The sequence below is a fragment of the Lagopus muta genome, chromosome 4, assembly GCF_023343835.1.
Source record: "Lagopus muta isolate bLagMut1 chromosome 4, bLagMut1 primary, whole genome shotgun sequence".
In the NCBI taxonomy this organism is placed as follows: domain Eukaryota; kingdom Metazoa; phylum Chordata; class Aves; order Galliformes; family Phasianidae; genus Lagopus; species Lagopus muta.
This window is the reverse complement of record NC_064436.1, coordinates 5,071,444-5,359,801: the sequence shown is the minus strand read 5'-3', so window position 1 is coordinate 5,359,801 and position 288,358 is coordinate 5,071,444. Positions and strand designations below refer to the sequence as shown.

The following is a 288,358-nucleotide window of genomic DNA, read 5'->3' as shown; positions in this document are numbered from 1 at the left end:
AGCCCCAGTACCTACCTCTGGGGGACACCACTTGAAACGGGTCACCAGCTGGACTTCACTCCATTCACCACGACCCACTGAGCACGGCCTTGTGGCCAGTTCCTTACCCAAAGAACTGTTCGGTCCACGGGCAGCCGGTGTCCCCAGAAGAAGCCTGTGAGGGACCACGTCAAAAGTTTTGTTGAAGTCTAGTAATACTACATCAACAGCCCTTTCCTCATCTACCAGACTAGTCACCCACTCATAGAACGAGAAGAGGTTGGTCAAGCATGATCTGCCTTTCAGGAACCCGTGCTGGCTGGGCCTGGTCCCCTGGACACTGCGCACATGCTGCGCAATTTCATCCACCATTAGCTTTACCCACCGTTGTTTATACTTACAGCTTTCCTCAGTGGTGTCAACATCTGTTGTGTAGTTAACTGAATGGGCTGAGGCAGTCGAACAGGTCGGCAGGGGCCCCTCGGCCCCTGGGAAACCATGGCAACAAATGACCTGAAGATAAGGGAGAAGAACAAGATAGACCAAATAAGGAAGAAACAAGACATTCCACATGTCCATTGGTCAGGTAGTAGCCCTAAGGCATGGGGAAAAGTTTTAAAAAGGATGCGCTCCCTGCAATTAACGCCATTTTGCCGCTCACCATGTTGGTGTCATGAAAAGCGTGTGAAACTGGCCGGGGCTGTCGGAACACTTTCACAAGGAGACTTCAGTCAGGGTCACCGAAACAAAGGCGACACTGTTGCCTTACTGCAAAGTTTAAAAATGATTATACTGTTTTTACTTTATTTCTCACACAAAAAATATACATTGCCTTTTCTTAGCATCTTGTGATTTTTAACAATCCAACTCTGCTGTATTACAATGGATTCAGCAATTACACTTGTACTTTATTTACAGCACTTTTTTTAATGCAAACAACTTCCCAGTTCATGTAAACAGGTTTTAGAACACACCCTGCTAGGCTATCATTTGTGGTAGCTGAAAAATAATCTGTTATATTAGTTATCCCATCGTTTTCACTTCTTCGAACTGATATATCCACTCAGTAGTGGTATCCTTTTTATACTTTCATTTTGAGCATGGACTATCTTCTTTTCTTTACTACATTGTTTCTTGTAGATAGAATCAAGGGTGATTTCTTTTTTATTACATAAAAGAAAATGAAAAAAAAGACACAGAAGTGTTTCAACTCAGCCCATTCACCTCAGCCCAGCAGTCCAGGCTGTCTAAATCCCTCTGAAGGGCAGCCCTACCCTAAGGCAGATCACACCACCTTCCAGCTTCGTGTCATCTGCAAACTTGCTGAGGGTGCGCTCAATCCCCTCACTTAGGTCATCAGTGAAGATATTAAACAGCCCCAGTACCTACCCCTGGGGGACACCACTTGAAATGGGTCACCAGCTGGACTTCACTCCATTCACCACGACCCGCTGAGCACGGCCTTGTGTCCAGTTCCTTACCCAAAGAACTGTTTGGTCCACGGGCAGCCGGTGTCCCCAGAAGAAGCCTGTGAGGGACCACGTCAAAAGTTTTGTTGAAGTCTAGTAATACTACATCAACAGCCCTTTCCTCATCTACCAGACTAGTCACCCACTCATAGAACGAGAGGAGGTTGGTCAAGCATTACCTGCCTTTCACAAACCCATGCTGGCTGGGCCTGGTCCCCTGGACACTGCGCACGTGCTGCGCAATTTCATCCAAGATGATTTGCTCCATCATCTTTCCCGGTACTGAGGTCAGGCTGACAGGCCTATTGTCCCCCAGATCCTCCTTACGGCCCTTCTTGAAGATGGGAGCCACATCAGCAAGGGACCTCACCAGTTAACCAGGAGCGCTGATAGATGGCCAAGAGAGTCTCAACGATCACCCCCACCAGCTTCCTCAGCACCCGAGGGTGCAGCCCACCCAGTCCATGGACTTGCGGCAGTGCAGACGGAGGAGGAGCTCTCTGACTGTCTCCACCGGAATTGCTGGGGTCATTTTTTCTGTAGTGTCCCACACTTCCAGATCGGGGCATTAATAGCCAGATCAGTTAGCCTTTGGGCTTTTTAAGGCAGATGTATAGAAGGCATTGAGGACCTCAGCCTTCTCCTTGTCTTCGGTGACCACATTCCCTGCTGCATCAAGTAGAGGATGAGAATTATCTTTGCTTCTTTTCCCATTGATATATTTACAGAAGGATTTTTTTATTGTCTTATACTGCAGAGCCCAACCTGAGCTCAAGTTGGGCTTTCGCCTTCTTAACTTCCTCCTTGCATACCTTAGCTATTTCTTTGTAATCTCCCCAAGCAGCCTGTCCCTTCTTCCAGAGGTTGTAGACTCTCTTTATCTCCTTGAGTCTCAACAGTAATTCCTAGCTCATCCACACCGGTCGTCTTCCCCTGCGGCTCACCTTACGGCACTCATGAACTGCTTGTTCTTGTGCCTTTAAGATTTTGGTCTTGAGGAGCATCCAGGCTTCCTGTGCCCCTTTACCCTTGAGAAGCGACTCCCAAGGGACCCACGCTACAAGCTCTCTGACCAGGTCAAAGTCTGCCCTCTGGAAGTTCAGGAAGATAGTTTTGCTGGCCACTCTTGACATCCCCAAGAACGGAGAACTCCACAATTCTGTGGTCACTCTGCCCAATGCAGTCTCCAGCCTTCACTTCTCCCACCAGTACTTCTCTGTTAGTGAAGATCAGGTCCAGCGTGGCACCGCCCCTGGTAGGCTCTCCAACCAGTTGCCTAAGGAAGCAATCTTCCAAGCAGTCCAGAAACCTCCTGCACTGCTTCCTCTGTGCTGTATTATATTTCCAACATATACCAGGGAAGCAGAACATCAGAACAAGTGCTGGCGATCACACGACTTCCATGAGCTGCTTGTACAATGCCTCATCCAACTCTTTATCCTGATTAGGTTGTCTATAACAGACCCTCACCAAGATGCCTCCCCCCTAATCCTTACCCATAGACACTTCACTCTATCATTCCCAATCCCAAGCTCTTCTACATCAAAACAGTCTTTAATATAAAGGGCTGCACCACCACCCTTCTTTCCTCATCTATCCCTTTTGAAGGGCTTGTAGCCATCTATCTCAGCACTCCAGTCAAGGGAGTGATCCCACCGCATTTCGGAAACAGCAACTAGGTCATAATTGGCCCGACTCACAGTCATTTCCAACTCTTGCTGCTTGTTGCTCATGCTGCATGCATTGGTATAGACACATTTCAGATGAGTCATCTGCCTCATCCCCTGCTTGAGCATCTTTCCCCTAAGCTAATCTCTTGAGAGGCCTGTTTTGTCTCTCTTTTCCAACCTTCCTCATCAGTGAGGTCTGTCTGACTGCGACAGGATAGGGGGTCCACCAATTGCCTGGGTTTTTTTTTCCCCAGGGCCCTTCTCTCAGGTAAGCCAGTGAGTCACACTCCCTGATGGTCTTAAGTCTCTTCATCTCATCCTTGAGCTCCACCACCAGGCTGAGAAGCTCGTCCACCTGCTCGCACCTAGCATAGGTTAAGTCCCTGCCACTCTCCCCAGGCAGAAGTAGGCTCAGGCACTCCCTGCAGCCAGAGGCCTGAACAGCAACATTTCTTACCAGTGTTTCAGTCTGGGTTGCTACAGTCTTCTTGGAAGGAGCCCGCTGTCTACTGGAGACAGTGTTTCAGCCTGTGTTTTCAGAGACTGTTTCAAATACTTACAAGGAAATCCAGTCACCAGAGCAAGGACCGACTGACCCTTTCCAATGAACAGTAACAACAATTTCTCACCTGATGTAACTTGTGGGAAGAAGCAATCCTCCCCCCCTCTCAGAAGCTATTTAAGGCTTACTATCAGGTACCAAGGTGTGAAGACAAGGGTGGGTATTTAAGTTGTGCCGCCAATGTGCCAAAGCCTCCCCTAGTGACTCCGGAGCCCACCTACAAGCTGCCAGCTCCCAGCTCAAGCACAGTGCTCATGCTAGCCTCAAAAGAAGTCCTAAAAAAGCCTTTAAAAAGCCTTAGAAAGAGCTCTTTTCTTAGCCTTTTCTCACTCCAGATCCTTTGCCCGCACAGATTTACCTGCTCAGAAGCAGGACTCCGCAGCAAGTGACCGACAGCACTTCCATAGGGTGTTTAAACCGTGCCACCAGTGTGCCAGCTCCTGCCCTGGTGACTCAGGAGCTCGTCCGCAAGCTGGCAGCTCCCAGCTCAAGCACAGTGCTGATGCTTGCCTCAACCATATCCTAAAAAAGCCTTCAAAAGAGCTTTTTGGTTAGCTTTTTCTCACTCCAGATCCTTTGCCCACACAGACTTACCTGCTCAAAAGCAAGTCTCAACAGCAAATGACTAATAGCACTTCCATAGGATGTTTAAACCGTGCTGCCAATGTGCCAGCACCTCCCTGGTGACTCAGAAAGCCCGTCCGCAAGCTGGCAGCTCCCAGCTCAAGCACAGTGGTGATGCTTGCATTAAAACAGATCCTAAAAATGTCATAAAAAAGCCTTAAAAGCAGCTTTTTGGTCAGCTTTTTCTCACTCCGGGTCCTTTGCCCACACAGATTTACCTGCTCAGAAGCAGGACTCCGCAGCAAGTGACCGACAGCACTTCCATAGGGTGTTTAAACCGCGCCGCCAATGTGCCACCTCCTCCACTGGTGACTCTGGAGCCCATCTGCAAGCTGGCAGCTCCCAGCTCAAGCACAGTGCTGATGCTAGCCTCAAAAGAGGTCCTAAAAAAGCCTTAAAAAGAGCTCTTTTCTTAGCCTTTTTCTCACTCCAGATCCTTGAACCACACAGACTTACCTGCTCAGAAGCAAGTCTCTGCAGCAAATAACCGATAGCACACTCACAGGGTGTTTAAACCGTGCCACCAATGTACCAGATCCTCCCCTGGTGACGCCGGAGCTTGTCTGCAAGCTGCCAGCTAAAGCACTGCGCTGATCCTTGCCTCAACCATGTTCTAAAAAAGCCTTAAAAAGAGCATTTTGGTTAGCTTTTTCTCACTCCAGATCCTTTGCCCACACAGACTTACCCGCACAGAAGCAAGTCTCTGCAGCAAGTGACCGATAACACTTCCATAGGGTGTTTAAACCGCGCCCCCAATGTGCCAGCACCTCCCCTGGTGACTCTGGAGTCCATCCGCAAGCTGGCAGCTCCCAGCTCAAGCAAAGTGCTGACACTTGCCTCAAAAGAGGTCCTAAAAATGTCATAAAAAAAGCCTTAAAAAGAGCTTTTTGGTCAGCTTTTTCTCACTCCAGATCCTTTGCCCACACAGACTTACCTGCTCAACAGCAAATGTCTGCAGCAAATGACCGACAGCACATTTAAACAGAGTTTAAACCATGCCGCCAATGTGCCAGCTCCTCCCCTAGTGACTCCAGAGCCCGCCTACAAGCTGCCAGCTCCCAGCTCAAGCGCAGTGCTGATGCTAGCCTCAAAAGAGGTCCTAAAAAAGCCTTTCAAAACCTTAAAAAGAGCTCTTTCCATAGCCTTTTCTCACTCCAGATCCTTTACCCACACAGACTTACCTGCTCAGAAGCAGGACTCCGCAGCAAGTGACCGACAGCACTTCCATAGGGTGTTTATACCGCACCGCCAATGTGCCACCTCCTCCACTGGTGACTCTGGAGCCCATCTGCAAGCTGGCAGCTCCCAGCTCAAGCACAGTGCTGATGCTAGCCTCAAAAGAGGTCCTAAAAAAGCCTTAAAAAGAGCTCTTTTCTTAGCCTTTTTCTCACTCCAGATCCTTTTCCCGCACAGACTTACCTGCTCAGAAGCAAGTCTCTGCAGCAAATAACCGATAGCACACTCACAGGGTGTTTAAACCGTGCCACCAATGTACCAGATCCTCCCCTGGTGATGCCGGAGCTTGTCTGCAAGCTGCCAGCTAAAGCACTGCGCTGATCCTTGCCTCAACCATGTCCTAAAAAAGCCTTAAAAAGAGCTTTTTAGTTAGCCTTTTCTCACTCCAGATCCTTTGCCCTCACAGACTTACCTGCTTAAAAGCACATCTCAGCAGCAAATGACTAATAGCACTTCCATAGGGTGTTTAAACCGTGCCACCAATGTACCAGCTCCTCCCCTGGAGACTCAAGAGCCCGTCCGCAAGCTGGCATCATCCAGCTCAAGCACAGTGCTGATGCTAGCCTCAACCATGTCCTAAAAAAGCCTTAAAAAGAGCATTTTGGTTAGCTTTTTCTCACTCCAGATCCTTTGCCCACACAGACTTACCCGCTCATAAGCAAGACTCCACAGCCAATGACCAATAGCACATTTCAACAGGGTTTAAACCATGCCACCGATGTGCCAGCACCTCCCGTAGTGACTCCGGAGCCCACCCACAAGCTGCCAGCTCCCAGCTCAAGCACAGTGCTCATGCTAGCCACAAAAGAAGTCCTAAAAAAGCCTTTAAAATGCTTTTAAAAAAAACCTCTTTGCTTAGCCTTTTCCTCACTCCAGATCCTTTGCCCGCACAGACTTACCTGCTCTGATGTGAGTCTCCACAGCAAATCACCAATAGCACGTTTGTAGGATGTATAATCAAAGAATATTAGGATGCTATAATCACAAAACAAACAAGAGAGTCAAGCAAAGCAGACTACAATAACAAAAGAGAATAAACAGAAGGCTTACCCCTATCCTGGTGTCACTCACAAAACACCAGCAAAGCAGATCTCCTGAAGAGATCCTTCTCCACTGGTAGCCAGCTCTTAAATACGTCTAGGAGAGGTGGAGCCAGGCTCCACCTCTTCCTGCAACACAGGTGAGTTGCCTTCACCTGTGCTCCTCTGGCTGACTCATGGCTTGCCTCAGGTGATCCATCAGAGGTTGAGGACGTGACTCAGCAGTTCCAAAACTAACATAATCTAACATTTAGTAACATGACATAGCACACATTTACAACACAGACATATAACAATCAAAAACAAGTGACAATTGTCAGAATAATTTAAAGCCTATTTTTCATTGTCTTAAAGAAGTAGCAAACAGGTGATAGCACTTACCACTTTCCATTACTTACCAGCCTGTCTTGCAGCGTTGGTTACCTGTAGTGATTCCAGAAACATACCTGCTTTTTGTTTTGGTTCCCTGTGAAATTTTTTTTCATCCATCAAGAATTATTAAGAATCCATGCACCGTAATGTAGTTGTGTTTTTATTTTTATTATTGAGTGCCATCATCGTGACAAGAAGTGCTGAGTTTTTGTGTGAATTTCAGAATTTTATTTTTTATTTTTAAAAGCACTGTTTTCTCTAGTCTTGATGTTTTATGGAAATGCATTTATCACTCATACAAGCAAATTTTATTGAGGGTACAAGTAGTGCAATTGTTATACAATCAAATACAATAAAAAATAAAAAATAAAATAAAAATTAAAAATAAATAAACCAACAACAGCAGCTAAATGTTAATGAAAACATTCAGTTTGAGATATTAGAGTTTGGGTCTTCACGAGAACACATCCCCTGAACGCTGCTTTAAAGAACAACTCGCAATGAGATGCGGTGCTGGGGTTTCATCCTCTTGCTGTAACTATAAAGGGTGCATTAGTTCTGAATAGGGATGGGACATACAAAGCAAAAATAGCAAAGGCAAGACAAGTGTCCTTTTTTTTGGCATCTATTATATACAGGGTAGCAGAACAAGTAGGAATATATAATTGCAATTGCAAGCAGGAATATAAAAAGCTATGTTGTACCCCCAGAAGTTACTGTAATCCTGTATCAAATATACATAGGTTTGCCTTGCCGAGCAAAAAACGAAACACAATAAAAGTTACAGATGGGAGTCAACCCAGCCAGGGTAAAGCAAAGCCCTTTGAGGATACAATATCACAGGAAGATTTAAAAAAAAAAAAAAATCATACCTTTTCATATTTTGGATTATTAATTGCACAGAAATTCAAATACAAGACCCCAATTTTGCACATGAAAAAATGGATGCAAGAGCTGTAGTTAGGTACAAGGTTTGAGGGCAATTAATAGCAATGTTGAAGATATGCAGCCCACGGTGGTAAATCCATGCACTTTATTACACAAGTTAAGGAATAATTAAGTGGGGTTTGCCATCCTGGATTTGAAGTACATTTTCTTCTGCCTGGTTTCACCAAATAAAATCTGAAATTATTTGCCTTTGAATAAGAAAACACCAGTATGGGGAGAAGGAAAAAAATAATAAAATAAAATTCAGTTAACCTGGACAGTGTTACCCAGGGTTTTGAGAACAGCCCAATGATTTTTGGGAGCTGGTCAGCTTGTGAGCCTGAGATTTGGGTTCCTCTATCCCATGGTGGAACTTCACTGAAGGATGTGGATGCCACAGTAATAAAAGAAGACTATATAGAATTGACTGTGAATTTCCTCAATTTCTTGATTTAAATGGCTATCGAGTTTCTCAACATAAAGCACAACTGATCAAAGAGAAGGAAGCCATTTGCTGAACACCCACAACACCAACGCAGAGCTACCTCCAAGCCAGCAGTGTGCGACTGCGTGGAGACTGTCTGTGCCAGCTGGTCAGACCTACAGGAGGAACCGTTGGACGACGCTGAGCATTCCTGGATTCATTGACAGAAGCAGTTTTAGGTTTGTGAGACAAGGAAACAGTAAGGCAGGATATGCAGTAACAGCTACTGACAAGATAAATGACATAAAACCATTATCTGTGGTGACTTCCACTCAGAAGGCTGAAATAACTGCCTTGACAAGATCCTTAAATATAAGAACAGATGCTAAATATGCTTTTGGGGTGGTACCAACTCATGGTACCGTCTGGAAAGAGTGAGGGTTGCTTACACACAAAGAAAACAAATTCATCATGATGTAAATCTACTGAAGAGCAGCATGGCTGTTATACATTGTAAAGGACATCTGAAGAGCGACACTGTGACACAGTAAACTGGGAATATGATGGTGGATCAGGTGGGAAAACAGACAGCTGAAGGAAAAGACTTTGGTGAACCAGCTTCAATTCCAGACACTGAACTTAAAATATCTGAACCTTAGTCACAACCTTTAAGATAACCTAAAGAGGATAGGAATCTAATTAATGATTTAGAAGTGAAGAGAGCAAGATGACAGATGGGTGCATACCCAGATGGACACACTGTTGAGCCCTTAAGTATTTTACAGAATTTGGTTCTAAGGGAACATAATGAAACATAATCCTAGTACCGGGAACAGGGTACAAGTGGAAAAGGGATGACAGTACCGCTTTCTAGAAAAACTGAATTGAGATTAGGGAGTAAGACAAGAACAGGACAATTACTGTACGTACCTGATGCAGGGACTAATTTATTGGGCTGAGATCTTACGATGAAATTGGGAATATAAATAACCTGTCAGGAGGGAATTATGGTATCAATGAACGCCTTAACAGAGACAGATGAGAAAGATCCAGATCCTGGGGTCTGCGCAAAGGAAGGGAATTGGGAGTTGAAAATAACCTCTTTAAAAATAAAGCTGCAGGATAAATAAGAGACCATAAGACAAAAAAAAAAAATCCAATTCCTTTTGAGGGACCAACTGGGCTTAAGCCTGCGACACAAGGATTATCGAAAGATGGGTCAGCCTTCAATACTCCAGCTAAACAGGTCTGTACCTTGGACTAAATGTTTGCCTCTGGCACTTACCTGAATCCATACAGCACTGAAAAAGGCATGGCAGTTTCCACATATGAAATGTTATTTGGGTTACCACACCCAGGAAGGAAAAATGAGATACCGCAGTTTGAAACTGAAGATATGTTTCTTAAGAACTACAGACTCGGATTGTCTTCCTCACTATCGTCTCTCAGGATATTAGAAGAAAAGGAATATGAACAAAGAAGTTTTTAGAGTTGTACCTTAGAAAGGAATTGCAGAAACCAACATTGTTAAAGAAAAAAGGGGGGAATCTGTTGAAATTGGTAGTGTTGTTTCTGCATCCAGCACTGAAAAGGGCAATTGATACAAAGCTGTAACATATCCTTAGAAATAGCTAATGTGGAAAGTAAGAACACCATACACGTATTAGTAACATATTTTAGAAACATGGTTACCAATTTACCTAACAAATACTTTCTTACCAAGCTGCAATAGATTTTGAATGTTCCAAACAATACGGGTATAGTATTCTGAACTAGGAAAACATATTGTAAGGTTGTTCATTAGACCAGCAGAAGCAAAACACATTTAACAAACTTCCAAGGAGTCAGGGCCTTTACACAAAGCAGAACTGTCCCACTTTATGGTAATGTTCCAACGCCGTAGACAGGTTCCAAGATACTCCCCTCTATCCTCCTTCCAAGCCTATCTGCACAAAAGGACAGATGAACAACCAGAACAATGACCCAGCGTGAAGGGGCACCCATGTTAGGGGGGGTAATTAAGCAATTGAGGCTATGCCTATGTTTATGTTCTACAACTGGCAACAGCTATGACCAAATGTTAGTTATGAAAGCAATTGTTGGAAGTCAATTAACGAATTAAGACTATTGTGTTTGGGAGGCAAAGAGTTGTGTCTACTTGGTGTTTGTGCGATTAGTCAATCATCACCAAAGAGAGTGAAGCTGCAGTACTCAGCCAGTGAGGAACCAGGGGAGAAAGTAGGGGCAGGGCAGTAGGGGATAAAAGATGTAACACTGTCTTCTCAGGGCTCTCCTGCTGGCAGGAAGCCTGCCATTGCAATTGCGAATGTAATCTGCTTTATCAGGGAAACCGTCCTAGAAAATTATTCAGATAATTCCAACACCATGAATTAATCGGTGGAAACCAGATAGTTGCTGAAAAAGAAAAATTTACCATAGCCTTCTGAGCCAGAGAACTCACTAAAACTCAAACTGCCATTTAACTCTCAGCTCAGCTCATGTGTTTGCAGCCCTGGAGTGTAGAGCCTGTGGGAACAAAGAGGTGATTCCTTCCTCTGTCACCAAGTACAGAGGTTAGTGCCTCATCTTCATAGCTGACAAAACCTCTGGAGGTTTCCTGTCTTCTTAAAAATTTACCCCAGTTTTGCCTTTACCTCAGTTTTTTTTTTTTTTTAAAGAGCTCATGACATAGAATAAAAGTAATTTTTTTCTCCTCATCAAGTTCCTTATACTTTTCAGGAAATATGGTTCTTTCGCTACTGATGTGGGGATTTTTTTGATGAAAGAGGAGTTCTACTTCTATCTACCTCATGAATTATCAATGATCTGAAATGTAGATGCAGTAAGATGTGACTATAAAAATTCAGTTTACTCTTATGTAATGAGTGGGTCTCCAGTTACAAGATTAATACACAGAAATGGAAAGTTAGATTCCAGAGTTACACATGCAAGGTGGGTGATGTGACCGATATTTTGTTCGTAAGTTGATGTAGTGATGTAATTAAGATAATACTGCTTTATAAAACAACCATCTTACCATGTTATTTTTTTTTACTAGCTGAGTTGGCATCGTAACCTTATTCGGACAAGGACAATGGAGCACCATAAATCTTAACAGCTGTTCTGGACAAAGGATTAGCAAAAAGGAAGAAGTATTTCTTAATCTGCTTCAAAGCATGTATGTCTCTAAATTTTTACCACCTAGAAGACATAGACCTTGCCAGTTCTCCTTTCCCAAGATGACAACCTAAAAATGCCAGAGGTTACAGGACAAGATATTTGGCACTGTCAGTCTATTAACATTTGATTCAATCATATGAAAGACACATTCAACCTGATAATTCTTCAACTGCCTTGTACATTCCAGTGACAAAACATATTTTTTCTTCAATGGTAGATGATCTGATGCTATCTGCTCTGCTCTGGTAGAGCAAGAAATAATCAATTATACACTCGAAGGAAGCAGATTTGAAGGAGGATTACTTACTAGAGGAAAAAAAAACTTTTTACAATTTGAAAGGTAGAAAAATAGGTGTTTGAAATCCTCATAGTCTTTCTTCCTTTTATGTAGGTAATTTTTTATTACCTGAGGGCCCAGGAGATTTTATTTACTCCCATCTAGTTGTCAGTACCACAAAAACATTTTCTAATCGACATTGATTGCAGAAAAGAGACCTGTCTGCTTGATCATGAGGCATGGATCAGCTCAGTATCTGATGCACCATATAATGTGAATGGGAAGGCATTTATTTGACAGTTCTTTTTCCAAGGGTAAATTGCTGATAGCTATAGTGCTCTGTACAGGCATTAGGGAGTTTTAGAGTTTGGGGCTGTTTTACACACACACACACACACACACACACACACACACACACACTCATTTTCCTCTCTCTCCAGTGGTTTTGATCCATATTAGCAAAAGTGATACAGAAAAAAAGGGAAAATTTGACTATGACTTTTAACCCTCTGCAGTTCCGCCATGCCCTGATCGATACTGCTGGTGGTCTACATTTGCAGAATTTAAGGTTCGGTGTGATATTTATCTGTCAGCTGAGCTTCACTTCTCTTTCTTGTGAGCTGTGTGGTGGTGGTTTTCACAGCCTCTCAGAACTGAGGTACAGTACATGGGTATTACATATAGAATAGATGCATACCTTTTTTGAAGTTAGAAGTGAAGATGCAACGTTCCTCCTTAGTATCTTACCGCAAATTTTATCTGTATATAAAAAAAAAAGTAACGTAAGAGGCAGCATCAATCAGCAGATTGTGTAAGACAAAAGTGAGTGAGCTCTGCCTTGCCCATCCCTTGGGTCTACCCATGTTACTGAGCTTCCCAAGGACCTGATGATGTGAGATACCGTGACCAACCTCTTATTACCTACTACTGGGCTCAGTGCAGACTTCTCCTGCTGAGATCTCAAAAGCAAAGAGCCATACCAGCAGATGCTAACTAACTTCACCTTTCCCGACCATAACTCTCCTGTTGTGGTGAGGTAAAGATCTCTGCCTGATCCTTTGCTCAGTGTTCACTCACTCTCAGGCCGATTGTAGATACTGACCTTAATCTCCTCAAGCTTGTCTTTCCCCATAATAACAGTAATACCTTATTAGTACCTGAGAGATACTACCACACGTTTTATACAGTCCCAAACAGAATGAATAAACTTGAGTGGGATATAGCGAGTGCAGTCTACCACAGCTTAATGACTAGTGACACGCTACTCGCTGTTCACTAGGGATGTATTACATGAGCAAAAAATACTTAACTTAGCTAAGGTCCAAAACACCTAAGAGTATTTCCAAGCTCAGATATAGGAGTATATTCTCAGCTAAGGCTTTCTTCATCAATATAATTTACAAGAGGCATGTCACCTGTGAAAATTGCTGTATTAGTTTTGAAACACAAAGAGTTAAAGCTATACTGTAAACAGGGGGGTTCCAAACTGCACTAGTCAAACTTAACATAACACATTAAATACAGTCCTATTGACCAAGCATAGTTAAAAAAAAAAAAACTAACACCACAAGATTAAATTAATTCTTAATGTGATACTCTTAAAGAAATCAGGGAAAAATTGATGCTTATGAGCAGGATAAAACCATTTAAAGCATCTCAGCTTGACACAGAAGATGATACAAGCTAATGGATGATGTTTCCCAGCACTCCTTATAACATCTAGGAGAATAAAAGGTACAAGACAACTAATTTGTGTTTCCTTGCTAACAGCTCTTTGCATATTGATGTACAATAATTGCTAATCGTTGTAAACTAAATAGCAAAATGAAAAAAAGCAAAACAAAACTGTTTAGTCCTTTGTCTAGCTCCTTGCCTTGTACTTCACTGTGTGATAGGTGATGATTGTTGCTCATCAATTTCAGAGATACTTTCTATTCTTTGTTCGAAGGAGAAAGAACATCTGAGACCAGATTATTTTGCTCCAAATAAACCTCTTGAACTTAGATTTTTAAAAAAAAATTATATTTCATTTTCATGGTTTTGCAATTACAAGCTACCCTGCACTTCAATCTCTTCTTATGTTGTTGTCATTGCAGTAATGGAGTATAGCTTCACTTAAGAAATGTAGTTTCTTCTAGGGGTCACACTTGGTGTTCATTTCCCCTGGGTGCTTAGAAACTGATGAGGTACTGCTAATCATCGCAGCACCTGCACAGATACCCCTCATTCCCTATCTGAACTAGCCATCAGATGATATCCAAGTGCTCAGAAAAAGAAAATTCAACCAAAAAAATCTATACTTGTGCTTCAACAGAGGCAATAAATCCAATTCTTCCTACCTTGGAAAACTGTAATTAACTTCATATGGTGTGCACTCAGTGTTATGCACTTACGTCTTAGAACAATTACAAAGTGTATTTTATACTGGAAAGCCTTTTTTCCTCCCTCAAATTGTCCACAAAAAAAGAAATGCAGCGCACTGACTTAACAGAGCAGTGAGGTAACACTGATCAGTCCTGCTAGTTTAGTGGAGTAACACAGATACCAGATGTTTTGAAAATGGACATAGACATTTCATGCTAATGGGCCTCTAATTTTTTTTTTTTTGTACCATGAGGACATAATTTTGATTATGACACTAAGAAATAGAACACAATTTCTTCTTCAAAGAAGATGCCAATGACTGGATGAAAACACTCACCTGGGAGAAGTGTCTGCAGACCTTTTGTTTGACCATACGGCTTCATACCGGTAACAGGGGAAGGCCACTTCAAGGAGAACAGACCTCAAAACGTGGACAAGACCTAATGCGCTTTCCTGATTCACTCCAGTCTCAGAGATGCCAGCTGTGATGCCTTTTAAAGACAATATCAAATGAGGGGCCCAAAGGGAATACTGCTACTGACATTCAGAATATCTCAGGCAATTTTTTGGTTCAGTTTGAGTTGAGTACATTTCAGTGTGCACTTGTTACAACAAAGGTGAAAGGATTCATTATGAGTTCACCAACACATACTGATACCCTAGTCCTTATTTTTTCCATTAGCTGATGAGATTTAAGCAGTTAGACTTGACATTTTGTTGACATGTACAGACAGTGAACAGACTCAGAGCTACTACTCTTCATTAGCCAGTTAAAATTACTTGCTTACATCCCATTAACACATTTTCATATTTTTTTCCATAACTGTAACAATCACTAAGTAGTTTGCCTTCTTTCTACACAAAATGATTTCAAAGGTAGCAGATTAAAGCTTGCTACAATGAATTATGGATTTATATATGAGTTTCTGAACCTTCAGATATTTAAGCCTTTCAGAAAAAGAGTCATTGCATTCGACCCACATGAATTGAGGTGAGTACAAAAAACACTGGCTTTTTCTCTTTGAAACGGCGTAACTGGCAATAGACAGTATATCCTTTCTTTAAGAAAAAAAAAAAAAACAGATTTGTCAAAGAAATTACTTAAAATATGGTCTTCTACTTGTTCTTGTGTTGCCCTATCATTCTCTGCAAACCACAGACTTACTGAATGTACTAAGAACTAGCATCACTGGTGAAGCAATGAGATCTCTTCTATTAACATAAGCACTGTTCAGGTTAAATATTCTGCAGAGAGAACTGAAGTTTACAGTTAATCTTTCAAATGCCCACATCATATTTTGAACACTTTAACTACTACCTCTGCTGTAAATGTAAAGGGAACATTTGCAATACACGTCACCCATTACTGATTGCAAGCTCTATTTACTGTTTAACCAGCTAATATTTACATTAGTTACCTTGTTTCTGTCCTGCATTACTGCTGACACACTGCATAAATAAGTACAGAATTTAGGGAGATCACGTTATACTGTTCTAATCTGGGACATCTAGTTGGTGTTTTTCTTTTGTGACGCTATTTCATGGAAAAGTAAGTGAGCAGCATGATCTGTAAGCTGAGCACCATAAACAGCGTGAAGATTTAGAGTTGGAGATAACCTTGTTATCTTGTTCTGTCTTTCCATTCTCGTTTCTCATCTCATTAGAATGTGTCATGACTAGAGAAAAAAAAAAGCCCTATTTCTACCTGGTTGCTATTTTTTTATATATATAAATCTAGAGAGATTCATACGCTTAAAAATATTTTCAGCTTTTTGAATTCACTTTAATGGTTCTTCCTTCATTCCACTCTTCTTGATGTTCTTACACTTACAACAGTGCTGTGCCTTCATCACACTGTAAGTCTGATGAGAAGACTGATAAGTAAATTGCACTGTTACAGAACTATGACTTCCAGGCCACCCTGAAAGCACCCAGATCTTTAAGGAATCCCTTGCATGCAGTGCAGCGACACACATTATCTCCACATTCAACCTAAGTTCACCTTTCTGTTTGATTTACATACACATTGCTCTGTAAAATAAAAAAAAGTTGTCTGACCTATTCTTGATCCTGTTACATAGTGAGAATGCATAGATATCATAAGAAACAGTTTGAAACTAACTGAGGCAAAGCAAAGGTATTGTGACCCAGGCTGTTCCTGAATTATGCTTTTTGGAGTTGATACAGAAAATGGTTATCATGGATGAGATGTTAGAGTTGTGAATGCTGCTGCAAGAGGGACAGACTCATCTTCTTTTCAGTACTTTGAGACTCCTTCAATTAGTTTCTATATTAATGGGAAAGTGTTCTGTGTTTCCAGTCTCCTCCAGAACACTCAGTGGGAGTGATACAAGGGCTGCTCTGAAAGTAAAGCCTTCTATCTTATGATGATGGCTATGAAGTCGGTGATATAGGACTAAACAGGACTAGGGGAAATGGTTTTAAGTTGAAGGAGGGAAGATTTAGGTTAGATGTTAGGGGGAAGTTCTTTACTAGGAGAGTGGTTAGGCCCTGGAACGGGTTGCCCAGGGAGGTTGTGGATGCCCCGTCCTTGGACGTGTTTAAGGCCAGGTTGGACGGGGTCCTAGGCAACCTGATCTGAATATGTATGTTTGGTGGCCCTGCCAGGCAGGGGGGTTGGAACTACATGATCCCTGGGGTCCCTTCCAACCCGGGTGATTCTGTGTGATATGTAAACCTGTTAAGGTTGAACCTTCCTGCCAGTATTCTGAATGGCATTCGCCCTGGAAGCGTGTATGAAATGAGTGACTGAACTCCTGCAGGCAGAAAAAAAAATTGTGCCTATTGAATATATAGACCAAAAAGTGCCTGTGAGCACAGTGACATGATGAGCGGTGCAGGCCAGCAGTGATGACACTGACTATGGGTCACGTCCACTGGCCCAGGCTGTTACGAGCATGGTATGCAGGCTCTTGTTCATTGCTGATGAAAAAAGCATAACTAATGGTGGTGACTGCATTGAAAAATAATTCTAGCTGAGAATTTACTCTATCATATGGCATTCTTCTGCTCTTTTTACCTATAGTAGTTTCCATGGAAATAAAAAGGAGGCATTACTTTCCAAGCAACATACACATTATTGTTTTGCATTAGCTTATTTGGCTTTTCTACTCAAAATCTTATTAACAAGAGTCAAATGTTTTCCTTGTTTTATCCTTGCAGTACTGTGTTCATCAAAAAGTACATGAAGAATAGTTCAATTGATGTAGACATATACTGATCTTGAGTTCATAAAATCATCTGTGAACTGAGCTTGAAATTTTTTTTTTCCTCCAGTGGTGAACTCTATATATTTTGGTGATAAAAATAGCTGCCCTTTCCTTTCAGTAGCAGGACACTACAAATCAAACAGTGACGGTAATTTTTTTCTCTTGAGAATTTTCCTGAGGCTTATCGCAATGAGCCGTTTCATGCCCTTTGCCTTTGGTAGTAGGACACCGAAACCTGCAGGCTGCTTGCCTGACTGGTTAGATAATTCTGTTCTACTGCTGCCTTTGTCCTTATAAAACAGCACATTCTCCAACTGCTGATATCTATTCTATTCTTAGTATGTGAAGCCTGTGATAGATGGATGAGGCCATCTAATTCCACTATCTCTGGTTTGAAGACATTTTGTTCTGATCAGTAAAATCAGTTTAAAAAAAAAAAAAACACCATTCTCCTGCTGCTGCCTCCATGCACGCTATTGGGATCTGAAGTACAAAAGGTGAGAAGATGCACAAGTAAGGTGAGCCAACTGCTTCTAAGGCTTTCCTTCACAAAACATGGGGACAAACTCAGGCCAACAGCCCAGGAGAAAAAGAAAACTTGGTTGAAGAGAAAAAGAGGAAGGAAAAGAGCAGACAACCTCTAACCACCCAGTCTTCTCTGCTGTTTACAAGTCAAAGATCATCCCCAAAAGTGCCACTCAGGCACTCGTTTACTTCCCAGACTTCAACAACACCAGCCAAAGCAGCCCTTTGGCACTCTGTTAACTGCCAAATGTTCTTCTCCCTTATATTTTCAGCAGACTCTGGAAATGCTTGACGAGGCACTGCAAAACGATTTGTGAATAAACAAACAACTAACACTATCTACTATTAGACTTTGGTCTTCCATTGAATGAAACTATCTGCTCAGGAATATTTTCCAGTGTTGGGGGACAGATTTACAGCTGCAATATTTCTTGTTTGAGAGAGTTTCACAGCAGAAATGCCTATGTATCACAAATACAAGAGATTCTAGACAAGAAGGATACTGAGAAAACCCCTTTTTCCTGTTCTCCCATAACAAGAGTGACGACTTCTTTTCAGTAAAGATTCAAAATACTTAGAATTTTTTTTTTTTCCATTCTGGTCCAATAGCTATTCCCTATGTGCTCTGCAAATCTGTAATTGAGTGTTTCTCCTGAGTGATTACACTAACAGGGCATTAGATATGTACTTGTGACTGATGGCAAACTGCTCTGTAGCACAGATTTATGGGACTCCTACTAAGATACTGGTAGTAGACAGACGTTGCAGCAAGGTAAAATTCCCATTCACCTTTTCTACTGCAGTGAAAGAAGTAGGAGCTTTATAATGAGAAGAATAAATATCGACTTCTTCAGCTTTTAAACAGCTCATTTCTTTGAGGTGAAACAGGAAGTAGCTGCTGATAGAAAACAGCTTTTAGATTTTTTCTGAGTGTACTGTAGTTTTAGGGATGTACTTTAAGACAGCTAAAAAATGAATCTGTGTGGCCAGATGCTGTAAATTCCCAAAGTCTTCCTTGAACTGTACTTGCAGCCTGAACCTTCTTCATTATAGATTTCTAATTATTTCATTGACAATAGCTTGTATTCCCAAAAAGTAAGGAGGAAATTTGAGACAGAGAGCTGAAAGGTAATTAAGTTTGCCTCTTATTCTGTCTCCAGACAAGAGCTTCTGTGAGCAGCAGTCTGAAAATATAGCCTTGAAGGATTTATATAGATTTTTTTTTTTTCTAAACATGCTTGCTTTAAACTGAAGCAGCCTGCATGATGTGCAATGAGATGACATACTCTGGAAGATTGCTATGACTATTTTTCAGAAATACATATGTACTTGGTACAAAGACAGCTAGGTTTTGAGAAAGCTCATCTAAATCTTCTATCTACCACTCCAGCCACATACCAATCCTCCTCCCTGAATGCCTTAAACTGAGTTCTGCTTGCTCACAAGCAACTTAATAGATCAGTTAAAACAAACAAACACAACAGAAGAAACGATTCAGTGTGAATAAACTGCAATGCATCAATATTTAGCTGGTACATAATACATAGTTACATGCCTGCTACTGTACTTGCAAAGCTGACTAGATATAACAGGTTTGGAAAAACCAGTGAGGTGCGTTTGCCCTTGAAAATGATTTGTAGAATATCAGAGCAAATGTATAATGATCCTAGGCACTGCAATTACCACACCCTACTTGAGAAACCGTCAAACAGACAAGCGAGGACTAAGCAGAAAGAACTACCTGCTCATGTGCTTCCTCCCAAAGGCCCCTGTATTTGTCTAGCATAGATTAGGTTGCATTTAAATATCTTACATGCCAGATGACTTAGATCTGCAGTTATTATTTCCCACTAGTTTACTTTAATCACAGTGCTTCAGTGTGATTATAGAAACACAGGCTGAAGTCTGAATTGAACAAAACTGTTCTGATTTACATAAGAATAATTAAATATAAATGGGACCAGTGAGAGGCTGACTTGAACTTACTAATAAAGGAGAGCACTTGAGGGAGATAATGCATCATTTCACATCCTAAGTTAACATCATAAATGTACGTAAATTTTATATATTAAGTATTCCTAACTATTCTACAATTCTATGACTCCTTGAAGGAAGAATTTGAATCCAGGTTTTTCTTCTCAGGAACCTGAATTAGAGCTTTTTTTTCCCCTTTCTTTGTAGAATCATAGAACAGCCCAGGTTGAAAAGGACCACAGTGATCACCCAGTTCCAACCCCCTGCTATGTGCAGGGTCACCAACCAGCAGACCAGGTTGCCCAGAGCCACATCCAGCCTGGCCTTGAATGCCTCCAGAGATGGGGCATCCCCAGCCTCCTTGGGCAACCTGTCCCAGCGTGTCACCACATTATGAGTGAAAAACTTCCTCCTAATATCCAACCTAAACCTCCTGTGTCAGTTGAAAACCATTCCCTCTTGTCCTATCACTATCCACCCTCATAGACAGCTGCTCCCCCAGGCATTTTTCATGGTGGCTATTTACCTATTCCTTGATAAGTGCAACAGAATCACCACAAGAAAAGAAGAGAGGGTTTCTGAGTGTTCTTTAACCTAAGACTTGAGCTTTTCTGCAGGATGTGAGATTCATATGTATTTGTAATGTTTGAAAGACCTAGCCCATAACACAAAGTTGTTCTTACTCTAAACACACCAAATGAACTCTAACATAGATCTATATGAAATTTTAGCCTCACTGCAAAGTAATTTCTTCTCTTTCATGTTGCCTGATTATGATTTCCGAAAGAAAAATAAAAAGTGGTCTTTTGTTCAAGTTGTTTCTTCAGTGCTTTCAGTGCTTGGAAGATAACAGCTTAATTGAAAGAAGACAGGTAAAACAAAGGAAACAAATGTATTAATGAAAATTGATCTCCTCTAAGTAGCAGTAATGCTTTGCTACAGAAATACTTATTTTCAGTTCAGCAAACAACACACTGCATTTACGCCAAAGAAAACTCCTGACTATTCCTACCAGGTGCAGGGAGAGATGGGCTGTGGGAAGGCAGAATGATATGACTCCTATTAAAAAGATTTCTTATCTCACACTGAATTGTCAACTGACCTACATGGTGAAAGACTTGAAACCATGCTGTGCTGTAGAAATGCCCAACACCACAAAAACTGGAGTTGCAGGCAAGCCCTTTTGCTGAATACACAGAAAGAGGAACTAACATTTCAGTAGCTGTGTCATGGGTGGATGCAGCTACATAATTTGGAAAGCTCTGCTCTGTCTTCCCCCCTCCCCCCCCCCCACAAGAGCAGCTGTTTCTTAATACTGTGTTAACCTCTTAGACTGAGCTTTGCCACAGCAGCATCTAAAGCCTTGTGATGTGAGCATAGAGGAGTCTCATGACAAAAAACATAGAAGTTCCTATACGATGTGTAAAAATATATCTTCCTCAACTTTAATACAGCCAAGTCTCAAATTTTTCTACCAAGTTACTCTTCAGAGAGTGATTTTCATTTTAACTATCGTTTATTTTTTAATCACATATTAGTTTTTCCCATGCTTTTGCTGCTTAAAAATGACTTTGATCAGAAAAATGATATGAAGATTAGAGAATGAGTTCACAAATAAAAGAAAAGCATCCCACTGCATTATAACTGTTAAGTGAATAATATCTCTCTCACCTATGCTGCCATTAAAATGGCATAGTGCTTCACATTGCCAGCTAATGCCAATTGTTATCAGCACCCCAGCTACTTCTTTCAAGTCAATTTAGATGTGGTTACGTGGTGCTGGGTGTTAAATACAGGCTCACCATGCACTATCACTAACAGCCTCCATCTGAATGTAGAAGAAACTGGAGTGTTTGGCTTCTTTAACCAATGCACAAGACTCCTGTTTCCACAATAGCTTTTGGAAACTATGAAAAAAATATCTTTGTGGATAGCAATAGAAGGAATATAGTAGAGGAATGATGTGGCCATACTGTAGTAAGAAGTAATGAGGGAACATTAAGATGATTAATGAATTGGAACATCCAGGGGGACCAAGAGCCTGAAGATGAACTTCTCCTTTCAAGATATTTGAACCCTGACTGGACACTGTCCTTGGCATGCTGATCTATGTGACCCTGCTTAAGCAAGGAGAATGGACTAACCCATCTCAGAGGCCTCTTCCAGCCTCACTGATTCTATGAAAGAATCTCTTCATTCCTGAGATACAAACACATTCTACTGAAAAGCAGTTCTGTTCCTCTTTTCATTATATGTAGACAAAAAAAATAAATAAATAAAAAAAAACCACAGTCTATCTAAAACAGACTGTGCCAGCTGAGAAGAAAGCATTCAGATGATCTGGAGAATACCTACACTTTTCCCATTTCACCAGCACATTGTGAAATTGGTGTCTGATTGTTACTGATGGCACTCATAAATTGCTGCAGTATTTGCACATAGAAGAAACTGGATCCCTTCTGCTAAGCACATGCATCCCTATGTAGAGACATTTTTTTGGCTCTTTTCACCCTTTTTACTCCTCTTGAAATTTAAGCTCATACATAGTCATTAGAGGTGGAGCAAAGAGAATAAATAAAGACATCCACAGAATTTCATCAGGAAGACAGTCAAGAAGAATCAAGCAAATACAAGAGTATAATCAAAGAATATTAGGATGTTATAATCACAAAATAAACAAGAGTTAGGCAAAGCAGACTACGATAACAAAAGAAAATAAATGGAAGGCTTACCCCTATCCTGGGCTCACTCTCAAAACAACAGCAGAGCAAATATCCACAAGAGATCCTTCCCCACTGGTAGCCAGCTCTTAAATAGGTCCAGGAGAGGGGCAGCCAGGCTCCACCCCTTCCAGCAGGGCAGGTGAATTGCCTTCACCTGTGCTTCCCTGGCTGACTCATGGCTTGCCTCAGGTGATCTATCAGAGGTTCAGGCTGTGACTCAGCAGTTCCCATACAACAAGCCAGTCTTGTCATCTTACTAAAGAATTTTAAAAACTTGAACAAATCTAATCACTGCCATAAAGGTAAACAGGTCTGCCTGAATCATGCTTTGAGGAAGTCTACACTTGAATTCTCCTTACTTTCTATAGGAATCTCAAGGAAACTTTCTGCCTTTGCTTTAAAAAAATGAAGAAAGAAAGCTTTCTGCCTTTGCTTTAAAAAAAAATGAAGAAAGAAAGTGGTTGACCTTACTCTTCTCTAGTAACTTAGATTCTTTTAAGAAATGCTGAGATTAAGAAATTCAGGGAGTAGCACGGAATGTTGTACAATCAATGAATATACAATCAGTACACATACAGAGCTTATGCTAAGTAGGATTCCCACATTAGAAAGACAACAAATAAAAAAATACTCACCGATGTTGAAGGCTCACAATAAACTCCACCAAGAGCAATCTCCAGAAGGATGGCCTTCCTCAGTGGCAGTCAGCGCTTAAATGGGATCTGGGAGAGGTGAAGCCAGGCTCCACCCTTTCTGGTTGTCCATGTGAATTGCCTTCAGCTGTGCTCCCACAGCTGACTCATTGCCCACCTCAGGTGGTCGATCAGAGGTTCAGATGTGATCAACAGTTCCTATACAAATGTATACAGGGAAAGTTCTTTTAAGCCATAAATCACATCCCATTGATAGAAGCTGAAACATGTTAAGGTGACCACAGCACCACACAACCCTAGAAGCATACACATGGCTTGAAAAATTGAAAAGAAATCTGTATGCATCCAGGACTGACCAGATGTACTCAGCTTCATGCTGACTTTCTGACTAAAGCTGACAAGGATCTAGGAATCATATTCTCTAGTTGGGCGTAATCCTTTGATATTGTGAGATCACAGCCATTTAGTGTGGTTGTGATGACTCTAATTTCTGGGCTTGTGCTGAAGAAAACAAATGTAGACCAACCCTCTTTTTGCATACTAGCTAGAGTAATGTCTTCATAGGCAAAAATACAGGCTCAATTATTTACTTGGTCTGATGAAAGGGTTTGGTTGGTTTGACTGTGAAGCTCTTAGTAAAGTTTTCAGACTATGAGATGTGTCTAAAGCTAGTGCAATTTTGGCAGAGTGCAAAATTTTGAAGGCAGCATTTTATTCTTTCTACTCTCTCTGTCTCCTTTTTCCCACTCTGCAGTGCTACAGAAATTGATCTCCAAGGTTCTCCAGTTGCACTTATTAAACCTCATCATTAAAAACCAAAAAAATCCTCAGGTGTTCCTTACATTAAATATTCACAGTGCAACTTGTAGACAAGATAAAGAAATAAAAGCTTGATACATCTGCCACTGATTTGGACTGAAATGGGAAGTTTTAAATGCTCAGTTATATTCTAAAAGGCATCAAGATATGATGCAAAAGATGAATCCAGTATTGTGACTGGGATGTGTAACTGAAGGCGCTGCCATCTAAGAAATTTCTGTACTTTGATAAAGTTACATGCAATTCTGCTAAATCGTCTATGCTATTCTGAATAACAGAAATACAAGGAAAAATGTTAACAGCCCTTCCTATCAGTCGCATGTGGAGTTCGCAAACATTAGAAGTGCATGCTGGTACTGAAGAGTGACTCAGAAATCTTATGAAAGATCTCCTGTGCTCAGAAGATTCATAAAGCAGGTAGACTGCAGGGCACTAACGTCATCAGTTAAAAAGAATGAAATTGCTGAACCATCCATTACTGCCTTTTGTGCTTTCAGTCTTAAATACATACACGGACAAACCAAGTTTGTATATTCTAGTTTGTTTCAGAATAAAAAGGAACAAGCATTTAAAATAAGAACATTTCATCCCATCAGTAGATTTTATTTATACGGATTATTTATATAGAATAGTTATGGCGACATCCATTACATTTTATTTTATTATTTTGTTATAACAATAATCAATCAAAGTGAATGTACTGCAGGAAAATCTCCCTGAGTGACTGGCTTCCTACCAGAGTTACCAGTCACGACAGAAAATGTAATTATTGGGTCCATGGCAAATGCTTGCTTTTTCTAGATATTAAGTTTTATCAGTGCTAATCCTTAGAGGCAATAATTCCTGAAAAAAATAACCTGTCCAAATATGAAACTGAGCTTAAATTTATTTTGCACCTATCAGGTGCACAAAGAGCACACGCAAGGAAGGGGTATTTTTGAGGTTAGAGGGTATGAAGCAAAAAAATGTCTCTAAATGGGTCCTTTGCTTAGGACCCTCCACATCCTTCACACTCTGCAAGAAGCATTAGATAGAAGTTATAGACAGTCTGGTGATCATGGCATTATTCATCAACCCCCATTACACTGCTCATGCACATCTTAATTGCTTGGGCTGTATAGAAGAAATAATTAAAAGAAGAAAACATGAAAAGAGCATTTCAACTGGAAAATACATTAATAACTACTTCTAGACTTCTGCTCTACTATTTTGCATAGAACTACCATAACATATAGATATTATTTTTCACATTTTTTGCATCAGTGGCATAGCGCTGTGTGTAAATATTGATTTTTTATTTGAAAAAAGATGTAAAGATGTTAATCAAGCTGATTGAAAATGGTGAATTATTGATGTGTTTCAGCACTGTTTCCCTTAGCAGGTTACTCACAGCTTACCAGGGAATAATATCAAATCAGTCAAAGAACTCAGCAATTTACTAAGAAAAAAACTCTTCAAGCATTAAGTATGCATGTTGAGGGCAAGTCAGTCCAATTTTGCATGACAAATACATGCAAATATACCCAAATACTGACAACATCCAGATTAAATATATATGTTTTAATTACATAAGCTTAATTGTATGATTAGGTTCTGTAAAGATGAAGTTTTTCAAGCATGTGTTGTTGGACCAATGTGAAAACAGCATTTTAAAAAAAGATTGTTCAGTATGATAGGGGATAATATGAATAATGTTTAACACAATTCTGAATTAAAAACATGTTTGTGTGCCAACATCCAATAATTACATCAAATAATGACAGGCTGTTCCTTTGAGAAGACTAATTGGAGACAGAAAAAAAATGAATTTTTGGAGTACATCATATTTTTCTTAATAATTTGTCCTAATATAAAGATCAATTTTATAAATCTGATTGAAAACGTGAATATTAATTACATTATCATGCATAAAGTAAAAGGAATCTCTTAAAATGTATTCTATCTGGTTCTAACATAAAAATCTGCATTTCAGCACTGACTTTGCTCTATTGTGGATTACTTTGCTTGGGTCAATTAGTTCAAAGCTTTGACACACAGGTGTTTGGGGTACTTGAGAATCATCTGCTTGTGTTCAGTGTTGGGTGGTATTTAAATATCCTCTCTTGAGTACCAGCTGCTGCATCTTCCAGTGAGTGCAAAAAAAAAAAAAGCATTTTAATCTTCAGCAAGGAAGACAGCTTAGAAACTTCCTGCTCTATTCTGCTTTTCCCCATCATTGCTCCTGTAAGTACTATTGTTCATTTGTCTCGTTGTGTGCGTTGTACGAACACAGTTATTTAGGGAACCGTCCTAAGAAATGTCCTTCAAATGATCCTTGTTTAAAAAAACAGAATTAATCTAAATGAATTAATTTAGATCAGCTCATTGGTCTGGTTCACAGTGCCCCAAAATAATTTTTCTTAATTTTTTATTTTTTTTTCTGAATAACATGGAGAGGAGTATGAAAGGCTGAGTATACTGAAGGAAGGGAATGAAGGGAGGAGAGGGCAACCTTTCTTGGGGCATTTCTTTCCTAGATGGCATGCATCCTACAATTATACACTCAATTTTCTCTGTGAAGATAGTGGCAAGTAAATTTACATTGATTAAATTCTGTTTCTCTCTCTCTTTGGGACTACTGCATAGCTTATGAATGTATTTTTCCCCTCATGCATTGACAAACCTTTATCTTTTAAGAAAGTAACAAAACAAATGACTTCGTTCACCTGAAAAAATGCAATGTGGAGGAAATGCATTACCAGTAATATGTTCATGTACGATGTTCTTTGAGAAATTACTGCTGGTAGTCATAAATCAAAGTCAGTTCACAAATATGTAGATAACAGTAAGGTAAATGGCTCTTAGATCTATCCTCTCGAAGCAGATCTCCTTGCTGAAGTCATGACTGGCGTTCAAAAATGAGCACTGGGTTTTCTTACAGACAGTAAATACTAAAATGTTGTATTATTAAGGAGATTATGTGTCTGTTGCAAGCCATCATTCATAAAGCAATGTCTTTTTAAAAACTGCTGCACATAGATAATTAAAAAGAATCCCAGAAAAAGTCTTTTTTTCCCTGCAAATGTGAAGCAGCTGATCAATTCATATTTTTGCCATAAATAAGATTTTTATATAAATTTATTTTCTTTTTAAAGTACTGATTAATTATTTGAACCAGTACAAAATCTGTTTCGCTTACCTGCAAACTACAAATCTTGTCTGAAATTTAAAGGAAGAAAAAGTACTAAAGCAGCTTTTCAACACACACATTAGGTTCCTACCTAAAACATACTCCTAATTCTCAAAAATGTAGCAACTGGTTTATCATCTTATTCTTTACCTCAATTTTTTTATTTATTATTATTTTTATTTTTAAGGAATATCATGTGTTTAACATGGGACATTTGCTGACAAAGGTCTAAGGGAACATCAGCATTAGTTCTGAATTTCTTCTTGACATCTAAAATAAACCATGCAGACATTATTAAAAATCTCCTGACGTAGTTACAGCAGATTAAAAATCTCTTGACGGTGGTTCCATCCACTGGGATGAGAAATGAAAATTCAGTGAAGGAGAAGAAAGGATCTAAAAAGTTTGATTACAGTGATCTGCACCTGCTTCAGTCATTACAATGCCACCACAAGGTTATATTTCCATTTTTAGCAGTTGTAATGGGTTAGGGGCCTGATGTCCTTACTAAATTACAGACCAATTGATTTTTCAGTCATAGATCTAGCCTGTACTTCTTAGACAGAAACGCATGGTAATGCTATCTTGGGATTTAAACTGGATACAGCTGTAATTTCAGTACTAACAATGTGAAATAGTTCAACACTGAAGCATGGCTCTCATGTGGAGTTTTTGAATGTAACGCTGTCCCTGGCGGAAAGTTCCTGAGGCAGAGAAAAGGCTTAGCTGCCTTTTCCCTTAGATTTCAACCACGAATAACTACCCATTTAAAACATACCTACAAAAATTAAAAAAAAAAAAAAAAAAAAAAAGAGTAAAGATTCATTTTAGTTTAAGGACAATTTGCGAATAATTAATTTCAGTTTTCCAAGTCATACAAACTCTATAGTTATAAGAATTCATGAGATATTATCGTCTTGATTTTACTAATTTAATCCATAACTGAAAGACAGTTAGCCAACTTGTATGTAATTTATATAGTAACTTCTACTGTGAGTCTATAGTTTTATAAATTTCATGAATAGAAAGTGGCAAACTTACAATGTGTAATGGTTTGCATAGAAAAAAATAACACGCTGCAATGGGGAATTTAGAAAAAAATAACTTACGAGGAGAGTGAGTTATTCAATTTTTTGCATCATTCACTTCACATTTCATATTACAATTGTGTAATTGTGTATTTAATTGTTAAAGAAAAAACAGATCTTACTCTGAAACTATGCCATAGAAAAACTATTTTCAAATGCACAGGCTTCGTTGAGTATTTTTACAGAGCTGTGAATATCTTTTTTTATTATTTATATTCTTTCCTCTTCTTTATGGAGACTAGCAGAGCTGACCTCTAGTGTGCCTTAAAAATAAATTAACTAAGATGATAATAGGAAAAGCAGTTTCATATTACAGCCACTCTTTTAATGTCTAGTTAAAGTACTATTAGTGAATCAGACTATTAGTGAAGCTAGAGTGCATCTTCAGCACCCCATAAAAGCAAATCTCTTTACCTCAGAACTCCACTTAGTAAGGTACATTTCAGAAAAAAAAAAATCCTTACTCTCATCTAGCAAAAGATTGTCATCTTAAGAGTACAGAATTGAACGATAAATTACGATGGTTTTTAGGCTTCTTTATTCCTCCCTTGAAATCTACCTACATACCTAGAGAATTATTTTTCAGATAGAAAATATAGCTAAGATAATTGTATAGGCAGTTATTTTAAGATTATTGAAGACCGAATTACTGCCCGTATCTTTTCATAAGGATTTTCATGGAGTTGTGAATAAATGAGTAAGCCAGCAAAAGTGAGAGGCAATGTCAGAGTCACTAGCAGAACGTAGTTATGGCTGTGTCACATTTCCAAAATGCCCACAGTAATTCACAAACATGATTTTAAAAAAAAAAAAAAAAAAAAAAAGAGAGAGAGAGAGCAGTTTTTACTTAATTAATTAATTAAAGACTAAAAGATTTGAAGTTTCCTGACAGTTTGGCAATTACTCACTCATCTCACTGGTATCTGACTGTCAGCATAACTTACACTGCCAGCGTAAAATTGGCTGAAGTAGGATGTAACTAACAGTTGGTAATGTGAGAACCAGAAGCTTCCTATGCTACGTCCTATATTTGAGGAGATAGTTATCCTCAAATATTTTTACTATGCTAAGGACACTATCCTTAGCATAGTAAAAACTTCAGAACTCAAGCTTACAAACATTTCCATCGTATTCCCTCATGCCTCAGAAAACTGTTCCTTTCAAAATAAAGATATTTATAGTGATCTATAACACTGGTGTTTTGTTTGCTATTATAGACTTGTATGAGAGGTTTTCAAGCTTTTTAATTTAATGATAATAAAGCAAAGTGAGACCCATCCCATTTTCATGCACTGATTCAGCTAGCATTGATGGTGAAAAGCAAGTTGCACAGTGTTCTGCAAGTATGACTATTTTTGTTTCAAAATGCAGGTAAATGTGACCTTGTACAATGATATGTTTTACTCGTTGGTGTAGCCTCACCTGAGTGACAGATATCTCTTGCAGTAACACTGAGACACCAGCAGAAATTGGATCTTAGAAATCTGAGATGTACAGCATTTTCTTTTAGAATCATAGAGTCACAGAGTGGGTTGGATTGGATGGGTCTCAAAGATTCTTTAGTTCCAACCCCTGTCAGTGGCTGGGTTTCCAACTGCTAGATCAGACACAAGAACAAGTTCCCCAGAGCCCCATCCAACCTGACCTTGAACACTTGCTGGGAATTCCTGGGTATTCCTGAGCATAGGAGACAAGAATTGCGCCTATTTCCAGGAGATGTGCATTTATTTAATGCCTAAAGCACATTTAAACCTATTCTTTAACATTTCCATATGCATTCAATTCAATTAGATAATTTGTCTCCTGATGACCTTCCTGCTAAAGACAGTTTTCAATTCAGCAGCTTTTGTAATTCCCATGCTTTCTTTTTGCTATGATCTTTGGCACGGCTCACATCCCAAGACATTACAAATGACCAGAAGCATGTAGATAGCAGGGGCTAAAAGTCAAATAGAATTATCATACCGAGGCCTTCATTTATCTCCTTAACCTTAAAAAGAAAAAAGAATTAAATCTTGAGGAAAAAAATTGAAGTTGAAAAATTATACCCCCATTCTTTCAGACGTGTAATTTTTCTGAGTAACAGCACCTCTACTGCAGTTGTGGTTTCAAGCTTTTAACCATTCGAAATTATGGGAATATCTTTATTTCAAGTAAAATAAAATAAACCAGTAGCATGAAATAAAATCAATGGGTTTATAAAAAGAACATTTCAAATGGCTTCTGCAAGGAGGGCTAAGCATTTATTTTCATTTACAAGTAGCTAGCACTTTGGGTTCTAATTATTCACAATTATTATAAAGGCTTTCTAAAATAAGACATAATAGTTTAGACTAGCAGTTTAAAGACCTGCTTGATACGTCGAAATGAAAAGTAAGAGTATGAAAAATACATTTCATTACTTCCTGCTGCCTCACTATCTTGGGGCACTGTGTTTCCAGGGAGAAATACTGCAAATGAAGTAACCCACAGAGCAATTTTATGGTGGACGTTTTCCCTTGGTGAATATAGCATTTTGACAACGATTTCCACATGTATGCATGCTGTATATTTGAATGTCACTTAGGGAGGGAAATGAAGAATTGCAAGAAAGGGTTGAGTCTCAGCGGATGTTAGAGAATCAGAGTGCAGAAGAGGAAGCAATTATTTACTTGAAATACGAGGAGAGTGCAATCTGCAATAGATAGATTGTACGCCTGTGCTCACGGGCGACCAAGAAGGAATTTCTGATATGACAGTGCCACAATTACAGCTCTGTCTCATTTGAAACATAATAAAGTAGGGGCCTGATGGACATAACATGTATAAAAAACCTTCTGGTTTGCAAGTCTCCAGCTCACTCCTGAAATTCATGAGGAATAGGTGAAAATAAAAATTGATGTTTCTGCGTTGTTTGGGGACTGCAGTTGTTTCCTCAGTTGTATAGAGCTATTTCTTTGGTGTAGGACTTAATTTTCACACCAAGTGGCTGTTTTGTGTTTTGCTTTTTGTTGTTGTTGTTTTTCCCCTAAGAATCAGCATTTACCTACCCTGGGTGTAATACGAAATGTTAAAGAATTTATGAGTCAGAAAATCAAAATCGAAATCTGGGTGTAATCATAGCACCTCTGGTGAGATATTATCTTTCCTTGCCATACTGTCTTGAATTACAGCGACATCAATGAATTAAAATCTATTCCCCCCTGTGGTGATACCAGCAATTAGCAAGCTGCCCACTTAGGACAAAACTCAACAGTGATATTTTTCAGTGCTGCCCCTTATCATAGTAATGTTGTTTCCCCTCAACCTTCACTGCTCTAGCTTCTAATCCAGCTCCTGGAGATTCTGGCTTTTTGTGAGATGTGGAAAGCAACCACAAGGAAATCAGATCAGCTTACTGTTGAACCTCATAAATTCAATGAGGAGTTATTTTTGTACACTATATCTAACCTATAACCTGGCAACTTGAGACTATAGCTTGTTCTCTAGGTATACTTGGTACTTCTGTTGTTTGAAGACATAAAACAAATACTGTTGCATTAAGCATCTGTATACATTGCTGCTGTTACCTTCAGCTAGTTGAAAGTTGTCAGTCTGCTGAATAAAAGGCGTGCTTACATATAAGACCCACTTCTGAGATCTCTTAATTCTGTCTCTCAGATGTACTGTTACATCAATGACCAAAACTAATGAAAGCGTTGAAAAGAGTTCACGAAAAATATGTTTCTGGCATTTGGGTGAATGCAAAATGAAAAATGATTTATTCTATTTGAAAAGATAACTTCAGGTTCATAGCTGGTGAAAGAAAACTTGGGACAGATCCTGGGAGTAAGGCCAAGGTGATAGATACACTGAAATCATGCAAAACAAAAACATTAAGCAGAACAGAATTAAGAACAACACTCCTAATTTGAAAAGCAACTTTTGGAACCCAAATGCATGGCAGTGGGAGCAATATGAACAATACTAAGCCCAGTTGATTTTTAAAAGCTAAATTTGGCCCTGTATTTTAAGCACAGGAGGCAGAAAGCAATAATTCCAAGAGCATTTTACTGTTTGATTTTCTGACTCATAAAGTCTTTGAAACCTTGTATCTGAACAATGGAAATGAGCAGAAGGTGGCTAACTTGGTGGCATTTTAGCATATCTGTAATCAGAGCTTCACAATGTAGTGAAGTTCTCCATCCAGAAAAAACACGGTATCAAGCAGCCAGAAGGTGCTGGAGAGGCTGGGACCCACAGGACATCTAACCAAGAATCACAAAATATAGCCACTCTCCCCAGCTAGCATGGATGCAGGCCAGCTGGCTCAAGGGCTGTTGTTCTCCTCAAACACATCATGGATAATCGCAGCGTATTGCAGTTCTCAATGAAAATAAGTTAGAGCAGCCCAAAGTAGTGTTTCGCAGCTTGGGACCACTTCACTAATCGTGGATCACAGACATCTTGTTGCTTAAAGCATATTACTAGTCTTCTATGCTTACAGATAATAAATCAGATTTCGATTTGGAAGGAAATATGTCAATTGTTTTGCTGAAGTTATCTGATGAGGCAAATATTTTGCATGTACCTAACTGAAATTCAAATGCAATTCTTCTGCAGTTTGGCGTTTAATTGGGTAATGAAGCATCTCATGTGTTATTTTTTTTTTTTCTTTTTATATAGCTGATGTTTAAATGATGACTCCCCTTTCAACTACCAACACAGTCAAGTTCAAGGCTGCTAAATACCAAGCTGAATGTGCCCAGCTAACATGTTTGTTCATTGTGGAAGGATGCAACACATCTTGGTGTATCTCTTAATAGAAATACCCTTAGACTGTTCCCAGGAGACAGATGCACATTCAAAGACTGTCAACCCTCTACCTTCACTGCCCAAAAACTGGGAAATCAGAATAGGATGCTCTTTTTTTTTTTTAAATAGAAAATACATTGATGATGACTGGCAACAGCTTAAAGAAGTGCAATGGAGTGAAGCACTGACAGAGCTGTTTGGTTTTGAGATGAAAAGATATAGTACCAAAATGAACATGCAATTCTCAGTCAGTACCAAACAGAGAGACTTCAGGTGCAGGGAAATGTTTCTGCAGGAAATGCCTCCTATTTTATTATCTTGGCCTATGATGTCAGAGGCAAATGTTGGTGGTATGGCAGTAGAGAATGAACCTCCCCACCAACATTCTGCAACACATGGCTGCTCTGAGACAGATGGCAGCAGAGGGGCAGGCTCACAGAATGACAACTGACGTGGAAATACGTATGAAGCAATGGTGTGTCACTGAATTCCTCCACTCAAGAAAAAATGACACCCACTGATATTCATCAGCACTTGCTGAATGCTGATGGAGACCAAACAGCGGATGTGAGCACAGCAAGGTGGTGGGTGGCGACAGCAACAGCAGGCCATCTCTGCTGGTGTAGATATTTACAAGCACTGCATGCAAACTTTTGTCCCTTACTGGTGAAAATGCACAGCTAATGGTGGTGAGTATGCTGAAAAATTCTGTTTTCTAGCCGAGAAGTTACTTTATCAAAAATAGTGTTATTATGCTCACTGTATCTGTTGCAGTTTCCACAGAAATAAGCAGGCACCCATACTTTCAGAGCAACCCATGTATATTATTTCTCTATACATTCTGCAGAAGAGTTTAATAACTAGAACATTTTCTGAACACAGATGTCATTGATGTGTTTTCATATTGAGGTATAAACAGTATTTAGATCCATAACTTTAGATAACTGAATGCCAAACAGTGCTGTGAAAAGGAGTTTGTGTAAATAATGATGTAATAATTTTACCCATTAAAACTTTTTAAATCTCTTTTCATATGTGCATTCCTCACTAGAGTTATAAAGGATACAAGAAACAGTAACACTACTTTTTTTTTTTTCTAAAGAAGGAAACAGTTTCCATAAAACACTTTTCTAATGCTTTGCGCAGAGCATTTCTCACAGCTGCAGATGTGAATGTGTGTTGTGCAATTTAACATGTGAATAAGTATTTTTTGTATTGGGCAACATGAGTGTTTGTCCTTGCAGTTGCAGGAACTTGGACAGGCTCTTTAGCAGAGTTATTCTACTTAAAAGCAGAGCAAATTAGGAAAATGCAAATAATTTCTAAAAAGTCTAGGGAAACGTTTGTTAAACAGAGAAACAACCTACCAGTCCTCCAGCTATTACACTGTTGCAGCTCTTTCAACAAATCCATGGAGATCTACCAGTTTAATAGAGGCAAAAATGCCATTCATTATAAACAAATGCTGCTTAGATCTTAGCAGGTTTAAAAGGAGAAAATTCCATGAGGATTTGTATTATTCTCAGTAATGAGTCGTCAGATACTACCCAGTGTTGTTCATAAAGAATAAACGTAACTAACAATAATTTTTTGAAGACTCTTATGGATGCTGGCAGAATGAATGATCTCACAGAAAATCAGAAGTAAAATAGTATTGCAGCTGCTGCCTGTATAAGGCTCTCTATAGGACAGTTTGTGCAATAAGCCTGCAATAAATAATTAAAAACTCATTTAGCAAATTATGAAATTAGGCCTTTATTTATTTATTTGTATTAAAATACAAATTAAGAAAAAATAAGGTTATTCCAAACCCAAGAAAACTACATCCAAAACATATATTTACATGCATAGATAGATTGACATCTGTTACATATTTATTTTAATTTTGAGGTGTACAAGAGGAAAACACACAGTCTATTGACTGAACAACATTAAAAACAGTGGTTCAATAATTCCTGGTTCTGGAATGAAGAAAGAATGGGATGCAAAAACATTTTTGCCCTACCTTTCTAGGGACTGAACTAAGTGAAAACCTATACCGTTTTGAGAACTAAGTGTGCTTACTTGTTCTTAGCAGGATGCCAACAACTGTCACAGAAGAGAAAGTTGATGCAATTGAAGAATCAGGTAACAGGTGGCAAGGAACAACTTCAGGCAGAAAAATATCCAGGAAATATCCAGCAAACAGGCTAACAAAGAAGAAAAAAAAAAGGCAACTTCAGAGTTCCACATGATTCTCAAGGACGCCCATCTTCTCAGAGACAAAATGGATGGACCAGTCATGAAAACTACTGCAGTATGAACTGACCTTGGTCCAACTAAAAGAACTGTTTTCCTGATTAAGAAAATGAAATCATTTCGAAAATGGTGTGGCAGGTAAAGCATAGCATTTATTATGCAATACTGTAATATTTTGCAGAATTATCAGTCCACAGCGTAACAAAAATGCACGTACAAGCTCAAGAACTGGATGTATAGGGTTTTTACAAGACAGGGGAGTATTCTGACTGTTTTGATTTCATTTAATGTGATTGATTATTTTAATCAGAAAAAGGAAATCAAAATCCTGAAATGTAATCTTGAAAGTGTTCACCTGAGGCTTTTTTCTCCTTTTAAGTGAAACATATATAGTCTGAAATGTGCAGCGTAGATTTTCTTTTTTTCTTTCCCAAGGAAAGATTAATACACTGCAGAGGACCAGAATAAACTCTTAATTTCATTTAAACAGTAGAGAGACCTTTGGCTGACTCTGCTTAGAGGTAAGTTTCATCTTGGGTGCAGACACCAGTTACTTCATCAAATAGGGTACTGGCCATTCTCAGAAGCCCCAGAGGCATGTTCAAACACAAGTGAAATCAGACAAGAACCCTTAGTATGAAAATAATAATGCTGCATTGTTCCTTTCAGGCAAAAAGGCAAGCTGAATTATTTCATTAAAACTACTACAGATTTTTCCTGGGAAATCTGTACAGTAAGAACAACACAGTTTTTGTAGTTGTTTCACGCTTGCTGTTTTTAGTGTTTCATTTTCAGACTTCAAGGCCGTGGAGTTCTTTCTAAAAAAAAAAAAAGAGAGAGAGAAATTATTTCATTTCCCATGATTATTATAATTAGTAAGGTTTCCATTATATGGTTGTGAGACGCTGAGATGTTAACGTACATTTAAAACAAGACAAATCGGAATTCTCTAAGAGAGAAGTTGTAAGCTGCTCCAAATGATACAAGCAAGCCAAAAGATGTGGAGAGGTAGGGCTTTTTTGGTTTGCAAAGTACAGGTTTGCTGAAGGAATTGTTGTCGTGGGGTTTCTATTACCTTTGTTGACTTAATGTGGGTCTATGGGCTCTTTTAATTTCAGTGAAATGAGTCTGAATTCTGCAATTTGAAGTATCCATAGAACATTCAGCTAAGCAAATTTAACCTTTCTACAATAAGAGGGTAGAAACGTGTCTAATACCAACTGACATAAACGTAACTGAGACATAGAATTGACCTGACTGCACATTGCATCTTTTGGAGGAGAAAAAACAATTTGGATATAATAGAATATAATTAAATTCCTTTATATTATTATGATCAACTTGCAGCCACACTAATAGCATGCAGAAATTTTGTTAATAAATTGAAAGTCACTTTATTAAAATTTAATGTATTATATTTTTATTATCAGGCAAAAATTAAACCATAAAACATGGAATTATTTTAAGTAGAGGAAAATTTCATATTCAACCCAACTTCAAAATAATAAATTTTCTTTTTTATTTTGTTTTATTTTACATGCTGTTAAAATATAAAACAAGTATGTACTAATTTAATTAAGCTTTCATGGAAGAAAATGAGAAGTGGCATATAAAGTTACTTGAATTATTTGTTGCTCTTATATTGCTCTTTCTTATATTACACTTTTATAACATCTCGACATAATTTTGAAAACTTAAACTTCACTTTTTATGTAGAAACAGAGGCATTCCAGAAAGAGTTGAAGGAGACGGGAAAGGGGAAAGAGTCTCCTATGTATCTCTTATCCTCAAACCTAAACCAATAATTTTCCAAGTGTTTTTTTAATGTTTGGACCTGATGGATTATTTAACTAATTAACACGATTTACAACAACTCTGAAGGTAACTTTATCTTGAAATTATATGCTTGCATGGGCTATCTATATTCCCTTAACTTTGTGCTGTCATTTCTCTCAAGTCTATTTTTAATACATAACATGCACTGAGGTTCATAAAAATATCAGACTCTTCAGAGTGCTTTTATGTGACATATTCGCAGTTATTTTTAACTGCTTTCAACACTGTTTTGGGAACTGCAGACTCCACTCTTCCCAAATGTTCCCAATGCCAATAGACGATGCACTGAAACTGCACGCGAGCTGCAGGTAGAAAAGTGTGCCTAAATACAACCCCCATACAGCACGTCAAGAGGTGGTGACAGCTAGCATTATGTGCACAGCAGCTTCATAATGTTTACCATGACACGCTGCTCGTGCAGCCCACAGGTTGTGTGATGAGCTTTTCAAGCTTTGTTAGGAGGAGCGTGCATACTGAAAATCTACTTCCTTTGGAGATACGGTTGGATCAGACTGATCCCTGGTTATGCCTTCAGTTGGTTCCCCCCCCCCCCTGAGTAACAGGCATGAAATTCAACAAACCTCTGGGTCTACCAACTGTATTTCATTCTAGTAATCAGCTAGCAAAGTCGGTCAGCAAAAACACAAAACTGAAGTCTGATTTATTTGGCCAAAGCATATTTAGTTCTCTGATAAATTGACTTAAAGGAACAGATATGGATATGCATACATTCTTACCTGTGCTTGGTTTCTTACACTTCACTCAGTTCTCACCCGATTCATTTTTTTTTCCCCATCAGTGGCCAGCCCTGACATCCTAGGCAGTTTTTTCCTTGATTATCCCCTGGTTGCCTTTTGTACTGCAGAACTGCAAGCACAGTCACGCTTCCATGTGCAAACTCTCTTGAAACAATCAGGAAAAAAAAAACAAATAAACCCATCATTAAAAACATGGCCTCTGCATAATCAACAAGTATACAGATAAGTTAGGGTGGTCTGTAGAGAACGTATGGCTGAAAAGATTATCGCATTGGAAAGGGATAATTGGAAATGAATGGAAAAGCTTACCCGTGTCCTGGGCTTGCAAGAAAAACTCCAAGAGGAGGGATCTCCAGAGAGAGACCCTTCCCCTGTGGCAGTCAGTCCTTAAATGGGGGGTCTAAGAGAGGTGCAGCCAGGCTCCATCCTTTCTGGTCACACAGCTGGATCGCCTTCACCTGTGCTCCCAGGGCTGTCTCAGTGCTTGCTTCAGGTGATCGTGACTCCGTAGTTCTATACAGCCTCTACGTTTGGCTACTAGTTGAAATTATCTTTATTCAGCGATGAGAATATTACTGAAGGACATTTAAAGTGGACACATTAATTCTAGTTTTCATTTGAACCAAAGTGAGGGCTCTTCCACCTTTATTTTTTATTTCTGTTATCCTCCTCAGACGCTGCATAGCCTGCATAATCTGCATTACAAGTAGCTAGTTGTCAATTGTGAACAACCTAAGATAAAATAGTGAGAGAGCTGAATGAGGTGAGGGCCAATAGGTCTGTCCTTTTTTGAGAAAGAAGCTACTATTACAGTACCACATGGTGAGCGCGATGAGAAGATTTGTTTATTTATTTCCAGATTGTGAGGCATTACCTAGAGAAATTGGAAAGCAAAGATGATACAGCAACAGTGGATAAACAGTAGTCCTTCAGCTCTACGCCATTTCTAAAAATCACTAGTGCTTGATCTCCTTTCTAAAAACATAAGAAAATAAACAGTTGTGACTCTACTTGGTCAGCTGGCAGGCTACAGACAGTGGCACAGGAGAAATCTTTCCAACAAGGATCTTACCTATATACTTTGCATTTTAAAGAAAATTGACTCCCTTACCGAGTGTTTTTCATCTTGACTATGCCATACACAATAAAAGGGAAGAAAATCTGAAATGATCAACAAATATTTGCCAAGGATTAAGCACAGAGTTTGAAGATCTTCCTGTATAAATTTTTTTTTATCATTTAATTGCCAAGAGTTTATGCAATCAAATGAGGATTGTTTCACATCTAAGAGTTAACACCCTAATATTTCATGATGACAGCTCAATTTTGACTCATTCCAATTGGTATGAGCAAAAAGGAAAGTGTATGAAATACTCTACTGTTCACTAATAACATAACTAAATCCATTTGAGAGTTTACTTTCAAAAAAACAAAAAAACAAAAAAACACACCTTTTGGTCTCAATATACAGCATTTATCAGTATCCAAATCCTCTTTTGAGATGCTAGCTGCTTTCAACCTTCTTAATTTCAAAAGGATGGGGAAAGTGGATTTTATTTCAAGTACCATATAAATTAAGTATATTTGAACTACATAATTATTTCATATTCTAAGAATAACTTTTAATTAATTAAATGTCAGTATAATTTGAAGTAATTTCATTTGAAGTATGTGGCATTAATACCATTTTCTGAATTTCCATTTTCAAAGGCATAACATCAGACTCACTGGAATAGGCTCCCCAGGGTGGCGGTTGAGTCACCATCCCTGGATGTATTTAAGAACCGTTTGGATGTGGTGCTCAGGGACATGATTTAGCAGAGGGCTGTTAGAGGTAGGGTAGGATGGTTAGGTTATGGTTAGACTTGATGATCTTTAAGGTCTGTTCCAACCTGAGTGATTCTATGACCGTATGATTCTATGATTAAAGCATACTTAGCAATATTATGAACTTGTAGTCACCAAGATTGACCATTTGCTAAAAAGGAGAATAGAATTCCAACTTCTTTGTAGAAATATGGAAAGGAGAGAGAAAGATTATAAAACTGTGGAGACTTACTCTCAGTGTTAACTTGCACTCCTTTTTTAATTTTTTTTTTAATACTGTGTATTTATTACAATTAAACTATTAGTAGAATTTACATATTTACCTTTCTCAAAACAAAATATTTTAATTTCATTTTGTATCAGAACTGAATGCAGTGTATTACACATGAAAAATACTCCCCACAGATAACTAGTCTTAATGGCTGTCACTGCACTCATGATTTGGTTTTGAAATCTAAATATCTATTTCTTCTAATGACATCTTCTATTGTGCAGCTTTTACTTTTTTTGTTTCTAGCTGCTCTTAAATTTCCCATTTGGATACACCCAGCAAATTGGTATATTGCAAGGGGACACTAAAATAAGGAATGTAATGGAGACAAGCTGAAAGGGCTCAACTTAAATAGAAAATAAGAGGAAAAATTCTTTAGTTTGTAGTACTACAAGTTATTGCTACGAATTCCTGGGACGTTCCTTTATTGTAATCACAAAAGGCATATAGTGATTAAATTATTATTATATTAATCTCAGTGACTAATGTTGTTAAAACCTGCATGAAAAAATCAGCTCTTTCTAGAGAGCTCCTTTGTGGTTGATATGAGATTTTTTAAAGCTACTGTTAGTTTTCAAGGCCACTTTCATCTCATTTTAAGATATAAGTAAAAAAATACTGCAATACTTCATCTGATTGGCCTTGAATTACAGATCCACAGTGATTAGAGACACTGTATTACTGCGCAGGCTGTGCATAAAGACCAGGTGATGGGAATGTCATTTCTAGCACTTGATGCAGCTCTCTCAGTGTAAAATACGAAGGAAAGCAAGATTGCAAGTGCCAAATGCAAGCTATCCAGCTCCAATAGAATAAGCCATGAAAATGCAGTTCCAGGGTTTCAGATGTAAATAAATAAATAAGGTTGAGTCGAAGCAATTCTTCTTACAGTTGCATTCAAGTATCCAGCACAGACTAAGACCAGATTGGGTGCCCCTACTTGAACTGTGTGCATATCTTCACAATAAAGTATAGATGATTATCTAAACCAACGTGACAGACTATAATTTAGGATACTATGTGCCATAAGGTTACAAGAGATAAGACACTACACTTTTGAGAAGTTTTAGGAGGTGTTGGTGAAATTGGTGTGCTCAGTTCTGAGGATTCTCATTTCAAAAAGAATTTGGTAAATTTAAAACATATTCACAAGAGTAAACTGATAAATGCCCAGTACAATGTCTGATAGATGCTAATCAAGCTTCATTTATTTTGTTTACAAGAAGACAACTAGGTGACAACTTGGTCATAGGGAACCAGTGCAAACGGGAAGACAGCTGGTGAAAGTTCAGTGCACTCAAAAACATTATAGAAATAAAGGTATGAAGTGATCGAATAGAAGGAAGCTGAAACTGGCAAATAGAGGCTAGAAATAGAGCATAAGTAGTTGGGCAGCAACAAAGGCAAATGATCAATGGAACAACACACACAGTAGAGTATATATCACAGATGTTAAAGCACCACCACTTCTCACTCTGGAAGACATACTTACTTACATCCTTCATGCTGATGCCATGGGCTTGATGCACATTCCTTTGAGCAATGCAGAACAGTGCTTAGTATGACCTGGGAAAAAGATGCACAGGAATCTGACAAGAATGTCCACTATTACAGGCACAGCTGATGGCAAGACCCCAGTCTCCCTTTTCCCTGTGTCACATTACTCACGATTGCATCAGTGAAGATCCACAAGACACAAGGAAGTTCCCCACCCCCCCCACCCCCCTTTTTTTTTTGATCAGCACATACATACGGTATTTTTTAGTACTTTCAAATTGTAAATTTAAAAATTATCTATTTGTTAATATAATTGTGTGAGGAAAACACGAAATGTAATGTATTAGATAGGACAGATGAACCGGTAGTACAAAGGTACGTTTTTGACAAGTTATCACATTTAGTACTGTGTCCTTCTCTAGCTTCCTTGAAATATTCAGTGTATTGTAAACAGAGTAAGTTCTATATTGCTGTACTCCTGTGCTGACCTGACCTTTCAATTAATCTCCTTTTGGTAACCAAGTATTCACTGTCATCACATCACATTTAATCCTGGTATAGAGGGAAGCAGTACAAAAAAGAGAGGGAGGGAAAGCGAAGGAGGAAAGGAGGAAGCAGATGGAGAGAGAGTTTTTCTCCTTTCCTCTTTCAATCTCCATTTCATGTACGTGGGCAAGCAGCTAAACATGATTTATTAAAGCACATGGTCTCTTTTAAAAGGCATCAGAATAACGCTGGAAAACTTACTCCTACCAACAACTGTTTTTAAATAGTCTTAATTTTCTCTTTGAGGTACAAATGAATGAACAAGCATTTTACACTTACTCCAAACTAGATTTACTTTTGATTCTTTCATTCCATCAAACTTACAGACATCTATTGGGAATGAGAAATATGTGCAAATGGGTGGACTTGGTTTTAGAGATGGTGGATGTTTCATTCAAAGTTACACAGTACACATCCAACAAGATTTGTTTAAATTGAATAATAAATACACTGCATTGTGTTTTTGTATTCTATCTTCTAGTTCTTGCCGTTCCTGAATGGAATGTTATATGTAGTCTTTACAACTGTGAAGGCATCAGTTTTATTTCTGCAAGATCGTTAATCACCTGATGATGTGAAGCTTTGAAAAGAATATCCAGTGCCATGACTGCTTTGACAGAACACTGGAAAGGAACTGCACAACAGTTTGATACCTGAATGACGGGCTACTGCTGTGGAAATATCTTCAGCTGCACAGTCTGTTATATATACATGACTTGTGGATCTGTTTGGCATTAGCATGGGCAATGTTGTGAAAAATGAGCTGTGGGAATGTAGTTCATAATCCTTAGAGAAATTACATCCTATGACAGCCAAGGTACTTAAATATTAGTAAAAAATAAAATTTCTGTCCTGGACTCAGCGTACTTAAGATTCCTATGTACTGATGGGCACCTGTAATCAGGAAATGTGTTTTCAATTAGGTGCTTAGCTTCAATTAAGTTTGTAGCTCCCTCCAAAGAAATTGTGGCATCAAGAGTAAAAAGAACCCAGGCACAGTCTCTGTAGAAATCATGATGGTAACACTTCTAAGGTGCTAATCACTCTTAAAGTTAATTTCAAATGAATCGAAATAGCCACACCAGAAGAAAAGCAGAATTGTTTCTGTATGTAGGAAGTCGCATAGATTCTAAAATGGTAATGGTCATTTTGTGGACACAGCTATAAGGTTATCAGGCTGGAATCCTTACCTGTTTTTTTGACACATACCTGAAGAAAGACAAGCATTCCTGACCCTTTTCTCCAGTTACCGTTTACTACAAGCGCACACAAAATGGAGGAGGTCTGTTGGTATCCTGGGACTCCTAATAATTCACCTAGAAAAACACACAGCATTTCAGAACCTTGGTCTCCATCTAACCTCTTGCTGAGGATGTCACCTTCTTTCCAACAGAACACAAAATGATCAAATTAATGAGACCTTTGTCTAGTATTCCTGATGAAGATCTAGAGAATATATATATTTTATTTCACTGCTTGCTGTTCAGCTGGTGATGGTAGCCAGTTTCAGGCTCAGTCTCCCCCTGCCATTTATTTAAGCAGTATTTTCATTCTTCCAGCACAGTACTCAGACACATTTGTTTATATGGTAGCATGTAATCTGTGCCATGAACACCGGACTGTCTACTGACAAGACAACTGTCCTGATGCAAAAAGTAGTTTTAAAAATATTGCATCGTTGTTACTTGTGAGAGGAAAGCTTTAAGACTGCGTTCTGACCAGCAAGTAAGATTTCTCTCTAGGTCTGAGAAACAATTCTCATCCAGGTGCTCAGCTTCACTTGGAAATCCTGGTAGGTGGTATACTATCACAATTCTCTGGACAGTTTGTTGAAGCATGCATGACAATTTCAGTGTCAGTGGCTAAAAGGAGAGAAATGATTCCCTAAAGGCCCTTTTTACTGATTATCAAGAATCCCCAGAGAGATTTGCTAAAAGCTGGGTCAGTTCTCCAGAGGGGGTCATTCCACTGTGCTCTCTAATGTTTTTCTTTCTATTATGCTGAAAGAGCCCTGTTCATTATGCAAAACACTCATTCAATTAACATTCTGTGTCATCAAAAAGTATTTAAAGCTAACTTTAGGCTTTATGTGCTGTGGCCTATTTTTCACACTGCACAGAAAGTACAACCTTTTTGTTTTACTCTAATTAGGTTGTTTCCTGCTTGAAATGAAATATGTATTAACTACTACGTTTGAGTTTTAAATTCCATTTTTAAGGCAACTTGAGATGAAATTCATGGATAACGAGAAAAATAAGTGTCAAAGACTCAAATTCTTCTTCTTGATATTAATTTTTTCTGTGACTTCTGACTCATTAGCAGTCAGCTTCCAGCTGTCCCATTTATAAACAATCTCTCTATTGACAATACAGTCTGTCACTAGCTATTTAATGCATTATGATGATGATCTATATGGTATTAAGAACACCACTGCTGTGCATCCCTCTGGGAAAGCGACTGTTGTGAATTACACTAGAGTCCTTGTTCCACAGAGCAGTTTCTCTCGTGAAAATAACGCTGTTGCTTGAATAACAAATATCATCCAGCTCTTCCAAATATGATGAATCTTCTGTGAATGCATCCTACTGAATAAGGTACTTACCCCTTAGGAAAACTTCAGATGATTTAGAACATACATCTTCCCATAAGCTTTCAGTAGTATTGTGTTGTCCTTTCAAAACAGGAAAAACACTGGTTTGGCAGAAGTCTCCCTTCTCTGAGGGCAAAAAAAGCCAGAATGGTTAGAAACAGGTGAAAATTTCCTTACTTCGACAATCAGAGATGTCCTCCATATGTTAGCTCAAATACTGCATCTTAGAATGAAAGATGCTTTCTGTGCAATAGCATTATATAATTCACTCTGAAAATAATACCTCCTATTTATTTCCTTGGAAATTACAACAGATATAATGAGCACAACAATTCCAATTCATAAAGCAAATTCTCAGCTACAAAACACTGTTTTTCAGGGTAGTCACCATTATTAGCTATGCATTTTCCCCAGTGTTGAACAAGAGCCTGCATGCTGTGCTAGTGAAAAAACTGTATGGCCACCTGAAACATGGCTTTTCTTTCAAGTTGCTGTTGCCACTGCTGAAACACACCACCCACTGCCTTACTGAGCTCACATCCACTGTTTGGTTTCCATAAATGTTCGGCAAGCATTGATGAACATCAATGGGAGCCATTTTTTTCTGCACAGAGGAATTAATTTTCACAAGTTTGCTTCATATGCTCTTCTATGTCAGATGTCATTTTATCAGACTGCCCCTCTGCTGCCATCCGCTGCACAGCAACTACACATGATGGAATATTGGCAGGAAGGTTCAACTTCAACTGCCTTACCACCAACATTCACCTCGAACATTGTGAGTCAGCACAATAAAATGGGAGACACTGCTTTCAGAGTAGCATATATCATACATTGCTGGAGGATACCGTTTTACCTACACATATCATGATAGTTTGGTCTTGTGGTATTACTGCCTCACTAGACTGTCTCTAAAAATACTGAGTTTGAGTTATCTAAGCATTTCATTTAACAAGTCTTCATTAATTCTATCTTGTTCTACTGCTCAGGATTTTCATATCAATTTTCCTATTTGCTTAAATTAGCATATCCTCTAAGTAGAGTTGTTTGTTGTTATTCTGAGTACACATGGGGGACCTCCTTGAGATATTCTTCTGCTTGGTTGGGGTAGTACTGATATCTCAACTCTCAGTTTTGTTCATGAGTCTAATGATTTTGTGCACATGGTTTTCTACTGTCGTGGCAGAAATTATTACAACCCTGGGGGAAATCAGGGTAATCCACACTGTTCTGCCTCTGTATTCTAATCCCTTCACTCTGCACTGATTATTCTGTCAATGGAAAAAATAGTTTTTTCAGTTTCTTGGTATGGTCAAATTACTAATCTTTGTTATTCTTTCTCTACTCTGAGCTGTTTTGGTAAGAATTATTTCCAACAACATCTCTCTTTAAAAATAGTCCAAAATAAAATCAGTGCCAATCTCAGAAAGCCCTTTATGCGGTGCTTGTATTTTCCTTTTGACATACCAGAGGTGTACCCTTACCTACTGAAATTTGCTGTTTTATTGGAAGGAGTCAGTATGCACAGAGCTGATGAACCTTGTCCAAGGCCATGCAACTTACACAACTCTAACTAATCCTCCTATTATAGGAGGAGTGCTGTGAAGTTCCTCCTATAATACTGGTGATATTTTATTTCCATTCTGGGAATTCTGAGTATAAATTAGAGTATCCTGACACACTTATGAGTCTATGCTTATGCATCATTTTTTTAATATCTCAGATTGAACACTGACACAAGTCTTTATCCTCTGCCAGAGAAAAGATAAATTAGGCTTGTGCAACTACAAATATATTCGTTATTCCAGTGTTACACAATGATCAGAGGTTAATTAATCTGTTTTTCTCTGCTAAATTGCTTTTCTAGAACATGTCCTTTGATATCAAATAGTCTGGTAATGAAGAAAAATTGTAAGACTGTAAGCTGAGATCTTAAAACAGAACTTGATGAAAAGGGAAGTAGGTAGTAACTTACCTTAACACTCCTCTTTTTTCTGAAACCCGAAATCCAGTAAACATGGTAGCGCACTTATGAGCAAGGAAAAAAAAAATTTAAACCTTAGAAAAAAGATACTACTTCCTCTAAAAATTCAGTTCTTCAACGGTAGTGACACCAGATGGTGTATGGGAAGAAAAAAAGAAAAAAAAAGAAAAATTTAAAGTTACTTGGTTAAAAAGCTGTAAAACTAGACTCTAAAATGCATCTAACTGGCTTCTGCTTCTTGCTTTTTATTACTCTGTCAAAAGACCTTTAGGAGAAATTTTGCAGTACTTTTAATGCATATTTTAATATACAGTTTCTTTTATCAGTGTAAATCCCTTGCTTATTGCTGCCAGTATAAATAAAGTGTGCCTCTTATGCAGCACTACTTAAGCAAATACAGAATTTTAGTATTCATTCGTTTCTGTACCATACCTTTGTTTTACTGACAGAATAGGATCACTTTTTTTCCCAGTTCCATTGGTTGTACTCACTGTCTTTCATTGCTTACTCTATAATCAAGGCATTTATACCAGACTGTTCAATTGCTAGCAAGATTTCTACCTGTAGAACTAGGGTCAATTGTGAACCTCCTGATCACACGGGTTGACACAAACCTGACTAAGAAAACTTGAGTTCAGCATTCAGAATTACAGCACATACAGAACAAAATGCTATTTTAAATCAACATCTAGCTCACACTCATATATGCTGTACAATTTAGGATATGAAAGGTGTTGCTGTGAGCCCTCTAAGAATTACACATTTTGAAGCTTCAGCATCCCCGTTCTCCCACACTTGAAATGGGCTGATGGAAAACACAATGGGAAACTCTCTCATTTTTGAATTTAATCAGACCCTGGGAGACCTGAAAGCACATTTCTGTTCCTACGATACATGCTTTTTAGCAAATGCTTGGAGTGAGCTCAGCGGGGTGCGTGCCTTGCTGTATTGTGCTGTATTCACTCTGGTAAGTCTCAGCAACACTCCGTGTTCCCCAGAGAATTGAATGAGCAACTTCAGTCCTGGAATAATAATCCTCTCTGGTAGGTTGCAAAACCCATTCCAACCAACTGAAATAGAAATGCACATATGCACACACTCCACTCACGCACTCCAAGGAGAGGCTTAGCAGCCTGTTTGGTGTTCAGAGTCTCAAGTATTCTTCCCCATTTGCTCATACTTTCCTTCAAAGCGATCTGGCATCTTCAAGGATAGAACCAGGAACAAGAAATTTTACACGTGTGATCAGGAGGAAAAGCTTGTGTCAGGGAAGCAGTCCCAGCCTCTGAAATAACACCAAATGTCATGAAGTGAGCTTTTGTGGAAAACTAACCACAGCTTGCAGGTAAAGTAGATGTTTTCGTTCAGCAGCGAGAGTACACGAAGATTCTGTCCTATCATACACAAGTAAACACAATCAGTGCATGCATAGAAGTCAGCTGAACTGAGACCTCACGTGTATTATAAAACTTTTAAGTTTTTGACTCAGCTTTTAGAGCAGCTGGGGGAATGAGCAGTACTCGCCTCTATTCAGCAAGGCTTCAGCGGTTCAGCTGGCCTAGTTACATTGTCTTCAGGGGAATTTGACTTACAGTGCTGCTTTTGTCCGCGCTGTTCGTTAAAACAACACATAAAAAAAATCTCAGGGCAAAACAGGCTGTGATGTAAATACTAAACATCAGCTCTGTGTGGCCCAAATGCTCCAGGGAGGTCTCTGAGACTCTTTCTGAAACTCCCATTTTAGAAGCTAAAATTCTGAACAGATGCCCTTCTTGCACATTTGCTTAAGCTTCCTCCTCATAGTGACACTGTATTCAATAGCAACAAAGGGAACATATGACATTTTCCAAAGAGCTGCAGATGTACAATAAATCTGGCATTACTGTCTGATTTTCAATATATCACACCCTTTTATCACTCTTCGTTTTTGGCCTGTGTCCATCTCAACTCCTTACTTTCTCCCTAAATCGATCAGCTGCTCCTTTCTTTTGCTCTTCCACTGAATCATCACACCACTTTGTGAGGCAACTTTGTTTAAACACTGTTTTTCCCAGCTACAAAACCATCAACAACTTCAGAGACCATTTTACATACTGTTTCCTATTTGATATTTCTAACCACAGTAAATATTTTCTCCAGGACTATGATTTCAGCTATTTTTATACAAGGTCCACTTAGCACAGTTAGTTGTTATCACACATTAACATGGTACTGTTAAGATTTGCCTAAACTGGGCCAGATACGTGAGAGAATATCCCAGGTTCTTAGTTCCCAGACTTGGGGCTGGAGGGTAAACTGTCCCGGTTATCTCCATTTACAGGACTAGATGCTTTTTGAGCTGGTGTGTCTTCAATATTCAGATGCAATTTCTGTCATAAATTTCGTATTTAGATTAGCACATAGTAAATTTTGACCTCTAATTGTGAATACCAGTTTGATTCTTTTTTTTGCGAGGGGGGTTGGGGCATACAATTGAAATTGTTTTCACCTACCATTTTTATACTCTAGTTCTAATGAAGCAAAGAAAACTAATTTTTAGTATCAAGTAGATAAAGGATTGTGAAGGGTGAGTATTAGACCATCTTTATTACATTTGCGCAGTAATTCACTTTCATTTTCCTAATAAAACTTTCCTGAATTGACTGTTACAGCCTTATCTGCCAAGCCAGACTGCTCGCTCTTTTTGTACTAGGTTCCTGCATGAATTCCAGTTTCCTTCCACAATTGCAACATAATGTGTTGAAATGCACTGTGTCTTTAAATTGGAAACTGGAACTGCAGATTTCTGACCATGGCTCTGTCATCCCTCTTCCCTTTTTTTAGAGCTGCAGTGTCTAAACTGGCAATGGAGAGCTATTGAGTGATCCTCTCTGCTGTCTTTTCCACCAGACTGCTGAGTGTTTGCTCATTGTCATCCATAAAAGGTCAGGAGGTCCAAACGTGTCAAAATTGCTTTTTCTTACTTGACAAATTCAAAGTTGAAACTTTTTGCTGAAGGCTTCAGTTTTGTCATGTACATTGAAAGCCTTCAGTTCTAATTTGAAGTCAGTAAATCATGAGAAAATATCAGAGACATAAATGACTAGCAAGGTCATGACTCATTTTTAATGTGAAGCAAACTACTGGCCAACGAAGAAAGCAAACAGCCTGTATGAAGACAAACTTGATTGCTTGTTGAATATACACATAGAATTCAGTGTCTTCACAGCTGAATTATTTCTAGAGACACCTACTGTGCTCTTTATGCTGAAAGATGCTTTCTTATCAAGTAGTACTTTCTGCTGGAGACTGAAATGCTACTCGTGGATTTTCCTAAATGTGAAGCATCAGCAAGGTTTTCTATCCCTGAACACGAAAAATCCAGACAACTCCAGATCCCTGGAGACAGTGGCAGCTGGGAATTTTTCAACAAGATCAAGGTTTACAAAGAAAATGCTCCTATTTTAGAGATTTTAGAAATTCTCTGTAGGAGGATAAAAGAAAAGACCAATAAAACCCCTGCACAACAGATTTTGATATTACAAGGTTGAATATGCTTTTCTTTAATACTATTTCTTTACTTAGAAAAACACTCTTTTAGTCCATATCGGAAACATTTTCTGTGAAAATTCATTTCCTCTCTCACAAGATGTTAATTTATGAGTTAAGAATAAAATTTGCACCAGTGTCAAGGTAAATGACTATACAAAAAAAAAAAAAAAACCCTCAGTGAAGGACCCTCATTCAGTGGAAAGCTGTGTAAGACCAACAGTAACACAAGACTATTAATAATGATGTTATGTGATTCTTGTATCAATTCCAGGAAAAACAAACAAACAAACAAACACAACACACAGAGAAAGAGATTTTCAAGTGGGCAGAGTGACTGCATCTAATTAACATTTCTTATGGATCTCTGCTGTTTTAACAAGTTATTTTGAGGAGACAGTGCTATGTTCCACATAAGAAAGAAGCTTGCTATGTGTTAAGAACCTGTATAGTAAAGAACTAGTTTGCTGCAGATAAACATTTTCTTTTTTTTTAAGTCTCAATTTACAGCATGGTATATTCTGGATTCATCGTTAAGCATCATGATCTATAGTTATGCTTTAATAACTGCTCTGAGTTCAGAAAAAGTAGGTAGTAAGGAGGCATATAAACTTTATAATTGGCAAAATATTGCTAATTCAATACCTTGGAAAGTTAAATAAATAAATCTGTGACTCTCTCCAAAGGGAAAATGCTAAGTGGATAAGAACTTAGGGGGGGATGTGAGGTAAGGAAGAGGAACGAAAAGCAAACTAACAATCAAACCAATTAAAAAACCTCAACCACTTGGAAACGCTTTGGGAACTACTTCTCTTGGAACTGAAACTAGAGAATAGCAAAGAGTAATTCAGAGCTAATGCTTTCCTAGTTTAAAAGTCAATGGGGTAGAGGGGACACATTAAAAAAATCAGTATCCATTTCAACCACAAATCTGAAGGAATTTTTCTTCAAGAACACCTGCAAAGACATCTGATACCATGGAAATAAGAGTTTGAAGTAAGTACGTGTTCAAAGAGTAGGAAAAAATGTGTTCATGTGTCAGTCATCTGGGATCCACAATTGGGACGTAACTTCAAAACTTACTGCAGCAGTAATACCACACAGTTAATGAAAAAAATACATTTCAACTCATTTCCTAATGGGAAACTGTTTGCATATCATGCTATCCAAAGCCAAACCGCTTAAGGCAAGTCAGTATTTCAAACTAGATTCACTACTTGACATTTTTGTATTTGAGCTGTTTAGTACTTGGAACAGATTATAGAATATAGAGATAAAAAGCTTAGCATTTGTTGTCAAAATTAATTGCTTCTCTGTATCTGCTTCTGCTTGACTAATGAGTGGACTAAAAAGGCTTTGAGTATCCTGCCTACTTAATTGAAAATATGTAAAATCATCTGTCTAGTAACTTGTGGATTCTGAAAATGGTCTGAAACCCAAGTGATCCTACTCTTTTAAATGGCAAGAGAAATGTTTCATATATGTAGCTAAGTGGAAATTCCACATATCAGTTTCAAAACAGTGCTACTAATTTACCTGACATTTTTTGAAAAGGATACATTTGACACTTTGAGTCCCTTGGCAATAGTGCTACAGGAATTTTTAGTTAATCAAGAAAGGGAATTCTATAATACTATAATATTACTCAAAAGGTTTATGGTATTTAATACATTTAAATACAGGCAAACAACACTTGATTATAGAATACATTCTCTTCTTCTCAATACGTTATTCTGAAAATTTCTAAAGTAGTTTTATGTTCAAAACAAAATTCTTTCAGGACTTTCATTGTGCAAAAAGTCATTCAACATGGAGTTATTTTCATAGAGAGTCTGGGGTTGGAAGAGATGTTACAGCCCAGTCCAGTTCCAAACCCCTGTAATGGGTAGAGTTGCCACCCACCAGCTCAGGCTGCCCAGGGCCTCATCCAACCTGACCTTAAGCCCCCCAGGGATGGAGTACACACAGCTTTCCTGGGAAACCTGCTCCAGTGTCTCACCACCCTCCAAGTGAAGAATTTCTTTCTGACATCTCATCTAAATCTCCTTTCTTTTAGTTAAAAATGATTTTCCCCTTCTCCTAGCACTATCTGCTCATGTAAATAGTCAGCCCTCTTCCTTCCATAAGCTCCCTTTGAGTGCTGGATGGCCATTAGGAGACCTCCCTGGAACTGTCTCTTCTCTGGGTTAAGTAAGCCCAGTTCTCTCAACCTGTCTTCATAGAAGAGGTGCTCCAGCCCTTTGATCATCCTCATGGTCTCCTCTGTACCCGATGATGCAGGTAGATCTTCACCTTGTAATGGGGGCCCCAGGCCTAAGTACAGTACTGCAGACTCACAAGGGCAGAATAGAGGAAGAAAATCACCTCCCTCGCCCTCCTAGCCAACTCTTGATGCAGCCCAGGACACTGTTGGTCTTTGGCATGTAAGTGCATAGTGTCTGCTCAAGAAAATCTCTTCATTTACCAGAACCTACAAGAGCCAAGAACCCTGCAGCTGTTTTGAGGAGGCAATGCACAGACAGTAGTGTCAAACGATATTAAGTTCCTACTTATGAACTTGATGAAATATTCACATGCATGAGGTTAACGTGCATAAAACATTCAAAGGATTCAAGTGTAGAATTTATAAGTTGTTACTTCCAGCTTACTGTGCAGACTTTTTGAAATAGAAGAGCAACATTATACCTCACAACATATTTTTTCTTGGTTTTGTGTCAAAACATTAACGATTTGTTTTCAAGTACAAAGTTTCAAGAAATATCTTTTTATATTTTTTCTTGAAATACTTGCTTCAGACATTTCTGAAATAAACATAAGAAGATTATAGCAGTTTACAGCTGTCTGAACTTATGCTGTCTAGACAGCAAGCTGAAATTCAAAGACAGAAATGGGAAATAATCAAACTCTAACTCTGTAAAATTTTTTGCACCTGATTATTACTACAATAGACCAGTCCAATTGGCTTTACTGGACTATTTATGTACAGAGAGTTAAATATTTCAAAGAGTTGTCCATAGGTTTTCAATATTAGATAAATATTTAGTTTCATAGCTTGCAGTTTTTCTTCCTTTGTTTCTTTGTCCACAGCTGCTGTGATGAGGCTTGTTCTCATTTTCTACCTCCTAGGATTGTGCCACCTGTTACTGTCACTGTACTTTCCATCACATGATAGTCATACAGACAGGCGCATGGAGATTTTAATATGTACTTTTGGGAAGGGAATTGAAAAGTATTGAACATCCTGAAAGGTATGATTTCTTCCTGTGATCTCATGAGTACATGTTCCAGTTGAACTTTAATACTAATTTCTAAAACACTAACCTTGTCAAGATGCCCATCACGGATGTGGAGATGCTCCCAGTCTCACTACTGTGTGCAGCAATATAATTAATTCAACCTGAAAAAATTCATATGGCTGTCATATGAAATGACAAACACCAGTAAATGCTCTTCCAACTGTATTCATTTAGATAGCTCGATCGACAACAAGTCACTTAAACCATTAATTCAAAAACTGTTACCGTGTGAAATAGAAATATAGCCCATTCATGTCTTTGATTTTCACTTTATCACTTTATATCTTTGTGTATTTACATCTTCTCTGACAGTTTCTATCTCCTTATCTTCCATTCTGCTCTATCATCCATTATCTTTATCTGCTCCTTTTCTAGTGTTCCTTTTTCTTACGTTCTTTACAACTTATATTACTGTTACGGCTACTTTTATAAACTAGAATCATAGAATAGTGTGTGTTGGAAGGGTTGTTAAAAATCATCTAGTTCCAGTCTCCCCGGCATGGGCAGGGACAACAGCCGTGAGACTAATTGCTAAAAACTCCATCCAGCCTGACCCTGAGCACTTAGAGGAATGGGGCATTCAGAGCTTCTCTTGTCAATCTCTTTCAGTACCTCACCATCATCAGAGTGAAGAATTTCTTCCTAATGTCTAATTTTAATTGACCCCCTGTTAGTTTAAAGTTCTTACTCCTTGTCCTATCTTAGTAGCAAAGACTGTGCCTATTACTTACTGCTGAAAAGCCCTCTTCCTTTCTCTAAAGCCAAGAAAATACCAGCTCTGTCTCACTATAACAAAATCAGCATAGAAAAATATGTAGTCTTTTCCAACTGCTCTAACTTCCACAGCTAACCTATCACCATCCTCCTTGGGAACAATTTGTTTACATCTGCCTTTTTGATTTAACTGTAAGACAATAAAGCCCTGAGGCATGTCTGTACTTACACCAATTTTGTGTCACTTCATCCCCGCAGAAAACTCCAAAGTTAAAAATCTGAAGATTTTCCCTAAAGGGCTTCTCATTCATCCTCGAAGATACATGTCATCATGCTCTTTGTTTCTGGATGAGGGGCAAGTGATACACATTCGTTTGGATGCTTAGTTCAGTCAGATCAACTCTACATCAAGTCAAGATACCGCATAAACTACCCGCTGATAGAGAATCAGGAGCTATTTCTGCTTCTTCCTGTAGCTGTACCTCAGTGTGGACTTGAAGCCCAAGTTGTTACTACACGTGCTTGTGATATAATTGGAAAAGACTCACAGCTTCAAGAATTTGCTTGTTGCATCCTTATGCATTCATGAACAGAAGGGTATTTTTTCCCTGATTATTGCAGTCTCAGTACAGCTCATGTAGGCCCTGTTAACTTGTGTATAATCTACTGTTCCTTCCTGATGTACTATGCCCCTGTGACTTAGTTTGTACAGTTCATTTAAAGATCTACACTGCAGCCCTTCAAGGACCACTTAGACACTGCTGACAGATGCACTGCTTCTTGAGTCAGAAAACGTCTTCATCTCAGAGAAAAGTGAACCCCCTTTAACCATCTACAATCAAGAAGCAAGGAGTCAAACAAAGTTACAGTTCCCTTAAACAGCATTGTCTATTCTGCTCACTGAGAAACACATAACATTCCAGTAACCCCACACCGTCAGAGGGGAATCCAAAACCATCAGTGCCTTAAATATAACAGGACATAATTACCCGAACCAGCCAATAGCCTCCTCCTTCTGTAATCCTCCTCTTCAATCTTTTCCTCTGTTTCCAGTGGAAGATGCCCCTGCTCATGGTCTTCTTTGATATGGTACAGCTGTGTAAGCTTAGATCTGAGTGCCATGAAATTAGTAAACCTGTAGAGAACAACTGTGGAAATCTCTTCTGGGTCCTCCACCCATGCATGCTCTAGCTTGAGAGCTGCAATTACTCTGAGGCATGTACCCTTGGTCCTTGCCTGACCTATATACAGGTGTGCTGTGCTTGTCATATTTCCTTGCCTTTTTTAATTGCTGTCTTGGCCTTGGACCTGCCTCATCACTGTCAACCAGTGATCACTAGGCTGTTAACTAAACCTGGCTGCTCCATCCTTCTTATGCTCTATTTTTTGGGGGGGGATGCTGTGCGATTACGCTCTGAGGGTTAAGGAACTGCTCTACCAGCTCAGTTGTCACCCTTGGCTTCCGACTTGCAGTCTCTTGCAAGCAGCCCACTCTGTCTCCTAACAAAATCCCTTGGGGTATTAGACCCATCTGTGATGCCAGGCAATATTTTGTCCGTATGTGCATCCTGTATCCTTCTCTCTATTCTTGTGCCCACACAAGTGCCATTTCTTCACTCTTAAAAGCTTGAGCACTGCAGCATGAGGTAGATGTACAAAGCCATCTGTCATCCTGTGTGCTGCAACTGGAAGAACTAAAGGTGGTATTCCAGATCCCAAAACTATTCAGATGTCAGATTTTCATAGCTGCCCAGCATATGGCCTCCTGGTTGTTGGTTGTTTTTTGTTTTTTTTTCCTTCAGATTGCAGTCTCAGACCACAGGCTCATGGTCCTGTTTCAAATTCTTTTTGATGTTACTGCACATCTTGGTCCCCTCAGTCAGACTATGCACTCATTTTATGTACTTACTGCTGTACGTGGCTGGAGGATGGCATTTTGTGTTGACAGATCAACAATCCCAGTGCTATCAGCTTTGTGACCAACTGAACTCACCAAAAACAGGGCCTTCTGAGTTTCCCCGAGGTCAGCAGGAACACTTCCATCAGGACTAGATGTTGTAGAAACCATTACATGCAGCAACTGTTTTCGCTCTGACCGGTACTACTAAGGGAAATATTAGAGGCTAACGTTCCAAACTGCTCAGAAAGAAGAACAAAATGGAGTTATCTGCAATATAATGCACACATTACAGTTAGAAAAAAAAGAATAGACATCCAGTGACAGGAAAGCCTCCTCACAGTATTTTCAATAACACGTTAGTGGGTATATAAATAGATACGTACATTTCATAATTGCCTTCATATATTCGTATACGAAAAGCAAGAACTGCTGCTGGAAATAACGAGCTCTTAAGAAAAATACTTTCACACTGAGTGGTTTTACCATAACCATTCATTTTAAATGAATAAATTGGAAGCAATCTGTATTAACTTGGTGTTCTATTTATTTATTTATTTATTTGTCGTCAGCTTTAGATTTTGGTATCGTGAACTGAATGAAGAAATAAGCTCCATTTTAATCTAGACACTACGAAACCTCTGCCACATTCACACTTGCACAGTGAAAGTACAGATATTGCATGCATTCTGACCATCTGGATCCTAGGGCTGTGTTTACATACCTATCGATGTGGGACAGCAGTCCTAAAAATGGGCTAACAGGAAAGCAGGGTTTTGTGCTTACAAACTCAAACTGAGAGACACCCACAAGGAGCAATATCCAAGAGACTGCTAAATGATGGGTTTATGCCTGAAAAATCTGACACTGAAATATAACAGCTGTGTGTAAGATATAGGAACACGTCATTCAGCATTAATCCCCCATTGCAAAGCACATCTCAGTGTGTCAGGCATGGGCTTACGGAGCTTGCCTGAATAGAGACATATTTAATTACTTTCTGAAAAGATACCAAAGAGAATGATAGAATTGCAGAGAAACCTCGAAGACCTGAAGAACTTCAGAAACTAATTCTTTCATGAAGTCAACAGTTTATTCATACATTTGCCATTTGTAACATGTTTTAAAGCGGACTTTCCTTTGAAGTGATAGCCTTATTTTTATTTTTTCTTTCTGAGGCAATCTGTGCACAAGTATAAAAAACTTCTAACTCAAAGCGTCAAACATAAACAAATTACCTTTATTTTGTTTTGTTATTGATTAAAAATATGGAACATATTAAATTGAGGCAATACTGGCTTCTGCAAAAAAGAGAGAATATTTCCTGGGGGATTAGTAGTTTACATGTAACCGTAGGCTTACTTTGAGTGATATACCTACTGTGAAGGATGAGATGAATGCTAAAATATCTCCATTTACATATTCACTCTGTGAACAAAGTGACTTTAGCCTCGCTGCAGAACACCCAAATGCAATTTTCTGTTTGATTTAAAGAGAAATTCCTGTATTTGAGGAAAACTTGAGGGGAGAAAGACTAGCTTCTCTCTAAAACCTAAGGCAGTAAAGCCAAATATCTGCAGGCCGTATCAGTGGAGTTCAATATTTGATCAGGTGATTAATACCAGAAAAAGCCACTGTGTTATAGAAAGGAAAAAAAATCTGCTGATAATCTTCCTAAACAACAGAACAAGTGGCTTGCCAAGAGCAAAGAAGTCTGGGGCACAAGCAAAATAACATTCAAGATTTCATACCTGGATTCTAGGTCCTAACAGCAGATGGTCTTCCGTGACGTTCTTACTTAATGTGACCAAAATATTAAGAGCTTTCAAAGTGTTCTGTTTGGAAACATTAAAAATATTAACAATTTATTTGCATTTCATAGTGAATTTTTTCAAACATCATTAAGAAATTGATTAAAATGCAGCTTAATTTGGCTGTGAGTCAGATTATATGGAGAGAAATGATATTTCACTCTTCTTTCTCTTCCAACTGTGGAAAGAGCAGTACAGTGAGATAAGTGAAGTGACAGGAACAGGCTCTTGGCTCTAGTCCATATGTATGCGGTGAAAACAGCCTGAGCTATTGGCCTGGTAATGATTTAGAGTAGGGTGCAGCAAGGAGGCAGATTGTAGATTTTTAATCTTTCATATTACAGTCTGGGGCAGCAGTGTAACAGTTCTGTGCTTGGGGCAAAGCTACAGTTGAATAAAAAGCCAACAAAGTCCAACTGTCCTGTGTATAACAGATTGGCCAAGCTCTTAGTGCAGATTTACACCATGGGCTATTACAGTGAACTGTAATGCTATTCGTTAGTTTAAAATCACAACTTTCTTAAGTTCTTAAGCCTGCTAAAATATACATTTTCAATGTGGAAAACAAATGCAGGTTTAATCAAGGACAATTAGATGAGCTGTAAAATTGTAATAGGCTAAAATGTGGTTTTCATCTTTAGACACCTGGCTACAGAATCAGTCTTATTCTATTTCTGCTTTTGAGAATGTTGCCATTTGTCTTTTTGCAATAACCCAATTTCAAAAGGGAAGTAGAGCCAACTTCCCTTTCAGAACCATCTTATGATTAGCCAGTAGAAAAATGGCTATTTTTCCATGGCAAAAAGAAAAAGAGAGAGAGTTAAAATTTGTGTGTTATTATTTGGCAAACAAAACAGGGAAGCTCACGGCAAGAGCCATGAGGAGATTGCCTAGATCTCTTCCATCTCAGTTTCTAGACTAAAGGTCACTGCTGCTCTTGGAGTCTCCTTGAACTAGTGGAGTTTTAGGAAAACCTCACTGGAAACTTGGAAGTCTAGAATATTTCCAGTCCCTGTAAAGCAGGTACTTGCAGTCAGGTTCTTGTCATTAGCAATTCCTATGGGAAAACCAAAATGCTCAAAACAAAACAAAAACTCCAAAAAAAACAAAAACAACAACAAAAAAAAAACAATCCCAAGAAACCCTAGAGGCTGAACTTCCTCACTCATTAAGTGGTATCTACAATTTGGTTTTGTTACCACCGTCTGAGCATGGCTATTTGAGTCAGTGTAATTTTATGTCACCGCATTTTTATCTTTTCATTATTTTTTTGTAAGTGGGGGAAGGGATAGCTATTTTATATTGTGATCAGTTATATCCTTTCTGGATATAATGATATATCCTTTCTGGATATACTGACTTTTTTTTTAAAGACATTATTCCTCATTTCTTAAACTTTTTCATGTCATTTATGCTTACATTGACTTAGAACAAGTATTTCCATGCTTCAACACACCGTCCAGATAAAGTCCAAATCTCTCATTCCACATATGCATCCCAGCAGTCAAATATTCTACAAAACACTACTGTTACCACAAGATACCTTGAGTGAGCTTATATACTTCAGTTTTTCTTTCTCTTTTCTTTTTTCCACTCTCTGCAGTGACTTCCACTGAAAGCTTCTGAGAGCGTTTTCTTTAACATGATGTTGCTGTCTCTTCCTGCAGCATCTGAAATATCAAACAAATATGTTACATTTCATATTTTAGCAATATTACTTTCATTACCCAAACACCACAGTTTCCACCTGTTCCTGACAATTTATTTCCTGCATTTACTTTATTGACAATCCTGTCATTTCTTTTCTTAACTCACTTCTTGCACAGACCCAAATCCAGATGGCAATCCTGTGCATTTCTAGCATTCTCTTTTGTCATCTTTGTCATGATTTCTAAAGAAGGCCAAACTTCTATAAGAAATGAGAAAATGGGACAAATTATATCTAAGCCCTGTTAGCAGCTGCTACTATTCAAGAAGACAGCTGTAAAAGGAGCAGAATCAACTAGAAGTAGATGGAGACTGTGGACTGAAGGAGCAACCGATTTATTTCTCAATATTTACCTCTGAAGATTTTTGTCTTTTTCCCTTTTTCTCCTTCCCATGGAAACTTCTGCCCTTCTCTGCAAACTTGCAAGCCTACATTCTATTTCTGTTCTTACCCTCCACTTCTTTCATACAGTAAGTTAATTTCTCTACTGTATTTATTACCATCAGGTTTTATGCCTTGTCTCTGGGTACACAGATTTATTTCTGCCATGATAAAAACTGCCCCACTTGTTCTAAGATTATCTGTCAGTCCTGAATTGTTAGAGCAATATTTCTGCTCTCATATTTTATCACGTTCCCACACGAATTATCTGTAGTCTTCAGAACCAACCACCTATGAGATCTATCTTGTGACACCCAACATTAAATGTTACCAAAGAATAGCACACCTTTGGCATGTACTATGTGCGGGAATCTGCTGTCTTCTCCCTCTATTTCTGGAGTTGTTTCCTTACTAGCTGATATTGTTTCTTATTTTATGTAACCTGAAAGAAAAAAAAAAAAAAGAAAATCATGGAAATTTTTGTTATTAAAGCACTCCTTCACATGGCTGTAAAAATTCCTGCTTAGATCAGGGTTTTTTTACTGCTTGAGCAATAGGGACAATTAGCTAAGATCAGAGATTTCTCTCAGCAACTACTCTACTGTCTTATCACAAAGATCTGGCATTCTGTCCTACAGATAGTGAATGTCCTTAGCTCCTGGAAAAGTGACACTCCATTCTCATCCTGGCTAAGATATACAAATGCTTTTTTTTTTTTCAGTCCCCCACTCCCCCCAGCCCCCTCCTACTGACCCTTGACAGTCTTTCCCTTTATTTAGGCTGTTGACTGTTAGATCCTGTCAGTCTTTAATCATAGACAGGATTTCTATTTACTGTCTTATGAACTACAACTAAACTTGACAAAGATTTTTGTCAGAATCTGACAGGCTCTGCAACGAAAAATACTGCAAACTGCAACCAGAATAAACATCCAAGTCCTTACCTGAAGGATATAAACCAGCCCACCCACTCCTACTGTTCGACAGTTTCATCTTTGATTTCAGCATGTATGATGTCTGCCAGTAGTACTTGGGATGTCATCTTGGGTGACTTTCATTTGTAAGCTGATGATTCACTCTTTGCAGGATGATCCGTTCCCCAGCAGGTTAGCTGGCCACCTGAGATGTCCACTGACAGAGTACTCCAACACTTCCCTGGGAAAAGTCCAATAAATTCTTCTTGTGCTAGACCTTAACCAATCATCCCATATTACATTCCAGCACATTAAAACCATGAACTGCTATTAAATGAAGCTATAAATTAGAAATAATTTATCGTTTTCTGGTCAGACATATAAGATACAAAAGGGAGAAAATAACAGCAAGGCCCACGTGAAAAGGAATCCAAGTGTGATATATTTACCAGCCGAAAGAGGGCCTTGATATTGTGTACTTGCAGAATTTCATTCAAAACTGATCCTTGAAGAGATGCCTCAAAGAAGCCTGCAATAAAAATGAAAATCCTTATTTTTCTATATGGTAAAAGATCTGGAATAATTTATTTCAGAAGACCGGGACAGCTGGATGATTCTGGCACCTTCTTAAACACATAAAGATTCTGGAACTTTATTAGTATCCCTTTTTCTGTTACAGTGGTTATTTCTGTAAGTTAATTAATGAATAAATAGAAATTCCTCTTTTTGCTAGTGCTATGATTTCTGTACTGTGTATATTCCCAACCACCTTTAATGAATATACTTGGCTGTTGGCAGCTCTACGTATACACTGTTGAGCTGGATGTGTGGTTTATCATTCTTTTTTCCTGGTTATAATTTGAATGCCCATGAGTACGTGTTGAGTTCTCTCACATGCGCACGTTTTCACTCTTAGAGTCCAGGGAGAAACTGCTCTGTGACTGCAATTCATTTGCATGTGTTTTAAAATAACAGAAATAAAGTAAAATCACAGAAACTCTACGTTTCAAGTTATGATGGGATCAGAGCTTGGATTCTCAGCTGGCTGATTTAAACAAGCTCAGCAGTAAGAGGCTACTTATTCTTACTTGTATATTTACTTATTCAATAAGACTGAAAGGGCTTTTTTTGCAGATTTGAGGAGGAGCAGAAGGTCTCACTACTCTGTTCTTCAGTTACACTGAATAAGAGACCATGCCAGTGTGCCACTGCTAGCCCTACCTGGCAGAAGGCACCATCAAAGTGTGACACGAACATAGAGACAGAATACAGCTGTACAAACGTGTGCCAAAGTTTTCTTTGACACTCAGTTGCCTGTCTTTAAAAATTTGGCATCATAAATATTAATGAAGCACCTGCTTTCTGATGTAGAAAACCTATCTTGTAACTGAAACCGCATAGACAACAGCACGATTTTGCTGCAGTTGCAGCAGTTTAACTAGAAATAATATTAGCTTTCCATTCTGTAATCTTCTAGTCAAACATAATTTTGTTAATGTTGAGGTTCAAATGGCAATATCTCTCCTGGATACATGAAGATTTCCTCACCTTCATAACCTCTTGTTCTTTGCCTGCTCTGGCACAACTCTGGTGGTGCAGTTGTCCAGCGTCAGAAAAGTCTGCAGTGTTGTCCCTTTCACTGCCTCTCCTGTAAAAACAGGGAAATAAATTCATGATATTTTGGTTAATATAAGGACTGCAATTATTTGATTAAAATTACAATTATTTTGTGAGCACAGCAATGAAAATGGAATTAGCATAATGAAAAGTAGCATAGCAGATTAAAATAACAACAAAAATAAAAACTGTACATGTAAAGAGACAGAGAGTAAAAATGGTTTATAATGGAAGTCAAATAAAACGTAATTGGGTTTCAGGAAGTCTGAATGCGATAAGAAGGATTTTTGCATTGAAACATGTGTTTCCATTTAGCAGTCAGCATCCATAATTGCAAATGGCCATTTAAGTTCATATGAGCTTAGGAAAAGATTCACATTCCTAATTTAAAATTAGCTAAAATATGCTGAGAGCTTTCAGATTGCAATTTGGTCCTCAGAATTGGCTGAAAAAAATTATTTGGCAAGGGTTTCTTGATTTTTCAGAGATGTGTTTAACTACAGGAGATGCCTTTGTAAGATGTCAGCCACTGGCAAATGATGTGATAAACTCCAGAAAAGGACCTATGTTAACTAAAGAACTTTTAGAGAACTGATGAAAGTGCTAACAGTGAATGTAAACAAGTTATGTATATCTTTGCTAAAGGCTCTTTTCATTTCTGATTACTTTCTCCATTTTGTTCTTGACAGAAAAAAAACCTCCGTATTTGATATGAAGCATAATTGGTTTATAGTACAAGGCTATAAAATCCGTATATATATATATATGTAAAAGGAATTGAAAAGTTACATTTTTGCTGTCTAAAAGAAACACTGCATTCACACTTATCTGTAAAACATGCCAACAACAGCAAGGCACAGTAAGATTTCATATATGCCCTCCTGCCCTGCAGAAGATTTGTCAGGAAGAACATTGATGTCCTTCTTCCTCATGTATAAAATCACTGTAATTTTTATAATTGACTGATGTAATAACTGATGAAACAGATAAAATTGACTTCCCACAGAACACTGGATGAGAAAGAAGAATTACCACGACAGTGGAAAAAAAACATACATAGGAAAATTTTCTTGTTGGAAAAGATGAAGAATCTCGACTTCTGCTATGTATGCCAATGTGTGTGCACCACTTAGAGAACACACTTCTGGATGTCATCAGATACATGACGTGAATTTTATTTTTTCAATTTAAAAATGTACAGAATTGTTGTTGCATTAAGCAAATGCATTAATCAAGATGAAAGTTACTGCTTAAAACCTGGGATATGCTTACAGAGATGCCTAATCTGACAAACAAATTTGTGAAAACATAAAGAGTAAAGATTTTTTTCCAGATTTTATTAAAATATGAACACTGGTAAAATAGGAATTAAAAACCAAATTCACCAGAAAGATTGCAATTTGTGAAGTTCATCAACTACAATAACCAGTCAGCAGTGGAGTAGATGGATATCCCTGTCTACATAAAAAAATAATGAGGTATTGGTCTCCCTACTGCAAAAGCTTATCGTTGTTATCATAGCTACCATAGTATTATAACACTGTTACAGTGATAGAAATATCACCACAGTGTAGAGAATTCCTAAACCCAGAGCTCTTAGAAATTTGATTTTTATGGCACTTGGCAGAATAAAAGAGAAAGTATTACATAACAGATGCCAATCCTTTTCAATGTGTGCTAAAATGTGCTAATGACATAACCGAGCAAAGGAAGAAGGATGGTATTTTAGGCTTGAAACTAATTGGAAAAGAAAAATTAAAGGAAAAAAAAAAAAAAGACAGCATTGTAACGAAAGTAACTGTGATGTGTGGAACATCTGGAGTGTAGTATCTGATCAAATGCAGAATTCCAGAGATATAAATGTGTTAGCTCTGTAGTGAAAATGTGCATTACTTCTAATTTTTGTTTTTAATTTTTTTTTAAGCCCTTCTTTCATCTAAAGACAAATCAACGTTGCAAGTATGTAATCTTTAATGAGAATCACAGAATCACAGAGTGGCCCAGGTTGGAAGGGACCTCGAGGATCATGAAGCTCCAACCCCCTGCCACAGGCAGGGCCACCAACCTCCACATTTAATACTAGACTGGAGTGAGTAAAGAAAACCAGTTATTCTTAGCAGTCTGTAGGGCTGTATTGATTGGTTTGTAATGCCACAACCGCACCTAAAGTAAAATTGGTCTTATTAAAACTTGTAGGGCTCATTAGCATACAGTAATCTAGTTACCTAATACCCTGAAAGCCACTTAAACCACTCCAAAAGTTAGTTTTTAAGTTGTTAAAGTGGTTGTTTTATAATTGCCCATTGTATGGGTGTTTTTATATTTAGAATGCTTCTTTTATAGATGTTTATAATAGCACGAATACCTTTCTGCCAACAGCTACCAAGATTATAGACCACCAGAGCTGATGGCAAGGTAGATCCCTGAAAGCTTAAAAAACAAGCAAACAAACAGAACACAGTGTGAAGAAATATACAGAAAAAACAAGTCAAATAGCACTGAAGGCTTTGTTTTCAGGTTGGCTGTTTTTTTTTAAGCCTCTGGAAAAGAAACACTACTACTACAAATTTTTATAAATTCCATTCCAATGAACACAAAATGGGAGGGTTAAGCAGGAAATTGCCTGTATGTCTTCACACCAAATATAACCTCAGCACATAAAAATTGAACAACACAAATCACACTGAAGACAACCTGATGTTAGGGTATGATTCAGTATAGATAGCTAAATATAATGCACTCCTGAATTAACACATCTGTGTTTTCTCAGTTAAGATCTTTCCTTTTTTTTTTTTAGTAAAGTTGTTCTGAATAAAATATAAATTCCATAGCATATAGTTTATGCTAGAACTTCATTTTAAGTCAAAATTACTATCAGTTATTCTACTTAAGAAGAAAGTTATTATTTAAGTTCTTTCTGTATAATTATTTATTTATATGTACACATACTCAAAAGTATCATTCCAGCCCTTCAAACAAATGAAAAAGTAGTTTTTCATGACTAAGTCAACCCGTTAATTTGTTCTCAGCATTCAGCCATACAGTTCCATTCCTCCCTTGTTTCTTATGTTTTCATAACACGATTCTCAGCTTTCAGTCAGATCCCATATTTATTCATTGAGTTTTGTGGTATTTGATATGTCAGTTATTTTTTTCTCACAACAAAATGAAGAAAAAAAAAGCAATTCTTACCTTATTTCATCTTATCCCTCTTGGCAGAATTATACGCCGCATAGTTCGAAGTCTTTAAAATAATTATCATTCACATAAATTTATCATTTAACTTCTAGATACTTGAGAAGTAAACTCTTCATACCTTCATTTTGTCAGCTTCCATACCTTGACTCTTTCAGACTGCTTCAGGAAACATCACATTTAGAATGGTGAATCTGGGGATATTTTCTTCTTCTTCCCTAAGGTTCCCGGAGTCTTCAGTGAAGATTCAACCCTAATAAAAATAATTCCAGAGCTATTTACCAGTGCTTTTTGGGTGTGAGTATGGGAAAGACATGTGTTGCTCCCTGCCCCAACAAGGTTAGGTGATATTTCTGCTCAAAAAAAAAGCCTTGTAAGAACTCAATTGTAAAGCAAATCATATTGCCTTACATATCCTCCACAGGGATGGCAATTATTCTCAAATTGGATCTCTGTCTGTATTTTAAACTCCTTCAGTTTTGTTGTATAACTTCTTAAATATATCCTTGGAGATAGGGAGTGTGTTTTACACAAAAGTCATATTGTCTTCAGCTCCTGCTCAAAAACTAACTTTTCATGTGATGCTTCTCTTGCACGCTCCCAAATACTGATTTTTTTTTTATAACGCTTTCTTTTTTCCACTTCCTCAGCTGACCTCTGTATGTAGAACTGCTGTGAAAACCATCTCTCTTCGCAGCAGTCATTGCTCAGGGGAGAAACATTTGTTTTACAACCATTTTCCTAGCAAAACCAGAGAGTTTATTTCTGTAGCTGAGAATTTGCACTAGCATCTAGGCTTCATCACAGATGATTCCACATTTAACTACAAACATACACTAATCCCAGATACTTTGGTCAATTAGGTGAGAGTTCTAGAGCATTGGCTTCTAAATCCGTCACCCAGCCACAATGAATGTCTATTTGAAGCTGGCAGGATTGCCACCTTCAGCTATCAGTTCAGCTGTTCCATTCAATCTTGCCCATTTCCATGAAGGGCCTTAAAGTATCATACAAACCCATGATCCACACCAGTCTTAATTCAGCCTAAGTGCAAGCAGGTTTCTCCTATAGAGCCCTAGTGCATAGAAACGTAGTCTTTAAATCTTTTAGATTTTAGAAAAGTCATATTCTAATTTGCTCACAATATTCTAAAATCACTTATTACTAGCTCACTTAATTTTGATTAAGTCTTGAATGTAAAAATAAGTTTGCTTTCTGTTGTTTTAGTTTGACTCCAGAGCAGCAAATGCAAAAATATACAGCCTTAATATATAGCTCTTTTTACCTGGGCAGTTAAACAAAATTTGTAAAGCACATATCAGTGTAAATCTGACCAGTGTAAATATCTGACTAGACACTTTACAGGAGTAAAGCCTGCACTCATTTAGAAAATTCATTGTTAAAGCAGATCCATGTAATGAAACAACTCGTGCTGCTGTTCATCTCCTGCTACTGACACAGCGGTGAATGGTAAAATAATCTCAGTTAAACACAGGGAGAGAATACAATATTGATGTTCATCCTGAAATCAATGGAAATCTTGTCAGAAATGAAATTATTAACAACAGCAATGTGAGACTGGAAGTAATGGAAATGTGCCTTTATCTGTTCCATGTAGCGTCCTGTTCAATAATCAGTATTGTGTCCTATTCTTGTTTTAAAGTTGCTGTGGTTGGCTTATCATCTGAGCATCTTTAGATGGCAGTATAGCTATTTTCTTACCAGCCTATTGTTCAAGTTATTTAACTGAGGACTGCCTATAGGGCAGGTCATTATCATATGAACACCTTCAAAGAGAGTTTCGATCATTCTCCAGCCCATTTGAATTATATAGTGTATTTAAATCAACAGAAAGGCTGAGGAGACTTTCATTTAGACTAACCCTTGAGACAAATTTATATACTACATCCAGGCCTAGGTCACCAACACAGGAAGGATGTGGAGCTGTTCAAACAGATCCAGAGGAGGACCACAAAGATGGTCAGAGAGCTTTTCTTCTATGAGGAAAGTTTAAGGGAGTTGGGCTTGTTCAGTCTGGAGAAAAAAAGACTCCAAGGGGAACACAATTGCACACTTCCAGTATTCGAAAGGAGCTTTTAGGCAGGAGTAGGATGAAATTTTTGCATGATCTAATAGTGATAGGACAAGGGGCTTTAAACTAAAAGAAGGGAAATTTAAGCTAGATGTTGGGAAAAAATTTTTTACTCAGAGGGTGATGAAGCACTGGAACAGGTTGCCCAGAGATATCATGAAGTTCAAGGTCAGGTTGGATGGGGCACTGGGAAGAACCTGAGTTAGTGGTTGGCAACTAACCAACCAACCAGTGGGATTGGAATTCAATGATCTTTAAGGTTTCTTCTGACATAAGCTATTCTACGATCCTATGATTCCGGACACAGAACAAATTAAGATTAGAAGTATATAGCGTTAATTTAAACTACTGAAACTCTTCCCCTTATCACCAAAAGAAAATTTTGTCCTTTAATTTTAAGACATGGGAATGGTTTTTATCCAAGCCAGCATTGCATGTACATATAGCTATGTCTGCAATGAAAAGTGCACCTTCCCCTGGGCACAGACTCTGGTCTTATATTCATGAAGTGCAGACTGGCTTCAGTCTGTTTTCTGAAATCTTTAAAGAACACAATCCCAGCCTTGTCTAGACTTCTAGGTGCCTGTGGTCCCAAGAGACTGTAATTACTTCTCTTTCTTTGCATTTTCTTTGCCTCTATAGCCTCCTGAAGGGAGAAGGTGCAGAGGTGCTGGTCTTTTTTCCCTGGTCACCCAGAATTTTCCCTGGTCAATGACAGAATGTACAAGAAAAGCACAAAAATGCACCAGAAAGACTGCGGAGTCTCCTTCTCTGGGGTTATTCAAGATCCATCTGAATGCCTACCTGTGAGACCTGCTTTTGGGAAATGCTTCAGCAGGGGGTTGGTTTTGATGATCTTAAAAGGTCTTTTTCAATTGCTACAATTCTGTGATTCTGTGATGCACATCGCAGCTACATATAGCATAAAATTCAGGGTTTACTTCATTTCACATCATGGAGTGTGACACAAGTTCCTTCGATAAACACATATATGAGCCAAAAGCCTGTTGAATCCATGAAGGTCAGACGGAAAGAGAACCTGCCACAGGCTGGTCATCATCATTCTCACACAGTGGAAAAGATACCTGAATTGAACTGTCACCAGACCAACACCTGGACCTTGCCCTGGGGGAAAAAACCATTTTCTTCACTCAAAAGGGAGGCAAGGGACAAAACAGCATTTGTTAAACTACCAGAGAACTGGAATACATCTGTGAACCAAGTTTTCAGATGGTGCAGACCTTTAGGTTAACATTTCTTTCTCTATTTGACAGAGTCGGATGGTAGTTTTGAAAATGAGAAGTGACAGATGGTAATGCAATTCTTTAAAAATAAAGAGTGGTTGTCTTCAAATTGCTTTTCTAAAATCCTAAACACCTCCAGCTGGTGATCTAAATATAACCATTACAATAAAAACTATAAACAAACATAAATTAAAAGAACACCAATCCCCAGCAAAAGTTTCAAGTCTTGTTAAAAATTATTTCATACTGCTTCTATTGACATCCAGCTCTTATACTTCATTCTGCATTTATGGATATTTTATGTTCCTGATCAGTTTTAATTCAAATCCTATTACAAATATAAACATATATATATATTGAACTAATAGTATCATATCACTGAAACAATAGCAAAATAGTGTTCAGCAATTTAGGCTATTAGTTCCCTAAAAATGAATAAGTAGAGTCCAAATAATATGTTCTTAAAATAAGCAATTCTTTTCTTTTTATTTACTTGACTTTTTCCTCAATTCTGTACAAAGAAAAATCTACTGAAATATGATATAAGAGTGACAACCATGATATTCTCTCTGGACTCTGAAAACCTCAAGTGACATACCTAGTTATGGATTCATCTTTAACATAATATAAAGAAGTAAATAAGGAAAATATTCTTGGTGAGCATGCATATCTCTCTAAATTTTTACTTGTCAACTAAGTACCTATTAAATTATTCAGTTACAAGACTTACAAAAACTCTAAGGATCCAAATTGAGTTATAATACAAAAGTTGTGAGTAAAAAGTGAGCTATAAGTCAAAATGTAAATCTTATCCAGATAAACAAGCACATCTACAAGATAAAACTACAACAAACTCACTTTTTTTTTTCCACAGAAATCTGTTAATTAGCATGATTGAAATAATGTAGAAACAGCTTTTTTTGTGTGCACAACAAAACTCTTCTACTGTAGTTGTAACTCCAGCTGTAAAACACTGAGTTCTAAAAATGAAAATATTTATAAATATTTATTCCAGCCAGAAAGAGAAATGTGAAACGAAGAATAAATTCATCTCCTACCTTTTATGTAGCACACAGATGTAAAATTACATTTCCTGACTCTTTGTGGTGTTATTGACTCCTTTACTGAGTAGATGAACAATCACAGAATGTCAGGGATTGGAAGGGACCTCGAAAGATCATCCCCTACTACAGAAACATCCCTTCTATTTAAGTGAAGCATGATATCAAGTAGTGGACACACTTCACAGAATTAAAAAAGAACTTTTACAAATGATTGGTCAAAAAATACTTTAAGCACCCAATGCACCAAATACAGTTAGCTTTGCTTTACTTACTTCAATTGAATCATATAATGAAAAGTACTCTTGCACTCCTTCATACTCCATATTAATCTTTTAAGTGGACTTCACTGAAATTTCAGCTCATCTACATTCTTAAGATCATCTGAATGGATGGATACAATTAGAGTTCTGTTTTGTTTCTTTTGTAATAGATAGAGCTCTGGAAAATTTTATGAGTTTTTATAGAAGTGTCATTTAGAATAGGTAGACCACTGCATTTCTTCATACTGAACAACTGCTCACTTAGAAAGAACAGAAGGAATATCTGAAACTCTCACAATGTCTAAGATCAATGTGTGGAGTAGATACTTGGGGTGGGGGTGAGATGGAGAGCTTTGAAGAAAGGGAGATGTGCGGGCAGCCCATCTCAGATCATCTCGGAGGAGGAAAGGGAGCATAACTGTTCTGCAGGCTAGAGGTAGGTGTTGAAATTTGGAGAAAAGCTCAGATTTGATGCATTCCCCAGTCTTCACTGTTTTGCTTTATCAAGCTTACCCACCTGACTGTTCAGATGTTTCCAGCACTGTTTTGATGGTTTGGGGCAATGCTGCACAGTTAGCAAGTTAACTAACTTAGATGTACTGAAATCTGAGACTTGATATTCTAAATACCTTGTCATGGGCTCAATGACAGGTAATTCACTTGTACAGATTAGTCTGAAAACCAATGCAGTTTTGAAACATTCTGCTCAATTTTGAGTGCAAAGAATGTGGCCATTCAGGGCTTCCTTTTTATCAAGGGGAGGGGAGAGGAGAGGAGAGGAGAGGAGAGGAGAGGAGAGGAGAGGAGAGGAGAGGAGAGGAGAGGAGAGGAGAGGAGAGGAGAGGAGAGGAGAGGAGAGGAGAGGAGAGGAGAGGAGAGGAGAGGAGAGGAGAGGAGAGGAGAGGAAAGGAGAGGAAAGGAGAGGAAAGGAGAGGAAAGGAGAGGAAAGGAGAGGAAAGGAGAGGAAAGGAGGAGGAGAATAAACGGTATATATATATTTAAGGAATAAATCCTTAAGACTTCCTCTGAGTCAGAATAGAATAACAGAGGAACTGGAAAAAGTCTATTTATGCTGTAAGATGAGACAATAATTTATGAAAAATGTGGGTCTTTGTGAAACAGAATTTGCAGATTATTGGAGACAAATGCTTACTAAAATTTAACAGTCACACTTCCTTTCTTTATGTTTGTTTGTATCTTAGTACAGTTGCAATGAATTACATTTTGTTTTCTTCCCTCTTAATAGCTAGGAATATGATTATCCCCCAGAGAAAATCTTTCAAACAAACTGCATAAAAACACTTCTTCTGAGGCAATGGTGTCTTTGAACTATTGTGTAAGCATGTTAATGTGCTTCTGTATCAACAGATAAAGATAGAAGTGTGTAGTCAGAGAGGCCAGAGTTGTTTACAAAGACATTCTGGGGACTAACAAACAACCTATTCACTAATATAAATCAAGAACTGGTAAACTAAAAAATAAAATCCCCTTCACAGACATCAGAGGAATTACATTTGGTGCATTTGTGTATTATTCAATAGAATATAGGAAATGTAGTAATCAGTTTTGAAGAGAATGAGGTTTGTCCAGATGAATCTTTTAAAGATACACTTTTCCACCCCATTAGTATCTCCAGCTGCAGAGCTGTGATCATAGGATATCAGAAAAAAGAATCAAATACACCTTATAATTCCAGAAACACTTCGGAAAATAAAGCCAGTTAAATAATGTAGAAATATAGTAATCGAACACGTAAATAGATTTCAAAATAATTCCACTTCTGAACCTACTTCTTTACACAGTCAGTGAGTTTGTCCACTCAAATGTAATAATTCTAGCTTACTTATTATTAAAGTAAGTAGCGTTGTCTGCTGAACAGCAAGAATGATAAAAAAAGATTTAACCTCAGGCTGGTACTGCACCATCAACATAGCTTTAACTAACGGTATGCGCATTCATATAGTCATGCTAAATACACCTACCTAGAGAAGGTGATGGATAGCGCAAGTGAGATAGGATTCCCTGAGGTCTCTATGATCTCAAACAAGCATCCTTTCTTCATTTGTCCCCTGTTTGGATCCTCTCTGGCCTTTATCTTCCAGTTCCCTGTCCAGGCATAATTCTGGAACCTGACCTTGCTCTTGCCAAAGTATGCTTATCTGAACTTCCACCCAGCTCCAGGCTCCAGGACGGTGATGGAGATCCAGTGCTGAGTCCTTGTTTCCATAAGCCATACCTTCAGGAGTAGAGACAGACCTCTTGCCAGTGAGCATACGACTCCCCTCTTAAGCAAGATGCTCCTATTTTGTTGTACCCTTCTGTTCGACTCCCAGCAGATATTCTACCAGTCAGACTATCTCTGCCTTCCTCAATTTGCTGAGCAGGACTCTGCAGCATGTTGGCCAGGGTGCTTATTCACCGAGCTTAGAAGTTTCCTAACTGCTCAGGTTTCACGTATTTTCTCATTAACACTGGACCTATGAGAAGTAAAGGCTTTCTGCAGTCATCCTCTCTCTTGGCTTTTAAGAGTGACCCTTGCAAACTGTTAGAGGAGCTAAGAGACTCTGAGTGTATAAATATTTATGCTGTAGTCTGACAAATACTAAAAATAACTTGAACCTAAAGATTCTCCAGTCTTATCTGATTTATAGAATTAAAACCATCCCTTACCCTTGGCTAATAAAAATCTCCAGCAATTGTATCTTTATTCTGACAGTGAGCCACTGTAAACTTTATAATTTAACCATTTGAGGGAGAAAAGGAGCATTAGTAGCACCAGGTAAGATTATTTTATGTGCTCAAAAACATTTAATTAATCTGCACAGCAGCAACCACGTAGTCTTTTTCAGGAAATACAACTTCAGCTTAACTAGAGGTTAATTCAACGTAGGGATTTATAATCCGAGATACCCATCTTGCATTCTTTGCTTACATAATTGGGCATCTTGTCTTAGTGGCATTTACAGGAGCAGCATGACAGTGTCAAACTCAAAGCCATTGGCTCCTTGGGTGATGTCCGATAAAGCTCAAAACATGTCTACTACATCAGCTTGCAGATGTTGAAGATCTGATCTACAAAGGGCAACAGAAGGCTATTCAGGACTACTTTGGCAGTGGTGAGTCAATGAGGAGCACAAGTCTTTAAATATGTTAAATTCTAACAGCAACTTTTTCTGAGCAGGAAAATTGACTTAGTAGTTTAGGCGTAGCAAAGAAAGTCATTTTTACGGGTTATTTAAATGAGTATGGCCTTCTGAGGGATTTGATGGGGAGAAAAATATCCCCACATCATCGACTATTTGCACTTATTTAACTCTGTGCAAAGCTCCTTTAGATCAGTTGATGGTTGAGAAAGCTGCAGGTACTGCTTCAGTACAAGTAGATGCATATGTTAGTTTTCTTTATGCAGGGTAGATGACAACTGTGGAAGATATGAATTTTTTATCTTTTTTTTTTTTTTCTGGAACCTACTTTTACTTCTCTACTGTAAACAAGCTGCAAAGAATCTCTGATAAATGCTTATCTTTCTTCATTACAAACACTGATTCACCTTTCTGTAGATGTCAGATGACAATAACAAGGCTTTTACAATAAGCCTGTGAGAAAGAAAACAATTTAAACACACCCTTGTCAAGGCTAAGATAAGCTTTTAAGGAAAGAAAAAAAGAAAAAGGGTTGAATTTCAGCATGTATACCTGTAACATCAAAGTCATTCCTGACCTTTCTGACAATAGAAAATCAGAATGGTACTGCAATTTTCAGTCTGAAAACAGCCTCTACAAATGAACTCCAATTCATTTTACTGATACCAGTCCCAAGCCATGTAGTCTGAATTCTAATGCAGCTCAGGCACAGGAAACAGGGTCTGTAACAATGATGTCATTTTATTGTCAGGCTATGCTTGTTTTGATAAACCTAAGTTTATAATTTGTCTGTAATCTGACTGAGCTCAATACAGGATCATTCTATTTTTCAGCTGTGACCTTGGGTCCTCCAGGTCTCTCCGTGACCCACTGCTGTTTTTCAGGATGAAGTTCTGTTGAAAAATGAAAGCCATCCCAAAAAACATTTCCTTTTCTAACTTCATTCTTCTGGCCTGAGCTCCAGACGATTTCATTTTGTCACATCCACTCAAGATCTTTATTTTGCCCTGAGTTTGATCTCCATACTGATCAGCTTTTCGCATAAATGGAAGACAGTGCTTAAGATTTTACGCTTTAAAAAGTATAGAGGTGCTAGACTGGCATCTAGATAAAGTTACAAACCTGAAGGAAACTTTCAAGCTGCATGAGCTGAATGAAGACTCAGTAGAAGGAGGTACTAGAATAACCATATAAGGATGTTCCCTTTGCTTGCTGTTGTGTTGCTTTTTTTTCCCCTTAACTTCAAGCTTTTCCTTACCCTTGTTTTCTTTTCCCTACACAGAAATAAAAAGCCTGTTTTAAGTTGTGATAGCAATTGGGAACTACTTCTATATTGTGTCTTGTTAGTAGAATGAAAAACACAAAAATGATTGCATTTTCAAATGGCCATACACAAACTTCAAAACATTCATAATTACCTCTTACAAAACACTTCAGAAGCATAGAACAAAGTAAAATAACTCGTGTATCTGAGTGGGACAGTCAGAAAATGACTTACCTAAAACACATTTTTCTCTGCCAGAGGAAAAAAACGTTGCAAAATACAACAAACAGAAAAGCCAACTAGTGAAATAGGACAAAAGCAAAACACATAACTCCAGAAAATGTTTTCTCGGTGAGACTGAACTGAAGCATATTAACCTACAGGCTACTTTTCTGAGAAGCTCCTTATGTCTTCCCATTTGGCAGAAAATCAATTACTTTCCCAGGGTGTGCTGCAGTCCCACTGATTTCCTACCTGTTTTCCCGGCCTGCTAACACAAAGTGTGGTTCACTGGCTTGGCACACATTGCTCTATTTCAAAAACTTCAGGAAACCAGCACCTGCGTTGTTCTTCGCTCCACTGCTTCACTTAATTTTCTTCACATTTAAATCTAAGAGAGAAGAAGTAGAAAAGCCATTGAAACATTATTCTTACAGTAGGACACTGCAGATGTCTTTCCATTTAAAATCAATAATAAAACCTACATTGGTATTTGTGCAAAGTAAATGACATCTTTAACTCCTATCCTGAGATCATAGACAACAAAATCGAAGTAAGAGACACTATGACAGTCTTCCTCTTTAAGCCAATTAATATCCACCTCTATTTTTCCTTTGTAATTATATGTCTTTCCTTCCTTCTTTACTACTTAATCTTCAGAAGAAAATAAATGTTACATTTTTTAGATGAAAACATTAAAATTTTACAAGGGAAAAAAGTTTTCAGCAGTAACTTCAAAAATATTTCTTGTTCTCTATATTTATCATTAGCAGAAATGTTATCATGTTTGAATAAATCTCTTTGTATTTATTTATTTATTTTTAATAACACTTCTTAACACCAACATATACATCATTCATCTGTTCTTTGTAAGGACAGTATTACCAGGTATTCCTTTTCTGGTAGAAGATCAAACATAATACACGAGGGCTTAGAGATATTAAAGTTTAGAAATTATAGACTTGATATACACCTTTGCCTGAAGTGTTTATAGTACTTCAGTATATAGCTATAATTTTTGAAAAGAAGCCATAATAACCTTCTGGAGCTCACACAGGACTCACCACTGTCAATCAAGCATAGCCTTGTGTTACCACACATAAAAATAAAAGAACTGATGTATTTCCAGTGATATTCACATTGAATATTTTTTTCTGTATCCTCAGTGGTGTGGTTTTTTTGCTTTTTTTTTTTTTTTTTTTTTCTAGATGTGAAGTGGAAAGCTAATAGTCTATCTGTGCTGGAAAGAAAGAGGAAATGGCAAATTTGGCAAAGAAAGATGAACTAGTTTCCTTCTGCAGTCAGAAAGCAACCTGTTTTGTATTGCAAACAGTCAAGAGGCATTATTAGCAAAGCCGTGACCAAACAGTGATTCCTAGCAGCCTCTCCACGGTCTGCTTCGTGCCAAGACAAGCATCATCTAATGTGGTCAGCAGGGTCTCTTGGACTGAGATTTCTGCAAGGCACATAAAGGAATGATGCTTCCTGCCAAATATTCATGACAATGTGAGCATTTCAACTTAAGAATATAGCTGCTGGTTTATTTCTCCTTGAAGAAACCAATTAACAAAGTAGAAGCTACACTGACTACAAAAAAGTATAGGTGCCTTCTGAAAGCACGGAGGAAATAGAGAATAATGATAGATTTTCACCTGGCATTGTATGAAACTTTTCAAGTGCTTCTCTTATATCTTGGATACGTTTACTGCTTGGTTTACTAAGTACATGAAAGTAAATGCTTTTGATCGTTACCATTCTACTCAGTTGTTTATTGGACATATTATCATTCAAAGAAACTTTGCAATAGTTCTACAGAAGAGAAGTAAGTGGTCTTATGTTTTATTATTGGGATTGCTTCTCAGCATACAAGAGACAGCATGGAAGATGGAATAGAAGCATGTAGTGGACAAGTAAAATCAAAATGATATTCTTCAGCTAATAACTTAATGAATATTAGGAAGTCTGAGACTGAAAACCAAGGAAAAAAAAAAACAGCATTTGGAGTAGTGAATGTAATCCAAAGGAAAGGAATGACAAGATGACAAGAAGGAGCAATAAATTATTTTGACAACTTCAAAGCCAGCAGGGCTAGGGAAAGGATATATATGTGGGAGTTTTCATTTTTCTGCACTATATTAATTTCACAGTCTTTTTCTGTTAGGCCCTTCTTAATTTCTATCTGTAAATACATTACCAGCATGGAGATCCCAATTACCATGGGAAATGTAGCAGGATCTGGGGCTGAAAATAATGCAGATCACAGCATTTGCAGAATTCAGATCTTTTACATTCACTTTAACACACTTGGGAAAGAAAATATAAGCATGCATTCTTCTAAGATGCAGTGGTCTCTCAGTAGAAGAGATGATAGGTGTGGAACTGACCAAGCTGACGTGGACTGGACTGACCATGCTTTCTTTCACTGTTTTCCATAAAATTTGAAGAAAACCCATAAAAAGACGTTCATACAGTATCCTGGTTTATGGGCAGATCATTTTGAACAAGAGATATGAAATGGAGGCTTTCCTGGCAAGTAAAAGAAGAGAAAAGTATTCTGCATTATTTAAATACCGCTCTATAAAGAATGCATCATTTATGCTGGAACAGATAAAATGATACAGGTCAGACTCCCTTGGGTGGCTCTCCATGACTGCAAAAGAACTCTTTCTTCCCTACTTGATGCCTCAGATGTAGCTGTGCTTCTGTCCAATTGTCTGGTGGAAAGAGCCCAGGGGACAGAACTAAGGGAAGAGATCCGTAACTCATTCTTTGCATATCAAATGGCTGTAGATCAGACTCTAAGAGCAGTAATGAAACAGAGCAGCTAGCTGGCTGACTGGCAAAACAGAAAAGAGATTATAATGAAGGTGGAAAACCAGAAATGAGTCACCTTTTTTTAGTGAGTTACATATGTATTATGTATATACATATATACATACAATATGTATGAACATAATTTATATGCAATTAGCTGGGCTTAGAATAAGATACAGTGAATGATAAGATTTTAGGGGAGAATTCCACTGTTAAATAAATGGAATAAATAAATTCATATAACAGAAATATCTAAGGGAGTACATCACATTCTTATTACATTTTCATTTTTGTACAAGAAAACAAACAAGCAAAACAAAACAAAACAAAAAGCCCTGAGCATTCAGTATACCAGGAATTCATGCAGTGAGTACAGAGCAAGAGCTTTACTGTAGTGTTTACAATTTTGTTTGCCCATAGATTATGTTGAATTTAACTCGTGTCAAGTGTCATTGGATAAGCAGGAGAATCATCCTAAAAACCTCAGCCTGACTCCTGGGGACTATGAAAGCATGGACATCCTTGGGTGAGCACTCTCCATCTTTGTTTCCTTTCTATGATAATAGAAATTTACACATTGGCAATTAGGCTTGAGCATTAGGCCTGAACTAGTGCCCTAAAGTTGACAAAAGTAATAGGATTTTTGGCAATGGTTTTGGATAAGACTAAAATGGCTTCCATCTATTTCTCAGTGTGAAGAAAGCAAAACAAAACAAAACAAAACAACCAGGAATGATTTCAATTCTGTTGCTGTTTTTCAATACTGAATCAATTAGGCTGTTCTGCCTAGCTGTTTTTTCAAGAGGAAAAGTCAAAGAAAGTGGTAGAGTTATGGTGTATCTATCTCTTTTCTTGTAGACAACAGCATTTATATGAATCAGTCCATACTGGGGAGGAATGGAAAATATAAGTAATTGCTTTGTAAGACCTGGTTCTATCTTCATAGCTGTGCAGTCCTTGGTGGTTTTCTAAGAATAATATGAAAATCTTAGAGCAAATTAATGACAAAACTAAAACCTCTTAAGAGTGTGAGTCAATTCTCAGGGATCTCATCAGCAGCATGATGTGAATATGAAGAACAGAAACTTTACTACTATTCTTGATATTGTAAATTGGTGATAGGTATCATGTGGTCTTTGTTTAATCCTTTAAAGGTATATGATAGTATATTATCCCTCAGAACATATATATATGTCTATCTATATGCACACATGTTATTTTAATTTTTTTATTATTTAAAACTGTTGGTACTGCATACCATATAGATGAACATTTAAAAAGCACAGTATGAACTTAACCTAGGAACACCAACGAGATATATTACGAATCTCTTGGGTCCTCATATGTCCTTGGAAAGCACACATTTCTTATATATTTCACCTGGCCAGTGCTCTTTACAAGTGATAACTTCAGTAAAGTGAGCTGGATCTCAGCTGTGATTTTTGTCATCACAGAGCAATTGCCTCCACAGCCAGTAGCTACATGTTTAGCAATCTCACTTTAAAAGCCTATGGCTCAATCAATATTGGAGCTAACTATGCAGTGTGATGAAGAAATAAAAAGTACTGCATTGCCTGTCTGTACTTCTTTGTAAATGAAGAAATTTGGTTGTCAATGCTAATTATAATGATGCAATCTACTATTACAGCATATATCTTAACTTCAAAAAATGAAAGTATAAGAAATTGCACTAAGTAAATAATAAGGCTAGAGACTACATTAGAAAATCAGCCCAACATTATGAGCTCAAAAGTAGAAGCTTTAAAAACAACAACAACAAGAAAAACAATAATGAATATCAAAATTATTGATTTTTAAAAATAAAACTATTTTTAAATTATTTTCTATTCTTCTATTTTTCTAATTTCTATTAATCCGGAGTCCAATCTGAAAAAGGAATTACTATCCTGAATTACTGCTGTAATTCCAATGAACTGAGAAAAACAAATAGAAAGCACTGAGGAAACTGTGTTGAAACAGAAATATGCTATTGCTTAGAGGCACTCATCTCTGTAGCTACCTGTTTTAAGTCAGTGTGTAACATCCATCTTGTCAAGCCTCTCTGTTCTGTGATACAAACTCGACATCCATAGCTACCTATAAATCAGACAGTTCCTCCAATCCTGTACATAAAATAATATGTAATAATTCATTCTCAAACTGCTGGGAAAATCTGGGACATCAATGAAAAAAAAAAAAAACTTTAAAATAGCAACGCAATCAAAATTTGCCAGTAATGTTTTACAGGCTATTGAAGGAATCCTTGGCCACCCCCTGCAAAGTTTAAGTTTTGATTTGTCTTCAAAATGCCAGAACTTTTCTGATATTTCTGTTACTTTTATTGGGGTTTCTAGGATACCCCAGGTACTTCAGGTACTTCAGACTGCGGTCTGAAAAACACTTTATGAATGAAAGGTGTTACTTTTGAACAGAAGAGAATGCTACAGAGCTAAGTGAGAACCTGCAACAGAAGCAGAGAAACAAGCTATGCTAATAACAGTATAAAGAAATGTATACATCGTATCTTCTTCACCTGTTTTCAACAGCAATGCCAGTGTGCCTTTTCCAGGTACAATAAATAGATGTATTTATCTCTCCCAGATGCTTAAGAGACCATAAACATGTTTTCCTATATGCTTAGAAAGAAAGATACAATGAAACCTGTTTGAACATTAAACTAGCTGCTCTACTAATCCTCCAGGCTCTTCACAGCCAGAGTAGGATGTCTGCGACTTGTCAGCCATCACTACTTGTAATTTACTGCATATGGAATAGTTTAAGGATCCATATTCAGACATTACCCACTTCCCTCTAGCCTCAAAACTTCGCCAGACAGGTGAGCTGGGCCATTCAGAAGGACTTAGGAGGATAACAAACACTCTTCAAGGATTTCCTCCCTATTCCCCCAGCTTGGCATTGCACAAGCCACATGAAATCATAGTGCAAAAAGAGGAAAAATTACATAAACATTTCACTGTTATGAGTTAATGGTGCCAGTAAGTTAGGCCAGATAACTATCCCTTTCCAGAAACCTACCAGATCGTTTCCCACTATCCATTCTCTGTTGTTTTCATTTCTTTTCTCTATGTTGAAGTGTAAGGCTGTTCACCTGCTGCTACCAAACAGTATTGCTGGGCACCTAAGAGGTGGTCTGACTTCTGGCTTAGGCTTGTAAATCTGTAAATGATTTCCAAGTAAACTTTTATACAAAATCAAGAATGCTGTTCAACCATACAAGCATTTTTAAGATTAGCTTTCCCTCTTTGTGACAAAACAGACTTGTGTTAAACCTCTAAAATGTAAAAAGGAAGCAACAGTGGACTACACCACTCTGTTTAAGACCAAGGGGTGTCTATATATACACCATAATGGCAAGAGGTTAGCAGGCCACATGACAACTATATTTTCAAGAGACCATTTTCAATGCTTGACCATCAACTTTCCTACCAGTCACAGGATATCTTTAGGGTAAACATATACCAAAACTTACTGTAAAATACTACTTTGTCTGGCATGGCTCTGTTATAACCATTTCTTTTCTAGAGGGAGAACAGCATATCTGAATGCTTTTTATAGCATTTAAATGGATGATAGTTACTTCCTGCACAATTTCTTTCTAAAACTCTGGCTACAGGGTATTAAAAAGCTTTGCATAAATTTCCATCTAAGGGAAAGATCATGTGCCAATACTGAGACTGTTACTAGAGAATGGGAAAAAAACTAAATAGTTATTCCTAACAGGAAACAAAGCACCCAAGAAAGCAGAGAGACTTGCTAAATAGAATCCAATACCAGATTCTTTGCTGATGTAAGTTACAAATATAATGTGCAGCAACAAAAACAAAAATAAAAGGATAGGAGAAAGAAGAGGGCTGAAGCACCTCTCCTATGAAAACAGACCAGTTTGTTCAGTCAGGAAAAGCAAGGGCTGCAAGGAGACCTCATTACATCCTTCCAATATTAAAGGGGAAATTATAAACCTGAGGGAAATCAACTTTTTGCACAGGCTGATAGTGATAGGACAAGGGAGAATGGCTTTAAACAAAAGGAGGAAAGATTTAGGTTAGATGTCAGAGATAACTTTTTCACAGGAAGGGTGTTGAGGTGCTGGAACAGCTGCCCAGAGAGGCTGTGGATGCCCCATCTCTGGTGGTGTTCAAGGCCAGGCTGGATTATTGGGCCCTGGGCAATTTGATCAGTTGATTTAGTGGTTAGTAGTACTGTGTGTAGCACAGTGGTTGGAATTTGATCCTTAAGGTCTCTTCCAACCCAAGCCATTCTATAATTCAATATTTCAATGAAAGAGAACTCGGAAACCTTATTCCACATTATTCCCATAGTAATTCCAAATCTTCTAACTTCAATATGTTTATTGATTTCTCAGTAATAATATTTAACATGACATCCTAAAAATAAAAGAGCTATGCAACTCTTTTCTTTAGACATGTTAAGAACGCCATAATTTGTATCTGCTGTATTTCTTAAATGTGTCAGCTCAGCAATTTTGTGGTCTCAGCAGAAGCATTATTTTAATTATTCTGCTAGTTGTATGAAAGCAGGAGAATGCTAAACAATTGGAGTGACTTTCAGAATAGATCTTACTTCAGAAGTTAAAAGGGCAGCTGACATTCATTAAGCACTTTATCCTTCAGAAGGTCTGAAAGGTGGGCATACTGTCAGTAAGATTTTTACAGAGTGTATAGCATAAAAGACATAGCAAGATTTTTAGCAAACATAGAAGCTGCTTTACTTTCTTACTACTACTGAAGTTTGAAATATTCATGGGTGAAATTTGTTCCTCTTGAATTCAGTAAAAACCAGTTTACCAAAAATTATCCGTGTCTGCTGCTCCACTGAAAGGCTCAAATATCTAACTATAGTGAAAGCAAGCAAGGTGATCATTTAACTTCAAGGACCTGAAGGATCATGAAAACCCATTATTAGGAAATTATTAGGAAAGGAAGCATGAAAGTGTAATTCCCAGGAGATACGTGCTGATTAATGACAAATTCTCTCTATTCTGTGTGTTTTGTGACTGTTTATACTGTATATTATTTCATTTTCTCTTTAATGACACATTCATAATCATCCTTACTGTTAGAAAGTTCTTTTATCAGTGAACAAATTATTCTCTGAAATCGTGTCTATTTATATTAAAACTGATTGGAGAATATGTTAAATATACAGATAGTAAAATGATGTGCATCATGTTATACATGTGTGATTAAACAGACAGATAAAGAGAAAACATTTTCCAAGAGGAAAACCATTGGTTTTAGCACATTGAAAACTCTTAGATTGATTCTCATTTCAAAAATGCCACATTAAAATAAGCATTTACATATTCTCTAATTAGTTTATACCCTGTGTTACATAGCAGCAAGGAATATCATACTCCTTAACCAAACTGTACTTTATGGAATGATTGCTTTGTTTTCTCTCCCCCACATAGGAACCCCACAGAGGCTCACATCTTAAGATGAGGAGCTTGTGTGAATATTCTTCGCCCTGCTTCCTCTTGTTAGATTTCTCAGTGTCCTGTGAAGGATCCAGAATGCTTATTTATCCTAAAACTACCTTCCAATCTCTACACAAACACAGGTTTTCTATAAATGTCACGTAATGTGCAATACTTCTCACCTTTTCATACTTCTCCCTGGTAATTACATCTGACAAAAAGATGAGAGGTGTTGGGCATTACAGGAAATTTATCACAAGTGTCCCTTTCAACCAAGCACAAGGCATCACTACACTGCACTGCCAGTCACTCAGCACTTTGAATCACAACAGTAACATCTACTGCTCTTATGCTGTCCTCAACCCATCCATAATTTATCAGCGTGAGACCTTCAAGCCACGCATGCTCCTCACGGAGTCTTCAGCAATTGGAGAATCTGCATTGTAGACATGGTTCTCATATGATATGCTGCTATGTATTTTTTATTTAATAAATAGAGTGTCAAAACTATTCCATACTTGAGTCTAAAGACACTCAGGCTTATAAAACAAAATGTATAAACAAGCTCCAGAAAGTTACAGAACCATAGAACGGTTTGGTTAGGAAGGGCCCTTTAAGATCACCTAGTTCCAACTCCCCTGCTATAGGCAGGGACACCTTCCTCTAAACCTGGTTGCTCACAGCCCCATCCAGCCTGGCCTTGAATGCTTCCAGGGAGGGGGGCACTCACACATTTTCATCTTAATGTTAACCAGAGTTACAGAAGCTCATAATCCTGAAAATAAGACCATTTCTTTTGGTACCTAAAACAGATATGAGAACTGTGGCCTTATTGTCATATAATGAGTTACCGTTAGGAATGAAAACAAGCAACAAACATATCAACCCCCAAACACCCCAGGTCCGTATTTCATTTCGCTTTTCCTCATACCTCATCTTTGCACTGTGTGACTGTTTCAATATATTTGCTGAAAATATATTACGCAATGTGTAAATAAATACGACCCATTTCAAGAGCTCTGGGAAGCATGTTAGGAACTGAATTGTCCTAGCACATCTGAATGGTTTTAGAGAACAGCTCTGTATTTTCCTGTCCCTGTTGCAAACTGACAGACTCTGCTCCTGGGAGGAAGGTGGAAGGCAGAGCAATGTCTGCCAGCTAGTTCACAAACATGCTGCTCTGTCAGCACATTAGGGAGCCAAATGGCCAGATGGTGAGAAAGACCAGACCTTTGAGTAGATTCCCATTCTCAGAGCTGCAATCACCTATGGTTGTAGTTGGGCCAAGCCAGCTCATTTCTGTCCATTTTTCTGAATGCAATTGGTCTGCCTCTAACTACCACTTGGAAGTAAAAACGAATGACAAACTACTTAAATTTACAAAGTGAAATCTCAGTGTTTCTCCCTAACAGTGCTAGATGCAGCAGCCTCATCTACTGATCCCACTCAAGCAATATTTCAGCTTGTTGTTTATAACTCTGTTCTGTTTTCTCCATTTCCTTTCCAGTGCAGCTGTATGTAAAGTTACTTCTAATGAGCCTAGTACCCACCTGCTTCACATTGTTGTTGACAATAAAACCTTGCTCCAGATGAGAGAGTATGTAAAGATGTAATTAGAGTTTTTCCTACAAATTTTGAAACTCGATTCCCGTCCCACCCCCATAATAGTCTCCATACTCACCATAATAGCAGATATGAATCACATCATCAGCCAGCACCACTAAGAGCAGAACTCCTAAAAGCAGAACTATTTCCTATTATAACAGGAAAAATGGGAGGCATTAAATAATTTAAGTTACAGCCTGTACACACAGAAAAGCTTAATCCACAGTAATGTATATTCCATCTGTCGAGAACAAGCCTCAAAAAATATTTTCACTTTAAAACGTCTTGTATCTGTTCTCCTCCCACTGTTAAGCCTCTATAAAAGCAGTATCTCTTGCATTAGTATTATAGTAATGCCTTTTTTAAAATAAATAAATAATAAATAAATAAAAATGCCTGTTTTGAGAAGTGCACAGAAGCCTGATCCTATTGCCACAGGACCAGTTAGCAACTCCTGTGAGCTGCACCCAAACAACTTCTCTCATAGGAAACCTCGTCACATTTTGCATTTTTTGGCCTCTCTGATAGTCAGAAAACTTCTGTAATTTTATCTTATGTTTGTTCAAATGTATGTTATTGTTTCCTCTGATGCAGTCTTTGTACCTTACCTTATATAATGCTTTTCCATCCATTTCCACATTGCTCATCACTTGCAGTAGCTACAGGAAGCAACGATTCCTTCCTTTAGACTTAACTCTTGTATCTCTATAGCTTTGTATTTAATCTACAATCCAGGTCTGATTTTTTTTTTCTTTCTTATTAAAATATGAGCCGTACAGGGAAATTATTAATGCCATATTTAATAGAAGTGGTAGTCTCAAAATTTCAATGTAGATACTTCACATGATGAATCTTCAGGGCTTTTTTGGGTTGAGTTTTCTTTTCTTTTCTTTTTTTTTTTTTCAAGCTAACTCAAATTGTGACCCAGTTACATGAGGAAAATCAGGCTTGCTCTTATTATCATACTTTATATTACATTTAAGCTGCAAAATCTTATCCCATCAACATTCATTTTCACATATTGCTCTTACATTATATTCTGTAAATAATAGAATAATATTTCATACATTGTACAGCTCAAAAAAAAAAAAAAAAGGTTTAAAATAGACATAGAAAGAAGTTAAAAGTAGGACAGGCTGTGCTGTCTCTCCTGTAGCCTATAGTCGGTTCCATTCAGCCATTGTTCTTACAGTCATCCCCGCCTCATCCAGCCAAACCAAGAGTATTCCTGGTAGAGGTATATCAAATATTTTACCCATTAGAAAGCTTCATATTGTTCTCTTGGTTAAAAAATGAGGAAGATAACAGATTTTTACTGTATAATCTTTCTTCGTACATGGGCTATGCTACTGCTCCCAGCATTTCCAATTTCTTTCATATCACATTGGCAAAGTAATCAGAAACCAACTCCTTTAATTCTTAGACTTTTGGCCTATCCCCTAAGTCAAGTTGCACAGATTAGGCTTCAGTATCTGGTTATGCTTTGGTAAGAGAGAGTATTCTCTCCTCGTGCTTCTGTTTCTTGGTGGTTATTACCATCTAAAGCTGTCGTATAGATTTTTGTTTTCAGATATTTCTCAATTCCAAGCTGACAACAAAGAGGTTAAAAGAAATTCCAGAGCTCTGATGCTTGTTTTCTGTACTTAAGATGTGACATTTCTCCATCTAATGTTATGTACTCTAGCTTTAATCCAGTGTGCACAGATGTTCTGTCACGTTTAGCATAAATTAAATCAGGTTTACTCAAGAGAAATGCAGAAGTGCTAACACTGGAGCACTGTTTTATATTCAGAGCAGAGTGAAATCGGTTAAAAAATAAACATTTCTTACAACTACATTCTAAACACTTACATTCACCTCTTTCTTAAAGAAGGCCAGTGAAATACAGTTTCCAATGCCTGTTAAACACAGCCATCAGTTTCAAAAGGCAGAATAACGAGCCTCCTGAGTTGCAGAAATGTGAAGAACTTAAGAGGAGTTTTACAAGCTGATGCAGGAGTTCTGGGGGGAGCATAAGGGCTAAACAAACGTTAGGAAGATGTTACTAGAAAAAAGTAGCAGGGGACTTTTTGCAGACACTGCAATAGCAAGACTATCCTGGGCTAACCAACAGTCTTTTGCCTAATTTAGATGTAATACTTGCATTTAAATATTAACTGTAACAACACGTGTAACTATTTACCGAGCTTTTAGTGTTAAAGGTGTAGCTTTAGTTTACAAATTCACTGAATTAAACCAGTACCACTTCTGCAACGCTGCATTGCAAAGAATTCCATTTCACCATGTAGCAGAATACATACAACAACGGAAAAGCCTAGAATATTTAGGTGCCAGTCTTTCCTGTCAGGCCAGAATAATGTAGAAAAATAAGAACACTAAATATAACCAACATCCAAAGCAGTATCATTCAAAATAAAACTCTGATTTTTCATATGTTATTTCCAAAGGAGAAAGGTCTTTGTATACCTAAAGACTAAGATTATCCACATTTTAAGTTAAAGACAACAGTGGTGATTGAAATGGTGAATACTTACAGAAGAATTTCTCCTTTCTTAAATCAACTTATGTGAAAAGAAACCCAATGTTATCCACAAAACTGGAATAGAGTTGTAAAATACAAGTTCCTTTAAATATATTCTTTCTAAAGACAATCTGAAAAATCCACAGAAAAGAAGTGTTTGACCGTATGTTAGAGAAGTAAGATATCATTTCAGGAAACCTGGAATCCCTGACAATGCATGAGATTTATTTTATTCTGAGAATATTCCTGTGAAGAATTCATAAAGAAGGCTATCCAATCTAAAATCTGCTAGGTGACTAGGTTTTGAATTAGGCATTGAATACATACAAGCTTGTAATCCAAAACTAGTTGGGTTTTATTGTTTGTTTGGTTTTCTGTTTGTTTGTTTTGTTTTGTTTTTTACTCCTCGAATGTGTGAGGATATGAGTTTCTACTGCTATGAGAACAGTTTCTTGCTAATGCTCAAACACAAAGCTACCCCCAGGCTATCCAGTTCACCTTCACTAGGTAAAATATCAAGTATTTCAGCACTGGGGTTTGATGTCATGTACGTAATAATGCTGTCAGAATTCAAGCTCTCCCCCCAGATTTAAACAGCTATTATGAAGTTAAATGTTCTATTACTAGATACGTTGCCATGGGTTAATTTAAAAAAAAAAAAAAAAAAAAAAGTGAAGTAAAATAAATCAAATATTTCACCTTAGATGAAAGAATCAAAAGGACTTATGCGATTTTTTAAGAGGGTGTATTTTGATTGAAAAGTTAAGCCAAAAATCAAGGAGCTGAATCTTTCTCACACTGCCAGAGGGAGATTTGGAAAAGGCTTTATCGTACTCTAAAAATTAAACTTCCATAGAAAATGAATGATAGAATTTGCAAGGTGGTGTGACAGGCCAGTTGGACACTGGCAGGGCAGCTCGTTTGATATGTTGACAAACATCTGAATAGCCTGGTTTTGTACAAGAAAACAAACCTGAGCACAAAGACTTTAGACACTAAACAAAATTATTGAGACACTAGACAAAATTATTGACAACCTTCCAGGTGGCATGAGCCTGTAAGCCTGCACTGAAGCTGATCCAGTGGAAACCAGAGCTGCCTCAGCAAAGATAGGAATGATTCACAGATGTCTGCTTCTCAGGCAGTCATCGTATTGTTCTTCCATAGCCAAATCTACCCTGCACAAAGTTTTGCACAGCCACTAATAATTCTTCAGCTCTGCTATTAGCTACGGATTCTTATGCAGTGCTCAGTTTCTACTTGGACAGGTCTCTGGGTACATGGTGGCAGGACAACTTGCCTTGCTGGATCCTTTAACCTTGGTGTCAGCAACATTCTTTCCCTCCAAAATTCCAAGTCTCTAAGAGATAGAAGGGGGATATGTATTATAAATATTCTCTTATTCTTTATTACTTCTCTACTCCCATCTCCCCAGTAATGTTTGGAACTGATACAAGTGCATTTGAGTACTTAGAATCCAAAAAATACATATCCGATATATCCATCTATTGATTCAATTCTCTTCAATCATTTTTTTTCTCACTGGGAAAGGGAATTGGCACTGCATATCAGTGGCACTCAGGATATCGGTGCAAGTGTCCTCAGAAACCCTCTCCTTGTCTTCTATTCAATGTAGAACAAAGTTTTCCTGGTCACGGGAAGATCACCACAGTGACATTTATATATCAAGCATCACTGATAATAATTCCTGGGAGAGAAAAATCATGCTATCCACAACTTCATATTCAAAACCATCTTAATTAAAAATTCTATTTGAAAAGTAACATTAGTTAAGAAAAAATAGGCTAGACAGAGAGTTCATCTATAGTGACTTAATGAAAGAGGAGAAAAAAGTCTACAAAAGAAAGGAAATGAAATTTGTCCATTTTTACCAGATAGTCAAAATAATCTATCAATCAACTTACGACCTGGTTACAAATTTATAGTGCACTGGAATTAGAGCACCTTAGAAATGAAAACCATATATCCAACAGTAAAATCTGATTCAAGTCAAGATTTGTGTTAAACCATATCCTCGTAGAACTACACAAAATCAAAATGATTATTTCCGTACCTGTCTTTTGCTCATCAGTATTTTCATCAGTATTATCAGTGTTATGTTATTCTCCTAGGAATCCAGACCCAGGACTTTGCAAAGATTTAGAGCTGCCACTTTTTTTTTCCCTTCAACATCTCCAGCAGAAGTGTTTCGATTCACCCAGAAAAAGCAGAATCTGTTTTGCACGGAGATGTAAGCATGTTTTAAAAATAGATGTACCTATGGAGAATAAAAATATTAAGCTCCTCATAATTCAAAGGTAGAAGGACCACATAAAGTTTCAGAGATACAGAACAGGGAAAAAAAAAAATCATATCAAACCACAAAATTTGTCCCTTCTGAACTGAGAAGGAAGAGCCACTCATCAAAGAATAAGGCTTGGGTCAACGGGCTACAGACTTTATACAAAAGTGATGATTCTTTCAAGGAGGAAGAAACTTAAAGGTCTTATCTCACATTGATTTTGCTTTATTCCATATAATAAATTTTCTTAAAAATTAAACTGGGCTGTATTTAGTAGTTTTCAGGAGGCTTGATAATTTCTTTTAGAAAATTTGCTATCAAGTAGAATGAAGTGGAGGGGAAGGATAGGCTGGGAGTGCAGCTAAACTTTTCACAGAATCACAGAATCACCCGGGTTGGAAGGGACCCCAAGGATCATGTAGTTCCAACCCCCCTGCCTGGCAGGGCCACCAAACATACACATTCAGATCAGGTTGCCCAGGACCCCATCCAACCTGGCCTTAAACACATCCAAGGACGGGGCATCCACAACCTCCCTGGGCAGCCCGTTCCAGGGCCTAACTGCTCTCCTTGTAAAGAAATTACTTTTCCAAGTAATTAGTTATGCATCAGATAAATTGTTTGCTAAGCTGCGCAACTGAACTTCTGTTTTGATTTGAGATTGAAATTAACTCGTAAATATTGAAATTGCAAGCTTAAGGAAATGGTATTATTTGATGCATGGCCTATTTCTAGGAATTAGTCTAATGGATAAATCATGGCTAAAGCGTTACCAGCAGTACTGCTATTCTGCTGACACCTCAGTGAACCTCTTAATAAAAGGCCCATATAGTGATTACAGTACCTTCAACCTTCTGCTCTATTGTTCCTAGCAGTGCTTTAGTTTGGCTTTTCATTCTGTTTTCCTCACTGTCAAGTATCAGACTATTTGATGAAACATTCATAGAGAATCTATACTACATCTACAGTACTGTTTTCTAGTATTTTAGGGTTTTTACCACCCAGGGTATGAAACTAGCTATTACTAGCTACTAGTAATTCAATCTTCCTTCTGCAGCCCACATTGCAGCAGCTTGAACACCTCCTTTCCATCCATTGTAATCAGTACTTTTCTTTCTGAGAGCAGACTATTCCCAAAGTACAGTGGTTATATCTTTATAAGGAACCCAGTCTCTTTCAGCAGTCACAGGCTGAATCCACGATGCTGTAAAGACAAGTGAGATGTACTGAGGCTGACAACAACTGATTCCCACCCCAGACTAGAAGTTACAGTACTTTTACTCCTCAATTGTGTGACTGCAGTAAGAAAAAATAATCAAAAAATGATGATCCTATTTCCTGATAAATTGTGAAATTCTGAAATTTGGTTTAATTTCACTTGGAATAAATCTCATATGTTAAGGTTAGTAAAATCAAAACCAAAATTTACTTTGCAAGCTGGAATGCAGGATTGAGTAGGACACTGAAATCTAAAGAGGAATTTTCTTTTCTATCCCATTTCTGATATTGCTTTCCATAATAGATTTAATTAAAGAAAAGCCAGTTCCCATGTTGTCAAACCTGTGCACATCATTTATGCCTTCCTATCAAAAGAACCATTAACAAGTAGTATCACTTTGAAATGCTCAGTGAAAGTTCAGATATAAACCTACTAAACTGGTTTGTTTTGTTTTGTTGTTCCTAATACATAAATATTCCTTTTACTTCTTCTGGACACCCTTGCTGTCCAGATTAACATTTTGTCTCATTCACAAAAGCACAGAGACTTTCAGTGCATTTATAATTCTGTGCATTCTGTGCAGATATTCTTATTTGATGTGAATTATCTGCATGATTTAAACTATTAAGTTATCTCATAGACTGTGTTCATATCAACATGACGCTTCTAAAGACCTTCATGAACATTTAACTGAACTTCTAGCATTCTACAGTCATGGTCTAGCACACGTGCTAGGTTGGCATGGAAGCCATACTACAAAATGAAGGCATTTCTGCTATTCAAGGACCTGCTTTTAACAGTCCATGATTTCTCACTTTTCTTGACCCTGAGAATGAAAGACTCGCATTGTTTTTCTTCATATTTTTCTAGCACTTCTGTGCTGTGTTCATATCTGGTTGCTTACCTTGAGCTACTAAGTCTGTAGCCCACAACATGCAAGTCACTGTCACAGCCTACAGCTTCCTCTTGGTGACCCTTGGCTCCTCACAATGGGAGCAGAGGGGCAGAGCTGATCTCTGCACTCAGGTGATAGCGAGGGAATGATATGGAGCTGCATCAGGAGAGGGTCAGGTTGGGCATCAGGAAAAGGTTCTGCACCAGGTTGCGGTCAGGCACTGGATCAGGCTCCCCCAGGACAGTGCCATGAGCTTGCTGGAGATCAAGAAGCATCTGGACAATGCTTTCAGCCATATAATTTGATTTTTGAGTGGTCCTGCGTGGAGCCAGAATTTGGACTCAATGACCCTTGTGGGTACCTTCCAACTCAGGATATTTTATGATATTGTGATGCTATGATTCTAATTGCCAATGTTGCTTCCTAACAGACAAAGTTTTGATCTATCAAGGTATTAAAACTCTTGTCTTTTTGAACATCTAACTCTCAGGCACGTTCATTCATGTCAGGGATCTACTCATATTCTTTGCTCCATACTGTCACCCTGGTTCACTGAGGCCAGTTTATAGAGACATGTCACAAATTACAACACTGTTGAGAGTAGAATCTGATTAAAGAATAACAACGTTTCCCCATTTGATAGCTTTGTTAGGAGCTGATGAATTTGTCACCCTGTGTTAAAAGCTCGAATGTTTCTTTCACTCCCACTTTGGAGCATATCAGCACTTCAGCAAGTGCTTTTTCACTCTGTTGCTGATGAACAGAATTAACACTGCAGTGCAGCAAATGTGGGGGCTCTTTAATATATACATTTTATAATGGACCTGAAAAACATAACCTTCAGTATATTATAGCCTGTAGTAAATACAGCTGCCACAAGAACTGCAGGTCACATAAACTTAATTCAGTGCATTCTTTCCTACCCTGAGAATATTAAACACCAACATCCTGTTAATCAACTGTTCACAAAATTATTTTAATGAGTTCTAAAACAGCCTCTGTGCTGAGAATAGTATCTCAGCTGTCATAAGAGATTATAAAACTCAGTTGTATTTAGGCAGGTCATCAAAAGTTGGATTATTCCCTGCAGTATTTTGTTGAGATTTTGTTGGAAATCTAATAATTACCAGGAAACTTTGGACTATCAACAGTTTGATTATAACCCTGAAGCATGGATAACCAGCCAAACACTCTAGATTTTCTCCTTGTGTTGAAATTACTTCCTCCAGCAATACTCCTTGGTGATATTTTGTCTGAGTCTCAATAAGGCTTACACAGAGAATACTAAGGTTCAGCCCTGCTAGTATTAGGAAGTCGTGTCATATCACAATACAGTGAAGAATATTTATGTTTACACTGGTATAACCAGTATTAAAAGCATTGTAGTCTTCAGCAATTAATTGCAGTTTTAAGTGCATTGCCTTCTTTCCTCTAACAAATTGTGATATATTTCTAAAAAAAAAAGCACGTTAGATAGACATAAGGAGGGAATTTGCCAAGACGAGTAAGAAAAAAGGACATATCTATTAACTACCTTCACACTGAAGGATGATGTATTTAGACTTAATAAAATTCTGAAAGTCTGAAGATTTCAGAAATCAATGCATACTCAGTCAGGCAATTTACAAATGAAATGAACCTGCTGGGTATAAGAGCCAGACCCAGGGATGCAAACAATTGAATGAAGACACAACTCTACAGTCAAGCTACAGTCTTCTTGCCTAATTCCTCAGTTGAGATCCAAGACTTACTTACTGCCTACAGTAAATGCATTCCTGCTGCTAAAAGATTTCCTAGAAATCTAAGGTACAAGATGATACTTTAATCCAAAACTCATACTTTGCATGAATTAAATACAGCGCAGAATTCTAAAGCAAGCTGGGTTCAAAATGACCTAGGAGGACCACCTGAAACGATCTCGAAATAAGATATGGATGCACACTGAGAAAAAACATCTACACAGGCATAGTTTATATGTATACATACTAAATAAAAGATTGTGTTACAAAAAAGGAAGTAAGAAAGAAGTACCAAGTATTAAAAAAAGGTTGCATTTCAAAGAAACAAGAATTAATACTTTTAACAAAGAGGTTTTTTAACAGACAGCAGCTGAGAGATTGAACTTCATACCAGTTCAAATCAGTCTTACCACTTCTAAAAAAAATGTTACGTGTTTTCAACAAAATCTTTACATTTTGTTTTACTTGGAGACTCACAGTGGTAAAACCAGCACCTCGGAAAACAGAAGACTGTAGAGCTGGAATTGTACAAGTTACCTTTTTACAAGTGGACTATGTGAAATACTTCAGGGAAATAAGAGAGTGGATATGCAGTTCCCATAAACATGAGGAAATTCTAAACAGAAGATTTCTCCCTAGAAAGCATTTAGAGTATATATAAGCCTAAATGAATCTATACAAGTTACTACATTCAGAGTTTAAAGTCCAAATACACTAGATAGATTTTTTTCTTTTGTTGCAATAGCCTTTCTTTCTATATTCATAAAGATCTTTGACACATCTGAATTTAATTCAGCTTCTGTAAATTTAAACAATTCTTGGACAATTTTGTGCAAATTTCAGAGAAAGAAGAAAGTATTACCTCGCAGAAAAAATATATGCACTACTTAACATGTACTCATCATCTTTGAGCAGAAGGGTAAAGAAATAAAATGGCTTCTACTACAGCCTTTTGCCTGCCTGAAAAAGGCCTACTACACTCAAGGAAGAGCAGCAGTTTCCCAAAATAGGCCTCCCAAGCCCAGGTGTGAAATATATTCTGCATGGACAACGAGTCAAAAATCCAGATAGTGCAAGCCTTATTTAGACTGTAAACAGTGGTGAGAGCATATGTTTTAGCATTTTCTTTATGCCCAGATTTCCTGAGGCTAACCTACTTAGTACACCCTAGAAGACACATGAGCATGAATTCAGCATGGATGATCAGCGACCATTGCATCCACCGAGAGACACAGCAATTTTAACTCATCAGTAGTGAGATTTTTGCTTGGCATCAATCTCCTAAAAAATGGCAAGGGTTTCCAAGGCAAGACAGACATTAGGGAAATCCATGAGAGAGCTTCTGTTTAGTTACTATGATGCCCTCATTTTCTTGTAACAGTTGAAAAGAGAACAGGTTTACTGAATATTCTCCATCTCAGTTTAGAAAGAATATAAAACAGTTCAGCAATTGTTTTGAAATGCGGGCTGAAAAGAATCAGGGGCTTAAAAAGGCTAATAATTCTCAAATATTCAAATACTTTAATGTGAATCTGAGTGCTTTCAAGCCTGCGTGTCTGCATCATAAACTTTTGAAAATGGTTCCTAACTACAATAATCCAAGAGAGATTTACTGTTACTGCAGTCCCTTCCTACTTTAGAAGAATGTTCTCTACTTTCAGACTTGCCTCAGGCCGTTAAATAATAAACCAATAATTACCAGAAAATTCCTCAGTAACTGTTGCTTCATTATTAAAGCAGGATATGGTTAAAAATATATTTTAAATTGTTATTCTCAGAAATGACTTCACATAAAACAAAATAAAGGCTGATTTCTTTCCAGTGTCAATTTTGTGCTTGCAATTCAACTCGTGAGCAGTGAAGGCAAAATAACCTAAAACATAATGGGTGATATTAAACTAAGGTTTGGAGCTTGAGGAAAATCCATCTGTGGAAAGAAAATGTGAGCTTTGGAACCAGTTTTCTAAATAAATTGTGGATTACAGTCTGAATGAACTACCCAGTATACAGACTGCCAATGGAGGCCTAGATTGCTAGGTTTTAGTTAAGTACAATCTTACGGAGTCTTTTTCCCATTTGTACCTTCAGCAGCTCTGTTATTTGCTTTGGCAGAAATTCTCTTACTGTTTTACAAAGACACAACAGGCAGAATTCAGTTACCCACAGATGAATAACTGGAGTCATTATAAGATGCTGTGGTGTGCTCTATTAGGTACCTGGAAAGGTGCAGAAGTCCACTGCAGCTGGGTCTATCCTCCTGTGCAGATTTCTTTGCTGTCTGAAACATTCATGGCACTTCAATGTCCCTGTTCAGGCCACAGAACCTAGCCGAGGGTTTCTGATCTTTAGTTCCTCAGCTTTTGTTGACACAAATAAGACAGTGAGTGAAAAACAGAAGCCAACAACAGCTAAAAAAATTGAGCCAGCCATAAGTCAGAAAGGAATCTTTCATTGTAAAGACTGGAAATACATAAAAAGAAAGATGAAAGATAGGGTTTTCAAGTATCACGTAATACCTCAGCTCTTCAATCTCTTAAGTTTTGTAAGAGTCTTGCTGCTTACTTTGCGCTCAGTGATGTTAAATCCTTGAGGATAATAAATGCAATATGAATCAAAATAATAATAATAATATCTGTGTTATTGTTTTAGGGCTGTTCAGTAACAGATAAAATGTTTCTTGACTTCCTTCTCCTTAAGTCTGTTGCATAAAACACATGCAACTACATGGTACAAGTGAAATAATTGGTAAAATAGTTTGGACACCACTGAGAATAACTACATTAAGTGGTCCACAGCAGAATTAGAAAGTCCTATTATATTCTACTACATGGTCTGCATGTCATGTATACATATAAAACTATGATAAAGAATAAAAAAAATTAAGGCATTTTCAGTATACATTTTGAGTATGGATACAAAAACATCTGTGGTCTCTTTCTCATAAGTAGGCTTCTGAAAACATCATACCTGGGAAATGCCATGGCTGTGTAAAAATGCCCAGAAATAGCTTATTAGACAAATTGCTTTATACATCTGAGTTGTTTGCCTGAGAATACTCACCCATGTAAAAAATTGCTCTAGCGTTTCCAATAGTTTACGAATGAAATTTCTATATAGCATTGCATTATACAGTTAAAGCTATTACTGTAAAATGCAGGAAATTGCATTCATGGTTAATTGCATAATTCATGAAGTCAGGCAAAGTGTGAGCTTGGTAAATATGTAAAACTTTTCAATCAACTCAAGTAGAATGAAAGAGGAAAAACACATTATTGTTGGATCTTTATATAGAAAATAAATGCTGAGTGAAGAAATGCATTTTGTTTTATGTTCTCATTTAATATTACAGAGGAAAAAGTGATGAGCACTGTAAAAATAAACTAGAGTTACCTTGATATTTTACTTTTCCTGTTGTGGTGGAAGATTCAAAGATTTCAAGTGCTTATTCAATCTAGTGTTAATTAGCTTGACTTACAAAGCTCCTAACTTTGATAGCACTGTACACTTATTTAAATTTTTATTACTTTTGATAGGAACAGCAAGAGATAAAATAGGAAGAAATATCTTTTAGGTCGATATATCTTTAAAAGTTTAGAATTTAGTACAAGTCTGAGTCTTTAAACTGTTTTTGTAGCAATCTCTGTCACATTCAGATTTAAAGCCAGCCAACAGAAAAACAACAACAACAACAACAACAACAAAGTCTTCATTCAAAAGATCATTAGTATATTGCCAAAATAAATCTTTACTTTTTAAATGAGCATTTATTTTAGCAATCTATTAGTTATCTTTCCAATCTTGGTCATCACAGCAATATGGTGTATGTTTATGGTTTATTACTAGGAGGCTTAACTGCAACTTTTTACCATCTTCAAAATTTTATATATAAGATAATATTATATAAATATGTAAGATTATTATATATCTTTTTTTAATTTCTGAAAGGGGAGTATCTAACACTACCATTCTTTGGAGGAAAGTTTTCAGTCCAAGGAGAAGAAAGACTTTCAAACTAAGCAAACGTTCTGCCTTTATTCACACCTTTTTTTTTTTTTTTTTTTTTTTTTTTTTACATCTGGATTTACCTGCTAACCAGCCAGAATAATGCACAACCACGAATATTGCAAGGGACTGACCTTGTGTTTGGGCTCAGCCAACAGAATGTGGATATGAATGCCTGGAAATCAATGCAGGACAACTGTGGGAAAACTTAGAAGTGAAAGGTAGTGCTCATCCAGGCTTCTATAAGCACATCCAGTTCCTGTTCTGGTCTTGGCTATTTAGAAATGCTTTGATCTAGTCATATAAGATATGAATACATCTCAACTGTTTATTCTAAGAGTAGTGTGCTAAACACATTGAAGCAGAAAGATTTGTGTTCATATAAAGCAAACTACTGTTGCTGTTGCCACTGCAGAAATACACACCCAACATCAATCTCACATATGCTCACACCCAATGTTTGATCGCCATAAGAATTCAGCAAGCATCAGTGAATGTCAGTGGGTGCAATTTGTTCCACGTAGAGGAATTTAATTCCACACCTTTGTTTCATACACACTTCCATGCCAGATGCCATTTTGCCCCTCTGCTGCAATTTGTGGCATGGCAACAACATGTAATGGAACATGGGTGGGAAGTTTACCCTTCACTGCCATACCACCAACCTCTGCCATCGTGGGCCAACATCATAAAACAGAAGGCATGAGGTATTACCTATGGAGCAGCCCTCAGACATCAACATTTTATTTCTGCAAAAGCTTTTGATGTCTTGATTGCTTGGATATATCAGAATAAAGAACTTACCATAAAACTGATTCCTTAATCTCTGCAGAAAAGAGAGATTAGGAAAGAAAGGACATGAAAGCTAAATTCTGTGAAGGTGCAAGTAGACCCCATATTTCTCTTAGATGCATTGAGTATTGTTTGGAACATTGTTTTATAAACATTGGACTAATAAGCATTTACATATAAAAGCATCCTACACAGAGTCACTGGTACAGTACAATTCTTACAGCTAGGAATAATTTGCCCTCTCTAATAACCAACTCATTACTAAGTTCTCTGTAGTGCTGTAGCAAGACTAAAAAATTTACACAGAAAAACTTTGAAAACTATGGATTCATATGCCAAAGTTAACAGACCTTCACAATGCTTGCATGGAGAATCTGAAATATTTACAAAGCAGGAATCAAGAGTCAAAGACATGGGTTTTTCAGACCCATGCATTTATTTACTGAGTGCTTAAACTTCAAAATGCAATCCAAACTTTAAAGAACATAACAACACTGTAGTAATCCACTGCTGAGACACGCAGCAGATGTGAATTGCAAGCCACGTTATCTGGGACGTGAGAAAAACATTGACATTACTCTTCTTGCACTCCATAAAACACCTAGATTCTGTGCTTGGCAAACACAAAGAATCATAAAATAATTACTTCTGGCCTTATAATTAGGAATCCTGATTACTTAAGGGAAATTTTTAGAACACTTTTTCTCCATTTTTTTTTTCTCTACTTAAGAATTTAAAGCATCCCAAAAACTTCCAAAAAGCCTAACATTTCCACTTGTAGATTTTATCCATCTGCAAGTAGAATTTCCTAGTTTGCTACCATTTTGTTTTGTTGGTGGTGGTTTTGAAGTGGACATAAAATAAAATGAAATAACATTAAAAACCCCCAAAATCTCCAATAAAATGCAACAAGATTTTAATACCTGCTACAGATGGGCAGGATTTTCTGATGCTAACATTTCATAAACATAAATTTGCAACAATAAAACTACTAACTGTGAACAAAGAGATGAGCTGTTTTCAATAGCATTAGAGCATCCATTAATAAAAGGCTCAGAACGTATTGGGAAAACTGGGTAGAAAAGAAATAAATGTGAATATTCCAAATAACTATTTGTATAAAATGAATAGTCTCAAGAGGTTACTGGTTCAATATGATACAGAAACTGAGTTTTTCCTTCCTTCTTCTCAGTCTGAACCTAACAGTCTGTCAGACAATGTCCTTGTTTGGATTAGAATGGAAAAAAAACGTTTTATCCTTCTTGAAAAAAATTTCTCATAAGAGAAGCTATGAAAGTCAATTTTCTGATTCTTCAGATTTGCCTACCTGAACATCCTGTTGTAAGGTTTCAAGTGATTTCTCTGGTTGATCTTGACAGCTGAAGGGCTTCTCATGACCTTTCCTTAGTTGTTGCAGCAGCTGCTCCTCGTATGAAGCTGTACTGAGCTTGGTACACAGCAAACGTTTGCTATTTTCTTATGCATGCTTACTGTCTATTGAACTGATAACCTATTCAGTGCCACTGAAGATATAACAAGAAAATAGCCTTGATGTAAAGATTTTCCAATCTAAACATGCTAATGCAATCCCAATAAAGAATTATGCTGTAAATAACAGAATACCCCACCAGGGACCAGAAACCGTTCAATAAGCCTTAGGTTTTCTACAGAAAATGTAATTAATTATAAGCAACCTAATCAGAAGTTGTGAATTGACTCTGGCTTTTCTGTACAAATCTACTCTTCCAGAGAAAGGTTTAACAAAGCCCTGGGCTCCACTCATTTGTAACAATACAGGGTAGAATAACGTAAGATGGAAACATGGTATTGGAAATTTAAGGCAAATGGAAGAGATGGTTGATAGGTGAAGAAGCAAATGGTAGGAGGTAAGATGAAGGTGATAAAATCTGACAGAGTTTTAGCCATTGAAGAGGAAAACAGCTTTTAAATAGTTGTGTGTACAGAGAAAGAACTTACAGTACTCTAAACAAAGAGATAAATTAGATCACTAGATACACGGTATAAAATGCAGCCTATGATTTTTATAGTGCTTTTAATGTTCCATTGTGCTTCCAGGCTTAATAACTCTTTCTAAGCAATTTTACCTGTAGCATTCTGTATTATTCATATATTGTGTTATAAAAGCATAACTAAAACTGAAATGGAAAGCATTAGGGATTTTCATTGCACATATCCATACCCCTCTCACATAAAAATGTAAATGTAAATACTTTGAAGACAATTTAGGACAGATGATCATCTGAAGCTAATGTTCCTGAAAGAGATCAATAGTTTGGAAAACAGAACATTTTTTCACTTATCAGGACATCAAAAAAGAACCTTTCAAATGAAATGCAAATAAATTGTTATTTCAAATGCACTTACATAAATGAAGCAAAGACACAAAGTTCACAGTGTTATTTTTTAGTAGTGTTTCTATGTGGTTATCAGTAGACATAATTCTATCATCTATGAAAGGAAGGAAAATTTGCTATCTCATTACAAATTACCCATTAAAGATAGTTGGCAAAATCCCTCTACTAGTCATCTGGGAAAGCACTTTTTTTCCTCAATTGTCTTTCCACGCAATGTTAAGAATAGACCTCCTCCAACTCAAAGCAATAAATAAATTTTAAAAATAATAAAAAATTGCTATAGATGTGGCTGTTGAAGTATTCTTGAAACTCTGAAGCAAGCTCTTGGGTAAAACATGCAAGTGAGGCACTGCCAGGGGCAGAGCATCATGATGTGGGATTGTGAATATAAAATGCTCTCTTTCCAGGGCAAAACTCCATTCTGGAAGTTGTTGTTTCAAGTTAAAATTATGAAAAATATGAAATTCATAACTCAGGCTAAATCAGTATTGCAACTATTTCTGCAGTAACTGGAAACTATACCAGTGTTCATTTCTAATTGATGTTCAATTTCAGGTGCAACTTCATCATTATGAAACCAACACAACCTTTTTCTCTTAAAAATACAAATTATTATCCTTACAACCTTTACGTTGTATTGTACCACCCGAAATTTTTTTTCTAAGACCATATTTATATATATATCATCTATAAAAATATATTTATAAAAATATATTTATATAAATATATATAAGTTTACATACATATATATATTTATATATATTTATATATTTATGTATTTATATATATATATATATCATAAACATATCCATGTTTGTAAGACCATAATTCTAAAACATTAAAGAAATTGTCTTAATAATCTAGTAGTGGGCATCCCTATGTATAGACCCATGTAAAAAACATCATTGTTTCCATAGTAACTAATGCACTTCAGATGGGAAACAACAAATGAAAACTGGAAAAGAGGAAGCCAGAAAATAGCTAGATTAAATCAACTTTCTGCTGTTACAGTGTATTTCTCCAAAATGCTCATTACACTCTTGGTTCCAGATAATGAAGCATCCCTCATCTGTTCCACTGCCTTTGGAATAAACTTACTCTAGAGTGAAGAGATGCCAAAAATAGTTTCTGAACCAACATAGAATTGTGTAGAAGGAGGCCAATCTTCAATAACTTTGACATTTCACCCAGAGATTTTAGGAGTTCATGATAAGGGTAAGATAATTGAAAGTAATAACGAAACTGTAGTGAAAAATGAAAAAAAAAAAAAAAATTAAAAAACCACAGACAAAGATAATGAGTTGGGAAAAGGAAAAAAGAAATTGGCTTAATTCAGTTTAGTAAAGACTTACAGAATCTTATATTTGGAACAGATTTGTCCATGCCTACTTTGATTAACATTCATAAATGTTAAATGAGGGTTAGAAGGGGAGTTGACAAATGCAGATGTTAAAGAGGAGCTGTACAGAACACATTCCCTCTAAAATATTTCTTGTACACCATCTTCCCTTAGCTGAAGTAAACTGAATTGCCAATACAATAATTGCAGTAATAGCAATTGTTTTTTTTTTTCCCTACACTCAAGATCAGACAGTGGAACGCAACAGATTTAAATGTTACCTACTGCTCCTTAAAGCTGCCCATTCAAAAGGAAAAGGAAGCCAGTGTTGACTGAGTTGAAAGTGAATGTAAACTGCAGAGCAAAAGGAAAGTTAAGAAATATTTACCACTGATGAACAATGTCATTTACTCTCCTGAACATTTCTGCTAGGCTTCAACAAAGATGTGCCTTTGACTCAAATAATGCTACCACAGTTGCATTCCTTTTACCTTCAAAGTATGGTTTCTCTTACCTACAAGATGAAGTTTACTGGAAACAGTATTTCTGTAAATTACATCAAAAGCATGATACATGCACACAAATAATAAATACAATAAGTATACTTGGTGATATCTATTCTTATTCTGATTGTCACGTGTGGTGAACACACTCTTGTGCTTAAGCTGCTTAGGCAGTATTTTGCAGAGATCATGGTCTGGCTATTTGTCCTTCTCTACTAGGGCATTTTTGTTGAAAACATTAGCAAGAAATTAGTTCAAAAGGATGACTAATTTTAGAAGTATCTGCTTTCATGTATGTAATGAAATGCACACACGTGGATAACCATTTGGTTTCATTTTTTACTGTCAAACAAAGTATATACAATGACAGAGACCTCATCACATACATTCCCTTTTATGGCTGCTCTTTCAAGACTGATCAGAAATAGCTTAACAAATAACCTCTCTGCAGTTTTTACAGCACATTAACCACATTTTGAGGTAGTTACCTAAGTCCAGAAAGATGCACTTTAAAAGCCTGTCTTGCCTGATGACTGGTACGGGGCTTCACTGAAATGAAGTAATATTAAATGGTAAGCATCAGAGCTTGTCAAAAACGAGCAAAAAATGAGCACTGGTGCTCATTAAATGTCAGTCTGAGATCAAGTGATAATGGGCACAGATCTACCAAGTTATTTTTATTTTAGCTATCCAAAGCCAGATGAGGTAATCAAACAGCGTGCACTGAAGACAATCACCTAATGCAGAAGAAAAAATATTTTGGGAAGTGGGTATCAACTGAAATATGACAGCCAGCAAATACAGTTCATTTCCACGTTTGGTCTCTTTTACAAGAACCTTCTGAAGAATGGTGGTGCACTTATTTCTCTGGCCATGAGAATATCGTGTCAATGTGTCCACGTCCCTAAAATCAGGATTTGGCCTCCATCACACGTACTTTTTGAATCTTCAGCACTGTTACACTTAGTGTCAGTGTCACAGCACCAAAGTTAAGCAGCACAGTACTGAGCCTTACTTAGACTTACTTTCAAAGTCCAATGGTTTCATCGGTTACTTTTCTCTGTTTAGACAACTATCTCTCAAAATAAATTGATTGTCTGAAAAACACATAAGTATAGAAATTGATTTGCCATATATAGAAAAAGAACATCCTAACTATAGTTTCCAAAGTACTGAATGCATAATTAAATTTGGTTTTATTATGATGATTTAATACATTTAATGTGAATAATGGAAACCATCATAGAGTAAAACTGGAAATGGCCACAATTAAAAATCTAGAGATTGATATATTTTGTCAACCTGTGCTCTAAAGGATTTTCAAGGCTCAAAGAAAACACTTCAGATGCTTTCAAATGCTTCACGTAAAAACATTTTGCTGAACAAACATCAAATGTAAGAATTTAATTCAGAAAGTCTCTTTTCCATTAGGTACATAACTTGCACAATTTGATACGTAAACATTTGCTTTGGTTTACTGTTTTGTGCTCCCCAGTATAAAACTCTTCTAAAATATGAAGTACACGATCACGGAAAAATCACATTCAGAATATAGACAGCAGGCTGGTTCTAGCAACTGAAGGTTGATGCAAATATTGCTGTTATTTTCCATGGGCTACGTGACTACAAAGTGGTCGCTAGAAGCAGGTTTCTTATACCTCAGCAAATCTGCCAGCTTTTCTGATGTTTCTTTTGGAACTGATTTCTCAATGAGCAAGTAATGTGTATTACTCACCATGCCTAGAAACTTAAACTTCCTTATCTTAAATGATTAATTTGGTTCTTCTCCGTAAATGCACTATTCTCCATTTACTTACTTTTCCCTGCAACATCATGAACACGCAATTAGCAAATTGTTTTTTTTTTTTTGTTTCTTCCCCTGACTTTCTGGATAATGGACAGTATAAAACAATAAATCTGGTATGTTACTAAATTGTACCTCCTGCTCCTAAGAGGATTAATTTTAAAGACTGGCGTCAAGATGACAACATGATCCAGCTTGCACTGAATCAGTAGGAGACTTTTAACTCAAATTTGTCATCCATAGTAGAAGCAGAAGAAAGAAGTCACTTGGTTATTAAGGATTTATTAGGCTACTGTCAATTCTGGCTTCATTATTGTTTGCTTTATGGTAAGTTACAACAGCCTTGCACAAATGCTGATAATATAAATACAGGTTCACTACTATTGCTATACTTTCCATCTTGTTATAACATTTCAGGGAAAGAGAGGAGGGGAAGAAATAACAGAGAACCTTTTTCATTTGCAGATGTGGAATGAGAAAATTTCTAATCAAGTTTTCCCAGAAAGCAACTTCTAGAATGAGTGGGGAAGTTGCAAATTGCAGATATGCTAACCAGAAGGTGAGGACACTGGTACATACCTCATTCCGCTTATTCGAGGATGACAGATTTTCTTTTGGAAACATTATCTGTTATCTTATCTTCAGAGCAAATGTAAAGTTTGAATACGTTCTCCCTTGACAGCTGTGCTACTGAGTACTGGAAAAAAAAAAATCAAAAGATTAGTGTAGAATACACCCATGTAGCATCCTAGTCACTTTTGATCACTATCCAGAGGCAACTGGTAATAAACAAAACTGTCACTGCTACTGGTTCATCTTCACATACCCTAAGGACTGTCCTTTCTACAAGACATGTGGACAGTACACTCTCCCACGTGAAAACATTGAAATTAGTTCATTCAATACACTGTTTGTTTCGAGTGAATTACAGCTGTGTAGTTAAGTAGGTAGGAGAGAGTGAGCCCTAACTTCTCTGCATATTGATGGTAGCCAGGAAAAATATTACAATGTTTTATTAGCTACTCATCCTTGGAGTAACTAAAGCCACAAAGACTTTGTGCTGTACAATTTTCCTTGTTCCACCCACTATATTCAATTGACCTTTAAAGCCTCCACTTGAGTTTGTATAGACATTATGTGCTAGTAATGGTTTTTGCCTTGAAATCAAAATATAAAATCTCCAAGGAAGAGAATGTTCATATTTAATTTGATGATATTTATGGAATCTGGTTGCTGCTGAAAAAGAAACAATAAGCAGTATCTGTCAGCATCAAGAAACAAGGAGGTGGTTCTAGGTTTGGACAGATGAAATAACAAGTGACTAAATAATAAATTAATATAAGACTGCTCTTATGTATATACAAAAGTATCTGCAGGTGTTTCCTCAGAAGGATGCTTTTTCTCACATCTGTGTTCTTTTCTCTGTGGCAATCTAGTACTGATCCACCCATGGCATTCACCCCAGAGAGCTGTCCTTTTAACCATCTAGTAATAACCAGACGTCCTTCTCCTAATTTTTAGGGAAAGTCTTTCAGAGCAGTGAACACCCTCAAGTGCACTTCGTGTGTTCGCCTCCCCTTCTCACAAGCCTACAGCAATGGATAACCTCATTCCCAATATAACCATTGCCTGAGGACTTGCAGGTCTGATCTAGCTTGCAAACTACGTGGATGGCAGAAATGAGTGTTGAGCACAACAGGGAATACATTTCATTGCTTGGCCAAAAGCCCAGCAATTATCTATGCTGTGCTACTAAACACAATCATGAACACACTCCTAATTGCAACAAACAGCTATTAACCACACACATTTTCCTCTTACACAACTATAAAATCAGATTTTTGTTCCAAAAACTCAGGATCAAATCAGAGAGAAGAACAAGCTACTCCCCATTCCCTAGTTGGTTTAGATAATTGTCTTAAAACAACATTACATTTCAATTAAATTTAATCTTCTAGCTAGCAAATAAATATTATCATTATATATACTTTTTTTATATATACTTTTAAAAACTCCTTTCAAACAGTTGTTTTCTAAATGGAGTACAAGGTGGAGGGATGACAGAAGAAAATGTGAAATACACCCAGAGAACTTTCCAGTTTGAAATATCATGTTTCAAAATAATCATCTAGGTAAACTGTGCTCTGTACACTCTTCACAAGTGTTAACAAAGAATGGGAGATTAGCTTGGGACCTAAATCTCCATAGTACCCAACAGATATCTGATACACTAAAGAACTGATGATTGAGAAACTGGGATTAGTTCACTGAGAAATAACACAACATTGGTCTCAGAAAAGACTTTCAAGAGACATACAAAAAGTATGGCATACTTTGTGTAATTCTCATGTTTATCATATGGGAGTGTATCAAAATACTGTGCAAAACCATTAATGAGATTAACATTAAGTCAGTGATAGATGTAGGAAAAGGCAACAATTCATAGTTAATATCAGACAGCACAAGACATTATGATCAGTTTCACAAGACAGCGTGTACTGACAATAATTCAGAGATTGTCTCCTGGTATAGTAAGGTATCCCTGGACAATAATCAGAAATTGAAAGAACTGGAGTTTAAGATTATGACCAGAGATCAATGTTCCTAAGAGTACAGAGCATTTTGCACCAGATTTTGCTGAAATATATGTAATTTCTGAATAGACAGAAGGTGAGTTTCTAAACGAGTTGCTAGAGCAAATGCAAAATGAACTCTGTGAAAGGTATGTAACTTACACTGCTCAGTGGATGACAGTAGTAAGCACAACTAGCTAATATGTTTGTGTATCACTTTCCTTTGCTACACAAGATGTCAGATGTTTTCACACGTTATTTGTCATAGAATCACAGAATGGCCTCTCTATATAAATACTTTTGAGCTTAAATAATTAATTACAACTTATTTTAAAATGAGATAACGTGGGACATTATTATTTGTAGCTTGAAGAACAGTCAAAAGCTTAATGTTCTTTAATATAGGAACATCTTATCTGCATTATAATTTCATGTACCTTGAAAGTATGCCAGTGCTTCTGAATAATTCTAGGTCAGGATAGGTTCTTGGAGTTTTGTACAAAAGTATGTTTTCTCTTGACAGAACTGCGCAAATAAGTAATTACATAATTACATACATAAAGGATTTCCTTCAGTTTCATGCTGTATGTTTTCTTATCTTATGCTAAGGATGAATAATTTCAAGCACAGATGAATAACTCACTGAATTTCAGAGTGAAAATCCAAGCAGTGGCAGAATCTCAACTGAGACACTTTTGCTTCTAGCACTTATTTGACCTCATTGTTCCTCTCCAGTGCATTTACCTGTAAAAAAGTCATCTGAGGAAGAGTGTAGAAGCAGACTACAATAAATTTCCAAGAGTTCTAAAAGATGTATACAGAAAAATATTTTTGACTCATTAATGCACAACTCTATTCAATAAGCACTTTTTTCTATGTATTCCATGAGCAAAAGTGGTACCTAAACCAAAAAATCCCTCCACATACATGTACATGGAGAATTTTGCATAAACATAAGATCGCTGAAGAGTGGCAACAACACAGAGATTATTAGGACTTTTCTTAACCTGACAGGCAGCTGAACACCACACAGTTGTGCACTCTCCCCTTGCCCTCCCAATGGGACAGGAGAGAGAATCAAAAATAAACTTAAGTAGAACCTACAGGTTGAGATAAAAACTATTTACTAAAACAGAAAAGGAAGAGAAAAACAAGAATAGTAATACAGTAATTATAATAGTAATTATAATAATTTTTATATATTTAATGTCTATATATTTATATGTATGTATATATGCATACACAAAACATGTGATGCACACACTATTGCTTACTATCCATCAATCAATGCCCAGCCAGACACGAAGCAGCAGCCACCTGCCCACTTGACTCACCACCATTCTAATGTCACATGGTATGACACGTGGTGTGGTCAGTTGAGGTCAGCTGTCCTAGTTCGGACCCCTCCCAACTCCTTGTAAAACCCTATTACCCTATTACTGGAAGGACAGTACTAGAATCTGGAAAACTGAAAAGTCCCTTGCTCTGTGTATCATTACTCAGAAACACCTGAAACATCAGAGTTATCATAGAACCATAAGTTTGGAAACGACCTGTAAGGTCATCTACTCCAACCATCCTCCCATCACCACTGCTACCACAGCTACCAGATCTCGCAGCTCCACATCCAGACACCTCTTCAACACTGCCTGGGACGGCGACTCCACCACCTCCCTGGGCAGCCATTCCAGTGCCTGACCACCCTCTGAGATGAAAAGTTCTTCCTTATGTCTAACCTAAACCTCCTCTGATACAATTTCCTCAGGTTCTGTTTGTTGGCTGGGAGAAGAGGCCAAACCCCTCCTCATCACAACCTCCCTGCAGGAAGTCGTAGAGTGCAATGAGGTCTCCTCTGAGCCTCCTCTAGACTGAACAATCCCAGCTCTCTCATAAGCCTTGTGCTCCAAACCCCTCACCAGTTTCGTTGTCCTTCTCTGGACACACTCCAGGACCTCAGTGTCTTTTTTGTAGTGAGGGGCCCAAAACTGAACACAGTACTCGAGGTGCACCCTCACCATTGCTAAGTACAGAGGGATGATTACCTCCCTGCTCTTGCTGGACACAATATTTCTAATGCAGGCTAGAATGTCATCAACACTGTTTTTCTACCGAAGCCAAAATGTAGCATCAATCAGGCACTACGAAAAAAAAAAGTCAACTCCATCTCGGCAGAAACCTAGCAAGTCTTTTTTCTTGGAAGAGTAGGAACTCATGTAAGAATAGTTGACACTGCCAGGAGCTCATCCAGGAAGTGCAGCAGTGTAGCTCCCCAGCACTGTGTTCTGGCACTAAACAGAATACTGATAAAATCAGGACAAGCAGGCAAATCCCAAGCTAGATATTTATTTCTAAGATCGAATTTTTTATTTTTTATAGGAAAACGAAGCGTCATGTATTAACTGTTGTTGCTTCTCTGAAGTCTACCAACATTTTGCTGAAGTTCGCATTCCTGTACTTGAGTACTTTTGGATTTCCTCAACCAAAATCAGCCAATTAGGTCTTTATGATTTGAATACATAGATATTTCATGTTAACACAGACTCCTTTCCATAAAGTTGTTAAGATAACGTTCATAAAGACTCCTCTACCAATCAACCTATGAAGACAATCAATTTGGCAAGTGGGAAGAAATAAGCATGATCCTATCCACCACCTACAATACATATATTTGTCATAGCAAATATTGTTGTCATATACCTCTACTATAATGAGAGTGCCCTCTCTTTGTGAGAATAGTTGTTGTTTCATACCTATTTATTGGGTTTATAAATCTTTTGTACGAACATTTAAAAACTTGAAACCAGTGCTAAAAAAATGGAATCGTGGAATTCAAAGGAATGGCAAAACCAGTGATAACACACACCTTGCATTACCTTGGCTATTTCTTAGCTGCAGTAGATCTTTAAATATGACAAAATCTAGGTATCTTGGAAAAAAACTAACACAAATCAGAATGCAGTTTTCCTCAAAGCCTCAACAACACTGTTAAGCAAATTACTAAAACAACATATCTGATGGTAGAGTACCATTAAATGCTTCAGTATTCATTGATTACATTAACTTAATTAAACAGAAGTATCATTATTTGTCAACATGCCAGCATTACAGAAGAAAAAAGAAGGAGACAGCAAGATCCTGTTCACAAGGCAACATTTAAGAAATACTACTCTCTTGGAACTGTAGAAACTTTATCAGTGGGCCTTAGAGAAAAGCTTTCTTGTCTATAAATTGATATATTCTTCTCCTAAAGCTACTAGGACAGAAATATTTGCTTGCAAAGCTAACTTTTGTAGGGAACTTGCAGCGCTTACCAGCCGTGAATGACAAAATTTACTCACATGCTAGATAAGTTGTACAGTCAGCCATACAGTTACATGTACTCTGAATCTGTACTACAACAGCAAGTTCATTTTCTCAGTTACGAGAGCCTATTAAAAATGTTGTGATCTCTTCTGGTGTGGGATTTTTTGCAGCTGTATTTTGTTTTTTTTTTTGTTTTTTGTTTTTTGTTTTTTTTGGGTTTTTTTTTTGCTGTGTTCCTACTTCACTGAAATGTACTCTAGGTAGACCTTCAGGCAGTTAATCCTCATTCAGAGCCTGTTCCCATCCAGATGCAGTCTCATTCTCCCAGTAAATCAGCCAATGTCATCTTTAATAATCATCACAGTGATTTTGCAGTCAAGTTAAGCAGGCAAAGATGAGACACTTGTCCAGAAGTGCTTTCAAAGACATTATTTCTAAGCTTTTTTTAGTCCAAAACAGACCTGACTGGCTCAGAAATCACTAGCAAACCCTGCCATTAATGCAAAACCAGACCATTGTCATAATGATTTCCAATATTTTAACCCAATGTTGTTTAGGTTAAATTTTAAACAATAGTTTGTTGCTTTTACTTTTTTTCTGCTGTGGGAACAGAAGTATACACCACGGTCCACCTTGTAATGTCAGATGTCTAGAGCATCTTTCATTCTCTTCTACATCGTAACACTATCTAGACTACATGTGCTGCTGACATGCCAGTGATAATCATGTCACATCAATAGGAGCTGTAGCTCACCTAGATTAGATCAGGAAAGCAAGATAAATTGCTAATGATCTCTTAAGCTATGCACATGTAAGATCTGGCTGATGTCATGGATTGAATTCTCATTAGTTTTCATAGTGTGCTGGGTTTGCCCTTCAAGAGCTTCTGGCATATTTTCCTCTGAAAGGCATCTAATTTGTGCAGGCCAGCATCTCTTCCAGCTGTAACAGCAAAGTATGGGTAGTGGGGCAGATAAGCAAACCAGGTTTAAAACTATAACTCTCATGTAAACGCAACTGGTAGGGTAGAAACCAGAAATTAAGTGTTTCTTCACTATCACTAGGCCTAAAATCAAGTCAGAGAAATCTACATCAAACCTAAAAGTGCTGTATCCAGTTCTGTCATATCAAATGACTAATATAGGAAAAATGGAAAAGCCGTAAACAGTGTGAACTAAAAGAACAATATGAATAAATCTAAGCAAAATCTTCCACAGGAAATACCTTTTTGTTGTTGTTGTTGCAGCTCTTACCAGACTACACTTCTTTTCAATGAAAAATTAAGCTGTTATGCAGACAGCAACAATTTCAACAGGAAAAAAAAAGCCTATATTTCAGCTGGAAGAATTGCTGAAAAATATTTTTACTAGATATGGTAAACGATTAAAAGAAAGAAAAGGAACAGCTTTCTAGATGTCAAAAAGAGGACCTGTGAATCCGTATATCTTAATCCTATTCCTGGATTTTCTAGGACACAGCTGTGTAAGCTTATATAGCCTCCTTTTGCATTACAATCAACACATTACTAAAATATCAACTATTCTATTCATTTATTGCTTAATATTCCAGGCTAATTGAAGAGCTCCTGTATTCTTCAAACAAAATTCTGTGAACCAAATCTTAAACTCCGTTTTGCACGCAGACAGACTTGTAAGAGTTTAGCTGTAGTTAAATAAAACTGAACAAGTTGGTATTGTTATCTTAGCCAGCAAGTGTGACTGGCTTTATCTGCAGGCAGCTCTCAGAATGTCTTTGTGAAAGAAAAAGAAATAGTTAAGGGTGATTAGGCAGCGATCAAATAGGAGTAGCAGACAAGGTAATGTTCCAGGAAGCCTGGAAATAAGTGAAATGGAATTAGTATTTCCTCTCCTGTTGCTGTAGTAATAAGAAGCCTCTATGGTGTTCACTTATGTGTTTCCTATTTTACTTCTTTTAGGGAGGGATAAATGAAATATAACAGTGTCCCAATAAAGGCAATATAATGTAACTGCAATATCGCATAAAGATTGTAAATCAATATGCTTGATCAAACAGTATTAAATAAAAGCATTTTTAAAAGTATACTTCTAAAGTATCAAAAAGTATAAGTAAACCATAGAAATTCATTCTTCCATTTAAACATTGGTTACTTTCCCTTCATAAAGTCTATTCTTTCCTTTTGGAAGAGTCCCTTTGACTTTTTTGGCATCACTGATAGTGGTTTATATAAAGGAAAAAAAAATCCTTCTCAAAATACTGTGTAGAACTATATATGATCACAATATTTTTCTAACTAGAAATCCATTTCATTATACAATAAGGCAGTGATACAAGGCAAAAACCTTGAGGAAGAAGCTCACTCAAATCCATACTTCAGTAAGCATCAATATTAAATAGGGCTTAATGTGCAGCTGTTTCTTTCAGTTTTAATTTAATTTTATTTTGGTTAGAAAGGACACTTCGTGGTTGTAACCCCAAAATGCCATCTTTAATTATTCTCTGTTCATCTTTTTTCCATTGTGGATGTCCAATTTCAGCTCAGCACCTTTGCATTTTTGGAGCAGCCGTGGCATTCCCCAAACCCCCCTCCTTTTTCTCTCTGTTTTCTCTGGTCCCAGAATTCAGGGCAGCTTTGGAATGAGCTGACATGTGAAAAGAGTAATTATCTTTCAGACACAGTCTGCATGAGGAATTAAGACATCAGTTGTGGACTGGAAATCCTGCACTAGCCTAACCATCAATTTGTGCCCAAGCACTTGACCCAGCTGTAGTGCATGAAGATTAGACATGATATTCATTAGCGTGTTACTTGTGCTGATTGACAGCCAGATCTTTTGTGCATGAATCGGTGTTTGAGTACTCACAGATAAAGAACAATTATTCTGACATCCTTATTAATTGATTGAACGTTAGTTAAAATGTTAGTTTGAAAAATAAATAAATGAAAGAAAGGAATAAAAAAGGAAGAAGCAGGGAAGTCTCCTGTGCGCTGTCATTTCTTTTGTGTGTCATTCAAAGTGACAAATACAAGGTGTTGTGGGCTTTTTTATAAATACTTTTTCTAATTATTCTATTCTTCCTTGAATGTCTGTATGTTTAAACTTCCCTTAAATAATTAAACCCGTTATTTTACCACTCCTGTCTTTTTGGTTGCTGACATTTACCTGAGACATTTAGCCAGAAGACATGTTATAACAAGATATTAGATGGCACCACAGATAATAGGAGGAGCACTTACTGCTCTGAAAACAAGTTGATTAACAACTGATGGGAACCACACTTAACTATTCTAACAGAAGGAAGGTGCAAATAGCTCAGCTAAGAATGTGTGCTTCGTTTCAATAGCCTTCAACCCTACACAAAAACACAGTGTTGTGCATAATCATTACATTGTCTGAGCTGTTATTAGGATGGTTCATTCAGACTACTTGCAATTAACCCCAGTGAAAAATTATAATCAGAAATACAAATCAAATCAGCCTATTCAGGAGTTTTTTCTCTTCAACGAAAGAAACTGCAAGAGCCTTTCGTCTTAAGTGTAGACTAATGTAAAGATTCCTAAGTACTGAACATCATAAAATGAAGGAAATTGACAGATGAAAAGAGAAGTATATTTAGTCAATATCAATGGGCTGAGGATTTTCCCCTAGATATCTTACCAACAAGCAAGAGGAAAAAAGACACAGCCTGACAGCAGGGACCATAACCATAATAATAAGCCTTAACTAAAAGTGATACCAACTGAAACGCATAAAGTGTTCAGTCAATATATAACTGAATTATATCCTTTAGCAGCCTGTCAAATTTGGTTCATATCCAGTAATATAAGTAGGATTTCTGTGTGGAAAAAGTAACTAAGGAGAAATTCAAGTAGCATACACCTTTCAGTCTGACAACAGTGGAACATAATTGACTTTTCATTGTGTATAAGCCCACATATCATTATGAGATATTGCTGTAATGAAGTCTTCATGCATCTTCCTGCTGTCCAGACTTCACTACATGTGGTAATGCTCTCTCTTACCCTGGTTTTCTTTTTTTGTTTTTCTTTTCTTTCTGATAATTCTGTAGGTTTGGCTTGTTACACTATTGCTGACTTCCTAATGCATAAACTTGCAGATTTTGCAGTTTGCTCAGTCTTCCTCTTCTTTTAGCATAGTCTAAAACTAATTGGGCATTAGAAGTGCTTTGTTTGAGACTGTTTTCTCTGATTTAACTACTGAAATAAGACTTACTGAGGCAATACTATGCAGGGTTTTGCCTTTTAGTTATTATTTTCTGATTTCCAAAGATAAAGACTGAGTAGTATCTATCCAGCTGCTAACACGTATATGGGAAAACATGAACATATGGCTACAGTACTCTACATACAATTGAACCACAGAATACAACAATTATAAAATACTTGCAACCGTGTTATCTTCAAGAATAAAGAAAGAGGACATAATAATGAAAATGAAAGTGCTTACCCTGCAGCAGAGGTAGAAATAAGCAACGTCCTGCAGATGCCTGATGTATTTTCAGGTATTTTCCTTAACAATAATAAGTAGAGAAAACACAGTTATTTAAAAGATTCAACACATATTTGTCCGAAAATCAGCATTCTAAGCAAACACTGTATCTACAGGTATAGTGAAAGATAGTAGTGACCAAAGAAATTCTTAATCACGTATATCTCATATCATAAATACAATAACACTTCAGGACAGTTTCCAGAGACAGCTGACACAGAACAAGCATTAATAAATGTATGACTTTGGTACTGTAACATAATCAAGTATGACTGTTCAGCGTAGACCAGGACCTCTGACAAGTGCACGGTGTGACATTAGGCAGCACAGGCTGTCTTCTGTTGGTCAGGGAGCTGAAGAGCAGGTGAGGCACAGCTCTCATCCTGCACACAGACAGCTTCTCTTCCTGTTAATTATGACCTGTACAAGCAGTGCTTGATTCCTTATTTCTCAGCAACTCCTCCGTCCAAATCCTTAATATGGGGCAAATTAATACCTGAGAATGCAGTGGATTTTATGCATTTATAAAAAATGCAGAACAAGAGAGTGATGAAGAGCACAGAAATGACTGTTGCATACATTTACTTCTTTTGCCTCATGTCCTAATCGTAAGCAATCCTCAGAACTGTTCAAGAAGCAGCAAGCTATATTTATGTTCATTGTGTGGCTAATGAACACGATACAGATAGATTTTTATCAAATTTGACTTAACTAATGAAACCCAAACAGCTTCAGCCTAAGCTAACCTGAAGATTTGTAATTAAATACACTACCAAAGTAGATTGATATCACCTGGCAATCAGTTAAAACCTGCAGGCTTGGAAAAGGTGGTGAAAAGAAAAAAGCCTTAATCTAGCTTCTAGTTCATGGTCTGGCTGGGACTTAGGGAGAACTTCTCTTAGAAGAGACTCTTTACTATTTCTATGCCTTCTCTTTTCACAGAATGTCTTGTTTTCCCTTGTCACCCCAAGGTTAAAATTTAAGTGTGATAAACAGCATGTAGAGCAAGAGCTAAAAACAACTGCAGAACAGAAATGTCAAGGTAGTTGTTTCTTCTGACTGAGAGCATTAAAGCTTCCTGCTTGCAGGGAAAGGCCTTATTTCAGCAGGAGGGTCATCACTTGCCATCATACCAGACGGTACAGTGATGGCATACGGAGCATTTTAGTTCTGGGTCGTTGGGTTCAAACCTGACCTAGCTCTCAGTATCCAGTAGTAATTACCATCTGTTAACGATTAGTGGCTATTTGAATTGGTCCTCTATTTAAATCTTACTAAAACGATTCCCTTTTACAGATAAAGATGGTATCTCAGATTCTGTTAGGTGTCCCTCTATCTTTTCATCTTCCTGCAGAATGGTCACTACATAAGAAATCACCCTCTTCTCAACAAAGCTGGGCCCTAAATGAAGGATTAGGGTTTATCAGAAAGGATGTTTGCACTGGTGCTTATCACGTAGTACCTACTGTGCAGATAAAGGAAAAGTTTCATGCTCCAGGGCTGGCAATCTGGCCATCTTTCACAGAATCAAAAATTTTAACACCAGGGAGCAACATGAAAATCATCTCATCAAAGCTCCTGCATTTTATGCACTGTACAAAACAGCCTTATAAGCTCCTCATTCTTCAGTATCGTTTCAAGCTATAGCAATCCTATGTTGTGTCACTCTACTCTTAGTGATCCAGGAGTAACTAAGTAAATAAATAAACTTGTTAGTATCACCATTAATGACTGGTATGTTATTTTGAGCTTTAATTTCTCTATCCTCAGCTTTCAACTAGGCCATTTTCTATTAACAGAAATTCTCCACGGTATTTTTAGCTTCTAAAGGCAAGCATCTTGCAAATTTCAAAGTATCCAGGGTTCCTTTGAAAAGTACTTTATTGAAATAAAAAAAATTTTCAAGTTGCATTCTGAATACAAGTGGGATTTATAGTGCTATAATCAGAGAAAATGTTATCTTCTTACATTATGTCTTCAGGCTTTCTTTTTGGGTCTATTATGTAGGTATTTTAGTAACATTATTGCACTAGAAATTCATTTCACGTAACCTTTAAAAGCAGAAGATTCTCTAATTCATGCTTGATTCATGAAGAGCACTTTACAGTGGTTCAATCTTCATTCACAAATGTTGATCTGCAATCGTTCATCAAATGTGGTCCCTTATTAAGGAAACTAAATGTATAGACTATCCAGCAGCTTTTGCCATTGCTGTGTCACCTGAAATCTTATTGAGACTATGTTTTTTCAAGACATTCTTCCATTCCAATGGGAATTTCTGTATTCAAAACAGAATACTTCGGGACACAAAATATAATAATCTTATGTTTCTTACTCTTTACATTTTACTCTGAGCATTTCAATACCTTATACCACAATTATTTTTTGAGATACACTTTTTAATCCTATTTTCATTCATATCTTGTGAGCTCCTTTCTCTACTGTTCTATCAGAGCAGCTGTTGATCTGACAAATGAAATTATTAGGAAGTATGATTCTGCTAAATATGGACATTTGCAATACAAGATGAACAGAGCCTGATTTTTTTTCTTTTCTCAAGGAGAAATCAGTGGTTAATAGAGCAACAATTGACATGTAACACTTGATATAAGGAATCATAACAATTCTTGCTTTTACCCATTTTAGAAGAATCATATTGCAAGTGAATACTTCAAGGAGGAGAAAAGCTCTCCTTGTTTCAGCAGGTTTGATTCAGGTTGAGCAGAGAGTATGGCCTGCTCTTCAGTTTTCACGTATAGAAGCCAGGAAGGGACAGAATACATATAGTGGATACTGTTTCTGAGGACAGTGAACTGGTGTTTGCACGCTTGTTGTATTAGCTAGAAGAGGAAGAGTCTAAGAAAACAAACGCCGGCCCACAGAAACAAAGACTGGTGGGCAAGCATGATCCTCTCTTGTTCTGTCTTACCAGTTAGAGGGAAATCAAGTGGTAAAAGGCAGTTAGACGCAGTTAGATGATCAGTGCTAGTTTCTTTGCTTGCTCATTGTTTTCCGCCCTGCAGGAAAAAGAAAAAAAAAGTTATTTGTTATTAACAGTTATTATTAATTATATATTACAAACAGTTATTTTGAAATACTCAGCATTGGAATTATCCTACACGCAAAAACAAAAACAAAGTAAAAAAAAAAAAATAGTTCCTCAATTGTACTTTCAGAAAGAAGTGTTTCTTATTCCTTTTGTTTCTCCATCTCTACAAGCGCGAAATTAAAAGCAGCAGACGTTCTTACCATCTCCCATAGGGTTTTAACTAGTGTAATTCAAGCTAATGATGAAACTACAGGATATCTCACAGAAACTCTTTTAATACTCTAATTACTCACACTCCAGGAACATCTGGTGACAGCTCGAAACCTTTCTGTGCAGCCCCAAACCAGGCTTTTTAACTGTGGTATCTCTCAGCAGAGTCTACAGCTTGTGGAAGCCTGTGTTAGTGAAAGGTCTTCCTCCAACACCAGGGAGTGGAAACACTAGGAACTGAGGTGAAAAGAGCAGTCAGCTAGCAGGAGCAGAGAGCACAGGGAGATAAGTAATCTGTAATCTAGAGTCCTGCCAGCTCCTCTGGACCTTCCTACAGACTCACATAGAAATAAACCTGTACTGCTTCAAGACTATGACATCATTAAAGGCACAGCAGCTTGCGCTGGCCCATCCTTTTCTTCCAAGCATTTCATACCTTATGGACCCTTCACTGAGCAAGTCCTTGGAATCTCTCATGTGATGCTTCACCCAGAAGAGTTCATCCAACACATGGTTTTCTTCCCATCATTGAAGAGTACCACCATCACGTGACGTTTTTCATTCCTCTTTCCTAGATTAAGGCACGTTATTTCCAGTTTTCTGGTACCTATCTAATTTTTGTGAGATACATAACATTCTAAGGTACCACAGGCTTTTTCCTCTTCATTTTCTCCTTTGGTGATCTGAGTCAAGGTAATTGACGCCAAGGCTTGCGGTCATCAATAGAACTTTATCACATGATTCTGATTCCTATCATACCTTCCCATGAGATATGTTTTATTGCATCAGGAAAACACTATGCAGACTTCCTGACCCACTGCTTAATGGTCAATGCCATCTGTTGTTCTTAATGGCAAGAACGTTGAATTCATAAAAGAAAAACATAAAAGTTCACATCCCACGAATGCAGTTCCCCCAAAACCTTGATGTGATATCTTCACTACTGAATATCTTCACGTTAGCTTACCCATGTGCTTTCTGTCATGTTAGTTTGGAGATAACGCTGCGTTTCAAAGTATGTGTGATTTTGTTTGTCCCAGTGGTAAAAACAAACAAACAAGAAAAAACCACCGCCAGAACTTTACATTTAAAAGGATAGGGGAAGTTTTCAGAAATGTGTCCGGGCACTCCAGGTTTATTTGTGTTTGTTGCTATATTTCCTGTCAATACATAATGACAGCTAAGTATTTTCTGCAGTGAATTTCACAATCAGAATCAGGTAGCACCACAAATACACAGCAGTACTTACTCTGCTATAAATTGATTTACAGGGTCATTAGTCTTTTCTCAGTAAATTTAAGAAGCGGCTCCTGTTAGTGACATCAGGAGATGTTTGACATTCAGATGCTCATAATAAGACATAGAAACAAGACTGAATCTTTCAAGCCAATCCTAGTGCTTGGGAGGAAACTCCATTTAAATGTAAGATATCATAACAATCCAAAATTCCAGACTGACCTCGATAAAATAATAGCTCAAATAATTTAGCTGTCTGGAGCATATATTGCAGAATTAAACATTCTGGAATTACCAGGGAATGTTTTCACATTTATACATATCTGCAAAAAATCATCAGAAATAGAAAATGAAATTCGTATGGCAACATTTCTCACTACATAGAGCTAATAAGAAAAAGAACATTGCAAATTCCCAAGCAGTTTTATAATAATGATACATTTTGTAATTCCTGCTTTTGTTGTTGTTAATTTTCATGACAGACTTCTTTCTGGTAAATATGAGCTGTCACTGCTGTATCAGCTCCGTGTTCTAAGATTTTGAAGTCAAAGAGTTTAACTGATCTTTCAGTGTTCAGCAAGATTCATGCAGTTTAATATGTCACCACCACCCTCAGATTGCTACTTTTCCATGTTTTACCACCAAGTCAATGTTCTGTACTTCAACTTGAAAGTTGAGTTGTCTCCTGAACTTCAAAGACTGACACTTCAGAGCTTTCATGTTACCACATGTGCTCCTCTTGACACAACTGAATAATGATGTTGCTCTCAGAGCTCACCTCAAACAGTTCTAACACTGAAAGCCTGCAATAATTTTTCTCTTGCTAGCCCAACTCCAGGATCTCTTCTCCCATTTTACAACTGCTTTTAGTTGTTCTAAAATTCTGGACTGGTCTCTGCTGTCAGAACAATGCAGGGGAAATTGTACGCCCATACCAGTGCCATACATCCTTTCTGGTTTTACTCTTTGCTCAGTAGCAGCTCAGAGCATCACGAAACCTGAATATTCAAGGGAAATTCCTCGAAATGCAAATCTATTTCTGAAAAATAACTGAGTTGATTCAGAACACGAGAGGGTTTTACAAAAAGGTTTTAACTTATGGCGTGAACTTCTCTAGTTTTCTGGACAAGTCCAAGCACTCAGAACCCTCATGGGGTTTCCCATGAAAAGAGTTACAGAAGATTTTGCAACAGACTTTTTTTCTGTTTAAATTTTTCTCTAAAACTTCAAGTTTACAATAAGATGTGTCAGACTCTATATTCTGCTCACACTCATCTCAAAAGAATGGATTATTTAATCAATAAATGTGAATGTGAAGTCTTCACACGCTTACAGGCTTCCTCCACCTGCTACATTTGTGACACGACCTTTTTGTTTGCTGTTCTCCAGCTCCAGCTCTCTGTGTTCAACCTCTTTGTTCTGTGTTTAGATAAAAGCTTAATAGCCAATGTATTCTTTTCAAGAGCAGGCACTTTTTTTTTTTTTTTTACCCCAGTAACATTCACTGAAGGATTTTGTATAATTCTATAGACGTTAACATCACTATGATTTAGCTACGTGAACAGTGAGCCTGTGAGAGCTTGCACTGTGTAGTAGCACTATGGTAGAAAGGTTAAAGCAAAGAGCTAGACAAACAGTTTAAGCCCTACACTGGTTATTATTTTTACTGAATGTACAAATTATTTTTTCTCCCTTTGCATCAGGTTCTTTAATAGTAACAGAGGGGCAAAATATATTCCAGGGTTATTAAGCCTTTGGGGATTTGATGAAAGGCGCTATAGAAAGTGCTTTAGGACTATGTAGGTGTCTCAGGGTTAATAAAGAGAAAACAAGAACTGCCAGAATAAAGGAACATTATTTTCTCATTTACCATTTCTTTGCCTATATGAATAGAATCCTTTGTCAAGAACCAACTCACTGAAGTGTTAGATGCTGTACAAACACAGCTTCTGGCACAAAGTCTCTACAACCTAAACATAAGATATGAGACAATAGGTGGGTGCTGACAGTGAAAAAAGAATGGAAATTTCAAAATAAATAAATAAAATAAAAAAATTGAACTCTATGTAAGTGATTCCTGGATAAAATAGAAATGGAATTCTACAGATCAGGATTAACAAACATGGTCTAGCATCTTTTTTCAAGGTTTTCTGTGAGTAACATAGTGGAGAGAAATTTTAAGGGAGATAACAAAGCTGCTTTGTGGCTATGTTTATGACAATTCTTCAGTGTTGAAGGGGCATCATGGGTCAAGGCATAAGGAAACTCGTCAACTTAAGAAGCGGGCAGTCAAGGCTGTTGCCACAATATGGTTAACGCTTTTGAAAGAGAAGCCTCTTATTTGCACAGAATGCTTCAGCTACAAGGAAAGTATGATTTTCTTTGGGACTATTTTCTGCCACAAAAAAGAAAGTTTCCGCTTGAGAAAAATCTATCTCCCTGCTGTGTGTCATTCCCTATTTCCACAAATAAACAAGAACATTTCTTAACCCAGTTAAATGTTCCTGCTACAAAATTACGTGTTTGCAACAGCACGTACTGTACGTTAACAATCATCAAAAAATATGTCAATCATCTATGCGAGCCATTTATAGCTTTACTATTTTCAGTTTTTGTTCCTCATTTCTGCCACTTATTATGGGAAATGTTCTCTACTCTAAGGGACTCCTTGTTCCTCTACCCTCTGCACAAGCACAAAACCAGTATAATTCTTTTGCTATTGCAAGGGCAAAATGTACGCAGTGCTGTTTTTGAGCCTCCCACGCCACAAATATATGGAAGGATTTTACTTTGACAATATTGCTGTTACCAGCTAGCGCTTTGACAACCAGCCAAATGTAGAACCTGGGCCTCTTGCAGCAGGTGGTACGGAACTTTCACTTATATCTTTCTATTTCCCACAACTCCAGCACTAATAATGCATTTAAGGAATTCCAGAGGGAGGCTGACAGAAATGCAGATATAGTTTAGCTGTAGAAACATCGTGGTTTTATGATTTTTGTTATAGGTATTCCACATCGTAACATCATCAAGTGCACTAGGAGTTAAAGAGTTAATGCTGCAGTTCCATGGATTGTCAATAGTTCTGGATACCAATACCTGCTCTCAGAAGAGAAGAATGAACTACAGCTCTCAGAAGACTTCATTATTCCATTTCTGTTTTTCTTTCAGAGGCAAAGATAAAAGTGCCTGGGAGTCATGAGACTGGCTCTCTTTCTGCTTGTCTCTGCTGTGTTGCTCACTGGCCATCTCACATACAGCATTAAAGCAAGGCCCTCAGTTTTCAATTAGCTTCAATTCTGATTACATAGTATTATATTCTGTTATCATGAATTCCGCTATCAAATGTAGTAAATCAGTTTTCTCCCATATCTCATTGCTGCTCTTTGTTTGTTTTCCCCCATATAGGCCCATCTCCCTACATTTTCCCCTTTTTCTGAGGTGTGGTACCATGGGTCCCCCGTCCACCCCATAAGTCATGGAACTAGGCCAAACTGGGCTGAACCATGGCAAGTAACAAGAACAGAAGGAAGAATTTCAGGTGAAAAGCAACTTGGCCTTATTTATATAAGCCACATATACCCTGTGAGACAACACAAAGATACAGTTAACCATCATCAAACTAGAGGGCATTGAAGCATATCACAGAATCAGAAGAGGTTGGAAGGGACCTCTGAAGATGATCTAGTTCAACCTCTATTTATATATCTGCCTCACAAAGTCTCATAGCTACATTTCCATTGAATCATAGGGTGGCTTGGGTTGGAATGGACCTCAAAGATCATCAAGCTCCAACCCCCCTACCTTTACCAACCTTTTAGAGGAACCATGTGGAACACAAATTCCCGTGTTGGCAGGTACATGGTGTATGCACCCATTCTGCTAATCTAGAACATAATTAGCATGTGACTTCACTCCTTTAATTTCAGTTTATCTTCTGCTACTGCTGGCAGCCATCTCACAGCATCTGCACCTATAAGAGGAAAAACTGCTGAATGGAGAAGAATTAACCTAGGCAAATATTCCTCAGAACTGGTGAGAAATGTCAGTAAGTGCCCATTAACGTTCACTGTAATGGTAGCTTGTGAAGGCAAGAGGGGTATTCGGGAAGGGACTGCTGTATGTTACAAAAGGTGCTCTTTCCTAAAGGTACTTGAGGAAAATAACACATCAAGGAGAAGTAGAAGAAAATAAAAGGAAATCACTTAGTGTTCTGGAGGAAAAAAAAGAACAATTATTACTATTTTTACTTTCCCACCTTTCCCATAACTCAAAATGTCTAGATTTGCTGGGATTTTACAACTTTGACAAATGTATTTCTTAATATCTGCAAGCTTGTAATCAGTCACTGACACCATCAGTGTGAAATGGGTCTGAATTTTCAGCTACGAGAACCTACTAAGATATTTGTTTCTTTACCACAACTGCTGTTGAGCATCTGGGGAAAGGAAGAGCAGACCAGAGGCAGTGACACAGCATTTTTGTGTGTGGCAGTCATTTTTGTTTCCAAAAGAGCTACTATTAGGTTTAGAATATACTCCCAATTAAGACTAAAGCAATACAGTCTGGAGTTGGTCACCCTTATTTGCACCTGTTTTGAAGCATGGATGTTTCTTCCATGCCTCACTTGGTTGTCCTTATCTAATCTGTACAAAACTGAGAGAAACTGAGACAGCCTTCAGTTATTCTTCCGTGCTGCATTGTCCCTCTAATTGCCATGTATCTTGACATCACTGTAATACAGGTAATAAATAGTGAATTCACACCTCTCATCTTACATGGTCTCACCTCTTTCAGAAATTACAACTTTATTTCAGATAACCACTACTGGTTATATGAAGAAATCTCACATCTTTTTCTTGTAATGTGAAACCTGAGGCAGCACACAGAGTATGCAAAACAAAAACAAGATGTTATTCAATTTAGAAGAAAGATGGATGGAAAGATGGACAGAAAGAAAGAACTAATTCCCTATTTACTCTGCTCTCTCTGCTATCTCCACGGCTACAAGATAGAAAAGTGCTACGAGTGAACTTATCACTTCAATTTTTTGTACCCCGTGCATGTGCTCTGTAATTCAACACTGATTCCTTCCCCTCAGACTTCTACCATGGGCATCACCAAAAAAGAGAAAGCTGTGTCCCATTTGTCTTTTTTCTTCTTATGGAAAGTATTGGATCACAAAGAAAATCTTACTAAAAGCTGTAGATTTTCCTGCCATTTATTGTTATTGTATCTTTATGCAGATATTTACTGCCTCTAGCAGGATCCATCTGTTACACAGCTAACAAAGAGCTAGCCAACAAAAGATATATCATTAAGCGCCAAGGAAACCACTCGAACAATAAACACCATCAATGCCTGTTGCTATGCTTCTTTCATTTCCAAACTCTTTCATGTTGGCTGATAGCTCAGGCAAAAAGTTCTTTCCTTCAAGAATAGATCAGAATTGTCCAGGCAAAAATCAGCCATGCTCAGAAATGGCAAAGTCTCATAAAGCGACCCAAACCACTACGCATTCAGGAAGAGATCTGTTTTTCAAGACACATCCCTATAATCCTCAACAAGATGACAGACAGAAGATTACTCTCTCCTGTCTTTTGTAGATATTGCTGGTAAGGATATATTTAACGTGGCACTGAAGTTAGAGCTAAAGAGTGGCAGAATTAAGTGCATTTCAGGACATGAAGTGTCTTCTCAGCCCACAGCTGAACTCTGTGCTCTCCCAGACTCTGGAGGTTTCTTTCAAATCAGCCCAGTGGGTGCAGCTGCTGACATACCCATCTGCAGGTCTGGCCAACAGCAAGACACCAACACATACACACAGACAATATCAGACTATATTAACATTGCCTCTCACAAACTAACACAAAGCCTTTTCCAGCATCAGCATAAACAGCAGTTGCTCTCCCATAAACAAGTACAGATAGTCAAGGCTTATTCCCCCTCCCCACCTGAATAGGATCAGAGCTCATGAGTGAAAAACAGCTACAGTCATCCTCACTCTCTAGACTCACAAGCATGTCACTTTTCTTTGGACTGCAAAGGCTTTAAATCATCCTCAGATGTGTGCCCGGACCCTGATATGCTTATCTTATCACCAGCTCAGACCTCAGGAATTTCTAGTTGCATACTGTACACTCCAGAATGTCCTCCATGCTCCCTTGAAATCACGTGGAGTGGTGCCGTGGTTTTATGATTTTTGGTTATCAGAATTCCTCATCATAACGTCACGTAGTGCACTGAGAGTTAAAGAGTCAATGCTCCAGTTCTGGGTACCTGTCCCAGAAGAGAAAAAGGACTACATACTCCAGAGGGCTTTGAGTTCAGAGCGGAGATGAAGCCCCTGGCAAGGCCACCAGACCAGGCTCTCCTCCTTACTGCTCAACCCAATTGCACGTCTTGCCTCAGCATTAGAATAGAGCCTTCAGTTTTCAGATGCTCTCTTTCATTCGCTCCAATTCTAATTATATTGTATTATATTATATTATTGTGTGCTATCCTGCATTCTGATATCTTATTTAGTAAATTAGTTTGTTTCTCCTCAAATCGATAAGCAGTTTGAGGCTTACCCAACTTACCCAACTGTGAAACTCTGCCCTCCCTCCTGGTGCAGTAAAAGCTTTTGTGAGCCTCTTGCTTTGTTATGCATATCTGAAATTTCTCAAGATCTGCTCATGTGGATAAGCCCTGTGCCATGGCCTGTGCCCTTTAACAGTGACCATCTGGGGAGCTACTTACCTGCATGTAAAAGTTTAACTAAGCCTGAGTTTAACTGAATCCCTCAGTTGTCGCTTTCTATTCAAGAAATAAATAGAAATAAACAGAAAGAAATAGAAATAAAAACGGTATTTTGAGCAATAACCTTTAGAGCAACATCACAATGACTGTAATACATCATGGTTCCACAAAACCCCCATGTTTCTATTTTCTGTCCCTATGTGGAGGGACACATAATACGAATATTATGAATTAATAACATGTTTTCTATAATATTTAAGAACATCTGACACAATGTAGTCTCTAACAGATCTTAGTGACAGCTATAGTCTCACACCTAGAAACATCTAAACTAAGATTCCACTAAGATGGCATCCAAATCAAGAGCCAAGAAATCCTCATACTTCTCATGGAAGTTCTAATCTACATGAAGGTAAATGCATACACAGTCATGCACACTTATATACCTATGCTTGTATGCATTTATTGAAGCTGGGGGCATCTGTTCATAGCTGACATGACATTTCCTAACATTTTCCCAAGATTTACTTTAAGCATGTAAAAGTAATGCTGTACCACTTCAAAAGCATGCTGTACATGGACAGGAACAAAGTGCTACCTCTTTCTGTGGAGGAATGTATTCAGTCTTTTTAGTAACTGAATGTTTTACGCTTTGTATTTCATGAGGCAGACAGCTTTGTACCATGAATCTGAAAATAATTTTACTACAACTTGCATACAAGAACAATTCTCTTCATCAGTGATATTTAACAGCATATTCTGCTTGCTTTCCTAGTCATTTTTGATCTGTTTTAAATATGACCAAGATTATTGAACTCCACCTGGTATCTGGGCATAAGGAAAGAATGCACCATGCTCAGCTTCTAGTGGCAGCCAACTTCATTCCCTCAATGGAGCTGGGACAAGGCAGGACTTGGTTAAGAAGAGCACCGAGTTAGAATGAACTCTTGGGGTAAAAAAAACACACTTCTAAATCTGTGCAACTTCACACCAGTCACAAGTTGAGTTTAGCATCTACAGAAACAAAAATCAATGAGAAAATGAAATGTTTGAATAGAAAATAAAGCCAACAATTAGAAAGGTTACTTCTCTCCCAGAAGAGTGTTGGACTTACGGAATTCCTCAGTTCATGATGGATTTAAATAGTGTTAGACTAGCTGGGATCAAAATGTCATGCACACTAACTGAGCTGGGAAACTTGCTAGTCAGTTTTAAAATCCTCCTTCTGTAAACACTGCATATGGGGAAGAAGAGATAAGTGACCTAGTCAAGTGAAAGTTTGCCCTCTGGCTTTGGCCTGTTCACTCAGCTGGCAGAGCCAGAGACCTGCTGCAGGGAACGATTAGCCTTTTTCCAAAAAGTTCATACATGCAGCTTAGGATCTATAGAAGAAGGGAGCTGCATTTCATTCTCTGCAAATCATTAATGTTCAGGATAATTATATGACGGAATAATACCTGTGGGAGAAGCATCTGTTTCTCTCTAGTTACTCTGCTGTACATTGCAGAAAAAGATGAGAAATGCTTTTAAAAATTGTATTGTTAAACCTTAACTCTAAAAGTACTTCCAATTTGAATAAAGTCTAGCATAATTAAGATTAATTTATTCTATAATTTTGATTGGCACACCTTTTCATAAAAATAAATGCTTATTTTTAACTGAAAAAGACCCCATTTCATCTGGTGACAACGTACAAAGTTAGTACAAATTTGATCATCCAATATGCAAAACACTGCCTTCATATTTTCCCAAGTTTCTTCAGCCACAACAAAAACAAAGCAAGCTGTTTAGCAAAGCAGGTATCTCAGGCCATTTAGACAAACAGTAGAGATTTATTACATTATGAATTTTGTCTGTGTGCAGACTGCTTCCTTTTCTTCCAAAGGCAGCAACTAAGTGATCATGATTTAGTGGAATTACATCCTCCTTTGATGTGTTAAGTGTGGCATCTACTTAATGTTGATACTGAAGATCAGAATTTGGGATCTACTGAATTGTGAAGGAAAAAGGAATTTCAAAGAAAAAAAAAACTAGTCATGGTTAATAACACACTACACAAATGAATGCTAATGAGGCAGCAGATACAAAAGCTTCAGGTAAATTTGAAGGCAGGCAGAAGAGATGATAAGAAAACCTTGCGTAAGGCATATACACAAAAGACAATGACAATATTTGTATCTGGGAGCTCAAGCATATCAGAAATCTAAAAAGTCATTTGGAGCTAACTTTGCTCCGAGTGGAATATGAACTACTTTTTCTCCCTGATTCTCTGTCAGTGCAGAGTATAAACAGACGAGGCAGGATGACCACCTATTTAAGACCTCTGAAAGGTCTTTGACATCTTAATTTCATTAAATCCTTTCTCTTGCTCTCTCATACACTTATATAACACACACAAAGACACAAGGCTCTCCCTAGGTATCAGCAGGGTATGCTGGTTTCTGTAAGTATATCTGGAGAGGTGGCAGAGCAGCTAAAGCTTTGCTACGTATGCTGCTTGCACCAGAAACTTTGAGATAGCAAATTATGTCTGTTATAGCTCCTCTTATAGCTCCAAAACACAGCCTGCAACTCCTCTTCATGGCAGGATCTGGCTAGTTCTAGCTTACGTCTCTTGGCATCGTGAAATTCATTGAGGAGTTGAGAGATGTAGAGGAGTACAGAGATGGTTCAGCACACACACCACAGAACTGACGCATCACGTGAATGACTTACTCAACAAGCTGGAAGAAAAACAAGACAGGAGACTCTTTGTACTGGTTTTAAATACTCACAGGTGGTAGATGATGGAGACCACATGAGAAGATAAATAGATGGTATTAAATGTGGAGGTTGGTGGCCCTGCACGTGGCAGGGTGGTTGGAGCTTCATGATCCTTGGGGTCCCTTCCAACCCTGGCCATTCTGTGATTCTGTGATCAAGAAAATGCCTGGAAAGAACAAGAGGTAAAAATCAAAGACATATACTACTGACCGGAGGAGAAACCAACTAAATAAATAAATTGATCAAAATAGATGCAAATAATTTGGGTGGAACTTCAGAGAGATTAACAGCTTCTGACAGTGTCAGATGTGGGTGGAAAGCTTGACTGGAGAAATAGGTGAATGCTTGACAGTTGTAACTCTGGTATACATCTCTAGTTGAGAAGAAGCCAGAGGGTATGCTCATCACAGATCACAAAGGCAAGATTTCCTCACAACAAATCTTCAATTTGCTGCATGTCGTACAAACGTAATGTTATCTCTCATATAATGGAAGCAGCGTTCATCTAGGATTGGCATCTATCAATTTTTTGCACCTTCACTTAAGAAGTTTAACAGAAGAGGAAGCCAGGCATGAGTGTTCATCTGCTTGTGTATTAGTTTGCATCAACATTAGGTTTTGAATTTCATTTGGCTTACCTCCATCCTTCTAAAAAGCAGAGCTTCTACTTTTCATTAGCCAGTTTGGATTGCTGTACAGTTTCTCAGTATCCTTCACTGCTGTATATCATTGAAAGTGTTTGAAGAATGTTCACACCCACAGTATTTAGGCTGTCACTGATTGTCAAGAAAGGACATATCTTCCAAGCTCTGTACAGGTGCCGTGGCTTAGGCACAAACCAATCAAAAGGAATACTTTCCAGCTGCAAACTACTCTCCTCGCCTGCACCACCAGCACAACAGACTTTTATAAGAAGAGCCTGAGGATGCTTAGCAGTAAAATATGGCCTCTACGTTTCAAGAAGTGTAACAGTGACATCTAGTGCAAGAAAACGGCATGGCGGGGCTCAGAAATACCTTCCCTATTTTCTTCTCTCCAAAACTGACGCAAAAGTCATTGCCCGTCAATTTTCTGTAAACTGAGATTACAGAATTATCTTACAGGTTATATTTTATCAGGCACTCGCATCTCTTATTAAACCTGTGCAAGAGCCTAGAAAATATAATGGCTTGTTGCTGAATTCTTCGGTTTCACATGGTATGATTTCACAGACAAGCTGCTAATTTCTCCTATGCTGCAAGATTCTCCTATGGAAAATGTAACTTTCTGATCAAAATTCTAAGCCTAAAAGATTTTTCAGAGTACCAAGACATTACTATGAGTGGAACAAAGGCAAAAGCAGATTTCACATACTCTAGTACGAATGTCAGCAGGAAAAATAGTGACAATCTACAGCAGTAGGATAAAGAAAAAAAAAAAAAAGCCAACAAAAAAACTGCATGCTGATATACATGCCCTGTATAGTCTAAAACAAAAACCCAGACCACAGCTGTGGATCACCGTCTGCCTATGCTGAAGGATCATAGAAGAAAACGTGATGCATCTGTGCCACGTGTGGGCAGATAGGCAGCATACCTGCCCCACAGACTGTATTTTGATCAAGTATTTAATCTGGTTTGCGGGGAAGGGTGGGAGTTCATAAGCTTGAAAATAAAAGGAAGATGGTATACTATAGCTTACATGATAAAATGACTGTATTGTGTAACACCTGGCAAGGAAGACTATTCTATGCAAAGAGTGAGTGTGTGTGAAGTCAGGCTGATGTCAGCTCCTTATAATTGCATAGAAAGAGAAAAATGGGAGTCTTACTAAACAGGAGAAGGGAAGGAAGGCTAGGCTGAGGGTAACTGTCATTATAACTGAAATGCTGAAGAAACTTGTTCAGTCTTATGATAGCATTAAGCTGCTTCAATGATTCTTGGGCTCATCATGTTTGTGGTTAAGAAGAAATTTTACAAGTTAGCATTTCATCCAAAAACAGGATTCAAAAGAAAAATCTCCTAGTATTTCAAACACAGAACTTCTTGTAGAGTTTAAAAACTGGACGTGGTAAAGGAAAAAAAAAAGAAATATGACATCAGATGCTTTGGAGATTTGAAAACAAGCTTGGTTCTGAACTACTCTTAAAGAAACAGAGTACAATCATGCTATCCCAGCAGGCATTTTCATATTACCAGCTGGGTGGCTGATTTCAGTACCTCTTAGACTTCTTATGCAAAGGAAATGGAAAAATTTAAATGGAAATCTAAGTAGGTGGAGGAGGGAAACAAAATACTATGCTTTGAATTTAAAAAGAAAAACTTTTACCCGGAGATGTCTCTGCAAATAGAAGGAGAAAATAGGAAACCCGCAAATCAGGAGGAGGAAAAAAGTGCAGGCCAACTATGATCTCAGGAAGGTAAAAAAAAAAAAAACAAGAAAGGATACTGTGACCTGACAGTGAAAAAAAATGCGACAAACTAAATGGCAAACACACTAACACTGAAAAAATAAATGGGAAACAAAAATCAGTAACTAAGTTTTGCTAAATCCAACTATTTTGTAACAAAAACATAACTTTAAAGTGTTACAAATTTGTACCCCTTATTTTTCACAATCATTTTATTTTTTCCTTCACCTTTGTACTGGATGTCTTAGGTCAACTGATTAGCTAATGTATTGCCTTAAATTTTCTGTGATCTTTGTCACACTTCTCACATCTATCTTGGGGCCACCATCCTCCAGATCTGGTTCTACATCAGGCTGCCCGGGGCCCCATCCAACCTGGCCTTGAACAATTCCAGGGACAGGGCATCCACAGCCTCTCTGGGCAGCCTGTACCAACACCTCACCACGCTCTCTATGAAGAAATTGGTTAACTGAAAACATGACTTGATGACTGAGTTTGTTTCAAAGTGGTGTGGGCAAAAGTGAACCTTACAGCTAGAGGAGTTGCAGCAAAGCGTCTGACACCATAAATAGTATTGCTGTTAAAAATGTTTCATTTATTTCCCAGCTTCCAGTCCTGGTACTGGTTATTTATCAAAGCTTATGTTAAAAATTATTTTGTAGTAACAGAGGTAGCTGTTTTGTTACTGACAAAATGACCGATAGGCCTTCATTAACTTTTTTTCTTGTAACTTGCTTGTCTAGAAGCAAGGACTCAAGCAGAATAACGGAACTTCTTGCTGTACCAGTGCTTCTCACTTCCAGAATAATCTGCCTGGGATTACAGAAGTATGGCTACAGGTCTCTGGTTTGCCCTGGGAGCCCATTTGTCACGGACCTGAGCAACCCCAAGGAGGGTGTGTGTACGGTGTGCATACATGTGGGTAGAGTAGGGGGTGAGTATGCCTTGGTCTGTATGCAGGCTGTAGCTGGATCCTGTGCTGATCATGTAACAGCAGAGTGCTGGGAAAAGCTTTAGTTGGAGAGACTCTAAATTACAGGGCTGACACATGGAAACTCCATAGGGAGGAGACAAAGATTTATTTCACTGTACTAATGTTCTTCAGGCCTACAGTGAGGAATACAGCTAATACCACACAGTGCTTTACTTCTGCCTGCCTGGATGCTTCCCTGTTCAACCTACTGTAGGGAGCCCAGTTCAGCAGGGAATTGGACTGGATGATCTCCAGGGGTCTTTTCCAACCTCAAAGATTTCATGATTCTGAAAAACAGCGCTTTTAAAACTGCGACATGCTCCAGTGGCCATCTTTCTTTGTTCACAAGTAAGACCGAGAAGTTGACTCTTTTTGGTTACATCTGGGAGCTTCATGCTTATTTTTTCAGTTACTTAAGCCTAGCAGACAGGGCAGTTGTGTTGGAGTTGTATCTGGATGCTCTAATGGAAACTTGCTTTCTTATTTATCTTATGCAGAATATAAAGATAAAATTAAGAACTGAACACGCATAGGATGGCTTACCTATAAGCCATAACCCAGTAACAATTGCACTGAAGTCCTATGACACAGGAATGCTAATGCAAGTTAGTGCTCCCTTCTTTAATGATCCTCCAGCACTAGTTGTAACATTCCTTCAGGAAACTGAGGGACTACAAATCTAAGTGTAACTGTTCTGCTGCAAGTATCTGATCTGTGCAGTCACTGATCACAGAATCACCAAGGTTGGAAAAGACTTACAAGATCATCCAGTCCAAACATCCACCTATCACCAATATTCTCACTGAGCCATGTTTCTCAACACAACATCTAAACGTTCATCTGATGGTCATCTGTAATTAATATACCTGGTTTCTAAGTTTCTCTGATTATTTTCTAAAACCCATCTAATTTGACTGCTTCATCCTGTGTACTCTGGAAAAGAATCCTGGCAAAGAACTTGGCTGTAATCACTACCACAGTTAAAAAAGATCATTGAGTAACCACGAACATCACGCTGCATTCAACTATGAAGTTGAACCAAGAGACACCCCCTTTCCCTGTGTGGTGAACTGGTTTCATTGCACAATTGAGGGCAAGGGGAATGATCAATAAATGGGACTGTGCTATCATCTTCATGTTGACAGCATTTAAAAAAGCTCTTGAAGTTAGGATTACAGCAGAGCTTTTAAACGAGAAAGCATTGGTAGCATGTACACAGTCAAAATCTGGAACGGTCAAAAATCATTATATGAAAACACTTGTTTGTGGAAGTCTTGGAACACAACAAAATAGGTAACTAGAACAAGATATTGATAGCTTGTCTCTGTTTTTAGGTTGTACAAGTTGTTTTGAGTGACAAGACTGAACAGCATCTTGAAGTTGAACTTTTTAAGTACAGCTTGCTTAAAAAGGGGTGAATGCTAATTTGCATTTCTTGTTCTAATGTTTGTAAAATGTATGCATGAGGCAGGGGTGCAGGTACAGAAATGGCTTCAGTATGGAGAATAAATACACTAATAACTTGGCATCATGTTATGAAAACGGCAGCTCTGATTTTTGACTGTCATGCACAACAATTACTGTTGCTCTTTCCTGGCAAACAAAAACTATCTCGTAAGAACACTTATCAGCTTTACAATCCTGTTCTGTCTTCTTGTTTTCGCTGTAAGGAGAGGATATCACAGGGATATGACTTTTCAACAGGTCAAAAGTAGTAAACAATATTTGGCTGGAGCGTAGATACGTTATAAAGCAGAGTATCCTTCTGTTCTCAGTCCGACTGCATCTTCAGTCAGCATAAATTGAGAGAGTTCAGAGGTTATCTCTTTAACTTCACTTCAAACTGTGTTACTTGTTAGTAGCTCAGGATTCTGCCCTCTTTCCCATACAAGATTTTCAGAAACACCATTTATATTCCCAGAAAACAGGGGGAAAAAATTCAGTTGAACCTACTGAGAACGTTGTAAGACAGTACTAAGGAACTTACATTTTTTTTCTCCCGTACCCATAGTCATCACCTTGAACACTACAATCAAAAAGGTCAGCACAATAGAAAGGCAATATAGGAGTGGAACAGCAAAGAGACTAGCATGGATGGAATTGCATTACAAAGGGAAAAGAAAGGTACGAAAGGTACTCACCCACCTCTTAAGATCTAGGCTCACAGAAAAGACTCCACAGAGAAGGAATCTCCAGAAAGAGACCCTTCTCCAGGCAGGGGGAGTCAGCTCTTAAATGGGGTGCAGCCAGGCTCCATCTCTTCCAATCACACAGCTGAATTGCCTTCTCCTGTGCTCTCAGGGCTGACTCAGTGCTTGCCTCAGGTGATCAATCAGAGGTTCAGGCTGTGGTTAACAGTTACCATACAGAAAAGCTTTAATTGAAACCAAAAGCATTGATCAATCAACAGTAAAGTTTCTGGGCCAGTAACTTCTAAATATACGAAGTACGTAAGTGCTGACGGATGTGTCACTTCATCTGGGTCTGGAGCTTTTAATCTGTGCAGCACAGATGAATTGATGCCTTCAAAGAAGGGAAGATTGTGCTTAAATTACAGTTGTGTTTCCATGAGAGCTCTAAGACTACTAAGTGTCTGGCTTGGAATCTGTTTCTTGCAGTTACTGCATTTCTGCTGTATTTTAACCATGTTTTGTTTCTCTTTTTTACTGAATGTGAACCTTGTGTGCCTAAATCTTTTGCTGCAACCAGGAATGAGAATACCTCCTTCAGGAACATAACTGTCATAGCTTTTTGTAATCCGGTACTCACACTGCCAGACTTTGCAGAGGTACAACACTAGCTAGCCCCATTCCTGTATTTGGAGTTTTCACTTACAAGTTGCTGAAGGGGAAATTCTGTTACTTTATTAGCAGAAGTCCCTGATTCAAATTCAGTGTGGAATTTCTAGCAATAATTATGTGCAGAGGGTAGACTTAATACAGGTTTTATGCACTCCAGGCAAAGCTTCTGGGGACAATCGTGTTTAGTAAGACCTGGATGCAGTTGTATGTCTACAAAAGCTTGGCCTTTTCATGTCACCCTAAGGGTTCAGTTCAGACATATATAGGAAAATTCAGACCAACAAATATTGTTTGCTTGCCATTTAACCCCAAAAGTATGCAAATGGGCTGTGGGTATCTACTTTCCTCCTTTATAGCAAGAGTATTTTAACACCACTGAGTACTGCCAGACTGCAAGATCTAATCTGTGAACTTCCATAGAATTTAGTTGTTCCTTTCTTGTCCTTTGCAAGGTGTTGCTTAGAAAACAGGAAGCTTTCCCACTGACCTGATCCTATGTCTGAATAGTGGATGACTTCAAAATCAAAATTCTCTGTTTTAGTTCAGAATGAGAAGTATTTGAATCAAGACATGGTTCTCAATCTGTTACTGCTAAGAGGGTTCCCTGAATCCTGTTGAAGTGTAATCACCACAGAGTGGAAGTTGGTCATTTAGAGGCAAAAAGGTTTGTTTTGAGAGTCTGAGAGCACATGGTTGAGTCAAGTGAAAGATTACATTTCAGAAGTTACCCCCTAAGATGTAGTGTTGTCTCAGCCATTGGTGGGGCTTTTTCTTCTGAACCGTTTACAGTCCTGCAGTTTCCTGGAAGAAACTAGTGGTCTTGTAATCTAACATCTTGCCCAAAGCAAGGCTGTCACTGAAGCTAGACCAGTTTGTACAGGGGCCAAGTTCTGATTAACTCCACGGGTAAAGATTCTGCAAACAGGATGTGGATAGCTTTTTCAATACTCAAATAGTTATATAATGACAACTTCTACATGTTTTCCATTTTGCAGTTTGTCCTCATTCCCACCACATGGAAGGGTACTTGATTACCAGTATTTTGGGGGCATATGTTGAAATGAGAAGAACAGAGCTCTTCTATACAGTTTTGCTTCAGCAAGAACATAAAGAAAGTGAAAGATTCCTCCCTTAGAAGAGAGACCTAATTTTTTTTAACTATTTGAATTTAGAAATTTTTAAGTCCTTAAGTTATCTGCACACTGATTCAACTCAGGGCATTTCACAAGAGGTATCATCTTGAACACTGTGAGTAAAACATTATTCACACAAAAAGATAGTTTTCTACATTTCTCTATCTAAAAATAGAAAAGAGATGATTTGGCCTCATTATAGACCTCTCATGAGAAGAGGTTTCTTAAGTGTTTCCATTTCTCATTTGCCCATTAGACTGACTTTTTTCCAAGAGTAGTTGGCAAAAAAAAAAGTTGCAGGGAGCAGCAGAGCAGTAACTTTACTCCTTGCTAACCATTTCAGTCTATTTAGGTTACTGATATTGTGAAATACCCATAGCATAAGCAGGATGTATACTCAGACACACACCATGGGAGTGTTTCACCTCCAGCTACTTACCCAAATCCTTTTAAGAGGGAAAAACCCTCCATGCCCCCTGGGGCACAGTAAGTTACTACACAGAGAAACTTCTTAAGTCACTGACGAGTTCTTTCAAAAAGTTTTACCTCAGGCTGGATATAAACTGAGCTTTCTCCTTCCACAGAACCCAGTTCCTTCCCCACCTCAGCTCTTCCCTTCCAGCCCAGGACCATCCCCACATCCACACTCATCCCCACAAGCAAAAAAAAACCATAAAAAAACCAGCCCCACTCCTAAAAAAAAAAATCTCTTTGAGATAGTGCACACAACAGAAAACAGCCCCACAAAAATGGGGAGAAAAAAAAGCAGTCCACGTGCTCTGGGGACTGTCACCTTGTCACCCACCTCAAACACAAGTCAACCAAACTGACACACAACAAATGCCCATCTCTACATCCACAGAACCCCACATCCACAGGTACTATCACCAAGGTTGGAAAACACCTCCAAGATCATTCACCTATCACCAATACTTCTCACTAAACCATGTCCCTCAACACAACATCTCAACATTCCTTGAACACTTTGAAGGCAAACAAACCAGCCTGCCACACCACGACCATCCATCACAGCCCATCTCTACAGCCAATGAAGCCACCAAATCAACCAAGCTGACACAAAATGAGGGTTCACCTCAAGCAGAAAAAAACATCCATAACGAGTGGGGGTCTGCTACAGCCAAAGGACCACCTACAGGGTACACCACAACATTCAAGACCTACCTTTTGGGTCAGCTCTGCTGCTTCTGCCTCTTACACAGAGGGCACGCTCTACAGCCTTCAGCACAGCCCAGCTCCAGCACTGCAGCTGCTAACCAAGGATGTTGACCTTCCTCTTGGGACACCAGCTGCTCCAAGACCTGACAGAAGGGAGGAACTCTGGAGGGCTGGAGCCCTGGTCCACACCAAGGGAGACAATGAACAGCACCAGCAACAGCACCAGACCCCGAATTCCTGCAGACAAGGACTGCCTGAGCCCCTCCAAGGGCAACAGTTCTCATCTCTCCCTCCATCAATTCCATTCCTCCAGGACAGCACCTGCCACATGCTGAAAGTAAGCCTCACCTCCAGGGAGGACCTAGGCCTGCCACACACCATCACCTCCAAACACAAGGGGCTTCTGTCCCCTGACACCCACTCCCAGCCATAAATTCCATCCCAGGAGTAGCGCACACAGATCAGGGACCAAAGGATACCCACCTCACTCTGCAGAGGCACCAGAGTTCCACAGGAAGCACTCCAGGAACAAATTCCAAGGGCCTGCCAGGGTGGGCAGCTCTCGAGTTAGAAGATGCTCACCCCTGGGCCACCATCATCCCACTGAAGATGAAATCACTCATATATTTAGGCTGATCCTCGTTGCAGCCTTCATGCTGCAATAAGACAAAAATTGCAGAGCTGTAGAGATTGGAAAGGCCTCTCTAGGCACCATCCCTTCTCACTCTCTTGCTGAAGCAGCTTGTTTTAGAATTTTATGTCTCATTTAAAGCTGTCAATGCTGCAAGAGTTCTACCCCTTTCTAAAATAATTCTTTAATCCTGAGAAATGCTAGGCAGATAGCAAGAAAAGTTAATGCCTTCTCTGCATAAGTAGCTGTCTGACATATAAATAGGTTTATCTCTCCCATCATACCTATATATGACACTGGCTATCAATTATAATGCATAGAAACAAATAGATTTAGTCCCCTTATTTGGGCTGTACTGGAATGTATGTTCTACTGTTTGTTATATCAGAGCAGGCTTCACTTGCTTCTCTGCTTCCAGGCTTTCCTAGTGTCTCTTGTTTAGCTGTACTGACAGTTCAGCCTTTCGGAACACGGAATGCTTTGGTTTAGGATTTGAATTCAAAGAAAAGCCTTTACACTCAGGCTTGAAATAAGTAACAATCATCACCGGATGAAAAGAGGTGATTTGTTAAAATCTCTCTGCACATTTTAGAATCTGTGTAGGAAAAAGAGAGTAGGTGCTGGTTAACACTAAGAAAAGAGTAGATGGCGGCCACGTTTGTTTCTTATCTCAGGGGCGGTGGGGCTAGCCCCCCACACCTCACAAACACACATGGAATCTTCAGAGTTAGTACTTTCCTAGTTTAATGATGGCCACCTAACAGCCACCTACCATCATCAGATCATGCTGCACTTCAGCAATGGTGAATCTTTGTGGAGGAGCATTGGTACCCACTAAAAAGCATAACAGTCTCCTCTCTATCCAGCATTAGCTTCTCGCAGTCACAAAGGAGAAAACAAAATATAGAAGATAGAATAATGCATTTTTAAAGTTGAGTTGAGTTTGATATCAAAGTCTATCTTGAATGATATAAAGGGTTCTTGATCACATCCCAACAGCTTATATTATTAAAAAGCAAAACCATTTAAGTAGAAAATGTTTTCTGAATGCCATCTTTAGCAAAGGTGACTGAAAAAATCAGGCTTTTTAGTCACCTGCAAATAACAGATGATGTATATTTTGTCTCCTAAAATAATAACATCTTAATAACGTATTGGTAACAGAAAAAAAATTGGTGCATTGATCATGGAGTTCTCAGAACATCTAAGTGATCTGGGACCTCTGCTGTCCTGCTGCCAGCTGCTGTTCTTGTTCCCTTCAATTGTATGTGTTTATGATTAAAATAATAATAATAATAACAAAAGAACACCCAACCAAAACCAAGACATGAGGGTTTGCTATATAAATAATGAAAGATATAACAACTCTGTTTTTTTTTTCAACAGCTACTAATTTAAAATAACTTACTGTATTTTTATCCATCAGATGATCTTTTTACCATGAAGTATATGACAGGCACTGTCAGAAATTCATTGAAGTTCAGAGAATTCAGAAGTAATGACTGATATTCAAACACTGCATAGTTATTGTAGAAGGGCTGTATTACTCTGGAGCTCCCCAGACATTTAATTTTCTTCTTAAGCATTAATGATCCATTGAGATAACTTGTGATTATGCCTCCCTTACGTTAAATGCTTGTTCTCGTGTGAATATATTTGTTTAGCTGATTGATTCATTGATTCCACGATGACTTTTTTTTTTACATGATCAAATGTATAAGAAAATTATTGCCAGAGTGTATGCATGCAAATGTACCAAAGCTGTGTGATCTTCATTCTAGCATTAAATGTTGTGAAGCTTTCAGTGTTGACACATTGTACATATGATTCCATCCAAATTATATACCCGCTAGGAATACTTATCAGCAAAGGTAAAGGAAAGAAGAGTTGTTTTCCTGAGTGATCTATAAAGGCAGGAAAGTTGTTTTTAATAGAGCATTAGCTTTCCTATGCTCTCAAATAACGTTGAAAGTATATCTAACGTTGTCAATAGGTGGCAGCATCGCTCTTCGGAAGAGTACAGTAAGGTGCTTAACGATTAATGTTGATGTAAATTACTTCAGCAGAAAGTTATTGTCTCAATAAATGTTGTTCTGCTGCATTTTTTTTTCCCAAGTTCATTATCTATTTTTGCTCTAAAATAGCAGGAAGAGTCTTGGAATGGAACAGAAGTTAAGGCTATATTTTATGGCTTAATACATACAACAACAGGAAAAGGTTTGAAAGAAAAATGTGTTTAGGACATACATGGATGTATTTTTCCACCACAGTACATTAAGTTGAGCTAAAAATCTTAATTATGTTTATTCTGTAAAACCTTAAGATTGCTCTGTGAATAGAACTATATTTTAAAAGACAGATTTTTATAGAGCCTACTTTAAGCAACTCATTCTCTTACTTGGTTGTTAGCCTCTTGAGTTCAGTCCCAGAAGTCAGGATCTGGTAGTATAGGATCCTATTTGGACTTGAAGAACAGATTAGTTTGAAATTATAGTATTCAGCCGTTCACAAATAAACTATTATATGTATACCTGCTCAACACTGATCAACTTTGGCAAGGAGTGTGAAGATGCGGGGAGGAGCAGGGCAGTGGAGCACAGGAACAGAAGCACAAAGCTTTTTATAGCACCATTTCCGAGCTTAAGCTTTTCAGTCAACTTTCTCCGTGAGAAGGCACAAGTAAGAGAGTTCTTGGAGGGAAAGAGAAGACATTCCTGAAGGGCATTTGAGGTTGGCAGCAGCTGGAAGCTCTCCGCTGAAATGCAGATGGTGTTAGACAAGAAGAGAATCAGATCAGGGAAGCAAAGCTCGTAGCATACAAGTTCTTCCATTCTCAATTTTCAATGCTTTAGGGTAAAGAGTAGCACACCTTTGCTTGCAAAAGACCTGCATCCCAAAAAAAAGTGTTCTACCTTCTGGCATGGTTCACTATGCACGAGATTCTATTGTATATATAATCCTTGTTTTCTGTCTGAGTCTGGATTTGGCTTTACTAGAATTTTCATGTTCAGAAGGGCCATGCTCCCCATCTACTATCTAAATTATCTTAATAGGCAGAATAGAGCCTAGTAGATTACCAGTCCCGATCTCACCAGTCCTAGGCTCTCCTTTTTTCACTGTCATACTAATTATTTATTTGCAATACCTATGTTGCTGGTTGGCTTTGTTTTTGTTTTTTATATTTGTTTCAATGGCCATTAATTGAGATATTTGAGTACTGTTGTATGACTGGCTATTATAGGTGAAAACACATTGCCTGCTTGTAAGCTTATTGCAAAGGCTGATACATAGAGTGGAAAATGCGATAGATAATCTTCTTTGTCAGCCTTAGAGCATCTGCATTTGTCAGCCTTTCCATTCAGGAAGGAGAGGCCTACATACTCTGTCACCTTCCTGTTGCCTTTGATCAGAAATGTATCTTGACTCCTGACAGCAAGGAAATTTTTCTTGTTTCAAGTTTTGTTGAAATCACTGCATCTCAGAATGGTCTACTTGATTGACTTCTTGAGGTTCAGCAGATCACACGTTTTATTCCTTTATTACAATTATTTATTAAAATATTAAATTTTCGTATTAAAGTATTCATATGTGCTCTCATGATTGCATGATTGTTTCAGTTTCATAAGTATGTGCTGAAGACAACATCAACAAGATGTGTCTTGCATTTGGAGCAGAGACTGATGACATTTCTGATCACATCCACTTAGTGATTGTTTGAGGATGTTAAAAACTACTGGAAGATAATGTTCCTTGTAGTTTCTCAGAAATGAGCTACTGGTGAAAATGCAGTGTGCTCTACGCAAAATTGCTAAAATCTGTACTAAATATTTTTGAAAAATGAACTGATGATCCCCCTTTTTAATCCTGTCATATATTATTTGTCATGGCAATACCCACGGAAAACACAGTTGCTTCTTTTACATCAAATAAAGAACCATGAAGAAGTCAGAATTGTTACTTTAAAAAAAAAAAAGGAATAAATTATTTTATGGATTCTGTTACTTTTGGAGTACTAAGAATCCAGTTTAATTTTTTTTTTTTTTTTTTTTTTCCATCCTTAGCTACTACAACATTCATGTTAAAGTACACTTCTGTATCATTGGTTCAAGTTTCACTGGTGCATATCTCAGACCATACACTGCCCACCCAAATAAATGTTGTCGTCCAAAAGAGACTTTGTAGAGCTGTGACCAACAGAAAAATGGTTTACATGGGATTCAAGTGCCAACAAGCTTAGGAGAGCGTTACAAGATACACAATCCTGTCAAAAGTATGTAATGTGGATAAATTTGTGGAGCACAAAATGGCCCACAGTAAGGGATGAGAGTAGAATGTGAACATGCAGATCAGGGTACAGATCACACATGAAACCTAGGGAGGGCTGTGGTGCAACTGAAGTCTCCTGCATAAGTTTACTTCAGCTTACATCCTCCTGATGACCAAACTAAAAAAATCATGCAACTCTGTACTGACTAAGGAATCTTTGCTTTGTGCCAGACATATAGATGCTAACAGCTTGGAGTGGCAATCACACAAAAAAATTTGACTTGTCTCAGACAAACTCATGATGATTCCTTGTAACAGAAGAGTTGCTGGCACTGAGGTCCTGTCAGAATGACAAAAAGTATTGCCAAAAATGGACGTACAACACCTACAAGTAAACAAGCTATGATACAAGAGAAACCAAAGATAGACTTTTTTGTGTTATTTTCTGTATTTCTATAAAAGAGAACAGTAAAACTGGAAGATAGTGCAGATTCGTAAAATTCCAAGTTTGCATTCATGTATATTAATAACATCTGTGCATGACAGCACATTATTACTGCTTTGAGGGAAACAGCCACTCAGCTGAAGAAAGTCACTGACTAATAACCATAAAGCAGAATCCACTGAAGTGGTAAAATGGGGTTTGTCCCCAATAATTTCTTCTGCTTTCTGGTTATTTCAGTTCAGTAATTTATTCACTCAGAGTTGAAAGCCAGCTGGGAAATGAAAAAAAGATTAAACCTAGTTTTCTTCATAGAATCTGTAGAATAAAACAACATGATTGCTGATGAGCTTTCCTATTTCTACTTTGTCAGATACGAGCTAATCAGAAACAACCACCCCAACTCATTAACTGTAGATAGCACTGTACTAACTTCTTCCTTTTATACTCTTTTTTTTCATCTTAAATATGAGGTATGTTAAACATAGATGTCATAGAATCACATAGAAGAGATCTCTGGAGATCATTTAGTCCAATTCCCTGCTAAAGGTTCTGTACAGCAGATTGAGTAGGAAAGAGTCTTTAATATCTCCTGAGAAGGAGATTCCACCATTCTCTATGTGCAGCCAGTTCCAATGCTGTGCACCTAACTTGTGAGTACTTTCAACTCAGTTTTATGCTCTTTCCATAAGTGATTACAAGCAATACACCAAAAATAAACTTCAAAAAACACCATCCTTTACTTTCTAATAACAGAGGTACAAAGGTAAAGCAAGATTGAAGTCATGACTGAAAGGGATGATGCATGTCAACTCATTTCAGTAGAGCTGCTCACTGCTTTATTTCAAATTCATCCATGTCAGATTATAAAACTTAAGAAAACAAAACCAAATTGAAAACAAAACTCATCACCACCAAGTAAAAGCTATGGTAAACTTCATTATTTTAAACATCAGATATTTTATCTTTTCCTCAGTGTCTCTCCTAAGCCTCCCATGTCTGCAGCAGCTGATCACAGTATTTAGTCATCTTTAATCCTGTCAAAACTGTCAGCTCATCGACACTCTCTCTAGTGTAAAACTCACTGAACCACTGGCATAGCTACTGTTTCCCCTTCCCAAAATGCCCTCAGTAAGCTGTTTTCCCTACAGAAAACACTTGTATGTGAACAGCAAGGTATTAGGGTCATGTGGAACTTTCCCAATACAGCCTCACACGTAGAAGTGGGAAGTAACTACATTCATTCAAATACCAGCTACTTTAGAGATGACAACCAGAGATTATCTCAAAGCTGTCAGCGTACAAAATGAAGAGACATAGGAAGCTGCAAGTCTGCACGTCTCTTGTAAGCCATTGCCTCTGCTGGGGAAGAAATACATTCATTAGTTATTTCAGCAGCTCACGAAGCTTAAGCCTGAAGCAATTCTTTAGGTATTTTTAATAGCATTACACACAGGATTATGAGTTAAGTGGCTGACTAATTGAGGGACAGCAATTTCCACGTCCTTCTGCTAACGCACAACACCTTGGTCTGAGGAGACTAATGACTTATCTTGGGCAAATACTGCATTTCCTCAACCAATTAAAAAGATCAAAATTTATAAAGTTGACCTTCAACCTACAACTCTGTTTACGTGGTACATGAGATAAATATTAGGAGACTGCAGTCATGTGAGGACTGCCTGCAAATGTGTTCTCAATGATGTTTATTCAGCACCTTGAGTTAAATCTCATTCACTAATTCAACGGCAAAGTACACATTGCTTCCACTGAGAACAAGAGAGGATCAGTATTACTATAAGGGAAAGGTTTAAATCCCACCTAAGATGTCCATATTAACAGAATACATTGATTTGTATTCTAGAATGAATCATTCACAGAAGGGTTTTCCTCTAGCTGGTCTGTGAGAGCAACCCGCAGTACTAATTTGTGTCTAAAGAACTAGCTGTAAATCTGCTTCATTCTCTAGTTAACTACAAAACTACAAAAACACAAACTAAAATTAAAACTAAAAAAAAAAACACCTCAAACTGATTTATGCAAGACTGTTACCTTCCCTAATCAACACCGTTAGCAGAAGAATGACTGAAAGCAAGCATTCAGAAAATGCATTTCTTGATTTTTCTTTGAAAAAGCACTTCTTGGAATCTAACTGCAAGTCAGTGGTAGGTTTTTATAGGCTTACAAAGCCTTTTCTATCAATATGCTGGTGTATAACCTGCTAATTATTAATCCCTTGTTGAATTCCACCTAAGTTTTGTACCTTAGTACAACTTTTCTGCAAACAAAGAACAATCATGATTTTTTTTTTCCAAATTAAACCCCAGCATAAACAGATATGTTGAGCCCATAGTGCTTTAAAAAAATGGTGCAGTGCCTCTGTAGAGATTCTGCAGTGAACTGGGGCAGTACTTCACCATACTGGTTCCAAGAGTCTGCAAGCAATGAACTCAGTTCAGTACTCAGTCACCTTGAAAGTTTCTGAGCAGCAGGTGGAGCAGACTGACACCCTGCACTTCAGTTCTTCAGCTCTTTCAGAGAAAGGAGCAGTCCTGAACAACTCAAGTGCTGTTTTATACTAAATTTATTTTTTATTTTATTTCATTTTTGTTACCCTTCTCTCCCAGCCTCCAAACAGGACATCTAGCAAGAGTATTGTATTATTTTTGCTCCTCTCATGCTCAGAGAGAAAATCATCAGCTGTCTTTCCTAATGAACGTGAGCCAGTGTTGCTGTTTTTTTTTTTTTTTTTTAATATATACATATATATATATGTCTAAACAGCTGCTTGAGTCTTGTAATTGATTTACCTCTTCCTGTGGAAATTTGATTTGTGATAGCCTGTACCAAAGACTTCAGAGCAGGAACAGCCCCACAGGCCAGTAGAGTTGAGGATTTCTGCCCTGCAGAGCTCAAAGAAGATGGAGATGATATCAGAAGGAAGGTTGAAGAATTTGCATCCTCACTTATTTCCTTATCAGAGGAAAAAATTCCCTACAATGGGAAAAAGGGGACAAAAATTCCTCTTCAGTACTGGGCATGAGCCCCGAAGTGTAAACCTAGGGGGCAAAGTATATATTTTCAGACTAGACTGACAGTATCTAGAAAACAGCAAAAAATTTACTATTCCTATTGCTTCACATGATAATGACTCTGAATTAATTACTGCCAATTAATTATTACAGCATCTTAAAGCAAATACGGATATGATACAGAAATACAGCAATTAAAATTCCTCACTTTGGAGCATATTGCTCTGGTCAGTGGCCTGGACCATGAAAACAGTGTTGGCTTCTACTTTCTTTTGCTAAATCCCCACAGGAATTAAGCTACTCAACTTCTAAACCCAGACAGACAACGGATACAATCTCTCTCAGTTTTAATTCATGAGAAACAACCTTATGAGTCCTTACCACACACCCACTTCACTGGGCTATGATTTTCAGTTCCTTACCTCAAAATACATCAGTAGGTGCTGATACAGAGGGAGTGTAGGGTTTTGTATCCTTTGCTCCCTTTCCCTGACACACTGCTGAGTCTCAACCTCGTCTACTGCATAGGAGCGGATGATTTCACATGCTAGAACCAGAGAGGCAGAAAGAAAGGGAGAGACGATGCCCAGCAGCCAAACCATATGAAGTGCCTCTTTATTTTCAGCTCTGTATGGCTCCATGCCTGTGACACAGCAAGAGGAGAGCACATGGCTCCACCAACTCCATTCTCTTCTTACATCCAGTGTAACACTGTCACCACTCCACCTATCTTCAAAGAAATAAGCCAGTAAGCTAAGGACGTCTGAACAAGAAGTCCATTGTAACTGTGCAGTAATAACCTCAGTCTTACTGTTCCGTGATCCTGTTGCACCAACATCACTTCAGCACACTGCTAACATTTAAGCCCTCATTTAATGAATTATAGGAGAATGGATTGGTAAAGAATGTACTTCTAGTCTACTCGTGTATTTTCGATTGGTCCCTGCAAATGACTTGCCATGTTTTGTTTTGTTTTCTTTTAGCACTTAAAGGTTAGACCAAATTTCAGATATATTTGCTCTGATCTGGATGTCAAAAATAAAGCTGAAGTCTTTTAATTGTGGAAGGATATTAGGTGATAAACAGCAAAGGTCACATTATGACCTGCACAACTGCAGCAGAGAAGTTCATTACCTCAGCTGTACAGAGAACTCAAAGAACCAATTTCCTAGTGGTCCCAAGAGACACGATGATTGACAGGAAGATAAATAGGGAACTACAATTTTAAGAAATATGGACCACCTTTGAATTTAGAGGAAATATGAAAAACAGAAGGGCCTTTTACAGAGCGAAATGCAAGCTTAAGAATAAAAGGAATAATAGCAATAAATATTCAAATTAAACAAGTATTTAAGCCTAGAGAAAAGTAAATTACTAAATCATAATGTTCTCTAAATCTGGATTAGTAGAGACTGCTGCTCTTCATATGAGATTATATATCATCCTTGAAAAGAGTGTTTAAGTAAAACTGGAGAAATGGGATTGGCTCCCAGTAAGAGGAATATTTCATTTTTGATTCTGATAATATTAACTGAAACCTACGTTTTAAGGAGGAATAGAAAAAAAAGAACTGATATGTTTATAAAACATAAACATAGAAAATCAAAGGAAATATTGCCAAATTTTGCCTGCTAGAAAATAAAAACAAAAAAGAAAACTGACTATTTATTCATTTAGATTTCCCTGAATGCTTCTTTTTCCCTCTGATAGCAGCGTTAAAGACAACATGGAGTGGTAAGAAAGCGCACAAAGCAGTTTCTTTTAGATATTTCCCAACGTAAATTCCAAACAAAAAAATCCTACTGTTCATTCCTTTCTGATAGATATGACAATTATGGAAAACCAATGGAAGATATTGTTCCATTTCTTACAATTTCGTGTGTCCCAATGCTTGCATTGTCCCATCTATGTGTGTCCATTTTTAGATGAGATTTGTCTTCAGAAGGAGTGGAGAAAAATATTCACAAGATTTGTGGGTTGATTCCATCATGGAGGAATGAAAAAAGCTTAATGGTATCTTAGAGCAAAATATGATATCTTTGTTATTTAAGATATCTGTTATTTGTTGGTTTGTGGTGTATTTTTGTTATTTAGATATTCACATCACAGGATATAAAATTATTTAAAGTAACAGTGATTATACATGAGGAAATATTTTCTCATATTGAGTTGCTTACTTTCATTTCTTTTTTAAGATTTGTGTGTGTGTGTGTCTTTTTAAGTTTGTTGTTGTTTTTTTGTGGGAGGGTGGGGTTTGTCACATTGTCTGTATTTTGGATGGGGTTGCAGGATAAAAAACAAAGCCTGGAAAAATCTACATTGACTGAATATAGCCCAACTACAGTATATAGCAGTGAAGTTACTGTAGAAATCCCATGCTCATTAATGGCAATCATCATCTCTATAAATCAGGCTAAACCTTACCCACGTCAACCACGTGCTCCTAAATAAATGACACATGGTCCTGGCAAAGACTATGAGAAAAGTGCAGTATTCCTTTGGTTTCACAAAATAAGGTAGAAAGAACTAAGTCTACTCTGTACAGAACAATAGCAAACTTAAGTACATGATGACAAAATTTGTTTTAAATCTGGCAGGCTGTGTCATTCATCCACCCCTCTAAGCCAAAAGCTGTTAGAGAAAGATGTGACCACCTCATCAGAAAAATAAGGAAAAGCACTCCTGCCATAGACAAAGTAATAAAGCATTATGCTTTTTTCAGCCTCAACCATTCCACCACTCACATGTTCCTTAGCACAGCTGAATCACAGCTGAAGAAAGGGTGGGTTCTTTATCTTCTGTTTCCTTCTAGAACTACTAGATTTCTCACATTTCCATAATCAATATGGTTACTGTTCCATATATGCTCATTCTCTATTGCTAGTCCGTAGGCATAGACTCCTCCTGTCCAAAATGCATGAAAGCAGAATTCATCAGAGACAGCAAACAAACTCCATGATCAAAACACAGTCTGCACTTTGGCAAAAACACGAAAGAGTTCTCAGAATTAAACCATTGTAAACAACGTCTTGAGCTAGGCACAAGTGGACATTGCAAGTGTGCAACTAATTATATTAACATCACTTATCCAGCTTAATTTACAGACAGGGATGTTTTCAACATATTATACTTGTTGAATGAGTCTAAAATATGCACAAATATATTTTGTACATCCATTATCTATGAAGTAAAGTAGCAGTTGGTAACACATAATTCATTTTAGAATTTGAAATAAAATATTTTTCCCTCAAAGAAAATTTCTGCTCTGCTTCAATAGCAACTATTAGGAAAAAAATGAGTAGACAGATTTTGTGCTGTGATCCAAAGATAGGCAAATCTGAATTATTGAACAGAAAGGTCAAATAAAAATTGTCTCCTCCCTCCCCTCCCCTCCCCTCCCCTCCCTTCCCCTCCCCTCCCCTCCCCTCCCCTCCCCTCCCCCCTTCTCACTCTCCCACCCCCCACCTTTAAGAATAAAGCAATAATCTCAAGTTAGTTTCAACCCTCCATGCAGGGCACGATGAAAATGAGCAAGAAAGCACTTAAACGTCGAAGCAGACCATACAGTAGCAGCATAGCATATTCAAATTATAAACTTTTACTGTACAGTCCAGCTAAGAGGCTGGCTCATTTGCAACATGTACTGCTGAATTTGCATGCCTGTAATGAAATGCTAGTAGGTGAGGTACCTTTGTGCCGAAACATGTTAGAGATTTGTAGGGATAGAATGGAAATTTCTACAAGTAAGTGAAATAAGTGAAGTCAGCTAACCAACATAATAACCCACTCCTTAGTGTTTCTGTTTCAAAATAGCCTCTTCAAAGGACTCGCAATTTATTTCAGAGTCCATAAGGGAATAATCAAAAGAAACAATGCCAAAAGCCATGCAATGTTTCTCACTGAAACTGAGCACAAAACAGCATAAACAAAGTCTCTCCACATGTCTGATTAAGAGCACTTAATTGCAATGGTCTAGAAGAGTTCATTTCACCCAAAACAAATTTCCAGTGGGAAAGATGAAACCAATTTTTTTTTTTACATTGTTGTCTGGGTGGGGATTTAATTCACTGAAGAAACATGACAAAATACAAAGCAAGCAAGATGGAAAGGCAGACTGGGGCAACAGTAGACCTCTTCCAGAATTCAACTATTCAAGCCAAGAATCTGTTTCCTTATGAAATCCCCACCTAATTTTACAATAAATTTTGCTGCAAACTCATGTCTGCTTTTTACTGCATTAGAATAAATGAAGTAGGAAGACAGAGAACAAATTCAGAAGTTTTCCTCAGATGACATGATATCAGAAAAAAAATATTTCATGAAGTGCCCTAACAGGCAAATATAGCTCTCTTTTTTGGAGAGACATCAAGCACTAAAGGTGTTTTGGAATTATTGTAAATCTTCCATTCAAACAGTATTTGCAGGGATCAATTTGAAATGGTCCGTTCCACTTAGGATGCAACAGCTTCACCCAAAAGAAGGGATTTTAAAGGACATATTTGAGATATTTTTTGCAGCCCTATAACCATGAACATCATAATCAACAGTAAACCTAAAAAAGAAAGTATTCTTGTCATCTTGCAGAAGTAATAATAGTCCTGAAGTCCAGAAGTAATAATAGTCCTGACAATAGCAGGACTAGGGGAAATGGATCCAAGTTGAAGGAGGGAAGATTTAGGTTGGATGTTAGGGGGAAGTTCTTTACAAGGAGAGTGGTTAGGCCCTGGAATGGGCTGCCCAGGGAGGTTGTGGATGCCCCGTCCTTGGACATGTTTAAGGCCAGGTTGGACGGGGTCCTGGGCAACCTGATCTGAATGTGTATGTTTGGTGGCCCTGCCAGGCAGGGGGGTTGGAACTACATGATCCTTGGGGTCCCTTCCAACCCGGGTGATTCTGTGATTCTGTAATAACACCACCATATTTAATTACAACCCTTTCATATGGCTTTTCTTCCTCAGCAGTACATAGCTGATGAAAATACAATGCGTCAAGAAAAGGAAGAAAGGCAATTTAACATTTATAATACTTCTGACTAACCTCTTTGTTACCAAGTAGATGCATGATGTTCATCCAAGACTCTCACTTCATGGTAGTCTCACCACAGGATCTTCAGATTCGCAGAGGCCGTTGCAGGCGCCTGCCATAAAATCATAGAATGGTTTGGGTTGGAAGGTTCCCCAAGGATCATCAAGTTCCAACCCCCTGCCACATGCAGGGCCATCAACCTCCACATTTAATACCAGCCCAGGCTGCCCAGGGCCCCATCCAACCCGGCCTTGAACACCTCCAGGGATGGACGGGGCATCCAAAGCCTCTCTGGGCAGCTGTTCCAGCACCTCATCACTCTCTCTGTAAAGAACTTTCCCATCATCTAATCTAAACCTGCGCTCCTCGAGCTTGAAATCGTTCCCCACATACATTGTGTCCATTTTCTCCCTTTTCCTCCATTCCTACGTCCTGTAGTCACCATAGACACATGATACAGACCACAGGATCCACCAGGCAGAACACACAACTGTGTGTTATTTGAGGTACTTCTCAGCTGGCAGAGCAATGAAAGGCTGTTGAATTTGCCTTTCCAAAGCCATTTAAAACAGTGAGCATAAATAAAGCATCTTAAATAAATAGACAGAAATCAAAGTCAGGCTCTTGGGTTGTTTTTGCTATTTTTGTTCTTGTCGTTTGAACTAATGATCTCTTCATTAGAGTCAATATATTTATTTGGTTTCCTGAAACTTTTCTCTAGGCGTTAATTCATACAAAATAATAATAATAATAATAATAAAAAATCTATCTTACCTAAAAAACAGTGACCTGAAATCTAACACAAATTCTCGCTTTATATAATCTAGCATTCTTTCAGTTCTTCTGCAATCCTTGTATACATTCTTCATTTTAATCAAAGGTAATACTAACAATAAACAACAGAAAAGTTTCCTTCACTTCCCAACAGCATTAATTCTCAGTGAAGACTTGCAGCTTGAAACCAATTTGTCTAGTGGATGATAGCATGCATACCTTCAAGCCTTCCCCACCTGTCTTGTGAAATTAAAGTTAGCAAATTCTTCAAATGTGAAACATTGGTGGTTTCAAAAACTATGCAGTAAGTGCAAGATTCTAGAGGCAGCAAAATTAGCAAAATGCAATGGCATGGTAAAAACAAAAATAAAATTTCTATTAGACAGATGTATCAACTATTTTCAAGGATCTTTTATGATGAAACAACTGTGGAAAAAATTGTTAAAATGGACAACAGTGTATTAATAACGGACATCATGAGGTAAAAGCATTTACTTACATCATTTAATCTGTACCATTCAAATCAAAGGATTCATTGCCTTTACCTACATTTTTCACAGGAGGATAAACGTATACTGAAGCATTCTCCGCAAAATACTCCTTGTGCCTATACATAATACGAACATGTCCTTTGTGATACAAAGATTTAAGAGCCAGATTTTCAGTACTGTAAGTTAACTCCTCCTTTTTCCTTTCAACCTTCACCATAAATAGGGACTACAGTAACTAACCACATTCTTAAGCTCCTTTAGTAGTCAGGAAATTTCTCTAATGTGAAGATTCTCCTTTATCACACAAAAAAGTTTCAGCAATGCAGTTGAACAGCTTTATTATTTTAAAAACTTGTAAACTCAGATCAACACTAAAATATTTTCATAATAAGTCAAACTGGCCAAGAAACTCCAGAATATATTAATCTTCGTCTAAAACGCATATTTTTCTTAATATTGTGCACATGGTGCAGCACTTCAAAGGAAGATTCACAGAGAAATATTAGTAATTGGCATATGACTTATGATTATCTAGAAATATCCCCAGAATAGTTGCCTTTGAAGACATCACAACAATGACAATTTTTAAGTAACTAATTACTTCAATAAGTAATTTTCTCCCTTCTCCTCTCCTTACATAGAGATGAAGTTATGGATTTCACCAACAGAAATAGTTTGCATCATGATAATTTGAAAAGATAGCAGCATTAAAAAAGGCAAGTATATTAATATTGCTAAGTATTTCAGATAAATTTTTCACCCTGTAATCAGCTCTTCAACTTAATAAAGGCCATTCAGCAACTTTTGTCACCAGCTATGCTTTAGAACTCTGGTTTTGAGTTGGTTGAGAAGTATTCAGATTGTAGATGTAAACAATTACTGTTTTCTGTCTACTGTCATAGTGCTTATATCTTCACCAGTTTCAGTTATTTCAAGTCCAAGAAGTATATCATTATTACTACCAAATTCACTGACCAAACAGCAAATGCTTTGCACAGATTTTATTGTGGACTTTCATGATTGAAATACCCCTTTGGGTGCTACTCTTGCTCCATTGGTCAATACCCAGTACAAAATAGATCTTAATATTTGAGATGGGGTATCAATTCCAGGGAATTATTTCATCTCTAACATCCGAGAGTCTCTAGTGGCTTTTGTTTTGTTATTCAAATCTGTCCCTTTACTCCCGCATATATTCCCATAATATATCCTAAACTATCTTACTCTCCTCCGTGAGAAACACACGCAAGAGACAAAATGTCCTTTTTCCTTCTTTCTTGAGCACTGTAACTCCATTTAATTTCACCATGCGGCCACTCACCTGAAACATGATGAGAAAAAATAAATTCTATCACTATTCTGCTGGAAATGCCAGGGCACAAGCTCTACGAGAAAATCATACATTCACAATGATCACTAGTATTGTATTTCAGAAGTTGCCATCACGTGGCAAATACCTTCCAATATAGATGCACAGAAGCAATAATCCTTCCTGAGAGTTCCAGCATTACAAGAAGAATGATTATTATCCAAGGGTCACTGAAGAGAAAAAAGAAGCTTATCTACTTAATATCGTAGATTAGGACAGGACTTGGTAAGTTACAAAACCAAAGTTACAGGTTACAAAATCTACAAGACAAGTAGAAAACATAACAAAAAGCAGTTGTAGAGGTGGGATTAAGAGAGAGAGACCTAAACCTATCCAGTATTTCCCTTTTCACTGTCCACCCAACACTACTGTATATTTTTGCATCTGCTTAGCTTGCTTCATTTGTGAGCTCAATCAAGGAACCAGGAGCAATCAGACAATCTTGCAAAATACATTTTCCTTTGTTCTTTTTGCTTTAATCAGACTTCATTCAGCCTGTTATTCCATGTAATAACTAAACCCTTGCCTGTGTTTTTCATTACATGAACTAAATCACAATAAAATACGTGCTGTCCCAAATATTCAACTCAGAACAGCAAAGCCTGAAAGTGATGGGGCAGGGTTGGGGAGTGGAACAAAACTGGGGGAACTACTGCACACTCTTAATCCCCCTCACCACTCGTGCATTTACTCACCATTAAGATTTAAAAGTCGTACCTTAGGTTATCTTCAATTCCCTGGTAAAAAAAAATAAAAATAAAAACGCATTGTCCAATTTAATTAATCATCTAATTCTTCCTTCAGGCGAGTGAAAAAATACAGCATAAAGCATTTTTAATGTGTACAAAGGATGCATTGAAATGTATGTATATATAAAAGAAACTGTTGATTCCGCTGATAACTGCATCACTCCCTTCACCTAATGCAGTGAAATTACAGAAATTAGGCAGATAAAGCTTCCATCCAATTAATCTATTTTAAAATGAACTGTGCTTGAAGCAATGCTGCTTCGTGGAGTAGCCAACAGGTAAGACCTTTAAATACTGTGTTATGAAAAAAAATTCTCAAAAAGATTTTTTGGGGAGCACACATTGTTTTTCACAATTTCTCCAGTATAAATGATTTTTTTATTATTATAATCTCATTGTTAGGGTAACTATAAAGCATGCTCCATTAAACAAGGAGTTCACAAAATACTTGATTTTCATTACCTCAGGAAAAACCTCCTTACCCAGAAGTAACTCCTTTTTATGGCATCACGAGATATCTACTAAAATCACGTTCAATGAAAAGATGTAACTGAGATTGAATTTTAATCATCAGAATAATCACTAAGAACACCTTCTTCGTTTTCACCACTGTTAAGCACATGGAATCTACAAAGCAAGCAATTAGAGAAGTAAAATTTAACTTTATATTCAAAGTTATGGGAACCTTCTCATGACTTCTATGTCATAGTGCAAAATAACCCTAAACATACTGTGCTCAAAACTTAGACTTTGATGTGTCCCCAGATAACCAGTTTCCACAGGGTCTTGGAAATCTGGTGTTCTTGCCCTCAGCTTGTGAGTCTCCAACTATTCCAGTGACACTATTATACGTAGTACACACTTACAGGGGCCTGGGTGAATCACCAACAAAAAAATCCACTCCAGAAAATAATAATCTTGGTTACAAGATCTTTAACAACCTGTGATTGTTAAAGTAACCCTGAGGGTGGAAAAAATCCCAAATTTAAATATCAGGAAAATTAAAAAAAAAAAAGTTCAGCAAATGGTACAGAAATTATGTATCAACATTAAGAATATATATTTATTGTTACATGTAGTCTATATGTATAAAAAGCGTTTCCTATATATATGCACAGTAAGTTTCCTAACTGGATTTTGTAGTAAAAGACCTTGAAAAAAATGTACTTCATGTGCAAATACCTGTAATGTGAGCCAAACAAAAGGCCAGCGGATCAGCGTTATAAAAACACAGAAATCATTCAGTTTTAAGTTTCATAAACATAAGCTGTCTGGAAAAGAAAATGGTAAGATGTAAACAGAATACAGGTGTTAAAGCAGTCAAAGACAACTATACAGACGTTTGGTTTTTATTTTTATAAAAAAAGATCAGATTTATTAGTGCCAATGTATGTTCATAATAAGGTAACAGAAACTAAGCTAATCTGAGTAGCAACTTACAAGAAAGGATATCAAAATAGTATTTCTTGTAGAGTGAAACATAATACTTTTAACTTGGTTCTTGCCAGCTAGAAGTCCCATTATCTGTCTATGAAGCCTTTAAAGAAAAGTTGCTACAGTCAAATGGGGTCCTGATAGAACTTGGCACATAAAGAAACAATTCAGTGTTCATCCATACAATACCTCTCACTCCCCTGAAGCAGTCATACATACAATACTTACATAAAGCATATACATTATGACTAAAGCCATGTACGGCCTAAAGCACATAGAATACCTCAGTTCTAAACGTAACATATCTCTACATCAAAAGCAAGTCACTGTGTATTTACAGGCAGATGATCTCATTCTGCAGATGGGGATTTTGCTTGAAGATCCTTCTATTAGCATATGCTAAAATGTCCGAGTCATTGACTTATTTATCAAATTAGAGGTGTATCCACAGGAAGATCTGTCTGATAGTGTGCGAGGATTCTAAGGCAATAGTAGGAGTTGTTCCACAGGACTAGTGCTGCCATTGCAACCTGCCCTCCCTCGGAGCAGCAAAGCCTTCCTTCTCTGGATTCAGCCAGGCATAGCGAGACATTCATGATCTTGCAAGCTGTTGGCTCAAAAGTCTAAAACTTCTCGTTGGTTGCTTTTGTTGTTGCTGCTTTTAGTGTTCACGGAATAGCACCATAGGAATTCACGCTTGATAAGAAACAAATCCAGGGTCCACTGTTTTGTTTTGCTTTTTTTGTCATCACAGATACTCTTCCTTTCAGAAAAAAAATATATATCTTAAGGAAACCTCCCACTTGGATGCTACTATAGCTTCATTTCTGATTAGCTAAACAAGACAATTAGCTCATTAACAAAGAGGTCCAACGAAATAAAGCTTTGCAGTGGCTCCAAGTGTACTGTTAAAAACAAATTCAGTAGGAGTTTCAGACAAAACTATATCTCATGGATACAGATTTGATTGATGACAGATTTTCATCTCAGTCTATATTCTACGTTCAGTGCAAAATAAGAGCACATCATCAGACATAGCTTACTTAATCAGCAAACCTAACATTTTCAGATGCTTACATTGTTCAACTTCAGTTAACTAGTGATCGGTCAAGCTAATGATGACCAATGTAACAGTTCAGACTTCTCAGTTGTAAGTAAAACAAAATACTCTTTACGTTTCAGAAGTAAGATTTTCCAGTTTCAAAATGCTGATAACCTGATATGACAGACGAGCAGGTAGAAACTACAGAGCAATGTGGGAAACCTTCCAATTTCATATCTTCTTTCAAGTCTTTATACACACTGTCTGCAGGATATGAAGTTAAAGCAAATAGATATAAGGACAGTATTTTGAGTGCATGACCTGAAACAGCTTTTTTTTTTTTTTTTTTTTCCTTTTCTCCTGGACACCATACAGCTGTCAGAAGGAAGAATGTTTTGGAGAGTCACCTCACTTGAACATAGTTGAATGTTCACTTATCTATGACAAATGTCAAACCACAAGCAAAAGCTTTCATATTCTCCTGGAAGTGCGCAAAGTCCTTTCACCTCCTTTGCAGAGACAGTCAAGTATGGAGCCTGCACATCACCGTCTCCTGTATTCCACGGGGATAGGTATTTATTTTTTTGTCTCTGGTCTTTTAAGTCATCAATTTCAATTGGACTCATAGAAAAACATCTGTGCTACTAACTTCAGTTAAATAAAAAAGACATCACTTCCTTTCCACTGTGCATTCTTTTTTGTCTTGCTCTCCTTCTCTTGAATAGAGGTTCTTGTGCTATTTTTTGGTGTGCACACTATCTGGATATTTTATACTTCTGTATCGTATATGGAATCCTTTCTTGTTGATTGTATCATCAGTGTGAAAGTGAAGTAAAAGAGTTTCCCCTGCCGAATAGATTTCTTCTGGTGGCTAAAATAAATTAAAACAAACAAACAAACAAACAAACAGTAAGTAAATCATCTGTTGACCTAAATTCCTAAAAGCTGGACACCAGTTTAAATCAAGATATTTGAATTTTTGTCTGCCGGTGGAAGTTCCGTCCATTACAATTTTGGGGGGTCCAACCTTCCACAATCTTGAGCTCTGGGCCTGAACAGTATCTATCTAAATGCTGTAAACAACTTTTTGAAGCAACAGATGAGTACATTATAAATGCTTTCTGGGTACCTCTTCCCCATAATGTGACTTCACTCAAATATATGGAATTTGAATGTGTTAATTTTCAATACCAATGCATTTCTCTGTAAGGGAAAATGCTTCCAACTTTTCTAAAGGAACTGACATATGTTACACGGTCAGCGACTTAAAACTTAATGTACTATAACAATACTTTGTTTAATAAATAGACAAGAATATTTACTGTGGAAAACATTTCAGTGAAATGCTTTCAAATGCCATATCTGTAAATTCCTTTTTTTTTTAAAAAAAAAAAAAGGATTAGATAACTTGTTATTTCATTCTAACATCTAGTAACTTAACCTAATCTCTCCTTATCCTTTTCCTTCCTATGCCACTTCCTTCTTTCTATTACTTTCTGTGGAAATAAAAAGAAAAGCTTTAGTACTTGATTACTTACCCCAGAACCACAAAATCGACCAAGTCTCATAGCTGTCTTATCGTGACCATCAAAGAGCTCCACGTAATCATAACCACAGTCGGCCTCTTCTTCAACCTCAAAAGTCTGGAACATTAATTCAACTCGATAGCCACGCTCCGCCACCAGGAGCCAGTCACAGTCTGCCTGAACCGGATAGTTGTTATCACCAAACTGAGCATGCGAGTACAGATCTTTGGGCTTGGTTTCAGCTTTCAACCGACCACCACACTCTGAAAATTAAGGGGGAAGAAGTAGACCAAGCTTATTCAGTGAAAATTATTATTATTTTTTTTTCCATAATCAGAGGATGCATAGAGTAGAGTACCATCCAGAATGAAGACAGACTCACTATTCCAATTTTTTCCTATCACATCGTTTTCTCTTTTCTTTTAAATATCTACAGAGACTTGTGTATATTTCATAATTTTCAAGTAAACTACTAAAAGACAGGGAAAACAAAAATTATAAGGAAAGTGGTACAAAAGGATGAACATTCTTCAGGTAGACACTTGAGAACAAGCCAAAAGCTCTAAGTGGGGTGTCCACCATTCAGTGGCATCAGCCCTTCTGCATGGATTAAAGACAGAAGTGGCAGGGACACGACAGCTTTAGCAGATGCAGCTGGTGATCAGCATGAGCTCACGCATTTGCCCTGTCTTACATAAGAGTGTCAGATTTAATCTTCACGCTGTACTTGGAGAACCAGCTCTTTACTAAACAGCACAACTAACCTTGCTAGCTTGTTTGCTATGTAGTACACGGACAAGTCTTTGCAAAAAGATCCTGGCTTGGAAAAAAACTGCTACAACCAGCAAAAGTCTTGCAGTTGTGAAAGTCTTTCAAGCAACTCCTACGCTGAAGATCCCTGCCCTATGCCAAATCCAAATTTTCATTATAAAACTTGGTTTTATACACAAGCATAAAACATATCTTGCTTTTGAGACTGTTTATAACTACTTAATGGGTTTGTAATTTAAATAAGACTTTGTGGTGTAGTCCAGAAGACTGTTTTTTAGCCAGCTTAAACAAGGAGAACAGACACTGTTGGAAATGCATGGAATAACAGCAAATAAATACAGGTGCTATTTCTCTATCCATTCTTTATTTCATTGGCTATAATTAAAATTTTTTTCATTATTGCACATACCGAATGAATTTTTAAGTTAATTTAAACAAAGGTACTATCCATTTCCCAATTAAAGTGTCACTACAAGGTAATTTAAAAGAAAAAAACCTCACTTTTAAAGTTTACAAGAAATGGGTGGAGGCTATTATTTGTAGCTACGAAAATTTCAACACAGCAACATTTAGCTTATGCCTTGGCTTCTTACCAAGAACAGTCCACCCCTTACAATGCCCACAAAACCACCAAGTGCAAGAAAGAAAGCCTGAGATTCACAAGTTAACATTTCTTTATAGGTTACTGATCAGACAAGTCTAACTAAATTTTGACTGAATGCAGATAATAGAAACTGGTTATTTTATTGTAATCCAAAACAAGCTGAAAGATTCAAGCATTTCTATGATTTGAAGAGAAAATTTGACTTCAATGGCACTGACTTCATCCACACCAAAAATGACCAATTGCAATGCTGTACTGAAAGGAATCACACTTAAGCTGGGAAACAATCGTAAAATCATAGAATCACCACGGTTGGAAAAGACCTCTAAGATCATTCAGTCCAATCTGTCACCAATATTTCCCCCCTAAATCACATCCCTCAGTACAACACCTAAAAGTTTCCTGAACATCTCCAGGGATGATGACTCCATCCCCTTCCTGGGCACTCCATTCCAGCACCTGAACACTCTTGGAGAAGTACTTCCTAACGTACAACTTGAATGTCCCCTGGCACAACTTGAGACCATTCCCTCTAGTCCTATTGCTAGCTACATGGAAGAAGAGGCTGCCTCTCACGTCACCACAACCTCCCTTTGGATAGCTGTATAAGGTAATAAGGTCTCCCCTGAGCCTCCTCTTCTCCAGACTGAACAATCCCAGCTCCCTCAGCCACTCTTCAGAAGTCTTGAGTTCCAGACCTCTCACCAGCTTTGCTGCCCTTTTCTGAACACACTCCAGGGTCTCAATGCCTTTCACGTAGTGAGGGGCCCAAAACTGAATGCAGTACTTGAGGTGCAGCCTTAGAAAGACTTCCCTGCTCCTGCTGACAACACTATTTCTGATACAAGCCAATATGCCGTTGGCCTTCTTGGCCACCTGGGCACACCACTGGCTCGTGTTCAGACGAGTGTCAATCAATACCCCTGAGTCCATTTCCTCTACACAGTCTTCTAGCCACTCTGCCCCAAGCCTTTAACGTTGCCTGGGGTTGCTGAGGCAGCTTCTCCAGGAGAACACTGTGGGAGGCAGTGTAGATGGCTTTGCTAAAGTCCAGGTAGACTATGTCAACAGCCTTTCCCTCATCCACCAGACAGGTCACCCAATCACAGAAGGAGACCAAGTTGGTCAAGCAAGGACCAGCTCTCATGAACCCATGCTGGCCAGGCCAGATCCCCCAGGTGTCCTTCAAGTGCCGTGCGACCTCCCTCAAGATGATCTGCTCCATAACCTTCCCTCGCACCAACGCCATGGTGAAAGGCCTGTAGTTTTCTCAATACTCTTTACAATCATTCTTGCAAATGGAAGTCACGCTGGCAAGTCTCCAACCCTCCAGTTGACCAGGACCACTGATAGATGATGGAAAGCAGCTTGGTTATCACCTCCACCAGCTCCCTCAGCACCCTCAGGTGGATCCCAGCCAGCCCCCATGGACTTGTGGCACTCCAGGAGGAGCAGTAGGTCTCTGACAGTTTCCACCTGAATCATGGGGAGTTTATTCTTCTCCCCATCTAACACGTCCAGGTCAGGGGGAGAGTACTCCCAGCATATATCAGGGAACTTGAAGTGCCCCCATGAGAACAAAGGCTGACAACAGTGCAACTTCTGCCAGCTGCTTACAGAATGCATCATCTGCCTCTTCATTCTGGTTAGGCATTTTAATTGGGAAATGCATAGCACCTTTGTTTAAAACAGGTTGTAAGACCTTATACAGGTCTTATAACAGACCCCCACACCAGGATGTTTGCCTTGTCGCCCTGCCCCTGATCCCTACTCCTAGAGACTCAACCTTATCATTCCTGACCCAAGCTCAACATCAAATCACTCTCTAACATAGAGAGCCGCACCACCACCCGTTCTGAAGAGCTTGTAGCCATCCATTGCAGCACTCCAGTCAGGGGAGCAATCCCACCATGTTGCTGTAATGGCAACTAACTCACTGTTTGCCTGCCACACAACAGCATCCATCTCCTCCGGTCTGTAGTCCATGTTGTGTGCATTGGTTTAGATGCACTTCTGCTGAGCCCCGTGCCTCACCCCCAGTCCTGTCACTGTTCCCTTAGGCTCATCTCTAGTAGGCCTGGTTTTATTCCCTTCCACCTTCATACCTACTTTAAAGCCCTCTCAATGAGCCCTGCCAGCTGCTGGGCTAGGATCTGTTTTCCCTTTAGAGACTTGCAAGACCCATCTGCAGCCATCAGGCCAGGTGCCAGGTAATAATGACAATAATGAGCAAATCATTATTTTTTTTTTTAAATGTGTTTTTTCTTAGCAAGCGAATGAAATCGAGTCCAAACAGGAAATATGAATAATGTAAGTAATCTAATCTGTTTATGCATGATCTATTATTGAATCTCATTTTTTAAAGTCCTACTTTAAAAGACATAAAATAAAAGGCACATGTTAAAGAAAATATGCAAAATGAGATAGTTCAACCATTTATTTCTTGTTGTTACTCTCACTAACTGATTATTCTTTCCTTTTTTCAGTATTTGATTTCATTTACGTTTTTATGACTTCGTTTTCTCGACTGGAGTGTTGCCAACGCTAAGAACATCTCCCTGCTTCAGACACAGAACAGCTGCTATAGAAGAAAATGTTTAATGAACTGTCTGCATTGTTTCCTTCTTTTTTGCTACAGTGGACATGACTTTAAAGGAAAGCTGTTGCCATACCAGCAACCACAAAAAATGGCTATTCCCTTTCATAGAATGGTTTGGGTTGGCACAGACCTTAATGATCTTCTAGTTCCAATCACGTGCCGCAGGCAGATGTGCTTCTCACTAGACCAGGTTGCCCAAAGAAATCCTTATCCAACCAGGGAGCGAGCATCCATTGCTTGTCTGGGCAGCCTGTGCCAGTGACTCATCAAGTTCTGAGTAAAAAAACTTCTGAATATCTAAAAGCCATCACCCCTTTTTCTATCACTGCATTCCCTGACAAAAAGTCCCCCTCTAGCTTTTCCTGCAGGTCCCTTTAAGGTACTGAAAGGCCTACAGATCTCCCCAGTGCCTTCTCCAGTCTGAACAACACCGAATCTCAAATTCTCTCTTCATGGGAGAGGTTCTTCAGCCCTCTGATCATTCCTGTTGCTTTCTCTGGACTCTCTCTACCATGTCCTTCATATTTCAGGGGCCCCCACAGCAGAACACGTTTCCTCTGCCCTTCTCCCATGGACTACAGCCTTTTACTGTTTTAGAATAAAATATCCTGAGAGTCCCATTTTAGAAATTCGAAGTTTTTTTTTTTTCTTTCCTTAAGGACTAAGTTGTACTTTCAAAAGACTACTTTTGCAGTGCTGATTTAGCCTGTATGACACAGACTATGATGGGGTTACATCAGAGGGCAATGCTAGACAGCTGGGTTTAGTCTAGGTACCATTACCTGTACTGGTTATCAAAGAGTTTTGCAGGTGTGTCTGTTGTGCTGTAAAGGCAATGTACATATCTGATTGTACACAAATATGTCTGACCTGTAAGGTATTATTTTTATAATAGCTTTACATGGGAGATTTTTTCTAGATCAGTTAAGAAGCAAGAAGATTTTAGGTATTTCTTGAGGTCTTTTAGGTTCTCTCAGACTTCTTACAATGATAACAGAAAATGGAGCAGTTGTCTCTTGACTGACAAGCTGGATAGATGGGAAAAGGTTTAAGCTTAAAACCCACTACCTCCCACTCCACCTGAACAAGTGAAACAAGAATATAAGTTAGATACAGCATTGCCATACTGAATTCTCAAAGCCATTCTAGTAGCGAATTAAAAGCTCAAACTCAGAGGTATCTGAGATATCTGGATTTGTTCCAGGGTTGGCACATAAGAATAGGACCTTCAACAGATCTGGAACCTCCTGCAACAGCAGCTTGTGACCAGGTAACATAAGCAAGGCTGTCTAGAAGGGATATCCAGGTGTTTAAGCAACCAAATCACTCCTTAATCAATGATCTTTAATTTTCTGTTGGGAGGAATTTTCTGAATTCCTTCTTAATGAATTTCCCTTCTATGTTACATTTCAAAAACAGTACTTAGTAAGTTTTGCTCTACCTGAGGAAAGTCTTTTTACTCAATCTGTTTTTTGATTCTTTATTGCTGCTATATAGTTCTATCCAGAAAAGCATAAGAAAATAAAATCCATAGTTTAAACACTTGTTAGATTCATTAATGAATGTGTCCAAAGCATGCAGGTAATATTCCTATGGAACAACTGTTTTGGCCTCAAAGCTGCAAGATCTAAGCTGTCTCTCATTCAGGCGGTTCACCAAAGCTTGTACTAATGACATGCTGTTCAACCTAATGAGCATTTTGTACAACAGCAGACCAGAGAAACAAATGTCCTGGTTCTGCTTTACAAGGCCAACTGCATAATTTTTACAGCACTCTTAAAAACTGGACAGATTTCATTCTCCAGACTTTCTCAGAAGAGCACCATTATGCTTGCTCAGACAGTTTTTACAGTTAAGGCATTAAATAGTCAGCACTTTTATTTGGTAGTTTCACACCAGCTGTTCCTAACAAGACTTCTGACCTCTAATTACTTACCTCATGGTAATTTAACAAATGAGTAATTGTTACCATTTCTTTCTAGTTTTCTGCTGAAGGGTTACTCAGGTAGGGAATGCTAACAAAGATGTTTGTAAAAAGGCTTTTCAACAAGAAAAACATAAATTAAATGACAGGCAGTTAAGCTTTTCCCTTTTCAGGCCCAGATCATGAAAAGTAAAAACAGTGCATACGCTGTCTCCTACTGCTTTTGTCTGAAAATTTAATTAATACAGGTTTAGAATTATTCTTAATGAAGGAAAAAAAAAAGAGAGAGAAAATGTTAATGCTGCTACACGAGGAATTTTCAGTCAAGCACTGCACGTCGAGAAAAAAAGTAAAAGGAAAGGGAAGGAATATACTGAGGTAAGGAAAGCGAAAATACAAAGAAACAAATAAAACAAAAAAATCCACCCTGTTTTACAGCAGGCAGTGGAAGTTCAGAGATTCAGCACTAGGGGCCACTGTAAGACAAACAACGCCAGCAAAATCACTCGCTCACATTGAAAATGCCCTTATCTATTAATGCAATTGCGTTTTCAATTTCAGTGATTTCTGACCGACAACAAAATTAAATGGTAAATGGGAAGGAAATGACTCTCCCAAACTCTCTAGGCAATTTTTGGTATTGTTTTTCCTACTCTTCTTTTGCTTGTCTTTCCCTTTATAGCTCTGCAGGAAAGTAATAGCTGTTTATACAAAGCCCAGGCTCTTGTTTAAGTTAGAACAAAAAGTAATAGAGGTGCATCACATGCCTCAGTGAAGTACTGCCATTTAAAATACAATGAAAAGCTATTGAAACTTTAATAAACTAATGAATCCTGTGAAATATCTCTTAGACAAACTTATTTATATCAGATCGTGTTTAAAAATCTTTTAATTATTTCCTTAGAAAACTGAAAGAGAAAGCAAGAAGGAGAAAAAGAAAAAATGGGAGACAAAAAGAGAGAAAGAAACTTCTGAAATACTAGAGAATGTTTTCTGCAATCTCCAATTTTTCCTACTGTTTCGTTAGGTTTTTTGTAACACTGTGTTATCTTTGAAATCATCCTGTTCCTATAAAAAGAAATGCTTGAATATCTTCCACTAAAGAATGAAAGGGAAGTTATTAGTAAGCCACATCCTGATATTCTGACCTGTAGAGTGTGTTGCTTGGAAGCCTTTCCTTTGAACTGATGCATCAGAAATAAAGCGGAGAAACATTTTGTTTCCAGTAGCAATGAGAGGCTCTGGTATCTTACTGCCACACAAACGTCCCAGAATTGGCGACTTTTCACTTTCACCATCAAACACTTCCAAGTGGTCATAGGCACATTCTTGATGTTGTTCTATCTCAAATTCATTGAAAGTCTGGGGAAAAAGAAGCAAAATGAGTCAATGCAGTACTGTATTTACAAGGTACATATGTAGTGCTGGCATACTGTTTCAGAACACAAAGTAGAAACAACAGATTATAGCAATACTGCTCCTACAACTCCATAGGTCAGAATCACATCTTTCCAGCCAATGAATATCTGTTTTAAATCTAGACAACTGTGGCCTTTCTCTAGAGTAACTACTCTTTATAGGATTATTCCAAATTTCACAGAACATTTGAAACAGAGCAAAAAGCAGGAAGTCTTCTGGTGCCTCAGATAACTGAGGCCTTGGAGCATCTGTGAACCATAATACTTTTCTTTTTTTTCTTAACCTTGCTTCACAACTGAAGTCTTTGAGAATGACCTTTCCACATGCCTGCTTATATGTGATAATTTTAATTCATCATCTATTATTAATGATGGAATTTCTATTATTACTACACTAACAATACTTCAAGCTGCATCCTTCGTGCTAACATCACATTTTTGCTAGTGCAACTACGAAAAATGGGAAAATTATTTTGATTAAATTTATTATATATAAAGAATTAAACATTTCAGCAGACTACTTTACTTTCTTCAGCTCCCCCATGATTCAGATTACTGCAACAGTCTGAACACAATGATAACAAACTACTTCATTTCAAATCTATGATGTCTCTTCTACACTTCAAAACATTTGTTTTAATTTCTGAGTTCCTAGGGATTCTCACAGTCTCTATGAATGCTCGAGGAAGCTCATCAGGAGAAATTCAGTTCTATTAAAAAATGCAAATTGTGGGCCATTTGAAATAGAGCCTGAGCAACAATCTCATAAAAATTTCTGCAATTTAGACTTCTTCAAGCATCTAAACAAAGGCATTTCCCAAATGTGTATGTTGCACCCTACAGAAACTGTTAAAGCACAGAAAAGTAACAGTTGCTTTTCAAACAAGGAAGAGTGTCTTCCAAGACTGAACAAGTGGCAATAAATTTATGTTAAGAGAACATCTAAAAGACTTCAGATATGGCTTTTTGACCAGGGCCAAGTATGAACCTGATTAAAATGCTGGTACTTTCACCTCTCTTACTGAGAATGTAATACACATACACAGCTTTGTGAATTGTTTTTTTTACAAATAAACTACTGTTCAAGGCAGAATTGAAAATATGAAAACACAAAGTAAAAGTGCTCTTGCGAGTACTCACACAGCTGAGTAATCACATAGCTACAAAACAAACAGACAAAAAATACCAAACAATGAAGAAGTTACAAATAAAAATACAAAACAAAACAAAAAATCTCCTGCCAGTTACTGAACAAATATCATAATTAAGCATTGTACTTGGCACACCAAAGGAAATCCAACCTACAGAGTTCCTTGTGGAATCCAGCCAATACAAAATGTGATAATTTATATTCAACAGCTGATATAAAAGAAATATCAACTGATAACATATGAAGCCCTTTGCCCAAAGAGCCAGAATAATAAAATAGTACATAAGTTGCTTTGAAAGCATTGCCTCCTATTTATTTCCATAGAAACTGCAAGAGATACAAAGAACACAATAGCACCATTTGATAGATCAAGTTCTCAGCTACAAAACAGGATTTTTCAACATAGCTGCCACCATTAGCTGTGGATCTTCCCCAGAGATGAACAAGATCCTGCATGCCACTCTTGTAAAAACCCGCATGGCCATCCACAACATGGCTTGTGTTCACATCGCTGTCACCACTGCAGAAACACAGCACTCACTGCCTCACTGTGCTCTCTCATCCACTGTTTGGTCTCCACAAACATTCAGTAAGAGCAGATGAATGTCAATAGATGCCATTTTTTCCTCGTGGAAAATTCAGTTCCTTTGCTTCACACACCCTCCCACGTCAGACATCATTTGTCAGACTGCTCTTCTGCTGCCTCTGTCACACAGTAACATGTAATGGAATATTGGCAGGAAAGTTCAACCTCTACTGCCGTAACACTGACATCTGCCTCTGATGTCGTGAGCCACCATTTTAAAACAGGAGGCATTAGTTTTGGAGCAGCCTTCATATTTTCAGTTTGTGAAAAGTGGAAAGTTGAACAAAACAGTAGACATTGGTTCACAGCACAGGAAACTCAGTGTTTTCTATTAAGGGAACAAAAGTGTAGAAGCAGTGAAAACAGCTGTACAGCAGTTCCTCCTGCTGCTCCTACTTCTATGATGCCAAGTATGTACAATCGTTTATACCCAATAAAATTAAAAAAAACAGCAAAACAAAACAAGTGAGACTAACTGTAAAGGAGTTATTTAAATACAGAATTGAGAGAAGCCAATTTTCAGTCAGTGAAAGCAACAGTGGGAGCAACAGACGTGATCCAGTTTCCTATTTTTTTTTAGTTTATCTACTTCTGATCAGCACAAATGTATCACTCGCTAGAAAAAAACTTCTCACCATGAACTTTAAGAAATGTCTATTATTTTCCATTTTTTTTTTCTTTCCAATTAACACTGCAATTCCTAAACCACCAGGAAGACAATATATCTTATGCTGAATCCCGCAAGGGAAAACAGAAAACATTTGTACATCTGTGCAGTCTAGTTCTTAAATCTAGAAATTATAAGTGGAATCAAAGAAAATGTATTTAAAAGGAAACACAAGTCGAATATTTCTAAGCATTCTGAGAGAATCTGCTTCTTTTTTCAGAGGTTAGTTCCTAGCTATGGACTATGAAGAGGCTTGTAAGAGAAGAACACGAACTTCTTCTCTACTATTTAGTGTCAGCAGTGTTCACAAATAACTTAATAAATTTGGAAATATAATTAAATCACACCTGGCCTTTCCTGGGACAAATACTTTTGAATATCTATTCCTCCAGCACTACAGTCCCCACTTTGGTTGTCTTATTAGTGGGAACGGTACTCAGAAGTGTTACGTACAGTTTCCGAACAGCCAGCCTTTCTATCTATATGTAGCACTTACTGGGTTGATATGTTGGTGGCACTTACAGACAGCTGCCTGAATGGGACACTTCAGTCTGTCTCTTATAAACATCCGGCTGATTAACCTAAGAAAATTTCTCTCTGATACAGCTATTTTCAAAGCCATCTTTATCTGCACGTTTCATTTAAAAATTCAGAAGTGCATTTCTTTTTTTTTTTTTGTCTTCTTAATTACACCAAATGCTTAACTCTACCCTTCTCAGGAAGAGACTTCAGTGATTATCAGAGTGAGAACAATCAGAAGTGATTAGTTTCTGCACAGACAGACCCCTCAGAAAATGAAACAGCCTCACAATTCACATGGTTTGTCAGCATAATGAAATCAATTCTCTCCTTGTTTAATTTGTTTAAGTAAACCGTGAGGAATAAACTTGAATACAGTATGGAAGCCCAAGAATTTTTTTTTTATCTATAGTGGAATTATTGCTTTAATATTATTAATATGACGTTTTGCTGCACTAGACAGATTTTAAAGATCATACACATGCAGAATTCAGTAGGCTGACACTACTGGCCATAGAAAAGTGGATTTCAGGTTCTAAATCATGGGGCTATTTTTTAAAATTTTATTTCACAAAATTTAGTAAAAAAATCAGTAAAATTCTGTTGTTTTCTTTTTTTTTTCTTTTTTTCTTTTTTTTTTTTTTCAAAATTCATTGGCAAAAGATAATTTTAAATACCTTTCTTTTAGAAAAGTATGGAAAAAAGATTTTTACAGCAACATGCCCCTGCAAACGTCTGACTGGCTTCTGCTTATGCAGACGGGATGAAGTGCTGTTCAGAGTTGGCAGTAAGGAAGGACATCTGAAACAAAAACCTGTTTTTCACCCTTAGGACGAACAGATCATGCACTGCTTGTTCCACACCTCCTACTCTGCAGGAACCTACTAAAATTTTTAATTCTGGAGATCTGGAATCAACAAATGACCACACATCAGCACCAGTAACAAGGGGTTATGGCTGTGGTTAAGGTCAGGAGTTATGAGGTGGCAATATCCCATTCAGCACCGTAACAATTTAGGCTACTGCTTCTACTTTCTTACAGCAGAGATACATCTCTTCTTTGGTTTCCTCGCTCCAAAATTTCTGATACATCAATTTCTCTCTCCTTCCATCTAACATATTCACATTGCTAAGACCTTCAGGACAAAGCCTGTGCATGTCAGCACTGCCCAGGGAGGTGCTGGAGTCACTGACTATGGAGGTGTTTGAGGAACATTTGGATGTTGTGTTGAGGATGTTTGGACGTTGTGTGGTTTAGTGAGAACAATTGGTGATGGGTGGATGGTTCGATTGGGTGATCTTGTGGGTCTTTTCCAACCTTGGTGATTCTATGAGTCTCCTGAGTATTACTGTAGCACATCTGTTTACTGCTTTAATACCTGTGAGGAGGACTCTGCATACTCATGCTAATATCATTTCTTTAGAACTAAAAAGCCCTATTTTGGATGAATGGAAGATGTGGAACAATGGGATGAATTCCTTCACTGCTGAACCAAGGAATCATTTGCTACAAGTACTGTAGAAAGCTACAGGGCTCACCCCTAAGTACCCTGGGCTGAAAAAGCCCTGGGGCTGAGCTCATAGCAGATAAGCCCTATGGGCAGATCCATGGCACTGGCTTTGTGCAGATGCTACTCACCAATTTGACTCTCTGCCCAGGGGTGGCACTGATTTCCCAGGTGCACTCCTTTCTGCTGGGATACTTGTCGGGCCAGTTAGGACTTGTAATGATGCCATTGGGACTGTGGATCTTCTGTTCACACTCAGCTGTGCCAATATAAGAGCATCAATTAGTCTGGGAGTTCTTTATTCAGAGGTAGCCAGAAAAGTACACTGTTTGTCAGGTGACCCACTGAACTGAAAGATCATTAGGAACACAGCTAAACACCCTCCCAAGTGTGAAGGATCACATTCCTCCTATTTGAGGAACACTTTATGGCAATTAACCTAGCATGCTTTGATTTGTGAAACATACATTATTGTTTACAATGGATTACTTGTTTAATGTAAATATATAAATACATACAAACTATGCATTAAAATACAGTTAAATATTCTAATCTTTCCCCCATTCCGCTTGCAAATAAGTATGAAAATCCACATAGGATATCTTGCCAATACAACATGAAATGATATTTCTTGAACAACGTAGTTTTCTTCTCACAAATTTTCATACTGCAAGCACAGAGGAATCAGCTAAACAACCTAAAATGTAGTTTCTGGGGAAAAGTATATAACTGCTAAGTCTGAATTCTTACTATGTACCAAGAACAGTTGTGTCATTACTATCAAAAATGAATTCAGAAGTGCCTCTCTCAATAAATAAAATACCTACCACATGAAGAAGGCAAGCAAAAAACACCTGCTTGGTTTTTTGTTCTGTTTTCTTAAACAACCTCAGGTTTCTTTATAAATTATTTAACAAGAATCTTTTAGAAGAGGCTAGCATAATTCCAAAATCAGGGGTAAGACAAGTGATTCACAAAGGAGCTAGAAAACAATCTTGAAAAATTACAGAGGCTCGTAGGATATTACGCACTTAGGATCATTTGCAGATCATCTAAATGTACTTAAGTCACCAAGCCTACTGTTTGCTCGGAGGTAGTCACAACTTTAGACAGAAAATAGGAAGAAAGAGGTGTAGAGACTTGACTGGAGTTTAGATTGTCTGAATATGTCTCCCCAGAATAAAACCTGAACAGTGTCTCACAAAATCAGATACAATGCCAGTCTAAACGTGAGGAGGCTCACAGCCAGTGATGGAAGCAAATGACAACTTCACCAGGCTCCTCTTCAAAAACTCCGTCTGTTTTGTACTGCTTTAGATTAATATCCTGTCGCAGCTCTAAATGCTCTACACTTCACGGTACTACTACAAGTAGCATTTCCTGCTGAAGTTGAGTGGTCAATAATTCCTAATTTTCTAAACCTATGGAACCTCAAACTGAAACACACACAAGTGCTAGGGATGGAGGAAGTGCGGCAACAGGGGAAAGGGACTGTTTCACCCAAATATCTAAGACTGCAAGACACCATCTATTTTTTTTTCCCCTGGAAGGATTGCTGCAAAGATCTTGCTGAAAGAACTGTATAATCTACTGTCCAAATACCATAGAACTTACCCTCCTTGCAGTCATGCTTGTTTTCATGTAGCACAAATCCATTCCGGCACTGGCAAACGTAGCTTCCTACCGTGTTGATGCACTCATGCTGGCAACCACCATTGTCCTTTGAACACTCATCCTTGTCTAAGAAATACACAAGAATGGGTGAGCAGACAGAAAAAGAGCTTCTCCTCAAAAACAAAAGGGTTTAGCATAGACTTTGAGATCACAAGAGGATAAACTAAGGCACAGTCATTCTTCTCAGTTTTGTGCTAACTTACTTCTACCTGCTTATTGCTCAGCCTACACCATGGCTCAGATATTCTGCCTCATCTTTCTTAGAAGTGAGGGCCAGATCACTGGAAAGGGGAACACTAATAATCAAACAAGCTGCATCACAGGAGACAGTTACCAGCATTTACTCCTTCAACTGGTCTAGCTGGCAAAGATTTCATAAATATTTAATCCAGAGCTTTATTTTGATAAACAACAGGAGTGCAATTTATGACCAACACAAAATATTCCAGCTCTATGCAAATTCCACAATTTAACAGTGGCGTGTTGAAAGGCAGACAGAGGCCAAAGAAGGCTTCCAGCTCTGCACATTTAAGATGTAAGAAAAGAATGACTTAACATAAACTTTCTGAATAAGTTGCTTTTTCTTTCCAGCAGAGTGGCAGTGTGCTTTACTTTAAATGAACCTGGGCATTACAGAATATCTTGAAAAGGAAAACATTTCATTGAAAAGCATACAAAAGAAACTGGCATTAATTATTTCAAGGAGGTCTACAATATAGCATGCAGTTCTGTTTATTAACATATAATCCCTAAAAAGAGCTTTTAGTGTGTTAGAAGTAAAGCAGAGAGTAGGGGAGGAAATATGACCTGCATTAAACAGCTAAAAATTCATGGAAAAAAGCCAAACTAGATTAACAGGCTGTCATTCTGGCAAGAGGCCTCAGCTGCCACCCTTCTATGTCATTCAGCTGTTGTCATTTCAGTTGAGGCCAGTCCATTTGAGACAGGGAGACTGCTCTGGACGTGTTCATACATACATATGTATATATATATACACACTCACACACGCATGTATATAGACATGGTTATATACATTTATATACATATGTATACACACTAGTATAAAACCTGACCAATAAAAATATAAACAATATTATTATGTGAGTGTGTGTATATACACGAATGTTTACATACAGCTGCATCTTACAGACTCTGCCATTTCAACATACAAAATAGAAGAGGCAAATGTGCAAAGGAATAATGGTCATTTCAGATGTCCATTTATTGCAAGGCTGGAATGCATAGTATGTGTTCCCTTCAGCCTCATGTGCCTTGGAAAGCAACAGTGTTATCTCTGAACAAGTTAACATGTGATGCTTCAGACTTCATTAGGCACAGTAAGAATTTCTACAGATTACAAACATTATAGATAATTTAAGTCTCTTCTGTCATCTTATGCATTTTCCTCAGTTTTACTGTTGCTTGTATTCAGTAAGACAACAAAGTAAATCTGCATTATAATTACACAGACATCAAAATATATGCAACACTTGACTAATCAACTTGAAAGCATTTCAGTAAAAAATCAATTTCTACTTCTAATACAGAATGATGATGCAGAGAAATCCTTTCAGTCTAACCTAAGCATCTACTGCATTTTTTTGCCCTGTAAATCTCAAATCTGTTTACACTGAAAGATTCTGAAAGCTTTCTGTAGATGTGAAACAGCAAAAAAAGTATGTTGGTTCCAGAGTCACACATCCAAAGCCTGGTATCGGTGGTCATGTTGATGATGACAGAAGCATAAAAGCCTTTACAATATACTGCTTATGCACCTTGCAATTCAAGTCTCAAATGGAGACAATAAATGTACTTCATTTCAAACAAAAGTTTTTATCTTTCATCCTTGCAAAAGCAAGCGCTATTGTAAATTAATTCCATGTTGTGAGTGAAGAATAGTAACAAGCAAATGAGAAATAAAATGTGTTACGAAGAAAACTCTTCAATATTTCCCCACCTAAGTATTAGTTTGCAGTTTTCTACCAAAATAACACAATAAATGGAAGGCAAGCTCAAAATGCATTCAACTTTGATTTTCCAGTACATAGTAAGCATGGAAATTCTCAGTGAAAGCCCTCTCCATTTTCACCTTCCATCAAACTGTGAAAATAGAGAAAAGTATTTTAACATTAAAGAGTCTCTGTACTTTGTAAAACAATCTATTAGAGACAAGTGCATAAGAAAACAGTCCCAAATTGGACTTCTTCCGAGATGAAACTGATGTAAAACCGTGGACAGAAGGTAGAAAAGAGAAGCTTTCGTACATATCTGAACTACAATAATTATTTGTAGACGGTTAATCAAGGATGCAACTGTTGAACAAGCTTTCCTCACGCTTCATAATTCGGAACAGATTTTCTGTCAGATTGATTGCCCAGTTTTAAAAATTCATGAGAAAAAAAAAAAAACAAAAAAAAAACAATTAGTCTGTATTAGTTATAGGAACAAATGTTTTGCCATGTAAAAACAAAGCCATTTGTTATGCTGACAGATGGAAATGAGTTTCCCCGGTTCTGAATGGATACTTTCTTTCTTCTCTCATTTCAGTACTCAGAATAGGGAAAGATCCATTCCCAACAAAACGTTAGGCTGAAATCATTCAGAGGACAAATGGTCGTACCTCTGAGACCATCAGAGGCCACCAGTCTGTGAATAATACGTACTCGGCCTGAAGGGACCTGTACCAAGTCCTTGCAAGATTCGAAAACAAAAATTTTCTCTTTGCAGGTAGTTTTCTTGTCTGTGGAAAAAAAGGTACCAGGATGGCACCAGAGATGAGTTTGTGCTCCAGAACAAAGCTACTCAAGGCTAGAAAACATCCTAGCTTTCTCTTTTTAACTGATCAGTGAATCATCAACCAAGAAAAAATGTCCCAAAAATCATTTCAGTATTACATCAATTACCACAACTTGAATGGTCATGTGAAAAATTATGTGCATTTAAAACTCTAAAATTAGTGATAAATGGAAGCAGTTTAATGACATTATGACAAGGTATTAAACGTACCACTAAATAAAGACTGATTTAAAGAAATTATCAGGATAGATCATAAGAAAAAACACAGAAAAGAAGATATTTTTTAGCATTGTATTATATATTTCCTCTCACTCCTCTATTAGAGGAGAATAGCTTACTGTCCTCCACCAAGAGCAGAAGAGGAGAGAGAGCAAAAGAAAGGACAGAAGAGAGGAAGGTGGAAGCGAAACAAACACACACACACTCACACACCCCAAAAAACCATCCCAAAATAGTGCACACACCTTGTTTCTGGAAGCTTTTAGTTTAGAAGCCAATTCCAAAACATTTTTGCAAAAGTATTGAAAAATGAATGTCACAACTCCCTAGTTTCTCCTCCACACCCAGGAAACTGGATTATAATCACAGAACATTCTCTCTGTTGGTTAGGTGGATGCTGCAATGGCTACCAACTAAGCTTTTTTTCAGATCTGTCTGACCAAATGGGAATTCTACAGAATGTTTTAAAAAAAAAAAAATAAATAAAATTCTCACTTTCCCATAGCACCTGGCTGGCTGTTAACACCATTTTGCAGCCAAATAAGCAATTATATGTCTTCTTATATCAACAAAAATAGCTTCCTAGTGCAGGTCATTTTTGTGCCCTGTGTCACTGTTTGCTTTCACAGTTTATCGCATTGGTTTTCAATCACCCAAAAACTGCTTTCTGTCATCTGAGCTGGAGCTCAGCCATATTTCCTCAACTATAGCTGTGGTTGCAGAATTCATCACTGAAAGAGTTGCAAAAAACTTCCTTGGTTGTGCTTGAGGAACACATCACTGTTCTAAATCTTCATTGTTTGATTTACCTACCTCCCTTTTGCTGAGCATTCTGGAGTGAACAGACTGCAAGACGCAGTGTTTTACTCATTACTGATTTTTTTTCATGAGGTATGGTTTTACAACTAAATGTTTACAAATACTTATTGTCTTCTAGTAAGCATCCTGAACACTAATAGCTAACATTAAGTATTTATCTGTAGATTACATTCTAAATGTACTTCTTTCTGACGACAAGCTTAAAAAGAGGCAGAAAAGAACCACAAGGTCAGTTGAACAGTGATGAGCTATTAACTCCCAAAAGTCTGAATACACAAGATGAAGTCTCAAGTCCATGCTTAATTAATGGATGATTAGCATATTATATTTATATTAAGGAATTCAGTGGTAAAAAAACGATATCATTTTCTGACAGCTGGAAGAATTGTGTCCAGTGAATTACTGCGAGATTAAAGCCTTTTGTTTGAGCTTTAAGTTCAAAATTTGACTTGTCTTAAGTATTACAAAGTTTCTGTTTTGATCAAGAAATCAAAGGTAACATGTAAGAATAAAAGAAGTGATAAACAGAAAAGCTGAGGAAGAATAAAAAGAAAATACAGAGCTGTTGAACTTGTGAAACGAAAGCAGAGATTGCAGCAGAAATGCACTGTGAAGCATTCAGCACATTTGTATATTTACAACTCAAAGACTATTTACATGAGACTACATTTCTTTGAAGAGGATTAGATATACTCTATACTCAGCTATTTCTATTCATTAAAAAAAAACAAAAACAAACACATTAGTTTAGACTTAGCCCTGGCTAATGGATTTATTCTGCTGATCAGTGGAAACATTTAAAACTTATCATTTTTAGTTAAGTAAGAAAAATCCGTATTCAACCAGGGACAAAAAGACAGTATTTCATTCAAAACTGAAACAGATCTGAAGGATTACAGCATGATGCTTTGAACTGCATGAACTACAGCCCAATCATTCCCAAACATACAGCAGTTACCTGAGTTCTTTCTACAACACATTCATAACGTTAATTATATAAACAATAAAAAAAAGCTTAAAAAGCAACAAAAAGTAAAAAACATCAAAAAACAGTGAAGACAGAAATTTAAGTGAATTTGCATGTGTCATGTTCATGAATTTGCATGTGTCGTGTTCAGCACAGCCACAAACCATAATTCCTGAACTACAATGCTTAAAATTTCAGAGCTGTAATTGCCAAGCTTATCTGCCATAGCTTTATAGATTCTGAACTATGTAATAAAAGCCATTTTTAGAACTGGAACACCAATATTTAACTGCAAGAATATTTATTGCAAAAAGTCATACTAAGTCACAATGCTTGCTGGCACTCCTAGGTCTCCATGAATTGAATAGTTGTATAAAATCTTCTATGAGGAAGCTCTGCTGTGTGCATGTACATATGAACTACAAGTACTGAGCAAACCCTGATAGTCTCTTATAAATGCAAAGTACCATTTTAAAGCTACATAAAAGGTAATACTACATGCAAAGACAGATCTGAATGAATGTGACGACAGAAATGCGAGGACTAGGAGAAAATGACATTCTCATTTCTTCATGAGAGAAATCCCATTTTTTCATCGTGCATTATTGCTTTTCAAATAAATAAATAAATAATCTAAGTCATAAGGGGAAAACACTGGAAGTTTTGTTGTCTTTTGAGACATTTACTTTCCCTACTTTCCACTTCTTGTACTTCCCTATGCCTCAGATGGCATGCTGATTCACATTACCTTACTTTGTCATAGTCCTTATTAGAGCTAACCACTGCAATACCACTTACATGACAGCTTTGCTAAAGCATTTTAGTGAACAAACCCTAATAATGGTGACTGGTAACACATTTTGTTACATGCTGAAAATAATCAGAATTTTTCAGATTCAAATTTTCAACAGCTACAAGAAAAAAAAAGAAAAAAAGGTGGCAAAATGCAAATCCCAGATGCTTCTGGATTGCTTCCAGAGTTTTCAGAGAGGGAACTGTTTTGTTATTTTGTTTTACATGACATAACATACGCATGCATACGTGTGAATATGAAAAGCACGATGCAAAATGACACTAACACAAATTGTTTTTCTGCCACAGCCAGATTATCATAATCTAGTCTCAGCAGGCAATTGCAAAGACCTCTGCTGTGCAAATCTGTCCACAGATCTCAAGCTTCACTTATATCTAAATAACTTCATGCAACAGTATGTGTCCTTCTACAATATAAACTGACAGCTCTGATCTGCTGCAGAGAAATTACAGCCCAATAAAGACAAATTTTTTGGAAAATATTAAGATCTGTTTTTCTGCAGTATATTAAGAAGTGCAAAGTTTGGCAAGAAAGAACCCATAATGCTAAGCAAATGTTCTATCACGAAGTAGTAATTTTATAACTAATGTAATATATTAAGAGATATGAGTGGAAAAAAAGGCAAGAGTACACAGCATGTAATTCATATCATGTCCGGAGTGGGATTTGGAAAAAACTTAGCAACAGAACTTGGGAGAAAAGAAACCCAACAGAAATTTAGGAACACTCATTAGATTGCCTTCTTATCATACAAAGCTTTTTTTAGACTCCTTTGTAATGTAAATGTGTGAATGTGCATCCTACATATTTTCTACCATATGCAGACGTTAGAATTCAGAACCGTATTTTAAGAAAGAAAAGCAGATTATACTTCTGCAAATAAAACAGAATTAAAACTGCAGTAAAAAATTGTGAGGGAAGGACAGCCCACTTTCACACCAGAACGCAATACTCGTTCCACCCAGGCAGTGTGTGCTCAAAGGCTCTCACAGGTACACAAGAGTGATTTTCTGTACCTGAAAAGAAGTGTGCCTTGAAGCCTTTTTTTGACACTGTATTGTCAGACCTGAACTCGATTCGCATGTTGTTGTACTGTGAGGTGATAACTTCAGGCACTTCCGTACCGCAGAATTTACCGTGTAGTTTAGAATCAGAAGAAAGGCCACTGCGGATCTCCACGTAATCGTATTTGCACACCTGGGACAAGAGAGATCTTTATTTTTTTTTAGCTAACCAAAGGAAAAGCATGAAATCGGTTACAAATGCAAGGACTTCATATACTATGTGCCACTCAGTAATGTATTAAAATATTGTTCCACATTTTCCTGAACCTGAAAACATTTGCAAATGCTTACAGTTGTTCACTTTACACGAGCATATTTAAAGTCAGTAAGACTAAGGTCTTATACTCAAAACTCCATTATTTTTCACAATCTCTGTTAGATATTTCAATTTTAAAATGCTTAAAATATCAATTATATCTAAAAAGTAAAAATATCGGACTTTGACTAAGATCTAGAAATGTTCACCCTATACATTTACAACTGTCTTCATGCGATAAGCCAGATGCCCAAAATCTACAAACATTCAACAGTTTACTCCTCAGAAATTAAAAAAAAACTTGTTTAGAATCATCCAAGAGAGGTTTTTATTACACAATTTTGCCATAAGCAGACTGATTTAGCTGTAGGTGTTCTTGTTTGTTGCAGAGGAGTTGGACTATATGGCCCTTAATGGTCTCCTCCAACTCAACCGATTCTATGAATCCGTGATACTCATTTACTCATGAATATATAAATCTGCACTATTAATTCTACAAATCTTTCTTTGAGTGTAGCATAGCTACAATTCAGAGGGCTAATGCATGCGGCTTTCCCTGAACGGTTAAAAATAAGATACAATAATGTAATAAAAAGCCTTATGCAAGGGCTAACTACTCATGATAATGCAGTCAATGCATAATTCCTCGGTCAACATAATGCCTTCCACCCAAAAACTTCTAAGCTTCTTAGGCTCAACAATCAATCGTTTCATCGAAAATGCCCCAGCTGCCTGCAATTAATAGCTTAAGAGAAAACAGTGGCCAGGAGGATTCATAACAAGCTGTCCGTTAAATATGGGTTGTATTTGATAAATCACAATTTATAGTCATAAAAGAAATGTTGAAATCATATTCATACAATGCAAAGAACAAAGGTATAAAACTTGAGTTACTATTATATATTGATTTATATTAATTGTAGGATAAATAATAATGCCTACCACTTTCAGATATAATTAACAACAACTATAATTTCTACAGTATACCAGTGATGAACTCTGATGCTCTTATAGGTTTAGATTAAAAATGCAATGTAATTTGAGATTGTTTTTTTGGGCCTTTTTACAGCCCTATATAAAATATAAATAGAATTAAAAGATAATCGCAAAATTAAAAGTGAAAAATATAAGTGCGAAAGATTAGAATTTTAATACTGGTGCTTCATGGAGCTCCTAAAAAAACAACAAAATTAAAGCATTTGCTAAATGTATACAGGCAGACATTAAGTCTACACTCTGAAAATGTCTGAATGTCCCATTTATTATGCATGTTTCTTCTGATTTTCACAGATGAACGTACTGCTAGTTAACAATATAAAGCTGAAGTCGATTAAGTACCACTGGAGAGGATCAAAACAAAGCTATAAACATTGAAAAAACATCTATTTATGTATTTTTCATATCTGCAGAGTTTGCACGCCCTGTGTAACCTTAGAAAGCAGATAAAACCTCTTGTACCTTGCTTGCAAATGTGGCTAAAGTATCAAGAAATTGCAGAAGAAAATGTACAAGCATAGCAAGGGAATTTGATGGTGTAACAGAGCCAAACCTAGGAAGCAGAATCTAAACATTGATGCGAAACCCATACTTCTAGATACCCAATACATCCTGCAACATGCTCACTGTTTTGCCTGAAGCTAGAAGGAGCAGCATTTCCCACACAGTGATCTCTGCTCTGTCCCTCTCCCCTGGGATGAGAAAGGATTTAGGGACTCCCTGGGCTTCGCTGCTTGATGGGTGCCACCTCCAGCAAGCGCTGCATGCTGCTGTCTGCACTGACAAGATGCTTGGAAAGATTCCAGCCCAGTGGTGGAAGCTGGCATGTGACTTGCTCCTAACTCTCTGCTCCTTGGGCCGAAGCACTGCAGTTGTGCTGTTATTTTTTTCCAAGTACATCTACTAAGTAGACCTGATCCAGATTCACTTGGAGAAAAATGGCATTCTTCAAACAGCCTTGTTACTCCATTGTGCCTTATTTTGAGTACTGTTCCTTGTAAAACATTCACCCTTGAGAGGCTTATAAGTGATTTAAATGTTCCCTGGCTCTGTCACTAACCAAACCTTATGTGTAATCTTTGTAGTCATAATCTTTAAAGATGATTTGGTTTCTCCAGATTTTCTTGTCTTGAATTCTTTCCAATAAGTCTCAGACATTTGTTCTGTTTTACTTTGTTGATAAAAAAAAAAAAAAAAAGTCAGCTGAGACTCAGCAGAGAACATTTCTTCTAAATTTCTTATAATACTTATACATTCAGTTGATACGTAAAAGAAAGATATTCTCTCCGTGTTTGTTTTGAAAGAGCCCAGAAACAGTCCCAGAATAAAACCAAGAATATCTATGGTTATTGTCAGTGCATGAACAGTTAAGTGAGGGTTTTATAAGGCAATACCTATTTCTGAAAGCTCATTAAACTGTTTAGCGTGTAAGAGATTGTGCAGCTTTTTGTTCACAGTTACTCACTTCATTGCCTTCTAACTCAAAAAACTCAAACTTCATTGAAATTCGGTACTGCGTTGGGGCAACCACCTGCCACACACAGTTTTTGTTTGGAGGATATTCTTTGGGCCACCCTGGTGTGGTTATAGTCCCATTTAGCTTTGTCAGAAGTCCTCCACAAGCAGCTGTAAAATGAAAAGGGAGAGCATCATTTCTGGAATGAAACTGCGTTTTACTGTAAACAGAAGCACACTGAGCAGATTCAAGTCCTCTCATAACTTACACTGCTGTAATGCCCAGACAGACTAATCAGAATCTTGTTTTATCATGCTTGGTGCAAACAAAGAGAAAGAGACAGCCCCTATCTTGAACAGCTTGCAGGTTTGTGGACAGAGATAAGTTTCAAGACTACACATGGCTTTATCGTATTCATTCTTTTCCCTTCCCTCCAGAGACTCTGGTTATTCTCTCACAGCCTTTCCCATGCAAGTCCTCTGACCTCACTTCTCTCCTCAGGACCTTGATCACCCTTTTCTTACAGACAAACTACTCAAGATGCAGTTCACATTGCCCTGGCTTCTTCTATTGATTATTGATCCAGAATTTGCCCAACCTCTTTCAGTTGATATATGTGCCTCCTGATAACCTACAAGGTATGGTCAGTTCTTTAGGACAGCAATCATGTACTGTTTAGATATAATTACATTTGCTGAGGTACAGATGTTGAAATAACACAGAAAATATCCATTTGGAATGTAATTATAAACTAGGCATCCCTATACAACAGAACAATGCTGTAGAGCACGTGTGAATGCAGTTCAGAAGGCAAAAGACAGGAATATTAATCTTTTCCATTTGAGCAAAAAATGTTGAAAAAAATGTAATGGCATTCACAGGAGTTCTCAACAATATTCTGTTCCATTCATGCTATCATGGCACCATGACAGCATTGAAAAACATCCACAAAAATTTCTGAGGAGCTGCTGGGTGGAAGTTCGTTCTTCTTTCAACTGATGCATGCTGATGCTCAGCACTTTTTGAACATACTGAAAACCAACACCTGTCATCTAGCTGATGACACACACACTCCACCGACACTAATGTGCCTGGGAGAACTCTTCAGTTTCTGTGTTAGAACACACATGGGCAACCCAGGCTTCCTGCTGGAGTCTTGTTTCCCATGCAGAAGACTTATCATTATACCTTTAAACGTAATCTAACCAAGGTTGGGGGAGCTGGGACGATAGGTCACGACTCAAAACAGACCTGGTACAGGTTTCAAAATTGCAGTTAGATAACATATCTGCTCCCCAAATCATCTAGTCTACGCAAAGAGTACCTCAGACTACTGGCTTTCAGTTTCTGTTTTTCAGTATCTCTATATTGTTCCTTGAGGCAGTGGAGGGAAATAGGAAAGTACTGAAAAACTCTTAAAGCTCTCCAATATGCTGCCAGCAGGGGAGATTTGGATTAAACAGCATGAAGCAATTTTCTGGGCATGTCAACACTGCAGTGAAGCACTGGGCAGAGTTTGAATTGGAGGCTTCCACTCTGGCATCATATGTCAATTAAAACAGCTGAGGCACCCCACAAATTGCTAAACCGTACTCTAGGATGTAATGCTGACTGTGACAACAGTGACTTCAATTCAGTAGTCCCAGTGAGCATCTACAGATGGTAAGGAATAAATCATGTGGAACAAATGCATTTACACTTCTAGGGATAGCTTGGGGGTTTTGCTCCATGCTACACTGCACTATTTAGCATGATTCCTCCTTTTTCCTGAGCTGTTTTCCTGTTTGTGTGCTGAGGAATTACTGCTTCTCCTCTTCATAGGAGGAAGAAGAAAGAGTTTTCTGAAGGATGGGTAATCTTCCCTAATGTTTGGACTCAGATCATTAGACAGACTAAGCCAAATTCCTTCCATAAATTTGGACTGATGATCAAAGGGCCCACCTCTGTCTTCATGCCTCTGCTAGATTAACCTTATTTTCTGCACGCTGACTAATATGCAGCCATTTCAGTACACCAGACCTGAAATAACTTATTTTTCCCATATGCTCACTATTAAATTTAAGGAGGGGAAAAAAAAAAACAACAAACCATCAGCTTAATAACACCTTCAGACCAATATGGCTATAGTCAAGTTCTATCTCTGCTTCACACACAAAAAACAATCAACACCCACAGAATCAAAAGCAGAATAATAAATGCAAAGAATCCATGCAAAACTACCCCAAATTGTGACAAATCATGAGTGAAAGCCAGGGAATTGGTAAATAAATAGAGAGCAGTGAATCATATCTGAAGGAAACCATAACACAGAGCACTTCAATTTTCAAAATCTATTCACCCCTGAAACACAAATAGATGAACTCAGAGAAGAATAACTCATGCTATCCCTGAATGTATTCATGTTTATGAGTGGAAATCCAAACAATAATTGCTATGTAATGATCAACAGCTTTTGCTTCTTTCCTTTCCGTATGAAAAACGTACATGAAGCAAAAGGTTATCTCAGTTCAACCCTTTGTTTATACAAACTTCAATTTATCAGGTTTTTATTTCTCCAACTGATTACCTGAGCAAGCTTCACTCATCTCTGAAATGTAGATTTTTTTTTTTTCCTGTAATAAAAAACCCAAAATCTGACTAGTATTAGGGAAGATTTCTCTGAGTTTCAGGATCCTGACAGAAAAGTCAATGATCAGACTGGCAGTGGTAAGGATTTCTCTGAGTTTTGCACTGGAGGATCCTGCTAGAATAAAGGATCTACTGCAATCAGAGCCTGTCAGAGGGATCATTCAAGTTCCTGACAGCAGCACATGGCTCTGCTGATAATTCGCTCTTTGAACACAATGGGAGGCTTTGATTTGATGAGGATGAGTAATACAACGTGAAGTTGGGAAAAGCATGAAGTTATTTGCAGTGTTTCTAATTGACTACCAGAAAACCTGAAACATTAAGTTAGTGACAGCAACCCAATGAAAGATGACCTCTATGGAGGGACATAGCCCCACTGCTTTCAAGGCAGCCCTGGTTTTCCAGGCTTGCTCCGCAGACCTTACATTGCTAGGAGAGAGCATCCGAAAGGTGAATGATCAAAGCCTGGAGCTTCAATACCTGAGAGCATAGCAACAGACTGTACCTTCACAGCTCTTTTTGTCAGGACCGAGTTCATAGCCAGGATCACAGGCGCACTGGTAACTGCCCAGAGTGTTAACACAGCGCTGCTCACAGCCACCATTGTCAGGTTTGGCACATTCATCTTCCTCTGCCAAGACAGGGAAGAATGAAAAAAATGTGTTAAATAATTACCTTTCTCAGCTGTAAATGATGGATCAGTATTAACCCCGAAAGCTGTAATATATGCCGTTATAAGGTGTGCTACAAAACACACTGTGGATGCTGACTAGAGCACTTTCAAACACTAAGGAGACCTGTAATGGAGAAAATAAGAACGTGTATTTTTGTGTAATTGTTTTGCTTTGCTTTTTCACAATATCTACTGACAGCTGCAGATCTAGTTTATAAGCACTTTGTTGGCAACACACAATCATTTAGGCAGCATTAATCTAAAGGTTGTATAAAGTATTGAAAGAAAGACTGAAAATCCAGAGTAGGGTCACTTGAAGGGCACTTTATCTCCCACAAAATCAATTTGTGCATTATCCTGAATTCATACTCAAAAACAGATTAACAGAATCCTCAAATCCCAGGTTTTCATTCTACTGATATTAAAGTGAACAAGATACATCAAGGCGGGGGAGGAAAGGGAACAGTGTATTGCCTGTACTGGATGTGAAGTATACCCATGAGGTTCATTTTTAAAATATTCCTCAGATGTTCAAATATTATTTCCTTACGATCTTGAGACAAGTGATTCCTGAAGAGTAAAACAGAGTTCCCACCCTTGTGTCTACAGCCTTCCAAGTTTTAATTCTCTAGAGTGAAAACTAACAGAGTAAGAAAATCCCCAGCTTGTGGCTTTGCAAGGGAGCAAGAAGGCTTTCCTTGTGATGTGACTTGTATTTTAGGAGCTAGCATGGCCCAGTAGTGCCATTCAATGCCTTTCACTATGCCTTAGGTAGAACAGAGCTGGAACTCCACAAGCTAGAGACAGACACTGAGGCCACCGGTCACTCCATGGTCTCTCAGTTCTTTTTTTCCACCTTGCTGATGGACAATAATAAGCTGATAATGCAGCCTAATGCAGCAAAATAGCTGGAAGAAACATGTAGATTCAAAGAAAACTATTTTAGTAGAAAAGACCCAGTCATCTCTATTATGATTATATTACTTAATTTTATATTTGATAACACAATTAGCCCAATGAATGTATTTTGCAAGAATAGATGTGTTTCAAGGTGCTTCTAAATCATATTTTACAATTATTTTTTTTTTAAATAAAAATTGCATGTCCAGGTTAATAAAACATATTACAGAACAGTTTTAAGTAGAAAATTGGGCAGCCCGATCTGGTGGTTAGCAACCAGGAGGGGGGTTGAAACTAGATGAGTGCTGTGGTCCTTTTCAACCCAGGCCAACCCAGGCCATCCTGTGATATGATATGATAAAAACAGGTTCAAAAATATTTTTTTGAATCCCATTATAATCCCACCTCTTTTTTTTTTTTTTTTTTTTTTTTTTTTTTGGTACAAGGATAAAACACAGACTCACAGAATCATTACGATTGGAAAGACCTCTAAGATCATCCAGCCCAACTCCAACCCGTTCCCACCATTTCTACTTGTCATGTTCCTCAGCGCCACAGCTCCATGATTCTTCTACACACCCAGGGACAGTCTAATATCTCCTTGTGCAGCCTGTGCTAATGCCTCACCACTCTCCTAAGAAGAAATTTTTCCTAATATCCAACCTGATCCTCCCCTGGAGCAACTTGAGGCCATTATCTCTCGTTCCATCGCTGTTATCTGTGAGAAAAGGCTGACCCCACCTCTCCACAATCTCCTTACAGAAAGCAATAAGATCTTCCCTGAGCCTCCTCTTCTCCAGACTGAACAATCCCAGTTACCTCAGTTGCTCCAGACACTTCACCAGCTTTGCTGCCCTTCTTCGAACAGGCAAACCATGAGAAGTTCACAGGTCTGAAAACAAGCTTCAACATTTACCTTTAAAAAAGTTAGCTGCAAATCCTGCTTTGTTAACCGTTCCATCGGAAACAAACTTCATCCACAGAGTATTAGAGGTAGATCTAATGTCTTCTGGCTTGTCATAGCCACAGAAGTGACCAATCAAAGGGCTGTTTTCATTCATTCCATCTCGAATTTCCAAGTAGTCATATGCACAGTTGTCATGTCTTTCAATCTGTAAAAAAAAAAAAAAAAAAAAGATTTTTGAAGGTTTTTTTTCAATTTGACCATAAATATAAAATACCAGTCACATCATGAATAGAAAATGTTATAAAATATTTTGTGATTCAAACACTAGGAGGGTGATGAAAAGAAGCAGAACAACTAGACTGTTTAAAATACCTTTTTTTTTCTTTTTTTTTTTTTTCTTTAACAATAAGAAAAACTTGAGATTGTTACATAGGATACAACAATCTAAACAGGACAAAGTAATTAGGAGAGACAAGCCCATCTCTAAGCTTCCCAATGTTCTGCCAAATTCCTGTTGCTCTGAGTACAAGTAAATTATTTTCTCATGTACATGCAAGTACACAATGTTAATGATTCAATAACTGAGCAGGTCAGAAATATCAGTTGGTTTTGAAATGTTATAAAGCTCATTTTTATTAATATGAAAAGACTTTTAGATATTGCCAACCTACCAGACTTTAGATGGAGATGAGCATTTTATTTTCTTTCTTTACTGTAAACACAGTGCAAAAAGCTGCATTTGCCTTCACAGATGTTGCAGGGCAGTTGAAAAAAATCACAGTGAATGAAGAGTTTGAAGCATTTGAACAATTAGACCCAAATACACTTAAAATTATCAGCTACTTACCGGCCAATAGAACTGATGACAAAAAATATCATTGTTATTTTTCTGCAGCCAAAGAATTTGGTTTCTGTTACACTACTCCTGATTTCAGGTAACTTTGTCTTAATTCCAGAGTCAAAAAGTTATTCTTTTTCATATTGTCAGAGCAAAGCACTGAAACCAGAACAACTGAAAATGCACCTCTTGTTTAAAAAACCTGCCAGAGGATAGCCAAGCACAGACTTGTGGCCAGTAGCCATACTGGCATTTGTATCTTGGTAAGTCTTAAGTTCTTTACATAGTAGCATCTTCAGAGTCAATCAGAGGAATTGTTGCAACAGAGAAAGCAAAAGCAGACTGAATGGAATCCTATCTGAAGCCTAAATAATAATTATGCCTGTCTTTGTGACAGAAATATTTCCCAACAGTATTGAAAATCCTCTTGATCCGGGTCATTTACTTCATGTTACTCAATTAATATCGCACCTCAGCTATGAAAGCATTACCTAAATCCCAGTGCTCAAAACTAAATCCTCTACAGGAACAATTGTTCAACCAAGTGGCTGAATAGTGGGATATGTATGGGGCACAGAGAGAACAGTCAGGGAGGGAGAAGGGGTTGGAGAACCCTCAGATTCAATTCAACACATTTCAGCTCTGTTAAAAGGACAGCAATCAATTCATACCAAACCCAGAAAAACCCACATCTGATACTTTACTTAAACAACAGTTGCACATACAGTACCTGTCATTGGTGCCACTCTGCTCTGGCTGAGCATTATGACTACCTCTAAGCTCAGTAACCACCACAGACTAAGGAGCTTTCATTTAGCACATTAGGAATGCTGCTTCCTTTATGTAAGAGGGAAGTGTAGGAGAAGGGGTTGTTTGATTTTATTTCATCTTAATGCCATCAAAATATGGCTCTTACACACAAAATTTCTCTGTCTTCTTTCCAGCTTTCCAATTCTTCAAGTAATTTTCTCCCACTCATTTCTCTGGCACAAACCGTATTGCCTTTTGCTCTAATTTTTCAATTATTTGTTCAGGAGTTACTTTGGGCCAGAATTAGAGAAATAAGAAAAGCCCCAGTGATTTAGGGTGAAACTACCTCTTACTGACTTCAGGGGCAGCTGTTTGCAACTAATGTGGTCAGACGTGTCTACCTGAGCACTGCTAAGTCCTTGACGCTGTAATACAGATTGCAAATTTTCATTCATCTTAATAAATGCATGACATCATATCCAACTTGCCTTACAATCTCCAAAAAAACAAACCAAAAAACAAACCAACCCATATTGCACTCCAGTGTAGAAAGAAGTGACCTGGCACAAAGCCCATTAAAATCAAAGAAGGAATTGTGTATTTTCCCCCCACATGTCTGTGGGCTTTACACGACTCGAACTTTTAATTAACATCTGTTTTTTTCCACATTTCCCATGTTCTACGGGGCAGTATGGAAATTATTACTTTTAAAGGCCAAGTGTAGCTCTGAATTTCATGTACCAAACTCCTACTGAAGTAAAATGTTAGGGCTTTCTTTTTTTTTTTTTTTTTTTTTCCTGAGAATCACTCCTTATTTTTGGCAGAAGAAAAATGCCACAAATCCATTTTGTATAACAGCGAGTTGCTAAGTTTTCAAAGACTACAAAAACCAACCAACTTACAAAGTGCTATTGATTTCTAATAAAACGATTCAAAGTGGTGACCATTCTACCATAATTATTTATTTTTAGAGTACCACTACTTCAAGTGATGCCATTGTTATTAATACATTAAAGGATTAAATAGCTATATATAAATTCAAAGATAAGAATAGTGTTTCTGAGAAGCAATAAGTGGTTTTAAGGCTGGTAAGTAAAGGTAGCTTTTACCTGTGCAAACCTCATATTTTACAATATTGTTGTAAAGCAATATTGGGAACACTGCCTTATAAAGTTCTATTACGCTTTCTGAAGCTTTTCATTCATTCTTCCTTTCACAACAGTAGGAAATCTTCCCAGGTTAATGACAGGACAGCCAGTAAGCTTAGCTCTAATTGGAATGATCTGGTAGTACTTATTTACTGGAGCAATAACATTTCACAAGTTCAAAATTTCATGTGGATGAGAAAAAAAAAAAACAAACATGCAAAATGTTAGCAAGAAAAAAGCAAAAACAAACAAGTTTAAATAGGAAAATGCAGTTTCTTTTAAGAGAATGAAAAGTACCATTGGATCTGAAGGATTTGGAAGAAACCCAGAATTTGAATGGCATTAGTGAATTACGTTGAAAAAAAATGACAGAAAAATTCCTAAGTCAGGCCCATAAGCACAAGAAAACAATGAGAAATCTCCTGATTAACTGGAAAGCTAGGTAACTTTTCAACATCCATTCTCACGAGGAAAAGAAATTTCTTTCACATCATTCCAGCTTTGTGGGAAAAAAAAAAAAAAAAGAGAAAGAAAAATAAGAACACTCCCCCCCCCAAAAACAAAAAGATTTTATCAAAAGATAAAGATTTGAGGAGAAAATTTGAAAGCAAACATTTCAGGTGAAAACATTTTTGTCATTATTAATATTTTGTTGATACAGCCAAACTCCAGTTCAGGTATACATATCTTACTCAGACAATGGACTTCTGTCAGAAAAAGGAAAAAAAAGGAGTTACCAGTCCTCACATCTCTGGTATCATACAGGTAGTGGAAAGTGGAGCTCCCCCCCCAGGCAGCCAAGAAAGAGGAGGTAATCCCACACTTGGTGGAAAACCCATTGCCCACAGCAGGCAAAACAGGATGACTCACTGATGCAGTTTGAAATTCTCAATTTCGCCACTGCTTTCATTTCAGAGTGGAGGTTATTTATACAGTTATTTTTTCTAGCATTACATATGGATAATGAGAATTCCTCATACTTAAGTGTACCTTTCAAAGGACAGAGAAGTGATTTTCTCACAAACACACTGCAATAACTCTTTGGCCTGACATTTACTTTTTTTTTTTTAATCTAAGCTGGCACGAAGAACTGCGATTTTCATACAACTTTGTGTTTTTCTGGGCAGCTCACCAAGGATTCAGTCCAGAGAGGGACTTAGTACCAAAACAGAGAACACCTACGTTCCCGTGCTTGGACCTAAATTGGAAATCAGCCCTGACAATGAATCTATAGGCAGGGCACTTTATTTTCCAAAACAACTCGAATTCATTGCAGGCAGCCCGGTGGAACAGTCAGAAAGAAACACAGTAAAGATAGATATATGTGAAAGAACTCCCATGCTCTTCCGGAGCTCCTCATTTGGTGCTCAAGGGCATGTTGCTGCTCTGGATTCACGTCAGCAAAGTGTGTGCCTTTCAAGTCCTTACTTGGGACACACTTCAAAACACATCTAGCAGAGGTGCTAATTCCCTTTTGACTGAGACTACCACCAACTATACTGCCCAATTTCTTTCTTCTCAGGAGGAGCAGAGTCAGCTCATGACTCACCTCTAGTGAGGTGAGTCTAAATTCTAAAGTCTGCAGGAGAACAGCAGTGTAACAGATCATACTGCAGCCCTAACCACTACTAAAATGGTGCTCTCATTTTCCCTGTATAGATGAAATTGAACTACAGTCAGTGCAAGCAATAATGTAATATGCACGTAGATCAACTCTAAGCATCTGCGTGGAGGTCATGCTTCAGAAATCTACACAGTGTCACTTCTCTCGTGATTATAATAAAAAATACTGAACAACAATGTCAGATTAGTAAGGCTCCATATTTGTCAGTAAACTACTTAAGGTCTTAAGTGCTGAAAAGAAAGCCAAGTGAATGAGGCCAGACTCTTTTCAGTGGTGTACAGTGACAGGACAAGGGGCAACAAAGACAAACAGGAATACAGCAAGTTCCACACAAGCAGGAGGAAGAACTTCTGTGAACAGCATCTGAAAGGATCTTTGGGAAAGAAGAGCTCACCTTGCCTGCACTAGACCAGACCTCAATCATATGACTAAATCTACCTACGAACTTCAAAACAGTGTATATGTACATATATTTTTTTAAAATGCATGAATATTGTTTATTATTTTTGCTCTTGTTATTTACTACTGTTTAACAATGTTTACATGGAGAGATGTATTATAAAGGCACACAGATATGACTCACCACAGATATGTTTTCTTCCCCTTCTGAATATACATTCAAAGACTGAACCTAAGTACATTTATATGTTTTTTATATAGTATTTCACTTTTTTTTTTTTTTTTTTTTTTTTTAAACAGAAGCCAAACATTGCAATGTTTTCTTTCGAGATTTCTTTTTTCAAGATAAGATTCAGCAAAGATACAAAATCCCTATTATTTAACGGGATATTAAAGCAGACTTGCTGAACTGGATTACGTATTTGTTAAACTGCAACAATTGCCAGCACTTGAAACATTCCAACTCAAATAGCATAGATAATATAAAGACCTTTAATCTTCTTGAAAACTTCTGCAATAAAAAGGAAGGTCTCATGGAGAGCTGAATTGGATTCTGGATGTTATTTATCGCGGAGAATTCGTGAATTCCCTCGCAGGTTTAAAAGGATTTCACTTCAACGTCACTGCCATTTATCTACTAGATGGTTTTCTGAGTTAGGTTAAATCAGTTTACCTCAAATGCTTGAAAGGTTAATCCTACATTGTAGTTTTCAGACACTGTTATTTTCCACACGCATTCCTTCATCGGTCTGTAGTCATCAGGGTAATTGGGAGACTGGATCTGGCCTTCGTTTTTGTGGATTTCACCTCCACAGATCGCTGGTAAAAAGCATGAAATTCAAAGTCAACAGTGACATTTACAGTCCCCAACGCCCAAACTGACATTTTTACCTCTGTCTTCTTTTTAATACTAATGAGGAGAAAATACTCATAAACCTAGCAAGGACAAATTATAAACATTTAGTCTACAATATATATTTCAGTTAGCGAATGCTATAGATCATTTCCAGTAGTGCTAAATGTGTTGATAATGTTGAAGACTTGGAAATCACTGGTAATCTATCTGAACCTATATATTTTACAGAATATAATTACATGGTCAAAATAATGTTTACTTTTTGTTCACGTTCAAAATATATTTAATATACCTTCTCCATTACCATTTACTAACTTCTAGAAAGAAAAAAATAACAAAGAAACCTCATATTTTATAATAGTCCAGACATTTTGGCCTACAGATTATCACTACAAGTTTATATTAAATTTGAAGAAATATTTCATATTAATAACAAATACGTGCACGAAAAGTAAATGCTTTCTCAGGATCCACACCGATAGCCACATGGAGAGCTGTAAATAGCAATTTAATCCTAGGGTTTACCACCATGGATTCAATATTTAAGAAAACAGGCTCTATTTTAAACAGGTGAATGTAGACTTCATAACACACTCAGTGTGTGGGAGTACCTCTTTATTAAATTATCCCAGAGCATATGGAAAACTTTAGTCAGATTTTCTGAAGAATGAACAGAAAGTACTCAAATAATTATTTCCACACACTGCGCACAGGACCATGAATATTTAGTTAAGTAAAGAACAGGCAAAAAAAAAAAAATCACAAAAACTATGTCCCTGGAAAAGAGGTCATCTGACATCTGATCTCAGGATGTTTCAAAATATCTTATCTACTAATAATATTCTACCCCCTTTCAGTAATAAAACACCAATTTCGTATTACTATTTCTGACTATATGTATGTATACATGTAAATATACAAATCTTTACTTCTTTTCCAAAGGCATCCAGTCAATTTTTTGTCTCCAGAAGCAGGTCATTTTTTAGTGCTGTCAGACACCCACCTTCATAAACTGCTGCAAAGCCTTTTCCAACCCAGTTGCTGCTGCTACGGAACTCAATCCACATCCTGCTGTCAGAGGACGCGAGGACTTCTGGCAGTTTGTCACCACAAAACCTGCCTAAAAACATGCAACCAGTAACTGCATTTTCTGCTGCCTCAAATGCTGCAAACATCTGCACACGTGTTTGACATTACAGAACACGAGTAACATAACCAGCTCAGTGGAACTGTTGACACGCTTATGGCCGAGCACACGTGCCCATTAGGACCTAAATACACAAAGATTTTATTATGAAGTGTTTCATTGCTGTCAGGCCAACAAGTCAAAGTAAAAAAAAACTTGGGGGAATTAAGTTGAAAAATGATTGTTTGTATGTACACAGACCCGGGCATTTTGGAAGGGCAGAGTAAGTGCGAATCTGAAAGAGCGTAACATCCAGGTCACAGTAAGACTGCTCATCATGTCTAAGAGCCAAAGAGATTTAAAAACTGAAATCCAAATGACCCTGGACTACGTTATCCTCTTATTTCAGCCTAGGTAGGTGAAATCTCCATTTATCTAGGTGATAGAGAAAGGGTAATTACTGTTTGGTATTAATTGTTTCCTCTTTTCTTTAAAATAAAAAATAATAACAAAGAGGCACTACCATTAAAATTCTTTCCTCTGCATCTACTTCCATTTTATCTTTCTACAGTTGTTTATAAATCGTGGTTGTGAAGATGCGAACAAATATTTTAGTCTTAATTCTAAAAACAACAACAAACCTGACTCAAGAAGTTGGAAACTCACGTTTCTTACAGTCTGAAACCCCCAGATTCAATTGTTGAAGTCCACAGAATGTCTAATGTAGTCTCTGGATTCAACTAGTGTTATTTATTCTAAGTCTATGGAACTAACAAGGAAAGGTCCAGTTATGACAGGGGAAAATTTATCCTTCTTTGACAATTTAAAAATAAAGGCTTTGCTATGTTAAGTCATACTGTCTGGAGAAAAGGACTAGTACACAACCCACAGGTGAGACGGTAACATATACAGAAATCACTTGGGCAGCATGAAAGAAAGCTTACAGAATCATATATACTGATATTCATTAAAAAATAAAAATCAATAAAATCACTGAAATGAAGTTCAAAATTAGTATTTTATCCTTTGGAAGAATTCTGACCTAGACTTTAAATCCCAACATGTAGAAGTTGAGATTTGGGTGCTCCGTCAGCATAAACTGCATGCTGTCTGAAGCTGAAATTAATCAACAGCCATCCTTTTTTTTTAATTCAATAGTAACCAGCAAAGAAGATGTGGACACAGTAGGCTTAGATCTAATGGCAGCATGATGGGGCACATAATCTCCCCACCAACCCTCTGAATTAAGAAAAAGCTACCTGCAGCTTCCCACACATTACTTAAACTCTCAAGACTTAAGTCATTATTGTTTTGCATGTTCTTCACTGATTTTGCACTGAAGAAGCAAAGAATACGTAAGAGTAACCTATTTATAATTTCAAAAGCACAAGTACAGAGCTGGTAAGTACAAATTGACAGTGGGTGTTCACACCCACTTTGCATGTGCTCATCACATGCTCCACGGATTCCCCGTCAAATGCTCTGCAGCTCTGTCATTATACTATTCCCACATTTCTGCAAAATATCTATGAAAACACCCATAAGCAAAAAGTTGCATGTTCTGTAGTTGTCTTCTTTCCACACATGAAGCATGCAACATGGTACATGTACCGACAACAGCTGATTGTAGAGAAATTGAAGATTGTAGAGATTTGAAGTCATGTAAACAAGGTATTGGAGAGTGTTTGTCTCTTTCCCACCTTACACACATTCTAGGAAGCTAGAAATAACTCACAAGGGTATTACAGCTACAATTGCAAGCAGTGAGTCCACTGAACTGTATGAGTATGGTAAGTCAGTGCAGCGTTCACAAATTGCATACCAAGCAGAGGTGATTTTCTCCAGTAGCCATCTCTTACTTCAATATAGTCGTACCAACAGAGACTGCTCTTGTACAGGTCCATCGTGGTGAAGTTTAAAACAATCTAAATCAGAGGAGAACTTGTCAGTAAATAACATATGGTTCATATTGGAAAACAATCCCAACAGCAATCTGCAGGTCTGAAGCCAGTGGTCATCCTTAACAGGATCTCAACTGCTTAGATAATTAACTTCAACTATTTCTTATAGTAAGTAAAAATTTATAGGGAAATATTAAAAATTTTCTATAATTTCACATAGCTGAGAACATTCAAGACAAACTCAGTTGCTTACAAGGAGGTCTTCACTGAAAAATAGGAATTTGAGAACTCGGCAGTATGATTTTAAGTCTGATAATTCTCTTGCCAGTCCTTTTTCCATTCTGTTCTATGATTGTAAGCTGCAGAGACAGGTATAAATCTTTTTTTGTTTTGTTTTGTTTTGTTGGTTAATGTGCATTTCTGTTCAATGACAATTTTGACATTTTTTACTTTCAGAGAAGTGATATATTGAAATGGTGGACCAATAAACTAAAAAAAAAATTTTAAAAAATCGAAAGAAATGGTACATATTTTCCCTTTTCACACAGAATTCACTCGTTGTAATGAAACTACAATACAGCTTTTAATACAGAGATCTTTGATTATCTGGAATTGGAATTCAAATTTTACTGAGGGTATCTGTAAGTGGGCATATTTTCAATACATAATATCAGGAGCACTGTAGACCATCACATTTTCTCACTTTGGTTTAAAAATACTCATCTAAAACCACCATAAAGTTACACTTTTAACAAAGAAGTAGGTTTTAGTCTGATCATAGGTTCACACTACCTACAGGCTGGGCTCGAACTGACTGGGACACTGATAGCTTTATGCCCTACAATTTGAAGGATAAGTTAAAAACCGAAGATTAAGAATCATTCATATTATGTATTATGAAATCATTTCCAAGTCATATCCTTTAAATGGATTTAAGTATATTGGAAAAAGAACACATCTTCTTTGAGAACATTTCCTCAGCATACATTAATAAGTATTTCAGACTAACTGTAAAAATCTTCTTTACTCGCTGATGAGCATTAAGTGGTTCTATTTTTAGGTTTGATCCTGGGAGCTCACAATTGAAACCTGCTATTATAAAGCGACTAGGAATTGCCGCACAGCAGCAAATACCTCAGAGAGCACAAATATATCTCCATGGCAGCCTATGAAGCAGCTGTGTGTGTCAACTGGCAGGATAACTCCCTTGTCCAAAAGCAGGGAGGGAAATACAGCACCGTAATAACGGGAGCAGGTATCCATACTGGATGCTTCCCTTCCATCTTTTCTGAAGGCACCATAGGTCTCTCCAAAGACAATGTTGTGTTACAACATTAACACAAGAAAGGCAAAACATTTTCAGACTGTTAAATTCTCAAAAGATAAACAGCTATTGGAGGAAGCTCATTTAAAGCTCGCGTAAAGCCCAGCAGCGTGGTTGTGCAGTTTAGAGAATGGAGTGTTGAAGTTCCTCTCCAAACAACATTAATGAAGATACAATCTTCCATAGCCCTATCTGCCTTAGCATTGAACTACCAGTGGGTTTCCTTTAACTTACTTTTCGCAAACAAACAAAAGAGTACACGCACATACAGTTGATCTCAAAAATCTCTTTTGCCTTCCACAGAGAACGGAAAAAGCTTCTGACTATTTTAAAAGCCACACTGTATCTTCCACCATCACAGAAATGCTGGCTGCATTCTGTTTGGGTGGAAAAGCAAGCTCACATGCAGCTTTCACCTTTACTACGCTGATGCGATAGGTAACAGAGAACATCTGTGAAGCTGCACATAAATTCCAATAGGCAGAACTCCCATACAGTGAGGCACGTTAACATTGGCAGCTGCAGCCTTGTGGGATGAAGGTATGGAGCCACGAAACCTGCCAAGGACCATCAGGATAGCACTGAGTAAATGGATACCTGTTCTGATGATTGAATAAGGCCAAATGTGTATACCCACAATATGCTAACACAACCACAAAGTCTCCAAGAAGGTTGCTTAAGCTACAGTCTGCCTCTAGCACTGCATTCTTCTTGGGAACATCCTGCAGGCTGCTTTGGAATATTTTCAGAGTAGCAGATGCAAAAAATTAAGTCTGCTCTCTTAGTCTCACATTTTTACACAGAGAACATATGCTTTGATGTTAGTTTGACACTTTGGAAACTCCACAACATTTAGATATTATATATGATACGTAATAACTTATCTCCAGAACTGGTATTGGCCCTCTGGATCATAAAGACCCATCACAATGAATAGTCATGATACTGTAGGCTTCCATTCAGAGATTCAAGATAAAAATGGACTGATCTGAAATCAAACGCAATTGCTGTGTAACCTCTTCTCTCTGTCTCTATAATAACCAGAATAGAAATGAACATATTTACAATTATATATATGCATTCCTTATACTGAAAAGTTTTCAGAAATAGATTTTTTTTCTTTCTGAGCAATATTCCAATATTCACATTGCCTGGCTTTTGGGTAGAGATTCCCCTTCCCTGAACTTTGAAAAACAGAGCTAATAAAACCCTAGCATAAAGCAAACAAACAAACAAACAAAACAAAACAATTCTGAATAGTAGTATCTTGTGTTACGTGGATAGGAGATGTGCTCGAAATTGGGATTAGGAAAGAATGAAATGCTCACATGTTCAATCATTTGGTGAATTACAACAATAAGAATTTTCTTATAGAAACTACAGCAAGTAAATCAGAGCTATTAAAGCTAGAGCAGGTAAGAAATTCAGAGGGAATAAGAAGGAAGTGTTCCCTGGGGGGGAGACGAGGGCTGTTTGCTTGTTTATTTATCTTTTTAATGAAAGCCAGTATGTAAATCATCCTCACGGTCACTGATTACTCCTAGATCATGTACCACTGAGACATCCAAGACTTGACTCGAGATGTCCTGTGCCTCTGCGGGTTCTGTGAACTAGACTGCAATACTGTTTTCCCATTTCAGTACTGTCAGCAGATCCTAGAACCTGGGTTTCTAATAGCCTCTATCTTAAATACATTTCGTAAGCTATGTCCTTCCCTTCCCTTTTCCCATTTACCAGTTTTTCATTAAGCCCTTGGTGGAGAATGATACTTATAAAAATCCTGAAAAATGGAAGTCTTTATCATTCCAGGTTACTGAGATATTTGACAGAAATAATTCTACAAACATTCAGCTTCTAGATCACTGTGCTTTCCCATAGGTCCCAAAATGGCATGTGTCAAAGCATTTGCTGAACTCCTCAGCTGGCATTTACTAGGCTGGTGTAGATGGGCTATCAACATCTTTGTATGCTTCGTCCCTTCTACACCTTCTGTTTCATCAAATTCCCTGGATGCAGACTTCTATTCTGTCCCAAAAAGGAACCTCACAGCTCACCTCCTTCCCTTTGGCTACCAATACACCCCTCAAACTTCTCTTAGCTTTCCCTGATGTCTAACCCCCAGCAGATTTTGCCTTTACAACTAAAACAACAATTTCAGGTACATGTACTGGTATTATCAGCATCCCAAATCATTTACATACCATATTTAGTTAGCATGAAAAACACACACATCCTGCTAAAAGTACAATCATTTGTATGCCTCCCCCTGCTTCACTTTTTTTCTCTGATTTCCAAGAGCTATTTGAATCTACCTCTATTAATGAAAGGCAGAGGCATCCTGTATATTATTCTCTCATTCACAAAGCAAGTTTGTATGCCCTTTAAATCACAGAATCATAGAATTCTTAGAGTTGGGAAGGACCTCTGAAGGCCATGTAGCCCAACTCCCCCATAATGAACAGAGACAGCACACTACATCAGGTTGCTCAGGGCATTATCCAGCCCCCACCTTTAAAGTCTCCAGGGATGGAGCATCAACCACAACACTAGGTAACCTGCTCCAGTGCCACAACTCCCTCACTGTAAGAGATTTTTCTCTTATATCTAACCTAAATCTACCTTCTTTGAGGTCAAAGCCATTTCCCCTTGTTTTACCATAACAGACCCTGCTAAAGAGTCTGTTCCCTTCTTTCCTGTAGCTCCCCTCTGGATACCGACAGGCCACTCTGGTTCTCCCATATCGCCTCCCTGTCTTTCAAGTGCATTAGCATCACTTACAGAATAACCTGTTCCATGATCTTCCCTGGCACAGGGGTGAGACTGATAGGTCCTAAGCTCATCTTCTTTGCCCTTTTTAAAAATGGGTATGATGTTACCTTTTTTCCAGTCACCTGGGACTTCACCTGACTGCCATGACTTTTCAAATATCATAGGGAGTGGCTTGGCAACTCCATCAGCCAATTCCCTGTTTCCTCTTTAATCTATCTTTTAAATAAAGGCCTCACAAAAACGTTTCATCTTCTTGGCTCATCCATTCGCAGTTCAGATTCCTTCTAAGCTATTACCTTCTTCTTCTCCTGAGTTTCTCTGAATGTGGGTAGGTAATTCTGTATTTGTATTTGTAATTCTGTGGGTACGTATTCTGCAAACTCTACTGCCCTTAGCAGTCTACTGTCCTCTTCCACCCATGCCAACCTCAATCCAGCAGTGCAGGCAGAGGCTTTCACAAGGGGGAGGATTCTTCTCTAGTCAGACACAGACAGCTAGGTTAAGGTCAGACTGCCTCCCATGGCTGCTTAAGCTAACCCAACTGGCTTATGGAAGCCTTATCCTATTCCTCCTCCGCTGGCTGAAATGTTTACAGTCTGGAGGTCTCTGACCAGTCTGGCTGTAAGTTTTCCACTTTTCAGGTCACAAATGAAACATCACCTTTCTCCATTTTCTGTTAGCAAATCTGCCTTTCTCCAAAACTTAGGCACCAGGACAGAATTGGGAAAAGGTTGATGTTACTTAAGTGTGATCGTGTCACGATCCCAAAGAGCTACTGAACATGATCCATTAAAATTTGTTGAGCCTCCTTAACAGTCTCTGCTTTCCAAACCATATGAAATAACCTTCATAGCTTTTTCTGACTCTGACATGCCAAAGTATTTGATGATACAGCAATTCCTTAACGTTAACCAGAATCCATCAACTGTACATAGGCAGAACCCTCAGCATGTCACAGCATGATTTCTGGTCAGCAACCAAACAAGAATATGTAAAATTCTATTTTGCAGTTCTGGAAAGTATTTAAAAGAACTAAAGACAAGGTAGAGTTTGCTCAAGGGAGCAAGACAGCTGAAAGTATTCATACGAATGGCAATCAGAGAGTGCTAGTCAGCACAATTAAAGAATTATTGATTACACAATTGATCTAATTGTACTACTGCAGCTTCAAAGAGAATATCATACCTCCTATTGCCTAGGATATATAGCAAACACTAAGTAGTACAAAGTAAACTTTCTCCTGTGGATTTTTTTCCATTTCAACCAAGGACTTATCTGTCCTCTCTTGTCATTAATTGTAAAAGTTAATGAATAAACAGAAGGTAGTGTAGCTTATTCAAAGGGACAGATACAAAAAAGCACTGGCACAGTTGAAATGCCTCATGTTAAAAATATCTCTTTCCACCAGGAGATATTTGCTCTGGCTGAGGGCATACAGTGTTAAAAGCACCATCCTTCCACAGAGATTTTTCTTTCTATAGATACTCTGTGTACAGCTGGCAGCACATACAGCTGTTTACTATGTAGTCTTAAATCTTTGGAAAAAGTACAGGGTGAATGAACTGCCTTGTTTCAGTCATAGGGACGTGAGTATTTTAGATTGGGCTGGCAGTTTATGACCTCTATCAATAAAACAATTGCTGCAGCCACTGTACACTACCGCAACCCCATCTTTCTTTGAATTTCCTGCCAAAGATCAGAGGTGCCTCTACTTATAGAAAGCAGCACGGATAGAATAGGGAAATATGCTCAAACAGTACAATGCTAAATCTCAGTAAATAAGAGACAAGAGCCAGACAATCTGGACCGATGCTTTTCCAGTTTATTTTTAGGTGACTAAAGTGCTCACTGACATTTCAGAACACGATGTGATGTACTTGTATGTACTCTAACCCCCATGCAATATTTCTGAGATCTGTTAGGGTCAAAACAGCAAACAAAAGAAGACATAAATTTAAATATACACCTATTTCCCTTCATAATGTTAATGTTACCAAACATTTGCTGAGTCAACTTGTGATCAAGCACAATACATGTGCCCAAGGTATTGTGCTACATACATTAGTTAACGTTAATATCTCTTTTCTGTTATCTGACAGTCACATCATGTACTTGCTGCAAATGGTATCCTTTATTTCGAATAAGATGCTATTCCTGTGGGAATAGCACTGACAAAACAGATTTTTTGGAACTAGCACAAATAGAATTCACGTCATTCTTGCTGAATTCTATGGAGACTATGAGAGCTTGAGGTCAGAACAGTGCCCTACAGACAGGACATATCACGTCAGACAGCAACTAGAAAACAAGATTTAATCTTTTTCTCCATTGGAGGGGAGGCTAGAATGGGAAGGGAGCTGGTCTCCTTACACGGTTGATTTTGAGAGAGGCTTAAGCTTGTACAGCACCAGCAATGGTTCCAATCTCAAGACACGATAATAGCATTACAAGTGTATTACAGTTGCACTGATGTCCACAACTATGGTTGCACAAAGTTCTGAGTATGTTACAAATTTTACATATATTTTCCATCTCATACATAAAAATTATTTCCAGGAGCCAATAGTAACTGTAGATGAATACTTCCATTTTTCTTAACTGAGAAAAAGGAAAGAAACCTAAACCACTTTGGTTGTCAATATGCAGTGTCTAAGAAGCAACACAGATAATGGGGATATAAAATTACCTATCCAGATTAATTTGCATCTTTTGTGCAACCCTTTTCTTATTCACCTTTTCATTTGTTTTTCCCCGCTAACCTGCAGAGCCACCCACACCCTCTGAGCATGTTTATTTTTCCTCCTGTCTCTGGATCCTGCCCAGAGGAGGGTGAATACATTCCAAATGACTTTGCTCTCATCCTTCATACTGGCAAATGCTTTTACAGCTCCTCAGGAAATATTAGCAGATCAGGGACACATATTCTTGGTGCCTTCCAGGACCCTAACCTGAAAGAAATCCAGCTGGGGAAAAACTATGTCCAATGCTGAGTGGGAGAACCGAATATCTTGGGGCAAATGCTGTGTTCTCCTCTTTGGAGTCTCCAGTACTGAAGAAGATGCAGAGTCCTGTATTTCAGGCTTTAAGTTGTGTTTGGCTACTGCTTCTAGTAAAGAAATGTATTTATGTATTCCTGCATAGTTTATCTCAGGTGAAACATGCTGTTCCTCTCTCTGTCCTTATTTATTCTGAAGCAGGCTAATATTTGAGCCAATAATTTAAAACAAGATTCAGCTAGCATACACAAGAAGAACAGGTTTTGCTTTCAGTAGCATGGCACACTTCCTTTCCCACATTACGGCTCTCCCCAGGCCAATCTCTATATATGTATATATATATATTTTGGGGGGGAGGGCCGCATTTTCCTGACACTGACATATGGAAATTAAAAGAACATGCACCAGAATGACATAGGAGAATATCTCACATGAAATTCTGTTCCCTTTATTTAGGTTGCAAAAGATCTCTTTCAGTACAGAAAGGAGTTCCCAGCCCCAGGCAGCAAAACTTGCCCCAGCCCGTACTGCAGAAGAGCCCATCCAGGAGCCTGCACTGCCCCTTCCATCTCTACGCTGAAGGACCAGCAGCATTGGAAACCAGTTTTGAAGGGGTTCCAGGATGCAAACACATAGCAGATTGAAATCAGAATTTCATTTCACACAGAAAGCCACCAAATGGATGAATCTGCGTTTCTAATCCCATAGACCACAGTCAAGTCAATGGCAGATCTTTTACAATCCCATTCAAAACACTGCTCTACAGCTTACCGTCATTTTCAGCTATCACGCAAGCTTTTAAATGTAAGTGAAAAACTAGACAAAGACAAAATTTTGTTCTAAAAATAGTATCTACCTTTAGCTGAGAGAATGTTAAAATACCTTTTCCCCTGGGGTCACAGAGATTCGCCATATGCAGTGGGTGTAGGAAGGATAACCGTTTGGAAATCCTGGAGAAGAAAAGTTGCCTGTAGATTCCTGCAGTGTTTCTCCACAGGCTGAAAGAATCAAAATACAGTAAAAATATGAAATTGAATGTGCCTAAGAGAAAAAAAATGTGTCCTTCCAATATCTATTTAGAACCCATTTAACTCACTGCAGATGCAGAATGGAAAACAGACTAGTTATTTTACGATTTATTCAAAACAGAGATTTTAAGCCAATCTGACGTTCATTCCATTTTACACAGGATGTTTTTATTCCATGAACTGCTTCACTTGTGTACTGTCTGCTGACTTAACCAAAATTAGAGCAGTCTTAAAAATGTCACTGCTGCCAGTCAACTGCAAAATTATACGTGTAACTTCATTTTGCAGGAAAAAAAAGTTAGCCCCACCCTCAGGCACATCCTTTATGAGCTCAAACAAAACCACAACAAAAACTGGCACAGCATGATTGGCACCACATTGCAATTTCATTAGAGGCTCCATTTATTTCAGTACTTCGCCCACATGAGAGACTGCTCTTACCTAAAATCGCACAATTATACTGGCATAGAAAACTTAAATCCTACATTCAACAGAATCTCTTGCAACAATGATTTGCAGAGGTAAGGGTAACAAAGCAAAGCAAACGTAAAGACCTAAAAGACCAAAAGATTTTGTATTGCTTCTTTTTAAAGCTTTCAGCACTCATATCTCACCTGTCAATCATGCTACAATCTGCTGGCTGACTGATCAGTAATTCCCCTTCACACTAAAACACATCATTAGAAGCTCCTGCTCTTCTCTCCCATTAAAACTGATTCTGGTGGGATGTCACACCTCAGTCAGTCATCTTTTTGACCATCAATCAAGTTGTTTCACCTGCTGATCTGCAGGTGTGATATAAGACATGTGAACTGTAGAGTATTATCCCGTGACTGACAGCGTAATCAGATCTTCAGTGCTTTCAAATTACAGCCCTGCCAGCAGGTGAAGCAATGTATCATCAAAATCTCAATGAATTATAAACGATCTGGAAAATCTTTAAATAAAAGCAGACAAAAGATTGTTTATGACAAAGAGACAATGCAGCTGTAAGGGCTGTCGTGTTAAAATGCTTCTAAGATGTAATCTGACGACACTGTAGTATCAGGCATAAGCTACATTCAAGGCATTAAATATGCTCTCTGACACTGAAATGGTTATTGTGAGGAAAGAAAAAAACTGGTGCAGCCTCCCAAAAATTTAATAGCTCAAGTTACTGTCACCATGTCCTTCAGAAATGAAATGGACAAAAAAAAGTTTATCCCCTCATTAAAAAAAAAAAATGTTTTTTTCTCTCCAAATTGCAAGCTTCCACAGGAAATGACATATATACAAAAGGTATTCAGTGCTAAATAATTATTTCTATATAAAACCTTCCCCGTGAAAATGCTATACCCATAATTAACCACAATTTATTTTTCACATGGCAATTCATGAAAGCTTGAATAAATTACAGAGTGCTGTACTGGGTTCCCTGAGAGCTACTGAGCTGTATCATAGCTTACAATGAATATGTAAAGCACTTAAGAGAAGGCCAAGAGTAAAACAGCTATCACAGAGCAGAGGAAAGCAGAACCCAAAGAGACACTGAGTCCAAATGCTCTGCCCGCTGCACAAAGAACCCTCTCTCATTCCTTCCCCCACTCCATGCATGGCTTCAGGGAGGCTGTGCTGCATCAAGGTACTCTCAGAAGGAACACAGTCAGATTAAATGCAGCCCTGCATTTAGAAAAAGGGCAGAAGGAAGAATCATAGGATACCCTAAGTTGGAAGGGATCCATAGGGATCATTGAGTCCAACTCTTGGCTCTGCAGAAGAACACTTAGAAATCAGATCGTATCTGAAGATCCTGGCATAACTAGCCCTTATGTTACAGTCCTTAAATTACTCATTTTATAAAAGTATACTAACAGAGAAAAATACCTTTGAAAACTGTTCAGAATTCCTCTCAGTCAGGATTATTTTTGCTGTGTTCCATACAGAGAACTTGTATACAGACACCAAACTATGTACTTCAGGTAGCTGCCACTGCACGTTTCCCTTTTGTAAGAATTGAAGGGTATACAGCATAAAGCTAGCTCACTCAGTGATTTCACTGCTATTCATATTAAATGCCTGGGTGCTCTCTATTAAATCAAAATTTTCAAAAAAACATAAGAAAAAATTTAATCAGATAACTTCTACTAAGAATCAACACAAGCAGAAGTTACAAAATAAGGTTGGACTTTATATATTTCACAGGATTTAATTAAAAATTCCTGGTTACTCAAGGGATATGTGACAAGAACAGGTCATACTAATCAATAGCTGAATTAATTATCTGTGGGATCAGAGTTACCAGGCTGGCTTCCAGAGCTGTTGTTGATAAGTTGGTATTTGGGTACTTCCTGCTTAAAAGCACATTTCTCTACAATGGGTCCGTGATTATTACAACATTTAACATCTTATCATTAAATAATTTAAGGTTTATCTCTGCAACTGGACTGTACAACTGCATTATTTGTGATTAAGTTTATAAAATAGTATATTCTGTGTATTTCAGTGAGCTACGATCCACTAGCAATGGACTCAGGTTAAGGCTGGGTATTAGGAAAAATTAGGAAGAGTGGTGGTGCAGTGGCACAGGCTGCCCAGGGAGGTGGTGGAGTCACTGTCCCTGGAGGTGTTCAAGAAATGGGTAGATGTGGCACTGAGTGACATGGTTGGAGGGCATGGTGGGGGTGAGCTGGGGTTGGACTGGATGATCTTAGTGGTCTGTTCCAACCTTAATGATTCCACGATTCTGTAGTTCCACATTAAGAAAGCAAGGCAGCAGTAATAAGAGAGTAATGGCCATTTGTTTAATTTTCCTCAGATCTAGTTTTAGCATGTTTCACGTGGAAGAAATTGATTGCATTTCCAACTTTTGCTAGTCCAGATCACTTACAGAAATGGCACTTAGACTGTCCCCCCCGTACACACTCCAACCAAAAGCCAATCAACAGCTTGAGAAGCCTCGTTTTCTGATGGGCCTTCCTGTGGTAATGAAACGGAAAATATTTTTCTCCTCTTTGCAAAGACTAGGAATAGATGCAAACACCAGGATTATATTCCAGAGAGCGATTTCCATTGCTGAAGCCTGCCAGTGTTTAACTGTGCAGCCAGTACACCACCACTCTCATCTGGCCAATACACACAGCATCATAAGAAAAACATAAAAACAAATCAAACCTGCTGTTCACGGACCACTGAGTCTCAGCACTTGCTCAGCTCATGAAAGACAGCTTCACTGACCTCAAACCCATTTCTCAGTCACTAAGTCCTTTTCTCACAAATGACCCTGACTATCCTGCCTACTTAAAGCTATTGAAGAGGCTCAGCTACCTCACTACTGAGCTGACCAGCTTTTTTCTCCAGCATCCCCAAGCTCAGCTTTATGTTCATGGGCCCAAGAAAATGCTTCTTCAGCCAGAAGCTATCTGTAGGAGCATCTGGAACTCCAAATGAAACATACACAATACTGCAATGTTTTTCACCTAAGAAGCCAGTTTCTCTGCAAAAGCCTGATTTGATTCACTATTTTCTGTATTTTCACGGTATTACATTTGAAGTAAAAGAAACTGAACACGTGAAAAAAAAATGCAGATATTATTTATGTTTGAAATATTCACTGCTGTGCTATCATAGGCAGACAGGAGATACAGCACGTCTCCAAAAACAATGTCATGGATGTTACTGCTGTAAACTGTAAATCATGTATGTTCCACGAAATCAAAAGCACAGTATCTGAACTATCAGCCTTGCTATTTGTTGAAACGTTTACTAGATCACAAATACCACTGAACTTGCAGAGCTGCTTTCCTTACTGAGTGTCTTCTCGGGGGTGGTTTTTAACTTTGTGTCATGAGCTATTCAGTAACTAAAAAAAATGAATTGAAAAAATGTGATGTTAGAGAGTACAGTGGGTAAAACTTGTACCAAAACCTTCAGCCTTTTTCTCCCTCTCTCTCTTAAAACTCTCTTTTACAAGCTGGCTCACCAAAGTAAGGCTAGAAAACTAATGTGTTTTATCCCAAAGTCTGCCAAAGCGTAGCACAAAAAAGGAGGCTGATCCTGCAACCAATCATCATTTTTGTTACCCCTCTGAATCACGTTCACCAGTACTGCAAATTTTACAGTGTGCACTACTGCTGAGCAATGATGTTTTTACAATAACATGAAACTAACTTTCAACAAGACTGTGCAAACATCAAAAGAAATGACAATTCATTATCATACATGTTTGTGAATTATATGAAAAGCACTTTTTTTTTTCTGAGTAACTGCTAGAACTTCAGCTCAAAAAGCACATTCTGTCTTTGCATGTTCGATTTATAAGAGTGTCATCTATGCACTCAACTTCCAAAATGATTTTTGAGGGTTTTCTTTTTCTTTCTTTCTAACTTTTAATCAGAGGGATATAAGACACCAGCTATATTCACAGAGATCCAGATTGCATGTGTTATTTTTGCCTTCAAAGCTCAACTTATATCAAATATATACTTATTCTCTGTGTTTACAAAACAACTGCTCTCCATATACTCTTATTAGAAATAATGCTACCTGGGAGAATAATTTTATTCAAGTACAGTCTTTATCAAAAGAACAAAACAAAACTTAATCCAGAAGGGATAACTGCTAAAGAAAATGTCTTACTTTATCCCCTGGTAGAGCCAGAAACACTGTGTGTGATCTCTGCATATAGACAGTTACAATTTGATGTACTTGCAGCACAAAGTAAAAGCATCCTTCAGCAATACAATGTGTATCAGAAGCCCCAGAACTTCAGCAGATCGTGCTGATGCTGATATAAACCTAAAGCAGCTCCCTCACTTCAATCCTGACTGTCTTTATAGTCCTTGTGCATTGATCTGGTGGTAAAAAGTAGCCATATATCTGACTGAAACAAGTTACTGAGACTTCATTAACCCCCATGAGGAGAAAGAGAGTTGTAAAAGCTCTGTTTAAAGATTGTTTACAACTTAGTTACGCTGGCTTGTAGTAACTTTTGAGAAAGCTGCACTGAGTTCAGAGTTGATTGTAACAATTTGATTTGCTCATTCTGCCTTCCACTCAAATTCAAAACAAACATTACCCCAGACCTGACGCATACTAAAAGCAACTCCTCCACCTAATTGTACAGTTGAAGCTTTACACTGCAAATACATAACCAGAAGTACCATTAAGTGTTTCTTTTCCAATCATTGAACAGCTAAGGAAAACATACTGAAATGGAATGAAACTAAATGTTGTTTCATGTCGTTTATCTGTCCTTAAGTGCTTTGCATTTGAGAGACCTTACCTAAAAGATATTTCATGATTCAGCTCTTCTTCTGCCTACGTCAGTTGCCAATGTGGAAACTGACTAATAAAGCAACTGACTCAAAGATATTATCGTTCCTCTTGAAAAAAAAATCAAGTCAAACAATTGCTAGTATGTGTTTTTTGTTTGTTTGTGGTGCAATACCTGGACATCTATACAGCTTTCTTGCCTGTGCAATATCTCCTTTACTTAGACGGGTACGCTGGCCAATGGCAGGTCGTATACCATTATCATCACGGGAAGGGAGAATGGTATCCAGAAACATGCCCCTAAAAAAACATAAAAATAAAAAATAGACCCCAAAAACCCTATCAGGTTTCTGTCATAAAACTTGCAGAGTTTGATGCATGAATTATGCTATTATGTAAACCTAAAAATTACATTTGGCACAAGTAAGAGGGTAAAATGCAGAACTTTAAACAGAGAAAACAAGTCAGAAAAATTCATTGGGCTGACCAAACCTTAAGCAAAATTATCAAAAAAGAATCTTTCTTCAGTAGATCAGTGAAAGCTTTTATATTTCTGCTAGACAACAGAAAGGAAAACTCTTACTATTATTTTGATCACACAGGGAAAATGCATTACAGCTCAGCTCATTATATTGAAAAAATTAAATAAAAATTAAATAAATAAAAATACATAAGTCCCTGTCACAAAATTCTTAATCACAAAGTTCCTACTTCTAATGAAGTTTTTAAAGCCTTAATGTTTGACTTGCATGAGTAAGAGCAAGTAAAGTCAGTCCTGTTTGCCAGTGCAGTAAGAAGTCAGCCAGTAAAGCGAAGCTATTCCTGGTTTTATTGGATTCTTTTATTTAATTAATGTCAGACCATTTTTCTGTCAGATGTTATAACAGATCTTACTCTACTCTAGCTGCTGCTGCTATTAAAATACAAGTGCTTGCTTGCCACATTCTGCTTGCTCTACAACAATGCATGTCTACCTACCATAAGTGATTTCCATAATATTTACCTTAAATGACTAGGAGTAATAGAGAAGCACATCTGTTCCAAATGTGTACTTTCATTCAAAATATCCCCATTTTTAGATATGAATCAAAATATTCTGGTTGTCTGAAGTCAATTTTAGAGAAGAAAGTACAAGGATGTTCTGTTTTCATATTATAGGATTTGAAAATCCATAAAATCCAATAAAATGGAATTTAATAGATGAATATGTTTTTGTATTCTCTTGTTCTGTTGTTGAACTCTAGAATAAAGTGCTTATGATATTATTCAGTTTCTAGAAATAAGGGACGTTACTAATTAAGAAAAAAAAAAGTTATTCTTTAAATCATAATTGTATCTTCCACTGATTTTTGGTACAATCTGAAACAGATGCCATTGCTGTTTTGAAAAATGTGAGAACGATCCTCTCAGATGGCTCAGCACTACTCTGATTTGCGCTTTAAAAAAAGAACAACTGGTAACAGTTTTAATAAAGCATTAGCAGCATTATCCTGTGCAACCAGAACTTCATCAAGTTTTGCAATTTCCCCTACTTATTCAGAGTAGACTATAAGAACAAACAGCTGGCAATATTTCATGCTGGGCATGACTCATGCTTTCAAGATAAATTACTGAAAATTGATACATGACCTCGGGGTTTGGAAGGTTGTTTTTAAACAGCATGACTTAACAACCTACTGCACCTTGGGGCAGGGCATGCCTACTCATGGCACTATCAGTTTTTGCCAGCTTGGAAAGTGGTGAGATCAGAGCCCAGAATTCAAATTATCTTACACTGTCATTGCCCTAAGACTCTGGAGGGTTCCAGCTTGTTAAATTTCTTTATTTTACATAGCTTTTTACAGCTTAAGGTAATTCATCTGTAACTGGATTAAGCAATATGACTAATATCTACCTCATGTGGCTCAATTTCCATGTTTTTTCTGGCCAATATGCTGAATATGTTCTGGTGAGGTTTTTGGTGGTCTTCAGTTTATTTCTGAATCTCAGTCTGTCTAGGGATAATTTATTTAATGTTCAAACAAAACTGTATTTGCTTTATGTGATGTGCAATCAGGTCCTCACTTAGGTTTTCTTTCAGAGTTTTTCTTAATTCTACATTACTCTAGTAATTTCAGAGTAGAAAGTTGGACTGCAACTTGATATGAAAAATAACAGGAAATCAGGTGAGACTCCTGCTCTCCTTTTTCTAGCCTAGGAGAACAGCTTGCTGTACAGCTTCTCAAATCCATTCAGCATTTCAGAGCAAGCCCATCAAGTTTGGAGTGGGCTTGTCAGCAAGAGGAGGAAAAAAGCAGAACATCTTTCTATAAGGTTTTGATGACAGTACCAATCTGTACAAACAACACAGAAGGGACTGCAGCCTGTGCTGTAAATGGTTGGCTGCAGCCCTTCGCAAAGGTTGTGGTTTGCATGGTCGATTTCTTACTACCATAAAGTGTTCTAGTTGCATAACCCACAGTTATTCAGAAGTCATGCATCAAAGGACATTTCTCTCCAAGAGAGCAGATCATGTTATACTTAAAACACTTAATCATCTCAATCATTTGGTTATTCTAAATACAAACATGCACGGAATACAAAGTTTTACAAAAAGAAGTAATGAAATGATGATTCTAGATTATCTTGTCTTAAAATCTAAAGAACCAAAACAAGACTAATAGGTTGCTTTGGAACTGAGCAGAAATGTGATCAAAAATATAATTTAATTATTCTGACTTAAACAAGCTGTGTTTTTACTGCTGTAAGTGTACTGCACTACAAGGAACATTTTAAATGATTATGAAATAATTTCAAGTAAACAAATAAATTTACATTTTTTAGCATTCACGGAGAGGAATAGAATTAAAAGTCAAAAGGTATAACCTGAGACTCCAACCTTGAGAAGGTGTTCCTGGCATAGTGCATGATGCTGTCAAAGTCATACGGCTCCCCAAGAGAATTCACCTCTCCAGGCTCCATCTTCAAGAAGTTGTATTCCTGACCTAAGGATGATTGATAATTATTCTCTGTAATATCTCTTTTTGAGAAGATTAAAAACCAAACAGGAAAAGAAAAACATCAAAGATCCCAACTTGATTACTCGCTGACATTCATAACTCTTAGTCATCGTTTGGAAGTAACTGTGTGCTTTTATTAACCAAGACAGCAGGCACCTCAGAAATCTCTGATATTTAGAAAGACTGTTCTCATTCACATAATCCATGAAGTCTCCAAACATTATGCTATAATTCATGTAGAATCTGGAAAATTTGCTGGACTGTTTCTTAATTCCAGCTGATGATAATATTATTATAATAATAATTGCTGTTTTAACAGCAAGAGCTTTTGAAGAATCCTCTTTATTTTAGATTCTCTGGACTGATACTAAAGTGACTTTACTTCATTGCAGGCAGAGCACCCATGTATTGCAAATACAAGCAAGTCACATTTTCAGGAGTTCAGCTTTTGCAGTTTAAATTGCAAGTAGAACAAAATAATAATATTCAGCTCATAATTCCAGATCCATAATTCTTTGACTTAATCATTCATACAGGGACGCAAAGCACTCCTTACTCCAATTCATATTCATTTTGCAGTATTGCAAAACAAACAAATGAAAAAACAACTGCAGTAGGATTAACATTATTTATCAACTTCATTTGTGTAATATAAGAGAAAAAAATACTTTGGTGGTCATGATCTGATTTAGTGAAACGCAAGCTCAACAAGTGATCCTCAAACGACAGCACAGGAAGTATTTTCAGTCAGAAACTAGAGGGACAACTGAAAGGGGAAAGCAGGAGGCAGAGGATGACACTATGCTGTATTTTCCCCATCAGAGAAAAAAACCTAACAGATGAGGACTTGAACAGCATCTATGCAAGTTGATGGGAAAGAGAGTAGGTGGAAAACTTGGATGTGCGAACTGGATTTCAGGACTTCAGAGACTCTTGGAAGTGTGAATTAGCTGCCAGACTTCCTCCAGCTGTTTCTGAGGTGGAAAATCATAGACTGACTTAGGTTTGAAGGGACCTTAAAAGATCTAATCCCTTCCACTCTCACTGTTGTGCAGGGGATTCTCGCAAGATTTATTGCACCCCAAAACTATTTTGTTTTAAAACATTTTCTGGAAGGACAGACAATCTAAGCTACCATTAGACACTTATTAATTCCATCCCTTCTCAAACCCTGCAGAGAATGGTCAAAAAGGTCAAAATTAGCATTTCACAAAGACCAGGTTTACTTATGAACAAAGCAAATGGAGCATGCCTAGTTTCCTTCCAACACAGATAACAGAGTTTCAGATTTGAATATGATGGGAACATGGTCACAGATTCAAAGTGTTCAGCTTCCCTTCCAAATCTCAACCTGCTAGGCAGCTTAACAGGTATCAGCATGTCTCTAATAATCATTCAGTATGACTGTAAAAGCCTTTCTCAGCCACAGAAAAATAGGACTTTAAAGGGCTCTAATTGTAATAGCTTCCTTCAAAATTTCTGAGTGTGATTACTATTTCTCTCCTAGCCAAGGATACTTCACAGCTTGCTATTTGGCCAGATCTTAAGAAAAAATTATATTTTAGTTGCAGTACTATATTTGTGAATCCTCTTAAGATTGGTCTAGCTAAGAGGAATAACAAATGCTTATTTCAGCTGTCGTTACAGAGCAATTCAGTTCTAAAAAACTCAAGCAAATGAAGTAAACAGCAAAAAATGAACACTTTTTTTCCCAAAAACATTTATTAGAACATCTCACCTGGTTGGATGTTTTCTCTAATGATGGTGACGTGGTCATCTCGGTCTGGTCGTGTATGTTCATGCCAAAAGCCTATAACATGACCCAGTTCATGGACTACTATACCAAATTTATCACAGTTCTTGCCAATAGATATAGCTTGAGGACCATTTCCCCTTCGACCCACATAAGAACAGCACCTGCAATTAAAACACAAATACAGATGAATGTTCTCATATTCTTATTTAGGAAGTTCAGTTGAAATCTGAGAAAATGCCTTCTTAAAAAAAAACAAAACAGCAGAACTACACACTGTGAAGTTTCTGAAGTCTCTCAAAATCTAGAGCTAATGCTGGAATGACAACTTACTTATTATTCAGAATACCTTATAAAGAATTTATGGATTGTTTTATTTTTCATTCAAGGCCTTCCACAAGATGTTAGCTGTGTTTAGCACAACTGTCCCTTGTGGTCTTTTATTTCCACATGACACAATAATGCATTTGCACTCAAAGAATTAATGAAGTCCACTTTACTGAAGTACCATCTCATTCATGTACATCACTGCTTTCCTGCCCACACACCATCAAAAAAGACGTGCAGAAGGAACAGGAAAATGTATGCACACACTTTCCTCCATGCTATACTTCTGCTGTGTGTCTTGAAAGCACTCACTGTAGCCATGCTCACTCAGTTCTGGTAAGTTTCCTATATTTTGATCTGAAAATTCACCCTTCCCTACTAATTCTATTTATAAAATGATGCAAATGAAATGGTAGCCCATTAAAAGAGTCATTTTGTATCTGTTAGTGCACAGTTGAAAAAACAGCAGAAGATACCCTGCCAGAAATGCAATATCCTGTGGTGCCTCTTAACAATCTCTCCATGTTTTCTATATTTTCTGTTTATCTGTCTGTGGATGATGTATACTGTCATTTGCAACAACTCTGTATGAGGAGGTTGAATGATCTTAATAGGAGTGAACCATTTCTTCTACCACTCCTGTTTTCTTGCAATATAAACTTTTAGTATGTTAGTCCCAGAAAGTCATACCCCCCCACCCCACCCCCAAAAAAAGGGAAATATGCTTTGCAAGTGCTCTTGTGTTTCATTACTCTTCTTCTGTGCTTTCACAAATTATACCTTTTCAGCATTCACAGTGTCAACATTTATCAGAGATGTCTGCTTGCTTTTTCATTAGAAAAGACATCTGCTGATTAAGCCAGCAAAACCATAGAAAGGGAGAAGAGAGTGAATTCTGCAGAAATCTGAGACAATTTCAGAGTTAACAATCTAAAACTCATTCTCTTTCACCTCAAAAAATTCTAGCTGTTACAAGCTGACATTACATTCCTTAACAATAACTCAATTTCTCATCTCTGCTCTGTAATTCTGCAGTCTTTCAGATGGAATAGAACTGTGCAGAGTAGAAGTTCACCTCCACCTCCTCCTCCTTAAAAAAAAAATAAAAATTATCGGATGTCCAACATTTATGTTGTATTTGTTCTTTGAGGAGGCTTATGTTAGCGTGGACTTTGATCCAATCCTTCATACATATCTGTGGTCAATAAAGAAAGAGCAGCCATGGAAGTAATTTCAATCGTATATTAAACTCTACAGCCTCCAAAATTGGCTCCCTTTTAGGTTTTGTAGAGTTGTCTCTTTGGATAATTGGCTGGTCAGTCGGTCTTAATTGGGTTGTTTCACTGATTTTTGTTAATAAAACAAACAAACAACCCACTAAATCCATCAAATATAAATATTAGAGGAATACAGTCATGACACTTCAGCTTGTTATATATATCCTTAGAAAACATATACTGGTTTTGCACGGCTGAGAAAAATGAAGGACAGCAATATCCAAAAAAATGACAGTAATACCTCAGAATTATAAAAGCAATGCATTTATTTTATAAAGTAAACATTATTGTAGCAACCTCAGAGAGTTGTATTAAGAATTCCAAAGCTGTCTTAAAAACACCGCTTGGAAAATTAATTGTCACAGGATCACAGAATGGCCTGGGTTGAAAAGGAGCACAATGCTCATCCAGTTCCAACCCCCTGCTATGTGCAGGGTCACCAACCAGCAGACCAGGCTGCCCAGAGCCACATCCAGCCTGGCCTTGAATGCCTGCAGGGATGGGGCATCCACAGCCTCCTTGGGCAACCTGTTCCAGAGCATCACCGCCCTCTGTGTGAAAAACTTCCTCCTAATATCCAACCTAAACCTCTCCTGTCTCAGTTTAAAACCATTCCCCCTTGTCCTATCACTGTCCACCCTCATAAATAGCCATTCCCCCCCTCCTGTTTATACTCTCCCTTCAAGTACTAGAAGGCCACAATGAGGTCTCCCCAAAACCTTCTCTTCTCCAAGCTAAACAAGCCCATTTCCCTCAAACTTTCCTCATAGAAGAGGTGCTCCAGCCCTCTGATCATCTTAGTGCCCTCCTCTAGATTTATCCTGACTGGTTCTAAAACACTCCTACCCTCAAAACAAACATAATTTATAACTCTTTCTTTCCTGCTTTAGGCAGTTCCAAGCATAGGTATGAATCACCATTTTCCTTGGCCTAAGTACAGAATTAGGCTCTGTGCTCCAGCTCTGGTTGTGCAATAACGTGACTTTCACACTTGAATTTCTTAAGGTGTTCACTAGTGACTACTTTAAAAGCAAAGGAAATGCAGACTTTCTGCCATCATTCTATGCACTGCAGGTTTACACCTCCATACCATAACAAAAGAAAATAACATGAGGGTATTTATTTCTATACTCTGTATAAACTACAGTAATAGAAAGCAAGTATGAACAATATTTGGTATAGAAATAACCACTGATATAAATAATAGTAGTGGAAGTACTGCCTTAACATACACCCTAGAATACAACACAGGCAATAAAATGGAGTGATGAAGAGTAGAAATAAGATTAAAACAAAAATCTAGAGCAATTATACTCCTTTATCTCATGATTCCACGGTGGATTTCACCTTTGCACCTAATATGTTGACATGGCTTTGTTTAACATTTTTTTCAGTTTGCTGAATAAATATTATTGCTCCGAGTCAATACGTAAACATAATTAAAGCACTACAGTATTTTCAGTGTCTTTATTGTGTCTGGATTCTTATTCTTCACTAGTTCCTTAACTATTTGGATAGCTTTCTATTAGCATAAGTAAATTACCAAAGTTCACACACTCTCATTCGCTCATGTTTAGTATGGTGTCTGTAAAATAATAACACTTTGGATCCAAAAGGACATTTGTTGTTGTTCTTAAATTTTGCACACAATATTATTTCCTGCCACATCCCATTGCTGGGGGAATGATTGAGGACAGACTTGGCCAAAAGTTGCGGAATCTGCAGAAATTTCCTTCTCAGAAAACTTCATTAATTTGAAGACATTAAAGAACTGGTCTCAGTGCTGAATTAGTGTTGAATTCTGAATTTATTGGCATAGGCAGTTGCATTATGTACACCAAATTAATTTGTTAAGCACAGCCCTAGGTCCCAGACTTCAAATCTTCTAGAAAATACTCATCCTTAGCTTTCAGTGCTTACAATTAAGTCTAAGGTTCAGCACTCACGTTGGCAACCTACAGGAAGTCATGGCAGAAAACTAAATCAATCAGATGAAGTAAACCACATTCTTTCAGAGTAGGTCACCATTTCCATATTAGTTGAAATTAATGAGTTATGCTTCTCTAAGTATGTTAAAGTTATGCACATCATTAAGGTAATTATATTATATGGGTCTTGGACAAAAGAACTATGCTTGATGCCTACTTTATAGACAGAGAAGTATAAAACATATACAGTCTGTGAAAATTCTAAATTTGGGGAAAGTATGAAATTTGGAAGAAAAAAAACACAACCAGATTTTGTTTAATTTCAGTTGGAAAGGATCTGTGGAGCACTTTAGTTCAACCTCCTGCTTAAAGCAGTCAGATATCAAGTCAGAAGACAGCTGTTCAGCTGTTTATCCTGTTGAGCTTTAAAAATGTCAAAAGACAGACAGCACAGCCTCTCAGAGCAACCAGCTTCAATGTTTGGCTGTCCATGCTGTAAGAAATATATATACCTGGTCTGATTCTTTCTTCATCTTCTGTCTGTTAGCTTGCATTCTCCCACCAAGCATCATCATAAGGAGTCTATCTCTTCATGTTTCCTTCTCTGTAGGAACTGAAGGCTGCTGTTGGCATATACTGGAAGCCATGTGAACTAATTCTGCACCCTCAGCATCTCCTCACAGGGCCAACACCCCTGAGCACCTTGGCAGCCCGCTGCTAAAGTCCTTCCAGGTAATTAATGTCATTCTCACATGTAATGTTTACCTATCATCCAGAAAGTGCCAAGCAGAGAAGGACAACTCCTTTTCATGAAAGGCTGTTCATACAGCCTCTGGTGCTGCTGGCTCCCTTTGCAGCCAGGGCCAGCTTGTACCTAACTTGCTGCCTGAGGACATTCCCCACAGAGCTGCACATCCCAGCTGCACAGCTTTGTATTCAGCCCTTCTGAACTTGATCGAAAAGTTTGCAAACAAGGAGAAGTTGGGCATTACCAGCATGCTTAGTGGCTTTGGGTATCTTATTGGGTACTTCTAAAAAATATTTTCTTCTTAGAAAACAAAAATGAAAAGAAAGAAAAGGATATAGAATGCTTCTGCATCTTGTAGGATACAAAATACTTAGGACACCTAGGAGCTGGCATAATTAGAACTAATGTTCTAAATACTCAGATAGAGAATGTGCATATGTATGTCTGTAGGTATGTATTTGCAGGTGAAGATAAACTGTAAAGTATTTGTTTAGAAACAAAATAAGCCCACTGAGTAAAACAAAAAACAAGGAACAGCCAGCTGCATATGGCAATTTCCTTTGAATATTTACTTAGCAGATTTTAAGCTCTTCCCAGAAATTATCAATCAATTTCTTCAGTATTGCTTAACAGCCTAAGGAGAATTAGAATTAATGTGAGTCTCAAAATAACAGTATCAGTACACACTCATAGAAGGTCATGAGGATTAGTTGGGTTGAGCGTCATGTCAAGCACATCAGAGTCATCCAACTAAGCTGCAACGTTCTGATCACTGCAATGACTGCACTGAGGCAAAAGGTAAGAAAAACTAAAGTAAATAAATATAAATATGAAAGAAATAAGTTGCAACATCCTGAGGCTGATCCCAGGTGCTTCGGGCAAAGGGCGGAGACTCCTCTGTGCTTCAGCAGCACTTGTCATGCTCCTTAAACTGAGTCAACTGACAATTTAAAGCTCCTGATCTCTTTAATCTTTATTGCAACAGACAGCAGTTAGAGACAGTAACTATTTAGGAATCTCTAATTCCATGTAATTGGTCTAGCTGATCAATAATGGTGTGCAAAGAGAAACAAATGACAAAGAAAGCGAAGTGATTGGAGCAGGACATTCTTTCTTTCAAGTAATACTGTTTCACAGTCACTCCTTAAAATGCTCTTAAATCATTGTAAAGGAAGAGAATCTCATGGGGTCACAATGTTGCACTTTTTAAGAAAGCTGCATTATTACATTCTTTGGGATTTAACAGCATACTAGCCCCTTAACAGACCACAACATCAGCCTGCCATGGCACTAACTGTGTGAAGCTGTGGATTAAAAGCTGCAGAACTTTATGAGCATGCTAGGACTGTGTGTCATTGCTTACTGATGACACAAAGTGAAAGATCTATATTCCATATAAAGCAGATACTGGCTTGGACCCAGCTTCATGGCAGGTATCAATCAGTGCACATTACTAAATGTCCTGACTCACAGTCCTAAGATCTGTTTTGAGAGCAGAAGTGGCTACTGCTCCTTCATCAGCTTGACAGAGATGACTACACCAGTATCACAGACAGCTACTAGAATGCATTCTTTAGTTATCAGTTTCTCATCCCAGCGTACTAATCCTTCAGTTCATGTTAATACACCACGTCAGGGCTCACGAGAATTGAAGAGGATAACTACCACCCATTGTGCAGGCCATGCCACCACCTGTAGAGGAGCAGCGTTGGCTGTTTTGGGACAGAAGAGTGCCAGCTGCTAGAGTCAGTAACCACCTGAGAGCAAGAACCAATCCAACACACACAAAAAAAGTTTATTGAGGATGATCTGAAGCATTTCTCTTCCCATACTAGTGATCGTGCACCTTTCAGAGCAGGTAAACTTTCTACAAGCTAAAAATGCTGCAAAAGTATATGTAAGGTAACGACCCTACCTATTTTGCCAACTTAAGCCTGCAGTGTGTATTAATATTGTAGCAACTTAAAAGAAAAGAAAGTTAAAACATACAGAAGCCTTTCATTCTACAACATTTACAGAAGAACATGAAAGAGATTTGATTTTTCTGTATCTCAGACAGCTTTGTCAAATACTCAAACCTGAGGGTACAGTACTGATGGCAGTAAGTTATCTCAAGTTTGTCACAAGAAGTAATTAAGTCTTCTGATGGAGAAAAAAAGTTACCACAAAGTCAGATCAAAGGCACGCTGAAGTACTAGAGCAATATGACTAACCGTTCTTTTCTCTTTCCTTATTATTTTTTGTCTCACTATATAAAAAGAAGCCTGAACTTTTAGTCAGAACTTTTATTATGAGCATGTGAATAGAGGCCAGTCAAGTTTGCTGCCCCCCCCTTTTTTTTTTGGCTTCGCAGACAGAGAAATATACTATCTTCAGTTTCTATCTGATAGGCAGAAACACGAGCATGAAGAAGACAAACATTGTTTGGAATCTGCTTACAGAAGAGATTTTTTTACTTGCTTTAATCAGCTATCTGCATCAGAATTTGTTTTAGCATATATTAACTCCAACATATGCTGCTTTGGTAGAAAAATCACAAGCAACAATACAGTATTCTTACTTTCACATTTGCAGCTAATGGGTACAAATGACTACTATAATTTTAAAAATTCAAACTAGTTCAGAAACATCTTTTCAATAATTAACTGCTCTCAAAATCATAAAAAATACATCATGACAAGTAATTGCAGTTTTAAGACTGTAGAAAACGAAACTGTGATGGAGATGATGGAGTGATGGATAAGAGGCCTCTAGCCATAAAGACTTTAATTTTCTTTCCACATAAAGCTCATAAGTAAACTACAGAAATCTATTACAAAAGGGAGTATGAAGTTCATTGAAAGAATACATCTATACAAAATAAAAACTGATAATACGATCTTTAAACTTGCAGTCTGAGAAAAGACTGCTAAACGCAATGAAAATAAGCCTGGAGCTGACAATGACTTGAACAGATTGGAGAGATATAAAAAAGGAAATATAGCATTATCAAGTCCAGAATGTCCAGTCCAGTCCAGAAATGTGCAAAAGGTGATGCGTGCTGAGTATGGAACTGGTGACCGAGTATCAGGGCTGTGGAAAGAACTAAGGAGTGTAATGGCAGTTATGTCCCAGGCAACTAAAAGTCAAAGGTGGGAGGCGTTGAGAAGCAGATCGTGGAGATACCTAAGAGAACAGAGGGATTTCAAAACATGAACTAGATCTAGCGCTGGCTGAGCAGAAGTAATGACTCATCTGGACAAGTGTGTCCTTTTCTGGGTTCTCAGTTTCAAGAAAGATGTGGAGTAGTCAAAAAAGCATTTCAAAAGAGAATGACAAGGTGATCAAAGTCCTAGAAAAAATGACTTGGCAGGAAAGCTTAAACGATTTGGACATTTTGTAGCCTAAACAAAAACGGAACCGAGGGCGGACATAATGAGAGTCTCAAAGAATATGACAAAGTCCTTTAAAAAAAAAAAAAAAAAAAAAAAAAAAGGAATAATTTGTTTTCTGTGGTCATGGTGAGACGGAAAAGTTGATGAGCTTCAACTGCAGCAACAAATCCCTATTTTTGTTATGACCAAAACTATTGCCACCAACATCCTTAAATTCTTATTTTAAGGATACTGAAGCAACATATTTCCTAGCAGGCTGTGAAGTATTCATTTCACATGTTTTTAGAAACAAGTTAGACAAGCAAATTTCAAGAACATCATAGATACAGCTGTTTCCATCTTAAGGGTGCTCAGCTATTTTTGCAGTCCTGTAGGTTTACGATAACAAAAACTTCTCTCACCCATTGTTAAAATGCAAACTCTCAACTGTAGAAAGCTCGTGTTTCTACCTCTGATAACTAATTCCTCTATTTCAAAGATGCTTTTTTTTCATCACGGCCTTCCTGGGCAGAGCTTCCCATGAACTGCTGCAAGAAGTAATGCATTATGCTCCTTCAAAATATCCTTGAAGTTTGCAAAGGCTCAAAGGCACTTCAGTTGTTAGTGTACTATCACCACCATTTGAGACGTCTGCAGACAGATATTGCCATGTGAACCTCCACATATATGGCTGTGTCCACTTTCTGTTTCATTAGATATGCTATGTTTTGACTAGGTGCTCTTTCTGGCAGGGTTTATCACTTCATTTTTATTTCAGACAGTGCAGAGTATAATGAAGTTTCCCTCATCTGTGAATGTTAACTACCATGGTACTACTAACAATAATGATACAATGTGCTAACAAATCAACACAGCAGGCTGCTATGGGAAAGCACAGGGATTCATTTCAATGTGACTAGCCATGAGGCAGAAGGTGTTTGCAGATGGTTTGGTGTCACTTCTGTCTATTTTCTTTCCATGGAAAACAGCAGCATTGTATGCAAGTGGTGAGTGCATAGTAGTTTCTATTCACCCAGAGAAGACGTACTCTTATTTATCTGGCACTTTCTGAAACAATCAGAACTCAAAAAAGGTCCTTCTGTTTAGCTTAGGCTTTTCCTCACTGGCAGCCACACTTTCCCTTGTTCTTAATCCTAGAACTGTCACAGACTTCATTAAGTGTTTGCTGTATGGAAAGCATCCGTCAATAAAACACTGATGGCAAAGGATAATGGTGACTTTGAACACAGATGCTGAGTATACTCTTGCTTTCTGATCTGAATTTGTTATAATCCAGCCTACATCACTTCATAGTGACTTCATCTTATGAAGCACGAGCCAATCAATGAAGTCGTAGTATTTACCTTTCATTTACAGAGACCTCTGTTTCATATATCCATACTTCTCTTCCCAACATGCCTGTGAATATTTATCTCTTCCACATTCTCTGTTTAAGTTCACATTGCTTTCTGCATCAGCAAGAGCAGGCAGGCAGCATTATTATTCTTTACTTCCTGATTTTTTCCAACTATTTGTAAGTATTCTCTATCTTATGAGTTGCACTGCTAACTAAGTAATAATAGCCATGCTGGTTGAGAACAGAAGTCCATTTAATTTGTCGGTTTGTAACAGGGTTCTACAGCACAAGAATACGAAAGACCAAGTACGAGCATTCCCCCAGAATACGTTCCCACATTGCAAGTATCTAAGGCTCAGAGAAGAATGTATGCTTAAAATATCCCTGACACACATGTAAACTTATGGACTGTTGTAAAGTACATGCAGGATCATACCTACAATATAAGGAGATTCCAAAACTTCCCTTCGCAACCTTAGACTCCAAAACTTATGAAGTAGCCATGAAAAGTGCTCATTGATCAAAAAGTCAGCAAGACAGACAGCTTCTCCCTTTGGAGCCTACGTCCCCAGCAGAAGCAGACTATCGTAACTACAGTATTTCCACATGTAGTGAGTTTTCCCCTCAGAAAACAAACATGGTGCTCACAGGCAGTTCACTGATCACTATATTAAATCGAGATTTCTGAGTGCAATAAATAACAAACGTAACTGGCAGACACATTTGACAGCAGAAATATCTGAGGATGGAAAGTGATTGACTGAAAGCTAGGCTGATGAATGACAAAACCTGTTTCGTTCATTTTCACGTGTTAGTGATCTGGGAGAAGGAATTGTGAAAAGGTTATAAAAGTTTCCTGATTAAATAAATCTGAGCAACGACAGTCAATGCAATGAAAGATAAGACCTTAATTACAATTAAGCACAATTAAGCTGGAAAAAGAATAGGGATAGGTGTTTGTACTTGATCCAGCAGAGAACATGCAATACGGACAAAATATCAAATAAACAGGCAATTAGCCTTAAGCACATTTAGAACAATGTATGTGAACACTGAAAGTATGACAAAGTCAACTATAATGTCTCATCTATGTTTACCTAGTAAGTTTTATTTAGCAATATCTGAGAGGCATAACTTCAATAATCACTACTTTCAATTAACCTACAGCCAAGTTGAACAGATGCATTGCTTAAACACAGTAACTATTCACTTCCCTACAAAGTAGCTATTCACTAACAACTGCAAAGCTGAGGAATATGTCCAAACACAGAAAGTGTGACTATCTGTGAACATACAGACGCACTTACCCACAAGGTCGGTATGTAAATACAATGTAACTTTCTTCATCACTTCTTTCAATAAATGTAACACACGTGTACTTTTCCCAGTGTCGCATCGCCTGTTTGAACATGGCGCGCTGTGTGCCTGCAAGAATTGCATGACATGAAATAAGAGACTTTTCCAACTTTAGTCTTCAAATCTGGAGACTGATTTAACATCAGCACACCAAACAAAGCATCTGCCTTTAATAACGTTGTCTCGAGCAGGGACCAATTTCCATTTCCTTCCATGCAAACCTTTCAGAAATCAAATTATTCACCAAAAGGGGAAAAATGTATTTTGTTACTATACAAAGCATACCTAGATACTTGTTTTAAAAAGAGAAACGCATTCAGAAACAGCCTAGATGCAGAAAAAGCCAAGCCAGGTCTCACAGAGCTCAAGGCCCTGTGCATGCTGGCTGCCCACACAATGCTGCAGGTAGCATGGCAAAGCAATTTCATTGCCTAATAAAAGACAAGGCTTGTTAACTTAGAGGCAGTACCTGAGAATATTGTTGCTGAGCTAGAAATCCACAAAGAACTGTACTCAGCACGAATTTGCTGGCAGAAATATATCCATCTTGCATTCTCTCAAAGCTACATTCCAGCAGAGAGTGGATGGATAACTTGGGGCATGGGTGATGTCTGCTTGTTTTTAAAATGCTTTAAGTTAAAGACAACAAAATCTCAAAGTTCTTAAAAACGATGAGTTCAAACTATGCCATGATCCTAAGAATTGAGGGTTATTTCATCCTGTATCGCCCTTTTATCATTAAGTAATGTTCATCAAGCTTTAAAACTTACCTTTACGAAAAAGTAAAACGTTCAGCATGTAAATCTTTTACTTAGTTTACAAACATTCCTCCAAAAGATTGCTATCCAAAAACAAAGCTACGTACTCTGTAAATACCCAGACTAAAAGTTTTAATAGAACAGTTTGGAAAGGTCTCTGATTTCTTACATGCATACAACATGTGTGAATCTGCATGTTTCTTTAGGCTTCCTGTATTACTGGGCACAGTAAGATGCTGCTATGTATTGTTTTCCACCCGTCTTCGTTTTTCTCTACATTCCTTTTTGCTTTAAATTACTGATTATATCCACACTGATACTGATCCACTTATATTTTTCAGGAATGATAAATGTTCTAATTTTTTTCTAATTTTCCATGCTAAGAACTACATATAAATATTGAAGCCAGCTTTTTCTTATTGACATGTGTAGTAATCAGGTATCCATTTGAAAGCCAAATCGAGGAATTACAAAACACATCTAAGTCATTTAATTGCGTTACATCAGTTTAGCAAAATACATGTCCCACTAGTTAATTCTGTTATATTCTTAAACTAAATAAACATCCTTTTTTTTTAATTAATAAAAATAAATTTCAATACATTCTGTTATTTAGGGTCCTGAAAACAAACATATAACAGAAGAAACATCAAACAAACAGACTTCCTTATCTAAAACAAACCTAATATCTTTATTACGCCACTTGCCCTTGGGAACAATTCATTAAAGGACGGCTAACGTTTTCAAAGCAGATGTACTCCTGGCCTGAACTTGCAGAAATCTTTCCATAGTGTGACTTTACTGTAAATGAATAAATAAAAATAAACCATATTCTTTCTCCCTATATAAAGCTGAAAACTTACCAGTGAAATTTCCACCTATTACGTATGGAATGACACCCCCTGGCCATATTCTCTCTGTTCGTGATGTAGCAGCTCTGGGAAATCTGTTCTTCTCGTTTTTCCCTGAGAATTTCACTGTGGTTCTTCCTTTAGAAGTATTATTTTGCTCCAAGCCTGTAACGACAAAACACTAATTGAGATCATTAAAAAGAAAAAAAGAATGGAAAAATAAAGAGAGAACCATTACTGAATAATTATTTTCCACGATGTCAAAGTCATATTATTACTTCTATATGTACTTTATCAACAATCTATTACTACTCGTTTTTACAGGAAGTGCTTGAAATGGCGTGTCTAAACCTTCAACTTCGAAAGGTATCTACAGTAACAATTTAAGCACACAAGCTTACTGACTGACAGGAACACTGTCTGCATAATTGCACCAAACAATAACAACAACAACAACAACAACAACAACAATAATAATAATAATACACTTCCTTGTGTCTTTTATTTGCTGTTGTTGTTGTTTTGGTTTGGGTTATTTTTCGTTGTTTGTTTGTTTTGTTTTAAGAAAGTTTGGATTTCTCCAGCAGGGGAGAAAAGGCAGACCCCAAGTAATCATCACATTTACTGTCCCTTTCAATTTTATTCCTGGATCTGGAAAAAAATCAAGTGCATGGCTGTTCCTAGAGCAATGGACAGAAAGAAGTCCATTACAGTGGCTTTTGTTATCATGAACTGTCTGGAAAAATAGACAAATTATTTGCAAAGTAAACTGTAAACTTATGGAAAAAGTCACAGTTAATTTTTCCCTCTGATCTCCGTTACTTGCACCTAATGCTAATAGCCACAACATTCTCAGATGGAAATATAACTTTCAGTTTCATAATAACCCTATAACACTTCAGGATGTCAACACGTATTTTTCACAAATGAGCTTCTGCATCCCTGTGGATAAGCATTACTCATGGCTGTAAGTTGGAAGATCAATAAAAGCCTACTATTTTGAGAGATTATCTATCATCCTTCCTGTTACAGGTAAATATCTCCTATATCAGTTGAAATTTACTGTGACTACAAAAAGCTATAAGGACAGTGAGACAGGTACTTGCATGCCATAATTAAGTTAGCTTTTCTCTTCTGATGCAATCTGTAAGTTAGTAATGGGTATCAGTGAAGATGATTAAAATGAATCACTTATGCCAAGTTGCATATATGAAAGGTAACAAGCTCTTATGCAGTATGGAAACGTCATAAAAATGAAGACTGTATACCAACAAATTACAGAAAAGTCAGAGTGTTATGGTTAATCTTACAAGACATACACTGATGCATGCAGACACACTGTAGTGTGATTAAAATGCAGTTTTACATATTTTCTTTTGAGAAGTTGACATTCCATGACACTAAAATGACATCTTCTTGTATGAAATACGGCAAATGCACTTGGCCAGTATTAATGGAGATTCACTGATATTGCGTGCTGAATTCAACTGCATTCACACTGACAGAAGGATGATGTGTTTATTTAGTGCAACACACCATAAAAGCTTCAAATTGTGTGACTCATCACAGTGCCCCAAACGGATCCAGAGAAAAAGTAATACATTAGCAGCTATCTATCACATTCCTCAAGTACTGAGCAGACATTGTATTGATAAAAGTAGTACGTGTAAATGTGAATATAACCATGCTAAGTAGCTAAGGAAATCTTAATATGAAAAGTAAAAGCACATTTTAACTTCAAGATCTTAAACTAGAAACAGACCTCTAAGAAAATGTGATGAAGAGCTGATCTCTTCATTAGAATTGTCACACTGTTTAAAGTTTGCTTATGCCAACAGTAATACAGAGACACTTCAGTACATTAAAGCATTGTAATCATTAATGCTTATGTTACATCATCATATCAAGCAACCTCATAATTTAAACAGTAAATATACCAGAGCCAAATCTTCTTATCCTTTCTATAAGCTGATAGAGGGCACCTCGCTTTTTTGACATCCCATGCTCTCCAAAGCCACCTTTAAAGACAAAAGAAAAAAAGAAAGAATTTAGAAAAATTAAGAACATGGAAACAGACCTACAGCAACTACATAGCCAGAGGAGACCAGGAAGTATCCTTCAGAAAGTGCTATGTGTCTTTAAGGAAGATTAACATTCCTGAATGACTTGCCTACAAATTCTCGAGTATCCTCGACAATGAAGCAAGAAGACATTTTTAGCTGAAATTTTTTTCTAAAATGCATTCCAGAATGTAAGCCAGCATGTCTTTGTTACTCAGACAAGTCACGGTAATTACATCATTTAATTCTTATTTGGAGCTTTTTCTTCTTTCTGGTGACACTGAGATTCTCTGAGCTGCATTGATAGACGGCTACAAGCCCTACTGTCACAAAAGTTTATTAAATGGATGCCATAATCTTCCCATTTGAAGGAAAAAGGTAAAAGGAAACATCCAAAGTTTCATCTTCGGAAAAACAAACCAGAACAAAAAAAAACAAAAAAAAAACAACCACTTTAATATGTCTAATTATACCATGCAAGTTTTGGCTTTCTTTGTCAACATGAATTGTGCAATGGACTCTCAGAGACTTTCAAATGTCACATGCTGGCGTTTACTGCTATAAGACCTTACAGGCATATGTGTGTGTCATTTTGGTAATCAATGAGCAATAAGAAATCAACTAATAGTTTATTTTAACATGTCATGTTACTTCAAGAAATGTACAACATTTCTGAATCGAGCACGTTCATCAGATGCATGTCACAAGCCACCTTCACATCTAATTATGCTGTGGTTGCAAGTGGTTTTGAAAATACAATTAAGCTCAAAGAAAGAGCACTGATAACACCACACAGGCCAATAAATCCTCAGAATTGTTAAGAAGGCTTTGAGATTTTTCTATGTTTGTAATAGGTTATATTTAACAATCAATAACTGTCACAGAACAAGAGAATTTTCAAACTACTTGTACAACAACAGAAGTCAGATAGAAACAAAGAGACCACCAAAATATCCAACCACCACAGAACAGACCTTTCCACATTTCCCATTAAACGTTTCAGTACATATGTGGAAAATATATTTCTTAAGAGGCAACTTAAAATCCTACCATATAAGGCTAGTGAGTCCATGGGCTGCTCAGTGAATAACAATGTGCCTAATTATTTGGATTACACTGTCACATAGCTGCTAGCTCTCTGGAGACAAATTTTCCAAATTGTTTTAAGCATTTTAGATAGATGAGGTAATAGTTCAACACATTCCTTCCCAACAAGTTATAAGGTTAACTGTAATATACAGTAAAGAGAATGTAACCGTTTCATTGCTTCTATCGGTCGTTATTAATGCAACTGCTTCTCGTGTTAACATATATACCATAAAAATGCAAAGAGTCCCAACAAATATAAAATAAACATTGTAAAAAAAATAGTAACCTTAATGTAGCAGAAAAAGACTCCATTACTCACTGAAAGAAACTACTATTCTAATTTATTTCTAAAAAAAATAATTCAAGTATCATCACTTTGATAACACAGCCTGCATAATCCAATTAGTGGGAAGAAAAATGGAAGAAGTATCTTACATAACTAGTCTGGCTTATATTATGATTTACAGTCTTGCCAAACTGCAGTCTAAATATATATATATATTTCTTTATTTCAATCATATTTGTAGCATTTTTTTGCACTTGTAATAGTATACACAGCAATGCTGCAATCTTTGCTCTTGCTTCTATTCACAGTAATGAATGTATTATATATTGCATGACTAAAATAAGATGCTCAGAGTAAGTATGTGATCTTGCAAATCCATACTATAATTCTCACCAAAATGATTAGTCACAAAACATAGATCAAAGCCTGTTAGCTCAGGATTTTAATTAGTAGTTGCAATGAAAAATGCAACTCTCCAATTCTATCTTGATAGTTTATGCCCAAGCACTTAACTCTTCTAAACGATGTCATTTGTATTTTTGAGAGATCAACAACAGAATAACAAGAAGGAAATCATTCTTGTAATTAATTGTCCCTGCATCTGTAAGGAAGATAAACCGTTAATTTATTTCGTATCTCAACCTTCCATTTCCAAGTCACCATCTAATATTAATAAGCCAGTTGTAAGTAATGTACAGCTAAACTCCAACGTATGCATCAAGATGTGCTGAATTTATATGTGATATTTTTCCAAAACAAACAAACAAACAAACAAGACTTCTACTCTGTTTCAAAAAAAAAAATCAAGATTGCTGAGTGCTCATTGAGAACGGGTACAAAAACAGTACTTTCAGCAGAGTTTGTTCTCCAAGTCCATTTTCCACTGATTATTTCCCTTGCATTGATTCCTCTTGCACAGTAAGGGTAGGCAAATTTGATCCAGCTGCATTAGTAACCCTCAGTAGGACAACTCACTATCCTAAATAAGATACTGTGTTGACTGGCAAAGATAATGAGCAAACCTCAACACAGGTAAGTAAAGAAAATAAAATACATAATGTGAAACAGTATAAAAACAGCTTAGATCAATATACTTTGACAACAAAACAAAAGAGAGAGAGAGAAAATAGAGAGAGAGAGAAAATAGAGATCTTTGGAGTTAAAAGGGAAAGATGTAGAAGTAAAAGGAAGATCAGCAGGCCAAAGAAATCACTTGACTGAGTGCACTTTCAGGGGAAATGACTGACCTCACTGTCTACACTGTCAGCAAATCTAGGGGCTGAAATATTTTCAAAGTCAATTAAAAGTATTTTGTTAGAGAGGGAAGGGGAGAAGGAAACCATGGACAATTAACATTTTCAAACCCAGTCTTGATCTAGAAAAGAAACAAGTGGTACTAAAGGGATGTGAAGTAAATTTTCAGGATATTAAAACAATATTGTCTAACTATGTCTAACTAATGAACAGCTGAACTACCCTATTTGTGTTGATATGGAGAAGTTAAAATGAAAAATGCTTCTTTTGTCTGGTGAATTCCTTTCCGGTCATTCCTCAAAATGATCCCTATTTTCTAATATTAGGAATCATCAAGGTAAAGAGCAGTTGAGTTCATCAACACAGCGAACATGAGTAATGAAAAACAAATTTCGGCTATACAAATATAGATTCTTTACTATGCATAAATATTTGATTTCACACCTTTCCCACTTTGATTTTTTTTAGTACCATATTCTGAAAGCTTACCCATTTTTGAGTTTACAAATCACAGCATGATAGTGTGGCTATTTTCAGATGTGAGGTAGGCAGATATTTAGACATGGACTATTTTTTCAGACACACACATACATATATTTAGAAGAGAATAATATCTCTTTATCTGTCTCTCTGAAAATTAATCAGATTATGGTGTCTGGCACTAAGGCGCCACGTGTGACAAGGCAAACGATAGCAAGGATAACAGTGTTCTTGTGTAGCCTCTGGTGTGTAGATTTAACAACAACAAAAACAACAAAAGGTGCTGCTGTAATTCTAGAATCCCAGTCTCACCTCCAGGATTCCACATGCTTTTTTCCAAAGGGCATCTCAGCTGCACTATCAGGAACTTGCAGTTGAAAGTAAAGCTTTGCACAGCTTCCTTTCCCACATTACTACCTGCAGAGAGGACTGGCAGAGATTCCTCCCAGTTTCTGCTCTTTGGTTCAACAAGTTGTTTCACTCTTTGTTTGCTTTTTAAGCAAGAAATTCAGGAATACAATTAAACTTTCCCCTTTTGACTTAACTAAAACCAATTCATATTCGTTGCCGAGTATCTTTTCAAACTGTAAATGAAACTAATATTAATGACAAAGTTTTAAGACAGTGACTGCCTCCTATTTAGAAGTAAATAAAAGGAAAAAAAATAAGTTAAAAAGCAAACTTGAAATATCATACCTGTGTTATGGCCAAGTCTTTCATTGGAGTGCTGCGTAAGGTCAATTGTCCTGTCAATTTGAAAGATTTTTAAGTCTTCATCATCTAAGGCAATATCTCCCCAAAAGACAGCTTTAAATAAAAAAGAGCTCAATTTAATTAAAGAATTTATTGTGACATCAAAACCAATCTGAAGACTATATTGCCAGGTTACAAACCTTAGGAAAATACATGACAAATATACAATTATGCTACGTACTTTTGTGCACTGATTTTTATTTTAAACAAAGAAAGAAAACTATAAAAAGACAAATCATTTGTTTCAGTATTCTCAAATTTTTACAGGCTAATTTCTTTACTAATTGCATAAATGCCATCATATAAACGTAACATTAATCAGGTAATAAATTTTCACCATGTCTAATGATTTGTACGCATAAATACAGCAGAGGAGACTAAGAACCACTGAAAGACATAAACATTCAAATTACAAAGCAACAAAATGAACAAAACCGAAAGAACACAAGCTTTATTTTTCCTAACATCCTCCTGAAAATGAAACACAAGTCATTCTCAACACTCCAATTAATTTCTTTATCACATTTCGTTTGCATCAGAGAATTGATATGTTTTCCATTGTCCTCTTGGTTGATTTCTATGCTGTCCTTCCATGTTTAATCTCACTATAAGGATTCCTTCAAATACTTTACTTTTCAAAACCCCATTCCTCTTCATCTTTTTTTTTCATCCTTTCCTAAAACTTTTTGGTGCATTTCTTCTTTTCTCTTTTCTTGTTCTCTTTACAACTCTCAGGTGTTTGTTTTTTTTTTTTGTTTGACTTTCTCATAGTTAATTCATCTTCCCTAAACTGCCATCACAACTCAGTGGGTAAAGATATATGGCAAGAATCTTGACCATCTGCAAGAATTCGGGATCTATGCCTTCAGCATGCAGACCATTTTTTGCTGAGATTTAATCATGAAATCTCCCTGCCAACACAACGTTATCATTAAAACTGAATGGAGAAAGCAGTATCCTCAGCTAGCATTAATGAACTCAGAGTATCACCAACTCACATGAGCATAAGTGACACCCTCTCTGCTCTACTTACATTCTAACTGATTCTAAGCACTAACTAGTTTTATTTTACTGTCATGTGGTCAGCTCCGTTCACATACATACATACTTACACACACATACATATATGCGTGTATATGCAGTGATCATTCATCTGATAATACTTTCAGTACATCCCTGTTACTGTAAAACTTATTCTTATTGATTAATGCTATATTAATAATAATAATTTAATCAAATTCATACCTAAAAATCTTGGCTTAAGTAAAAGTTATGTATTCCCACGGAACTCCCAGATATTACGTTATATCTTCATTTGTTACTTTTTCCTCAACTCAGAGCAACTAGAGAAAGAAATCACACTAAAAATTCCTTTTGACTGCCTTGTAAAATTAATAAATTTAAATAAAAAAATAAAATACAACATCTACATGGGCCTCAAAAAAGAGAATTTTCAATTAAAACCACAAACATCTAAATGTATTTCCACTTATACATATTTCTTTGCATTTAAAGATGTTTATCAACAGCAGCAAGTGTTTGAGACCATTTCTGAAACTGTTCAGTCACTTCTCATACATTTGTGAAGGTTCTCCTCCCAGGGGTTGCTATTTCTCTATGTACACATCAGGCAGATGCTTCCTCTGGCTAACCTATCCTCACCAGCTTTTACCTTCAAGTCAAGAGACAGAGTTACTGGATGCTCTAATTGATTTCTGCTTAAATTTTCTAGGAAAAGAAAGATCTTAAATGGTTAGAGTTTTGAACAGCGAGAGGAGAAATTCTCTGAGTTAAATACTATTTATTATTCCTATTATAAGAATCTTCTAGAGGTTTCTAGTGGATGTTGCTCATAATAGGGGCCACTGTATAAGCACAATGAAAAACCACAAAATTTGATATGCCAAAATAATGATAAGAGGAAGAAGCTATTTTCACTTTAGAAAGACATCTGCAGAGGTCACACAGGTTGTCCAAATCAAACTTGAGGAAGTGCTAAAAATTAACAGCGAGCCCATTTTTCTTTCCTGGTTACACTGACAGTTTACAAAACAAAGGTTCTGAATTAACAAAAACTGCACTCAGAGACAGAAATGTATCAGCAGAAATCACTTTGGCTTCAGTACATAATACTGATGTATAAATATGAAATGAAAATTGAAGGCAAACTGAGCTCTAAACAAGTACACAGATTAGAAAAAGACTGGGTTGAACAGTATGTCCTCTCCAGGATCCATGTTTAGCACTTCACTGCGGTGATGTTCACTTTGCTATGAAAGTACAAATAGCATGACTTAAGATGAGTTTGTCTGACAAATGCACTGAATTTCCTTGCACAGACAGTAAGCAAAATATCTTACTGTTTAAGCAAGTAGCAATAAATGATTGCTGGAAAACAAAGCTATGTTTTTTTTTTTTTTTTTTTTTTTTTTTTTTTTTAAACATCTGGACTGACAGCTAGAATTGGTTTTGACAGTAACCAAGCACAATCTTAAGTTTAATAATAATACAGCTGTGGTCATACTACAAACAGTGCTGAACCAAGTTTGACCAAAATGTAAACAAATAATCTTCGAATCCAGTAAGATTTTCTAATGTATGAGCTAAATATGAGTAACAAGAAAGAAATAGATGGGATTGCTTGCAAAGTATAATGCAACATTCAAAGTTCTCTTCACACTAGAGTTGTTTTACACAAGTCAGTTCTGTTTAGCAGGTCAAATAAAAATGCAACAGGGTAAAAGGCAGAAACATGGAAAGAACTAACACATTTAACTGCAGCAGCAAATGAGTAAGTGCCACTTGGCTTCCACAAATTTTCTGAACTAATTTCAGTGCAACTAGAAAGAAATATACTTGGCAAGAGAGAAAAAGTTGGTAACCGTTTCTTTTCATATTCCCCTTTTTCCAATGAAAAGTCTGCATTTCAACTTTCAAAGCCCGATGCAGAAACTCACCTGAACATTAAAACAAACAAACAAAAGAAAAAAAACAAAAAAACATCACCACTTCTGTGACTCTTAAAACCACGCTTTAATTTTTCAGAATGTCTGTGGAAGTCTCATAGTACTTTGTAACTAGAGAGGACCGTTCCTGTCTCCTGCCTTAACATTTTAATAGCCTGAAACTATCTAAAGAAGTCGCTTTGTATACTTCAACTTGTCACACGCCAATTCAAACCTTATGGAAAACAAGCAGAGGATAGCTTGGGTATGTTAGGTACGCTGAAGAATGCGCTGAAGAGCAGGTATGGATTTAATAGGCCCCTTCAGGAAACTTCTGCCAGAATTGGCATCTTCAGCTACACACCTCCTTTGTTCTTCACAGATAATTCAGCCATAACTTTGTGCCAGAAAATTGACACAAAACTGATAACCAGTTTTGCTTAACATGCCAAAAAACAAAAATTAAGGTAACAGAGTAGAACTTCTAAAATGATCCAAACAAAGCTTAAACTATCTGTTTTGGTTTGCTTCACACTCTCATATTGTCTACTCAGTGACCAGGAAAACTTGCTGTTTACAAGCAAATTTCTCATTTGATTTGAACATGCAGGAGTGCCAACTTGGGAAAAACCTGTTGAAAAACTACATATCTGATACAAGACACGTACACTTCTTTATACTAAACACTGTGCTAAATTTTATACGACTTCACTTTTCTTATTTTCTGAGGGGAGAAGGTTGCTTTATTTCATTTACATTTTATACAGGCCCTACATTATGCATTTATACAAATTCAACTGGCAGAGAGAATATACATAAATATATGTATATCTTTCAGAAAGAGGAGCAAAATTCTACCCTGTAAAACTTTTTCTATAGTAGTAAAGGAAGATTATGCATAAACGTACATTCTGTTAATACAGAAAATGCTCTCCACCTATAGTTCTGATTTCATGCAATTCAAATTACTCAGCCTTCACCTTCAAAAAGGCCCAATTAATTAAGAGAAAACATTCAGATACATGAGTCAGTTAGACTTGTTACATACAAACAACTGCCTCACCATCACAGAAACAAACAGGAAAATAATTATACTGTAGAAGACATCTCCATCCAGGGATACACATCTTCATGTTACCAGAAAAATAATGTGATAGAGAAGGAAAAATAAGATTATTTCTGACACAGAGATAAAGCATGGGAACTTCATTCTAAATGTGGCAACACAAACTATTATTATGGATAGTTAATATCTATCTGCAAAGCTCTCTTTGCTAAAATACTCTCTTTCAACAGGACCACCACCACATCAAATATCCACTATTCCAGATGAACAAAATATGGTACTAAGAATACAAAGTACTGAAAAATAGAAGGACAAAGGAAGAACATAGAAAATATTTTTATGGGTATTTACACCCACAGTAGGAATCAACCATCATACAGATTCGGGACTAAATGAGTTTTCATGACTTCCTAGAAGATGGCCAGAAGTAATGGAGCATGAGTGAAATCATACTGTTCAATTCACAGAGCTGAGACATGCAACAGAATGTCTCTTTCTGGTATTAAAACTACCATTAGCATAAAATCCCACAAAGTACACACAGAAATATATCAACTATGATTGAAGAAAAAAAATTATCTACATCAAACAGTTCCACAGCTATTAATTTTTAAAACTATAAGCAGCCATTTTTAAATAAAATATACTGCTGATGGTATTTATATCGATATCAATAAAAAAGTAGAAAATGCAACCAAGATTGTTACTGCTTGCTACTAGAGTGCAGCAGTGGGACAGCAAAGGCAATCCAGCTGTATCTTGGGCTCACTAATTAGCGCCCAGCTACCAAGGACAGCTCTACAAGAGCAACACTGCAGTAGACCACTAAGATCCAAAAAGCATTTCCATTACGTGCTTTGTTTTGTATACTTTGCAGGCTAGAAGAACATTTAATTCATGGACAGTGTTATCGTGTTTGGACAACTTCTGAAAACAAGAGTAGAAAAGCTAATATTGTGATGAATTAGGAACCTATAGCCTGAATTATTATTTTTTTTCTTAAACTAAACAAATCAGGCAAAGCAAGAAGTAAATTGTGATCAGCCACACAGGTACACCCCTTGTCAGCAGATGCAGAATCATGACAGAGAGACTACTCCTGCATTGAAAAGATGCCAAGGAAGGGATTAAGGCAATTTTAGAAGGCATTTTAAAAGCAAAGCATCAGATTTTGGTATGCTACTGGGATTGGAAAGCACAGGAAGTTTACACTTCGTCCACTTCACAGAAGGTGCCAAGAACTGACAACAAAAGTATGAGAATTAAATGAAAGGTAAAATATAAATCTCAAAAGCTTTTAGCTCCTTTTCATGGGAGGTAGGCCACCCAGCTTTTTTCAAAATCTGACCAGTAATTCATGCAGTAAAAAGTGCCCAAAAGCATGCTAGCCCAAGTTCAGGGTTCATCTAAACCTCCACGTGCAGCAGTTCCAATTAGCAGCCTCCTCTACAGCTGAGTCATTGAGTGCTTCCCTGCAACAACACAGCTATGTGCATTACAGACTATCTTAGTGAGTCACTTTCTTCCATACAATCCACTACACTGCTTACATAACTGCCTCTGCAACCCTGAGTAGAAAAAAGAAAAACTGTGCTAAATGACTAAAAAGAATTTCACCTCACTATGAAAAAGGCAACTTCTGCTGCTGTAATTAGCTTGGTCTTGCATTCAAATCAGTTCCGTGTTTTCAGGCACAATATCCTTTTTCCCCAGAAATCATTACGATGAGAACAAAATAGGGCAAGTAATATGCAGATGATCTCAATTCCAACCACAAGCATAGGACTGCAAACCACCATCTGAACTGTTTCTACCACTGTTTCTCATCAGTGCTACCTTCAACCATAACGGTAACAAATGTCATCTTTACCACACAGAGATCACAGGATTCCTGTAATAAATTTACAAACTCAAATTAATTCACCTGTTTTACGATGATTAAAATCAGTTTATTTGCATATATAGCAGCAAAAAATAAATAAATAAAACTTTAACAACCTTAAATTTTAAATAAAACATTAACAACAGAGAACCACAGAGCCAATTTTCATATATTCCAGTAGAAGTTACTACATTAATTTCAGCAGGCAGTATTTTCAAATCTGCACACAACTATGAGCAACTGTTAGTGAAAGTTCATGATTTACATGAAAAAAAGCTGATATATTCACATCTGAAAGGGACAGAACACCTCTGACTAGCTGCTTTCACGTTTCTACGTACTGTGAAAATTAATTATGTAAAATAGTAAGATTTATATCCTTTTATTTTTTTTCCTGATGTGCAAGTAAAATCTAGCATCCAAAAGATCAATTATATTACTATGAAATAAACACATATTATGAAACAAAATACTTTCCCCTAGGTAGCTGGAATACTTTTCTTATCCCTTTGTCTCCCCAGATTCCTGTTTTCCTGATCACTAACATTACGTGGAGTGCTTGTTAAATTGTAGTAAACTATGGTCTCAATACTCTTTATTTCAACAACTGAAATACTGAAGAAAATACTCCCAATTACCAGTGATTGAAATAACCAAAAATTTGGCTACTGTGAGAGAAACAGCAGATTTATGTTAACAGAAGAGACATGGCCAATGAAATAATAACAGAAGTTTAAATTTTGAAAGAATCCTAAATCCTTGACTTTCCTAAAATGAAATAAGAAAGAAATCTTGAAGTTACATTAAAACCAATTCACATTTACCAGGGGTAGGAAAATATTTTGATAAGTGACTACTAGTGCAAAATAAACAATGATAGCAATTTTTTTCTACTCCATGCACTGAGAAGGAAAAAAAAAAAAAAAAAAAAAAAGAGCAACTTATTCAAAATAACAATAACTTGGTTTTTTTTTCAACCACAAACAACACCAAACAACAACAACATATAAATAAATTAATTAATTAACACCCCAAGGGAAAAGGAACTGGACAGCAGCCCTGCAGCTAATGAGGAGAGAACGCACCCTCCTTTTGTCATATACAGCTATTGGCAAGCTTAGGACTGATTCTCCATGAAATGCTTGTTAACATAGTCATACCCCAAACTTAAAAACATTAATCATCAAAAACATCGGAAGAGGTACCAATAAAATGTCATCAGCACAGGAACATAACTTGGATTCAGGAGAAGGGGCATCAGCTTGCATGAGTAGTACTGATGTAGCTTTAGAAGCACAAATTTTAATGCCATTTTCTCTAATAGCCAGTGACACAGTTTTTACTTTTTAGTACCATTACTACCTCAACTCACCACCCTTTATTTTTTAGGTGCTCATATTTACAAGTAGGGCATTGGCAAGACCCAGCATGGACCAATTTACAGCTGCAGAGCCCCTTCTACAATGGCACACAGCACTTCACTACAGCTCCTTCACAACGTTCTCCATACAGCACAAGAAGTTACTGCTGCACTGGGTAGACCAGGACATAAAAACAACCAGGTCTGATCCAACTGCGGACACAAGAACATCTGCAGAGCCTGAAGGCACAAGAACAGAAACAACTGTGGGAAAGGGAACCTGCAGCATTTCACTGGGAAAAATGCTTCATGTACCAAAAGAGACAAATGTGGAGCTTAATTTTTGTCAAAGGAGATAACGATCTACTGGAGATGTTTCTCCATGACACAACACACTGATTCACAGATATCCATTCCCACTGAACTAACAACAGTTCCTACACTCTTCTTAATCTGAAAGCAGTATGTTTTTAATTCCTTTTCTTCTCTTCTTTATTTATTTACTTACTTATTTTTGCATCTCCCTTCTTAAGGGGCAGTTTCCACAACCCTTTAAAAAAATAATAAAGTAAGAATTTCAAGAAAGCAAAGACTATTTTGATAGAAGTCTGACAAGCCTCTGAGCGGCCTTTTGAGAACCCTCGTTAACATGCAACAGTTTCTCTCTCACATTTTGGGTTCTTGGTTAGGGTGTTCAATGTGACAAGCTTTGTAACTTTCTGCAACTAAATTGTTTTTAAGCAGCACTGGTACCTGGTAAGATCTACATTCCTCATATAATGGGCCAGCCACCAACCTGAATGCAGAAGACATCAGCAACTAAACAGCAAACATGTCTGGCAAAGAATGCATCTGCTCTAAGACCATTGTTCATCACTGCCTTGGACATATATTAACAAAATAAACCCTAATAGAAATGCTCTGAAAGAGACTGTCTTACCCATTCTACTATCTACCTTTTTACTTTATTTTTTATTTTTTTTACTCTTTTTCACATTTTTTTTTAGGTCATGGGTTTTTTGGCTGTCCTTGTTCACTTGAAAACAGTAACAGCTTACATTACAGCTGGCTTTCTTAAGAATGGTGAAAAATACACCAGTAAGGAAATCATTGTTTATGACATCATTACAGTCATAACTAATCCAATAAAGACTACATGACCACAGTATGATGCCATAGCATTCATCTTCATTTTATTTGAAACTTCATTGTCTTCTGAACAATCTCAGGATCAAGTGCTACCAAGCTAATGATATGATTTCCAGGAGAAAGAACAGACTTCATAAGGCAAAATTATCAGTACTGAAGGGAAAACTGCAAACATATGTATTATAGAAATGCACACACGTATAAGCGTCTAAAACCCAAATCAACAGAATCGTTGCTTTGAAATTAGCAAAATTAAGAACAGAGTTGAATTAATTCAAATCCCTAAAGAATGGAAAAATGCAAAACTGAAAAAATAACTGAAGAAAAGAGAAAATCCATCATTGCAAAGAAAGTTGGTTCCTTTAAGTATTAAACTATATGAAACAGTTAAGGCTGAGATGGACACAGCAACTGCTACAAGATCTTCCCAGATATATACATGACCCAGGCATTTTCATTTGAATACCAAGAGAACAGAATAGCACACACATTAAAAAATAAAATAAAATAAAATAAAAATTAGTTACCTGAACATGCACAGTACAAACTGAAGGTCTAAAAACCTATTTTACTTTGCCTTGCACCCATATTAATCAACACGATCTACATTGTACAGAGTACTATATAGCACAGCTGATGTCTTACATCTTTTTCCATGTTTTTGTTGTTGTTGTTATGTTTTTTGTGCAAGTTTTTGGTAGATTTGTTCATGTTTTTTTTTACTCATATTGCCTACACTTAAGGTCAAAATAGTTTTATGTTCACAAAATAAATTGTGTTTTAGAAGTGAAATACCATACCTTTCACGACTTTTTTCCACATAATTAACAACATCTTTTTGCACTGAGTAGACTTAGTTGCTTTTAGAATGAAAATAATACTTTCATCACCATGAAACAACTGTGCATCCTTAAGCACAGTGCTGAATTCAATCAATTTAGCATGGTTATTAAAAGAAGAATCATTTCATTATTTCACTTGGCAGTTTTCATATATTACAATTTTGAAGTCTAAGAAGAGAAAGAAGGTAACAGAACTGGCAGACATAGGAAACTGCAGCAGTTATCAAACAAACCATCAGGAACTGGAAATAAGTTCATTTTGTCTCTAAGAGTTCTTCATCTCTTGTGCATAATGCATATTTGTATAACTTGGGAAGAGCAAGTGGGGCTTTAACATCACTAGTAAAACTCAACTAAGTAAAGAAGTCCTGTGGTTAGGAAGCATAAAATTAAAACTTTCAAGTAGTCCTAACATCTTCAGCCTGTCCACTTAACACACATGGGCACTTCAAACAAATGACTGTGATACAGGAAGGGCAGCACAGGAAAAACACCAAGTGGAAACCAACACAAAACAGAAGCTGTGAGATGCCCATTTTGGAGCAAAGAACTGCCAATCCAGTCTATGCTTTCTCTGCCACCTTCAATCACAGAATCACCAGCGTTGGAAAAGACCTCCAAGATCACCAAGGCAACTGTTTACCTATCGCCAGTATCTCCCACTAAACCACGTCCCTCAGTACAACTACTGTTTCTTGCACGCCTCCAGGACAGAGGCTAAATGACCTTCCTGGGCAGCCTGTTTCAATGCTTCACCACCCTTTCAAAGACGAAATTGTTCCTAATATGCAGCCTGAACCTCCCCTGGCCATTGAGGTCATTTCCCCTAGTCCTATCACTAGCTGTGTGGGAGAAGAGGTCAACTCCTACTTTGCCTCAACCTCTTTCCAGGTTACTGTAGGGAGGTATAAGGTCTCCCCTAAGCATCTGCAGACTGAAAAATCACCATTCCCCCAGTTATTCCCCTTAAGACTTGTGCTCCAGACCCCTCACCAGCTTTGCTGCCTTTCTCCGGACATGCCGCAGGACCTTGATTCTTGTAGTGAGGGGCCCAAAGAAGAAAAGGCATGAGTGCTCAAATGAAAAGTAGAGAGAAGCAAGAAAATCAGATAAAATTAAGCACAATGGAAAACATAGACACAGAGCGGAAAAAAAAGTAGGTGAAAGATTGAGGCTTCGAGGAAGATGGTTACTATTCAGAAGACAAAAACCTACAGAGTATTTCATTTTTAGCTATCTACAATGAGTATGTTATTTCTGGAGATTAACGTATTAGTGAGAAGCAAGAGCAGAAAAGACCGAGACAATTTCAGACTTCAGATTTATGTAAGTGAAGAGGAAAAAAAAAAAATCTATTGAGAGAAAATTTTAAGCCATAAAATCTACTGGCACTAGTCTGAGAAACAGACTCAAGGAAGGTGATGGTATTCTTCACTCACAACAGCCAAATTCATAAATGAAATAAAGCACTACACATTGGACAAATTTAAAAATTAGAAATATGCCAGTACAGAGCAACTTTAGCTCAGGAGATTATTAGATGTGTGGTTCCCAAGTCTTGAGCCTCATGTTCATAAGACAAGAACGACAACCTTGGCAGAGCCATGGCACGGTGGTCTCAACATGGGGGAGAATGGTCACTGCCTGTAGAGTGCACTGGCTGAACTGCAGCACTGAGGGGGAGCAGCAGTAGTTGCACATGGAGGGTGACCCAGAATAAGTTTAATTTACAAAAAAAACAAAACAAAACAATTGAGCTCCTTATAACTTTATAACTCCTTAGCTAAGATATCTCTCTTTGGAAATATCAGTCTCCAAGAATTGTCACAATCATAACGTCCTTGCTCTGCTGCTAAGTTGGAGAATGTTGTGACTATGAAGCAGTAGTGGATAAGAAACTCAGTACTAAATGAGAAAACTTCCTTAGTATTTTTCCTTTGCTACAGCAGTAAGAGGTTGAATATTTATAAAGCAACACTTTCTCCAAAATTTGGAATTACAGTATAATATACATATCACATCAATGCTATAACGCAGCAGCACTGATCTACGTGAAAATCCTTTCATTCTGTACCTTTTCCTTGTCCTTGGGAAATTAAAATTGTATTTCATTTTCTCTTTGATATAAAATTCCAAGCAGGCTGAAGTAGTACCTCTAAAACAGAAAAACCCTGATGAACCATTAAATGCAACCAAAGATTTATACAGAAAGCCAAATGGCATTGAAAGCAAAGTGCATATCTGAGGGATTATCTGGCATTCAGGATCAAGGTTCTCATCCTACCCGAAAAAATAAGTGTTCCTCCATTTGCATCGTCTTAAATACAGAATTATGAAAGTACATATAAATAAAGTTTTATTTTAAGCTCCAGAAGTGATTTCCATTATCAGCTGCAGCTTCCTGTTGCGGTAATTTTTGTCATGAAGCTCACTTAAGTCATTCCATCTCAGTTTTTAGCACATCATTCTACGACCAGGCTCAGAGGAAGAGACAAGGAAAGGGACTAAACAGCTCTTAATGTTGCTTTTTTTGGCACCGATCCTGTGCTTAATACAGCAAGTTCTGGGTGTTGGACCAGTGTAATTCTATATTCCTGTTCACATTTTCAACAGATGTCTTCTACCAGATTTTTTGTTACTGAAGCACAAATTCTCATCTATATGGCTAAAAAGTTGAAGCAGGGTTGATTTGCCCTGTATTATCCAATTTTTTTCATGGCCCCCACTCATCACAGCTATTTTGCTTGCTTGTTACTGAATACTGGTATGTTTTTCAGCATTTGTAATTTATAGAGTTTGGAGGTTTTTTTCCATCTAAACTCTGCACAGCTGCTGATTATTGTTTGGACACAGCAAGTAAAACAGAAACTAAAAAAACAAAAATAGAGTTAGCAAGGCAGCAGTGGAAAATCACTGACATTTTCTAATGCCTAATATCAAGTTAATAGAATTTAATGCTCTTTACATCTGAATCTCACATAGGTTGATTTGTATTTTTTTTTAGCCACAGTAGTACTTGAAACAGAGTTTACATAACCATTCTGTTATTTTTCTCTTCTGACAGATACAGTGAGACCATCTCAGTTTAACATTCACTCCCTCATAAAGAGCACTGTTTGCCTATAGAAAAGCAGTGTTGCATAGCTGCTGGGAGCTTTCATAAATCCTTGTCATTAAACAGCATAGCATATTTAGTCTCCGTGAAAGCCAGCAGAATCCCCACCCCCTTCTAAAAAGAATTAGGCGCGTTGCACGCAGTCCAAACTTCCTAGGTTTTGGCACTTGCTAATTTAAGTATCATCAACAGAATTAAGGGGAACAAGAACAACACAGCTTAAATTTCTTCCTATCCCTTCACTTTCTTAGCAAGCCTGCCCGCTCTCCAACTTGTGGGGCTATAATCAGCATTGCCATCTCAAGCCACACAATAGATTAGGTCAAAACGTGTATATTTACAGATGTATTTTGCACAAGCATCTATAGTTTGCTACACAGATTATCAGGAAAAAGCAACCCAGTAAGCAAAGTCACCTATGACTCCCACAAATTTTGTTACAGACAAGCTTGTGGCATGAAGTCCTAGTTCTGTAAAAGTTGAACAGTTTCTCAAATGCTTTCTAAAAGAAAGTAAATATTACATTTTGGCTAAGCTTCTCATCCTCAGAAAGTCAGCCTCCTGCTGGTCCTTGTTTTATAAGCCTAATGCATTATAAATAATAATATAAATTAGCTAGCATGTCAAACAGAAAAACTAAAGGTCAATACAAATAGATTCTGACTTCTTCTGCAAGTCTGTCCTTTTTCTACTTTCATCAAACTGCTGCAGTTCTTTGTGCACTGCTTAACTTTGGATTTCTTAAACTGCTTTATAAGAGGCCCACGTGTTAGCAGAGTATACCACAGTCCATACACCATCCCACTCATGGCTGCAGATATCACTTTTCCCATCACATCACAACTGCAACTTTTTAAATTACAGACGCAGTTTGCTCAAACTCACAAAAGATGGATGCAAGGTATTTAGCGCCTTTCAATGTATTTTAATGCACTTGTGTTTCAATTAATAGAAATATTACAGCTTAAATTAGCCCCAGAAGAGTTTAAGATGTTTTTTTCATACAATTCAGCAGCTGGAAAAAAGGTTGTGAGCCAAATATGACTCTTCTAGCCAGCTCACCCTGGGCCTAGCATGGTCTGCTGGCCATAAGGGGTGTGTCTTTTGACAGCAACACAATGCTGCCCTCAAATAACCTCTTCACATATCTATGGAAATAGGAATTACACAATATCTGCAAATACTAAGCTTCCTTCAAGCTCAGAAAAAAAATACAAATATTTGATACAGCTAACTCTGAGAAAAAATATGCCAAATTAAATATCACGGTTTTCTGTGGACTGTTATTTAGAGTCTAGGTGAAGGCATTTAGGGTCTAACGTTTCAAGATTCCTTAACTACTGAGAATTTAGGAAACAGAATATTTAATCGATTTCTCAACTCCTGCAAGTTCTTCATTTTTTATTTATTCTGTTGTGTATTCAAGGCAAAATATTCATTTTTCATTGGTTTTTGGAAACAAGAATGCTCAAATAATATGCCAGGGCAAGCAAGATTTCAAATGAATGACCCTGGGCCACTCCCAAAGCTTTGAAAGGAATGCCAGCCATCTGCCTACATTGCAAATTTTCTGTTTGCAACTAAAATAGCCACAGGCTGTCAATTTATAGAAAGGTAGCTTTCTGAAGCTATTCGAGAAAGCATTATACGACAATATGTCAGACCACAGATTGGGAATGTGAATATGCTTCAGGTATTAATGCTCCTATTGTGAAAGCAAATTACTTTTGGTTATAAAGCATTCCCTAAGAGTGCAACTCTCAAAAAGAAAACAGTTCTATCATAACACCAGCACTACCAATACAACTAAGGGGAGAATTTAGATATAAATTAATATGCAGTATGTCAATGAGAAGCACCTTCATGATTATGAAGACCACTGACATTTGAGTTTATAATTTCACGGTGCAATTGCCTTGCTCTGAAAGTATATTTCATTCTACCTCCATAACAAGAGAAAAAGTACTTGAAATATATTCAGTTGCTTAATACAACCAGTAGAATTAGACCAACAGAATCTTTTAGAAATTTCACACTCATTTTCAACTATAGGACTGATTCAGTAGTCAGAACTAACGAGTATCTGAAGAGGTAAAAGGCAAATTAGAGGTAAATAAAGAATGCTCTCATAATCTGAATGACACAGTGGGTAAGAAAAACAAACAATACCTTCTGCTTAATAGTTTGTGCTCGTGGTTTTTTGTTGTTGGTTGTTCGTTTGCTTTCTTTTTTTCTTTGGCATGACAAGCAAAAGGAAGAAATCTAACCCTAAATTGTGAATCTACCAGAAAACTGTCTTCGTGACATCCTAAAAACTCTATTAATTCTGATGAATGTCTCACAAATTCATGAATGCACAAGGGACTCTCCAGAGAGCTGTAAATGACCTAAACTGAAGTTTGAAAACAGAAGACATCTTCATGTGCTAAAATGATATCATTTGTTTTCATAAAACATGGGAGGAACATCTGGCAGGACAGGAAGGGATTCTGGAGCTTTTTAAGGCATCAGAGCTGAAGTTCACTGGAGTGATGTGGGATCTGGCATATTTTTGGACCACTTGCTTGGCTTTAGCAATAGGATGCATCACATTTCTTGTACGTAGAGAAAACAGATTAGAACATTAGAGTCCAAAACAGAACGGAAAGGATTGAAAGATTCCTATAAATCTTGGAAACGTATAGAAGATTAAAGAACTGTAGACTTATAAAAGATTTAAACAAAAATTTGTGCTGCAGGCAGCAGTATTGCACCATCTGCAACACCACCATGTGGAAGAAAACAACAAAAGGCTTCTGAGTCAGTGTAACCAATATTCCTATTCCCAGAGCTATGCTTGGGTGACTGGACTGATACAATCTATTTGTGGCAATTCGTGATGCCTCATAGGTTATTTACAGCACCTCAATAAATCATCTCAACAGAGTGAGACAAAGATCTTCAGAAAATAATGTACTCATCTAACTCCACAAGATGACTTCCAGTACCAACAAAAATCCTGAAAAGCATAACAGAGCTGGGACTCTTCTCATTCCTTAGACTGTACCAAACAAAGAGCAGTGCCAACCCTTGGTGAACTACAAGTGAAAGCTAAGCTATGCTCGGTGTCTCCCAGGGCCCTCTGCTTCACTGCACTCCCACTGCTCTCATGTGCCACCTCTCAAAGAGGTTTATACAGCACTGTCCTCCAAAGAGTACCATCAGACTCAGAGAAGTGTCAACACGTCAACAAATTGGTTTTCTTCAAGCATGGAATCAAAAATTATGAGTTCCAGCGTGGGAGTATGAGAACAACTTTTCTTCCTAATGATTACAGTTTTCCACTTGGCATAGCTCAAAAACACAACTGAAGTTAAAGGGACCGTTTTGGTTAATTTATCTCATTGGGTTTTTCTTTTGTTCAGCTCTCCAAACATGAAGGCCGAGTGGGTGAAACCAGAAATAATAAAACATGATGATGTAACTAAGAAACTGGCATACCTGCTATTTCTCCATATTAGTTTCCAGTCTTTCTGTCCAATAATACCCAACCTAAAATTCCAGTCATATATCCAATCACATTTGTCATGGAATAGCGAGAAGTTCGTTGTTGTAAAAAAATGAACCCTTAATAAATGCAATAAAAAGTTTTCGCTCTGTAGTTTTGCTAACACGGAAATTTATAACTGGCTGAGTAACAGAACTCATAACCCTGATGGTAAAATCAAATAAACCAAATGCAACTTCCCCTAATTTATCATGATCGATTTCAAAACACATGTGCTCCCTTCACTATTCCTGAGCAAAACTTCTCCTGTGATACATATAATTTGAAGCAGACCTGGCTTAGCTGGCTTTAGAATTTTATTTAAAAAAAAAAGTTAACACTACCTCTCAATTTTCATAAACCAATACCACAAATGCAAATGTACGAGCCATTTCCACTGAGAGAGTTTAAAATATATCAAGTCACAGTCTACAATCTTCTGACAGTATTACTGGAATTCCTGTTGTGCAGTAAAATTCTGTAAGAGCGTTTAACTGAGAGCATATTTCATGCTACCAAATAATAGCAGAGTTAAGTCCGAATGAGGGAAGTTCCACTGCACAGAAAGATAGATATGGCTTTAGATTACAACTACAAGCAAAGTAGTATAGATAAGGGGATTCTTTAAGAAAGACATACTGACAGCAGGAGTTAACTTATCTGATAAACTTTACACTTGGAGATAAAGATGATAACTTTAAGACTTCTTGCACCTCTAGGTTAATATACGGTTTTAATAACATGACTTCTTTGATTTGGTAGCTATGCCATGCTTTCATGTCAGAAAATTAAATGTTTCTTCCAAACATAATTAAAGCTATTAACTCCATTTTGTTAGCACTAGGCAAAACTAGTCAAATGGAGAAGATCAAAATGACCTTTTGAAGAAAGGAGGCATAAGTAGGATGAATTATCACTCAGCTGTGTCTTTTTTCTTCAAGAACTAAATCTTAGTTTAAAGCTATGTACATATATAACTTTTCTCAGCAGAAACTTTCATGAAAAAAAAATCAGAAAATGGTACAGGCTACTATAAAACTAAAATGAGAAAGAAGAGTCATAAACAAAGACTGATCTGGACTTTTTGTTTGGCTGCATCCACAACAATCCAAATCAACATTTACCACGTAACTCAGGTCAATGTCTTCATGTGTTTATGCTCATACACATACACATGCATGTAACTACAAAGACTGCAGGTCATATTATGGGACACCAGATAGTATCCTAGGAAACAGACTCCTCAAAAGGACTTCAGGCACTGAAATCTCAAAGGAACGGTTTGGCCTGACAGCAGCCAAGAAATCATGCGTGATTTTTGACTCAAGTGGCAACTGAAAGGAAATACTTGTCCATCTTGCCAGACTGTGTGCATCTCTGATTCCCTTCTCAGAAAACCAGCAGTGGGGATTCAACTGAATAGAAACAACCCAAACTGCTTATGCGTTACTTCCTGGATATGGAAATAGCAGAAGAGTGGTAAGCCAGGTAACCATATTTTAGTGCAATACAGTGGCTCATAAAAAGTCAACTCATCTAACAGACAGATTGTGTAGTTATACTACCTGACCCCCCACCCCCCCCCAAAAAAAAACAAATCAACCTGGCAGAATAATTAAATCACTTAAATCACTTTTCAGATACGCTCTCTCAAAATAATGCTGAAAAATAGGAATAAGTTCAGAAAAGATTCATGCAAATGACATCATGAGTAAAACGAGAAATTCAAGGAATGCAGTGCATGTAACAGAAGTGATGTTAAATAATTCAATCATCACTACAGTTACTGAGCTATCCTGGATTACTACTGTTTTTATTAATTTATGCTTTAAATAATGAGATACGTATTCTGCAGCCCCCAAAACACAGAGTTGCAACTAGATCTGAGGAAGAAAGACAATGAAAAATGAAGACGTGGATAGAATCTTAATAGGAAAGATAACTGCTTAATGTGACAGAATTTTTACAAGGGTTGCACCAAAAGTAATGCTTCCTATTTTACTATATGCCCCATGGTGTCAGAGGCAGATGTTGGTGGGATGGCAGTAGAGGCTGAACCTTCCCACCAATATTCCATTACACTTTGCTGCCATGCGACAGATGGCAGCAGAGGGGCAGTCTGACAGAGCAGCATCTGACATGGAAATACAGATGATGCTAAGGTGTGTCACTGAATTCCTCCACATGGGAATATCACAAAGTTTGCACAGCATGGGTCCCATGAATGCTGGTATAGGAACAGACAGAATGCTGTATTCAAGTTTGCCAGGACCTACTGAACCAATACAAGGCTGAAGGTGACAGTTTCCTGGATTGCATAACTTCTAAGGATGAAACATAGTGTCACCGCTATGAGCCAGAATCAAAACGGCAGTCCATGGTGTGGTGACATGTGAATTCCCTGCCTAAGAAAAGTTCAAGACATAGCCTTCAGTGGGTAAAGCAATGTGTACTTTTGTCTTTTGGGACAGGAAAGAGATGATTCTTTCAGATTTTCTGGAACCTGGACAAACCATCAATTCTGACCACTACCTCGCAATGCTGACTTGAAGCTGAAAGCCAGGCCAGAGAAGAAAGCAGCTTTTCTCCTGCAGCACAATAACACCTGGCCTCATAACATTTTGAAGACCATGGAGCATGCTGCCATTCTTGGCTGGACTGCCCTGCCACATGTACTGCACAGTTCAGGTTTGGTGCCTTCTGACTTCAATCTTTTTGGGCTGATGAAGCTGACAATTTGCTCTATCAAATAATGTTATTACACTCACTTTATCTGTTGTAGTTTCCATGGAAATAAACAGGAGGCATTGTTTTCAGAGTGCCCTCCATAACTGAAAATGGCCATTTTATGACCTTTTTAACTCCAAAAATCATATTTAAAACAATTTCAATCCCTAGAAACAAAGAGAAACAACCGTCATTGCTCCAAAGATCCTAAAAGTCACAGGAGAGCAAAGCCTCCCCTTGGAGGCAGTACTCACCAAAGTACAAAGGAGCTGGTATCTGGAAAAAAAGACCAGGAGAAAAGGAAATGAACTTTATAAGAGTTTACAAGTAGTAGCTATCAGCACATGTTAAGTAGTTTCTTGATCAAAGAAAATAATAAAATTACTGTGTCCTGGAAGGGCACAGTTCCATCTCCATTTCAGAAAAGATGTAGATAAAACATGTTCCTAGCAAGAGCAATCAGACTGCTTTAATCTTCCCTGTCTCTGAAGGCCACATAATACTCCTCTAATTTCTCTGACCAAATCAAGATGCCTTTTTAATACTAGGCTCAAACATAAACTTCCTATGCTTTTGGAGAAAGCACTGAAAAAAAGGCTTTTGCTGCTCAGAGATCTAAAGTAACACTCCTTTTGTAGAACATCCTACAAGGCTTAACAAATGTAGAAAATGAATCCCAGCACTCACACAAGACACTTTCATAGGATGACTAAATCAGCACACAAACTCACAGACTATTTTCATTCTCACTGCTTAGTGAGAGGTCAGTATAAACACAACAAGGAGACAGGCTCTGCTGCACAGATCTGGCTTCTGTTGGCTGTCCTTGATGCCTGACATTTAGCAGAAGAACTTAGCTTCATCCAAAAAACTTTGAGGCATTTGTGGCGATCAGCAAAGAGTCAGCAAGCACATTACAGCTGACAACAAAAGCTGTCATCGTGAGATGCAGCCTTTCCTCTTCAGACCAGATTTAGTACCAGCTGGAATGAGTTCTGCACATTCCCATAAAGAGTTCCCACTCCTTTCTAATTTAGATCTTCAGAAGCACCCAAACAATATCTTGTACATAGAAAAAGCTGAAATGTACAATCCTGAATAGAAATGACAGCGCACCTGGTTTTCTCTGGTTCAGATGCCTTCACATAAATATGCATTATTTTTCTGACTGGCAACAGGAAACGACGGTAATCTCCTGATCACTGAGTTTAGGGGAATCACAAAAAAGACACACAAAACAAGACCTGACTTGTGAAAAGTTATCTGAAAAGCAAAAATAAATAAATATCTCTTGGATATGCGTGATAGGCAGACAAATGCACAGTTCTGATCTGCTCATTTGTGTTTCTACCCTCAACCTATTTGATCTGGCCAAGTCATCTGTTACTGAAGCAAACGAATCTTTCAGGAATGGCATCTTTGGTATTTTTCTGCCCCAACAGGAGAGGACTAAACTTGAGAAGAAATTCCGTGTTATAATAACCAATGAGGTGAGATTTACAACACAGAGCACTGTACAAATAGCATTAATAATGCACCACTGAAGAAGGCATTTACCAAAAATGCAACTCCCAGAACTGCTCTCATCTTCAGCAGAGAAATGTTAAAAGCAAGAATTCCATGTCAGCCCCCAGCAGGGAAAAGAGGAAGCACATGACTGGGTCTTATATTTGATTTGTTTGGAAGACAAGGTAAGTTGGGTCTAGGAGGAGAAAAATTTAAAGAAAGAAAAAACTTAAGAGAAATTTTGTGACTATGAAAGACAAATAAAAAGTTGATCAAGTTTTATAATGCAACAAATATTTAATGATAAGTAGCTACCCTAGATGACTAATTTCCTACCAGTAAACATTAGTTACAGTACACTAGTCTGCATGTCTATCTTAAAGCTATGCACACATCTTTTCCAGCATTAACTCTACCTCTTTCTATGAGTCAACTGTATAGCAGACTCCTATGCTATTATGTATTATGGCTTCAGCATTCTTTAGGATCATGTAATGATATAATGATTTTTTTTTCTCCTGAGTGCTTGGAATTTCTTCCTCTCTACGTAAGGAGTTTAAAAAACCATCTTTCAGTAAGTTTGTTTAGAAGTATCGCTTCAAACTATTTATTTTATAATCTACGTAATACCTTCTGCAAGGATATATAACAAGATTTTACTTGTAGTCAAATGTCTCAAAAAGCAAAACTCCTGGAGATGCATGGTAAAATATCAAGGAGGTTATTAAATGCTGTATTTCATATTGTACTTTTTATCTGTCAGCATATCATTAGATACTGAAAGAGTCATATACTGAATACTTCCAAAGGCAGAAACTTTTGGCTTTTCATATATTGACTTCTGCTCCATTTCTATTACTTAATCCCTCTCTTTTTAATTAAAGCATAAAGGGTAAGACTGCATCTGAAAAAAAAAAACAAAAAACAATGCCTGCAGACAAAATGTGAAACCTAAATTTCAGTATACGTAACACAAATACCACTGGAAAGAATGTGGTCCATACAGAAATACACTTTACCTACAAGATTCATTGTTAATATCTTTTACATCATGGCGTTTCCATCTTTTCCTAATTTTTCCACTCACCAAGCAGTGTAGAAGCTTTAAATAGCATAACTGTTCCGATATTTCTTTTTCTCCTGTGAAATTCTGTTCAACAGTACCTGAGTCTAACATAAATTTAAATAGTTTTTCTTAAGTATCTTTTTCTCTCTCCTATGCATTTATTTACACATTTTAGTACACGCTTTCAGTGTAAAAACAGCTATTGGTAGGAAGCATGAATGAAGAAGAGTGTGTGACATTTACAGCTAAGTGGCAGGATGCAGACGACCAGGAAGAGATAACTAAGTCAATGGTGAGCACTTGCAAAATACAAATGAGTCTGGCAGAGCCTGATTCTGTACCGCATTCGGGAAACTAGATAACAAAAGGTTGGCAATGTGCACTCTGCTCTTTAATAGAAAAGATGATATCAGATAAGTTAACAGCCAAATAGTCACATCGTGTCTTTCCTGTCCAATAATGCAGACAGGAATACCTGGCAATACTAACATTTCATGATATTTTGTTTGGAAGAAAACTTACTCTGAACTGTACACTGAGATGAACTTTCATTTAGATAAAACTGATGGTTAAAACTACTCCTAGAGGGGGAAAAAAAAAAAAAGCATAATCCATTAAGATACTTCTCAGTTATACAGAAAATTATCTACCCATTGTTAGACACCACTATAAAGATGTAAGATTTTCCCACTAGTAAAACACCCATATGGTTTTTTGAAAAAGGTTTGCCATTAGACCTCAACTAACGAATTCAAGGAAGAGAACAGTCAGGTTGTTCTGCAAATACAGCAACGTTCACAGTAACGTTTACCTTTTCTTCTACCTTTCACACAAACATCATTTGAAACATTCAGTGCATGTTTTAAACAAAGCCTACACAGTGATGGAGGCTCTTCTCTTGCATCTCTCCCATGTATTTTATAGAAGTTGCTACCTTCAGGTTTTCTACAAAACAAAGTGGTGTTTCTCTGTGCTTCTTATTTTGGGCCTCATATTTTAACGTACTATGATCAGGAAAAAAGAAAAGAAAACAATATTTGTCTACATTACTGACATGTGAACATGTATAAAAAGAAGCCAAGTTCAGAAATAACAGCTTACAGCCACTTTAAATTTTTTCTGTTGTAGAGCTACTTAGAATGAAAAAAAAATTTCATGCAGCGAACATCATGGCTACCTCATTAAGCTTTGTGGCACGATACGCTTCCACTTCTTGTTACAGAATAGCTTAAAAATGTTTTAAAGTAAATTCCTAGCTTTCGCTGTAAGACGTGAAAAGGACAATCAATTTCTGATTACAACAAGGACCACGCATCCACCATCAGGGCTTGCAGCCTATGGGATGCAGGACGTCATCTGGCAACAGAAGGAATTTTTTATCCCAGAGAGGGAAATAGGCCCTGGAGTGAAGCGCTCACTTCAGCGGCAGTCAGGGAAGCCCTGGCCCAATTTATTTCTCTCTCTTCTCCCACCCTGGAGGTGGGATCTCTGCCACATATTTGCTCCCCCAAAGGAGGTAGAAGGGCTGCTGAGACTATGGTTTTATGGAGCAAGCCTGGCCACGCTGTCTGCCTCTCTAAGTTTCCCAGGAATTGTGAGAACTTTCTCTCCCAAATGGTATTCTGAGAGGCCACGGAGATGCAGTTAAGGATAGGAGGTAGGACCTCAGTAACTCTAAGTAGCATTGCTCCGTGCCCGCTGCCAGCTCCCAGCATAATTTCAAAGAATTGCAACGTAACAGAGCTTCTATCTTACTTTTCCCCTATAAGACACAGGAATCTTAAAATAACAAACACGATAGCAGTCTAAGTACAGGAGTAGGAATCTGCTCAATAAAATTATATACAACACATCTGCAGGCAGGTCTTGGATCCTCTTTAAGCCTTTAAGTAAGGGGCAGGGGGCACAATGGACAGATGATGTACCACGGACCAGACCATCTGCACTGCAAGAAATGCAATTTCAGCTTCAAAGCTCAGCTTTTTTCTGAAATATGCAGCTGCAATCCAGTCTAGAAGCTTTTGTGTCCAGCAGACATTGCTATTTAACTCAAAGGGTGTCTTGTGTACAATGCAATTGTGCAGTTCAACTCACTGACCAGCAGATGTGCTGATGCTAAATAAGTGGCAATTTTACTGACAGGTTCACCACAGCCTTTTTCACAACATAGCTGCAACAGCCTAGGACTGCCATGTAAGGCTGTGTTTCACTTCCTAACACCTATATTAAAAACCAAAAGCAAAATGACAGCCAAAATAAAGCTTGTGCCCATGCTGTGCTACAAGCAAATCGCAAATGAATGGACAGACAGAAGTATGGCTATAAACGTCCAAAGAAAATGAAAGCAGTAACATTCAAGGCCAAATTAGGACTGTAACTCGCAGTCTTTTCTCAGCTTCCATTATGTCCTAAATTGTTCTGCACGAGCTTGGTTTTGTTTTTTGCATTTTTTAATTTTAATGCTCCAGTTCTGTGTTTCTATGTATTCTCTATTCTGGGCCTCTGGAAGTGAAGAGTAAGTTTCTGCATCGATTTGAAAAATATATAAATACTCACATATTTGATTAGCTATCAAAATAAGTATTTCTATAATCCAAAACAATTTTTACATCAAGGAAAATAGTAGTTACTAGTTGTTAAACAAAAATAGCATGAAGCGTAGATTGAAAATTGATTGCCAGGAAGTACACAATGTCACTACAGAAAAGTAAAGTCCAAAGGGGAAAAAAAAAAAAGGTAAGAAATAAACCTATCTACTGCTTACACTCATACATTAATGAATTTTTAGGATCAGAAGGAAGCCTCACTTGGGTTTGCTCCTGGGTTTGTGTGCATGAAACATAGACTATTCTTATGAAAAGGAGTTAATTGTTTTTCAGACAGCCTTTCTTTTTGTAAGGAAGAATAACTGCAGGCTTGAGCACTTGTCATAGCAAGTTTACTTTTGCTATGAGGATAAAGTTAGTGTCAGATACCAGAAGAAAAAAAGACAAAACAAAAAACACCATAAATATGAATAATACATTTGTAATATTTTTCTTCTAACAGCATCACCTGCACCTAAAAGGAACTTGCTTTTGTTAAGTGAATGCAACTGCACAGCACAAAAGCCAAGTCTCCCCTCTACTGAGTTAAGAATATCTTTCAGAAGTCTCTACATCTAATGCTAGAGCTCTGATGAGTTATCAGAAGGGAAGCAGAGAAACAAAACACCTTCAGGTATGCTTCAGTAGCTCTATTTGAAGAGTTTTTCCTTTGTTTGTATGTGACCCCTGAATGGTAGTAACTGGACAAACTTCAAAGCAATTACTGCAGTTACACAATAGTTTATCCAAGGATTGAGCCCCTCAGCCATCAGTGAACTTGACTCACACAACATACATTTTATATTCCAGGAAACATTTGGAAAGGATTCCTCAATAATATATTTTTTTTCCTCTTTCATAACCTATTCTTTAAGGTGAAAATACAGACAACCTAGCAAACACGTGCGATAGGGGAAAAGTGAAAACAAGGAAAAGCACTCACCAAGTTAGCAATTGTGAAGAAATAAACAATAGAGAGGAACTGTTCTTCAGCAGACTCTCCATTACAAGAAAGGCTGAGAAAAACCTGTGTAACACTAATTCAAATACCAGTGAGTTCACAAGGTACACAGGCACTGGTGCAATCAGCTTTAATGGTACAGAATAGCCAATTATATAGAAAGATTGAATATTTTTTCTGAACTCTTGAGTTCAGATTAACACACTTAGTCTTAAGCACCTAAACTCACCTTCTGGCAAGAATAAACAGACAGAAAGGCATCTCAGGCCAAGGCCAAGCACAGGTATCTAAAATAGGAAAATCCAGTGACTACCACCTCTCTCTTACCAGTCATTACAGTAGGATTATATTGACCAGCTTACACTAAACTCCTCTCTTTTAGACGGTTAAACGAAATGAATATTTCAGTGTGTTTCCTTCTCAATGTTTTTCAGGTGCAATATAGAACATGGACTCACCACTTTCTGCTTTGTTTCAGCATTACAGTCTTCAGAGAAGAAATAAGAAATAGTAGCAATATAACTGATCTTCCATGCACAAGTCAAGTGTGTCATGCGCAGAAAGGGTGAGATTTTATACATGACAAGAAGAGGTAACTCAAAAAAGACAAAGAAAAAAAATACGTTTTTGAGGTAAATTATCATACTACATCAAGGAATGGTGCACGTTTAAAGATATTGCATTTTCCCATTCCCTATATTTAGACATAGTTCCAAATACATGAAAAACTAACATAACAGTGAATTAAAAGAATTTACATGTTTTTCTTAATAGTTACTAATTACTGTTACCACTCAGCAACTTGAATACCAAAAAACACTTCCTATAATTATGCCTTAATCTTAAAAAATTGCACAGTTCCTTTAAATAACTTTTGCCAATAATTACTGTTTTTTGGCAACAAGGTTACAGATTGGACATCAGACAGAATCCTCCCTCTGATTCTTAGACTAATTACCTAAGGAACACACAACCCAGCAATTACAAACTTGAAAAAATATTTAACTCGGGAAAGGAAGGAAAGGAAGGAAAGGAAGGAAAGGAAGGAAAGGAAGGAAAGGAAGGAAAGGAAGGAAAGGAAGGAAAGGAAGGAAAGGAAGGAAAGGAAGGAAAGGAAGGAAAGGAAGGAAAGGAAGGAAAGGAAGGAAAGGAAGGAAAGGAAGGAAAGGAAGGAAAGGAAGGAAAGGAAGGAAAGGAAGGAAAGGAAGGAAAGGAAGGAAAGAGAACTACTGTTACTTCCAGAATTAAGACCAACTGAGAATAAAGATATGGGCTTAAATAAAAATAAAAAATAAAATAAAATAAAAAAAACACTTGGTTTAAAAGCACTTACAGAAAACAGAATAAAAGTGACTGCAGTAAATCAGACATCAAGTTCTGTATGGAAGACAACTTGTCCAAAGGCCCTGTTAAAACCTTAGTTAGTTGTCCCAGCAGGTGAAGAGAGATTTTAAACATTACTCTCTTGCACACTTTCTGATCTTACTCTGGTACATAAAAAGAAGATCAGAACAAGCACATCAGAGCACTGAAGATGTGATCATCCATACTTCTTAACCGTTAGCCCACTCCCATATCTAATTGGTCCAACTTGATGTTTCCAGGACAAAATTCTTTCAAAATAGTTTTCTCCAGGGACCATTTCACAAGAAAACTGTATGGCGTTAGATGGCACCAGCTCAGGTCCCCAGGGGCTCACCTGTCCTCCCTGACACATTGCAGGTATAATGCCAAGTGTCCCACACCTTGTGCTATACAAACATTACTCCAGCAGCCACAGCACAGCCCTTGCACTACTGGATACTTAGAACCAAAAAGAACAGACACAGTCACATCATAAGTTTGTCTTAAAAGTCCAACATTGGGATGGTCCACTGGAAGAACATGAAAATCATAATGCACTGCGTACATACTCCTCGGTTGTTAAAATTTATGAAAAAGGGTATAAAAAGCAGCATTATCTCCAAGCTTACGCAAGGTTTAATATTCAAGAGTATATCCTTTTGGTCTGAAAGTGTCTTTTAAGAACTCAGTTTACATTAAATTGTCTAATTGTTTTAGAGAAGCACCGCAAAGATTAATTGTTGCTTTGAAAATGCTCTAAAGTCTTTGGATGAAAAGAAAGATCTCATGTAAATTATAATATCACACAAACTCATACCTGGTAGAAACTTCAAGGACTTCTGTTTAGAGAATAAATTAACCTATCCACTAAATTACTGATTTGCCTAAGTACAAGGAAGAATCAGTCACTTTCCTCTTAAAGAAAGACAGATTTTCAAATGACACACTCCGGTTGGTGAAAATAATTTACTTTACATGGAAACTTCCTCCAGAATTGCAGAACTTCAAAGCAGACCATGAAAAAGTAACATTTAAGTTTCCAGGCTCCAAAATAGCTCACTGAAATTAAGTGTAAACGCCAGAAGCTGAAATGCTTGATCCTCTTACATTTTATTAATCCATTTTGTTGAAAATAATGACGGTATCACTACATTTTTCCTTAAGGATATCAAGCAGGTGAGACCTTGTGCTTGACAAATAAAAGCCAAGTTCATTAAAACTACATTTTCTACTACAAGGACAATAAAGACGCTTTAAATGTTGCCTTAAGGCAAGACTTAAAAACATTTTCTTAATCAGCACTCTCAAACAAACTTATTTGATGGTATTTTTCCATTATCATCTAGCATTAGAATCCTTAACTCAACAATACTGTAAATCCCTGAAAAGAGAGAGGCAAGATGAAAGGCAAATAGACTAATGCATGACTGACATAAGAACTACTATTCAAAAATCCAGTAAAACCAAAGTCAGGAAAGTATGCATCATCTCTAGCCACAGAGCATCCTTACTGCTACAGGCATCAGAGAATTAAAACGTAAACCAAGTAAATAAATACATCACCAAGTACACACAGAAAACAAACACACACAAAAAAGATGCAGCTAGATCACAGCAGTCAACAGAGTAAGAAGGAGATACGGCCACCATGAAAGTGGTGGCTCACCATGAAAGACATCAAAACCCCAGTATGACCCAAACTGACACTAAGTTACATGTCTGCAAGAAGGCACTCATTCAGGGACAACTACAAAATCCCAGGCCAGACAGGTATGCTGGCAGAGCAACGGCACAGTCTGGAAGTGGTTTATTTCTCTTCTGCTTGGAGTGATGAAGTCCCATTAACATCAAGGGAAGGAAGGCATGCATAGAGAGGGGTGGAGGTACATCGTGAAAGACAACTAACTGCCTTTCTGTGACACTAGTACTGCCCAGCAATTAACATGCAACATCATGGTAGAGACAGGGAGAAAAGAGCTGGGGAAGAAATAATAATACATGAATCAGGGACAAGTGGCAGCTTCAAACACAAGAAAAACTTTCCATGTCTTCAACATCTGATCATGCGTGTTAAAGGGGGAATGGAAAGGAATGGAAAAAAGATGGGCTCAAACCCAAACAGATTGTGAGCAATAAGCAATGGGGTCTGGAAATCAGAAATATCAAGCAACAGGTTCCCCAGGATTCCATCATTTCAAACTCAGTGTTGGTAAGGGTCTAGAGGAAAAACCTTACTTTAAGGAAGTAAGTTTGCTGTAATCTGGTCTTTGAAAAATGACTTCAAGGAACTGCTCTGGAAATTCATCTGTTCTGCAAAAGGCAACTGTCAGCTTCTGTAGCAGCTGATACTCAAGAGAGTATCTAAGAGGTGTTGACTACTTTACATGAAGAAAAATCAAAGCTCACAGAAGTGTCCATCCACATTCACCACCAACAGGTAAAATACATTTGCTCTCTGAACAGTAAAGTATTCTCTTAAGACATGCAGAGGAAGAAACCAACCAACCAACCAACAAAAAAAAAAAAAAAAAAAAAAAAAAACTGATCAGCAATTTCTTTTTTCTTCTGAGACTGACCTTCAGCAAGAATTGAAAGATAATCAAGTTACTGACACGTGATATTGCAAATTACTGCTAAGTCTCAGGCAAAAGAACAGGATTAAAAGGTGAAAAATGGCATCTATTAATATAATTTCAATGCATATTTATACTCTATGTAGAGATGAAGACCTGTATATCTTTACAAGGCATAAAATAAATTTTGGTCTAAAAAAATATTTCTCATCCAACTCCATTAACCCCCAGAAGTTTATTACCTTAGCTGTTAATTGGAGAGTCTGGAACAAATACAAAGTGTAGAGCAGAGCACAATGTACAATCTCTATTTGAACCCAACACTGCAGATTCCGCTAACATACCAAGATAAAACTCAATTTTGCAAGTATTTAGTTACAAGAACATTCAGTGGAGCTGCCCAAGAACGTCAACACGAGTTCTATTTATTGACTTATGCTAAGTGCTCACAGGACAAAAATCTGCTTATCTTCAACAGCACTGCTTAGAAAGTCAGAGGAACTGTGCTGTGGCTCCCACTTCTGCCCTGCAGCCCTCACCAAGCCCACCTAGATGTCATGATCACAGCTGCAAACCAAAACTGCACATTGCAAACGCAAGCACGCGTTTTTCTGCTTCGCAACCAACTTCACTTAAAATGTTTTTTAACTCAGTAATGTAACAGAATGGGAATTTTTAGAACCTCTTCTCTCATCAGCCCCTTAGTCACAGCAAAGACGTCTGTTTTGTTGGTTAAACTGGATTAAGTAGTGTTTGACAAACAAGTGTCTTCACCCTAAAAACTAAGCAGCTTACTCAGAGCTCCCACCTAACTTAAACAATTGCACCTATTTCTAATGTTTACTGAATAACAGATTTAGCTTGAAGCACATGGTTAGAGTTTTTATGTGAGATATCTTCATCATTAAATACTTCAGCTGCTTTTTGAGATCTTTCTCTAACCAGATATAACCAATTCAGACTCATTAACATTTCACACACCACCTTATTCAGGTTTCCTCTTATTCCAAACACAGAAACACAGCTGATAGAAATCAGACACCTAGACAGAAGCTCAGATCAGTGTTTAAGTAAGCATGCTTTGAAAATATTCCCATTTTAAGAAGTACTCTTTACAAAGCAGGCTTTAACTCTATCTGATACTGAACTAATTTAAATTTCAGTAGAGCTGCTATCTGTGTCAGACTCACCTTACTCTGCCAGTAGGAGCACTCAGCCTTTCTCTTGGTTTATCTTGCAAAAAACCTCCATGTTAAATGGTAGACAGGGATATGATTGAGTATTTAAATTTGCACTCGGGAACTCTATCTCACAAATCATACCATCACCTAACAGCGTATTTTTAAAACACGATTTACTATTTACATGTTAGGGCATTTCAAAAGTCATAAAAGTAAACATTTGCAGTAGATTATCTCTGAAAGAAATGCAATTATTCACGAATACTTCACACAATCTACTTCATATTTAGCTAGGCAGAAATGAATGCATTTCTCCACAGATGTTTCTTCAAGAAAAATCCTCCCTGTCAGCAAAGCATTCTGTGTAGGATATCAGTGTGATTTCAGTATACTGACCTTGCGCTTCACACGTGTGCAAAGAAAGACATTTCCAAACCAAGCAGACTAAAATAAAATTTGATCTCATCCTTCATTCCTGAGCTGTGGCTGCTAAGCGGCAACCTTTTAACTATCTACTTTATTAACTTAAAAAACGCTTTGTCTTTCAGCCATCTTCACCACAGGCCCTCAGAGCATACCTGCACAAAGGCTGATTCAGCATCTGACACCACTAGCAGGTGAGGAGGAGGTGGGATGGCCATCCTTTTTTTTTGTCTTGCCAAATTAATTCTTAGTTGTGCAACCAAAGTCAAATTAAACTGATCTTAACTTTAAAGTTCCTAGTGAGTCTCCAAAAAAAGCACTGAGAGTAAACTTCATACAAGAACCTTGCATTTTATCTGAGAGGCTTGTTTTAGCAACTGATTTGACTAATTAATGCTGATTACACACTGAGTTTACTCAAGGTTTTTTTGTTTCTTTGGCTTTAAGAATAGTTCACGTTGATTTAAACTCAAGAGATCAGTATAAAATGGTCTTACACACGTCTAATGGAGGAAAGGCCTGGACTTCACTAAAGCGATCACTAAACATACTTAATTTAATCACTATACTTCCCTTGTGTACCCAGGCTTTTGTGTCACTGCAGAGCCTTGAAGAGGTGTATGCCTCAGGGGTCCTGAGAGAAGAACGCTTTAGGGACCAGGCACCCAAACTGAGCTGCAGCTTGGGTACACAAGGCTTTGATTACTCCCCCAACCAGTTTTCCCTATCCTAGCAGCTGTTAGAATAGTTGCATTTGCATAACAAGGAAGAAAAGACTGGCAAGCATCCTGCATGCACAATAAGAAGAAACGGAAATCCTTACCATCACTCTGAATTAACGTGTTGTAACTTAGGCAAGGTATGCGGCTAGACAAACCAATATCTTCTGTCTAAAAGCTAAGCACGCACATAAGGATGCAAATTAAGAATAAAGGCATTACTCAGCCCCAAAATTTACTCAGTAAATGTTGCCAAATTTACACTTGGCAAAAAGGAGTTTACTTGCCTTAGTCTACGCCTAAGCAAAATGAACGAAAGAACATCTTTGTGAAAGCAAGTTTTATGTACCAGCAATCTGCATAGCAAGGTGTTTTTTGTTTTTGTTTTTTTTTCTTTTTTTTTCCAGCAACACTTGCCTTTTTCCATACAGCAAAAGCCTTAGGTGTACAAGGGTGCACTTGCTCACTAACAGTGCCTTGAATGAAAACTGTGACTCAGAAAGGCTGGGCCCCAACGTGTTCCCTTTCCCAGCAGGTGCCCAATCCTCCTGCCCAAGGCATGCAGCTGGGGTTTCTTCTGTCCCTCAGCAGAGTTAATGCCGTCCTTGCCAGCCTTTGGACAACCTCTGTGCCTGGTGAACAACTCCTCGCACCTCCTGCCTGATTTACTTGCCTCTCAAGGAGGTCTCTAGTTTCTTTGACTTTTGAAGATCCCTGTATTTTCTTTCTGGCTGCTCTATCCTCTCTTCTCTGATCCCTTTCATAGTTCGTTTGTATTTCGTATTTGTGAGAATGCAAGAGATGCCTTCTTTCATCTACGAGTTTCTTTTTACAGACATAAACTTGAGCATAGGAAGTTCTGCACCAATATAAGAAAGAACTTCACAGTGAGCGTGATGGAGCACTGGAACAGGCTGCCCAGGGAGGTTGTTGATTCTCCTCTGGAGATATTTAAGACCCTCCTGGAACACCTAACTGTGCAGCCTGCTGTAGGGGGCTGCTTTACAGGGAGGTTGGACTTGATGACCTCTGGAGCTCTCTTCCAGCCCCTACAATTCTGTTATTCTCTCCCACTCCTCTATTTCCTTACGTCAGTCTTCACCTCCTGATCAAGAAGCATCAAAAAAGAGAGATTTTTCCTCTCCTTTTTCTACTGCTTTACACCTTACATCTTTGTCTATTCTCTCTTAGATTTCTTCCCTACCATATTTGATTTTTTTTCTTTTATCTCTCATCTTCGCTTTGAAATCAGTAACAACTATTTAGATACCCTTACAGTGGAGTGAAAACCCCTTTCCTCATCCAAAAAACAGGACATTAGGCTAAAAGTAAGAAGATAGAAAATACAGTTGATCATCTGCACAAGCTAGACGTGAGCAGAAATCTGAATTCTTTTTGCTGTATCAGATTATCCCAATTATTAACGAAGTATATTCCTATCTCATAAGCCTCTTCTTCACACTAACGGAGATTTTCATAGACAAAACATGATTACACATGATGCATACAATATTAATTTATTACTCGTGAAAAAAAGAAAATGGAAGGGGAAAAAAAATGCACTAAGCAAAAACAGAAACACATTATCCTTCTAAAGCACTCAGAAATAGCACAAATAGAGTGCTTTGTGTGCATCATTTGCCTCCCTCTTTCATGTTTTTATAAAATAGAGCTGCCTTAGAAGGAAAGATGCAGCCAACCAGCAGAAATGAAGCTGCTGGGAACAGCTGAACAGCACCTATCTAAATTACAAATTAAAAAAACTCAATACACCTACAAATATGTGCAAATTATATCCAGATTTGTTAATTAACACCTGGAAGAGTCCCAGGTGATGGAAGGTATACTAGCAAACTGCTGGAAAGCTACCTAGTGTGAAATCTGCCTATTCAGACTGGTGCTGTCCCCAGGCAACTTCCAGGTAGGACAGGGCAGTTAAAAACAACTCATAGGAAGTTCAGTTACAGAAGCAATTGCTGGAAGAAAAGTACATTTACTAGAACAGACAGTGGCCATTGCACAACAGTTGGCCTCAATATTCAGGGATATTTCAGGTGCATTCACTAATCCAGATACAACAAAAGATTTGATACCATTTTTCCTAAGATTTTTATGCATTAGTCCTCGCCAAACCAAACCTGCAGGCTCAGTGACTGGAGAGCTCACGACCCTCATGCTACCAGCCTCTTCCTGTTGAGCACAGGAAGTCTGCTCCTCCATACCACCAGCCTGTCAACAACTACTGCAAAAGAAAACACACAAGCTTTGCATCATTTTGGTGGATGGAAGAAATCCCCCACTCATTTTTGTCTCTCTGTGAACCGTACACTCATCCCCAGTGCTGGCCATGGTCGTGGGCCTTCGGTTTGATCCACGGTTTGGCATTAGCCTACAGCCCTTCAGCGTAAACGTATTTGGATCAAGTATTTTCCATCGCCTTATTTCTACTCTGACATACTTGTTCAACTTTTTACATAAGCAAACTCTCATTTACTTTAATTTACTGCCAGAGTAAAGAACTCTGGGTTTGGACTGATATTTATTTATTTGACCTGATCCACTGCCATACATGGGCAAGGCACTTCATAGATAAGCACACATCATGCATTAAAACAGGCCAAGAGCCTAGCTGGTAACAGATTTTCTTGCTTTCACACATGTGGCACATTTTGTGCCTGCATGTGGTTATGAGGCTCCTTGTGCAAAGCTGATTCTCCCTAGGAGTTCAGAGCTGGGGAAGACTTTGTGTATGGGGTTTGGACAAACTGGGAGTAAGGGAAAGGACAACCATGCTCCTCAGGGTGTAGCTTCAGGTATTCTGGGTAAGTATCACAGCTACAAAAGGATTAAAAAAAAAAAAAAAAGTGGGAAGAAAAATCTAAACTCTCCTCCATAATTAATGTTGCATGTCTATCTAAAGAGGCAGAAGACCAGAGGACTGGTGTGTGAGCTCCTTTTACTTCATGAAACTAGCTGAAAAGCTGTTATACATGAGTTTCAGAGAAACATACCACTCCCTTACTGAAAAACAACTTTTTTTTCCCAACCGCTTCACTCACACATAAGACCAGTATGAACGCTCTGCCCTGTATCAGACACCTGAGTATTAGAGAGGGCATCAGGGTACATGCTGCATTTTTAAACAACAAAGTGAAGATTTTTGGAATTAAGTACACAGTAACGGCGCCATCTTTCATAGGAGCTTTGTTTCCCACCTGGAGTCAGTGCTGGAATACTGCCACAAGAACTGTAAAAACCCCCTGTGTTTAAAGGGCTGGCTCTTCAAGCTCCTAACACAGTCTCTGAAAGAAATACTTTGCATGCATCAGAATTTCCATTTTCGTTCAATAGCAACATACCAGCACATGCACTGAATAATAACCGCAAGTGATCCTCCAGAACAAACTTTCACCCATTCAAACAAAGCATTTGCCTGGGCAGAATTTTCAGGAGATGATTTTTCATTTGAACTCCTCAGGTACCCTAGAAACAAAGTAATTTTAAACAGATTCTACGTTCATCACTACATCAGATTATAAGAGAATAAATGACAAAGACTGTACAGTAAGTATTTCGCAACACAGAGACACAGATGGGATATTTTTCTCTCTGCAAGTCTTTAAAATTTATCCCAGCAGGCATCTTCTCAATTTATTTTTTATTTTACCTGCTATAGCAAGTTTCTTGAACTTAAGGCAAGTATAACTGTGAAGTTATCAACAGTTACTGTCCAACTGAAAAGTTAGTCATGATCACAAACTGAAACAGAAAAAAAACTAAACAAAACAAACCCACTATCTCCACTGATAGTTTGCCACCTACAAAACAATCTATTTTAGGCAGTGCTATGTATGTACGCCTATCACGATTTACACTCCAATCCAATGACACCCAATATATTACAAATGCTGATGCTGACCACCATAAATTTTCACACTGAGTCAGAACAAAAGTATTTAGGACAATGATTCATTAGTTACAAGTAAGACAAAAAAGTCAAAGGACAAATTCTGGCTGTAGGGATGCCAACAGCAAATATTCTCCAAGCTGTTAGACAAAAAGTAAAAATAAAGTAGTAAATGGACTTCTGAGCAAAGCTCTGCTTCCCCATAGTTTTACCACATTAAGCTGTAACACAAGCCAGGCAGCTTAGAAAGGCCTTCCACAAAAACATCTTCCTTACTTGGCAATACTTCTTGTCCCCAGAAATTCCAAAAAAATCTGTCATTTCCACACCTTCTCTACAAAGAAGGGAGAAAATGTATCTAACTTCACTCATTCCTTCCAGATAACAGCTTGGGAAATCTGCCTTCCTGTTGGTTTCCCTACCTGACAGAACTTGCTCATGGCAACGCAGACAGCAGACCATCCACCCAAATTTGTATCGCAATACCAATGAAAAATACCACAACGAAAACTCAGAGAAAAGTGGTGAATTGATCACTTCATTCTGCATCTGTTCACCACTGCTTTCTTCCTTCTTTTGTTAATCTTATAGTTAAGCTTCGCATTTAGTCAGACAAGCTGCCTCTGACAAGTAACAAATACATGATTTTCACTGTGATAAGTGCTTATCAATATACAGACACCACACAACCATTACATTTTCACCAGCTAGATGATAAAGAAAGATTGAATTTGATTGTGATTTCAGTAAAAATTCCAAGGAATAAAAGATACGGAAAGTGGATTTGAAAGTAAAATAATGAAGCAAGCAGACATGGTCATGCATGAGTAAATTTTTTTTTTCTATATAACACCATGAACTGTAGAGACCAAATGATTATTCAGCACCAATAACCACTATTATGAGTTGTGAAAATTTGGGGGAAAAAAATACCTAAATAACACAGTAAATTGCTGAAGAAAGAACAGCAAGAAGTTTTTTGTTTGTTTGTTTGTTTTAACCAATCCAATTTCACATGTTCGTAAGCTTTGTTCTGTAATAAAAGGGCCTGCTTTTGAAAAGTTCAACAGAGAAATAAATTCTCCTCAGTCCCTGTGACAGACTTAATTTTATAGATCTATTCTGTGGGGCTTTTTTTAAAGCAATATATACAGTGCCAGGTTCAATTGCTGGATGCTTGTGTGGTCAGCAGAACAAATGAATACTCAGAGTCGCAAAGAATTGCCATATTCTCCATTGCAGCAATGAGATAAACGACTGGAAGATTCTGATGCAGAATGCCATCTACATCTGATCCAATAGCCTCAAAAAAATCAGTGAGTTTTTCACTCCCTTGAAATTGTTGGTACAGAACTAGGCTCTAAAGTAGAAACAGCAGAATAAAGGAGCAGATGGAAACTCCAGAAGAGCAGATGAAGAACTGCCAAGAGTGACTGAGGTGAAACAGAGCCAAATATTTTTTATCAGCTCCTAAAACAAGACATTTTTGGTAGTGAGATCAGAAGCTGAGCAATCACACCAAATTATGCTTCAACCTGAGATGAAAATTTTCAATTTCTTTTTCCAGCCAGCACAAACAAACAGGAAAATAAAAGAAAGAACAAAATAGGAACATTCTAAATATAGCCAACAAAACCAGAGACAACCTTACAAGCTCTGGAAGCTCCAGTTGAAAAACAATAATAATAACAGTACTGGATATAAAGGGGAGATGCTACACAGCAATATTGTTTCACAGAGATAAACGTGGCTTTAAGATGAAAGTTACTTATCTGTCATTGTTTTATGGAGTGTGTGCTGTACTGATGGAAAGCAAAGGTCAGACTTACACTGAAGAAACTTTAGCTGACTATTCAGAAGTCAGGGTTCAAGCTTTTATTGCTGGGGTTTCCATTAACAGGCCTGTGTCTGAGGCGAGCTGAAGGTGATGTCGTGTTCCAGACTGCTGGTGCACAGAAGTCTGACTCCACGATGTGTGCTCTTTGGCAAAGAAGCCTGGGATGGGCTGGTAGGGTAATAAAAGCTTTTGCAGGCTATTCAAGAATGAGCGTGCCTGATTAAAAACAAACAAACAAACAAAAAACTCATCTCTCCAAGACTTCATTTATGAAGCATGAGAATAAAAGACTGAGATCTGGCAATTTCTCCATAAAAGAGGGGTAATCAAATCTCCTGTAATTAGTTAAAGACCTCTGCTGAGTATTTTAATAGATGTACAAAAAAAAGCTCTGTACATAGACAAAGTCTGTGTTTTTTTTTTTAATTGAAGTACCTACATATTGTCCTGAGTGCAGACAAGAGGATCAGCACAGAAGATACAGATCTTTGAAAGTAAGAAACTGCAATACTGCCCCTTCTTGAACTAGAAACTATCTGGAAATAAACTCAATCTGGAAATAAACTGGAAATTAACTCAAGAGGGATCTGTATCTGTTTCAGAATATGGTACCAGAACTCATTCCTGCAGTGCAAAATGAATGACTAGCTGTGTCAGAAACCATTTAATTAGCTGCAATGAATGCTAGCTTCTCTAGGAATTACTCAACAACTGTACAGCAAAAGACATTGCTTCTTTTTTCCCCTCGCATCAGATTCCTTGCCCTCCTACAGCTGGTCCCCACATATTGCTCAGTCTTCCCCACTCCTGTGCCCAAGTGCTGAGTGGCTGAAGAACAGGCTTACCCTTCCCACGGTGCCTAACGCTTGGAGCCCCCCCAAGCTCCACTTCGCAGTGCTTGCTTCTTGATCCACCTTAAGCACCGTTTACCAGGGAATCAGAATCCCCAGAGTCAGCATTTGCACTGGGCGCTGGCAGACGCCCAGTGCATTTTGCTAGCTGCTGCTGAAAGCTAAGAACCATGCTGCCATATTGGCAAGTGAGACCCTGGTTGACAGATCCAACGTAGAAATAACCCATTGCCACATTGCATGACATACAGTAACTGGAAAGGTGTGGCTTTTTTTTAATTATTATTTTTTAACCCATAAACAGAATTTGTCCAGCTTGTCAGGATAATCACTGGGCAGCCCAAGGTGAGCATTCAACACCTGAGTACACAGAAGTGTTTCCTGAAAGTGACCTCAGTAGTGTGGTTGTCTGTCACCTTAAAACACATAACACACATAAATATATGATGGCAATACTATACATAGTTAAAGATGCTGTCCTCTGCAATGTGTGCAGAGCATAAGCAGCGTGCTTCAGAAAAATGAAAACAAAAATGAATATACATCAAGTGCTTGCAAAATCTGAGCTGGTAATGACAATTTTGGGCAGACAATTTGACACAAACATGTTCCTACTGATAAATTAAAATGGGGTTTTGAAGGCAGCTGTACGTTGCACATGACTGTAGAACACGCTTTCACTCCCCCCCCCCAAAAAATATTACATCAATATATTAGCTCAATACTAACCATTTCTTCTATTACAAGCTTACTGCGTTTTGTGTTTGGATAAGATATGGCTAACAGCTCATTTTTTCCTCACAGTCAACTCCATCTCATCCAAACTATTAATGTAACAGAGCTCCAATCCATTTGCCCGTGGATGTTAAGTCAAATCCCACTGACTTAACAAAAGACAAAACTCAGCCCTTGAGCAGCAGCAGAAATGTTAACTGGTACAGCTACTGAGTTCAGAGAGCTGTTTTCTCTCTATGGGAAACAGGCTTGAAGCAATATATTCAGGAGAATCAAGCAACTTACGTAATGTTCTTATTACTTGTATCAACATTTGTGCTATATGCTTGCAGTTCACTGCTGTATGGCTCATTCTGTTGCAAAATGAGCTTCTATACCACAACCATATTTTTGCAAGTACAGTAACTGGATCAAAATAAAGACTTGCTTTGTTTCCAGGAAAAATATGCATAATACACAGAGCAGTAAGCTTTTAAGGCAAGTTATCTTCAAATGGGAAAAGTGTTCCCCAGGCAAATTTTACTACTCTCAGTAACATTAGGCTGTCTTATAAGCCAGTGAAACAGCTGGCAAACACTCGTGCAAGATTTTATCTAGAACAACTAATTACAGCAATTTCCCATTTTTCATTTATATTACCAAATTCCATAAAATCTTCACAATCTCCAGTTCATGCACTCCTTCAAGGCTACATTTCATCTATCAAACTGTCTCATGTCAGCTACTGTTAAAGATCCCAACATCTCAGGTTCAGTTGATCCTGATGGAACTCACTGAAAGAGGATGAAGTCTCACTCTGTAAGCAACTGCGTCCATTTCAATAGCATGAGTGAAGCAGACATCTTACAACCAAAACTTGCTAATGCTTTAATATAACAGTATCCTAAATCTAAGCTGATGACCTAAAATAACAATGATGATTATAATAATCATTTATCACTGCTACCCATACATGTACGAATTAAAATACAAAGTAATTTATACAAGCAATAACAGGAATAATACTAGAATTACTCAGTTTCTTTTTAAATAGTTAACTTTTCTTGAACAGGAACTTGAGAGCTCCAGTCAGGCCAAACTTCAACCAACTTCTCCAGGCATTCTTCCTAAGGAATATTGTTATTTAATCTATCACTCTGTGATGCACTGACAAAGTCACTGAGCGCATCAATAAACATCACATTTTAATATTACCTCTATTCCAGACATCAAAAGCAAACAATCCACAGGCTAATCTATGCACAGTTAGGCTAATCCCCTTTGCACACTCACAGCGTGTCTACAGTATCATCAGATAAATATGATAGTGAATACAGACACTAAAAACAGCTTCACAGTCTGATGACGTGCAATATGGGTGAAAAGCATTAGGCCAAATATTATTTAAGATCCTTAGAATTCTGTCTGAAAGCTAAGCATCCAATAGCGGACCCAAATCCATGCTTCACAGGACAGGATGAAAACAAAGGTAAACAGCTGAGATAAATTTTGCCTTGTTTGTGCATTCAGTAGCAAAATTGGTTACCTTCTAGTTTTCCTCTAATGCTTAATTGCAGGAGAGAATAGCCTCTCCCACATAAAAATATAGGGAAAACAAAATCAAAGGACTTTTTTCCTGCTACAAGAAAGCATTATCCAGCTTACAGTTCTCTTGCAGTTACCACATGAGATAAAAAAATAAAAATAAAAAGACCACACAAATTAATAGAACAACTAGCAACATGATTTTTAACCAAAGCTACCCTTGGGTGAAACCAGGAGCAGGTTACAGCTTGGGTTTATAATGAAACTGAGTTTGACCCTTCCCATAAAGACTATTTCTGTTTCAACAAGAAGCAAAGCATGAATAGCACAGATGCTCAGATTTCTCCCAACTCAATTGTATCTACTGCAAGACAGCATTCTGCATGCTATCCAATCAGTTGGTTTACATTGGCAAAAAAAATAATCCCATGTCTATAATCAAGAGCAAAATTTTATTACTGTCCTCTGATTGGCAGTTTTACTTAAGTTAAATATTACCAGCTTTTAATATTATTTTGTTGTTTCTGCTCATAAAATATATGAAGACTAAACGGAGCTTAAGTATTCAAAATTTGCGTTTAATTGCCCATCAAATTTACTGCCCATGGAATTATCACGAACCTCATTCTCACACAAACTTAACATACACATACATTGATATTATATGCACACGCATACTAGTACTTCCCTCTGCACCATTAACTTCTCCTTAGGGCTCAAAAAATCCAATAAGAGATGGGTTTTTTTTTCCACTTATTGTGTGGAACTACTTCACACATTTTTAAAATAACGACAAATTCTCAACTGTGGACACTGCCATAGTGGCAACACACCAATATTTCTCCCATATGTTCATTTAAATCTTATATTTTGTGCTGTTTGCAAAGGCTGAGGAGCATTCATTGGCATCTCACCAGCGTCCCCCTGAGAACAGCAGACGGAGACACAGGAGTCTCTTCTCCCTCTTCCTCTGAACTAAGAGGAAATATAAGAATAACTGGGAGAAAAATGACTCTTGGGGGCAACGGAAAGAATGAAATGGCATTGCTGGGTGGAAAAAAATAAAAAAAGTAATGGGCAGGAATGAAATCTTGCAGCTTTTCATTTACAAAATCAGGACCTAAATATCACAGAATTACCTTTAAAAAATAATAATTAAAAAACAAATTTAAAAAGGCAATAAAGATGGGCATGGCTCAGCTATCCTGCTTGATCAAAAGCAACTGAGGCCTCAACATCAGGCTTGTCAGGCACCACCACATCAATGCAGGCAAAAGGCAGGCAGCCCTTCCATCAAGAAAAGCGCTGTTTCACATCATCACCCTTTCTGATGGTACTCCATGGTTTTTAACAACAATTAAGTTTAATTTAAAAATCTGGAGAGCCTGAGCAATGGATACAGAGAACTAAGAGATGAAGAGAAAGGGAAAGGGAAAAAGGAAAAAGGAAAAAAACCACACAAGCTTATCAATACTATTTTGTTGAAATACACGAACAGTGTTCAGCCTTTACTGTCCTCCACATTCTTCAAAGATTTCCAGCTAGGGAGATGCTCTAGAATGAACCCTCTGAAAGGCAATACATACAGAGTGCTAACTATGGTAGGCTTTTCTTGTCTCCAGTGGATCAAGAACATTGGGTGCACGGCAAAAATGTTAAACACTGTCCCTGTTTTTTTCCCCATTATACAGAACACCGATCAGGAAATGGTGTCTATTTTGTTCTATTACTACAGAGTCAGCTGTAGAATTCTTACTTGCCAAATGTAGTGAAAATAGTATAGAAGGCAATGGCAACAACTGAACTGGAAGTTCAGTGCTGCAGCTTTAATTTAAATCAGAGCTACAATAGGATTCTGAATGTTTTGCTTCTTCAATGTATTTGTTAGTGAAAATGTACCAAATGCAACAAATAAAAAAACCATGAAGGCGTTTCCAAAGAATCTTGCTTTATACATAGAACAAGACAGATACATCATATACGGAAACAGCACTTAAGAGAATATCTGCAACTTATGTTTCATCATGTGCGACTCATTTTTAAAATGCAGGTGAAAACAATTTTTATGCTCTTCAGTAAAACTATATTTAGACCATCAGCACATATACTAACTGATGTGGGGGAAAAAAAAAGGCAGGAAATTAGTTATTGAACTGAATGCATGTCTGAAAGCTCTTCTTTTTATTTTAAATGTGTATTTGGTAATTTTTGTATGGCAGACTGTATCACTTTCATCATAACAGCATCCTTTCCCCAATACGAGGAAACAAACGCACTTCATTTATTGAACAGCTCCTGCGGAATTTCACACGTTCCGCTGTAGCAAAACAAATAAATAAACAAATACAATTACAAAAAACAACTTTCACAGACAATTTGGGTCTGTCTTGCAAACATAGGCTTCCTAAACATTGTTCCATCAGCCCCTAGGAAGTGCAGAAAGCACCCTTTAGACTCAGGGGGGAGCTGCAGGATTTTTTCCCCGAGCACAGTATGGCTTGTAGCCAAAGGAGTAATTTAGCATAGGTTTTGGCCAAGCAGGAAAGCATTCCATTTCTTCTGCCATTCATTTAGACCCACAAGGAAACTGAGACAGGAAGCCAGACTTCCAGATAATAGGAGTGTTCCTAATGATGTACGCTGGCTTGTGACTCAGAACAGTTCCTCTATGCTTGCCCTTGCTGCACCATCCATTTCTATATGATTTCCCCACTGCAGAGGGGGAATGACAACAAAAAACATTTTAGATCAATCTCCTTTTGCAACCAATTGAAAGTGATCAATGATTTTAAAACATCGCAACACAAAAACTAGTTGCAATGGAGGCAAGAGGCAACCAGTATAATGTACTTTTTTTTGTTTGTTTGTTTTTTGTTTTTAAATACCTACATTTAATTTTTTCTCAGGTACAAATTCAGACCTCACTGAAGCACAAGAACAGAGAGCTGCTGGAGAGAGTCCAGAGGAGAGCCACAAAGTTGATCAGAGGGCTGGAGCACCTCCCCTATGAAGACAGGCTGAGGGAGCTGGACTTGTTTAGCATGGAGAAAAGAAGGCTGCGGGGTGACCTCATTACAGCCTTTCAGTACCTAAAGGGAACCTACAAACAGGAGGGGAATCAACTCTGAAAGGGTAGATAACAGTAGGATAAGGGGAAACCGTCTGAAGTTGAGGGAGGGAAAATTCAGATTGGATGTCAGGGGGAAGTTTTTTACAGAGAGAGTGGTGAGGTGCTGGAACAGCTGCCCAGAGAGGCTGTGGATGCCCCGTCCATCCCTGGAGGTGTTCAAGGCCAGGTTGGATGGGGCCCTGGGCAGCCTGGGCTGGTATTAAGTGAGGAGGTTGGTGGCCCTGCATGTGGCAGGGGGTTGGAGATTCATCATCCTTGAGGTCCCTTCCAACCCTGACCATTCTGTGATTCTGTGAAGTGAATGTCACCATGCCACTCATCTCACTAGAAGTAACAAGAGATCCTAAAAGCAACTGCAGTCTAGATGAAGAATTCCACTTAAATGTTGCAGCATATAAACATAATGCATTTCATTTCCTCGCATGAAAGTGTCAGGAAACACAAATCAGATTAAAAACAATTAGGAGAGTTTGTAAAAGGAGAAAAACACTCTTTGCCTGCTGTGGATCCCCATCTTGGGCAGGGTTCCCTACTGTGCACTGCACACAGCCCAGGCCAGTTACACATCCTTGGTGCAGACTCTTCCACAACCCATTTACAGGACCTGCTGGACTGCGTGGCAAGAAACAAGGCAGTGTTACCCTGAGCATGAAGACCCAAGCTAAATTACTTTCCCTGGACAAATCTTATACAAATAAAAAGTCTAACAGACTTTCATACATGCCATCTAGATTTATAAGCCATGGTATTTTAACAGGTGAAAGAGCTACTGAACAGTCCACAGCAGTGTGAAAAAGTAAAAAAGTAAGACCTGCATGAGAAGAATTCCTTTATATTTATCTGAATAACATGTCAGAACAGCCCACCTCTAGGAATTCTGATATGCCTATCATTGTTTTAATTTGAAGTTATTACTGCCTTTGAAGCAGCTGAATACAGAGAGCAGTTTGATCTCCAGTCAGCTGCAGAGGGCTCAGCACAGGATAATCTTTTTGTTCATCACCTCAGTTTTTACCTGCTTGCCTGTCTCCTCCTGGTAGATAACCCACACTGCATTCTGCGATGTCTGCCTATTCTGCATGACTCCTCTAAGCACCTAGCTAACCTGGACCACAAGTACCTGGGACTTTTCAGCACAGGTGGAGAAAGAAAACAAACAGGAAGGGAAACTAAATTCAAAATTGATAGTGAAGAATAGAGGAAGAAAAGGTGCAGTGCATGCTTGGCCATGCTCTGGAGAAGCCATGCATTCTGCACTCTACCAGTGCAGGAGCAAGTCAGTACCTCTCTGACATCCTGCAATGCCTCCTCCCTTGCAGCAGTTGGCAGGGTTTATCTTGGTGCTAGAACAGCCATAAAGAACTAAAAGGAATCAGAACTGATTAGCACGTAAGAGTGGAGATGCTAATTTGTTTCCTTAGCACATGCAAGTAGATTCAATATCTTATCTAGATCTTTGCTCATTTCAGTGACACATCGCCTGCTCACTGGTAAGAGGGGAAAGGATTTCTCCACTGGAATGACCGAGGACATATTAGGTCAACAAAGCCAAGCCAGAGGACATGAGCACTAACCAAAGATAAAGTTATTTTTATTCTTCTACAATATTCTGCATTTAGAGGTTAATGCTTATGGTAATTTCTGATTTCCTTAGTGCCTTTAGTTTCAGCTTGTCATACTTAGGTAAAGCACAGAAAAGACTTACAATCAACAGGTCTTTGACTACCTGTAGCATCATCAGGTCTAGAATGACTAGATGAACGCATCAGCAAAAGCGCAGTGTATGCTGTGAAATTCCATAACCAGATATAAATAAGCATAATGGGTTGTTTTTCTCTCTCTAAAAAGAAAAAATAATTTTGTCTAAGTTGAAAAAGAAAAATCATCACAACTTTAGCTGATTCCACGCATTGTTGACTTAAATCACCAAAGAACAGCTTGCCTTTCTCCCTGGAGAATTTCAGTTTTCAGCTCCCTCACAATTTGAATACATCTATAAACATCTTTCTGATCAAAGACGCGTCTCCATACTTGGCTCTCTTTCAGAAAACAAAAGGAAACCTATGTTATTTTTCTTTACCCAAGCTTCACTTCTGCAGACATAGCAAGCATGATCCACCAGCGCTACAAACTCACATTAAATTCAGTTTCTCCCAAGATAAAGGTGCTATCAATGAAAACAGGTCTCAATTGGGTTTCTGTGTTTTCATCCATATTCCACGGGTCAAAAGGTTTCATCCTCAAGAACGCAGATAAAAGACTGAAAAAAGAAACAGCCCTCGACATTTTCTCTTCCCCGCCGCTCTCACTGCTATTCAAGGAGCAAGAGGTCTTTGTTCATGAAACAGTCCAGTTTCAGAACCTTTTCATGATGAGCTAAGAGTTTTCTCCTTCCTTCCTCTGCTAAATAACTCCAAAAAATTTTGTCACTAAAGCCAAACAAAGAACTTTCTTCAAACAAGCATCCTCAGACAGCTCTAGTACCATATGCCACCTGCATTTCCCACTCAGGATGTGAAGGAAGTTCAAAACACTGAAGAACCAGTCTTAGAAAGAAGACAGATGTTTGGAAACATGAAAGTAATGAATTGTGTAGTTAAATATGAGATTTGCATTGAGTTAGGTTATGCCATAATAATACACTCCGATAATATGCTCCAATCTAACGCTTTTGCTATCCATTCAAACTATAAGCAGCTTTGGGAAAAAAAAAATACATATATATGCTTTTCTGCTGTTATTTTAACATTTAGTTAATTCTTCTACTTATTTAATAAAAGAAGAAATTAGCACATCCGTTTCTTCATTTGTTCCTCCTCGTTTCCCAAGTTTCCCCTTCCAGCAAGCCACTGAGATAGGCTGGGAGAAGAAGCGTTCTAAAGTCATGGTTTTGCAAACTGCTGAAGAGAATTTCAGTGCTTGTCAAACATTAGCTAATGGTATATACTTCAGTTGTTGTTCTTACAAACTATATTGAGACCCATTTCAAATGCCTTCAGAATTTTGTAACAAATAAAGGTCACAATGTAAGATTTCAAGATACTCTTGTGCTAGCAATGACAACAGCAGAAACTGGGGCAAAAACCCATCCTCACAATGTGAAAGGCATGTGAGCGCATGAATACAAGCAAGCCATGGCCCAAGCACACGGGAGCAAGTCAGTCAGCTCTGCACCTTACTACTTATTTACCTATAAAAATTATCTCTGAAGGTTTTCACCGAGTTCAACAGCCTTCAGATCAGGCTTAAGACACAGATTAACCCCATGTTTCCCAGTGCAGCAAAATAAATAAAAACATATAAAGGCACCCACCCACAGAACCTGTATACGCAACTTTCAAGATCTTTTAATAGATAATTTTACAGGTATATGTATGCTTTAGTGATAATCCCTTAGGTAATCAGTTGAGCATGTGCATGCATGCACCTAAAGGCAAGGATGTAAGAGCTGCACTTACATGGAGAACTTTAAAGGAAAGAATCTATACATGTTAGATAAACTTAGCTTTCTGTGCTTGCCTAACTTTGTCTTCATGAAATATTATTCTGTGCCTTTGCAGTCATACTGAGGCGTGAAATTCATTCACTTCCCAAAAGATCCAAATTTCATTTACCTTCAAGGCATACTACAAGACCCGAGTTTTTGAAATACCATTTAGGAAAGGCTTAGGAACAAAGGAACTGCAGCACTGGATCACATCCAAGGTCCTGTCTGACAGCAGTCACTACCAGCTGCTTCGGAAAGGAACAAGAATCTGAGGGGGGAACGAGGATAATCTTGCCATACACTTGAGTTCATCTCGATTTCCAGACACTAAAGACTGGCTTCAACTCTGAAGCCTGAGGTATAATGCGCACTTACAAAGTTATCGCTATCAGTTACCAAAGCTTTGGATTCTCCTGCTGCCTATGTAAATGTCAAATCCAGTATCTGAACACTGCCTCAGTAGCATCCTATAACAGACCTCAACCTAATAAAAAGTTAGAAAAAAAGTTGGGAAAAAAAAAAAAAATCCCCAGTCTCAGTTCTGAATTTAACAAAGTTAGATTTTAATTCTTCTTGTATAATTCCTTAAATTAAACATTGATCATGTCCCTTCTTCATAATTCTCCATTTTTTAAGTTGAACTTCTTTTTAACCCATTTTCATCCAACAGTTTTTTCCAGTAACCGATCCTTCAATGCATAAAACACCAGCATGAACCTGATTCTTTAGCTATTTTAAATTCTTATTATTTTTTGTCTGGGAGTACGTTGGCTGGTTTGTTTTGTTTTAATAATTCATTTCCATGTATGAAAGTTGTATCCATATTGGTTTTCAGAGCCTAATGCTATTACAGCAACATTAATAACAACATATAATATTAATATAACATTAATAACAACAGAATAAAAGGTTCCAGAATTTAGTTCTGAATCGATAGTCTTGTACAACAGCGTGGTTAAAAGCTGCTAAGTCTTTGTCTATGATGACAAAAGTGTTGGCAGATGCTTAAAGATTCCAGTACTAAAACGAAGATCTAAAACTAGACGATGGGTAATATGGCTCCATAATGACACTGGCAACTTTGAACTGAAACATGCTTTTAGTAAAAAAGGGGTTAAGCAGATGGTCTGAGCACAAAATACCTACTTTATCAATGGACCTCTACCTGCACACACCTTTACAAGGGATGAAATAGACACTTTGAAGTATGAAAAGAGCTGTCAAGAAATGAAGATTAACCCATCTGCAAATAAAACTGTGGTAAGAGGACAACCGTAAGAGAAATGTTGAATAAGGGGAAAAGCGAGTTCAAGTAAAAAATGAAGATGTATGCAGATTTGTTATAAGGACATTTTAGCAGATGGAGAAGTTGGGCAGTTCATCATCACGTTCTCACACCCGCAGAGTTGTTCTAAAACTGCTCTCCCCAAAAGCAAATATAATTGGCTGAGCAATAAACTGTTTAAATGAATCTTTTTACAATGTAAAAACCATTGAAAATTATTTTTGTTACATCAGAGTTCATCATCTGGAAATAGAGAGAAGCTCTGTAACTTAGCCACTATTTCCAGAATCACTGTGCCCTTTCCAAAGTCCTTTCTTCTTCACAGTGGAAACAGAAATGTTGAAGGTTTTCAGTGGAACAATACATGTGACAGTAGGATTGCAGCTAACAAGCATCTGCTACAATGTCAGACACCAATAAAATGGGCTTACTTTTGTTTGATAGCAATTAGTGTTATTACTAGGAATACATTTAACTACTGCTACCAGTATGAGAATAACATAACACATAAGCACAGCTCTTTTGATACATTCAGCCACTGCCCTTCTAAGATGAGATATTTGAACTGCACTATAGAGATTACAGTACCCAAGGAACACCAAGTGGCTGAAGCAGCACTGGTACCTTTCAAATGCAGCCATCTCTACCACTCCATTTCTGCAGGAAAATGACAGAAAATCACCTAAACAGGTTATTTCTAGATTCAAATCTCACTGCACAGAAAATAATTTTTGCACTCAATATCTTTCCATTTCTGTGTTCTGATATGAGCGATTTTGGTGAGTTCCAATGCTTCTATTCCTTACTGCGCTGCTAAACATCTGATATTTTGTCAGTGGCACGTAAGAATACTACCCCAGAAACCCCTCAACATTTGACCCCTAAGGAGATGTGCCACTAGACAGAGAGGGGCATTCCTAACACAGCTAGAATTTACATAACATTTAAGCAAAGTTATAATTTAAGTGCTTCACATAACAGATATTGGTGCTAAGAATGTTCATACATTTTGAATGACTAAAACTATACCTCAGACCAGGCATATTGTTCTGTCATTGTCTGTAACTGTGAAAACGAATTAAAAAAACCTTGAAATAATTTCCCAGTCAATTATTTCTCTTACTGAAAACCACAGCACGAAAGCTGGCTCCATACACACTATGCATCCCATTATGCATCACATTCCACATGTCTCTAGACAGAAATAAAAAAAATAAGAAGGAGCTATTTTAGAAAAAAAGAAATGATTTGGGGAATTTGGGGCTTCTTGCCTATCTCTGTTTTTAAACACTGAAAGAGAAACCACAGACTTACATTCTGGAGTGTTATTGCTCTCTAAGAGCTACCTGTGCCCAAATATTCTCAAAGGTGACACTCACTGGTTCATAATCACTCTGAATTTTCACATGTAAACCACTACACAGGCAATTGGCATTAAGAACTGCCTCTGAAGTAGCCTGCTAGAGCAACCACCCGTTCCACGGGTTGTGCACCTGCTCAGGGTTGCACCATACAACCACGGCCTTCACCTTCACGCTCCCCAGCTCAGTCCCTTCTGATGTATTATTATTTTTACAAGCTTTAAATTTCAAGTACTTCCAGTCCTTGTATTGCTTGGGAAGGAAAATCTTCACATCAGATCTTGGTATTTAGGTTTATGAGTCAAACAGAGACAGAAGGTTCAGGTATGTGTTCCACACAGGTGGATATATCAGAATTTAACATGCAGTGTTTAACAGATCACTGGCAATCTGCTAAGTACGCTTCCAGTTTTAGGCATCTGGCAACACTTGGTCTACCCATTCTTCTCCCTTCTAGTTATGGACATAGCTGTTCATCACATTTAAAGGAAATAATCACCTGCAAGCTAGATAAGAATAAGTTAAGGGTACATGAAGAAGAGAATTCTACTGGACAGGCAGCACAGGAGAAAGCAAGGAAGCACATTCAGTGAAGGGGAATCCAAAAGCAAGGAAATTTGTCATAGGAACAGTGAAAGAGGTTGAAAAAAGTGAAAGATAAGCAGCAGATATGAAGAGTGAACATCCATTAAAACGCATCAATAAATCAACAGTTGGCACTTTCCTAGCAAAGAAAAATGTCGTAGGAAGAGACAACTCAAAATGCAAAGGTTTTTCTAGTCACGCTTCCAATGGCTGTAACTCTGAAAGGATGTAGTAGGGAGGAAGACAGAGGCTGTCTGTGATCACAGATGAGAGAAATAGACTGTACTACAGTAACACACAGCCCTGTCAGGGAAGATGCAATACTGGACCTGTTGCTGACCAACTAGTGAACTGATTGATGAAATCAGGACTGAAGGCTGCCTGAGCTGTAGTGATTACGCAGTGGTGGAGTTCACACTCCTGAGGAATAGACAAAAAGGAAAATCTGTGTTAAACTTCAGGAAAGCCAATTCCCAGCTTTTCAGAGTGTTAGTCAACAAAACCCGGTGGGAAACCATCCTCAAGGACAAGGCAACAAGCAGGGCTTGCAGATCTTTAAGGAAGCTTTCCTTGGGGCACAAGATCTCTCCAACTCCAAGTGGAGGAAGTCAGGAAAGGAAGGCAAGAGCAAGACAGATATTGCTGAACTGGGACCTGCTGGTCAAACTGGAAAGCAAGAAGAAAATGCACAGGCAGTGAAAGCCCAACTGCAACCGGACTTGGCAAAGGGCAGAAAGAAGTACAAGAAAGGCTTTTATAGGTTCATCAGTCATAAAAGGAGAGAGCAAGAAGGTGTAACCCCACTCCTAATGACCATTACAGACAAGCTAGTAACAATGGACAAGGAGAAAGCTGAAGTCCTCAACTCTTTTTGCTCACTCTTCATTGAAAACTGCTCTTCACACATCCCTCAAGAGGATAGTTTGGAAGGCAGAGACTGGTGGAGCAATGGCCCTCCTGCTGTAAACGAAGACCAGATTAGCAACTATCTAAGGAACCTGAAGAACCGTAAGTCTATGAGTTCCAGATGAAATGCATTCCAGAGTCGTTAGGGAAATGGCTGATGTAGTCACCAAGGCGCTTTTGATGATATGTGAAAAGTCGTGACAGTGAGGTGAACCCCCTAGTCACCAGAAAAAAGGCAACGTTGCACCCATTTGCAAGAAGGATAGAAAGGATGGCCCAGGGAGCTACTGACCTGTTAGTGTCACTTCTGTGCTGGGGAAAATCTTGGAACAGATACTCCTGGAAGCAACGTTAAGGCTAATGAAAGACTCAGAGGTGATAATAGATGATCAATATGGCTCCACCATGGGCAAATCTTACCCAACCAACCCAGTGACCTTCTCCGATGGCCTAACTGCATCAGAATCACTAATGTCATCTATCTGAACCTCACTAAGGCTTTTGACACAGTCCCTCAAAATATTCTTCTTGCCAAATTGGAAAGATATGGATTGGATGGATGGATGCATTGACCTGTAGACAAGGAATTAGCTGCAAGATCATACCTAGAGAGTGGCATTTGGTGGTTCAATGTTCAGATTGACATCTACATCATGAGTGGTCTCCGTCAGGTACCACTACTGAGACCAGTGCTCTGTAATATCTTCATCAATGACATTGACAATGAGATTAAATGCGTACCTACACCATGTTCGCAGATGACACCAAGCTGTGTGGGGCAGTCAATATACCTGAGGGATGGGATGCTGTACAGAGACCTAGAAAGGCTCGAGCAGTGGGCTCAAGTGATTCTCATGAGGTTCAACAAATTCAAATGCAAGGTCTTGAACATGAGTTGTGGTGACCTCATCACCAATGCAAGACAAAAGGATTGATAACAGCCCTGTCAAAGAGGACATGAGGGTATCAGTGGATGGTAGTTGAACACGAGCCAGCAATGCTGCCATCACAGCCCAGAAAACCAACCATATCCTGGGCTGCAGCAAAAGCAGCATGGCCAGCAGGTCAAGAGAGGTGATCCTACCCCTCTACTCTGCACTGACGAGGTCACACCCAGAGTACTGCATCCAGATGCAGAATCCTCAGTGGCAGAGAGATATGGACCTGCTGTTCTGCCTAGAGAAGTGAAAGGTCTGAGGAGACCCCACTGTGGCCTTACAGTATCTAAAGGGGGGCTACAAGAAATAAGGCGACTCTAGCAGGGTCTGTCATGAAAGGATAGGGAGAAACGATTTCAAACCAAAGGAGGGGAGATTTAGTTTGGATATAAGGAAGAAGATTTTTACAATAAGGATGGTGAAGCACTAGATCAGGTTGCCAGGAGAAATGATGGAAGCCCCATCTCTGGAAACATACAAACTCAAGCAGGAGGGGCTCTGAGCGACATATCTAGATGTAGACCCATCTTTCCAAAAGCTCTGAAAGCCCAAAGTTTACTTTTGCTCTGGTGTACACTTACTTATCTTTACTTCAGTTAAAAAAAAAAAAAGTTAAAAATAAAAAATTAAAAAAAAAAATCAATGCTGTGTAACGACATTTTTCAGCATTCTATAAACCTACTCTTTATGAATCTACAGCTAGACTATAAAAATCTATCCGAGTTTAAGGATAAACACACATTATCTAAACAAAGAACAGAGATTTCTCCCCTTGTTTAGTTTATTCACTGTTATAAAATTTAGAGTACTGTAATGCATCCAGGAAAAAAAAAAAAAAGTCTGTTTTCCTCCTCAAAGTCATCTGTGCCTGCAAGAGCCAGAAGTTGACTCTTCCATTTTTACATCCTTTCTGTCAATACTGCACGCTACAGATGCGACCATTTCTCTCCAAAAAGAAGTGAATGGAATTATGTCATAAGCCTATCGACTCTGTTTTCCAGAGGGGCAATAAGAATGACATAAGGCAGACATCCAGGTGTGGCGAGTGTTTTCTGAGCTTGCCTGGGGGACCTGATTCCAGGCTCAATTAGGTTTGTCAATTAGGCTTGTTCTGCAGTGGTGTAATACCACTCCTTGCAGGTCACTTGTTTGACACTCAGGAAATATATTCAGAAACAGATCCCTATGGAAAGCAGCCTGGACATGAAATTGAGCTTTGGGTATGGAAGGATACTCACAAAGTTAGCAAGTCAAACATATGTGTTTACTATAGTTTTCCCAGAGTTTCACTACTGAAATAATCTTTTCAGTGAAGCGGAGCACTTCATGTTCACGCAAATCTTTCAAAGATATTGAGATACCACATTAAAGAGCATCACAAAGAAAGTAATGGTGTAGAACTCAGCAAATGAAATATGTCTTAAAACCTAGCTTTTTCAGTAGTCTGATTTACTCTTTAAGTGAATTCACAGCAGGATGGAGGCCATTTGGGACAGACCATTTTAAAAAGCCTGTTTCTGTTTCAGCTGCCTACGCTGTGTGTTTGCCACATGAACAGCCACAGTTCTGTCAGTTTGGCAGCTGACATTAGAGGTACAATCTCTATATTAGTATGAACTGCTCAAGATATCATTCTGAATTTATGGCATGAGTGAAAAAAAAGATGAAAGATATCTACTAAATAAATGATGCAGCAGATTCAAGTGTATAACAAGAGGTTTCAAGAAATTTTGCATTACCAGGTTGCATATTAGCACACTTACAGCTGAAAACATGCATCTCAATATTAGAACACCATCCAAATTACCTACTGTAAGAACATAACAGCTTTCAGTTATACTTTTCTTGGGAAGTTTCCTCAATGCAGAACAATTTCTAGTGCGAAGACAACCAAGGCCCACAGCAGGGAAAACCAACAGATTAAGGAATTCACCTCTGAGACTATTCCTCAAACCTTTGTAGTTTCTTCCAAAGCGAAATATCTCCAAGAAGAAACGTTAAAGGAGTAACAAACCTTGGTGATGCAGGTATACACCAAGGCTAAACCTTCTTTCCTAATTTCTCACAAGTCAACAAAATTATTTTCATTGGATGATCACACCAGAATATCACTCAGCCATTCTCTGTTGTTTTCTTTTTCTTTTTTAAAGAAGCAAAACAAAAGCACTCTAAAAACTTTAATACCAACTGAGAGCAGGCTATCCATAAGTAATACAGGATGGGAAACCCTCTTCCTGCTCATCCCACTCCGTACATTTCTCAATCAATATTCTTAATACATTATAGGCTGTGGTAAAGGCAGAAAAAGTAAAATCTCAGGAATGCAGAGATAAATATAGGAGAAGCTTGACAGTGCCCATTTAAATCTAACTAAACATTTTAATTTTTGGAGTTGTACTTGCTGTACGTATACATATATATGTGATCCATATTGCTAGATTCTTTTAAGCCTGACACTGAGATGAGCATGGCATTCCCAGTTTCACATCTTCCAGCAAATTAGATCTGGGAAGATAAACTAAGAATGCCTTACATTTGAACTTCACAATGGTAAACACTAAGGGCAACATCCTGCAGAGAGACACAAGGAAATATCTGAGACATCAGAAGCACTGAAACCACATTACATCACATCCCGCTGTTAGAGAATGCCAGGAGACTTGTTAGAAGGAGAAGTAGCATGACCCAAAATTCATCCCTGGGTTAAAGGACTGCAGAAAAACACACAGGAAGCCACACAGCTCATCAAGTTAATCTCCTCAGTGTCAACAGCTTCCTTACCTCCGCTCCTCCTATGCAGCACCACAACAGCACTCCCCCAGGCACCTCTTCCTCAGCCCCTTGCTCCCAGGGCTCTCAAGGTGCTGGCTTCACTGCTGACACTCAAGCGTGGGTTTATTGCAAAACAGCTGCTGTTTTTTTGTTGCTTTCTTTTTTTTTTTTTTCTAATGCAGCTGAGAACATCAGTTCCAAAAAAAAATTCTTAACCCTACTGTGCATCCATCAGACTCTTGTTATCTAAGGATTTCAGTTTTCATCAAGCTGGAAACATAGTAAGATAATGCACTTGTAAGCCTCTATAGTATTCTGCATTACACTCTGCTTCTGGGGATTTAACTTGCAGAAAGCAGTATGATTGTAAGCAGGCCAGCCAAAATGAGCCCTTTTCCACTAAGTGTTAAAATGCACACCGAATACTGAAAAACAATTACAAAACATACTTATAAATAACGTGTTAGAGACTGCCACTTTCCATTTCTGGCAGGTTTCTCCAGCTCTTCCACAAAAGGAAAAAACAGAGAAAAGAGGAGCCTAACAAAAGAAGCCTGATCCAAGAGAGTTGGGACTAAATCTATGAGTAATTACCTATATGGAATTATAGTTGATGTAGACCTGAGGCCTTCTGTGCTGTGCTCGACGCTGCAAAATCATGAACACTGACTCGTGTGGCTCGAGGAATAAGAACTAAGCAGCAAATACCACAGAGTGGAGAAAATTAGAATGCAATTAACTTCTAAAATAAAGGCAAGTCTGACTTGCATCAGCGTATTTGAGGGCCTAAGTTGTGGCTGGTTTCAAAGGAACTTTGGTAGGTCAAATTATGGTAGGTCAGATTATTCCAGCAGGTCTGTAAAATCTGTATGGGACTCTTTGGAGTTTTCAAATCACTTAGTAAAATCTTTACTGAGTTTGGGCGTTTCTCCCCTGGTGCCAAGTTGCTGAACTTCACTTCTAGCTGAGGCCTTGCTATTGCCAGCATGAACAGTTCAAAAAGAACAATGTAAGTGACTTCTGGCAGCCCAGCATCCATCCCAGACGGTCAGATCAGACTGGCTGAGCCAAGGTATGCTCCTAACAGAGGCTGAGCAGGAGAAGTCTTTGGGAAACACTCTTGGAGAATCGGTTACATCGATAAACTTTCTCATCTTTATTAAAACGATCAGTCCATGGCACAAATGTAATGTGTAGCACTAAGTGATGTGCATTTTCATCTCTGAAGAACAACCATACCCTAAATATACATATATATATTTTTATATATATAAATATATATTAATATATATATATATGGATGGGCTGTTCACTAAATATAGAACCTCACAGCAATTGCTTTTAAGACCAATGGGAATGGTATCCAGCTAACACCTGGTGCACCCAGGTGTCTCTCATTGTGGTAACATTCAAGCACATCATGAAGCAGCAGCAAGCACCTTCCATGAAATACTTCAATGGGCCAAACTTCCCAAACACGTGCCTTTTTCTCTAAGCAAAACAGTGATGGCAGGGAATTGGCAACACTAATTGTGCTCCACAGATTCTTACCATCATCCTTCTCTCACGCATAAGCATAAAACACTGTCACATATTGCAATTTCTAATTACTTCCACTGTGCAGCAAGAAGTATGGAAAAAAAAAAAAACAAAAACCCTGCAGGTAGAACAAATACACTTCTTATTAAATAAAATGATGCCTACGAGTCTTCCTGGAAGAACTAGGGACCAAGAGAAAAAAAAAAAAGATCCCAGCTTAATTATAACCAGCTACGCTTGTTTGCGAGCGCTAGCGCTAATTGGAAGAAAACAACGTTTTGTTTGCAGTCGCTTCTACTTCTTTTGAACTGGGGCATTCCTCAGCTGCAGGCACGGAAGACCTAACAATTCACACTTTCGGAACAAACTATTTTTGCGATTAGGAAAACACAACGTCTGCATAGTTGGCATATACGTTCACCACATTCTCCTCAAGAAATGAAACAAAACCACACTGACACGGCGCACGCAACCTTTGGCTGAACCAGTCTTCAGCATGCAAAGTAACTAATTAATGCAAAGGAGATCGCTGGAAAACTTCGGCGCTTATTTAACGATGGAGCTGGGGACGACCACCGCGTTTCGAGAGAACGTATCGGCGAGAGACAAAAGCGAAGCGGTTCCTCAGGTCAGCAAGAAGAACCAACCACCGTACCTGGCAAAAAGGAAGCTGACGTCTTAAACCAGCACACGTTCATCACAGGACTCCCCGGCGGCGCACGGATGCTCCTTCGCTCTCCCACCGGTGCGCACGGACGGGGCTACGCGCCCCGCCCGACCCCGATGTCAATATTCATCACGGAACGGCCGGTGCCCAGAACCCGCCCCGTGCCCGCCCCCACGAGCAGAGAGCCGGGCCGGGACAGTCAGGTTGCGGTGCGGGAGAGCGAGAAGGGGCCGCTCCGGGGGTGGCAACGGGCGGAGCGGTCTGTCGCCCCTTGGGTGCCCAGCCGCTCTCGGTGCGGAGAGCCTCCATACCCCGCCAAGCGCCCCGCGCAACTTCCGCGGTGCCCGGCCGGCAACGTGGGTCCTGGCCTGCCCGCTCCCCCGGGGAGGAGCAGGTGAGGCCCCTCGGCGGGCGGAGGAGTGAAGCCGGGACAAAGTCACCATCTGGGGAGGGGGTGGGGAGCAGCGCCGGGCGGGGAAGTCACTTACCGGCTTTGCAGGGATCCTTATAATCTATCGCCTCGGCTTTATCCTCTTCGGTGAAATCGTAAGTGTAGTCATAATCGAGGGCAGAGCAGGAGGACGGCTTCCCACAGACAGCCCAGGCGGCCAGCCACAGCGCCAGCCGCCAGCAGAGCATTTTCATCCTCCCTCGGGCGGAGAGGCGGTGCGCGGAGCGCGGCGGAGTTAGGCGGGCGGCACCGCCGGGTTGAGAAAGGAGGATAAGGGATGGAGGAACCGCAAGTTTGGAGTTGGCTGGGGCTCCGTTTGTTTGTTTCCTTCAGCACCTAGAGCCGCCGCTCCCTAGGTAGCCCCAAGGCAGCATGAGCTCCGCCGCCCCTCCTACCCGCACCCCGCCGGGCGTGTGGGTGGCTGGGCGCGGGGGTGGGCTCAGGCCGAGAGGTGCCGGTTCTCGGGGCGTCCCTCAGCCTTCGGCGCAGCCCGGGCAAACTTTCCGCCCCGGCGGCGGTAGCTGCCCGCGCCCCGCTCCGCACCCGGTCCGCGCCCCGCCGCGCCGCCGCCCCCGGTCCCGCTGTTGCCGCCGCCGCCGCCGCTGCTGCTGCTGCTGCCGGAAGATGGATCCGGGCTGTACATCAGCGAACTGCCGCGGGGAAGAGGGAAGGAGAGAAAAGAAAGAAGGACGGACGGGAAGAAAAGGGAGCGGGGGTGGGGGGGGTCTGCTCCAGCAAAGCGCACAGCCCGAGCGATGGGAGGCGGCAGAGCCAAGTGTCAGGGCCTCCCCCGCCGCGCTCCTACTCTGCGATCTGTCTTTGGTCTAGCCTCCCCCCCCCCCCCTCCTCTGTCCCCCTTTAACTTACGACAACCTTACAGGCAACTAACGCACATTGTCAGCA

General features: G+C 37.9%; 1 protein-coding gene and 3 long non-coding RNA genes across 11 annotated transcripts; all 4 read right to left on the bottom strand.

Moving 5' to 3' along the window:
• Nucleotides 1-36,035: 36,035 nt before the first annotated feature.
• Nucleotides 36,036-39,080, bottom strand: LOC125692452 (uncharacterized). Its single transcript, XR_007376673.1, has 3 exons — nt 38,220-39,080; nt 37,890-38,054; nt 36,036-36,130 (listed from the first exon to the last, which is right to left on the bottom strand). It is a non-coding gene; the product is annotated as an uncharacterized LOC125692452 (long non-coding RNA).
• Nucleotides 39,081-41,380: 2,300 nt separating this feature from the next.
• LOC125692450 (uncharacterized) lies at nt 41,381-48,115 on the bottom strand. Its single transcript, XR_007376672.1, has 4 exons — nt 46,617-48,115; nt 44,654-44,767; nt 43,261-43,367; nt 41,381-41,574 (listed from the first exon to the last, which is right to left on the bottom strand). It is a non-coding gene; the product is annotated as an uncharacterized LOC125692450 (long non-coding RNA).
• Nucleotides 48,116-57,819: 9,704 nt separating this feature from the next.
• On the bottom strand, nt 57,820-72,535 carry LOC125692453 (uncharacterized). Its single transcript, XR_007376674.1, has 6 exons — nt 72,328-72,535; nt 65,830-65,938; nt 62,422-62,521; nt 60,307-60,402; nt 59,415-59,541; nt 57,820-57,895 (listed from the first exon to the last, which is right to left on the bottom strand). It is a non-coding gene; the product is annotated as an uncharacterized LOC125692453 (long non-coding RNA).
• A 78,700-nt stretch (nt 72,536-151,235) lies between these two features.
• Nucleotides 151,236-287,971, bottom strand: TLL1 (tolloid like 1). Of its 8 annotated transcripts, none has more exons than XR_007376166.1 (22): nt 287,493-287,971; nt 230,454-230,564; nt 226,526-226,606; nt 224,601-224,753; nt 222,931-223,048; nt 212,619-212,797; nt 210,760-210,865; nt 208,057-208,181; nt 202,486-202,601; nt 194,436-194,538; nt 192,491-192,607; nt 191,305-191,450; nt 185,882-186,077; nt 183,898-184,023; nt 180,774-180,934; nt 178,009-178,189; nt 171,318-171,443; nt 169,835-169,962; nt 165,004-165,217; nt 157,970-158,220; nt 153,295-157,302; nt 151,238-153,158 (listed from the first exon to the last, which is right to left on the bottom strand). XR_007376166.1 is itself a non-coding variant. In XM_048940999.1 (21 exons), the coding sequence occupies exons 1-21, from the start codon at nt 287,033-287,035 to the stop codon at nt 157,168-157,170; spliced, it is 2,916 nt and encodes a 971-aa protein (XP_048796956.1). In that variant the 5' UTR covers nt 287,036-287,439; the 3' UTR covers nt 151,236-157,167. The 8 variants fall into 8 exon arrangements, 5 of the variants coding, with proteins under 5 accessions (XP_048796956.1, XP_048796955.1, XP_048796958.1 ...); XR_007376167.1 differs by having other exon boundaries at nt 151,646-154,582; nt 155,138-157,302; XM_048940999.1 differs by lacking the exon at nt 287,493-287,971 and adding an exon at nt 286,993-287,439 and having other exon boundaries at nt 151,236-157,302.
• Between the last annotated feature and the right edge of the window lie 387 nt (nt 287,972-288,358).

Coding starts and splice junctions, on each gene's coding strand:
- TLL1 (XM_048940998.1), bottom strand. CDS start 287,649: ATGAAAATGCTCTGCTGGCGGCTGGCGCTGTGGCTGGCCGCCTGGGCT. Junction 192,608..194,435: donor GAGAAAATCACCTCTGCTTG/GTATGCAATTTG, acceptor GCATGTTTTTAG/GCAGGTTTTGTGGTGACAAA. Junction 180,935..183,897: donor TGACAAAAAGAGCTGTGAAG/GTACAGTCTGTT, acceptor TTCATTTTACAG/CTGCTTGTGGAGGACTTCTG.